Raw genomic sequence first — 277,100 nt, 5'->3', positions numbered from 1 at the left:
TATCGAAGCCTTATTCCCCGTTGAGTCAAGACCCCTAGATTATGATGTCACGTCAGGGTATTCCCTCTTATGTCCACGCAAATGCAGTGCTGTCAAAGCTTTAAAATTGCGTCATATCGCTCTCTTATGATGGATTTTATGTTCTAATTTGTTTAAGAATTATTAGAAAAAAATGTTCTAGTGAACGATTTTTTGATACATCACATAATATTCAGAAAATTTAGAATTTTGAGAGGACTTTTTTAGTTTTATTTTGGTTGGAAAAATAACGTCCCGCGTAAAAGATTAATCCGCGAGTGATGCGACTCTGTACGTGCCAGCGCGCGGTACGGTGCGGACGGTACGAGAGGGGAGCCCTCGGCCGAGGCTCCGCTGCTCAGGCGGCCACGGCCATGCACGGCGACTCGCTCTAGCTAGCTATAGGCTAGAAGCAAAACGGCAAAATGACCTACTGTAAACGTCAATATTTTCGCGCGATTAATTTTTCGCGCTGAGCGGCTCGAAAACGTATTCGCGGGTTCTTAAATTCGCGCTCCGCAGCAGGTTACTTTACTGTAGTACACATTCACTGCTTTCATCCAAAGCCTCTGCTACATAGCTTGCTATGCCAGTGTACGACAAGCGACGTAGCGAGCGGCTCGACTGCGAGTACAAGCACTCAAATACGTAGTACAGCTGTGACTGTAGTACCGTAGTCACGGGGGAATGTAGCATCGGTGCGGGAAGCGCGCGGTGCACACTGCATGCTACAGTACACAGCAATCTATCGTCTCTTTGCACATACACAGTACTAGTAGCGTAAACATGCCTGTACATTGTACTACGTAGCAGTATCATCGATGAAGCGCACACAATTCATCCCGTTGGTACTTTGCTCAACACATGATCCTGCTTGCTGCATCAATTCTTTCATAATTATTTTTTGCCTTGTACAAAAAAATGTACGTAGGTTAGCAAAGCCGTCTGGGCATGCGGCATGTGCACATGCAACAGATTGAAAAATGTGTTTCTTTTGCGAGCGTCTCGGAAACTGTATTGGCACAAGAAAAGTGTCTGTAATGATGGGAAATCAGTTTATTTATAGTTTTTTATACCATAACATTGGTAAGTTTGACATATTCCTCAATAATTTTTACAGATGGGGACACAGGTTTTAAAGTCTTTAATTTATTAAGACTTTAGATCTAACAAGTAACAAGCTAACCCTGTCTTATTTACTGATCCAAACTGAATCAGTAATAATAGCATACAGCCTTTTTACAGGGACTCCTATCTGTCTAGTGTCTGTGGTCAGGGGCTGACCGTTTAGCCTTAGGGCCGCGCCGTAGGCCCGTACATTAAGACTGTTTGATGAAAAGCTAAATCTGGACAAAAAATGAGCTGAATTGTTAGTTAGAAAATAGTCTAGTCTCTAGACTAGAGGCTTTAGGAGTTAGTAGTTTCCTCACATCGCCCGCAGTGAAAACTGCACTAACTCCGAGACGCCTGCAGCTCAAGACATGTTTCGAACTTACCAATTGTTATTCAAAAGCCGTTCTGGATCAAAATCGAGACGAGGAGCATCCCCGTCGTTTGCCATTCCATATCCATCGAAAGGCAGCGGCTCATGACAATAGGGTTGCGGCACCCTAGACAGAAAGATCCGTCTGTCCGGAGGACTCTTTTGTATTTTGCCATTAACGCCGTCCTCCGTAGACAGACGGAAGGTTGCAATAGGCATTACTGTGTGGATGTTCTTAACCACTGTCTCTATGAAAAATTGGGTGAGGTACCTCACCCTTCTCGATTGCGTCTAATTCACGGCCCTAGGTCGGCAAATTTAAGCTTGTATAGTGACATTCACTATTCAAGAATTCATTTCACTCACCAGATTTATGAATAATCCAACATTTCCGTAGAATTTTCAACGCAAAACACACATTAACCAGCCCGTCGCGTCGTCACGTTCAAACTGCAGAAACATACAGTATGAATCTATTAGCCAATCACATGCGAGGTAGTTTCTACGTGTTTTTTTTACTTAATAAAGTACCTCGCATGTGATTGGTTTACAGATTCAAAATGGCGACTTTCAGCTAGCGAACGGCGATGTTGCGATATGGATAAAATTTCTGCATTATAACCGCGTTACTGTGAGTATTTCGATTGCAAAATGTGAGAAATTAACCCCAAATATTGCTGCATAATGTGTAATATCATGTCAAGCTTGTTTGAATGTAAAAAAGCTGCCTGTAATTTGGTTTATCGTAACGTTTTATCTGTGCGCTACTGCCACACAGTAGCTGGCATCATTGACTTCGGTCTGTATACGGAGGGGATCCGTGAAGCCAGACGCAGTCTCCGCGGAACATTCCCCGACGGACAGATACAGACCGATCTTTCGGTCAAGCGGCACCCGTGGCCCTGCCGCTGCTTCCCCGGCTGGATTGACGTCGACAGCACCTTGCTCTCCCACTTCTCCATCGTCCTCTCCCCAGCTTACATCTTCCCAACTTCCATCGTCCTCGTCTGTATTCTCGTCCCCTTCTCTGCTTTTGTCGCTTCCTTCCTCTTCACTAACGTACTCCTCAAAGTCCATAAAAAGATCACTCTGATCTAACTCACTGTTCTCGGCCATTTTCGGAAGGAGTGAAAGCTCAAAATTGATCGACGCGAAATTTCGAAACGAACCGCTATGAAAAAGTTACGATGATACAAATGTGAACCTCACGTACGTACGTACAATGCATACGATACGAGCTGCGAGGTGATACGTCATACCGACCGACGGCCGACCGGATCTACTTTCGCACCAAAACTATGAGGAGAAAATTGTGATAATTGTGTGAAATTTGGGCTTGTTGCAGATCATAGTAATACAAAATAATTGTTTGAGAAGAAGCAGTTCATGATAATACTATTAAGTGTAGACAAACAGTAAAGAGTTGGTGTCAAAAGTATAAATAGCAGAGATTTCAGACTTTGAAAAAAAATTGACAGAAATTCTTTCCCGATGCCAAATGCTTTTCTACAGAGCATCCGGGGCCCGTGGCTCTAACTACCCTGGCGTGACGTCACAACTTTTGGAGTCCCGTACTGTGGCTGGTTTTCGAGGGGGATGTTTGGGACTTGCAAATAGCGGATATCTAGATGCTTGCGGGGATTTGAGCCAAACTTTTTGCATTATTGGTCAATTACCAACATATATTTCATCTACAAACGAATTTTACGAACATTTATTCCCTTCAAATAGGAACTTTAAGGCTCTCCTTATCAATAAGTCCTCTAAATCACAAACTTATTAAAACAATCATATCAATTGTGCTTGTGTACTAGCATTTTGCTTATTTCTCCTGATGGCATAACGGCAATTGACTAAGCTCCGAAATTTAGCCAGGCAGAACGATAGCAGCCTCTTCCCGTGTTTTGAATAAAAGCGATATTTTTTATTCTTAATTCATAGATTTGTGAATTTATAACATAGTTCCCTGAAGACAGCATGGGCTTTCAGTTAAAACTATTAACATGTCATCACAGGCACCTTCAAAGCTTTTGAAAGGCTAATGAAAACTTTGCTAAAAATTTAACCCCCTTTTTGTATTCTCTGTTTCTTTTTGTTTTACTGAGTCCAGTTAGATATTCAGATAATGCTCTTACGTTGGCTTCTTGTCTCCATATATCACTCGAAGGATGAAATATATGAGACGGAGCAAGATCAAGGTGACCGTGACTCCCTCGAGCATCAAGAGGGTCAGCATACCCAACATGAAGATAACATGCACGAGGTTCAAGACAGTCAGTCTGAGGTGATTATATGATATGAAAGGTGTCATGAATTATGATAATATGAGCAGTATTTCAACAACAAAAATCTCTGTCAAATCATTATCTACACTTAGTAACTGCTTATTTCGGAAAGTGTGATTGGCTCTTCATACACGGGTTATGTACTGTAGTTCAATTACAGACTTGCAATAGCTTACAATCAAGTCCATTGCAAACGCGCCAGAAATTTAGTTTCTAAATTCTAAATTCCAAAATTCGCTACAACTTGGGGCACACAAGGATCAGACTGGTTCCACTGTATGGAATAATCTCCTTTTAGTTAGATAAACTTTGCTCTTCATCAGAGTCCTTTAAAAGTAGTTTAAAACTCACTTCTTTAATGCTACCTTTTGATTACCCATGCCTTGTATTAATAATTTACTTTCTATCTTACTCTTCTATTTTCGCGTGGAGCATTCTACAGAGTGGATTTGCCGCATTACAAATCTCATCAATCATTATTATCATTATTACTTACTGTTGCAGAATTTTAGGGAAACTAATATGAGAACTGCCTCGTGCCGTTTTTTCGACCTCTAATTTACGTCTGTAAACTCGCTGTAAAACGCATACGTTTTTAGACGCTAAACGGTTCAGTGTAGGACAGTACCTTTGTATTCACGAAACATGGCCCATATCTAATATTGACTTTTCACTTGCATATTGACATGTTTCTGTGGATTATTTTTGAACCTTCAGTATATTCCCACTTTTTTACAATAAACTTATGAAACAAATTTCCTTTTTACATTCTGTGTGCTACTTGTAGCAAGGAGAAAGAAAGAGTTAATCATGTGTTATTTTCTATTTCAGAAACGTGGGAGGAAGAGAAAACGGAATCCAGAAGAATGGAAGAAAAGACAGCAGTCAAGAAAACGTAATCGGGGAGAGGAATATGTTGTACGTAATAAAACAATCCCTGCCAGAAAGATAGGAAAGAAGTGTAACACAAAATGTCCCCATAAGTGCTTCTCTAAGTTCTCTGATGAAGACAGGAAAACATTGTTCGAGGATTACTGGAAAACGGGCTCCTACACCCGTCAGCGAGATTTTATTCATCACCATATTTCTCGGTCCAAAGCAATACCTAGAAAAAAGAGAAAAAGTCAGAAGCGAGTGCGTCACATGTACAAATACCATCTCCCGCTCACATCACAAAGGGAACGAGTGTGCAAACATTTCTTTCTCAGTACTTTGGGAATTGGTTCCAAGCTTATTGAGTATACATTGAAGAAGTATGAAGGCCCGTTTGCACGAGAAGACAGGAGGGGAAAGTTACCGTCAGTGAACAAAACTTCAGAAGAAGATGTTAAAAAAGTATGTGAACACATTGATTCATTTCCTGTTGTTGAATCACATTACTGTCGTGCGTCTTCAAAAAGGAAATATCTGGACCCTTCTTTAAGCGTTTCCAAGATGTACGCAATGTACGAATCGTCTGTATCGAAACCAGTTTCCTTCGCAGTGTATAGAAACATTTTCAATTCCCAATATAATTTGGGATTTCATCATCCGAAGAAAGATGAATGTAACACATGTGCTTCATTCAATAATTCAACTCCGGAAGAAAGGGAAGTTAAAGAGCAGAACTACAAGAAACACATTGCTGAAAAGGAAAGTGCAAGAGAAGAGAAACAAAGAGACAAGGAACGAGCAAAGATCGATCCAATCTTTAGCTCCTTTACTTTTGATCTTCAACAGGTCTTGACTACACCCTATGGCCAGACATCTTCGTTCTATTACAAGCGGAAAATGTCTACGTATAATTTCACTGTATACAACCAGGCTACTGCATGTGGAAATTGCTTTGTCTGGCATGAGACTACAGCGAAGCGAGGAGCATGTGAGATTGGCTCATGCCTCTTAAAGTTCATGCAGTCACTTGATCCTGATACCACACACATAAGTTTCTTTTCTGACTGCTGTGGAGGCCAAAATCGGAACAGAATTATAGCTTGCACTTTGCTATATGCAGTTCTGCACACTAATGTTGCCATCATTGACCATAAATTCTTGATCAGCGGACATACTCAAATGGAATGTGACGCGATGCATTCCTGCATCGAAAGGAACAAAAGGGGAGTGACAATCCATCACCCCGACCAGTGGATACCAGTTATTCAAACAGCAAGGAACAGGAATCGGTATGAAGTTACCCACATGACGAAAGAGGACTTCCTTGATCTGCGTCAGTTGACAACACCCTGTGTGAAGTACATGAAGAAAGACAGGGCTGGCAATCCCGTCAACTGGTTGAAAATTCGTCAGATCCGCGTACAGAGGACAGACCCCTCTGTCATCAAAATAAAGTATGATTTCAACGAAGACTTCGTAGAAGTTCGCGTCTCGGGCTCAAGTCGAAGAAATGACATGCGTTTGCCTCTGTTGTACAAGCAACATCTCGCCCTCTCAAGGGAAAAGAAGCAAGATTTGCTTAGTTTGTGCAAGGACAACATTATCCCATCGATGTATCACAGCTACTATGAAAACCTCACGACAGAGGTACAACAGTCTCAGAGTGATGAATCCGAGGAGGAGGAAAATGATGGACACATGCATCAAACATCCGAACAGTGAATCATATTGTAGGCCTACTGTTGTGGCTTGAACACAGACGACAGTACAAATACATATACAGCTGTAGTACTCTTGTGCATCGTTTGAATTCTACACATCTTGCGACTTTGACATTTCACAGACATGATCCAAATACTAGTATCATTAGTTGTATAGAGTGTTTGGTGTATTTAGGGAAGTCTGCAAAAGGACTTTCTAACTTTAAGGCGGAGATACACATACAGTATATAACATGAGCCAACCTGATGTCTGCATTAGAGCCTATTAGCATATGGAATGGAACTTTAGATTTCATACTGCCTTACTTTGGTAAAAGGAATCAAGAGACATACCATCCAAATTTGAGTAATTGACGTTTTTATATTACACCTAATGTGCTCTTCTTCCAAGTCAAATTTAATGCACAAACACTCACCTTGCTCAGAGATATAATAGGTTATACATTGTGATATTCCATTGATGCCCTTGCAAATTTGAGACACATTTTGGTCATTACAAGGAGTATCACTTTTGTCGCTTACTTCGTTTTGCCCAACTAGGGCACCACATTGAAGGGAGAATGCAATGACTTGGACTTGGACATTACTTAGATTGAACACGTAGGCCTGTACTTAGAAAATACAGTAAGTATGTACACATTTTTGGATGAATTAAAATGTATTCTAGGAATTCTGTTTTTCCATTGGTAATTCGAAATATTCAAAATTAAGTGCAAATAAGGACACTAACAATAATTACAGAAATACCTGGTATAATGTGTGCTTGTGTGACAATTGTATCATAATAAATTACAAAACGAATTGAATCGAATCTGCAAATCCTCAAACCTTGGGAAATTTGAATACATGTCTTCTTGTATTTCAAAATATTCCGATGAACTTGATGAGATTTGGGGTTTTTCGCCCAAAGTGAAGAAAATTTATGCTTAATTTACACCATTATCTTTATTTTTTGAAATGTAAGTATTGGAAGAATGTGACATGCCCTGCAAAATTACAAATGTGTTGTTTGAAAATTGATTTCTAAGTTGCAATTTGAAATGCCACGATTTCACTTTCTTAGACTACTTTCACAACATAACTAATAATTGTGATTAGCATTTTGATATTCTGCGATGCAATGACAGCAAGGAGAGCATGAATTCATATTAATGTAAATAAAGGCAAGAACAGTAAAAAAATGTCAACAAGTTTTGAAAAAGTATCATAGTTAGAGACGCGAGTATATACCTGGCAGAATGTCATCACAAGTCCTGCATAGATGCAACACTGTGTATTATTCGAAATGTATTAATCTAATTGTCGATTTCACTTTCGTAACTATATCTGCACAGCATGAACAAGAAAGTGAATAATATTTTGATATTTAGCATTGTTTCATATTTATGCCTCCGCCAACGAAGTGGCCGCAGGCGTTATGTTTTCGGGTCGTCCATCCGTGCGTATGTCCGTCCCATTTTGTTTTTTTCAATATCTCAAGAACCGTGATGGTTTGACATCAAACTTAGTATGAGGGTATATGGGGGGGGGGGGGGAATAATACTTTGGTTCGATTTTGGGGTCATTGGGTTAAAGGTCAAAGGTCACAGAGGTCATTTTGTGGAAAAATGAGGTAACTTTGAGAAAATAAATAAAATGAATTTAATTGTATTAACTGCCTTAAAGATGGTTCGTTCCTTGAATAGCTATGCAACATCGTAAGTTGATTAAAATGTAATCTTAGACAATCTGAAGCTTTCACGTTTGGAATCTTGATGTATACACGCAAAACATTATGCCGTTAAATTTCAAACGACCTTTTTTCATACCTCGAAACAAATATTAGTCTGTATTACAGTCCCTATTTGTAATTATGTAATGATGTGTGAAGTCCTTATTTTTACCATATTATTACAATATTTTCCAAAATATCTTCTACAATAATGAATAATATGTTCAACATTTGTTTTTTTTTTTCAAATTATACACAGAAACCTATTATTTCAACAAATAAACATGTCAATTGTGTGAGCAAGAACTATCAATCATGTATTGTTTATGTGTATTATTTGAATTTCGCGTGACTTATCGACTTCAAATTTTGAATATATAGCTTAAAAGTGTCATGTCAGGTAGACCGATGCCGCAATTTAAATGTTAATTGGCTGTATATATATATATATATATATATATATATATAATAAACTCATTTGAACATACATGGTGTTTGATTTGATTTCATTGTTGGTATTTCATTGGTCAGCTACATTAGACCATTAAAGCACAAAGATAGCTTTGATAAATCTGAAAACCTTTGAAAAATACTTCTCAAAAAAAATTGTAGTATTAATTTTGATCATGATCATTGTGCCAAGTCATTGAGCAGTAGTAATTGCTCTAAATTTCTTCATTAATTTCTAAATAATTTATGTGAGTTATTTAAGAATGGTCTCGAGGGCATTCGAATGAATACATGCACATTATCAGCTATAGTTTACAAGGTGTAACTATGAATAAATCGTTAGTCTAATATTTGTTCAAAGCGTGAAAATTATTTAGAAACACTTGCGAGAATGTCTTAAGATATAAAGAGCAAGTTCTATTTTATTTTCTGTTTTTCATTCCCAAAAGTATCTCTGTGCTTAGTACCAGACCACATTTAAAATTTTCTCGTACAATATACATGTATTATCTATGCGTAACTCTTGATTATTTTTTCTTTAAAAATTATGAATTATGTACCAAATGAAATAACCAATGCTGCAAAATATTATCCCCTTTTGTCACGGGCAAAATATGTTGAAATAGCTTGCAGGAATTATCTAAAGGCAAAATAAGCTGCAAATCCTTAAATTGGCAACATAATTCTATACACTGTTGTAGGTGCAAATTGGCAACTTTTTCGATTGGAAAGGATTGCCACATGTTTTTATGCCATATTGTATACACAAAGCATACATTTTCATAGAATTGACTTAGAAATGAAGAAATTTATGTTGCTAATTTTAATACTAAAAAGCGATTGATGTCCTCTTAGGAATGTGGTCTGGTATGCATGGGGTTAATGCATTTCTCACAAATACAATATATTGAATCCTATAATTTAGAATTTTCCAGTAATAAAATGGGGATAAGGCCCCACTACAGTATATAAAAGACACGACTGATAAAGCCTAGCAGTTACGTTAAAATCACTATTGGGTACAGACAAACTTAATGCACACATGTTATGGAGTGACAGTACCCTTTCAACACCGTCAGTTCGTGCGATGTTAAATGGCAAGAAGGGGTTATCGACGCGCGCTTTAGCGTTAACCCCTTTTTGCCATTCAAAAGCACGCGAAGATATGGCTGTATTAAGGTTACTAATGGAAAAATTGTAATTACTCAAAGATTTAATGAGGATTATCGCTGAAAGTACGCTTGTAAAGTAATTAATCGTTAATCTACACTATATATAAGAAATGAAGGAATCAACCTTGATTAAACCCAATTTTGAAGCCAAAAAACCTTTAAAGTCGATTATCTCGAAAACTTTTTTCGCGCAGCCCCGCGTAGCTCGGATGCGTTAACCCCTTTTTCCATTGAGGCGACGAGATAATCCAACACAAACTGCTCAGCGTGCAATGTACCTCTACCTGATCGATAACAGGTAGCTACCACAAAATCTTTTGCTCCGATGCCTCCATCGTCAAATGCCTCAGTCTCTTCGATTGGAAGCTCGCATCTGTGTCCTGCAAAGTCAAAGGACAAAGCTGCAAACTGGTTGCGCCCGATGTTGTAAAGGCGAAACTCATCCCGGAACGTGTTGAAGAGTCGCTCGAAGTAGTCTGCTGCTTGCGCCATGACTCCACCTCTGTTCACCGGCGGCCAAACAGCAAAGTTTGGCTCGCAATTTCGGGTCCTCACGATCAATTCCGGCGCCATTGCGCCCTTGACCATAACTGATCTGAAGCGAATATGCCTCTGCTCCAGTCGTTTAGTCGCAGAAAAGGTTCTATTCCAATCTTTTTCGGTAGCCTCCAATGACTGATTTTTGAAGCTCAGTCGTGGTTCCATGACACCCAATACCAAACGCACGTTTAGTAGTCCAGTCAATCTAGCGATTTTTAGGGGGTAACCCACCACTAATTGCAACAGTAGGAATTTTACTGCAGAGCAAGTCGTTGAGGCCTCCTGAACACCATACTAAAAGTCCCAAAAAATCCAGCGGGGCAATTTAGTAAAATTTGCATAATATGCAAATTAGCACCTGAAATGAGAGGAAATTGACAGATCTCAGCTTCCCGTTATCCAATTTTAAAGATTTAAATGTATAAACTTATATTTTGTAGGTCAATGAACACGATAGATGCCTTTTCGAATTGGTCGTACAAAAATAATTTACATAAAATGCAAATTAGCGGTAACTGTAAGAGTACATTCATAACAACAGTACTCACGTTGGCACAATGCACGTTTTGCATATGGGGACGCGGGGTTGGGGGTAACTTTGGGCGCCTCCCAAGGGGCCGCTTTAAATGTGCATCACTTTTAACTATATAAGTATTGTAAAGCAATGTCTCCTGTATTGATTACATTGCATTTCTTGAAAACAAAAATACCCTTGCTGTAAGGCACGATCGAATTTTGACAGTATGTACTTTTGGAACATATATATTCGCGTTATATGATATTATGTTTTCTATATTGCCAAGAGGATAAAGGGCATTTCGGGGGCACACGCCACAGGGTCGCCCTTCAATAAGCACCCTTTTTATTGTGTAGATCTTGTAAAGCAAATCTTCTTCTATCATATTCATGACTTTTCATTGATATAAGAGTGTATTTGCTGTATTGCTGGACCTACATTTAAAACCATTCACACTAGAACAACTGGATTTGCGTTGCTAATATCCGTATCTTGTCATAAAGGGCGTGAGCGTAGGTGTAAATTCAGACACCTCCCCAGGGATTACCTTTGGATGTCCACCTTTTTGACAATGTAGTTATTGTAGAGCAATGTTTCCTCTACTAATTAGTTGCATTTTTTTGGGGAAACAAAAGTGCCTTTGCTATACGGCACGATGGAATTTCGAAAACATGTACGTTTGGAACATATATATATTCGCGTTATATGATATTATATAAGTTTTCTATTATTGCCGTGAGGGTGGAGTATTTTTGGCACATCCCACAGGGTTGCCGTTTGATGCGCACCCTCTTAAGTGTATAGATCTTGTAAAGTTAAGTTTCTTCTATCATTTTCATAACTTGTCATCGATGAAAATTGTATTTGATGTATTGCCGGAACTACTTTTACAACCATTCATGCTAGAACAACGGTATTTGCGTTGCTAATATCTGTGTTTTGTAATAAGGGGGCGTGAGCGTAGATGTGAATTTGGACACTTCCCAAGGGATTACTTTTGAATGTTCACCCTTTTGACAATATAGTTATTGTAAAGCAATGTCTCCTCTATTAATTAGTTGCATTTCTTGGAAACAAAGGTGCCTTTGCTATTCAGCACGATGGAATTTTGAAAACATGTACGTTTGGAACATATATATATTCGCGTTGTATGATATTATATGTTTTCTAAGTTGCCGTGAGGGTTGAATATTTTTGGCACATCCCACAGGGTTACCATTTAATGTGCATCCTCTTCACTGTATAGATCTGGTAAGGTTAAGCCTCTTCTATCATTTCCATAACTTTTCATTGATAAATAGTGTATTCGCTGTATTGCCGGGACTACTTTTAAAACCATCCACGCTAGAACAACGGTGTTTGCGTTGCTAATATCTGTGTTTTGTCTTAAGGGTGCGTGAGCGTAGGTGTAATTTTGGACCATTCCCAAGGGATTGTCCTTTAATGTTCACCCTTTAGAGAATATGGATATCGTTAAGGGATGTCTCCTCTATTAACTACAATGTATTTTTGAAAACAAAAGTGCCCATGCTGCATGGCATGATCGAAGTTTGAAACATGTACGTTTGGAACATATAGTATATTCGCGTTAATGATATTCAATGTTTTCTATATTGCCGTGAGGGTGGGGTACTTTGGGGCACATCCCACAGGATTGGAATTTAATGTGCATCCTCTCACTGAATAGATATTGTGAAGCAATGCTTCTTCTATCATTTCCACGACATTCATCGATATAAAAGTGTGTAGCTGTATTGCCGGAACTACTTCTAAAACCATGTACCAAAGAACGTCAGTATTTGCGTTCATAGTATCCGTGTGTTGTAATTACGGGGCTTGAGAGGAGGTGTAATTTTGGACACTTCCCAAGGGATTGCTTTGAAATGTTCACCCTTTTGACAATAAAGTTAAGGTAGAGCAATTTTTTCTTCTTTCAATTATATTGCATTTCTTGAAAACAATAGGGCACTTGCTGTACAACCGTTGGAAAATTGGAACATATTCGTGCTAAATGATAGTGCATGTTTCCTATATTGCCCTGGGGGTTGGATGATTTGAACACATCCCACTCGGTGGCCTTTGAGTGTGCACCCCTTTGACTATATGAATATTGTAAAGCAGTGTCTCTACCATTTAAAAATCATGAAAAGTAAAGTGTTTTTATTTACAACCCGGCAAAACGACTTTCTACGTGCATGTACAACTGAATTTGCTTCGGCATATAATGCATGTTTTGTTAACCTGTTTTGGGACCACGAAGGTCAAGGTATGGGTGATTTGGGCACTTCTCAAGGGCTTGCGTTTGAATGTCCAACTTTTTGACAATATAGATATTGTAAAGCAACGTCTCCTGTATTACCTGAATTGCATTTTACGAAAATAAAAGAGTATGTGCTAGACAGGCGGAAGAACTTTTCAGAGGCATGTACCCATGGAACATTTTTTTCGCTGTTGTATATACTGCATGTTTTTCATTGCCTTTAGGATTTCACCTTTTCATCTTATAGATATTGTAGAACAATAATTCTTCTATAACTTCCACTGAAATTTAATGGAAATGAAACGAAAAGGACGTTATAGAGGGTTATAGAGGGTGTATTCACGTGTATATACTGTGTTTTGTACCGGGCTGTGAGGGTATAGGGATAAATTCGGGTACCTCCCTCCGAGTCGCTTTGACTCATGTGCACCACTTTTTAAAGATATACTTTCATAGAAATAGTCTTTGCTAGACGGCCAAACGACTTAAAAAAAAAAAAATCTTGTACGCTTAGAACAACGGAAATCGCGTTGGTTGATGCATGTTTTGCAAATGGCCGTGGGGATATGATCGATAGGGGTAACTTTGGTCACTACCCACAGAGTTTCCTTTGACTGTGCTATCTTCAATATCTCAAAACCCTCAAGGGTGCAAGAGCTGAATCATCCAGATTCGAATAAGCACCTCTCCAAATAGAGTTCATTAATTACAAAATTGGACAAGTTATAGATGTTGACAGTTGTTTATATTATTTGATTCTACGTAATTAATGGATAAGCTATCATTATCTTTCTGATAACAAACTATTATTCGCTTAAAATTATTCATGCTAGGTTTCCAATGCTGAAAAGTTTGTTTTTGGTGAAGAGAAACTGAAATGTCACATTTGAACACTCTTGATATGCTCATATCGGGCACTTTGGTGTATTTGAATATTCCGTTGGCTCGGTACCCTTTGCATATTATGCAAATGAGGCCCAGATTATGTACATGGAATTGTTTGCATCACACTAAGTGACATTGCAAACATATGTTTCAACACTTTCGGTGTTCCAATCTGAAACCTAGAGGCATAGTTTTCATGGAAACACTGTATTTTAATCATTATTGGAGCTAATTTGCATATTATGCAAATAAGGCCCAGAATATGTACATGGAAATGTTTGCATCGCACTAACTTACATTGCAAACATATGTTTCAACACTTTGGGTGTTCCAATCTGAAACCTAGAAGCATAGTTTTCATGGAAACACTGTATTTTTATCATTATTGGAGCTAATTTGCATATTATGCAAATGAGGCCCAGAATATGTACATAGACATGTTTGCATCGCACTAACTGACATTGAAAACATAAGTTTCAACACTTTCGGTGTTTCAATCTGAAACCTAGAAGCATAGTTTTCATGGAAACACTGTATTTTTATCAAATTTTATGGGAGCTAATTTGCATATTATGCAAATGAGGCCCAGATCATGTCCATGGAAATGTTTGCATCGCACTAGCTGACATTGTAAACATACGTTAAAACACTTTCGGTTTTCCAATCTGAAACCTAGAAGCATAGTTTTCATGGAAACACTGTATTTTTATCATTATGGAGCTAATTTGCATATTATGCAAATTTAGCCACTTTACCCCATTGGATTTCTTGGGACTTTTAGTATGGTGTTTAGGAGCCCATAACAAGTTGCACTGCAGTGGAATTCATACTGTTGCAATTAGTGGTGGGTGAAACCCTATTTTGACTGGACTATAGGTGGTGCTCGTTCAAGTAATCCAGAGTCATCTCAATGCTTTTGATGCACGAATCGCAAGGAAACAAAGATGAGAACAAAAAAAGTGTGTGATGTATTGGTGGGTCTCTCAGAGTCAAGCCTCGCAGAAGACTCCTTATGTAATCAAGTATGAAGCGTATGCCATGTCCCAAACTTTTATATGTGCTGTCGGCTGCTGCCACAAAATTTCGCGCCACCAGTCCGCCGTTGAAGAATTCATGTGCCTCGATGTTAGAGTAATTCGGAATTCCTGCAAAGTTAACGGCTAAGGCAGCACAATTTTCGTTCCGTGAGTTACAATGCCGAATGTCTTGCCTAAAAGTGCAGTACACTTGTTGAAAGTAACAAACTTCTGGATCCATGATGATACTAGTATTGCTCGCTTACGGTGTCTAATTGTATAATAATTGAGTGGTTGCCCCGAATGACTTTTGTCTCTCATTAGCCGGGTTCACACGTACAAAATAGCGGGATGACGATAGCGATGCACATCCCGAGATTTGTATCCCGCTAATTGGTGTACGTGTGAACCCGGCTATTATGGGCCTAATACGTGCGTCGCGACGCAGCTTGTAGCGTCTGTGTTGCGCGTACACAGCGAGCGATATTCAACAATCAAAAGTAGCGCAATCATAGCATGCCATTGGGAATCCCATACCCGATGACCTCACATCCAATATTGAGTGTTGACTTAAACGAGGAGCAAGATTCTTTTTTTAATCCTATTTGCAACTTAACAAAGTAAAAAATGAACTTGAAGCCCAGTATTAAAGGGAACCTACACCCAAAGAGCAATGTGGATTGAGTGAAAGCAGCAACATTTATAGAACACATCCGTGAAAGTTTGAGGATAATCAGACAATCAATGTTATGAATTTTTAAAGTTTTGGTGTTGGAACCGCTGGATGAGGAGACTACTACAGGTCATGACGTATGTGTGGACAACGATATAAAGAAAATATAAAGAAAATTCCACAAAAATTCACTTTTCTATAGCATGATGAAAGAGCACTTGGCTTACCGATTTCAGAAAGCAGGGGGAATAATCACTACCCTTAACATAATATGTCAGTATCAAGTGGCTGGAATGTGTAATTTTCATGAAAAATGATTTGTGTGTGTGTGTGTGTGTGTGGAATTCCCATTATATTTTCTTTATAAAAAATTGTTGTCCACACATACGCCATAAACTCTCTATAGTAGTCTCCTCATCCAGCGGTTCCAACACCAAAACTTTAAAATTCATAACTTTTGCATCGATTGTCTGATTTTCCTCGAACTTTCACCAATGTTCACTGATGTATCACGTGTTCTGCTAATGTTGCTGCTTTCACTCAATCAACATTTCTCTCGGGGTTTGGGTTTCCTTTAAAAAGATAATACTATGTCACTGCGATTCTATGGTTCGACGTGAAAATGTCAGAGACTGAAACTCCAGAAAATGTACTAAATTCTGACGGGGCGGTCATTAACGATCGCCGTCACTGTACAGGCATTCTAACCTGGAAACATTAAACTGCTCGTTACTTGAATATAAGACTATTCTGAAGCAAATAATTTTCCCACAACAATAGATATAATGCACTCTTCAATGAATCCCACAAGGATTGGAACAATCATCCCCAGCATTCCCACTGATTCCCACTGATCAGTTACTAGACATCCCCCTTTTTTAATTGAATTGAATTTATTTTCCATTTCCATGTCAACATGAACAACATGAACAAGTACAAAAGACATGATACATATCATTAACACACAAGTAAAAGTACAATTTACATAGACAGTTGAAAAAAAATAGAGACAATATGAATGGCAAATGGATGGATCTCCAGAAAGTAATAAAATAACTCATAACTTGAAGATCCAACAACAATCATTTAAAGTATAAGTTGTCATTGACATGCATATCAAGAACATTGAGACACTTGTACATACGCACACACACACACACACATATCACAATAACTCAGCCTGATTTAAAAAAAAAAAATTATCTGATATAAACTTTTGTAATAAATATTTTTTCAACTTTACTTTAAAAATTTTCACAGCACTTCATTGTTTTATATTTTCAGGTAACATATTCCATAATTCTGGTGCTCTGCATATGATATTAGAGTTTGTAACCGAGAACCTTCCGTATTGCACACGAAAATCATTTGCACTTCTTGTACTATAATTGTGAATTGACCTATTTTGCACAAACAAATTATCAAATAATTCTGGTAACCTATCCTTATAGACAGGGCAGAGCCAGGCAAAAACTGCCTTTTTTTCCAGTCAAGGTTTTCTCACTTGTTTCTGGTACTTTACACCATACTTAACAAAATAAGCTTCTGCGCCATCTTGAAATCTGTCCCGAATCCAAGATGGCCGCCAAAAATCCAAAATGGCCGCCAGAGGACCTAAAAAGTGCCTTCTGTGGTTAAGATTTGTCTGGGGATGGGTTTTTTTTTTTAACTCTATTTGATGATAAATGGTAAGAGAAATAAGATTCAGTGGATTGAAATTAGAATCAGTTTCTTTTTTATTGCAAAAATCCAACATGGCCGCCAGACGCAGCTCCCGAAATTAATAAATGTCATAATAACCGGAGGGCCAAACCCTAAAAACTTGCTTACTTAACAAGTGAGTTCCACTCTCTCTACAAACTAAGTAGACCATGCTTATTTTCAAATTTCTATTGTAAAAAAAAACATGCCACTGGTCTACCTCAAAAAATTTATTGCGAAAGCCTCCAAATCCAAAATGGCGTCCAAATTGGCCGCCATATTTATTGAATTTGCTATTTGAAAGATAGAATTTGATAGAAACATCAGATTTCAACAAATGTGATGTCATATGAAAGAGAATAAAATTTCCTACAAGTTGATATCATTTTTGTGGGAGATTGTGATAACTGGATTGAGATTTTAAGGAAAAATACTCATTTTTTGATATTTTTCTGAAAAAAGGAAAATCATGAAAATGCTTGATTCAGCATAAATCAGAAAAAGACTGAAGGATTATCTTGAAACGTTTTTAAGAATTTTGTTTAACATATAATTAATATTTGGAGAAAATTAGGGGTCAGTAACGTATGCGGTTCAGGAGTTATAATGTCTCAAACTTGAAAACTCACTAACTGTGTAAAAATTTCCACTTTAGCTGTGACAAGACCTTGTTGGTCGTAAAGAGGGTCTGCACGCGCCAAGACTACTACACGCACCACTGGCACTGACGCTTGTAGGAGTGCCAGTGGTGAGTGTAGTAGTCTTAGTGCGCGCAGACATTTTTTGACAAACAAGAGTTTGTGCCTGCAAACTAACTTTTCATACCAAGTGGTAGCTCAGGTGACGCCGATCGCTATCATTTCAAACTAGATTGTTCTGAGCAGATGAGATGAAGCAAAAAATGTCTTTCAAATAGAGGTAGAAGCTTGAAACAACCATGCTATAGAAAGTTTAAAACAAAATTTGGATCAATCACTCAAAAACTTCAAGATTGCAGGCCATCAAAGCTGACATAGTTTATTGCGCCAAATTAAATGTATTATTTTAATTTTGGTACAATTTTGTCTTTTGTGCTATCTATTTATAGTTTTTATTTTGAACATTGCAGTGCTATTTCAAACCTTCATGGGTTTTTATGGAGATATTTTTAAAACCAGTGATATTCTACTCCGAAAAAGAAAAAAAAATCGAGTGGAAGTTTTATTTTTGAAGGAATTAATAACGGAAATCAGAAAATTTAAAGTAAAATTGGAGTGAATTTTGAGTGAAAATTTTCATTTTCACTCATTTTAGAGTGACCTAAGGGATCACTCGTCACTCTTTGAGTGATCCCTGAGATCACTCTAAAAGGAATGAAAATGAACATTTCCACTCTCGAGTGATCCTGATATCTAAAATGTGAAAGCATCTACCAATGGCATTAGTTCAATTCAATTTTGACACTATAACCCACATGAAATCAGCCTAAAACGATTTCAGAAAAATCTATTCACAGTGAATACACTTTCAGCATGCTTATTTGTAAATTCAATTCAATTCAATTCAATTCAATGTTTTATTTGATTTTTCGACAAGAACATATAAACATCACTTCTTCTTTTTTGGTAACAGAAAATCAGGTGCTCAAAACTATGTGGGATGAAAAGAATACAATAATTGTAGCACCTTACAATCATTACAGATTATCATAAAACTCGAGTGATTTGAAGTAAGTAAACATTGTGGATAATTCCAAAAATGGAGGGACCCACTAAAAAGACAAGTCTTGTAGAATGTGGGCCCCTCAGAAATGTGAATATACAGCATGAATAATCATTTTGGACAGTGTTATTTGAACAATATACTAAAAAGTAATTTCGCACAACACATTTAAAAGCAACTTTGAGAAATTGCCGCCATGTCGGATTTTTCGGGGGGGGGGGTGCTCGGATCAGAAGGGCTTTCAAGGACATGTACGGATCAGATATTATTACACATATGCCATCATCATTCACGTTTTTACAACAGCAGAGTAACATACAAGTACAAAAGCATATCTTTGATACAGAAGCATTTCTTTTTTAAATCAAAGATCGGGCCTTACCCAAACACTAAAATGAGCTCCACCCCCCCCAAAAAAAAAATAAACAAATAAATAAACCCTCAATATTATGGTTTAAACAAGGACAATATATATGATAGACAGCAATACAAGAAATTATAAAAATACATCAAATTATCAATCAAGATTTGACTCTGACGCAACACACTAAAGGTATCGTTTACCATTGGAAGAGATATCACATTCGATTTATATGTGCAGGTTAGTTGCATCACAAAACATTCTACCATGTAAAAAAAATATATATACATATATATAATGAAGCCTAAAACATACGGAGATATCACCATTTCTTTTCAAGAAACCATAACATTGATAACTGTTGACAGCTTAGTATAAAAAACTAGAAATGTCGCTACGGCGACTGGTATACCTCCGCCATAATGCATGGTTCTCCTAATAGGTCTATAGTACAATGTCTTGACAATGTGTGATGACAGTTTCACACAATTGGCAAAATATTAAAATGACAGGCTTGCCACAAATCAATGTCTTGACAATGTGTGATGACAGTTTCACACAATTGGCAAAATATTAAAATGACAGGTTTGCCACAAATGTGCTGAATGTTCACTTTCCTAGAACTATATAGGTTCAATTGGATGAATGATTAAAACGTCAGAGTGCAGGTATTTGGGGAACTGATGATTTTTACTTGACTTTTGACCCTTTTATAAGTTTATGCATTGAGTAATTTTCAAGGTATTAAGAAAAAGTATAATTTCAGTATCAAATGGTTAAATAGCATTATCTAAACCTGGCCTTTGACCTTTGACCTCACAGTTCCAAAGAGAATCACTGTCAGGTAGAACATGCATAAATATGTAAGTTTCATGATGATATCTTGAGTTACTTTCGAGATATGGAGGAAAAAGTGCAATTAAGCACTTCCACTTGACCTTTGACCTTTTGACTTTTGACCTTTTGGCAAAAACTTCCCACAGAATATATATTTGGTAATACATGCATACATCAAGTTAAAAAAACAAACCTTCAGGCATTGCATAAATATAAGTAGTGATATTTTGAGGAGTTGACCTTGACCTTTGACCCCCTGACCTTTGACCCATGACCCCCAACTTTCCTAGATAATCACTGCCCATCGGTACCAGCATATCCTAAGTTCCATGAAGATACCTTTAACCACTTGCGAGATATGGAGAAAAACATGAAATTTCAACCTTTTTTCACAAAATAACCTGTGACCTTTGACCTTTGACCCCATGACCCTAAAATCCAGACGAAGCATTATCCCCTAGGATATACCCTCATACCAAGTTTGATGTAAAACCACCACACGGTTCTTGAGATATCGACAAAAATAAAACGGGACGGACGGACGGACGGACGGACGACCCGAAAACATAATGCCTCCGGCCACTTCGTTGGCGGAGGCATAAAAACATATCAGAACAATCTACTTTGAAATAATAACGATCAGCGTCACCTGAGCTACCACTTGGTATGAAAAGTTAGTTTGCAGGCACAAACTCTTGTTTGTCAAAAAATGTCTGCGCGCACCAAGACTACTACACGCACCACTGGCACTGCTGCAAGCGTAAGTGCCAGTGGTGCGTGTAGTAGTCTTGGCATGTGCAGACTCTCTTTATGACCAACAAGGTCTTGTAACAGCTGAAGTGGAAATTTTTACATAGTGAGTTTTCAAGTTTGAGACATTATAACTCCTGAACCGCAAATGGTACTGACCCCTAATTTTCTCTAAATATTAATTATATGTTAAACAAAATTCTTAAAAACGTTTCAAGATAATCCTTCAGTCTTTTTCTGATTTATGCTGAATCAAGCATTTTCATGATTTTCCTTTTTTCAGAAAAATATCAAAAAATGAGTGTTTTTCCTTTATATCTCAATCCAGTTATCACAATCGCCCACAAAAATGGTATCAACTTGTAGGATATTTTATTTTCTTTCATATGACATCACATTTGTTGAAATCTGATGTTTCTATCAAATTCTATCTTTCAAATAGCAAATTCAGTAAATATGGCGGCCATTTTGGACGCCATTTTGGATTTAGAGGCTTTCGCAATAAATTTTTTGAGGTAGACCAGTGGAATGTTGTTTGTTACAATAAAAATTTGAAAATAAGCATGGTCTACTTAGTTTGTAGAGAGAGTGGAACTCACTTGTTAAGTAAGCAAGTTTTTAGGGTTTGGCCCTCCGGTTATTATGACATTTATTAATTTCGGGAGCTGCGTCTGGCGGCCATGTTGGATTTTTGCAATAAAAAAGAAACTGATTCTAATTTTAATTCACTGAATCTTATTCCTCTTACCATTTATCATCAAATAGAGTAAAAAAAAAACCATCCCCAGACAAATCTTAACCACAGAAGGCACTTTTTAGGTCCTCTGGCGGCCATTTTGGATATTTGGCGGCCATCTTGGATTTGGGACAGATTTCAAGATGGCGCAGAAGCTTATTTTGTTAAGTATGGTCTAAAGTACCAGAATCAAGTGAGAAAACCTTGACTGGAAAAAAGGGCAGTTTTTGCCTGGCTCTGCCCTGTCTATTAGTATATGAATGCATAAAACAAATCACTTGGTAATCATAAAGTAAAAATACTGGCAGTATATTCAATTCATAAAACAATGGCTTTGTATGGCTATCATATGAAGACTTTGAAATGATACGTACCGCTCTTTTCTGCAGTAGGAAAATACGATGCAATAAATACTTACTACAAGCACCCCAAAGAATGATATTATATAACAAGTGAGGAAGGATTAATGAATTATAAATGGTTAAAAGAATACATTTTGGCAAACACGTTTTTAATTTACTCATAACTCCAATAATCTTAGATATTTTCAACAATATTTCAATCACATGTGTCTTCCATTTTAAATCACAGTCAATACTAATACCTAAAAATTTAGTTGTCTTTACATTTGTTATTACATGGCCATCAATAAATACCTTCAATGTACATGTATCTTTCTTACGAGAGTTAAAAATCATCATATGCGTCTTTTCATAATTCAATTGTAACTTATTTGCACTTATCCAATTACTAACTTTACACAGTTCCATGTTAATCATTTTAGCCAAACATTCTACATTTTCATGTTTAAAAAATAAATTAGTATCATCAGCGAACAACAGTACATTCATGACATTAGAAATATTTGATAAATCATTAATAAATAGCAAAAACAAAAGGGGGACCTAATATTGACCCTTGAGGTACTCCACACACAACTTTTTCATGTAAAGAATTATGATCAGAAAATACAATAAACTGTTTTCTATCAAACAAATAATTACGGAACAATTCAAATGTTACTCCACGGATCCCATAAAAAACATAATTTATCCAATAATATTTCATGGTTAATAGAATCAAATGCTTTTTTAAAATCCAGAAAAATCCCAACTATTATTTTTTTATTCTCTATTGCTTTTGATGAATTCAACATAAAATCCAACAAAACATGAGATGAAGAATGTTTAGCTCTAAATCCAAACTGCTTTTTATACAAAATTCCATGTTTATCTAAGTGACCTTGTAATCTAACATACAAACACTTTTCAAATATTGTAGAAAACAAGGGTAATAATGAAATGGGCCTGTAATTTGAAAACACATCAACTGGTCCTTTCTTATGAATCGGAATAACCTTTGCTAACTTTAATTCCTTTGGTATTTGGCCTGTTTCAAGACAGAGGTTAAAAATTGAATACAAAGGTATACATATTATATGAATTACTCTCTTAACTACCAGAGACTTAACTTGATCATACCCTGGAGCCTTTCCATCTTTCAAAGCTAAAACATAATCAATAATCTCTTTTTTATTTACAGGTTTAAAAAAGCAGTTTGATTAAAATTTCCACATAAAAAATCTCTGTGAGTGAAAAAACTTTGCCTACAGCCGTTAGCAATCTTATTTCCAGCATTAATGAAATAATGATTAAAATGTCGTGCAATATCTTCAGGATTTTCCAATACTTTACCATCATGCTGAAAAACCTTATGTTGAACCCTTGTTTTACGTACTTGTAATACATCATTAATTAACTTCCAGGTTTTAGATATATCACCTTTTAAATTCTGAAATTTACAAAAATAATACTTTCGTTTGGCAGCTTTAACAGCATTGTTATATACATTCCGAGATTTAAGGTAGCATTCTTTTCGGTACTGGGAAGGATTCTTAATAAATTTCTTATACAACCTGCCCTTTTTTGAACAGAATTTCTTCAATTCATACGAATACCAAGGTTTATTAATTTGTTTTTTCTTTACACACTTCAGTGGAAAACACGTATCAAATGCATTACGATAAAACTCTATAAAATCTGTATATAAATATTGTGGATCCTTACTGTTATTTTCTTTAAACATGATATTATATTCCTCTAATTGCTGCATAAAATTACACATATCAACATCATTTACTTCATACTGCATCTGCTGTTTATCAATACCACCATCATCAGAAACACCATTATTAAGTACATAAAAAATAGGTAAATGATCAGATATATCTGTCACCATTATCCCAGAAAAAGCACTCACATTGTCATCATAATTTGAATAAATATTATCAATCAAGGTCATTGACTTATCCGTTATTCTTGTAGGTTTGCTTATCACAGGCAAGAATGAATGGGCATAAAATGTTTCTAAAAATTCATGTGAATAAGAGCTAACATCAAGTTTCATCATATCTATATTAAAATCTCCAAGCAATATACATTCCTTATGCTCTGAATTAACAACAGATAATATCTCTTTCAAATGATTGAGATAACCTTTTACAGATTTACAGGGTGGTCTGTAACACACACCAAAAATAACATTTTTATGAGATTTATGTATTTCAATGAACAGCGTTTCACATACATCATTGAATATACTAATATCTGGTCTCATAACATATTTCAGATCTTGTTTAATGGCAAGAGCTATTCCTCCTCCCTTCTTATCTATCCTTTCTTTACTGACAATATATCCACAAAAAGAATAACATTTTGCATTGCTAGAATCTAACCAAGTTTCTGTCAATGCAATAACATTAAAAGAACACTCAAGAGAATCCAATAACAGTGTAATATCTTCATAATGTTTTGGTAAACTCCTGCAGTTCATATGAAAAACAGAAAATGATTTTTTATATTTACAATTATAAAATGCACTTAAATCAGCTGGGGTAAAATATTTTGAAGTCTCACTATCCATATCTTCCTTCAAAAATCCTTAATATCATTGTCAACACAACAAAAGTCTGATTGATGAGAGTGCATTGTTTCAGAATTGAAAAAAAGTATTTATTGCATTATAAAAATCAGTATCAGAGGAGTGCACATTAAAAGGTAATTCTTTACCAATGCATACATGACAATACCAGGATAATCTTTCACTTTCACCAAGTTTTTTCAAAATCATCGAGTTAAAAAGTAGGAATACATTCTACATGCACCAGATGGGTACATAAATTACAAAGCAATGATACTTCTTCAGAATAAACAGGCTGTGAACATGTAACACACAGACATGAATTAAACATACTACAAAGGTTAAAATGTATTGTTAAAAAATAAATAAATAAATACAGTATCAAAAATACAACTTAAAAAGCATACACAATGCAAATAAAATCATACACAGTTTATGTACAATCATAAAAAACAAAACTTTATTGAAGTCAAAAAAAAGAAAGAAAAAAAAAGGCAGAAGCTTAAGTCAACAAATTCATACTGCAGGGAGTATTTTTTGTTTTCAGAATGACAAAACATTAATTACACATTGATCTCAATACCTGTACGCGACAACTCACAGGCTTCTTAGGTCTTTGTCTGAAGTGATCATTTTTGTGATCATCTTTCCACCTGAGGCTTGGATTGAGGCAATGATTTTGCCATCATGTGTCCATGCTGCTTTGACTTTTGGGTTTTTGTAGGTTTTTGTGTAGAGTTCTGCATTTTGGGGTGTCAGATCCTCTTCAATTGTGATCCCAGAGTTCTTGAGCTTTTTACGTGCTTTGATGATTTCAGATCGCTTCCTGTACGAACAGAACTTTGCGATGATGGAACGGTGGTGTTTACCATCCCTTGAGCGCTTTCCGGTTCGGTGTGAGCGATCGATGTCATTTCGCGTTATGGGGACGCCAAGTTTGCTGGACACAATATCACACACAATTTGATCCGTATCTTCCTTTTCTTTTTCCGGCACACCAAAGATCCTCAAAGAGGATCTGCGCGAATACTGCTGGAGATCGTTTGCAGCTGCTTCCAGTTTCAATATCTGTTCTCTTTCCTTTCTATCTCCTTTTCCAACTCCTCCAGACGATGTTTCCTCTCTTCAACCTTCACCTCTACCTCGTGCAGCCTTCCCTCATTTTGCTCGATCAACTGACTAAGTTTTGCAAAAGAAGTGTGAGCCACTTCACGAACAATAGTTCGCACAAGATCATGAATCTTCTTCAGGAATGCCTCATTTTGGAACAAAAAACTTTAACACAACTTAGTTCACCCATGATATCTAACGCAATATATTAACCGAAAAAAAAGGAAAAAGTGATATAGACTTGAAATGAACCAGACAAAATAATGTAGAACCCTTTCTTTATATGTTTTTGTTTGTTTGAATCAACTACAGTGTATGCAAACTAATCAACAGTTAGTGCAAAGTATTCACGAAACATTGTCAGATTTGTATGTTTGTTTTGAAATGACTTCAGCTATATGCTTACAAATATGAGGCGTTTTTCTACGCGTTCACAGCACATTAGTGCATATACAGGCAAACTATAAACAAAGCATCACACACACACACACGCGCGCAAACACACACACACACAAACAAACACACAAACACCTTTATGTATGGGAAACGTTTCTCGTATCTCTTTACACAATGAATATTTATTTCTTCGAGTTTTATGAAAATTTATGCAGATTATTGATGACTCGATATTGTGATTACGAAAGATCGCTTTCGAAATTAATACATTATACTCTGTCCACTTACATCGGAATGTGATATACATTGCGAAACACAAAGAAAAAATACTCGGGAAAAATGAAAAAAAAAAGTGTGTTTATAATGCTGGTACTGTGCAGTTTTGCGTACGTGTCTTTGTGTATGCTTAGCTGTGCATGATAATGCTCTCCGTGCCAGCCGATAATGAGTCATTCTATATAACGAGATTTTTTTTTTTTTAATGACTTCTCACGGAAGTTCGCTTGCACTTCTACATAGGGAAAGGTTCCCGAAACAATACATGTGGATTCAGAAAGAATGCAGCCAGAACACTGGCACACTGAGTTCAGTTTTTATAGGAAAGCTGTGCAATCCCCTCAGAAGTTATATTGTTCGAAGATATGACAAATTTAATGTGTCTCTATTTGTAGATGAGAACTCTATATCAATATTCATGGTCACAGCAGTGTGATATCACAAATCAGTACAATTCCTATATAAAGAGATCTACATGATTGATATTTACGTAAACCATTAATTATGTAAACATATTTCTGACATATACTAGTATATAAACGTCGTATTATAGATTCTTAATGTAAGAATTATTTACGTCGCACAACCGTGCTTGGAAACATACGTAATATTATAGTGAACACCTATTTAACCAATCGCGTAATCATTTTATGAAAAGCGATGAATATATTGCCCTATAATGATAAGGGGGAAACAGTCTTTTGTAGCTTGTTTCATTTTGGCCTAAAAAAATAATGATAATATCGGAGTGAATCCACATAGTTTTGGAATGCTGTTTTTCAAACAGCGATTGATTCATAGTTGAAGTGCGCAGTACAGCATATTCTACACATCACTGATTGCATATTTCCAACAACTGTATTCGTTCATTCAGCGCTAAGTCATGTATATTGTACCTTCATGTTCCCCGCACACATCATTGGCAAACAGACCTTTCTCCCTTAAGTCTGATTCTTCTCTCTGAAACTCATTGCCTGTGAAACTGAGAATGGAGACCTCGTTCCTAGTTTTCAGTAACTCAAAAACATATTTGTTTGAGTAACTCATATCTTTCTGTAATCTGTGGCTCTTGTAAAATAAAGCAATTTCTAAAGTCTCATTATGTCACTGTGTGACAGGCACGGCCTAAGATATTACATGACTCCATGATTGACAATAACGACACTGAAGTGCTATTATGCACTCGTGTCAATCATGCATACGTTGCAATGAGAATATACATCAACGTTTGGATTAACTTCCGAAATCAAGCGATATGTTCTACTTTTACTTCTATGGTATAATATATATATATATATATATATATATATATATATATATGTATATATATATATATATATATATATATATATATATATATGTATATATATATATATACATATATACTCCTAGATGGGTCATTTGGAAGACATTTCCATTTGTTTTATATGCAAATTTTAAAATACATGTTCAATGGCAATTTACGCAATGGAGACACGAAAATTGTCTCCTTAATGACCAGTTGTCTCCCTAATGAAGACACTTCCCCCAATATGTCTCCCTAAGGTGCCAACTAGGGATATATATATACACATATATACATGTATATATATATATATATATGTATGTATATATGTATATATATATATATATATATATATATATATATATATCTGTGTGTGTGTGTGTGTGTGTGTGTGTGTGTGTGTGTGTATGTGTGTGTGCGTGTACTGCACCGGTAATCTATGAAATAAGTATGGTATTTTGTTAGCTCACAAGGGTTGAGAAAATTGTCCATGGGCCACAATACCATACAATACATACTAGCTTTAGAGAAATACTGTTCTAAAAAGGCAATGACGATATTGGCATGCTGCTTACATTTCATTTCATTTCATTTCATTTATTCATTTTCATTTTCAAAAAAAAAAACATAAATGTACAAAACATATGCTGAAAATACGTATAATTTGATATATCAAAATACAGCATGATATAAAAGGTTGTAAAGCAGAAATGAATGATATTTACTAAATAATGTTGAAAATGGAGGGGAAGATAAGATACAAGGCTTGTGACATGCACTCCCCTCAAATTTGTCAAAGCAATATACAGTGTTTTACTATACGGTCCTGAAGAATTCTGGCTACAGAGAAACATATTGTGTATAAAGTGACAACAAAACATATAGGACTTCTATAATCAATATCATTATTTTGGTATTTGGTTTAGAGAGGACCTTAGCTACTTTCCTTGCTCCATTTTCCTCACTTACTATATATCTTTTCTTGGAATACTATCCAGCAACGTATACTTTAACGCTCTATGGTCTTAACTAAGTTGCATGTCCTCATCCGATTTCAACCCGAATTTTCAGCATTTAGCTTATACACTGTACATTTCATTTTTGTCATCTGACTCATTCAAAATATATAGAAAAGTGCGAGGTACGAGGACATTTTTCTGCATTAAGTGTTATGGTCATGTCGATTAATATGTACAAATTTCATGTGCCAATTAGACAGCTACATCAGCAAAATGCTCATTTAAAGTGCTTTGTTACACGAGTGTTGGCGTAGAAGATGCATAATGGTATAACATTATTATTTATATAGCTACATAAATTATGATTCTAGACGTTTCATAACTTTAAATTATTCTTCTTATTACCAATACTTGCATCATTATCAATATATCATCATCATTGTGGGGTTGCTTTTTTTAAACAAATCTAGTGACAATTTTTGACCTCAAAATATTGTTTGGACTCTTTTTTGATTAATAAACTTGAAGTACAAAACTCAGACATAAAGCTATACCCTTAGCGTTACTCTATGAAAAGTCAATTTCGTATTCCCACGTATTCGCATTATGTCGTAGAGGAACACAGGGCCAAGAAACAATAAGAAGCATCATAAGAATGGTGCCTCTTTCAGGATTATGTCATCGCAACAAAATTATATTATGTGACTTATCATCACTGTCGTCGTGTTCAAATCCAAGTACAATAAATGTGACGGCATTTTTATGACGATCACACAGTGGTCTTTTTCAGATCTCCCCACGAGAGCGAACAGTCAAGATTGATTTGTTCAACTTCTTGTCGCCCACTGAGGGTTTTTTCTATTCCCTCTTTTTCACAAGTTAGGCCTATAGAGGCCATTCAAAGACAACAGTGATCAAAACAATTATATTCAAAGCCTTTGTACATTAAGTTCTTATAACAATGCTTAGGCAAGAGTATCAACAGAAATATATTATTACATCAATCACCACGGTCTTGGTATTGCTGTTGATAGTATCAAAGTGTAAATAATATAAGAATCAAAAGATGATAAAACGACGATCCACAATAGTAATCATTTACATAATATATATATATATATATATATATTAGCAGTCATATAGCATATCCGGATTAATCTTTTATTTACAAATTCACAATTCAAATCTGAATCTATTCAGAGTTTTCTGTGTGGAACATAATTATATCACAAATTAATTTTTTTGGGTCTTTTTGTCATTTTCAAAAATAATAAGACGTTTGTATAAAGGCTGCAATGTACATCACAAACATAACTAGAATTACATGAAGCTACAACACACTATACAATAGTCTGGTAACGGAATGAAAAGATGCTTTTATTTTAAGCGATTCAGGATAGAGGAATGAATGGTGATCTGACCGGATTAGAGTAGAAGGTATCTTTATACACACGCTGTTAATCATGGTTTTTAGATACAAAGCTGCTCGATTTGTTCGATGAGTCCACGGGGCATATAACGCCTTATGACAAAGAGCCGTCTCGGTGATCGCCGTTCACACTCTGGCATACCCATTACTCGAAAATTGTAGTATTTCTCTTCAAGCTGTTTGATAAATTGCTTACTCTCCATACTAAATGTCTGTATGAAGCCCAATATCAAGCTAACGTGGGGCAAACAATTTCTCATGTATATCAGAACCTGTTCGATAGTTTTAGCACATGATTCACACGGTGAGTAGAACGAAAACAACAGCAGTGTGTGACGGTTATTCGAAAACTTTAGGGTTTTCCTCCGCAAAAGTAAACCTTTCAAATAATCCAACACAAATTGCTCAGCGTGCAGTATACCTCTACCTGATCGACAGCAGGTAGCTACCACAAAATCTTTTGCCCCGATGCCTCCATCGTCAAATGCCTCTATCTCTTCGATTGGAAGCTCGCTCCTGTGTCCTGCGAAGTCTAAGGACAAAGCTGCAAACTGGTTGCGCCCGATGTTGTAAAGGCGAAACTCATCCCGGAACGTGTTGAAGAGTCGCTCGAAGTAGTCTGCTGCTTGCGCCATGATCCTACCTCTGTTCACCAGCTGCGGCCAAACAGCAAAGTTTGGCTCGCAAGTTCGGGTCCTCACGATCAATCTCGGCGCCATTGCGTACTTGACCATAACTGATCTGAAGCGAATATGCCTCTGCTCCAGTCGTTTAGTCGCAGAAAAGGTTCTATTCCAATCTTTTTCGGTAGCCTCCAATGACTGATTTTTGAGGTTCAGCCGTGGTTCCATGACACCCAATACCAAACGCACGTTTAGGCGGTGTTCGTTCAAGTAATCCAGAGTCATCTCAATGCTTTTGATGCACGAATCGCAAGGAAACAAAGATGAGAACAAAAAAAGTGTGTGATGTACTGGTGGGTCTCTCAGAGTCAAGCCTCGCAGAAGACTCCTTATGTAATCAAGCACAAAGCGTATGCCATGTCCCAAACTTTCATATGTGCTGTCGGCTGCTGCCACAAAATTTTGCGCCACAAGTCCTCCGTTGAAGTATTCATGTGGCTCGATAACAGGGTAACTCGGATTGTTTCCTGCAAAGTCAATGGCTAAGGCAGCGTAATTTTTGTTCCGTAAGTTACAATGCTGAATGCCGTGCATGAAAGTGCAGTACACTTGTTGAAAGTAACAGACTTCTGGATCCATGATGATATTGCTCGCTTGGTGTCTATTATTGTATATTGACTAGTAGTGCCTCGAATGAGTTCTGTCTCCTTCATGACATTGCTTCGGAATATACATGTATAGGCTACACGTTTGTCACGACGCAGCTCGAATGTCTCAACGTACACAGCGGGCGATGCTTAAAATAGCGCAATTGCCACGCTATGGGGAATCCCAAACCGAATGACCTCATTTTCCAGTTCAGTCTTGCGAGGAGCAAGATTTTTTTCCCCATAACATTTGCAATGTAACAACTGAACTTGAGCCCAGCATTATAAAGAAAATACTTTATGTCACTGCGATTATGTGGTTTGGTGTGAAAATGTCAGATATAGAAATGCCAGGAAATATAACATTCTCACTTGACTTCCACTTCCAATGATTTTCCGCACCTCCGGCGGTTGACACATAGGCCTATCTGCCTGAGCAATCAATTTCAAAATTTGTATCTATAGGCGTTTTCACATCAAAATCCAAGCTCGAGATATTTTTCGCAGAAAATAGTCAGCAAAATAGCGCGCTATTTCGAAACATCGGGCTGATGTGAAAATGCCTTATGATGATCAATGAAGGTGCAGTTATGCTAGACACTCTTTGTGTTTGTACTTGACAAAGCGTTACCATGGTAACCGCATGTTTTCTTCGAAATCCTGTGGAGTGAACAACTTCCACAGTTTTAAAGCAATTGAAATCAAATTTGGTAGGAATTATGGCCTTGAGGCATAGATGTGGAACACATAATTTTTGTGTTTTTTTAGACAAAGCGTTGCCATGGTAACCATAATTTTACCAAACCCTTGTGGATTGAATAACTTCCACAGCATTCAAGCAATTAAGGTCAAATTTAGTATGTATGATGATCGGGAGGTGTAGCTATGCAAGACACCAATGTGTTAATATAACAAAAATGTGTTGCCATGGTAGCCACTCATTTTTGTATCAAATTGAACCTTTTAATCTATGAAGGTGAAATTCGGTGTGTATGATTCTCTTTAAGTGTAGTTTTGCATAATGTCCATTGTATCGCACAATGCGTTGCCATGGTAACCGCATTTTTTTTTTTAATCCTGTGGAGTGAACTTCTTCCACAGTTTTCAAGCAATTGAAACCAGATTTGGTAGGCATTATGGCCCTGAGGTAAAGATGTGGAACACATCATTTTTGTGTTTGTCACGCAAACCGTTGCCATGGTAACCACAATTTTACCAAAACCTTGCAGATCGAATAACTTTTCCATCATTCAAGCAAGTCAAATTTAGTATGTATCATGATCTAGAAGTGTAGTTTTGAAAGACACCAATGTGTTAGTATAAGGAAAATGTGTTGCCATGTTAACCACTCATTTTTGTATCAAAATAAACCATTCAAGCTATGAAGGTCAAATTTGGCGCGTCTGATGGTCTTTAAGTGTAGTTATGCAAAATGTCCCTTGTGTTGATTAGACAATGCGTTGCCATTGTAACCACACTTTTTACCCAAACCTTGTGGAACCAACTGTTACCATATATAGCACTCAAGCAACTGTGGTCCTATTTTGTTTGTATGATAATGTATACATATTGTGCAAGACACCACATGTGTTCATGCCAGACACATTTTTCGACAATGGCAAAAAGTGTACACTATAAAGCAATACTAGGGGCGGGGTATTAATCACCTTCGATGATAATTCTAGTTCATGTCATGTACGTGTGCAAAATATCTGCTAATATTCATACATGAAATATCTTTTGCGTGTTATGATTGTCTTAAGAACGCTTTGAATGCCGTTCTGAAGCTGTGATTTTATGTCAAATATCTAAAGGAACTACACGCAGTTTTCGTAAACAGTCACGTGACCAACCTCACGAAAGTGCTGAATTTCGGAAAGAATTTAGGAAAGTGCTGAGCACGGAGTCGAGATCAGGCTCGGTATCTTCCAGCGATTGTCTAAAGTGCCAACTTCCCTGATTCAATCCATATTCAATATCATTACATAATCATTATCGAGTGTCTCAATCGTCTAATTGACCTTAACACAAACGCGTGGGGGTCGTTGTTTGTTTGTTGTTGTTGTTTTACCTGATTACTTGAGCAACGACAACGATAATCCCTGATAAGTTATCAGCTACATAATTTCGATGGGTGTGCTTTATGATCAGACAAATTATTGTGAGAAGAATTCGCGATGTGACGCCATGACATCTTTGCCCCATGCTTTAGATAGGTGATACGACTTGTATCACTGTTACTTAAAAACGTACGAAACTCTTTGCGTCAGATTTTTATAATCTATGTCGAGCAATTCCCTCGTTGCTCGTTAAAACATTCTACATTTTCAGAGGGAAGTTAAGCTTTTCTGTAAGAATCCGAAATCACATGGAAATAATATGGTGGTTAGAAGATGTGATCACGACCAACAGTGTAAAAAAAAAAAAACAATGAAGGGAGAGCTATTTAGGCCTACTTATATATTGAAACGTGAAAAAAGAATGTTTTATTTTATTGTAAAAAATAATGTCCATAATAATTAAGTGGGTATAACAGAGTATCTCATTGGGCTGGAGACTCTCTACTTGGTTACCTGGTAGCGACTCGAGTCTTCTGGAATGTATCAGCCGCATCTCATGGAACCAGTTCCGTCGCATAACGTGAAGAACACGACAAAATAAAATCAAATTCTTCAGCCACATGGTTTTGACAAAAAATAATGTCTTATGTACACTCACTCTTTGAAAGTTTCAAAATCGGTGTCACTGACATTCTATGCCGATCGGCGACCGTTTGGCAAAAATATGGTAGGCTAGCAGTAGTTTGATTACCAAAAAAAAAAAAAATCATGTTGAGGACTCTCGATCACTAAGACCAGTCTTAAAGAGCTCGGTGACCTTTCGACGATTAGTTGCCTAGGATACCTTTCCACGACCAGGTATTATTGAACAACAACTACAAGAAACATACCCATAAGTACTACTTCGTCTTCAAAAGGTTTCGAAGCACGCTTTGAATTTTGAAAACATCTAGCCCACCAAAACCATTCGCCGATCAGGTCATAGGCCAGAAGGCGAGAGCTGACAACCATTTGCCGACTTCAAAATAACGAAAACAAACAAACACACAAACAAACAAACAAACAAACAATAAAAACCAACCTAGCAAACAACTGCAACTTTTTTTTCCGATAAACGAATCCTATTTCATTTTATTATTAATGTCAAATCATCAGGTATACGGTATGCGTATGGTCGGAATAGCGAACCTTCGGAGTAATAAGCATGAATCCGAAAAAGAAAAGAATGTGCATAATATAAACACTTTCTATTAGACCATTGGAATTGCGAATCTTATTTCGTTTTTTGATTAACGAATCTTCGGAAAAAAACGAACTTTAAACGTTCTTTCCACCCCTCTGTTTGTACGACAAGTTTAGATCTATCATGTAGCCCTCAATAAGTCAGGTGTTTTGACGCCATCTAACAGTCACGGGCCTGTGACTATTTTAATGTGAGTATTTTCATGTGAGTATATCACGGAGTAACCCGTCTTGTGCCTTCGCACATTTTTAAATTGAAGAGATTTCGCAACGTCCCGGGAATACGCATCCGTTGCGTGGCAACGGCTTTCTAGGGAATCCTAGATCATACCGAAGTAGCTTGTGATGTTGACAGGTCGGTTTTCTTATCATCCTCGAATAGATATATAAAAAAAATTATTGTACCAAGCTGCAATGGAACCTTTGACCTGTATTTGTTTGAATGCTCCCCCCCCCCATGACATGCAATTTAGAATATAGAGTGAAGTATCCCGTATACTCAGTAGTTGTAACTCAAAGCGACGGCAGAATCTGAGGGGGGGGGGGGGTGAGGAGGGCTGGGGCTGCTCCCCCGGGGTCCTCCCACGAGAGGAACCTTTGACCTGTATTTGTTTGAACAAACGTTCAAAGAGTCAGCAACACTGGATAAATCTTAATGTTAGGTGAACTGTATGGACCTGTGCGTATGTGAACAAGTAAAACATTTCTTCGTTTTCGTCACGTTTATCTCTGGTTGATAAGCAGAAGACTATCATACAAAATAGTATGATGCTCGATCTTGAATGCACTATACACTGTATATACCGGATTATAATATATGCACGACAAAGGCACATAAGCCTAGTTGTATTGTTATGTAGGCCGAGGTGCCATGGAATTACATTAGGGTTGATTATTCTTATGATGTGTTAATAGTCTGAAATGGTGAATGACATAGGTAGGCCCCTACAATCTTGGTAGAATTGTATAATAGAAAATGAAGTTTGCATCAAAAATATACCCCAAGCAAGAATTTACAGTAATATCGCACGAGTGTAACATGAAAACGAACATCATAGTGAATCTTTTGTCATGTCAATTCATCCAGTCACATCATCATGATATGAACAATAACCAAACAAACAAACAAATAAACAAACAAACAAACAATCGATCAAACAAACAAACAAACAAACAAACAAACAAACCGATATGATTGCCCTGCGGGTAGGGGAAACAATTCTGTACTTGCAAATGATTTGATTTTGGTCTACAAGGAATAACATCGTTGATGACACGAAGGCAATATACATAGCCTAGTGTTTGAATGCTCCCCCCCCCCCCCATGACATGCAATTTAGAATATAGAGTGAAGTATCCCATATACTCAGTAGTTGTAACTCAAAGCGACGGCAGAATCTGGGGGGGGGGGGGGGGTTAGGAGGGCTGGGGCTGCTCCCCCGGGGTCCTCCCACGAGAGTTCGACATTGAAAAGGGGTCCATGAGTCATACGTACCAAGAGTCATACAGCCCATGAGTTCGATACTGGGCAATAATAAGGTCCGTGCACTACGCAAACAAGGCCAACGAGTTCGATATTTAAGAGTAATAAAGCCCCACGAGACCGACATCACATCATGGGGCTTACAGCAATTGTCGGTCTCGTGGGCTTTTTTTGCTCGGTGGAACTATATATAGAGAGGCCTCGTAGGCCTTATCATTACATTTGCCTGGTGTCAAGCTCATGGGCTGTGTGACTCGTGGGTGTCGAGCTCATCGAATGACGTGCACACCCCCCCCCCCCATACACACACACAGACACATGTACTCTCTACAAAAATAGAGTGAAAATTTTCACTCTAAAAAGAGTGAATACAAAAAAGAGTGAATTTCGAGTGAAATTGGAGTGAAATTTGAGTGAAAATGCTCATTTTCACTCATTTTGGAGTGACGTCAGGGATCACTCGAAGATTTTGGAGTGATCCCTGACGTCACTCCAAAATGAGTGAAAATGAACATTTTCACTCAAAATTCACTCCAATTTCACTCGAAATTCACTCTTTTTTGTATTCACTCTTTTAAGAGTGAATATTTTCACTCGATTTTTTTTACTTTTGACTATAACCTAAAAAAAAAGATGCAGAAAAACAGAATAAAAGAAAACAGCCAAAGAAACCCATGACATAAGAGGGTTCCACCTCGAGATGCGGGGGGGGGGGGGGGGATCCAACAGACCAAGAACACTATACCCTTTTCCGTTAATAATGTAAGATAGATAGTTTATTGTTAACTCAAAAGTGTTGATCCAATTGTCATTGAGCTCTAATTACTTCGCTCTAATGATTTAGAAATCAAGACAATAGAAACATTGGTCTTCAATTATCGATGCATGTGAATAATCTTACTAATTAAGATTTTTGTTTATAGACTGATTTTTTTTTCTAAATCACTATACTGTTAGTAACTTAGCTTCCGGGGTTAGCTAACATTTCATTTCATTTATTTCCACATTAAAAACAACAATCATTACATTTCAAGTCATAGTATAAACATATTCATTGTGGGGGACCAATTAAAGCCTTTCAGGCTTGTTGGGAATAGGCCCCAAAGTAAATACAAGACTTTCTCAACTTACAATATATAGATACAAAATATATAGAACACAAATGGTGCACAATCAAAGCAGGATGAAGAAGGAAAAAGAAGAGAGTAAAATACTGGCAGAATATACAAAACCATGTTGCTATTACATACGGAAAGTGCGTCTAAAATTGTTTCTGAACTGCTGTAATGATTTGTAGGTTTTCAGTTCTTTTGGTAAAGTATTCCACAAAATGGGACCTTGATAAAAAATTGTTGACTTGGCTAATTCGGTTCGATAAAGGGGAGGATGAAAATTGTGTTGGTTTCTTGTATTATAAGAATGGATACTGCTGTTGAGATGAAAACATGGTTGTAAGGGGGCTGGTAATGCACCAAATAAATACTGTTGCATAAAAATTCCTGTTTGGAAGGAGATTATATCTTGAATTGGTAATATATTCATTTTTTTGAATAATGCAGAAGTTTGTGACAAATAATGTGAATGAGTTATGATACGAATAGCTTTCTTTTGCAACAAATGAATACGTTTCACATTCTTTTTAGTTGAATGGCCCCAGATGAGAGTACAATAACTCAAGTGAGATGAAATGAAAGAATGATATAACAATTTCAACACATGCTTAGGTAAAAATTTCAGTTTTCGCAATATACCAATATTTCTCGACAGTGTGTTGCAGAGCATATTGACATGACTATTCCAAGACAGTTTATCATCCAGCATAACACCCAGAAACTTTATATTTGTTACACGTTTAATCATATCACTATTATAATATAAAACAAAATTATCAGTACACTCACGAGTCCCAAATATCATAAAATTAGTTTTTCCTGCATTCAAAATTAACTTATTTGCCTGCATCCATGTATCTAATTTCTTCAATTCTGTATTCATATTGTCAAATAATAATGACAGATCATTGTTACGCATAAAAATATTTGTATCGTCAGCAAACAATATATAATTTAACAATTGAGAACAGTTTGGTAAATCATTTATGTAAATCAAAAAGAGAAGAGGGCCAAGAATGGAACCTTGAGGGACTCCACATTTTACAACCTTATAATCCGATTTGAAACCTTCTATTACAGTATATTGCTGTCGATTATATAAATAACTTTCGAACCACTTAAAAGCCACACCCCGTATACCATAATGACTAAGCTTATGCAATAAAATATCATGATCAATAGAGTCAAAGGCTTTTGACAGGTCAATGAAGACAGATAAAGTAAATTCTTTGTTTTCAATCCCTTGGATGATATTTTGCATAAATTCTAATACTGCGGAACAAGTGGAGTGCCCGTTTCTGAAACCATACTGATTTGGAATGAGTGTATTGGAATCTTGAAGAAATGTGGTAACTCTATTGTAAATACATCTTTCGAATATCTTAGCAAATGTATTAAGAATAGATATGGGACGATAATTACTCATAATACTTCTATCACCTTTTTTATATATTGGGATTACACGTGCTATTTTCATATTATTTGGGACTATACCAGTTGATAAACTTATATTGAAAATGTCACACAATGTTCTCACAATAAATGGTATAACTTGTTTCACAACCCGGATACTTATGAAATCAGATCCTGCACTAGTGTTATTTTTCATCTCAGAAACAATAGACAAAATTTCACCACATGTGATAGGCTTAAAGAATATTGATGAATACACAGGGGTGCCTAAGAAGGATATAAACTCACCATCATCTTTAAAACCTTGATTCAATGACAAATTATGACCAATGGTTGAAAAATAATCATTGAACACGTTTGAGATTTCAGCTTTATCTGTGACGAACTCATTATCTATTTTTATTCCGTGTGAACTTAAATTTCTATTCTCATTATTTCTTAAGAGCCCATTTACACATTGCCATATTTTCCGAATATCATTCTTCACAATATCGAATTTATCAGAATAATATTTACATTTTGCTTTTTTCAACTCATTCGTAACATAATTTCTAAATTGCTTGTAAACATTTCTACGGTATTGAGTTGGGTTTCTCAAATACTTTTTATACAAAGCAGATCTTTTCCGACATAACTTCTGCAAATGAAAAGTCATCCAAACTTTCTTATTCTTCCTTTTACATTTATGTTCCTTTAATGGAAAACACTTATTATATATATCTGTTATCTCTTGCACATAGTTATCATAAGATTCATTCACATCATTTGTGATTTCTACTGATATACTCTGACTTTCAACACAAAATTTATGAAGAGTTTCATTATTGATGGATCTTGTGCTAAAACAAATTTCAGAGTGATCCTTTGAAGGTAACAATTCAGCCATAATGACAAAGACCGGCAGGTGGTCACTAACGTCACAAACAAGTATACCAGGTGTATAATAAGTATCTGTATTGAGGAATATATTGTCTAAAGTAGTTCTACTTTTGTTTGTAATACGAGTTGGGGAGCTTATAACTGGATAAAATGAAAAACATGACATACAATCAAAAAAGGCATCAACACTTGGATTTTGAGTAATTTGAGATAGGTCAATATTGAAATCTCCCAAAATACAGCAATCAAACTTATGAATATCAATTTCATCAAACACTTGCATTATTTCTTCAACAAAACCATGAATGGAAGCATGTGGTGGACGATAAATTATTCCAATTAACCTGTTCTTGCCTTTACGTGGTATTTCTATGAATAAACATTCAAAATTATTGTACTCTCTCGTCAAATCTAATCTCACAACATATCGAACAGATTTGAGGATATACACTCCTGTTCCACCTCCTCGTCCATGAATTCTATCATTATTTTCAAAAACATAGTCTTGCAGTTGATACATTTGTAGAGGAGATGACTTTGTTAACCATGTTTCTGTCAATCCTATTATTTCAAATTTATATTTCAAAGTATTAATATATGACTCAAAACTCTCAAAATTCTTTGCAATACTACGGCAATTGAAGTGAACAAAAGAGTGATGCTGATATAACTGATCAAATTTATGATTAAATTCATTCATAGTATAATACTGTTTAAATGCATTTTCATCCAAATCTTCATTTTTCAATAATTCTAACACCTCAGAATTGTGAGTGTTATACTGTTTGTAATCACTTACGACATACTCAAAGAATGAAGCACATACATCATAATACTCTTCATTTTCTGCGGTATGATTAAATGGAAAAATATTACCAACACAATTAATGCAAATTAATCTTTCTTTACTTTTATCACACGAAAATTCAGATAAGCTCAGATTCAACAATCCTTCATCACAAAATGAATCGCAGTTATAACATAAAAAGGTTGTCATAGTGGAGGTTCCATATCCTTATACGGAATAATCTGATCCCACACAAATACATGTATCATATGTGTACCGTGGCGCACAAAGAAATGGTAGAATGTACTATATGTGCCAGAGTATAGAGAAGAAGTAGGGACAGGACAATGAGATATATCAACGGAGACATCAAGATTCATACCAGAAATTAAAATACCACAAAACAGTAAACATTTGTACAATACGGGTGAGGAGATAGCATTGAAAAGCAACATTGCAATCAAAATAGCATTTGGTTTTGGTTGTTGAAGGAACATACATTTCCAGGGTAACATAATTATCGCATATAATGAATGTGTAAGCACAAAGCTTACAACATTCAAACATTATATCAACACAGTTTCTTCTCTTATAAACTAAGGTATCATAATTGTGATAATATCAGACAAACATACATGGATTACAATTTACGCAAGTCTTCTTCACTGTTGATCACTCTTGTGATGGACTTCCCCCCAGTTGCCGGCAGTAATGCAATGACACGTCCATTCGAGGTCCATGCTTGAGAGACTTTTGGATGCCCACGCGTCTGTTTGAAGAGTCTTTGGTTTTTCAGAGTAAGGTCCTCCACGATGATGATTCCCGACCCCTTGAGCACTTTTCGTTTTCGGAGGATTTCACTGCGCTTTCTGTAGGATGCGAGCTTGACGATTATAGGGCGAGGTGCGGTTGGTCGAGGCTGGTTTGGGCGGGTTGTTGTATGTTGAGAGGGTGTAGATTGTCTTCCTGTCCTGTGAGACCTGTCGATATCGTTGACATCGAAGGTGATACCCAGTTTGGCTGACATTACATTGCAAATCACAACGTCTGTGTCTTCATCTCTTTTTTCCTCGATTCCTAGTACTCTGATACAAGATCTGCGAGAGTATTGCTCCATTTTGTTGAGGTCATTTTCAAGAGCAATGATGGCATTGTTTTGTGAAGATGTGATTTGAGACAGTTTGACTATTTCTCGATCCTTTTTCTCCACCTCAGATTGCAGGTCAAGGATTTTACCCTCCATGTTTTCAACTTGCTGCACGAGGGCAGACATCTTGTTTTCAACAGCTTTGCTTACAACAGCTGAGACAAGTTGAGTGAATTCATCATTCTTGAATAGCTCTTTTATCACTTGAGCTGTTACATTAGCTGTCAGCCTTGTTTGCAGTCCTACTGTACCTGTTGATGCATTCGACATTGTCCAAAGATGTGGTACTTAGAATGCAGTGTAAACAGATGAAATAAGCTTGCACAGACAGACAAAGTAGTCAAGGGCAGTGAACCTCAGCCGAGATCAAAGAGTATACAGGCAGCTGGTAACAACAAAGAGGTGTTGGAATGCAGGCTGTCCGAAATGATACATCACCTGGATATGGAGGGTAGGGTGTTCCTCGGTGGTGACGGTGGTTCTCATGGAGAGAGCTTACTCCCGCAAAATTCCATGTGTTGGACTAAGAGGGACAAGATGTGCATCGAAGTCATCTCTGTTCAAAAACTGTTCCTGGAAAGTTGCTCCTACAACGACGGCTCCATGGATCCTACATGATTCACATCATCAGGAAGTGCACAGTGCTCATTTCTACAGTGTTAAATGAACGCTGGATGTTGAATTCATGTAGAACAACTGGAGTCTAACAGAGCTCTGACAAATGTGCACCTTCTTCACTCTGCCCTTATAAGTGAAATAACATCAAGGAGCTTCAAGCTCCTTGCTAACATATTACATTGTTGACATCTGACTCATTCAAAGTAGCAATATTAGCGAGATTTCTTAACAGTTCTACATTTATATTCATGACCACAGTTAACATGTACGCATTATTTATTGACCAATAAGACAAATACATTGGCAAAATGCTCGCTAAAAATGCTTTGTTGTAGGAGTGTCGGTGGCCTGGTTGATGAATAATAATAATAATAATTATGATAGTAGTAGTAATAGTAACAATAATGATAATAATACTACTAATAATGATAATAACAAATTCTTATATAGCGCATTTCAGACTTCAAAAGAATTTCAATGCGCTTTACAAACAAACAAATAAATTATACCATAATACAAAATATAACAACAAAATTACAATTTACCAAACACAATATATTACTCTACAATAACTATTTCTTGAACGTACATAAAAGGTCAGAGTTGCCAGTACTACTGAGATAACTACACTGACTTTAAATTTAACAATCATAGGCTACTTTGTATAGATACATTTTGAGATTTTGTTTGAAATTGTCTATTGGCATCTGACTTCTCAGTGGGTCTAGCAGAGAATTCCATAAAGTAGGTGCGGCAAAAGGAAAAACCCTCATGATGAGATTATCATTCAGGAACATAGCCTGTATGATTCTGGAAGTTTCAATGTCTTTCTTCTGCTTCTTTCTTATCTCCAAGCCGCTTGACAATATGTGAAGTCAGAATATTGTTTAGGTTAAGTAACGTTAAATCAAGCAACGTTACAAACTTTAAGGCGTATACTCTATTCTCACCCATAATCAGAATGTTTTATCATTCTAAAGGGATAGTATAGTATTGGTGGAGGTGAGGATTGGGCTTTTAACTTTTTGCGAGATACCAAGAAACCACTTCTGAAATAGTACAGAGCATACCATTCTAAGAGGAATTCAAAACCAATTTTCATCAAACAAACTTTGAATTCTTCTTGGAATTACGTGCTATTCCATATTTCACACGAAGTTCCTCATTATTTAAAAAAAAAAATGTTTGAAACATGAAGTTCCATCACAACCAAAACTTTACCATCCCTTCAAGTCTCACTGAAAGACATACTCGTTTAACTGAACAGAGTAATTTTCCTCACACGTCTGATATACCAGCATAATCCCATCACTCCATGCATTATCATATTTTGTACTCATGTACCACGTTATACATTGTTTCCAGCTCAATGCTGACGAATCTACTAACAATGTGAGATCCAATTACGACTGAGTCACATGTTATAGGTAGACCTTGATGAGGAAATAAAAAAGACGTTCTTGCAAGACACAAGTATAACGACAGCAGCAAAAAAAAAAAAAAAAAAAAAAAAGACAAAATGACAATAGACTCACAAGCAGAAAAACTCAAATATGAATTAAGTCCATACTCGGCGTGATGTATGATAGTCAGTTTCGTGTATGAAAATACAAGTTGTAATTGTATCCGCATCAGATGCCGTAAAGTAACACTGGGCCAAGAAATAATCAGAAAGAGGATTTTGTATCCTAAAGATGGTGCCAATAATGTCATCTTTAAGGATTATACAATCGCAACATACCATGTGACTTATCATCAACGATGATAGCTTATGTCGTCATGTTCGTATCCAAGCAAAAGCGTGATGACATTTTTACTGTGATTATGGTGTTCTGATGCAGATCTGCCCACAAGAAATGAGTAGAAAACAACGACAGTCTATATTACTTCTTTCGAGTTTCCGATACGGGCTCTATAGCTTTCTCCACTTATAGCACTTGTACAAATGATTGAAAAAAAAGTAATAGAATAACAATAATTAGATCTCTAAATTTACTCATAACATAAATTAATACGTATACAGAACATTTTTATACACGTGCAAATGTATACTCTAAGGTACAAGTGGAGGAGACCGTCATTAATAAGCAATATGCTTGACTATGAAAATAGGACGATGGCCTCAGAGTAACACAGTAAGCCTATATGAAAATTACACAAGAAGGTTCATATTTGCAACTGAAAAACCAACAGCTGCCCCCCCCCCCAAAAGTAACTTCAGCCTCTAATTTTACATATGCAATCAATGTAGTTAGTCAAGTTAAAGATATAACTATCACGAGACGAATACGAGGGACAGAGGAGGGGATACCGCAAAGAGAGAGAAATGAGAAAAGGGATATTAACAGTGGTATAATATCAACACTATTAAACTGATTCTGAACGTCTCGAAGCCTTGGCACATTCTTAATGAGAAGAAAAAAAAAGAAGATGATTTGATTTGATTTAAATTTTATTTCCACTCTTTGTTCACAAAAACAAAGAAACAGACATAACTGAGTTACAATTATTTTTGACGTACAAAAATAATCGAAAAGTGTATTCTAATAACATAAGGTATACATTTGCAACAAATGGTAAATAATTAGTAGTCATAAGAACCAAATGAGAAGCCTAAGTCAAAAGGACAGCAGCTGCTTCAATTACTTAGATAGGCACCCGAAAAATAAACCATGTCATAGTGAGACAACACAGTAACACATAACAATAACAGAGTATAGACCAGAATGGCACAAAGAAGAAGAACAATTAAAACTGAAGCTCTGCATTATGAGAAAGAGAATGGAAGAGAGGATATAAAATAGATTATAAGACAAGTTGAGATGAGAGGGAAAGAAGAGATGGAGAAAGGAGTGAATATCGAGCAGGATATCTTTGTATTTTTTGTATATAAATTGTCTCTCATATACAGTTAATCAAAATAGACATTTCTTTAAACTTGTGTCCAATGAGTTCCAGAGTTTATGCTAAGGCAATAATATTTTTTAGAAATATGTCATTTATCATCACTGTCGTGGTTTTGCTGTTGATAAGATCAAAGTGTAAAAATAGGAATCAAAATATGTTACAAAATGATGCACGGTGATATCATCGCTTCTCTCAACCACCAATAAACAAAGCGCTGATATTACAACAAAATATTACAGCTTCTATGGCAGAAGCAAAATCATGATTATTCTTTTATATACACGTACGATACTTTCAGCGTAGACGAAGCAGTTGCATTAGTTCGCTGAGTCCATGGGACGTGTAACGTATATAGAGCTGTCGCGGTGATCGCCGTTCACACTCTGTCGTATCCACTACATGTACCCGGAAATTGTAGTATTTCTGTTCAAGCTGTTTGATAAATTGCTTAGTCTCCATACTAAATGTCTGGATGAATCCTAGTATCAAGCTAACGTGGGGCAAAGAAGTTCTCAGGTATATCAGAACCCGTTCGATAGCTTTTGCACATGAATCGCACGGCGAGTAAAATGAAAACAGAAGTAGTGTATGATTGTGGTTCGACGACTGCAGGTTTTTGTTCCGTAGAAGAGCACCCTTCATGTAGTCGAGCACAAACGGCTCAGCATGTAATATACCTCCATCTGCATAACTTGAGCGACAACAAGTGGCTGCCACAAAATCTTTCGCCCCTATTCCTCCATCGTAAAATGCCACTGTCTCTATGATTGGACACTCGATTCTGCCCCCGGCAAAGTCGAAGGACAAGGCTGCGAACTGTTTGCGACCGGGATTGTAAAGGCAGAATTCATATTTGAATGTGTTGAAGAGTCGCTCAAAGTATTCTGCTGCTTGGGTCATGACACTCATACCTCGGATTGCCTGCTGTATCACAGGAAAGTTTGGTCCGGTTATGAGTTGGAGTTTGCCGAAGTTCTGCGTTCCTTCGCACCTCACAATCATAGAGCTGAAACCAGAGTATAGCTGCCTCAGTCGTGTAGTCCCCTATAAGGTTCGAATCCAAGCTTGTACCACCCTCCATGTAACCTCCAATGATTGATCTTCAAAGTTTTGTGGTTCCATGACACCAAAAATCAGACGCACGTTCAGACGGTGCTCCTCTATATAGTTTAGAGTTTGTTCGATCGTTTTGATGCATGAATCACAAGGAAACGAAGATGAGAGCAGGAGAAGTGTGTGCTGTATTTGTGGGTCTCTCAGCGTCAAGCCTCGAAGGAAAGTCTTCATATAATGAAGCACAAAGTGTACTGCATGGCCTAAACATTCATGTGGGCTGTCGGCGGCTGCCACAAAATTTCGAGCCACCATTCCGCCACTGAAGAATTCGCGTTTGTCGATGATGGGGCAACTCGGAATTCCAGCAAAATCAACGGATAATGCTGCATAATTTCTTTTTGAAATACTGTGATGGAGAATATTGAACACGAAAGTGCTGTACACTTGTTGAAAGTAAGTTTTTGGATCCATGATGATGTCATTAATCTGGTCTGTAAAGAGTCCTCTCTCTCACATATCTGTGTTCGCGTGTGTGGTGACACAGCTTTTAATCAGCGGACGATAAAGAATCTATAGTCCATCAATGTTCATTTATAGGGGGTGGCTAGTAACTGATCAGTTGAAATCAGTGGGAATACTGGGAGATGATTGTTCCAATTCTTGTGGGATTCATTTAAGAGTACATTATAATATATCTATTGTTGTGTGAAAATTCATCTGCTTCAGAACAGTCTATTATTCAAGTAATGTGCAGTGTAGCGCACCGTCGCTGTACAGGCATGCTAACCTGAAAACATTAAACTGCACATTACTTGAATATGAGACCATTCTGAAGCAAATTATTTTCACAGAACAATAGATAATGTACTCTTAAATGAATCTCACAAGGATTGGAACAATCATCCCCCAGCATTCCCACTGATTCCCACTGATCAGCTACTAGCCATCCCCTTTAATATGACCGCATGCAAGCCCACTTGTGTCCTAAGCCACGTAGTGCTGATGTACAGAATAACGCGGGGTGCTCATGATCATTATCAAGGGCACTTTCTCTCCCTACCCTCTTCCCCTCTAACTCTGGCCTCCCTTCTCTCTCTTTCTTCTTCTTCTTCTTCTTCTTCTTCTTCTCCTCCTCTTCCTTCTTCTTCTCTTTCTTCCACCTTTAGTTTGGCCCTTGAAGAGAATTTCAGTTCCGTCATTCATGTTTTCAAGTCACCCGTATTTTTTTTTCACGTATCCCCATGATGAAATACATTCCGTGGACAAAATAAAACATATCCGTCATAATTATAATTGTTATAATAAGAGCGGACTCTTTTCACTTTTGGATTTTTGCGAAGTTGACGTATGAATTAGCCATCAGCATGCGAATTTATTGTCTATTATATTCCTTGTGCCTGTGCGACTGGCTTATTTACCAAGTTCAGCATCATCTTACATGGATTTGTGTTGCGGAATATGGCAGTTATGTCTTTTAGGATGTACTCTTGGTGATATGACATAAATTTTGGAATGAAAAAAAAAAAGTAGAGTAACATTTTTTTTTTGTCGGTTGTCTATAAATGTAAGTATTTTGAAGAATAAGAGCTCATGCAGAAATAAACTGAAGTCTGTAATTTTTGATGATTTTCTCATCTACAGATCAAAATTTGTTTAAAACTCTTGATCATGCACACAGTGAGTCGAGAAGGTCAGAAGGTGTGGGATGGGGATACCCCCTCCAACACAAGAAAGCTTTTGCATTATTTTGATATTGAAATTCAAATCTGGGTACACACTTTTTATTGAAGATTTTCGAAACACACACTCAAATATTTTCAAGAAAAAATGAGAAAAATTGTTCTATTGATAAAATATTAAGAGGTAAATCATTTTCCATATGTCACCTCTTGTCCGCTCATGCGTCTTCACCATACTCAGTCTATGGGGATGGATGTATAGCGCTCACCGGTAATTTAAAAACCAGCAGTTTGAATGGAGTATGGTGATATAGATATCACGATCTCAGAGGTATAATATTCTCACAATAGGATCACGAGAAATGCAACCAGTAAAAAGAAGGGTATAATCTGTCATTGTTTCATTGTTTTTTTACTGATCAAAATTATTTGAAAATCCATCTTCTGATTCTTGAAAAAAAAAAGGATGTGAAAACCCTTCCAGACCAGTCCTCGCGCCAGTAAATGAGACGTCCTCGTGCCTAACATATACTGACTCGCTCTCATGAAACTATCCTTCCATCTCTCAGCCGTTGCTTGTAGTCAAGATTTTCAGCTATAACGCCGATGAAGCGGGAAATGGGGGGGGGGGGGGGGCATATCGGGGGAATCAACCCGTCACAGTTGTAGAGACTGGATTTTTTTTTTGACATGATTTTAAAACTTTAACTCTTCTGTTGCATAGAGATTCTGGAAGAAGTTTTTTACTTTGGGGGGGGGGGGGGTCACCCCTTAAACCCTCATCCCTATAATAATCAGTAATACAGGTCAGATCTTTTCTATCATTGCAGCCTTTGTACTGCAGAAAGGCTGCCAAAACATTTTTTTTTTTTTTTGGGGGGGGGGAGCGCCGGGAGAGAGGCATCACCCAAACAATCAACACTATGTGTGCAGATTGACCATGAAACATATCTGAAAATAACTCTTTTTTTAATGACTAAAATATGATTAGAAAAATTTAATTTGTTATGTTAGAAAATTGCGTTCCTTAAATAGATTTTCTTGGGAGATTTATTATGGTACCTGTATATACCAATGGTATATATACCATATTATCCTATCTATACATTATCAAAAGAAGAGAACGACCTAAAAATATGAATAATGGAATCGATATTCATATCATTCGAATAATATTACATAGGGGTCTACAGCCAACAGGGCCCGGTAAGAGAGAGAGAGAGAGAGAGAGAAGAGAGAGAGAGGGAGACTTAAAAAGCGCTTTGTGAGTACGTTTTTGTTATAGGCCTGCACATTAGCTCGAACTTTGAGGGACAACAATTTGGAACAAAGTAGGCTATTCTTCAATTTTATATCATATTTCAGTAGAAATGATGGTTCTGTATGATATAACAAGGTCCCACATTTACATCTGAAACCTTGTATGTCCCGTAAAAAGAAGAAAATGAAAGGGAGGCAGAATTTTCTCTCTCCAGCCACGTGATATACGCTCCGGACGATCCAGCGGCTTGCATCCTAAAATGGCCGCCGTTGGGCTCCATTGCGTACTACACCCGTTTACGTGTAAAATCGGGAGAGTGTTCCCTCTTAGCGCACTGCGTGCGATTCTATTCTCTTTGCGCAATCGTTATGGGGAATCCCAGACCCGATGACCTCATAATCCAATTTACCATTTGCAGATGAAAAAAAAAAAACCAAAAAAAACCAAAAAAAAAACAAAAAAACCCTACCTTTGGTGTTTTGAAATAGTTGTAAAATGTGAGTTAGGGATAGAAACAACCAAGGTGTAAAAAGGTGTAATAATCAATGTTAAAGGACAAGTCCACCTTCGTATAAGGATTGAAAGAATGCAGCAATATCAGTACAACACATCATTGAAAGTTTGAGAAAACTTTGATAGTCCATTCAAAAGATGGTTACAGCTCGTTATTCCGAAGGTTCGTTATTCCGAAGGCTCTTTAGTCTGAAGATTCGTTATTCCGAAGGTTCGTTATTCCGAATTTCATTTCCGGATTAACGAATTTTCGGAATAACAAACCTTCGGAATAACGCCGCAATTAATGTTCGGATTAACGAACCTCTAGGTATAGGGAATTTGTGTGTTTCGGATTAACGACCCTTCGGTATAATGAACCTTCGGAACAGCGAACCTTAGGAATAACGAACAGCACCCAAATAATATCACCATTAATATACGTGACAAGCCGAGGAAATATTTTTTTTTTTTTAATGAAATTTTGTGAAATTTTCTTTATGTTTTCCATATATCGTTTTACGCATGTGACATCATACACGATAGTAGTCTTCTCATCCAGCAGTGACTGCACAGATACTATAAAAATTCATAACTTTTGAACGGATTGTCCGATCTTCCCCAAACTTTCACTGATGTGCTAACTGATATTGCCGCATTCTCTCAATCCTTATGCATATGAAGGTGGGCTTGTCCTTTAAATGGTTAAATATACAAAATGTGAACAATAGCTTTAATAAAATTGTCTCTAGACTAAATCGTCTACACTTAGTGAGAAACATAGTGATATTTCGTTATATTTTAGGCTTTATTGCAAAATTTTATATGGCAGGATGTTTTGTGATACAACTGACCTACACATTATGCATCAATGTCATCCCTTTAAAAGTACTGTTTACCATTGAGAACAGTGATTTAAAAAGATGTTCGAGTTATCACATTAATTATTAATGTGATAACTCGAACATTTTTTTAAATCACTGTTCCCAATGGTAAACAGTACTTTTAAAGGGATGATACAGTTTTGGTTGAGATGGGGCTTCAAGTTTCAAACGTTGTTTTGATGGGGATTTTTTAGAGATAAGGAGAAACCTCTTATGGAATATGAAAGAGCATAAAATTGATACCCCGTTCACAGTCCCACTTTGTATAGCACAACCTCTAGAGATTGTGTTGTGTTCACGCCAGACGATGGGGACTGTGAACGGTCACGGCGTAAGCGTCTAGCCCTATACTTGCAGCCCTAGGCTACCGCGATGCTCGAGCGTTAACGTGCCTCGAGCTAACGCTCGAGCGTGGAGATGTAGGTGACTGGAAAAAGTTGCACTTGACCTACAAATCCATAACCACAGTAACACTAAATCAAAATTTTCACTCAAATAACTTTTTAAGTCAACAAACCTACAATGATTAGACCAACCTGGGGTGGAGGTGTCTCCCGGGATGAAATAAAATTTCATTGACTTAAAATGGTAGATGAAAACATGGGGGGGAATAGAAAAACACTCGGAGACCGCAGACCACTGTCAAGGAGCTCATTTCTATCCATGCTACATGGTGATATTTACCCCATATTATAATTTGATATCCATATCTTCTGCATTAGATTCCTTGACCATCTAAACATACGATCATTGCCGATCAGCCGTCCCTGCTTCCGCCGCTCTTTTTGGCCAACAGCGCAATGTCTCTTTATGCGAGGGTCGCAAAAGCAAGCGCCCCATCTCTAGCGTTCATGATGGATCCAGGACCAATCATGATTAAAGAATCCTTCAAAAAATTCTAACAAATACCTGGATCTAGACGGTAATCTGGATTACTACCAAAATTACCTTGTCATGTCGTTATCAACTGTACCTGAAAATATCACCCGAATCCGTTCTTAAATTTTTTTGAAGTTATTTTGCAGACAAAAAAAAAAAAAAACAACAACAACAACAACAACAACAACAACAACAACAAACCAACGCTGGCAAAAAAACATGTACACGTATAACTTGACTGGCGGAGGTATTATCATAATGAAAACGAATAATATACTGACTGTAATGATGAATTGACGTTTTGAGTGGAACTTTTAAGAAAGTGAATGTCATTGTCAATGTCTCGTGCTTATCTTATAGCTACCACGAATTCGGATTGCAACTGACTAAAACATTTGATATAGTATACAAAATAGAATGAAAGTGTTAAAAATTGATCGACGGAAGTAAAACGTGCATCCGCACATTTCAGAACGCCTGGGAAGATAATTATTTAAAACAGTTTTTTTTTTTAAATAAATAAAGTTAAGTGATGTAAGAAAACGGGCTGGAAACCACATATTATCATGTAATTGTAAGTTAAGCGTTTTAAGACGTAATTCCCATGAAGTTGGTAGGATTAAAATGTTATATAACCTGCACATAATTTGCTAACTCTCAAAAGATTCAGTAAGATTATTAAGCAGTCTGCATATCTATATGGCACTCTTAGAAATTACCTTAATTAGTTATTTGTTCATTAATCCGAAAATGTTAAATAAGGTTAGCTATTTCGAAGGGTCGTTTATATGTAAGCGAAATATGCCAAACGTTTGTTATTCAGAAGGTTTTGTTTAACCGAAAATGAAATAAGATTCGGTGCTCGTTATTCCAAGAAAGTTTTGTCTCACCTCTATGGTTATTCAGAAAAAGAAAAGAAGGTGCATGATAACTAATCTTTGGAATTACGAGCCTTATTCGTTTCGTTTTCGGATTAATGAACCTTCGGAAAAATGAACCTTATTTCATTTTCGGATTAACGAACCTTCTTAAAAAACGTACTGTATTCCGCCATATCTACACCTCTGTTACTTTGTACAAGTCTTAGAGTTATCATTCACCCGTCAATATAAGCTATCGTGTTTTGACCCCATCTTACAGTGGCGGGCCTGTCATATACGCCTATGTTACGTTTCATAATAACCTTTGCTCATTGTCAGAGATATCGCAGCAACCCGAGAATACACTTCCGTTGCGTGGCAACGGCTTTCTGATTTCTCTGGGAATCCCAGATCACACTTGAATAGCTTTTGTGATATTGGCAGTTTGGTTTTGTTGATATAATCCACAACTATATACAAATTGCGTAAAAATTTAATCGTTGAGCAGGACAATGGACAACGATGGATAAATCTTTACGCTCATTGAACTGTATATTGACCTATGTGTAAGTAAAACCTTTTCTCCTCTTCGTCACTTTTGTCCCTGATTCGTAGGGAGAGCAATTTCATATATGCCAATAAAAATGTTATGATAATTTATCCAGTAAGCATGTCAGTTATCAGTCAACCTTATATTATCTTTAAAATTGTGTTTTAACATAGTGTGACAACAATGCAGGCTTGCCAAAAGTGTTTTAATTGACGTCTGAATTGAATAAAAGGTACACTATAGATCGTATTGGTTCGTGCATTCAATTTCTCTTTACTCTTTATAATGATAATGATAATTAGAATGCATATAATTCTATACTGAAAATATTTCAGGAAACAGGAAACATCCCACTTCAAATGAAATTTGAACTTGCATTTTGCATGAACAAACATTCAAAGGAATAAACGACAATATTCATCCCAAAAGTGAGTCAGAGCGAAATAAATCATGACATTGATAAGTTGGTATATGGTGATCACGAAAAACCGCAAATGTGTCAGTCTATACAATGGGACGCATACAAGCGAACAATAAAAAAAGAATGAACTTGGGGCAATAATGAATCAAAATGTGCACATGTAATGTACACGTAACATTGTTTGTGGGTCTGTGAGTAGATACATGTCATGTACGCATGCTTACATAATGACGTGATGTATCCCCATTGCGGTGTCAATGGTAAAAAGTATCTACACCTTTTTTTCCCCTGTTGACTGTTTTTTTTAAATCTCCTTATCAACAGAACACTGTAGGATGCTTGTATATAAGGTAGAATATAATGAGCTTTTCTCTAACTTGTTAATACAGCTTAGTTCACCCGTGGTATCTAACGCAATAGATTTAAAAAATATTTAGACCGGAAATAAACCAGGAAAATGTAGAAACCTTTCTCCATTTGTTGTTGTTGTTTTGTCTGAATCAACTACTGTGTATGCAAACTAATCAACAGTCAGTGCAAAGTATACTGCATAATTGTCAGATTTGATTTTTTAAAGAAATGGTTTCAGTTATATGCCAATAGATATCAAGGTCTTTTTCTACGCGCTCACAGCACATTATAATTAGTTCACAACTGGCAAACTATAAACAAAGCATCTCGCACACACACACACAAACTAACAAATAGACACCTTTATCTATGGGAAATGTTTCTCGTATATCTACACAATGACCGTTTACTTCTTCGAGATTTATGAACATTTACTTTCTTATTTCAACCGAACACATTGGATATATAATAGGAGATTATAGATTGGCCACAAACCCCCCCCCCCAAAAAAAAAACAACAACAACAACCAAACAAACAAACAAACAATGAGATGCAAGGACTCAATAATTTCTCACGTTATTACAAAATTAATATATTCATGGGAAATATAAAACATACACCGGTTTTCACCTTTCGAAATTAATAGGTTGACTTAGGTATAAATTTACAAAATCCAAGTGCATCGCTTTTTTATTTTTTATTTTTGCCTAAATTCAGAATCAAATATAGACAATACGCGTGTCCTCTACAATATGAAATTGAGAAAAAATATTGTGCCACAACAGAACAAAGGTGACAAAGAGAATTGATATTTCAATTCATACATATTATTACTGACACAGTCATGTAAATATACCTATAACGTATCTTAATTCATACTTTATACTGTTCTTTTATATTTTGTTCAATGATATTCTATAAAACAAGATCAGGGTAAGACACTGTTATGTCAACAGCTTATCAAGTATAGATTTACATGAGTACCGTGTATTCACTTCATCATAGACAATGAGATATCAGATATCTTCGTTGGACTGCAGTGTTTAACTTCATTCAACTCATTCACCAGCATACTCTAAAACTCTCAGTGAAATCAAGTAAGACTCTTAACGACAGTCACAAAATCATGTTTGGTGAACGCGCAATGCGCGTGTTGAACCAATGAGTTATGTGTCTGATAACTCCTTGGTTGAACATTATAGAGGACTCTTCAAAGCATGTGGAGCAAGCTGACATTGAATAAATGTTACAGCAAAATTTATTTTGTAGCACGGTAAACATACATGTTGATCAATGACTAATGATGCACAGGAAAATCTTTTTAAAAAAAATAAAAACCATGCCACTTTTGCTCAGCATGACAATCTGAGATCATTGCTCAGTAACTGTTGTGGGCAATAAATTTGCCATATATCGATAATTGAAAGTCACGATCAACGACTCGAATTGCAAATCTAATTATTTAATTACGCAAAAGAAAATGAGAATCAAGCAAAATGCTGATAATTGTCTTTAACCATTTCCTTTTTTTTACACTTTGTGCGTAAACGTGTTATTCCATCCATCCATCCATCTATCCATCCATCCGTGTAGATATCTAATCAAACTCGCTTAATCCCTTGCATGAAATGTTAAGCGTACTTTCAAGTATAATTGACCGTTTTTTGTGCTTTAAAATGAAAGCGAATACCGTTAATGTATGACAAATTTACTCTTTTTCTCAGAGACAATATACGATGACAACATCAGTGTTACTTTCTACATCACAAGGAGATAAACAATACACGTGTATATAAGGTAGATGATTAGAGTATACATAATACAATGTCATGCTCTTTGATCTGGTGCATTATTGTTCTGCATAGTACATTCATTGTCATGCATAACCTATACGCCGCGGAATGGGGAGGGAAGAGGGTTGCATCATTTTGGGTTACAAAAGAGGAAAAATATACCAGTAAAACATGAAATATACATTAATACCAACAAAAAAGCACGACGTGGATACTTGAAAGTATCAATTTATTCCTAAAAAACAAAACAAAACAAAAAACTTTGGATTCACACACGCATGTTAGTGAAACACTGTCATCTTAATATAGGTATATACCTGAATGATGTGTGTGAGATTAATTCACTGATTGTGCATAATCACGTCAAAAATCAGGCTTGGTTCTGATGGTACATATTTGAACATAAATATATAAATGAATAAATGAATGAATATTATTATACTATTTTATATATATATATATAAGAAAAAAAAGTCTCGAATACGCCATGGATCCAACAAGAAGTTTTTTTTTTATTTATAAAAAGCCTTCTTGTTGGATCCATGACGTATTTGAGACTCGTTCTTCTTATAATTACAACATTCAAAGTCCAACACGTGGAAAGTTCCAAGATGTACATATATATATATATATATATATATATAAAGAGACAGAGAAATGAATTCTTAGTACATACATATACACACAAAATATATAGGCTACACAGTTGTCGGATGATCCACCACTTTCTGGAGTTTTTTTTTTTTTTTTTTTTTTTTTTTTTTTAATAATGGTATCTTTCACAACTAGTCCTCAGAGAATGCAAGCAAGTATAGAATCCTAACATTACAAGAGTTAGTAACGTAACTGCCAGCTGGAACTCGCTTGTATTTCACGAGCACACAAACAAGGCACAACAGAAAAATAAAAGAGAGAAACTTACGTTTCGCTAGAGACTAACGCTAGGTCAACGGGTCATGAACTTCTCATTCTTTACGATGTGGGGAAAATAATGTTTGGGTTAGACCCTGTGTATTGATAGAAAGAGGAAGAGTCTGCATGAGAGTACGAATCTACGCTTAGTATATACAATGTACAAATGTATTTTGCCCTTACTGGAAACGATTTTTCTGACAATCATGGAATACTTGCTGTAATTTCTGTTGTTTAGAGTTATATAATTTACAGCTCTGTATTCTTTGGCAAGAGTATAAGGTGGCACCAACTCAAGTGTCACTTACTTTGCTTATTCCATGGAGATAGACAATCTCCACTCTTGTTGAAGTCAATTCAATTTCAAAAGTTTCTCATATTTCTCAAAATTAGAATAGTTGCAACAACGTAATACATAAAACGCATACAATAATGACAAAATAACAATAATAATCATATTAATAAACAGTATAGCGCATTTCCAATATGATAATACATAGGCCCTATCCTGATCAGTGATCAATGCGTTTTGCATAGTAAAGCGACGATTTATAGCAATAAACACGCTCAGAAAGAAAGTAAAATCTTTTTAAGATTTCTCTTGAAAATAGACACTGAGGGTTACGAACTGAGTTCTTTTGGCAGTGTATAGGTCCTGTACCGTAGTGTTGCCCCCCCCCCCTAAAAAAAAGAGAAACTATAATGGAATACGTTCACCGGCCTTTGTTTTTACACGTGGGATTTGGAGCTCATTCAGGGTAAATATACATGGCAGAGCGCAATTCATTAGATAAAAGGTAGGGAGAGTGTAATATCTTTGTGATGATCATTTAGGAGCAAAGATTTATGTACGTAACTGGAAACCAACAAACATATTTTATAACAGTGATTAATTTGTCTGTCGAACAAGCAACCAATGTAGCTGTTTGAGTAAGTGGAGGTAATTTGTATACAATCCCACCTGCATGCATGCCCCAGCAACAAACACGCGCTGTTCGGTTTCCAAACACGCTGATAATGATAGCCCACGTTCACATTCATCAAACATTATGACAAAATGATATAAACGCATGACCGTAATTATACAATACATTATGTCAATATCATGTGGCAAAAAAAGTAAGCGAAAGCAAAAGAAATATGAAGGAAACCACATGAAAGCACACTTGTAAAGTTGTCGGATTCATCGAAATGTTAACAAACGCTTATGAGTCACGTGAAGTGTGTTCGAAAGCTTCCGAGGGTTAGACATCTCTGCCAACCGTGAGAATGCAGAAATGTCTGAAAGGTAGGCTACAGTTTGAAAAAAAAAAATCCCTAGAATCCTTGAGTAGCAAAATTTTCGAATTCAAACAAGTCACTTTGAATGGCTGTTTGTAATGGATCAGTTGTCCCTATGTCCCAAAGACCATTTAAAATCATCATATCATGCTCTTCATGATTATAAAAAAAACTCTTCATATTGACTAAAAGGATGAAACTTGACTGAAATCCGAAAGCAAGAACACTACATTTGGCATATTAATGCTCCTCCCCTCCTAGCACACCCCTCCTCCATTTATTATAATAATGATTAGTTTCGTTTTTATCTTTTATGATCATCATAATTATTGTCATCATAATACTCCTGTCACACATGCAGGACTAGCTACATTTACTATACGCTCTTTTCATCAAAGTCCGTGTCATCGCCTGGTTCATCCATGCACGTACAGTGAAATCATCATAGCATGCAATATACCGTCATGTGTGATCGCGGTCAATGATATCGCCCGTGATCGGAACCACGGCGCGCCGCGGCGTGACGTACTCCACGATCGTCATCATGAGCACCATCTCCCTCCACATCGTAGCTGGATGAAGTCAGACTGCATCTCGTCCGGACAAAGAGTGGTATCCTTCTCATCGTTGGCTCACATGGTATCTGCATCATCTTGAAAGCACTGTATTTGAGCTCCAATTCTTTTGCCCTAGCGAAGGCTTGTTCTGATACTGGCGTCCTCTGGCCATAAGATCGGTATTCCCGCGCATTGACGTACTTGTGTACGAAACCGAGCACCAATCGCACCTGTGGCCGATACTTGCTCATGTGTGCCAGAGTCGTTTCGATGAGCTTGGTACACAACTCACAGGGTGAAAAGAAAGAGAAAAGAAGAACAGTATGTGACTTCCAATAACACAAACGGCTGAGTGAATCTCTCATGCTCTCTAACACTCGTCGTTCCGCATGCACGAGAACTCCGTCGTCTCCTCGACGGCACGTGGCCGCCATAAACTTGACGGCACGCATCCCGCCGTCCATTAGGTCCGCTTCTTTGATGATGGTGCACTCACGGCTATGGCCTGCGAAGTCGATCGACAACGCCGCGAACTGAGCGCGCTTGAAGTCAGCTGTACAGAAGTCATTTCTAAACGATACGTAAACACGTTGGAAATACTCTGTCTCGTCCATCCTATCCGCTTTTCAATGAATGAAACCAGCGCTATCATGCTCACAAGCCTGACAGCAAGGAGCTTCAAACAGACAGCTTTTACTATAATAAGTGCGCGATCTGGAAATCCCCGTATCCAAATCAGGCACTTTTTTTTTTGTGAGTCTGCGCAATGGTAGATGACTACCATGCATTCTGATTTACTCTTTGTTGTTGATGTACGCTTATCCGGTTGTGGTGAAAAAGCAGAACATTATGTCAGTCCCTTTCAGCATAATAACAGGGCCTATGGGTCACATCCAGTCCATGGGTTAAAAATTAGTGCCTATGAAATAAGAACAAAATATGCACTCGTATCTTATAAAAGACAGGCATTTCGCATTATCTGACAAGAACTTAGACCTGTGGATTGTGATGTGACAAACGAATAAACCGGTTTAGTAAATTCCATACTGTCATTATCCAATGACACATTACATAGATGATGACTGGCGGGGGAGGGAACGTACCGAGTGTTCCACCCGAAGGGTTTGAAGTGCTATTGAGGGAGGTTATAGTCCCGAGACGAAGTCGAGGGACTTATAGCCTCCCGAAATAGCATTTCAAACCCTGAGGGTGAAACGTTTGGTACGTGTTCCCGACAACAAAAGTCATCATCTGTTATAGTTTACGCTTGCAGTATATATACCAAACAGCATTCTAAAAGACTGATTATTAGTAGGGCCTACTTTTAGTTTACCTTAACTAGTCTTCCATAATTATAATAGTGCATTCAAATCATTCTAAGAACTTGGGGTCAACAAGTGGAATACGAATGACATGCTGACCCAGGCATGCAGCCTATACCGATACAGCTTGTGCCGATAGTTCTTTTAATTAAGAACTGATTTCACGGAGCAAGCGAATGATTTTGCGAAGGATACCAATGTCGAAAATGGCAAAATCTATACTTTTGATCGTATATCAGTCTGCAAAAGATCGCCATACCTGCGGGAGGTGACAATTTCGAGAATATCTCGCGTGTTGCGCGAAATCCGCGAAGTTCTTCAGATCATTTTACGACATATTCGCAAACTGTTCCCGTAGGACCACCTTTTGAGACATTCTCACGAACGTTTGGCAAATGTTAGGGGGGAAACTCATCCGCCCCTTTTGACAATTGGCCTGTATAAAGCTCGTAGCCGAGGTGACTGACTTCATACCATCCAGTTCATCAAGTGTGGAAATTGCAACATGGTTTACAGTAATCGTGTGGATCGCGACGACATGTTGCAATATCCGGCAGCCCCTATCCTTGATGTCACTTAACGCGGGTGATGTTCATCAAGTGAACATGATGAAGATGTATTGTAGAATCACGCCAGACTGCATGGAAGGGTTATGGAGAAACTGGTTGAGGATTGATTTTAAACCATGTGAAGTGTAAAGTTATTAATTTCTAGCTAAGAATATTGAGAGGTAAAGTGAACTAATATTCATATTATGTTCTGTTGAAATTCATATCCGTCATTCATAAAGATGAAAAATTGGACTTTAATTTCTCATGGTTAAGATTCATTGAAGACACACTTAATCAAGCTGGTCTATCTAATGTTTGGTTCGGCCAAAATGAAAACTTTAGATTGTGTTTAAACGTTAACTTCCTAAAATTAAGATTGACTGATATTCTTTGTTAGGAATGGGGAGTCGATATCGCAGTATATGGTCAAACCATGTTTGCACAAATTATATGATATCTAAAAGCAACCATGTTTTTGAAAATTACTCTCTTAAAAAATCGAGTGAAAATATTGACTCTATAAGGAGTAAATACAAAAAAGAGTGAATTTTGAGTGAAAATGTTCATTTCAGGGATCACTCCCAAATCTTCGAGTGATCCCTGAGGTCACTCCAAAATGAGTGAAAATTAACATTTTCACTCAAAATTCACTCTAATTTCACTCTAAATTTACTTTTTTTTTGTATTCACTCCTTTTAAGAGTGAATATTTTCATTCAATTTTTTTAGAGAGTATTTCATCACCCTAAATAAATCTGATGCTTTGAGTTTATGTAAGTTTCGGTGTAGATCGCATAAATTACCTGTAAATAATGGTCGATTTAATGCGAACACATCACATCGTGATATTATGCAGTGCACACTCTGCTTGTCGCCTCACATAGCAGATGAGTTTCATTATATTTTTGTTTGCCCATATTTCCAAAGGGAGAGACGTTTGTATCTGCCCCGAAAGTTAACCAAAATTAGGCTTCCAAGTACTTTGCACATGACAGAGCTTTTTAATACCAAAAGTACCTCTCAGTTGAAAAACTTAGCAAGATTTACTCATCTTATCATGTCCCAGTTTTCTAAAGACACTGAAAAAGATAATCGCACAAGCACTATTATTATAGTACAAAAATAAGAGTTGGTCCTATATCCACGGACACGTAGCGGTAGGTTAGTGAGGCGACCTTTGTTAAATTTGTAATATTCTGCTATTTACATTAATTTTGGGATTGTCTGCGTATCTTTTCATTTTACTCATGATTGTATTCTCACATATATTACCTTGTATATCTTTTTGTCGTCATGTGTAATCTACAAGTATTGTATTCACTGGTTTGTCATATTGTTATTATTATTCTTTGTTTGTACTCTCATATCCCGAGAGGATGTCGAAAGAGTCAATAAAAATTCACTAAATTCACTAAATTATTGCCACACTTCCTTTCACGGGTCCATCGGAATTACTTTTATGATGATGCCCTATAATCATAATTGCGCAAAATGATCCTTCTTATATATATTTTGTGTTAACTATTGAACGGAAACAGACGAATATTATGACTAAACAATGTTAGCATTGAACGTGAACTGTAAACTGGGCCCACACCATGATGGGAAATGACTTTTTATCATTATATGGGATTGTTACACATTGCCGGAGTATATTTGAACTATTAAACGGAAACAGACGCATATTATGACTAACGATGTTAGCATTGAACGTGAACTGTAAACTGGGCCCACATCATGATGGGAAATGAGTTGTTATCATTACATGGGGATTGTCACACATTGCCGGAGTATATTTCTAGCTTCACTAGAGTCGTGGCAAAAGGAAATGACGTCTTGAGTCATAACAGTCATAGTTATGGCGTAGTCGAGCTTGTTATTGCATGAGTATAAGCACTGTAGGGTAAGAGCAGGGAGGTGGGAAGAGCCTGCATGGTAAGAGTTTGATCCTTCACTCAGCGATGCTGAGGATGCAGTGTACTGCGCATTCCTTTTTTTTTTTTTTTTTGGGGGGGGGGGGGGGGCTCAGTGCACGATACGACATCTATAGGTTACGCAAACAATGTTGGAAGAAGATCACTAGAGACTACCAATAAATAGCCAAGGATCTTTCCACATTCATTTCAGCTATTCTTTTAGCTATACTTACCAGCCGATGTATATTCATTAAAGCCTATATATCGGGATGTAAAGCATAACACCATATCGATATTACATTTCATTCACAATCTTTAATCTTATCATCCTATAAATTAGACATTGACACAGGTTGCCATCACTTTTCATGGCAAAGAGAGTCTCTACTTCAGGCCGAATTCGGCCAAACTTTATTCATCATGGTCAAATTTCACCATCTGTTTTGTAATCTATCCATAATTAGAAGTATAGGCATCATAATAATAAAACATCATTACTTCATCAATTGTGGTTTCATGAGAAAATCATGCTTTTACGGTTCATTTCAGCTGTTCTTATTTCATTAATATGGGTGTCATCATGGAAATCATGCTTATAGGTCTAACGGTTCGTTTCACCTGTTCTTTTGTAAGTAGCATACACTGTACTATTATACTCATAGGCGCCGAAGTGGGGGGGGGGGGGGGGGGGGGCGGCCGCCCCCTAATCCAAAAAGTGGGGGGGGGGGGCAAAACGCATTTTTTGCCCCCCCCCCCCAAAAAAAAAATTATAATGATAATAAAAATAAATGAATAAACAAAGATAATAAAATAAATATGTATATATATGAATAAAACTTAAAAGGGAAAAAATATGGCTACAAACGGCAGCTTTTGGACTGTAAAATGTCAAAATTTTCAAGCTCGCTCGCTTCGCTCGCTCGCATCCAGCAGTTGAGCCCTGTGCGCCTCCCCCTTAATTTCTAAAGCGAAAAACATAGCTACGACGGCAGTTGTTGGATTCTAGAATGTCAAAATTTTCAAGCTCGCTCGCTTCGCTCGCTCGCATTGAATCGTTATGCCATTCTCCTAATGTTGCTGACAGTAATTGCCAGTAGTTGCGCCCGATGCCCCCAGGGCCCTTAATTTCCAAAGCGAAAGATAAATATAGCTACAAACGGGAGTTTTAGGACTGTAAAATGTCAAAATTTTCAAACTCGCTCGCTCGCATTGAATCGTTATGCCACTCTCCTAATGTTGCTGCCAGTAATTGCCAGCAGTTGCGTCCGATGCCCCCCCCCCTTAATTTCCAAAGCGAAAGATATAGCTACAAACGGGAGTTTTTGGACTGTAAAATGTCAAAATTCTCAAGCTCGCTCGCTTTGCTCGCTCGCATTGAATCGTTATGCCATTCTCCTAATGTTGCTGCCAGTAATTGCCAGCAGTTGCACCCGATGCGCCGCCCCATTAATTTCCAAAGTGAAAGATAAAGCTACAAACCCCAGTTTGGGGACTGTAGAATGTCAAAATTTTCAAGCTTGCTCGCTTCGCTCGCTCGCATTTAATCGTTATGCCATTCTCCTAATGTTGCTGCCAATAATTGCCAGCAGTTGCGCCCGATGCGCCCCCATTTATTTCAAAGCGAAATATGTAGCTACAATTAAAACTCCAGTTTTGGAACTGTAGAAAATCAAAATTTTCAAGCTCGCTCGCTTCGCTCGCTCGCATTTTATTGTTATGCCATTCACCTTATGTTGCTGACAGTATATAATTAAATTTGTCGATCGTTTCACACCGTCATTCCATAATCCATGTAAGGAAAACTTACAATGTTCCTCAATGACTGCGTTGTTGAATGTATCACATTCCGTAATGCATTGTAGTCCCATTATTGCTCGCGCACACACGCACAAGCATACAGACCGTCAAAATTACTTTATGGTTCTCAAGAGCTCAAGATTAGACCATGCATATATGCATGGTCTAATCTTGAGCTCCCTGCAATGTTTGCCCCCCCCCCCCCCCCCCCCCCCAATAAAAAACTGCTTCCGGCGCGCCTGATTATACTCATCTCCGTATTCATAAGAATCTGTCTACTTATCGATATAATTGAAGAAGTTTGATATAGGCCTAGTCATATCATGCATTATAACATTATGTTTCATTCACAACTTTTAATCTTATTATCCTATATAAATGAGACATTGAAACAGGTTTTTAACACTTTTCGCAACCAAAACCAGTCTACTTTTACCTCCAAATTCCGTATAAAAAGGTTTCTCATTGTTGAGCATTCGGAGATTTCTGCGTGCATTGTACTTTCAGGTCCATTATTTAGTAAGTAATTTTTGCATACACACAAAACAACATGCAGTTTATCTGCTAGATAAGTACAAAAACAGCCTCATGCAGTTGATCTGTTGCAAGATACAGCTGTAGTATATAATGTCACAAAAATGCAGTAATATTATAATAAATATTTATGATCAAAACTTTCTGAGTGTGTGTAGTATATATCATGGACACGCAGAGACTTGAGAAATGTATGAAGTGCGGGTGTAAGAATTTGGCAGCTTCTCTAGTGCGCTGGGATTATGCTGCCTCGATTTGCAATCGCCCTTCGACTCAAGTCGAGCGTATACGCAGCGTTCCATACCATCATACTAGGTCCGAAATGGCTGCCCCTGCCCCCATGGATAAATCCAGATTAGACACTGGTGTCGAAAGGGCCCCTGATCAACAGAATGACGAGGTTTCGTCGAGCAGTGAAGACTCTGATAATCTAGAAGTACACAGAAGTAACAGACCAACATCAGAGCAACCGGATTCTAGCCTTCGAAGGCATTCAAACGAGGCAATGGCGGCTCGTACTGCGCAGAGCACGATCACAGCCGGACCACAGCCATCAGACTTCGAACGTGCCGCCGACGTTGGCCCAGCGGAGCAGCAAGCTACCTCCACCGTGTCTAGTACCGGGACCGCGACCGCTGCCTCTTCACTCTCAGTACGCGTACCCGCCGCGTCGGTCACGTCGGTGGCTGATAATGTTCTGAGTTCGAACAAGGACGCGGAAGATGCTCAACCTTCGTTTTCTGTGTTTAGGATACCCACAAGCCGAAGTAGCAAGAATATAAATTCTATTGATTCCCACCCCGTTTCCTCAGATTCAATTCCTGTAAACATGCCCATGGAGGATGCAAAATGTGTAGCTGTAGCCGGCGTAGACCTAGGCCAAGATAAAGAAGAGAGGAACAAAAACACACCAGGATCAGGATGCACCACCATGGAAGACAAACCAGATGCACTCTCAAAGTCTAATGTCGAGACAGAAAGAACAATGAGCTCTTCTACCTCTCTTGCACAAGCATGCAGTACCAGCAGTGAAAGTGGTGACTCCAACAAAGATTCATTTGCATTTGCTCTACCCAAGGCTTTACCAAAAGTCAAGACGCACTCCAAGCACAGTGCATTCCAAGGAGGGGAAAGTAATTTGAAGGAAGCAGTGCCTGCAGAGATACAGAAGAAAAGTATCCTTCCCTCCAAAGAAAATAAAAACCAATCGGTAGAGAAAGAGAAGGCAGCTGTCACACCACCTCTTTCTTACAAAGAGCCGTCGTGGAGTGGTCTGCCATCACAGGAGTACCACCTGGAGGTGTTGAAGAATGGCACAATAGTGTCCAGAATTGCACTTAATGACAAGCCTTTTCACGTTTTTGGAAGACTTGCAGCATGTGACGTTCAGCTCGATCATCCATCCTTGTCCAGATACCACCTGATTCTTCAGTACAGACTTGTTGGTGACAGTGACCACGATCCAGGCTTTTATGTCTATGACCTTGGCAGTACACACGGCTCTTTCCTGAACAAGCACAAACTGAATGCCAAAGCATTCTACAGGATGAAAGTTGGGCATCTCTTTAAGCTTGGAGGAAGCACGCGATTATTCATACTCCAGGTCTGTGGCATTGCATAGGGACTTTTTTTTTTTTTTGGGGGTCTTTCTACCTCAATGCTATTTTCTTCAGAAAGTTTCCATATGATGGGCTCACATGACTTTGTCGTAGGTTATTAAGTTTTTGGTTACTAGCATACTACACTTTGTGATCTTTGGCATGATATGGAATGAACAAAATAGAAGTGACCATCAGAACTAGTTAGCAAATATTTCATTACTGTCTGAGTGTTTTCATAGATTAGCATGCACCTTTCAAAAGTTGCTTTTGTTTATCTTTTAACTCATAAGCCATGGTGGAAAGACTGGAAACCCCCTTTGTGCCACATTATTCTGAGACACGAACGGTTTCATGCTTTGAGAAAACATTCTGTTTTCAAGTCTATGTAACTTCAATAGATTTCTGTTGAGCTGGGCAAATAGTGAGTAAAGTTGTAGAGAAAATGCTTTGATGTATTATTGTATGACAAATCTATGATTGTTTTTCTTTCACATGACCAGTAGGTACATTACTGCAAAAGCATGAAACAGTGAAGCACAAAACAGTGACAGAAACTTATATTACTCTCAAATCCAGTGGAGAACACCTCGTGATAGTCAATCACTACATGAAATTCAAGCTATATGTGAGAAATGCTTTCATTGTACCACAGCATTTGGCGATTTATCGATCGGATTGGGCGGATTGGTGCGTTTGAGCAGAATATGCGAAGTTGGTATGCTGTCGACTGAGACGGACATGCGAACGTGGCACACAAAGAGTTAATAAGGTCAAGGCAAAGACAGATGATTAATGTGATTGGGCGAGTGTATTCATGTAACTAGCCTTTGCATTAGAAATGTGCATGTTGAAATTTCCCTCCAGGGTCCTCCTGATGATCAGGAGCAAGAGGCAGAGCTGAGCATCACGGAGTTGAAGGAGCTGAGAAATAAACAGATGCTGGAGGCAGAGGAAAAGAAGAGGAGGAAACAAGAGGAGGAAGAGATGGAGAAGGAGAAGAAGAAATTGCAGGAAGAAAAGTCTGGTGGCATTGACTGGGGCATGGGTAGGTCCCCCCCCCCCCCACTTTAAAGGCATTATTTACCATTTGCAGGTGAAACCAAAGCCCAGCTTTAGTGCTTCAAAATAGTTCTAAAATGTGAGTGAAAGATAGAAACCACCAATGTAGAAGTGTTAATCAGTATTAAGTATTGTTAAATATGCAAAATGTGAACGATAGTTAATGATAAAATTGTTTCTAGAATAGACCGTCTACAGTTAAGGTTCATTGAGAAAAATAATGACTTCCTTATATTTTAGGCTTTATTGTGAAATATTTATATGGTAGGATGTTTTGTGATACAACTGACCTACACATATACACCAAATGACCTAATGTGATAACTCAAACATTTTTAGAATCACTGCTCTTAATGGTAAACAGTACTTTTAATTTTGATGTCAAGTTTTCAGAATCAATACATCAATTCATTAATTTTGTTTATAGGTTTGTCTCAGTGTCATGTGTCAGAAAATATGTATGCTTTCAACAAACTGGAAGTTTGCACGACAGAGTTTGGCATAAAGATTCTCTCATATCTGTTAAATTCAGTAGCCAAGACTGAAATTTGTAACTTGGTCCACTATTGGAGCCTGTTAATTAGTCATGCAGAAATTCAGTTGACTCAAGAAATAATGAAATATAGTTTTTAATGTATCGTTTTTAAAACAGGATGGGATGAGCCAGAGGATGATGACGAAGAACCTGATGCGGAGAATCCCTTTTCCATGGAAACGCAAGAAGAGCGTGAGGCATCCTATGTGAAGGATCCTAAGAAGACACTCCGAGGTTTCTTTGAGAGAGAAGGTTGGTGTCTAAAAGAGAAAGAAAGAGGAGTTATCTTCTATCTTACCACATTTCCTCTTTTCAAAGATGTACTTCAGTATCTCCCAGCATATCATTCTTCCCTCTGCTGATTCCTTCTAAGCTGCATTACAATCACATACATGTTGCATTTAGAAAAAAAAAATGCAGTTTAAATGTTCATATTGTCCTAAGACCCATTATAAGAAGATGAAGAAGAACAACAAAACAAACTACTGAGTGAAAAAAAAAAGTGCCCACTTTCCTGTTACTTTTTAAGTTCAATCTTTTTTTGTTGTTAAACTACATTAAAATTCATTAATTTATCGCAACTGTCTTGACTTGTATGATCACAGAAGCAACAACAAAACCCCATTGCCAAACCCTTGACAGGAAATTGGTCTGTCTCTGTGAGTGTAGTGAAGTTTGACATTGCTGTGTTTTCTGTTATTATCCTTCAGATATTGAGCTGGAATATGAAGTTGATGAGAAGCAATCGGGCTACAGCCATCAGTATGTCTGCAGAGTGCAGTAAGTATGAAAGTACTGTATGAACAACATGGAGCAAACAATCACAATTATAATGAATTGACAGCTTGACTCTCATTGAGAAAACATAATTTTAGGTGGGAAATAAGAATATTGGCATTTTATGAGAAATATCCAAATTATTGTGGTATTGTTATGTGTCCATCATATATGGAAATCACTTACTTTATTCCTAGATGGACAAGAAGTCTTCTTTAGAAGATGAGAGATGAAAGCAAAATGATTTATCTCAAATAGGCTATGTGAATTTTAATGTTGGCTAACATAATTGTTTTGCCAATTGAAGTATTTTGTGGACTTGAAATGGAAGAGAAATCACCCTTTGGGTGCTTTTATACTTATATGACAGTCTATGCCCTGGAGAAGTAATGCAGTATTATCTTTAATGTGTCATGACATACTATTTTCTGATGGACTGCAATGTCGTTCACACTGTCTTTTGAATGTTGTGAAAACGTATCTAATTTTTCCACAGATATATATTTGAATGAATGTAATGTGCATTTGTTGAGCCAATGAGATCAAGATTGCAGACCATGGATTTTGGGGAGTAAACAATGCTGCATGTTGTATGTTCAATAGCTTCACTAGCACTATATTATAAATGTACAAATTAAAACTTGTACCATCTGTGTGTTCTTCACCAGATTACCACTGGACGATGCCATGGGTAATCCTATCTATGCAGAGGCTGCTGTGTCAGGGAAGAAGAAAGAGGCAGTGGTGGCCTGTGCCCTGGAAGCCTGCCGCATCCTTGATGCCCATGGTGTGCTCCGACAGGCTACACATGGTATGTCGCTGATCCCATGGATACATGTGCAGCAGCTCTCAGTATTAACACGATAACCAGATAGTGGTGTTATCCAGATGTCAAGATACTTCTAATTCTCTACTGAGTTGTTGTTTTTTTCTAACCAGTTCTTGAATATTGCTGTGGTTGTTAGTGTTCATACTTGTATATTATGCAGTCTAATGATGTAACATGGAGTGAAGGGAATTAACATCTTGGACCAGTACTCATCATTCATGTCATCACTTAAGCAATCGCAACTTCAATCACCCAGGATGACCAACAGCATTACACTGTGTAGTGGTTTGCAGTTTTGCCATTTTACTCATCAGCGGCTTGTTCCTGCAATAAGAATGATGTCATATGAAAAGAATGTGTAATAAACACCACAAGAAACAACACTTCAAATTTGCAGAATTTCTATATTCTCCCTCTGTATGATATACTCTTTGGAATAGCTAACCCTGGTTAGTGCTATACACCTGTATGCCATCATTATTGATGAGTGAATATTACCTGATGTAGTTAGTCATAAGAATTCTTCCACTAAAAATATTGCAGTGGTTGTTAGATTCTTTTTTTCTTTTTTTTAGAATCCATGTACAGGAAGAAATTAAGAAAAAAAAAATGTTGTATATGGTCGTGTATTTGCAAATGAAAGCAGATGTGGTATCAGAAATGTTTTTTCCTATTAATCCAAAATATTAGCATGTGTCTGTGAAGCCATGGTGACATTGATGCACCTTTATTCACTTCTTTTTCTCTGAAGAAAGCAAGAAGAGGAAGGCCAAGGATTGGGCCCAGGATGATTACTATGACAGCGATGATGACACGTACCTGGATCGGACAGGTATCGTTGAGAAGAAGAGGAAACAGAGGATGAAGAAAGCCGGTGTGATCGAGGAGAAGGCGGAAACATTTGACTCACTGGTCAGTCTTAATGAGTGGACGAAATATGAATAGGCTTACTTTATGATACATTCTTTTAATAAATGCAATCATGTGTGTATAGTAATATGTGCACGGAGGCACAATGGCAAGTGTGCCTTTGGCGTGCATGGGGCTAGGTGTTGGACACCTTTGTGAGTAGAGTATACATGTAGAGTCCTAAATTATGCCATAGGTCTATGGCACAAATATGTATACCATTTGAAATGACATGGCTCTTGACCAAATCAGTTTTTATTCTTGTGTGTAATGCAAAAATTTAACCTATCATACTCCAGTTGTCACAATTTATAGGGCATTAATAAAATCCACTTGTATCTTTTCTCAATAATCAATGTTTTCTTCACATTTAGCTAACTGGCTCACATCTGTTATTGCTAGTGTGTTACCATTTAGCCATGTCTATGTGATTACCTGATTCTTCTTGCACTAAATTTGATTTTGAATGTGTTTAATAATACTCTCATTTGCAGACTGCCAAACTTAGCGAAGTTGACAAGGAGCTTGAGAAGGCTGAGATACAGCTTGAAGAAGCCAAGAAAGGTAAGTCAATCTATTATCATGTCTGCATTGATTTTTGCATGAATTGGCCAGTCATGTGTTCTGGATAAAAAATAAAAAAAAACCAACAACATCAACAACAACAAACAAAGCAAAAACAAAACAAGTCCCTCTGATATACATGCAATGTGTGGATGTCATGTCAACTTTCTTTATGACAAGTGAATTAAAGTTCTGGACAATGTGAATGTGCCAAATGGTTCATTTTCAATTTGTGAGGCTATGATTGCATCATTAGGTGCAAACCCACACCATACTTTGCATATGAGTATATTCAGGCTGTAGATCGGACAGGGTCATCAAGGAATTCCCACTCATGAACATATGTGATATTTTTGGTCGAGAAAGATAAGGGCACAGAAAGATGTCACTAACCCTATGACATTAACTCCCTTATCTCTATCAATCAATGATATCAAGTTGTCAAGTTTTGATGTTCATCCTGACCGCCTCCCAACCCCACCTTTAGCAAAACCAGCATCTGGAAGCTCCGACAGCTTGGATGACTTCATCGCCAGCCTGAAGGCAGGAGGGACCTCCCACGACAGGGCCCAGCGAGCCAAGCTGAAGCTGAAGGTGGTGGATCTGAGGAAGGAACAGTTCCGGCTCCAGAAGCTGGTCCAGCTAGCTAGGCCCGCCTCCATGCCAGAGGCCCCCAAGTGAGTCTTTCTTGCCCTTTCGTGACTATACAGGACCTGTCAACTGATGTATGAGTAAGAGTAGTACACATACATCTCAGTTCCAATTTATGATTCAAGTCCAGAAGCATATGTAAGGCAAGACAGGATTGCAGTGATTTAAGATCTCTTTTTCTGTTTTCAAATTTTCACTTCATTTTTCACTTCATGAGGCATGCTTCAGCAAATAAATGGCAAGTGTTCACTAATTCTTTACTAACAGGAAAGTAATTGTAAACAAGAAACCAGAAGAAAAAGCAAACAGTATGTAAATATAACATTATATCAATTTCAAGGATTTGCCTAATTTGGCATTGATATTTGTTATATTCAAGCTAATACAACAGAGAAATGGATCACTGCTGCTGCTAGTATATCACAGGAAAGGAGATGATGCAAATGCCCACTGCAGTACCTCCTTCCACCTTCTATTTCATTACTTTTCAGTCTGTCAACGATGGAAGATAATGTTTCTATGTGATATCCTGGACATATGATGCCCTCCTGCTCCTCAAATTTACTCTTTTTTGTCAAGCCCACTGGAGGTGCGGGGAGACTAAGGGATTACCTGCGCGTCTGTCCATCTGCCGTCCGTCCGTCGTCTGTCTGTCCGTCGTCCATCCGTCCGTCCGTCATCTGTCCATAGCGCTACAAAAACTTGAATAACTCTCTACTGAAAACTTCAATTTCAATCAAACTTGGAGGGAAGAGTGGTTGTGCAAAGTTACACATTTTACCAAATATAAAGATGAAGTACACGTCAAGGTCAAAGGTCACAGGCAGGGGTCAATGAACTTTAGGGCCCAATGTTAAGTTTTTACGACGCGTTTCGATTATGGCCCATAACTTTTGATGTATATGTCTGTTTATAACCAAACTTGGATGGTAGATGTCCCTTGTGGATTTGAAGGTCACCATAAGGTCAAAGGTCACTGGCAGGGGTCAACGAACCTTTAGGGCCCAATGTTAAATTTTTACGGTGCATTTTGATTATGGCGCATAACTTTTGATGTATATGTCCATTTGTGACATAACTTGGATGGTAGATGTCCCTTTGGGAGTTGAAGGTCATCACAAGGTCAAAGGTCACAGACAGGGGTCAACAAACTTTCAAGACCCAATGTTAAATTTTTACGGTGCACTTTGATTATGGCGCATAACTTTTGTTCCCTATGTCTGTTTGTGACCAAACTTGGCTGGTAAATGTCCCTTGGAAAGTTGAAGGTCACCACAAGGTCAAAGGTCATAGGCGGGGTCAATGAACTTCCGGGAGTCAGAAAATATTAATTTCTTCTACGCGAATGGGCAAGACACATTTTGGCACTTGCCTTGTTCTATCTGTTGGAGTGATGGACACACTGGCACCATTTTGCATTCATTTTTTTTTTTTTTACAAATTCTGTCTACAATGTAAATAAAAAAGATACACGTCAAACTTTCTTCTTTCTCTGTTTCTGTCCGCAGAACCAAAATATTGCCCAGAGGTAAATTAACTGCGATGGTCGGCTCCATGAAGTCAAGGACAAGCTTTAAGGACAAGTTCAAGCCGAAGGTCAGTGCTTGTGTCATCTTACACAGTCAGTAACATGTCTGCACTACAATTGAGAGGTTTTGGATTCAAAGCCCCATGAGACTAACTGAACCATTATTGTGTGTTCTCATGCCATACCTTCTATTAACCCGTTGAGGATGGTTTGATTTTGTTACAACACGCATTTCCCATAGACGCTTGCCCGAGTATACTCGGGACTCGTCCTCAACAGGTTAAGAAGCGAAACACTCTTTCCCTTCAATAGGGCGTACATGTTGTAACATGGAGGTCCAGTGTGTTAGCGAGTAACAACTCACATATGTCAAAAGCCCTGCTTGAAACCCATTGAAGTGGTCTCCATCACATGGAACTTTTGGGGAAAGAGGCAACAATGCTGATCCCCTTGTGGTTCACCCCAGATAACTGCTAATAGTTAATAAACTGTATCACACAGGCACATCATGCCATATTTATTGAAGGAGGAGAAGTGTGAAGGGGGGGGGGGGGAGGGGGAATTGTAGTCAAAGAGGGGAAAGTGTGTGTATTGGTAAGCCATGATGGGCATTCCAGAACTGAGATGATTAGCAAAGATGTATTGCATAACTGATAGTTGGCTGTACTCTAATGCAGTGGAGAAAATGGATGGATAAATCACACATGCAATGTGATGTAGTCCTTGAGTGTCTCACTGTCATCAGGACATTGACTTTTGGATCCATCACAGACAACGCTGATTATTTTTCTGCTTTATTTTTCTTTTGTTCTCAAATAGTGAATGTTCTTTAACTCTTTTAGACATTAACATGAGCCATATCTTTACACCTGATTTGTCGTTGTTGCTGTTTTCTTTTCTTTAGCCCACTACTACATGAAGATAATGTTAAGATTGTTTCCTATACTCATTTTAAAGTGTGAAATGATTTTTATTCCCATAAATTTCTGGTTATTGCAGATGAAGCTACCAGATTTATAGTATGTATATAACAAGTCCAGAATTGTTTTCTTTGATTCAGATCCAAATCGCTCCCCTCAAGAGTGAAGAGGAAAGAGCTTCAAATTTTCAGGAGGAAGAGGAAGAGGAAGAGGATGAGGAGGAAGATGAAGAATCAGTCAAAGAACTGAAGACACAGAGAGAAGCTGATCACAGCATTCAGAGTGGTATTGTTGATCTTATTCTTAACATGTTGAGGACAGTTTGATTTTGCTACAACACACATTTCCCATAGACGCTTGCCCAAGTATATTTGGGACTCATTCTCAATGGGTTAATATGTCATTTTACTACTTTTTTCGTGTGTGTGTGGGGGGGGGGGGGGGGGGGTAAAGAGACTGGATCAAAAGCAGCACACTTACCTAATCACATCATTTTAATTTTCTTTATGATGTTCAATTATGTTTTCACACAAACCTCAAACAAGACTGAGTTTTCAAATTTATTTCCACAAATTCAGTTAAAGCATGCAGACTGACATAACAATTTTAGTATTTGTGGAAATCAGCAGTAGGCCATTGGTCTTTTGAGGCCGATTCCATTAATAAGATTACAATGTTTGAAGCTATACGTCATGCCATGGACCTATCAAGAATCAGAGCCAATGAGAAGTTAGATGGATAAATTTTGTGACTGCTCATACAGTGTCACAGAATGTGTAATTTTGGTTTTCTCCACAAAGTTCAACTGTGTCTGTGTACAAGCCTCAAAAAGGATGGGTAACTATTCACATAGATCTACTAACAGTATGACACCATCTCATATAGCCCGTGTTTTGTTCAAATGTCATGTGACATGTGACAAGCTGGAAGGAGATATGTTGTTATTGTTTTCTTTGTGTTTTTTTTTTATAACAGGAGCTGTCGAGATGCAGGCAGTGGAAAATGTTCATGGTACTGAAGAGAAGCAGGTAACAAGAACTTACTCATTTACACTAAGCAAGTGTATCAAGGAAGCTATGGGAAGTCATGAGGAAAATTATGTTTATTTCAGTTTTATTTAGGAAGATGTACTTGAATAGGACTTTTAAGTTACACCTGAGGCATTTCACATCTACGGGGTACTTTTTTTCATACGCAGGTATAGTATTATCAATGAACAAATGCAAGTGGTTATTTTTAGATATTTTATGTTGGAAAATTAATGATGGGATTAATTGAAATATATAGATACGTTTTTTATATCAGATGCTGAATAAATCCAGCCAGACTCGGATTAAAGTTTGATCCGCTGCAAGCAAGGAATATTGATTACTGATGTGCCAGTCAAAAGATTTCATTCAAAAGTCAGTCATGAATACATCTCTCTTGCTCCTGCTGAATGTTGGCCATATAACTTGTCATCACACCTATAACACATTAGACATTAACCATTATTATACTATGTACACCATTGTCTAATTCTTATGTGATCACATGCTTAGCTGACATTTGCCAAGCTTTTACTATGGCATATGACCAATTCCCAAAAAACTCGGCCATAAAGTCATAAAGCCAATAAGGGAAGGAAACGTACCAGCAGATGCATAATGAGAACTAGTATGGATGTAGGAGGTACAGTCTATGAACAACCAATGAAAGAAAAAATGTATGATGTAATCACAATACTGCACAGGTTTTACCCAAAGCTGAGGAGGCATCATCATCATCTTCTTCATCGTCATCCTCAAGACTGGTGAGGGGGCCTCAGCTTCCTCCTGGGTGGCCTTCCAAGGAGGCGGAGCCATCAGAAGGGGCAGGGCTAGAAGAGGATGATCGTCATGCAGCACAACCTCAGGCCAGCTCAACCAAGAGAACGTATGGGCCTACCATGCCCCCAGCCTTCAACCAAGGTATCAGGTCTTACAGTCTTATTAATTCCATTTGTGGCAGACACTGAAATTGTCATTTTCTTCTCCTCTACCACAAAATTTTTGTGGAAGATGAAACAGTCTATTATATGCAACTGACGAAAAACACACCACCACAACAGAAGAAAACTTGTGCCTTCTCCATGAAACGGATATGATATGATGATGCTTATTTGCTTATTTTCAGCTTTATTCAATTTTAACCCAGATGCCAAAGGATGCTCTTTTTGCTGTTAACATTTTATTACTTTGAATTATAAAAATGATAAAATAATCATATGAGTAAGATCAATTTCTTGATTTTTGAAAAGTTAAAAGCAAACAACTTACATGCTAGTTTTGTACAAACAATATCTGTTTAATCAGTTAGCCTGAAATGTGCTCTTTAGGCAATGAATTGATATCTAAATATCTTTTCCCCCAGGAGGAACATGCACACACAAACAATATATCTGTACATGGTATCTAGTCACATTGTTCTTCATTTTAGTCTGAATGAGGTTCAATATATGTGAGGCAAGACAGAGTCTGATTCCTTTATTAGTAGACAGATGTTGAGGTTTACAGGTCTTATCATGCATTATTCGATAATGAATTTTGTCACTAGTTGATCATCTTTAAATTACTAGTATGTGCAATGTTTCTTTCCAACATCATCCAATGTAGTAAGCCATTCTCCTCAATATTTTGTAAGCTTGCCACAGTTTTGTTCCATTGCTCATGCACCTTAACGTTTAATGACTTGTTATGTATATGTTTGTAAATGATTTCTCATTCAGTAAAAGATGAAATTAATTTCTTGTGTTCAGTTTTGATCAGGGACCTTATTGAAACAATTGTCTAGTTGTGTACCTGACATCATAGTATTTCATGCCTGACTGTCAGAATGTAAGTGATTAGAAGTTAGTAAAGTACATGTACTTACTTGATGCTCCTGCCCGTGGTATGTTAAATCTAAATGGTATGACTTTCACAGGAGTGGTGAAGGGCCCCGCCCGAGGACCCAGCAAGGCGGACTTCATGCACTTCTACAGCAGAGATGCAGACGAGGCGGTGTCTTCCATGCGAGATGCTGATGTGGAGGAGATGGAGGGACAGGAGGAGAGTGAGGAGTACTCTGCCTGGCAGCCTCCTACAGGTGTGTGCACACTCCATCCATCACATCATTCGTTGCCTTTTATTAATCATATTAGTAACATTGAAATATGCAAGTTGTGCTTAGTCAAGGGGAAGGTGCATTCCAATGTCTTTTGTTAATCACATTAGTACTTAGCAATGATTGACAAATAATGCCATAGGCAGAATCTTGTTTTGGAAGGGTTTTTTTTTTATTGTGGCCACATCCAGTTAATTTGAAGAAAAACAGTAAAAGGTTAATCATGATTATGTGGCCATATGTAGATATTCTATTTTGCCACATTAAGTGATGTTTAGGGTATCATAAATCGATATTAGTCAATATATGTTTTCATTGCATATATCCTTAAGATATAATGACTGTTGTAATGTGCATTTGCATTGTGTCTACAAGGTATTTACAAACAATGATAAACAATTTGGTGGCTCAATATGAAAAATTAATAAACTTGTCACACTTAGATAACTTTTATGTATAATGGTGTCTATAAAAGTTGTTGAAAAAGATAATGCTTAGGTGTGCTAAATTTTTGCAAATTATACTGTTTCTGAAACAAGCCAAATGATGGAAGCCTCTTTGAACTCACATGAAAGATCTTTTTTTCCTTCTTTTTTCTTGAAAGGAAATAGCAACAATCAGTGTAAAAATGAAAGACTTGGCCCTGCATAAAATACAATGTAATCATTCTGTTTCTCTCTTTTCTCTAAATTTCTTTTCAATGTGCTACAGATCAGAAGGGAGATGGGCGAACACAACTGAATGAAAAGCTTGGCTACTAAGACACTATGTATGTGATGAAGTTAGAGATGAGAAAACTTCCCCACATTGGAGAATCTGAATGATTGAAATAGATATCATGGATGTACTTGTGATCTACGGTAAGAGCCACAGTAGCCGCAGTCAATGGCAGGGACTAGTCTCATGGCCACAGGTGTGAAGAGAGTGATCTGTGTTCACAGATATATGTATCTTCTTTGGAAGTGCCCTTACGTTGCTGATCAGTGAATATTATCCTGTCATGGGCAGGTGTCACCTAGCAGATTGTAGGATTTGTGACCGTGGAAAAATGAAATGGAAATCTGATGGCTGTTGTATGGGGCTTGTAAAGGAAAGGTATCTAGGCTAAGCATGTCTCAGTTCTGTAACTCAATAAGTTTTGTAAGGTATTGTAATGCAAGTGAATTTGTCCAGTTATTGTTTAGGATCTTTTTGGGTTATGGTTATGGACATATCAGTCAGACCCACAGCAAGCATATCATACTGCATCATCATGCACTGTCAACACTTTCAAATAACAGGAATTGTGATCGGAGTGTGTAGAGAAGAGACTTGTTTGCCGATGAGGCTACCCATCAGGACGGGTCACTTGACTCGATGCACTAACTGTGATTGCTGCCCAAACATAAAAGGGCCTGTACACAGAGCGTTCAATATGCTACCAACACGGAGAGACACTGTGCACTGCATTCGCCTCCATTGAGGGTAATATTGCAACCGCCTGCTCACACCACCAAACGAAGGCACACACACACAGCTCGTGATTCCCCATCAAGTTTCCAATAGTCATGGGGTGCCCATACACCCCACTGACCTCTACTGCCTGGACGGATCATTGCCCATTCCCACTCGTGCTAACACTTAAAGTGGGCACGCTCGCGTAGCGGCCATTTTACACTTCCACAAGCGATATGACTCACTACACGTTACATACTGAATGGCTGTTTGAACTTTCAGACACTAAGTTTTCATTACCTGGGACATTTTCTTTCATTATTCAGTATTATAGGACACCCTTGGATGTTAAATGAAGCCCCTTGTTTTATTATTCTCCTGAAGGAAATCATAAAAATGTGTAATTATAAGTACAGAATGCAAGTTGAAGTTCCTCCTCACAACATGTTCTCAGGCTCCTTAAAGGCTCTCCCGTATTCTCACTCCTACCCATCTCTCTCTCTCTCACTCTCTTGATATTAATGTTCATTTTACTGCAATATTGTCAGCCATTTATGCACTGTAATCCTTCTCTCCCTCTCATTCTCACCATACTTTTTTTTTTCTCTCTCACTTTCTAACTGCTCTCTACCTCTTTCTCATTCTGACTGCAATCTACATTTTTGTGTCTTTCCAACTGCTTGTTCTCTAACTGTTGTCTTTTTATCACAGAAACGTTGTTGGTGCTAACAGCGCAGTAACTGTACCGATAGCGATGTTTTTGGCCGCACATAAGCTAATGCTAGTCAAATTCACTAAAAGCACTCTTTGTTAGCCTAAAATTTCAAGGCTGCACAGAAGCTAACTGTAGTGGTGATGTTTTAACTTGCTGTCTGTGCCAGGGGCACCACTAGTGACAGTATTAATGAATAATTTCTTGCATGTGCCGTTACTTGTGAAATGTTGTAGCTTACGTATGTCTACATATCGCATCTGAGGACCATTATCAACTTCAAGCCTTACAAATTCTCACAGGGGAGAAAACACCTCACCCTGTAGGCCATGTAGGCCCCTTATAAATCCATGCTGCTACTTTAGAGAAAACAATTTTAGCACAATGGGCTAAAATGATTAATAGGCCTACAGTAGTCTTGCTCATAATAATTTCTGGCCAATGATTATAATGTTCTTAATAAGTGCGGGTTCATAATAAGTGCAAATTCATGAATATTAAGATTTGCGAGAAAAAATATCAATCAAATTACCCCTGTTATGATACCCAATACTGAAGTTCAGAATTTCTGCTCTATACCCCAAATTCCAAGTGTAAAATCTGTAATCTGACAGTTCCAAATCTAGTAGAGGAATTTGTATGAGTAACCTGTAGTATAAGTTAGGCCTAGTCTTAGTCGTATTTAGAGACGTAGGACTATCGATAGGGACATCATTTTTGTAAACAAATAAAACTCACCTATTTATTTGGGAGTATTTCCTTTTCATATTCATTGACGCCACCTAGCACATCGCGTTCCATTGAGTGTAAGAATTTCCCCTCCGCCAGTTTTTCCACAGTCTTTCTTCTACCGGCGTGTACTCTGAGCGACTTTTTCCTTGACAGTCTTCTCAAGTGTCTGCCATTTGTCTTTGATACTTTGCAGGCTCCGTTCATTTATTCCTGCAGCATTCACTTTCACAAGTAAGTCCAGTCGAACAGATTTAATATACATGCTTTATGGTCATTACGTTGGATTTACTTCAATAGCATTTGTGGGTATCAGTGAGTTTTCGTTGTCATTAGATCATTCATGCATCATATACATGAAAGGAAAATCACCTTTAGAATTTCACTGTAAAGTACTCTGAGTGATTTTGAACCCCACATTTTGTGGAAAAGAGTGTAGGAGTCTTTGAATCAGGTGATCTAGCAAATTTAAGAAAATTAAAGCACTTGAATTTACACAAATTTGCATTTCAGCCTTCTAACTTGCCATTTTTTCAGAAGTGTAAAATGGTGGACCCTCCATGTCACTTCTGTGAGCCAATGAAATGTCCAGGTAATAGAGGTCAGTGTTACACCCCCTATGTCCTGCTAGATGTACACGAGATGTGCTCGACTCATTTCATTACGGTATCATCTTGTCAATCAAGTTGTGTTTGAGTGTTCTGAGAAAACATATTCCGCCCCCATATTCATCCTTGAACCTAAGCGGCTTCTCCAACAGTTTTGGTGTGATGTCACAGTAGTGTATCAAAACATGACATAACAGGAATTTCACAGATCTTCACTTTTACAAGAAGTACACATTTCCTTGATCTGCTGCTGAGGGATGGGAAGGTAAATACTATTCTACATTAATTTCTGGTGTTGAAGTTTCAACTAAAAAGGCACATGGGAATACATGTAGTTCATGTATTGTTTCCATCATTTTGCCTTAGGTATCAGCCATTTGGACTACGACATCAAAGTGTTTGATTCTAAAGAAGGCAAGTCTGTGTAAGCCTAGTAGGGCCATTACTTTGTGAAATTCATGTTATATCTTGGATAGTGTAGTTTCTAGCATTCTAATGACAAGAATATTAGTTAGGAAAAAGCCAAAAAGTAATTGTCAGCATTAGAATATTAGTTGAATGCCAAGACTTTCTTCTTGTGAAGAAGACAACCAGGGTATCTGAATGCATACTTGTGATCTGCCCTTACCGCGGAGTACACTTCCACATACACTACCGATTATTTGCCTACAGTATATTTCATATTTCATTACTACTGTACTTTGTTACTGTGCTTTGCAGTGATCACTGATTATGTAAACAGCCACGTGTTGTACAGGAATTTTGTATACAGTGTACAGTATATAAATTGTGTTCATAAACAGAATGAAATTGTCATGATCCTATATTTAGAGTGTGCATGCATTGTTTCTTTGCGTACTTTAATTTTGTATCGTGTGTCTGTGTTGAATCAATAATGCTTGTTTTTGTCAAGAGGTACCCATCATCTGAAAAACATTGTACAGTCTCTCTTACACACAAACTTTTGAGAGCTTTGATGTGACACCACAAGTGGTAAATGTGCCCCACTCAAAACACACACTTCATTCATACTGTAAACTGTTTGCATGGTGGATCACACAGTTAGTCCAACATTGGAAGATACTTTGAGCAATGAAAAACAAAGAAACAAACAAAAGCAGGGAACTACAAGAAAAATTATTTCCATTCATTATTATTTCATTGATCAAGTTCAATTGTGAATTTCCATTACTGTAATACATAATATGCCTTATGGTGAAACGTACTGGCTATTGTTTAAGGCTAACATGAGTGGGCTTCCAACTTATAGAGGCAAAGAGTTTGTACATTGTACTGTGATATTTTGTACACAGTCTCCCATCATATCCAGGGCAATATCTGAGTGTTTACTCACCAATTAGTACACTGTAAATTGTATAGTATACTCTACACCTACCATCTTTCCATACAGTGCTTTCCTCTACAAATGTACCCGCAGTAATGAACATGACTTTTCATCACAGATTGCATGTGAATTTTGACGATCTTATCTGTCATATCTTTGTGTATGTGGTTTCACAAGACTCCAACACTGGTCATACATTGTACATGTACAGTCAACCTTGCCTAAGTCGAAGCTATTTGGACTGAAAAAATAGCTTCGACTAAGAGAAAATTCGACTTACAAGGGATTAAAATCAATAGAATATAAAGAGAAGAGGACTTGGAAAGACCTTCAACTTGGGCGATTATTCGACTCATGCGAGGTGGACGTGAGCAAGGTCAACTGTACTTAACCCTATCTCTGTCACGGGCCGATTAAATCGGCCCAAAAACTGCAATAGAAATGCTTCGGCCGATATTATCGGCCCTATTTTGATTGACAGATTACTTCAAAGGCTATGACACTACCACTCTATAAACTCATTTGTGATTGGCTGACAGTGTAAGGAAACGACTTCCAGCGTGAAAAAAGCTTCTCCACCTTTAACCAATCAGAAAAGCTTTCTCAAAGTCCAAGAAATTGTGGTGGCCCCGCCCATGTTCATTTGCATTCAGACTGCAATGTATTGTGTACAGTTTTGCCATGTGTGGAGAACTTACACGAATCTGTATATGTGGGACTGTAATAGAGATCGCCGCGAGCGATGAAAAGATCGTACACGTGGGTCAATTTTCATCTATTTTATCTAAGTCAAAATAGTAAAACATGAAGTGAAAACATTCAGATTAGGGATTTCAACATCTCTGAATTCTGTGAAGGTGTATAGTTTCAGTAATATCGGCCTCATAAATGATCTGAAGAATAGATGAACACTGCTCATTCGGTGCAGCAGTTACAGCAGTGCAATGGGTCTCTAGTTAGCCGGGGCCAGCGGGGCAGGTGGAAGGAGCAATAGGGTTACAGTAGCTTCCTGCTGGCGGCTTGAAGCTGTACAGTCTTGATGTTGGGGTATGTTTGACTGTTTATTATTATTACATGATGAAACCGTCACTATGCGAAACTTCAGATCAATGCAGGTTTATCATAAAGAAAATGACTGCTGTGATAGTTAATTCTGTTTCAATAAGGAAAGTGCAGAAAGTCGTAGACTAGCATATGATGATCAACTGGAATGCATGGACAATCCAACGTCGATATTTTCAATAACATTTTTTATCCTTAGATTATCTTATGATTATGGCATTATCATAGGACAAGATTAATATAAATTTGAAAGAAAAAAGCACAATTCAATTTATATTTTCAGCTTGACAGGATACAAACATGCTTTGTCTACTTTCAGGCCAACATCACTCAAAAAATCAGAAATTACAAAAATGTGTGAAATCTAGGTTGTAATTGCCACAGACTTTTGTTCATAAAATGAAAAGTACTGATGCTATTGATGAAAAAATCATACCATCTGAAAGCTGAATAAATTCTCTACAACATCTATGAGACCTTTTTGTGATGCAAGCTTATGTTGTGTGGAAAAATGAGGTGGTAACATGTAGAAATATGTCTGCATTGATAATTATGTGACATAAGAGGGCGTCCTACTTAAAATTGAAGTGCGCCCTCACTCAGATTATTACGGAAAATTAAAGTTTAGACCATGAGCTTCCAAATGATGTATAACATGACACATTAATGTCAATAATAATAATCAGAAATGGCCATCAACAATCTTGTGTCTGTGCACTGCAAAACGTCTGAGCAGTCTGGCTACGGCGTATGTGACAGATATAGGGTTAACATCTTCATAGAGAGAACCTATTTGGCAAACTTTTCAAACTGAACAATGCAACAAGGTGACATCTATTATTTTAAAACGTGCAATGTATATCGACTTGAATCCTTGTTTTAAATCCTTGCTTTCCATTCAAATTGCACAGATATCCCATGACAGCAAATCTCATCCTGAGCGACATTTATACCCTTCAACAATCCCTCATACTCTCGGAGGGCCCATCACGTTTCCAGATCATTATTTCCTTGGTATTCTGAAGATGTATATACCGGTATATGTCATATGTCATTCATCACAGAATTCACTGTATTAGTGTCGGACAAGATTTTTTCTGTCTTGTTACCTCTAAATACTTCTTAGTTGATTTGAAAAAAGTAAGGAAAAAACAGACAGCTGAACTCATCAGGAAACTCTACACATCTGCATGCAACTTGTGACATCTGCCAACAAATCATACCAACTTTCATACCTTCCCGAAAATTACAAATAGCACAAATTTTGACTTACTGTTTACGCCATATATTTAGCAAATCTATTTTCTCGCGATTCAGGACTTCCCAAAAATTTGGCAACTGGCTATATTTGCGATCATAGAGCACAACAATAAACGGAGATGTGTACGTATGCACGTTGCATTCATAGCTAGATCAGAGTTAGTAATTTTGCGCATTCTTTAATCTGCGAATAGCACCCAATTTGCAAAATTTGTGAAAATAAAAAGCCATGCAAAACATATAGCGTATACAGTAATCAAGATAGGAAAGCAGTGATGCCAACCTTTTAAATAGCAATGCAGTATTCTGAAGGCTGAGAATGTGTATTTTTGGTGGAAAAGCAGTATTTTTACCTTTCCTGCAATAGATGTGTGTAGTAATACAATTTGGGACAAACTGTTTTTCCATCAAACCTTTAGTATCTTTGGAATTAAAACAGTACAAAATACTGCAAAAGAGTAATACGTGTAGTCGGCATATCTGATAAAGGATGTCTCCTGGGATACCATTAACAAAATTGAATGACAGGGGTTACTCAACAATTCACATCATAATTCTTTAAGGTTTTTACTTCCTGCCAAAGATTTTGGTATGTGATGTCATCAGAGAGGTGAAGGTGTAGTCAGGTTGCCTTGGTTCTTCAAAATATGTCCTTTTGTTTTGGATTATTTTTTTCTTCTCTTTCTTCCTTTGTCCATTGTCAAATGATTCTGAAAGATATGGAAGAAGTTTGCTGTCCTACACTGGAGCCTATGCACTAATCCTGCATCATTTTTTCTTGGCTCTTTGGAGGTTTGGACCGGACAGCTTGACTTTTCCTGGGATATTCCTTGAAAGATCTACATCCTGGAATGAAATAAAAATGAAACAAAAAGAAAGAGATAAGAAATGGATGACTGTAATGTAGCAGGAAAAAACAACAACAAACTATGAAACAAAAGGAAGATATTCCTCACAAAACAAAAAGAAAGCGAGTGTTATCATCGGCCAAACATTGCTAAAGTACTAATATGATACACAAAAGACCATGGAATGCACCTTACTCTTGACTAAGAATAACTTGGAATGTTTTTTGTGCGTCAGGAGTAGTTTGGAGGGGAAGCTACCAAGAACTAACTAACACAGAAATATTCAAGTTCTAATATGTTCGGTCTAGGGTACAGTGCATGCCAACGTCTTTTGTTACTGATATTAGTACTTCATTCATTGATTGACAGATCATGTCACTGGTAGAATCTTGGTTTGGAAGGGTTTAAGTGATCATATCCAAGTAATCTGACGAAAAATAGGAGAAATATCATTATATAGTACAAGGCATGTATTTAGATATTTATTTGGACAAGTGATGTTGAGGGTATCACGTCAATATGCTTTTACATTACTTAGTCCCTTTAAGGAATGCTTCAAATTATGCAACCACAGAAAAATCTGGTTTCTTCTGTTTTTCTACCAAAGAAGACAGCACTGTCTATGATGCAAAAAACCTCTGAATACACACACACAATCAGATCTTGTTGGGACTGAAGATTTGACAATATTTCCTTGTTTTCAGTCAGTCGCACAGCGGCAAAGTTAGCAGTGATAATGGATATCTTTTCACTCATCAAGGCCTGGGATAATCTAGCTGCAGAAAGTATCATCTTTTGCTCATTAAATTGGCAACTCTAAATTTCAACAAAATCAGAAACTAGAAATGTCGCAACGGCGACTGATGCCTGGCCTCCGCCATAATGCATGATTCTCCCAATAGGTGTATAGTACAATGTCTTCACAATGTGTGATGACAGTTTCACATAACTGGCAAAATATCGAAATAACAGGCTTGTCAGAAATATCTTGAATATTCACTTTCCACGAACTGGGTTTGCTATAATTGTCTATTAAAGAGTGCAGGTACACATATTAGGGGAATTGAAAATTTTTACTTGACTTCTGACCGACCTTATTATAAGTTTATGCATTGAGTATAATTTTCAAGGTATGAAGAAAGAGTGTAATTACAGTACAAAATATATCTTTTTTTTTCATATAAACCTGACCTTTGACCCTTAACCTTTGACCTTTGACCTTCTGGCTGGAAATTTCCAAGAGAATCTCTATTAAGTAATACATGATATATATATTAAATTTTAAAACTAATAATGCTATCATTGCATATACTAGTATATGAGGGAAATAGTAACATTTTAAGGAGTTGACCTTGACCTTTGACCCCCCTGACTATTGACCCATGACCCCTAAATTCCCTAGATAATCCCTGCCAGTCAGTACATGCATATCCACCAAGTTCCATGAAGATACATTGAACCATTTGCGAGAAAAGTGATATTGCAACATTTTTACCTAACCTTTGACCTTTTGACCTTTTGACCTTTGACCTTGTGACATGAAACTCTCTCTGGAGAATCTTTACGCAGTAGTACATGTCTACATTAAGTTTCAAGAAAATAACTGCGGCATTGCATAGATATGGGGGAAATAGCAACATTTTTAGCATTTGACCTTGACCTTTTGACCTTTGACCTCCTGTCAATGTCACTAAATTCTACTCAACTAATTGTCCCATCATACATCATCCTTGGACCAAGTTTGGTGAAAGCTGCTTCATCCAGTTTTGAGTTATCACGTAAACAGATAAATTTTAGGATTTGACCTTGATCTTTGACCTTTGACCTCTGTCCGATTTCACTGAAAAACTAATCAAGTAATTTTCTTATCATACATCATCCTCCAACAAAGTTTGGTGAAATTTGCTCCATCCAGTCTTGAGTTATCGCGTAAACAGATACAATTTCATGATTTGACCTTGACCTTTGACCTTTGACCTTCAGCCGATTTCACCCAAAATCTAATCAAATCATTGCCCCATCATACTTCATACTTGGACCAAGTTTGGTAAAATTCCAGTAAATATTACTCAAGTTATCGCGTAAACGAAAGCGGACGGACGTACGTACGGACGTACGGACGGACGGACGGACAACCCGAAAACATAATGCCTCCGGCACCACTTCGTGGCGGAGGCATAAAAATATAACATTTGCTATTTTGAGAGAGAAATATTAACTTTAATTTTCTAAATTGTGTTGCCAAAAAAGTATCACTTTGAAATTTTGTGATTTAAAGGCTTTAAATCTGCAACCATCATAAACAAGGGCTTTTGATCAAAATTCAACTTTCTTGAGAGAGAATTTTTCTATCTACAAGTGTACCATAAGAAACACTCACAATTTGTAAAAAAATGAAGAAGAAGAAGAAGAAGAAGAAAAAAAAAAATTATATATATCAGAAAAACTGCAAAAAACCCCCACAGAAATGTGGTTTCTGGGAGTTGATGGGTAAGTGGGAAAAAAGAACAGCAATATGTTGAGCATTTCTGATCTTGGTTAGTTGCAATGAATATACCCATCTAGCACACATGAAATTACCTTGACTCCCTTGAACAGATCTTTTTCCCTTGGTAGCGTCTCCTTGGCATGCTGAAACATGTTGAGGGCAGTCTTTGCAGCTGAAAGGAAAAATTCATCCACAGATATATGTCACTGAAACTAACTCATTCACAATGGCTGTGTCTGTGGACTTAAAACTGATTTTACTTTTCATAGCTTGGTGAATCATGTTAATTTCAATGGTTAGCCATCATCACTGTGATAACCAAGTAATGTTGTAAGAAAATATGACAAAACGCGAAGCACCTCAGGATGTCCACCTCTGAAAATCATGAATACAACAAAAGTGTCTTGTGTTACTGATATACAGTGTCATATGAGAGGACTAGAAGATTAAACAAATGTCTACCATGACATCAGTCTGTAACATAAATGTCTTGCTTAGATAACAATTAACCCTAACTTACCTGGGGGGCATAATGGCCCCCCCTCAACACTTCGCGCGATATCTCCGCAACTCGAGAACCCATCCACACGGCGATTTGTGACAATTTACCATGAAGCCTTGCGCAACTTTTAAGACCAAATTTGCGACGTCCAAGTACGCGGTTCCGAAGTTACGCAACATTATGTAAGTGCATGTCGGACCGAAAATTGCTCAAAAATGTGATTTTGTGTACAAAACCAATGCAAATTAGGTTTCTATCTCAAAATCATAATTGTATAATTATTTTTACTGTTAGTGATTAAAAGTAATTAATTTTATGTTTCTTATGATTGAAATGGTGTCGCCAAAGATTCCCATTGAAAAAACAATAAAAAACAAAAAGCGAAAAACAAGGAAATACATAAGAAATTATATAAACAATAAAATACATAAGAAATGAAAATTGATACCAATTTTTTTTCAACCTAAATTTAATCAGAATTCACCAAAGAGTCTTCAAGCAAAAAAATTTGAAGTTTGAGGGCTTTATTCAGGCCTCGAATTAACCGACGGCCACCGACGGCCATGGCCGTCGGTGCCCCTCTCGTTGGCCGCAATGCCTTTTGTTTTTTTATCAAAGTTACGGCCAAAAAAAATGTGCCCTTTTTCTTGGGGCCGTGGTGCCCTTTTAGAATGAAAGTTATTATTTATGACGTATGATATGCCCTTTCTCAAAGTCTCTTTAATAAGCTTGAACAACTTTCCTGATCTCAAATATCATACCTTCAGTTCACTCGCGTCCCGATGTATCTGATTCAAACTCAAAGTATCTTTCCGAGATACAAGACGACGTGTACGTAACATGTACGCCCGACCGGCTTTTACCGTCCCGACTGCCTCCGCAGCGCAGCGGCCGCGAGTATGTACTAGCTAGGCAGCGCATATTCAGATAGAGTAGTAAAGAGTGAACTCCAAGTTCACCAAGAAAAAAGAAAAATCCCATGATGCCAAGGTGTACCAGACTGGGGAATGGGGAGGGGTGGAGAGAGAGAGAGACCAATCAACAGAAGAAACCGCGCGTACTGGCGCATTCTTGGAGGTCATGAACTGTCTGTCACAGACTAATCATAGCAATCTACACGCGCACGCAAATTCCTTTGCCTTGTGGTTTTGCCAGCCAGCTGTCGGAATGTGCTTTGAAGTTTCATGGCAGCCTGGCTGGCCTGAAAGGGTGTCGAGTTTCAATCAATACCTACTGTTGTTTTATTCCTGTTTTAAAAAATGTTGTTTCACCTGATAGAAACGCGGAGATCGGGAATGTGTTACAGCTGTAGGGAAGAGGTTTTTGTTGTGTGTTGCACTTTGTGTGTGTGTGTGTGTGTGTTTGTTTGTTTGTTTTTCTCGGTTTGTTTTTCTTCTTTCTTTTTTCATAAACACCAAACATGCCCTTTCCAATGTGGCCTTGGTGCCCCTCTGACTGACTTAAGTGCCCTGGCCTCTTGGAAAAAGTGCCCTTTTCTAAATGGCCTTGCCCCTCCAAAATCCTATTTCGAGGCCTGTTTATTTAATGATTTACAGCCAAATTCTAATTTCATGCATAAATTAACATAATTAATTCATATAAAATAAAATAGAGCGATTTATTGAAATTTATCCACACAGCTCAATAAATTGCATCATGAGTGACTCGCGTGCCAATTTTCGTAATGAACGCGCGATCCGCGGCCAAGATCATGGGGGGGGGGGGGCATTATGCCCCCCAGGACTTTAAGCTCACAAAATAGCCCAGGTAAGTTAGGGTTAAGGGGAGATCAAAGACAATTGAAATTGTACACTGCATCTATATGTCCTAAACACTTTGTGGATACTGTATATATTTTGTAGACTCTCAAGATAATTTCAGCAGTTTTTCATCTGGGAATTATAGGCTGTACACATATTTTTCTGCTATGTATCATACCTGACTACATTGTCCTTGGCAGATATTTTCATAGATATCCTTCATTTGCAAGGACAATTCAACATGGCAGGGCAGAATTACAAGTTTGAAATGTTTGAGATGTCAATGGACAAATGTTGTTAACTGTTGATTTACAAACCTTTTCCCTTTTTCCCTGTTCCTGGCGTCAGTTTGACTTTGAATCTGAAACAGAGAGACAGAGGAGGAGGAATTAATTATAGCAACATTGACTGCAACAGTGACATCAATATCATCACCAACTTAATCACCACTAGCATTAACAGCAACGGCATGAAGAAAGTAAAACAAGGCCCATTACAAGGACCCTACAGTAAAGGAACAGTTTGTCCCTATCATGCCAAGTTGTAACTGAAGTATGGGACTGAAAACATATAGCTCACTGGAACACACACATTGATACTGAAGGTACAGAAACAGCGTAATTAAAATGTATGTCTGTTTTCAAGTACACACAGTCTTCATAGACTCATCTTTGGTCAGTTTCCTACTGTTTGCATTTGTTACATACTCAAAAGCTGCATCAAGTTGGTGATCCCTTGCATTTATCCCTAAGTTGAATTATCCTTTGGGTTTATGTCAGGTTCAAGTGTGTGCATGTGTGTCACACACATACACATCGCTATAGCTTCTGACCATTCAAGCATAAGGGTTTCTGGGATGAATAGTGTACTAGGGCTTTCTATAGCTCAGTCGGTAGAGCACCGGGCTAGCAGTCCGGAGGTCTCGGGTTCGAACCCCGATGGAATCCCATTTTTTTTGCTCATTTTTCCACTAATACATTTTTTAACAAGAAGCACTAGAAATGTCGCTACAGCGACTGGTTATACCCCCGCCAAACAACATTTCATAAGCTTCGGTCAAAAAACTGAGGAAGTAGTTAAATCCGCAAGATCTTTCCTTGATCTTCTGCCATTAAAATGCCGTTACCATGGCAACGTACTTTCGGGTACTGTCGAAAAATGCGTCTTGCACATCTACAACCAAAGGCACACATCTGTACCAAGTTTCATGGAAATTGGGCAAAAACTGAGGAAGTAGTTTGCAACACAACATTTTCCATCATTTTGGCTCATAATATGTGAGCTGTTACCATGGCAACATACTTTTTGTCACTGTCAAGAAATGTGTCATGCTGACCTATATCCTAACACAAACATTCAATATGAATTCCATGAGAATTGGAAGAACACTGATGAAGTAGTTTTGCCATGAAGCATTTTGCCCTATATTTTACCAATAACATGCCGTTACCATGGCAACGCACTTTTTGCCACTGCGGAAATATGTGTCTTGCACATTAACATATTCAGATGAACATCTGTACCTAATTTCATAAAAATTGATCAAAAACTGTGGGAGGAGTTCGCGACGCAAGATTTGTACCCATTTTTGCCCATAATATGCCGTTACCATGGCAACGTACTTTTGGGTACTGACAAAAAATACGTCTTGCACATCTACAACCCAAGGCACACATCTGTGCCAAGTTTTATGGGAATCGGTTGAAAACTGAAGAAGTAGTTCGCGACGCAAGATTTGCAACGGACCGACCGCCCGCCCGACCGCCCGCCCGACCGCCCGCCCGACCGCCCGACCGTCCGCTGATTCCTATATACCCCCTTCAAACTTCGTTTGGCGGGGGTATAAAAATACAAATAAATAATTCTATTTCATCTTCTCCAGGCTGCTACAAAATATGTTGAGCATTGTCTCTTCCAAAACAGTACTCAAGAGGGGCACTAGAGAGCTGAAATGAAGGGGATTTTCTGATGCAATGATGTTGACTTTTTCTGAAATGTTGACATATTCTGACATGTTGACATTTTCTGAATTCTTGAATTTTTGTCATAATAGTAATACAAACTCTAAATAAAGAATATGAAAGTAAGAGTGTGTATTTGTGTGTGCATATGTGTGAGTGTGCTTGTAAGTTTGTGTGTGTGCATTTGCAAGTTTGTGTGTATGTGTGTATGTGTGTGTGTGTGTGTGTGTGTGTGTGTGTGTTTGTGCAATTATTGTAGCTTACTTGTAGTTGTGCATGACATTGTAGGGGGCACACACAGGGATGGCAAAGAGCAGTAGATCCTCTGGGTGGGGGCTGGCAGTCAGTGTGTCCAGCACCGACACACTCTCCTGGGAAGAAGATGGAAATTGAACAGCAATTAGAGGAATGACTCTAGATACGTGGATGATACCATAGTAGTAGGAGATGTGACAGCAGTAATGGCAGGAGTGGTAGCAATTGGCAACTGATAGTTGGTAAGGCCATGTCAGCACTTCAGCAAGGTGGAATATCAACTCTGTACAGGTCAATATTTGCCTTTAATAGCTGAATTTCTGCACAGGTCATAGGAAAGCGCACAGCACATATGACAAGTGTTCGTTCATTACATCATGCTCAGTTGATTACTACTACTGCGTACGATGAAGCTCATTTTCTAGTCCTATTGGATTTGATTCATCCAGAGTTGACTGTACATAGACACCAACCAGAACAAATTTTGCTCTCTATAATGATGCATTACACTGTAGTAGCAAGCATGATAGCAATAATAACTGATGGGAATAATGATGACAATCAAAGTGGGAATACTACTGCTAATACTACCAAAAATATTAATAACATCTACATAAACAATATGAACACACACACTTTTCAAGAGCTCAAAATGTGGACCTGTCATAAGTTTGACTGTTTGTTTTCTTACCAACATCAAAAATTGTATGTCCCCAGTGCATTAGAAATAGTGTAGTATGGTTTACAGTTTTAAATGGTTGATGATGGATAAATGATAGATATGGTGCATACTAAAAGTGCACGGAAACTACAATAATTCCCTCAAAAACTTAAGCTGTAAATGTTTATCTTCTTGAAAGCAATATGAGAAATTATGTAATGCCTTGTCTTGATATTGCATCAATTGATAACAATCACGCAGGGAGCCTTACTTCCATCAATCTTGAGTTGACATTTTCAACATCCCTTTCCTCTTCAGAGTCCACCTGTAATGCAAACACAAATAATTCAAGTTGGTTTTGAATAGCCATGTTTTTGCCACTGTAATGTAAGAATGTGATACACTGAAAAAGTGCTCTGCCTTATCACTGCCTCACAAGTATGGGAGAGAAAATACAACACAACACCATGGGAAGGGAAACTCATTGAGACAAAGTGTACTGTAAACATATCATTATGTAATTATTCATCATTATATCATAACTAATTTGGGTTTTTGTTTTTTGTTTTAATGTGTCCAAAATTTCCTTGCTCATGAAGGTGGTTTTTACTGTAGTGTGCACAAGATTACAAAAGTTTGGGTAATTATGTGGATTATTAGCTTTACATATAGCCCAATGCATACAAGCATATATATATAAATCTATCATTATCCATGTAAAACAGCAAAAATGTCTTGAAATGAATGCTTCAAATTACACACAATTACTATAAGGGACCTTCTTTGTAAACAGTAGATTTCCACGTGAATAGCATCAAGGCAACTTTTGAGAGAAACCTTATTCAGAGTCATTGCTTGGCTATTCAAGCCAGACAAACATTTCAGTTTAGATTGATAGCATAATATGAAAGCCATATCATTCGATTCTATTCCACAGACGCACCCAAACTGTATTCTTTGCTGGACAAATATTGCTACCAAGTGCCTTTAGGGACACTTACATAATTTCAGTTTGTGCCTCTAAAAGCTGTGGGGAGCTCTTGATACACTTCTGCATCTGGGCAAATACTGCTGAAATTTTGGAGATAACGTTCCCTCATTGAACCCTATCTGTGCCACGTACTCTGGACAGTGTGTACAATGCTATGGGGTTTTCTGTGTCATTTCGCACTCAAAGCACGCAAAGGGTTAAAGCCATAAGAGTGATGTCACAATGGCATTACCTCATCCGCCTCATCCATAGCTCCTCTCCTCTTCTTGGTCTCCCATGGATGGGTCTTAATGACCGGCTTGATGGCAGATTCATCTGGATAACAGAATGACCAAATGGACAAGAAAATTATACAATGCACAGGGAACAGTAAAAATTGCATGCAGGCTTATTACAAAATCAGTGCATAAATCGCTGATACATATCTGCCACTAAAAGATTACAATGCATGATTTCACAGGTACACAAAATGAATAACAACTATTGAAGCAGGAACCTTTCTTAGCATTTTCTCAGACAACGAAAAAGCATGCAACTATGAAATATTGTCCACATATGTTTTCTATAAGAATGCTACGGTTTGACCATCAAAACAACAACAACAAAAATCTTGCTTGAACTGAAATTGAATTGAAACAGAAACAAGGAAAGCAGTCACAATGCATTTCATGAAGTCATTGGTATCTTGACACTTATCGGGTATACCCTCTGCTTTGATGAGCAATTTGGTAACTAAATTCTTCCAAGGAAGCTTAGTAATTTATTAATACATTTCTAATACTGTGGTGATGCATGCAAATTCCTACAAATCATAATTTTGTGAGAACAGAGAAAATAAACTAACGTACACATCACAATCTGCAATGCTAGAAACTTTTTGGCTGCTACATCTCTTGTGGCATCTCATCAAATTTGCATTACCTGTGGGAGTGCTTTGCTCCTGTCTTTCTTCCTGGACATCTGTGGACACCTCAGATGTCCCCTCATCCTTGGCCTGCATTTCTTTGCTTGCTGACCCCTGGCCTTGCCCTCCGGCCACCGACAGTCCCGGCATGTCCTGCCTCCTGCCAGTGGTCGGCCGCTGCCCCCTGCTGGCCTGGTTTCCCTGCTTCTGCTGCTGGAGCTGCTGCTTCTGTTTGCTCCTAGCTGACTGGTTGGGCTGGTGCATCCGACTCAGCTGCTCCTCCTGGCGCTTTGCCTTGCGGCTTTTCTTCCCTTTCATGTCCTTGGGGCCACCGGCAGACTAGTATCGGTAGATGAATGAGCACAATGGAGTTAGAATATGGTGCAACCAACTCCCCCACCCTTGTTTTTGTACACAATGAATCAGTCTTTGGTGCATTCAGAAAACTGATGCACCCTGAAGAAAAGGGCTACTTTGAGATCAGCTTGTGTTTATGCATTAAACAGAAATACTGTGAAATTTTGGGAGAGTAATAAATATTTTTCATGCTCTAGCTAGTCTGGTGATTTTCATTTGTTTTTAATTCAACTGAATCAAAATATGAAGTATAATTACATACAACAAGCAAAAAGAAAAAACAAGAATTATGTATTTCCACTTTTACAGTACAACTAATATACTCAAGAGGACTGGAGTGTGGATGGAGTATGGGATTTAGTCAAAGATCATTGTGGAGCGTCATGTGACTACCAACTGAGTGGGAAAAACTTCCATTATCATCACCATCATCATCATCATAACATTTCTCATACTTGCTACGGACATCCTCACAAGTTGAACTTTCTCTCCATATCTCAAGAAGCATATTCTAGATCCGAGTCAAGCACTTTAAACAGATCACATCTCAGAGATTGTGAAGTTTGCATATATCATGTTCGTACACCACACAAGGTACACGTTGTAAAGCACAAACAATACAAATAAAGACCATTTGAGAAATCTAAGTGGGGTAATAGAGGAAAAAACTTACGGCAAGAATTTCCATTCGTAGCCTCCTCTCCTCCTCATCCTGATCTTTGTACTTTTGTTTGATTTTCTTCATCTTGTGCTAAAAGGCAAACAAAAACAAAAACAGCATACAGAATAAACACCTGGGCCCTGTTTCATAAAGCTGTTCGTAAAGTTACGAACAACTTACGAACGACTGGTGATCAGTTCTGATGTGCTAATCGTACTGCTATACCTATCAGAATTTCCATAATTCAGCACAAGAACTTATCACCAGTTGCTCATAAGTCGTTCGTAACTTTACGAACAGTTATATGAAACACCCCCCTGGTGATGCCTCTGTAATGACAACATGATGGACATCAATCAGAATACATTACTGCTAACGTTGCCTTTAAAAAAATATATATAAAAAAATTACGGGTATCCGTTCATTTTTTATTCATTTCTCATTAGTTACAGCTTGAGAACTGAAAGAGATAAAATAAGAGCGAGTGACAAAAATACTATGGTTTGAAGAATGTTGAGCACACACATACAGACACACTCATACAACCCAGATTACATACCTTTTGTCCTCTTTTTGGCGGTGCTTGTTGAGAACTCTGAAATAGGCAAAAGGGGGAAACATATGATTTTTTTTTTAATTGACTGCACATTTGTCTTACCTATCCCAAGGAATGGAATGGTTTGCATGTACATGATCAAAATAATAAATAATATCAGATGTCCAAAGTGATAAAAATTGGTAAATATAAACAAATACAAAAGGTTTTTTTTTTTTTCCATGATCTGCTCAACCTTGTGAAGATGAGTTTTTGCATTTGTCAATGCACTTTTGACTGCAATTTTGGTAATTTATCCAGAAAAAAACAACATTTCACTTATGACTATGCTATACATGTATTTCATTTGTTTCAAAGATTGCATCAAGGGTAGGTGATGCCAAGTTATTTCAGACCTGTGGCCAACAAATGTTGCAAAAACAAAAAGGAGAAAAAAAAACCCCACAAAAGCAGAAGAAGATATTGTAATAAACATTAAATCAAAGAGTTAAATGAGGTCAGACCATTCCATATTGAGGATACAACAGCAGGTGATGAACATTGCTGTACCTGGCCTTTGGATGTTCAAAGCACACATTTGATTAAGCCCCTCCTAATCCAACACTTATACTCACTGCACTGGATTCAGACACACTCCTTGAGAAAGGCGCCCTCGCCCCAGCACTATTCTCTGGTCTAGCTCCTTCCTCATCTCCTTCATCTTCATCAACTCTTCTCTCGCTCCTTTCCTTCTCTTCCTCTCCATCACTCTCCTCCTGTCTCGTGTCGGCCGTCGATTCACCTTCTGCACCCTTTGACCCCGGGGCTGCTCCTCCTTGCTTCAGCTTCTGTTTCTTCAAGTCTCTGCGTTATCAATAACAGGTGGTGATATCAAAGAGCACACCATCTCAAAACTGTATGAGGTTCGTGGCAGTTGTGATCTCCTCTCCTCCAAGCCTCATACAATATCTACACAACATTCTCAAACTGACACTTGGTATCAGATAAACACCCACTTTGGCCAATTTGAGAACAAAATTATCAAAATGATGAGAAATTCATAATGTCATCTGACAAAAGTCAGAGCAGAGCATTTAGGAATTTGATATGATATTTTTTCTTAAATGTTGAATTCTGAATTGAATGGACAGTTAAACTTTGCACAACGTTAAAAATAGACAATTCTAAAAAAAAAACCCTGCAAACATAAATATGGGTGTGTAGGACTGTCATACACACACTTGACTAAGGTCCTTACAAGAAGTACTAACATTAGTACAGAAAAGTCATTACTTGGTCTAAATATTACTATCCTTTTCAGTCCACATATCACCACCTGACAATAAGACTTTACATGAGTGTGAGTGGGGTTAATTAAATCATAAATTGATATGACATTTGATGAATTCTAAAATACAATATTACTATTGTAAACAAGGTATTGACTGTAATGGCACAGCCTAGGAAACAGAAAGAAATAGAACACACCTCCTTTGCTTGGCAGACAGCTTTGGCTTTGACTTTTGCTGAATGAGAGGTACACAGGAAAAAACTATTAACATTTTGCACAATTTTGGAAAGAGATCAACAAGCTCCTACACATTGACAAAAAAAGGAATATAAGTAAGTGCTTCAACACATTCATCCCATGGCTAACTTACATTCTTGGCCAAAATCAATTAAAAGTGTAACATTTGCACCCTTGTCCTCCTTTCCTTTTCGTAAAGAGGAAGAGGTAGGAAGTTTTGAAAATATACTGGCTCACACTTAAAGGGGAAATCCACCTTGACTATTAGTTTGTGTGAAAAAAGCAGAAACCCCTTCAATTAATTAACTTCTTTTCTCAAGTTTTCAACTGGAAAGAGTTCTCCTAAGATTTGACCTTGACCAGTGACCTTTGACCTGTACACTCATTATGCTGATTTATCATCAACACAAAAGTACTCTACTATGAATTATATCCAGACCAAGTTGACTAAACCCATCATAGACTGCTCCAATTATTCTACATTTTTTTTTTTTTTAACATTTAAGACCCTGACTATAATTTTTGACATGAGGCAAAAATTCCAATTCTACTTGGTGGTATCAGAGTAAAGAATTAACATAGTGATTCTCTCTGTCCTGTAGTAAATACAATATGGAGTAAAACAGATTATAACATTGAATTCACAGAGTAACATTGTAAAATTGTTCAAACTGCACCGGAAAATCATATCAAAGTGAATATCTTAGAGTACATTCTAGAGGGACTCTAACTTTTCAGGGTTTACCTGTGTCTCAGCAGCGGGTCCTCCAATGACGATTGGTTTATCATCCCCAAGATAAATGACTGCCTTGCCATCCTCATCTACATTACCGTCTGCAGAGTGGTAGCTCCCTGTACTCATGACACTAGAACCACGGGGCCGCGTCTGTTCATATCTAAGTCCGATTTCAAAAATAGTACAGAGTTACCTAATGAACATGAGCAGTGTTAACAAAACAGTTGCAGGTATACATCCAAATAAATAAAGATTTTTTTGGGGGGTTTTTTTGGACTGCTTTATCTTTGAAGACTTCTTGTTTTTTGTTCTCCCTAAACATGAAAAATTCCATGAATCAGGCTTTAACTTCAGCAGAGAAAAACAGAACCCCCCCTCCACCTCCAACCCCCCCCGCAACTGTCAGTGTACCATCATATATGGCTAACTCAATGGCTGCAATGAATAATTAAATTAAATTTGCCTTCCGGTATTCAGTCATGCTTTGCCATTTCTGCGTCATTTCTTTATTCTTTCTTTTTTCAACTTTCTTTTTCTCTCTGTCATGCATTGATTTCTTGTTCTAAAGAAAGGAAGAGACCCTGATTTAGAGACATTAGCAGAGTAATAAACAGGGAACTATATGAATGACTGCAATTCATACAGAGTTAAACTTCAATGAATTTACAACAAAATCTTCTGTTTAAAATCCAGCTATGGCTACTGAGTTAACAAAGAATATTATGAGGAGTGCTTTTAGAATATCTGAGTACATTTTACTTCCTACTAGATGATGCCATCCACCAACCTGTTGCCTTGCATGTGAAGGAGTGGAATAGTGGTGTCTGGATACAGGTTTTCTTTGTCATCTTCGTCCTCCAGCTCTTCCTTCGCAGACACAGTATGAGTATCCTCCTCCTCTTTCTTCCCTTCCACCTCTTCTTCCTCCTCCTCCTCCTCCTCTTCTTCATCCTCATCTTCCTCTCTTTTCTCACCTGTCGTTGCACTCCTAGACTGGGCAGCGTCCATCCCCCTTTCTGTTTCCTCCCGGTCATCATTTTCCATACCTTTGTCTGACCAAACAATTCATGGGTGCAATGATGAGAGCCAGGAAAGAACCATGCAAAGAGATGCATAAAGATATATACCTCAGGAGCTTCACAAGAGGCACAAATGGCTATGTGTAAATAGGCACACACCCATGAACTGATGAATGCCCAAATGAATACACACATGCAGATAAAACCAGAGAAACATGCAGTTGCACTACCAGTACATGTATGCATTTCCCAGGCAAATTACTGTAACGGTGGATATTTTTCTAGCAACTAATTTTTCACGCTCAGGCGGGTGAGAAGAGTTTCGCATGTTTTAATTCCGCGGAATCAGGACATCAACTACAGGAACATATAGCAAGCAAAAATATTCGCATGCTTTTATTTTCACACTAGTTTCTGGTTACAAGAAATGCGCCAAAATTTGAACACCACAAAAATTTCCACTTTTACAGTATTACTTTTATTTGGCTTCATACAGGTATTAAAGGGACTGTACAGTACTGGTTGAGGTGGGGATTCATGTTTTGCACATTCCTAAGTGAGATAATGAGAAATCTCTTGTGAAATATGAAAGAGCATGTAATTTTAAGAAGGGTTCAACGTTTATTTGATGAAAATTGGTTTTCAAATGGCTGAGATATCCGAAAAAGTGATAATAATAAAAGGCGACACGCCACAACTTTATCAGGATCTTTTTGTTTCACCTTGTTTTTGGATATCTCAGCCATTTCAAAACCGATTTTCATCAAATAAACTTTTGATACCCCATGGAATTGCATGCTCTTTGACATCTCATAGAGTGGTTTCTGAATATCTTGCAAAACATTAAAAGCTAAATCCTCACCTCAACCAGAACTGTACACACCCTTTAAACAATATTGAATGAACTGCAGAAAAAATTAGGCACTTTACTCAGCATAAGCTGTACACAATCACATAGTGAAGGCACACTACTACTCCTCTGGGAAACAGAAGGATGAAGAGAAAAGCAGTCCTAAAACAACTTCTGCTCACCAGAGTGACAAGAAGACTTGAGTCTTTGCTCAGGTCCCTCTGAAGCAGCCTCCACTTTGACCTCATCATCCACTCTTTCCTCTTCTTCTTCCTCTCCTTCCTCCTCCTCCTCATCATCATCTTCATTCTCCTCTTCAATGTCCTCGACATGGATGTCAGTCTTCAGCATTCAGGAACCAGGACAGAGTTTGATGGTGAAGCAGTTTCATACAGGAAATATTGAAAGTAAGGAAATGAAACAGATGGGGGGGGGTTAGAAAATAAACATGGGGGTTTCAGCTCTGAATTACCCAATTTTGCTAATTCAATACACTCTCTACATTCTCAAATTCAGCTGAAAATATGATTCCTTTTTAAGAGCAAAACTTAACGAATAGTAGAGTGTACCTCCACCGTCTCGGCAACAGATGAAATCTCGTCCTCCTCCAGTCCTCTGACTCGTCTCTCACCCTTGTGTCTCCAGGCACAGGATTCGTCAATCTGAAACAGACAAACATCAGCAAACCACAAGAGGTCATTTTAGCGCTTAGAGACATTTCATGTGATAATGTGCTACATAGATATTGAGAATTATTATTATTACTTTTATTATTATTATTATTATTATTATTATTATTATTATTATTATTATTATTATTATTATTACTTTTATTATCACTATTACTTTTATTATTATTATTATTATTATCATCATCATCATCATCATCATCATCATCATCATCATCATCATCATCATCATCATCATCATCATCATCATTATTATTATTATTATTATTATTATTATTATTATCATTTTGTATAAACACTGAAATAAGAACTGGTGGGGGTGTGCAGGAGGGATGAAGGGGGGCTGGACATGCCCCTGACCTTCAAGATAAAAATTCAACCTTGATGCAGCTTTACTGTGGTGACATTTGAAGGTATGCCATTAACTGAATTGTGTCTTTCCAGGGAGGGGAGGGGGCCTGGCATTCCCCTGAAATTCAGTATGAATTAACCCTGAAGTAGCTTCTCTGTGTTTGCCCTTGATGTTATGTCATTTATTGAATTTAATTGTACTACCTTGTATCTACCTCTTTGCAGCTTAAAGGCCTGGAATACATTGACAATTTATCATTCTTTACCAAGAAGAATATGTCCACACACCACACCAATGCTCCTGCTCTGTTATCTTTGGCATAATTCTGAGCTGACAGAGTATGAATGATAATATCATAATTCACAGTAGTCCTAATTGATTTTGTAGAAGACACTCTATCCTTTACACTGGGTATTTACGCATTCCTAAGAATGGAGTATATAATATCTAGCCAACAAATGCTTTGTCATTAATGGAGCATTAAATCTTAACCCCTTCTATTAATCTGTCTATGAGAGAAGATAAATATGACAGACTTCACTTAGCAATGATTGTCAGCTTTATCTGTTGTAAGGTTCAAGTTGAGTTCTATTTCTTAGGTACAGATCTCGATAATGACACTTGAGAATCTGATGATGGCTGGATATCAGCATGCCAATAGTGGTTGAACCCACTCATCTATTTTGCCGAGATAGAATGAACACTTTGACTATGAATCAAGTTAGTCAGCTTCCCAGCTATCAGCAGTGCCTCTCCAGTGCAGAAGAATCCCTAGTTTTAAATGTTTATCATTCATAGAAAGTTTATCATTCATAGAAAGTTTATGATTATCATTCATAGAAAGTAACATTATATTCACATAACATATAATAATATGAACAATATTCACAGTAATTGAAAAAAAAAAAATACCTGAACTATTTACCTTGAAGAGGAATCCAAAGCCCATGACGAGTTGAGTAGGTGGTAGGTAGTTCTTCTTCCCTAAAGATTTATGAAAATGCATTATAAAAACACAGATGAACGTTTGGGAGTTTGCCGACAACATCATTATTCCTTCAATGTCATTGCCCTTATCAAAAGAAGTAATGTACCATACCTCATCATAACCAGATGGTAAGACTGCTATTCAACATTTGAACACCCATTAAAAGAAACACACAAAGCCAAATTTGTGAACACATGAACATGCATACAAAGCAAACAAACAAGTCTTATAGGGAAAAACAAACATGCCCTCAAAATTATCGGAGGAAAAGAAAATGAAACATACCTCTGATCATGAAGCTACCAGTTGAGAGATACTCCCCAGTGGGTGCTGTTTTTGTTACCTGGTTTGCACAAAATAGGAAGAAATGTCTTTATAAGAAATTTCTGTGGTGTTGGAGGTAACTAAAGGAAGTATTTTAGTATTTGAATCACTAACAGAATCTATCCTATTTTTCATCTAATTCAGTCATGGAAAGTTGGGGGGGGGGGGGGGGGAAGCCTGATGCATTACCATATTAAATGGAAAACTTCCAAGTATCTCATATTGAACAATATTAGTGTACCAGCTTTTCAGCAGAATTCACGCACACATATATTCAATCATAAGTCAAGAGTCAAAAGGGTGATAACTCTAGATGCAATCTTATCTGACAAGACTGCTTATAAACTGATGGTTGTGTGAGACTTCCATCATTAACTTTTTTTTCTATCTGTCTTCTATTATGACATTAAAAAATCTACAAAAATTTGCAATTGTCTCATTTCTGCTTTCTTCTAATTTTCTAAAAGTCTAAGTTTACCCTTGTCATAACTCAAACAATTCTAAAAATGAAAACAAGTATAGAGACCCAAGAAGCGAAAAAAAAAATTAGAAAAAAAAAAAGGGAAGAAATAAAAAAGACAGATTTTGTGAAAATGTACACAGAAAGTCATCATGATCTCTAGTTGACTACAACATACACCAGCTGTCCTGGGGGAGGATGCCAAGTTACAGTAGGGGGAAGGATATATTCACCTGATCATAGTGCACCCACCACGCACTGGTGACAACTTTGGCATCCCAAGCCACACTGAAACACACAGCCATTGTACCAGCCTCCTGCAGTGTCTTGGGTGGTATAGGCCCACCTGGGCAGGGGAACACAGGCAGAGCAATCACATCAATACGGTTGGATTGCGGTAATACATTTTTGTGGTATTTTAATGGGTATTGATATAGCTAAAGTGATGCACATATAGGTGGACGGGTCAGGTTTTTCCAATTTAGCCCTGGGAGACCTTTAGTGGATAAATGTTGTGTGTGGCATGAGCAATGTCTTTGTGTGCCATCAGTATCAAAACTACGTAAACTAGCAGTATTTATGAAAACACTGTAAATGTTTAGCCCATTACAGTGATATAGCACAATTCCTGACAGTGCTCTACCTTAGAGGCTGCCTTCATCTATATATCTATTTTCTATTCTAAGGGTTTTTTGTTTTGGTTTGTTTTTACCCCTTCCCTAGTCTGAAGCTAAGGGATAATTGGCAACACATGGTAACTAAAACAACAGAGTTGACCCATCTCAGCCTTTAACATATTTCCCATACTTTTTTAGTTCACCCTTGTTCTTTCATCTCAGAATAATCCACTATAAGCAGCACGATTCTTAAATTATTGAGGTAGTTGACACCATCCAACCTGCCTTTTTTGCTTAGTCAGTCTTGAAAATAATAATACATCATTTCTTTCCTCTAATTTCCTCAAAAATGCACATTTAGCAAAGGGCTGAAAATTTGGGATGCTGATATAGAAGTGAAATGGAACATGAAAACCAATCTGTATCATAGGACTTGATTCCTAGCAGTTTAAATCTGTGGTAAGATGTGCACACTCCTACTAACCTCCAGAATTCTTGACGATGACACTGCTAGCTCCATGAATGTCAGCATGAACATAGACATCACCTTAGTATACAGAAAGCACAATATCTCAAATATCAATCATGCCATTGGGGTAAAATGTATAATTCTTTTTTTCCAAATTTAAAAAATATCTTATTTGTTGGTAACTTTGCATCATGTAAGTTGTTATGTTATGTACAGGATCATTACTTTCAGGAAATATTTTACTTTGACTTCCAGATTTAGAATAGTGATCATGCAGTTAATGTGCTTACACTACAGATCACAAAAAAAAAATATATATATATTTAGATACAGGTAATAGAAAAATCTAAATTCCTATATCAAAATCTTTCAGCTAAAATCCAGTACCAGTTTATGATTTATCAGAAAATACATCACATTCAGTCACATACAACAATCACAACAAATTTCAAGAGTTTACAAAAACTTTGCAGTGCCGACAGAAAGCCCTTCTCAGCTCTCCACTGATTCACTATTGAATCATATCTTTAGAAATCATCATGAATGTCAAACATTAACTAAAACATATTTTATTTCTCATTCCCTTTGATGAATTTCCAGTCTCTACATCATACCTGGGATGATAGATATCTGAAATGAAAAAAAAAAAATGCTGACAGATGAAAAGCTAGTAAAAATAGCAACCAGTCCTACCTTGTGATAAGTACTTCTTCACCACTAGTTCATTCTGCTGCTGGTCCCGACCAGCAATGATGATGTAGTTCTCAGAACTAATACACCAGTAGAACTTCTCAAACCTGTTGTGTGGAGATGATGACATGCAGATTAGGTGTCATGTGGAATCATTGGTCTTGTCAGTATCAAGTCCAGTTCATGAAAATGGCTAGGTCAACACAATCATACTTTAAACACACTTTTTTATATCAGTCTACCCAATACCTCAAGTAGGGGGATGCTAAAATATTAGAACCCTATATGATGCTTATGATTAATTGATTAATAGTCTTTATCAATGCAAAGGGTAGACTATTCAAACGAAAGTATTTCGAAATTTTAGATATTCTTTCTGCTAAGCGAAAACCAGTCATTCGTTCATTCATTCATTCATCTTTCTTGTACCAAAATAATCATGACAATACAAACACATCTCGCATCACAATTGCATATGTCTATGACAGGCACAGTGGATACAGACAACACCCTACAAATCTATCACACAACTATAAATATACCATTCATTAGTTTGAGGCCCATTCAAAGAGTAACAGACTTCAAAAAGCATACTAGTGAGCAGCAATTCTCTAAATGAAAACATAATAATCTCTTCTACTGGAGTTAAAACCAGCAACTTTGTACACTAATGCAGATCAGGAGATAAACTTACCAATAGGTCTTCCTTGATTTGTTGATGCTCGCTACCATGGCAACATCCTTCAGAGCCTGCTTTGTCTTCTTCTCAGCAGACTTTATTGCCTGTACGTTGTTAAAATGCACAAACGGTACGCTCGAATAATGGCTGTAAGATGTGAAGTGTTACATCTATTCAGCACTTGCCAGAACTTATCAGAATGCATTTTTTTTTTGTTCAGAGTGGTGTCAGGTAGTGCTGTATGGACACACTACAATAGAATGATGTGCTGCTGCTGTACCAGTGCATTAGGTTTCCATGGTATATATCTGCACAGTCCCACACAAATAAATTAGTGGTGGTAATGAGGTTAAACTAGCATTTGCATTCCTGATGTAGTATGCTTGCTTGTTTTCGCTTTGCTACATCACTGAATGACATTTTGTTCATAGTCTTTAGGAGAAAAATGAGCAAGAATTGACCAGAAAAGAGAACAATACTGTATATGCCAGATATTTAGCGAGTCCAAATTTTTGCATATTGGGACTTCCCGACAATTTTGCCAGTGGTTAAATTCTCGACCGTGGAGTACTGAACTGCATGGAGCAATGTATATGTGTACGTCATATTCATATTGGGATCAGAATCAATATTTTCGTGTGTCTTTGATTTTGCGAATAGCCCCTGACTTACGAAGTTCACGGAAATAAAAACCTTGTGAAATATTTGGCGTATACAGTACTCTTCTTCAATTTATTTTCTGGTCTTACTCTGCCTAACTAACCTTGGCCGATGATTCCACAGTCTTTTGTTCCTTCTTCTGAGATGTCTTCTTCTGCACAAAGAATCTACAAAAGGATCATTTCAACATCAGAAATATCAACCAAAAGATAAATCGGTAAAACTGTGCATGTTTTCTGTATGGATTAAGCATTCAGCATTCATGCATGAAGCATTCATGCATGAGTTATAGTAGTACAGGACACAATTTAAACACAGCAATGAAACATGAGTATGAGGGACAATAGGTGTACAGTCTATTATTTGTTTGCACTGAATTGTGCAGAGACTGTTTTGCAAACACAGCATGACTGATGTGTAACTTGGCAATTCAGGTGTAAATGACAGCAGGTGAAAATATCATTGGCTGAAGTCACACTATCTCGCTTAAATACGAGGCTCTGATCGACAGAACTCACCGTCTGGCATTGGCATAAGCAGACAAGCCCAGGTCAATGTCCACTATCATCGGCTGTGGACGATCACCCCTTGGCTTGGATTTCTGTCGAGGTGCTGCGTCTTTCATTTCACTGTCGCTATCACTCTCCTCACTAAAGTCTTCATCATAGTCAATGTATGGGTCCCTGAATAAAAGACCATGATAATATATGGAAGAGTTGATAATGTTGAAATTACTGTTCCTTTGTTTTCCCTTAAATGTTAACTTCAAAATTATAAAGAACATTACACTAATTTTCTATAGTTACTCAACCCAAGCTTTATATTGGAGGTTTGAGTTTGTGAAAAATGAATGGGATTTGATTGAACTACTGTATAAGCTGTTATTTTCGCATGCAGATATTTTTGCGAATTAGGAGGTCACGGACATTTTCGTGAGGTGTTGTTTTTGCGAATTAACACTGCGGCTATCATAAGTGCACTTGATTGATTACACTAGTGCATGGTGACATTTTTGCGTGTTGTTTAATTTGCGGCCCAACAGTAATTCATGAAATTTGCAACAGCTTATTCGAAACAGTAAGCTACTGACAAGCTGCATAGTGATGGTGCATTCAACCAAAGATGTCTGCACTATCTAAGTAAATGACGGTATACCTGAGAAGCATCTGGAAGTGATTGGTATCCAGCTTCAATCCCTTTATTGCCATGGCAACTGGATCCCCCTGGGTCTGGGCCTCTTTGATGATGTTGTCAATCTCCTTCCAGTCAATCTGATTGGCCACAGCACTCCGCACGACCCTCAGAGCTTGCTCCACCTGCAGACAGGTCACGACAGATTTACTCAATTCTGGTTTTCACAAAAAGGCTATCATGACTACTACTACTACTAAAATGCTGAATAATCAGTGATTTTTCACATCAAGAAAAGGCAGTTTGTCAATCAAGTGCAATAAAACCAATTTGATGCAAGTATTCATAAATTTGAAGAGGAACTGTTTTGACATATCATTTCACAGGCCTCCAATTCCATACTCCTTGCTTTTATCCCTATCAAACCAAATGAACAAACAATAACCTGATTCTAGTTTCAAATTTGGCAAATAAATAAAAATGCAAGGAAAAGCAACAACCAAAAATTACATTCAGTTGCCTAGAGTTCAATGTCTTACTTGACAATAATTGCCTAAGACACCATAGTCAGTACCCACAGCATTTCATTAATGACAAAGAATGCATAAAAGAGATAACAGACATCAATGTACATAACACAGATGACCTCTGGAAATTTGACATACTGCCTTCAACCACAAATATGTGATATTTTGTCATTCTTGGAGAATATACCTGAAATATTCCTCATTTTAATATGACACCTTTAAAGAGACAATTATCTTTAGAGGGTAGATTCATCAGCATTTTGCACATTTTCCAAGGAAATAAATGCACCTCAAGATTTAAAAGGCATCACTGCAGAGTGATGGAAGTCAAGGAAAAGAAACGGCAATTTATGTAAGCACAGACAGAAATGGTAAATGCAATCCTCAAACTGGAAATCTGTGTCCAGTATTTACAAGCTTATTTACAAGTTTTCTTGAATGATCTGTACATTGTACCATGATCTTTGAGGGCCCCAAGACAATGTTACTAATTAGCATACACTGACAACTTGTAATTGGACAAAATCAAAGGATAGGTCAACCTGCCAAATTAAAAAAAAAAATAATAAAAAATACACACAACTGATGTTTGACACATAAGTTACATAATAACACAAAATGATTTGTAGAGCATGAGACACTCATGAAATTTTGGTAATGTTCCATCATCTGGAGCAAAAATTGTTTTAGAATTCTATTTAAAAGAATTGAAAAAAGGATTTATATCTATCAATGTTCAAGACATTTCAGAAAACTGCACACTTAGCATACTCTTCACTGACTCACCAGTGGAAGGTTGATCTCAATGAGAGCTCCCTTTTTCTCATTCAATGCCTAAAGGAAATGAAAAGATTTTTCATTTTTATGGTCATGATAGTACCAACAACCTGTATAATTTTGCACACACACAAACACACACACACATCCACACACCCACACACACACAAATCTTCAGCTCACCTTGAATGAAACAATACTCTTTACTTACAACTTTTTAACGACAGGAAACGGTAACAAATTATTACAATACTAAGGAGGCATTCTGAAGTGCATCTTGTTTGACATAATACTCTGCAATACTCCAGACACAATATTCAATACCATTACGCTACATTTCATGATTAATAGAGCAAGTATTATAACATTAAACACTGTCAGATTTATCTATGGGGAAGGGTACAATTGCTGCTATTACGATTGAGAACTGATGATAGAAATAATGCAATACTGTAGTCATAATTCTGTACACAATGGCATGACTTAACTCTTTGCACAGCAATCTGCCATTGTGGAGCATGAACATTTGTATTTCAATGTCATTTTGAAATATCAAATTAATAACCATGACTGATGATGAATGATGCTGCTGCTGCTGCTGCTGCAGCTGCTAATACTTCTACTACTACTACTACTACTACTACTACTACTACTACTACTACTACTACTACTAATAATAATAATAATAATAATAATGATAATGATAATGATAATAACATACATCATACACATAAAGCATACATCACTTTATGATTGATGATTGTTATAATCATCATTATATGTAGTATTACAGCAGTAGTAGTAAGACTAGTAACAGTAGTAGAAATGAAACTGACCTGCGTTTCCTGGAGGGAAGTAATCCGTTTTTCGTGGTCCTTCTTCACGTTGTTGAGCTTCTTCATAGCATCCCTTTCCTGACCAAGCAGAACCAACAACAACCATACTAATTATCGGCAGCTTCATTCCTCGTCAATGATCAGGTATCCTCTTTCTAGCATAGTTATTTTTTACTATCCTTATCACACATGCATGAAAATACATCCACTTTCTGTTCAAACTGCAATTGCCAAATCAGTGTTGTACACAAACTTTGAAATCTGAGATGATGTCTGGCTTGCAATATTGTTGAGGATGGGTTGTGTGTCTGTGTGTGTGTCTGTGTGTGAATACATTTGCAATGCACATCAGAAGCGTAGAGATGCATCATAAATATAGAAAAATATTTTATCATTTATTTGGATGTACCAAGCTTTGCACAAAATCACGCCAACTTAATAGTGAAGAAATTTCATAATACAATTTGAGAGCTATGATCAAATACTTCTTTTAAAACAATACCACCAAGGAAGTATTCTCATACATCTCTTCTAAATACTAAATACAAACACACATATGCACGTTTTTCACACACAATTAACAGAAATGCATATGTATCAGTTATTTACACAAATCTTAACAAATCAGGCATTCGATCTTGACAATGAAGACTCAATCCACGTCTTTCTTGAGTTTGTTCTCCTTTCCCTGTCTTCATAAGAGATCACATCTGAGCAGACAGAAATGCATTCGCAAATTTCAATCACTTACTTGCTGGAGAACCTTCATATCCAACTTCTGACTTTCCATCTGCGAGAAAAATTCATCCACAGCCTGCAAAATAAACACAGGCGATCATTTCCAATGATATTCACATCCTAAAAGAAATCGCTCATGTCAAACTCCTTGGTCATCCTTTGTAACAGAGCACAACACACACAATATGTTCTCTATCAAATGATCAGCTCACATTTCCAGTCAATCATCAGAGGATGTTCATGTGCTCACGCTCATAGCCACCTTGTGGCTATATCATTGTGCAATGGCTACAACTCTGCACAACTTTCTTTGAACTTGTTAGCAGATGTACACCATACCTTCTGATCTCAGTGATGTATGGTGCATGCTACAAAAGAGGATTATTCCATTATGAGAACAGGGGTATTGCTTTGATTAGTATAATGATACAAATGCATTAAAAAACACAACCCTACACACATTACAAATTAATGCCACTGATGAAAAACAATAACAACAAACTGAAAACCTCAATGTATAATGAAAACCAATAATCCCACAGGACAAATATGTGATATTCCCTCCAATGATATCATTCACATCAAGCTAATGGTTAATGGCTACACCAATCAGGCACATGTTGGTGTTTGGGGCCCCCACAGTTGCCACACATGGTGCAACTACTACAGGGCTACTCACATCCTAACCCACTTCCTGTGGCAGTGTTGTCTGGTTGGATTTACAGTAACAATGAGTGACGCGAGTGAACTCTGCACATCAGGTCACGTTGCCATATCTGGCTAGTGATAGGATTGGATTCGGTTCAAAAACAAAATATAAACAATCAGGCAGGCAAGGACATCTACTCTACTAGCTATGACTGAGTCTGGATATCACACTGCCCATTTATTATTCCTGTAAACCAAATGCACCATACTTCAAGCATGTGTTTTATTCTATCAATTAAATGTCAGCTAAAACATGGAGTAGAGTTTCACTGCAACTTCAATGATTGGTTGAATCCACCATTCCTTTGTGGTAACTGTCTGTACGTATTTGTGTGTGTGTGAGAGTGTAGGTGTGTGTGTGTGTGTGTGCTCTGTGCACATGTGATACAACAAAGTATTGTTATACTTAAGCTTAAAAACACTATCATCATCATGTTACTTTATCATATTCTGTGCACCATATGCTCTTTGGCATTGAATATAAACATTGTTGATGAAGCCAAGTTAATTAGGCAAAATTAATTCTTTCATATGGTATGTGGCCTCCCTTTAAATTCTAAATAAGACTTCCACAAACAGAGAACATCGAATCAGTAAATAAAATCAGATTACTCGGGGATGATTGATTATGAGTACTGGTATACATGGGAATGCTTATAGGAAAGTTAGAACATTCTGCCTTACCTGGTCGAAGGTGTCAAACTCCTTGTACGGTTGTGATTCATGCTGCTTGAATAGGAAGGGGTGGAATTCTGAATACCTAATTAAAGTTGAACAACAAAAAAGAATTATCATGTATGACAGTACTTCACTTGAATTATCATCATTGTAGATGACTTGAATCTTATTTGCAATGTGTGTGTGTACATGTATATCATGCTTCTGTCTTTTATCTGAAATAATGAAGGGGAAAGACCAGTGTCCAGACAAAGCAATTGTCCACAAACTTAATTAGGTGCTGATTCGTATACTACACAAAGTTCTATACATGGCATACTTGCCAACTCTACCGCTTTGGGCGGTAGACTACCGCTTTTTAGAGGTTTTGACCGGCTACCGATTTTCTCTTCTGATCTACCGATTTTGTAGCAAACCTACCATAAAATGAAATGGAAGTCATATTTTCCCTTCATTGTGCGTCGATTCCCTGAAATAACCTAGTAATTAGAATACTAATAATAATTTCAAGGAACTCGTTCCTCAAAAACGCCGTATTCAGCCTTCTAATATGCACACATGATGTGCACACTGCAGTGCAACGTCTCTATCATATCTACGTGCGTGCAAGACTTACTGTACACGTGTACCTGTAGCTAGAACCACGCATAATAGTAATGTTTTGGTAGTTCACGTGTGCGTGGTGCGGCCGATGCGGCATACGGCGTGGCATGATCCCAGCCTGCCGTGTACATGTATTTTCATATCTAACTTGTGATAACAATATGTTTGATTACTTTTTCACATATGCTTAGCCTACAAAAATTTTTTACCAGTATGTCTGATTTTATTTTTATATGCATAGTCTACAAAATAGTTCATAGATTTACATGGATTATATGTTCTTTAATCAATACCAAGAACCCTTTAAAAAGGTTAAAAAGCATGCACCAATTCTCGTATTTTGATATTGAAAAACAAAAAAAGTCCACACCGCGGGAGGGGGGACACCCCCCTCCCACACCCTCCCCCCCCTCGCGAAATCTACCTCTTCAGGATTTCGAAATGTTGGCAAGTATGACATGGGACTGCATTGAACGCTATCGTTTACACCAAAATACAATGTGCAAATGCTCAGATGAGAAGTGCTGTCATGATATTGTTGTCCAACTAGAGCAGTGTGGACAGATTATCAAAGTCCCAATTGAACGATGACAGCAGAGTACAACTTTGGCTACAATAGAAGCAAGAATTCTACATACTTTTGGTCACATAATAGAACATCATCCCAAGACTCACGTTAGCAGTTCTGCATCTGGGGCATCCTCAGAGGCTTTGGGCTTCTTTTCTCGCTTCTGGATAATGTAACCCTGCACCAAGAAGGGCAAATAACAATAAAAGCATATAACGACAACAGAGTGCATGGAAAGATTTTTTTTTTCCTTGTCACAAATTCCTTGCAAACAGTGAAAGAACAAGTCTTCTACAAATCTTCATACAGCAAATATGGGAAAATAATGAAAATAACCACTTCCATCCTAGCTTTCTCCAGTGAATGATGAACAGCTAAATTCAGAAGTGTCAATTCAACGATGACAAAATGATAATTCCTGCAGCAACATCCGCCCAACACTCGATGAGATCATCCCATACTGGTACACTCTCTCACAGCTGCCCATACATGAGGATCAACATTTGCCATGATTGGTTACATCACTACAAAACTCACTTTGCATATTGAGCCAGATTTTTCCATGTAGTTTACACCATCTTCTAATGCAGCCATGATCCTAGGCATATCTGAAATAGAGAAAAACAAGAGTGATCGAGGGTGAGAGGGAGAGAGGGAGAGGGGGAAAACTATGATGGTGTACTTGAGGTCTCAAGCTTGATTACACTACACCTACACTTCGGTACAACACAACATACAAGGAACACAATCATTAGGTCTATTGCTCTCAAATAGTTTTCACGTGCTAAAATAATGCACATGTCATTCTTACTCTTTTAACAGCTTACATGAGTGAGAAAATGACATAACCTGGGATTTTATTCAGTCCCTTTTTTTCCTTCATGTCATTCTTTCACAATAACTGCACATAATTCGTCTTCCTTAAAGGGACTGGGGAGGAGTGTTGGAACCCAAAATGCAAAAGTGCTATTTCATGAAGTGAAACAGGCAAAAACAAGGACCAATGCCTATGAAAGGACTAAGCAATGAAAGAGAATCGATGAAAAATACGGCATTATGAAGATATCTATGATTTTTTGAAGAGCGTTACATGTAACGCTTGTCAAAATCACGGGGGGTCGGCTTAGAGGCTCTCCGTTCAAGTGTTGTTTTTGCCTCCCTCTTTTGTCCGATTTTGGCACAGCGTTAATGTATTGCCTTCTCCTCGGCGAAAAGCAAGCCCAAGATATCGCCGCGATTGCGAGGCGAAACCCGGGTGCCTGTTCACTGGCTAGCGAGCGTTATCGGTGCACGCTCCCGGGATCCGCCCGGCAGCTAGCTGGCACGGGTCCGCTTGAACTCTGCTGGCTGCGTATAGCCTACTTACCGTACCACTCCATCCACACTAACAATGGAGCCGCAGGAGGAGAGCGAGAGATCTGTCTCCAAGAAGAGGAAGACCATGAAAACCAGTGACAGAGTATGGAGATGGTGACAGAAAAATAAAATGTAGAGTCCCAATTCCCCTCAAGACACTAGAAGATAAGGGGCTGAACGACAGAGATGTCATTTCACTTCGGCTGGATCGGTAATAAATTTGTGAAACTCGGAAGACCTCATGAGTCATAGTCATACTAGTTCAGTGTGAATAGGACCTATACTGTTACAGTGTTAGTGTTAGTGTAACATTAATTGATAGAGATGTCACTTAGGGCGGACGTCCACTTGGGCGCGGACAAGCCCCGGAAGGGTTGCGGAAGCAAATTTTGTTATTTCGGCATCCTGTCCGCGACAGACGCGGAATAACTTTGTGAATCGGCTTGTCCTGGGACATTCCGCGGACTGTCCGCGGACTGTCCGCGGACTGTCCGCGGACTGACTGCGGACATTCCTAGGAATCACTCCGGAAGAGCGCGAAATACCTCGGAATATGCTAATCGTAGCCGGGTAGCGCGGAAACATCTAGGATTACACCAGGAATGAACGCGGACAATCAGGATGCCTTCCGGACAACACAAGTTAGGCATGCGGACAAACTGCGGACAATACCAGGAATAAATTTGGCGCTGACTTTGACTTTTCCTCATTTGACTGCTAGCCGTCATTGATGATATTATATTAATATGATTGGTCAATATTATTTGATAAATGTGACCACCAAAAGTCCAAGAATAGGATTGTCTGCATGTCGGCTGACGACTCATTTTTTTTTTTTTATTTGTCTCATCTGGGAGAACAATTTTTCCTCTGCCTACAGTCACATGGATGATATTCGCAAACCGTTTGAACCATACATATATATATATATATATATATATATATATATATATATGTATATATATATATATATATACATAATCATGTTGATAAGGTAGTCCACGTGTGGGCAAGATAAAAAGATAAGTAACAAAACTGCAACAAAGTTCAGGCTTTATTTCTTCACAAGAAATAAACCGTTGGTGTTAATACAGCATGAACTTATATATATATATATATATATATATATATATATATATATATATATATATATATATATATATATATATATAATATTATATTCTTTATTCCCTTTTTTTAACCTGTGCTTTATCCATCGTGAAGTATGTACATGTTTTGTCTGATACTTCTGTAGAGCATGCCAAAATGATCCTACTCATTAAATTTGTTTTTCTTTCTCTGATTTTTACCCTTGTGCATCTCTAACCCTCTCTTATTTTGATCACTTTTGAACATTTTCAAGTCCGAGAATTTTTTTTTTCATGCTTAGAGCTTACTAGCCTATTGTCAATGAAGTGTAAAAATGGGGAAATATTTTTAACCTACTTTGATTTACTTTTTTTTGGGGGGGGGGGGGTTCAGCTGGGCTGTCAAATTGGACAATCGAGTTTATTTGCAACTAAAACAAAAAGAGAAGAAAAATTATTAGGTAATAACAACTACGAAAATCATTCAGGTAAAGAATATTTCTGAAATGATTTGTGATGCTTAATGTGTACTTAAATTTATACACTCAGCAAAAAACAAAACAAAAGAAAGACAGAAATTTAACACTTTTTCGAGTTCATGATTTATTGCTTTTTCTCTCATTTCGCTTGAATTTTGAAGTGACAGAAAATTCTTCATTGTCCTCCATCATCTTTAGCTTTCATTGTTATTCTGGGCTTCAAAGATATTACATTGTTATGAGACCACAGGTATATCTTTGCAATTGAATTCATGCTTCTTAGTGTGATGAATTTGTCTTTTGTTCTAATATGTTGTATCATCAGAAAGCATTTACGTATGAATAACAACTTGTTCATGTTTATATAATACATTAACATTTAGCCAAAAATTCTATGCTTTTTTTTTTCTGAGTGTACTTCCACCTACTTTTGTGATTTTTCAGCTGGGCTGTCACATGAGACAACCTAGTTTGTTTGCAAATAAAATACGAAAACAACATAAAGGAAAATGTACTATAGTAAGTAATAGGAACCAGGAAAGTCACTCAGATGAAAAATAATTTCTGAAAAGATCAAATCAAAACAAACTTACGAGGAAGTTAGGGGGCTGATTTCACTTCTTTATGATTGCTTTTGGCACAGTCTCTACTACCTTATTCTTTGCCTTCTAAATTCCTTAGATTTACCTGTTCTTCATCACTAGACGAAAGGTGTGCCTGTAATGGGGATATTTGCATGGGGGCCTCGCCTCCCTTCTTGCTCATTTTGCGTTTCATTGGCATGACGCTCGCGGAAAGTGTCGACATTTTCGTGTCTGGATCACAAAATTTCCGCATCAGTTCCGGACACTTGCATATTTAGATCCGCATCGGCTCCGCGCTGTCCTAAAACATTCCTGGTGTCTTCCGCTTTCATTCGGGAAGCTTCCCCACACCGCGGGATTCTTTCCGGAGCGTGTGCGGAAGGAGCGGAAGGGTTCCGGACAAGCGGGACATCCTCAGGACATCGTCAGGACAAGTCGCCGAATGTGTCAGGAAGTTCATTTCCGCGTCCAAATTTTGGTCTCGATCAAAATTTGGACGCGGAAATTTTTCTCTCTCCCGGAGGTGCGGAAACGCCCGGACATGTTTAGGACAGTGAGCGGACACGTTCAGGAACGTGCGGACAGGTTCCCGAAGGAGTGCGGAATACCAAATTTGCATTCCGGGGCTTGTCCGCGTCTTGTCCGCGCCCTAGTGGACGCCTGGTCTTAGAGGATCTACACACACTATAGGCCTACTATTTAGTAATACTGATAGTAGGCCTAGATAGTAATTTTGTTGGGTGTCCTATGCCACACCCTAACATTTTTCTATTAAACTAAAAGATATAGGCCTATCAGAGTTTGCCTGAGATTTTACTCACATATGTGGAGAAAGGCTACATGCAGATTCACAAAAAGGTGTATTCAGAATGCGATTGAGGTACAGTAGGTATCCTAGACCTATGCATTTTGAGACCCATAATTTAATGACATGAAAGTAGAATAGGGCAACATAATCCAGAATACGGTAAAATAGGAATTCGCGTATCTACATGCAAAACACTTTATTAGCGTGCCATTTCTTAATGTGAACAGCGATTTATGTGTAATTAATAGAGAAGCACATTTCAAAAAGGAGAAATGTTGAGCCAAATTTGGGATGTCATTCATAGGCAAAAAAATTTCCAGTTATGGTAACTATACACAGCCCAGTCGCTGTACGTAGGTACGTAGCGACAGGATTCGCACAGTGTACTTACAGCGTCTGGTCGGGCTACAGCTATAATGGCAGAGAAAAAGGGCCTCGGACTAGGAGTGGTAGATGCTGTAAGTACGCTGTGCGAATCCTGTCGCTATGTACCTACGTACAGCAACTGGGCTGTGTATAGTTACCATAACTGGAAATTTTTTTGCCTATGAATGACATCCCAAATTTGGGTCAACATTTCTCCTTTTTGAAATGTGCTTCTCTATTACACATAAATCGCTGTTCACAGTAAGAAATGGCACGCTATTTGTGTTTTGCATGTAAATACGCGAATTCCTATTTTACCGTATTCTGGATTATGTTGCCCTATTCTACCTTCATGTCAAATTATGGGTCTCAAAATGTCGAAATAAGAAAGTTACGACACTCATCAGAACTGACGTTTGTTACAAATTGGCGATAGGCGAGAAATCCAATTTTACGAAACGACACTGAATGAATGAAAGTGTCAGCGAATCTGGTAACTCTCGGTTTTTACAAAATACTTTGTGGAGACTCAACTGTGTATATGTTGTCATCGCAGCTATGATCGGACCAAAAACGTGAATTCACATGTTTGGTAAGGTACCTTGTTATTGTCTCCGGTACACATGGCATTGCAAAAATGTTGATTGAAGTGTATCTATTGTGCGTACATACATAAGTGGCTAATGGCGTATATGCATTGTAGCGCAGTTCACTCAGTCTCTATAGTGTAGTGGTTAATGGTGTATGCTTTGTAGCACAGTAGGTGCTAGTTGTTGAGAAAGGTCTGTCAGATATTATTGTGGGTATCTTTTGTAGGGCAACAGCCAGCATCGCATTCAAGGACCATCCAACTCTTTGCTATTCCTTGCTGGTAACTGCAGATTATTCTCATTCATGTTATTATCAGAGTGCTTGGGAGTTATCACTGACACTACTGGACAAATTTTGAACGGCAATTCTACCAGTTGCTAATCTTTCATTTCTTGGAAAGATTATAGAGAGAGCTGCAGTTCGGCAGATTCAGCATTATCTTTCTGATAGCAATTTACACTCACCCCTGCAGTCTGCGTACAGACCATTCCACAGTTGTGAAACAGCATTACTCAAAGTGTCAAATGATATTAATCTTTCTCTAGACCATGGCAATGAAACCATACTTGTTCTGCTTGATTTTTCATCGGCATTCGACACCATCAGGCATGATGTTTTACTGCACAGGCTGCAACACAAGTATGGTATCACATCTCTTGCTTATAAATGGTTTGAATCATACTTGAAGCAGAGAAGGCAGACAGTTGTAATAGAGAAGTTAGAATCCTCTGCTCATGTATTAGATATCGGTGTCCCCCAGGGCTCTGTGGTTGGCCCAGTGTTGTTTACCATGTATTCTTCTCCTTTACACGATATTATCATGTCCAACCGAATGTCAGGGATGTGTTATGCTGATGACACTCAGATATACATTTCATTTCAACCTTGTAACATGCAGGATGCAATCTCTCGAGTAGAATGTTGTATCAGAGAGATTAAACTATGGTCAATCCAAAATGGTCTTAAACTGAATGATGAAAAAACTGAGATCTTACACCTTACATCTCGATTTCGCAGAAGAATGGAACTTCCTGCTATAAAGATTGACAGTACTTCCATTGTACCTGGTAAAACAGCCAAAAACCTTGGTGTGATATTCGATCAGAATATGGTCATGGACAAATTTGTTTCAGAGAAATGTAAATCAGCATCCTTCGCTTTATATAAGCTTGGAAAAGTTCGTCAGTTTTTGGATGTTAAGACCACTAAGAAGCTTGTTCAGGCTTTTGTTATATGTCATTTAGACTATTGTAACAGTTTGTTGTATAATATCTCTGACTCACAGTTACATAAACTCCAGGCAATTCATAATGCAGCTGCAAGATTGATCACCCGCACAAAGAAGAATTCTCACATAACCCCCATTTTGAAACAGCTCCATTGGCTTCCTGTTCAGTCACGTATAGTTTTCAAGATACTGTTACTGACTTATCAGTGCCGCCATTCAATGGCACCAGAATATCTCAGTAAGTTCTTGGTCAGGTACGCTCCCTCTCGTAATTTAAGATCAACTCAGAAAAATTTTCTCCAATGTCCTATTATCACAACAAAGTTTTATGGTGAGCGATCTTTTGCCCATGCTGCTCCCACACTGTGGAACGCTGTTCCGTGTTATATAAAAGAAGCTCCCACAGTGTTAAAGTTTAAAATTGCTCTCAAGACATTTCTGTTCAAAAAGTATTATGAATGAGTTTGGTTCTGCATTTATGGTACACATATTGTACACTGCATTTCTTCTTTCTACTTCATCCCTCTCCTTAAAGCGCATAGAGACACCACGGTAGTGATATGCGCTATATAAGCACTGTGTTATATATCCTGACTAGGCAGCTCAGTGAAGCCAGTGACAGCCCCTCTGGTCACCGGTGAGACCAGCCCTCCCAGCTACCCAGCTTGATGAAGCCAGTGAAATTCCCTCTCGTCAGTTTTGACCAGCTACCCAGCTCGGTGAAGCCAGTGACATCCCCTCTCATCAATTGAGACCAGCCCTCCTAGCTAACCAGCTTGATGAAGCCAGTGACATTCCCTCTCGTCAGTTTCGACCAGCTAGCCTATACCCGGCTTGGTGAAGCCAGTGATGTCCCCTCTCATCAGTCGAGACCAGCCCTCCCAGCTTGATGAAGCCAGTGACATCCCCTCTTGCCCATTGAGACCAGCCCTTCCATCGGTACAAAAGGTTTGTACAAACTAACTTTAATTACCTGGTACTATTTTCATACACCTAGATCCAACAACTGTTTTGAACCTGCAAATGAAAGTTAATGTTGATATTTAGTACACAAAACATCAATAAATTGTTAGATAACTCTGTGTTCTCAAACGATGCTGTTCTTATTCTTGCTGTAATTTAACTTATAACATTTTTTTTTTTAAACCCAAAGCTGTGGTAGTGGTTAATAAGATTATGGTTGTCTTGATCATTACTTTTAGGGTTACAAGTTACATAGTTTGTACATTGCAGCCACATATAGGCCTACTATATGATTGTATGTGGAATTATACAGACCCCCAAATCCCTTGCATGTGGCTGGATTGAAAGACATCATAGGCCCGATGTGAGGTTGTATACACAACATATAAATAAATAGGGCCTACTTTGTAGATGGGTAATTCCATGAAGTTGGGGCAGTGTCCATGTATGTAGCATCGTGATATTGAAAAAATACATGTCAGCATAACTCAATATCAATTATGCTATACATTTATTGTTTGTAGGCTTTACATTTGCATTGAGGCCACACATTTTCCTGGAAATTTTGTGCCATTCAGACTCAATTTTAATGAAGTTATTAAACAATGTGTAACACTGTGTCCTGTAGCATCGTGACGTGTCCACGTAGCATCGTGATATTTTAAAATTTGGTCCTAAGAGACAAATTATGGCAATGAGCTTGACCAAAATTTGATGCAATATGCATATTTACAAGGTATGAATAAGATAGCTAAATATCTCAAATTTCCTGTACAGAGTTTCAATTTTAAAAGAAAATTACAAAATGTATCACGATGCTATGCGGTGTCCTTTTTTGTGTAAAACTGTGGAAAGGAGAGTTAAGATATTTAGCTATCTGACTAATCTAGTAATTATGCATATTATATCAAATTTTGGTCAAGCTAATTGCCTTAATTTGTCTTTTAGGACCAAATGTTTACTATCACGATGCTACATGGACACGTCACGATGCTACAGGACACCATTACATATCGTTTTAATAATTTCATCAAAATTGAGTCAGAATGGCACAAAATTTCCAGGAAAATGTATGGTCTCAATACAACTGCAAAGCCTATAAACAATACATGTATAGCATAATTAGTATTGAGTTATGCTAAAATGTCACACTTCGTGCCCCAACTTCACAGAATTACCCAGATGCACAATGAGAGGCTGAGGTCATCCCGACGTCATGTGCAGTGTCAACTCATCAAAAATTTGGCTAGGGTCTCTGTAGGTCTTATTTTCCTTTTTACTATTTAAGTTCTACAGTAGACAGTCTATTTCTAACATTTTCTCTGTTGCATGTATGTGAGCACTACAAGATAAAGCTACCTGGTAGACTCTACACTGAAATACATGGGATAGCAAGTTCTGTGACTAAATTTACAGATTGGTGAAGAACTAACGGGACTATCCTAATTGTAAGTCAGTGTTAATGCCTTTCATTGTGTCTGATATACAGATGAACTCCAGTCCAGATGCCCCTGTGAAATGGAAAAAGGACAAGTTCATGAATGCCGTTGCCTTCTCCAATTAGTTGTGGAGGAAAATGCTACTCTGAGGAAAGGACTTGGGTCAAATTGAAGTGGATCAAAACCTGGTGAGAGTGCTGACAGATATTGATTTTATCAGAGCCTGGGCAGATGTAAGGAGATAACAGGTTACTGTAAAAGTGGATATTTTAGCGCGACTAATTTTTTGCGGTCGGTGGGGTAAGAAGAGTTTCGCATGTTTATAGTTCCGCGGAATCAAGACATCAACTACTTGAACAAATGCGGAGCAAAAATATTCGCATGCTTTTATTTTTGCGCTAGTTTCGGCTTACGCGAAATGCGTGAAAATTTCAACCAACACCGCAAGAAATTTCCACTTTTACAGTAGATGATGAAGACGTCCCTTTGGCATGCATATTAGGGAATTTTTATGTAAATATCATAAATAAAGTGAGCTATTTTCATTGGACTTTCAGCATATAACATAATTGCTTTCATCAATACTAAACTTGTCATTGCTTGAATGATAGTCTTTAAAGAGAATATTTACTATGTGTATTACTGAATAGTTAATTGAGTCTATATGAGTAGTAAAATAATTTTTCATTGTAAATGTGTAGTAGTTACTTTATTACCAACATTCAGTCATTAGATGAGAGATCAATAGAATGTGCTTGTTGGCCTCTATTGCAGTGGAACAGCTAGCATCACATCCAAGTGCCATCACAGATATCCAGGTTGTTGAAGCCAGTGACACCCCCTCTCGCCAAATAAGACTGCCTCTTCTAGGCTACGCAGCTCGGTGAGACCTGTGACATCCATCTCGCCAGTGGAAACCAGCCCTCTCTGCCACCAAGCTCAGTGAATCCAGTGACATCCCCTCTCATCAATCAGAACCAGCCCTCCCAACTACTTAGCTCCATGAAGCCAGTGACATCCCCTCTCATGTTCTTCTTTGTGGCTGGCAAATGTTTGAAAACTGAACTTGGATGACTTCAATATCATAATTATGTTGAGTGCATCCAAGTGATGGCAATGATAATAGCTCTGACACCAGTTCTTCCTGTAGGCCTACTGTCAATTTATGCCTTCATTGTGTATTATAGCAAAAGACATGTTAGTAATGAAAAAGCTGCACCTTTGTACCAGGATTGTTGGGGATTCTGATAAATGCACATTGAACATGAATAACATCAATTCCAATCATAGACTACATTCATGTGATGGCAGTGATAACTGATATGACACTACATTTATATCTCTGAACTCTCTATTTCTGTCTTTCCTGTGAGGTAACAACAAACATGTTAGTACTCAAATGTGTGAATCAGAATGAAACAGTGAATTGATTGCCTGGAAAATTTGTTCTTGCCCCATGTAGCTAGTAGGGAAAATAAATCCTGTAAACTCCTAAACTGCATGTGCGTTAAACTGTTACTGGAAACTGAAAGGGCTGCAATATCCAGGCACAAAGTGTTTTGTCCTTTTTTTTTTCATTTGGTCTTTTTTCCCCCTGTGTTTCCCAGGTGTTTCAGTGGTGAAAAACTACAATTACTCCGTTACGATAAAATATTGCATCAGTGTTTTAAAGTGAACTTAAGCAGGGCTGTCATGCACAACAGTGTACATCACTGAAGGGCCTTTCACACATTTCATTATTGCTCTAATTGTTATTATTATTATTATTATTACTACTACTATTGTTGTTGTTGCTAATTTTTTATTACTATCATCATCTTCATAATGATTATTATCCTCATTATTTTTGTGATCACTGATATCATGCCATGTGTTACATTCAAGTGGCACAGCAGGTCCTACACAGTAGCATTGTCCATCAGCATTTTGGAAGACACTTTTTCAGCACAAAATTTTGTGATAACTCTATCAAATCACATTATTATGAGGACAATATTTTTGTGGTTAATGGAGTTTGTGCCCTTGTAATATTCATTGCATCTATATTTTGTGGCCAAAAAAAAAAGTATGAATTTTGATAAACAAATGTGTTGGAAGTGCTTCAAACAAGATGTTCAGTTTTCATTCACATAGATATAAAAATACATTGTAATATACATTTTGGTAGGTCCCTACATGATGTTCTACTGATATAATTGTATATGCTCAAACCCTAAACCGATTGTGTTTTGACAATGCAATATGTAGAAGGTCTCCACACTGAAATAGTATAGTGTTCTTTGTACTTGAAGTCATTAACCCTGTGACATTGATTCTTGGACTTTCACTTCAATATTTTTTCCCTGCAAATGTGCAAGTTATTTGAAAGTGGTTGCATATGTAAGGTTCTTTTAATTTACATGTTATAGTATTATTATCATAATTGTTCCAATATGATAGGAGTATAATGTGTAGATGCCAAAATTGACTAATGACAGAATGCTGAGCAGTTTCTTTTTTCTTTTTTTTTCTGCAAATGATTACCTTACCTGTGTCAATTGGCAATCTTTGCTTTACAACTATTTCTATTATGACATTTTATATTTAAAAGATATAGGCCTACATGCAAGTAGCCAGCACAGATTTGTTATCTCTACATTGTATATCACATCACATTACTGTGAGAGCAGTTTCTAAATACATGTAGCACATTTGCAATTAGAACCTGTGCTCATGATGCAACACCAAATGCAAATATACATGCAAAGATAAAAGAAAATGTAAGGTCAGTGTACCCTGGTACACACAACTTCTAATGTAGGTCCCATGTACACATGCAATTTATATGTGCACATGAAATTTGTATTTATGCATGATAGTATAACGTAAGTGTAAGGATTTATTTTGAACCATTTATTATAAGTGTATCCCCCCTTCTGTTATTACAGGTACCACCCCTCTACACATAAATACGTCAACCCACACATACAGTAGTACCGGTATTCACATCCACATGCATCCACACACCCCACCTACAATTTTATCACAGACACACCACATATCCAATGACATTTTCCACTCTTTCACTTCTCACCCATTGTTCCCTGTAATACTGAAATCATGCCTAAATCACCCAAGCCTACACATCATTTACATATAATTATGAATATTTAGTTTTAACCTTTGTTTCTTTATTTGCATGTTTTGTTATGTTGATTTTGTGTATGCATATTTATGTAACAACCCACATTTACATGTAAACTCATGCCAAATTATGTGAAGAATAAACTGGCTACAAGTTAGTTAGCCAGGGGACTCCTTCCAAGTAACACATGTGTGTTGCCCTAGTTTGCTTTTAGTGTGATGAGTGCTAGAGAGCTAAGTGAACCTTAGCCCTACATAAGTAATGTGTTAGATTTAAATTCACTGAAATATCAGAACAAGATATTACCTGTGTATACAGGCCTAATTGTTAAGCATCAATTTACCAATGAGAAAAAAAATGTGTTTGGATGATAGAAACCTAATCAGGGTTCTAGATAAAAACTGAGTGAATGTTGTTGACCTATGTGGAAATAATTGACTTGAACAGATTATTTCTTGTGTCTTGATTTTCTCCTTGTATAGGTGAAAAAGACATTGCGTCATGCATGGTTGCATTGTACAATGTGTATGATAAATAAGAAAATGTATAAGATAGCCTCAGAAATTGTTGGATTGGTTATTAGACTATTACAGGTGTCACATTATTCAGTCTAGAAGACTGAAAATGATCCGATTCCCAACATTTTTGTGTGTATCTGTGAAATAATTCCAATTAACCCTATTTATACAGAAAATAGGTAGGCCTAAGCCATACCAATGACCAACTTTCTAACCTAGTATGTGCATGTGTCAATTGTGAAGAAAATCATCCACAATAAATGTTACAACTATTAAAGTCACATGAAATTACGAATACATGACAAGTTGTACCGGTAATAAAAATGAACTATTGGTTAGTTCCAATGCAAGTTTAGATATAACATTGTACCGGATACTTCGAATTCTCTGGCCTACTCGGTACTTGTGTTTCAAATCTTTGAAGAAAAAAAAAAATGGGTTTGCCATGAAGATTGCATTGAATTGCATGTACATGTAATAACACAACCCGTTTGTGTTTCATGTAATAATTACATGAATTGTAAATTATTGTAAATTGAGATTTCGTTGATTTTTTTTTCTACGTAGCCCGACCAGACGCCGTGCGAAGCACGGCAGTTACTGCGTACATGGTACCTAGCGCTGGGCCGGCTGTGTCCGTCCTTACCCGGAAAAGTTTCTACGTACGTACACGCACAGCCCAGTCGCTAGACATATAGCCCGCCCGGCGTCTGTTCGGTCTACGTATTACTGTACCGCATTCACCTATCCCGCTTTCGGTACTTCTCAACGAAGAATCTTGTAATAAATGGAGCTTGATGGCTTTTAGGATACGTAGCCTACCGAGTCTTCCGACGATAGAACTAGCTCTCATAATATCTTGGAAGAAGGACATGTGAATCAGAAAAGGAGGAGTCCTTTGATTTTAGGTTAGCGCTCTCATCAAATGAAAACACGCAAGATCGTACAGCAGCTCGAGCTCAGAAGCACTAGCACTGGACATTGTGTATGATGCGAGTTATGGCAAGTGAAGTGCGGCCAGCGCTCGCCGCGCCCATAGGCACAGCCAGCCGTAGAGCTAGCCACAATCCGCAGCTCACTCGGCATGTTGGCTTGATTTCGCTGTAAGTTGGCTTGATGTTCGCAGTCAACAAGCAGTATTCCGCAATTCAAATACGTATCGCCATCGTATCGAAGGGTCTTTTCCCAGAAAAGTATGTTTTGTTTTTCGCTTTTTAAAACATTTGAGAAGATTCCGATTTCCAAGATATTTTCACACATGTTAAGTTACATATCTACCTTTCATTTTATACCCAAAACACCTTCTCTTTCGCATGTTTTGCACAACCGAACACTCATCCCCAGTCCCTTTAAATTAGTTTCATGCACAAAACACTGTAGAATGGGACTGCAGTGGCAGAGCAGATGAGGCTCTTAAACAGGAAATCTAGAATTCAAATACCCGGTAAGATGAGTGCTTTCATCCTTAGACAAGATGCTCTATGACTACTCTGACCTTCTTTTAACCCAATTGTGAAAATGGGTACCTGACCAAGCAAGGATAAACAATAATGGCAGAGCATTTATAATGGAAGAGCAGTGAAGGGGCTACCCTCAGTAAATAAAATCACATCATCTTTATCAATGCTTATGGTAAAAATTTGGTTGGCAGAATGCCCTGCAGCCATATCATTTGTTGGATAAGAAAAGGATATTAGTTCAGCACAGAGCCAATCAAATACTTAAGATTCTCGACCAACAACTATTCTATTGGACGTGACAGACTCTCTTGAGAGGAGGAATACCTTGATCAATGTCAAATCCATTCTTTCTGCTTGCATTTGATGGGAAGTTCTGGCTGAGCAAACAATGATCTATCAGGGCTGGTCCATAAACTGGAGCATTGAGATATAGAGACAAATGACTGGAATGTGATCAGAGTATAACCATACATAGTTATAGCAGAGTCAAATACCACAAATCTGCCATTAATACTTAGAAATAATCTACATCAAAAATTCAGAATATCTTTTCTTTTTTCTTTTTTTTTTTTGGACACATATAAGCCCTGAAGTGGTAAACTATCCTCTGGGAGAGATGATTAGTATAGAGGTGTAACAGTTTAAAATCCTCATTTGTGTAACTTCATGCAAAGTCAGCATTATTTCATGCAAATCAGAAACACATAGTTAACATCATGACACCAAGTCTGAACATTTGCACAACTGCAAGCAGACATTGACATTGAATAACATATTTTGCAACACAACTGCACTTTAACATTGATATGCATTTTATTCTACAATCATAGAACTTCGTTCCATTCTTGTAGATTGCTGTCTTATCTATATAATCGCTCTTCATTCCTAAGATACTTTGTTGAAAATGTGAAACATATCAATCAAGCATCGAACCATGTAAACATCAAGTAATCTATCAATTTAGTGGGTAAGATTATTATTAGAGGTAAACAATCAATTCATCAATAGGAATCTAAGAGAAATTTTACTCACAGGATTGCCTAAAGGCATATCAGATAAAGGACAACTTACTGAAATGAGGATTGAGAAGCTTTCGAATGTTGTCCTCTGGTTTACCACCAGCTAATATTTCTTGAACTCTGAGTTAACATAGAAAGAGAAGAAGAAAAATCAATCCATGGATTTACAGCACTTCACAATGAGCAGTCTAATAATAGGACTTGATGTCTTATTTCTAGGGTCAAAACTTTAAATTTTAGCTTTGTGATAACTCCAGGAACCTTTGAAGGAATTTCTTTAGACACACCAGAACAATGACAGAAAGAAACTAGATACATTTTATCCAAGTTTGCTATATCAAAAGTTTGCTAATCAAAAGGAAAAAAGCGAAGAACTTCACAGAACTTCAATGGCTAGGTGGAAAATTTAGAGTGAATGAACAGGAACATAACATGGCATGTAGAAGTGTATTTTTCAATGAAGACAATAGTACTCATTCCAAAACATCAATGGGCCTTCTCAAGCAAATTCAGGATTACTGTCACATTACAGGACAGCTCCAGATGGTAAAAACAAAATTTAGTGGGGAACATTCATAATGAGAGTGTAACTTTCATTCACGAAATGAGACACTTTAATAATATCTGGAATCTGGAATTAGAAGTATCATTCAAAGAAAGTAAGTGGAATACAAAATTAAATATTTATTTGTCATTGCTATACCAGTACGAAGCTTGAGGTAATACTTGATAAAAAGTTAACCTCATTTCAAAGTCCTTTTCATACAAATTTCATAGACATGTGGATGGCTTGATGGAGAGGGTGACTACAATTGCTCTGCGATTTTTTGTTTTGAAATCTGATTGAGATCAGCTAACCTTTCTATTGGTGGAATGGCTGGTGGCTGACGAGCTGCATCAGTGGGGTATCGCTCCCGGACAGCAAATCGAACATCCTCACTGTCCTTTCGGGTCCTCAACAGTGTCAAAATAGTGTACTCATGATCAGTCAGGGCAATGTTACCCTGTCAAAAGTGATAAGAGTCAAACGTGATTTAATCAATCAAATCGACTGCGTGGAAAATACTGTAATCGACACACAAACACACACACACACACACACACACAAAACAACAACAACAACAACAACAACAACAACAACAACAAAACCAAACTTGCTTCTGATCTGGAAAACCTGAAGGATGACAGTCATAACTACAAGCTGTACTACCTTAATTCAAACTCTGCCTTAAATCAGCGTACTTAAAATGGCGAGTACCCTTTTCACTCGTTGCACCTCATATGGATTACCAGTTATCAAAATTATATACATTGCATATTTGAGCAGTTTGTTTGGTGATGATGTGCATACACTTGTGCTGGGGAATTGTCAGTCTCTTAGAAGTGTAATTTTAGCTCTAACTCTTTGTGTGCCACTTTCACACTTCTGACTACGTCAAAGGCTTGCTAACTTTGCATATTTTGTTAAAATTTTGTTGAAATGCTCATATTCCGCAGTATGTTGAAAGCATCATAACCAAAGCTTTGTCATAAAAGGTACATCACAGCAAAGCTTTCAATTTTTTCACAACTTTACTGTTCTGCATTTCTATCATGAATGTTTCTATATAAATGAATGAAAATGAATGAGAATGAATGAATGAATGAATGAATGAATGAATGAATGAATGAATGAATGAATGAATGAATGAATGAACGAATGAATGAATAAATGAATGAATGAATAAAGCTATATAGCTTTAAAAAACAGAATGTTTTCCGAAAGTGCTTATGCATTGAAAGACTCAGAATAATGTAGCACACCAGTACAGTGGGTTTACACTGTGGCAGACAAAGAGTTAAAAGAGCAACAAATTGACACTTTTATGCAATGCAATGATGTAAGAATACAAGAAGATTTCACTACAAGAAAGTGATTCAAAATGAATGAACGAAGATATCATATCCCATTAAAAATATCTCTGTTTGTCAAGCTATGACAAGCACATTGAATGACTGATTATCAACCACTCATGAAAAAAAGCATGAAGAGTTGTCAACTTCACATTCTCGAGTTGCAAACACTGTGTATATCGTATATTTAGCCGGTCTAATTTTTGCGAATCGGGTCTTGCTGACAATTTTGGGATCGAGGAGTACAGCAATGAACAGAGATATTGATATCATTAACTCATTTTCAGGAAGAAGTGCATGCATCACAGGAGGCACACCAAGGCTTAGGCCTACTAAACTGTATTATTGTGTATTATATGTTGGATCAAAAATTTGTCTTCCATTGATTGGTTAAAAGAGCTTCACGTGATTAGGCCAAGTAAAAAAAGAAACCAGTTTCTCGTCCTCGCGCGCATCGATTTTGGCCGCCGCATCGATTTTTTTACTATTTACTATTTTCAAAATGGCGCTGAAAATACCAAGAAATTCATAATTCTCCTCCCAGCCCGCTCCCCGCCCGCATGGATTTTCAGTTGCCGCATCAGCTTTTTTGATATTTACTATTTTTTCGGCCGCCGAAAAAACAAAATCGAAAATTCACCTACCAATCGTGATGTCTCATTTCTAATTACGCCTTGCGTCCTCTACTTAGCTGGATGGAGTACAGCTGTAGCTTATGTAGTGCGTATGTAACTACGCATGCACATGCATTTCACACTGCGAGCTCGGCAAGAAGGAATGACCCACAAAGCAGTCGAACTGTAGTTGGATGGGCACGCGGGCCCTGGGCTGTGTGTGATGTACAGCGCACTCGGTACGTCGTGAACGCGATAGCGGCAACATTTTTTGCGAACAATCGCTGATATTCCACGCATATTTCGCGCATTGTTTCCCCGTTTCTCATATTTTAAGCGGATGAATTGTACTGTGCAAATGCTTGTGAGGATTGTATTGAGTTTGTATGTATAAATTTTCATGTCATTGTGACTATGTGCATGTGTGTGCAGTGTCGGAAGGTACGGTGCCAGTGCAGTGGCCGTGCCGGCCGCGTATGCGTGTCTGTAGCTGTCGGGATCCCCATCCCCCTGGTCTGTCAGCTGTCTGCACGCACGCATGAACACATTCGAATGTGTAGAGGCCCTAACACTTTGCTCTGTAACGTTGCATCTGACGGCGATGTATTGTTCTATTTTGAAGAGAAAATGAATGCGCTTTCCCAGCAAATGTAGAATTATTAAATGGGTGTATCTACAAAATAAATAACTTTTCCATGGATTCTGGTTTGTCTCGTATTTCTGCGGGATACTTTTCTTTACGATGTAAATTCACGGACACGGCCGTGAGTCATACATCACCTGTAGTGTGATACAATCATTCATCATCCAAATGATGAGTGATTATCAAATGTCTTTTTAGAACATGAAGAAACATCTTTAAATGTTTAATGCTATAATGCCATATCAGTCATTTTGACATCCATCTGCAAATGTACCAGCCAGTTTCCAGTTGAATGTGCTACAAGTGTGCTGTGAAGAGATGCTTGAGATACATACCAGCTGTGTGGACACAAAAAGTCACAAACACCAATGATAAATAAAGCAGTGTTTTGAATATCATGGAATTTATTTCAGTCGTACATTTGTTGATATAATATTTTATACCTGTTTCAATTAATAGCACAATACATCAGAATTGCAAGTACACTGGTATCAGAAATGCCATTACAACACTAAATACCAGTATTAAGATGGTCATTTTCCCTTGACATCTGTAGTGGAAAGAAAAAGCAAATGTATTTCTGCATGCATGAAGTTTCATTTCAAGTATGGTACATATTATATCTATTTGTTTGAAAATGCGCTGAGTGCAGGCAAGACATACACTTGGGACCTGGTCTCTCATAACACAGCTACCAGAGTGATATTTCATTTCATGAATTGGATATAGAAAATAGTAAAGCCCTCTCTCGTTACCTTTCTCAGAATTACCGGACGAGAAACACATATTACTTTCATTTTGACAATCCTCGAAAAAAAATAGTAAGATATCAAATAGTAAGGACCTCCCTCATCGCCTTGCTCAAAAAACCCGGACGAGAAACTACTTTCTTTTTTTACTTGGCCTTATAGGTATTTTGAACTATTTTAGAGTGTTGGTGTGTTTGACACTCCATGAAGTACTATTAGCAAAATGACATCACTTTTATGACGACATTTTGCAAATAGTATACTATTTGCAAAATGATGTCACAATCACCCTTCTTTACAATCAAGTGTACTCGTCCGCGTCCCGTCCCGAATTCTAGTGTTCAGGTTTGCAGCGGCCATACGAGCGCTTGGATACATGCGACGGCCAACTCTGGCGGTGCCACGGCTACTACGTTTTTCAATTTCCGATCTCTCGCACAGTTGCGTATTGCAGGCGCTGCGCTGCCGCCGCAGTGCAGTTGAGCCTGTATACTGTAATGATTTTCACTTTTTATTCAAATTTTTGATCCAAAATATAAAACAAATATACTTTGCCTAGTTTCGAGTTTCTTGTTAAAACTATGGGCCTCGGTGACTCCAAACTAGTACTATTCACTTCGGGGCTGCGCCCCTCCACCCCTCAGTGAATAGTACTAGTTTGGAGTCACCTCTGCCCACAGTTTTGACAAGAAACTCTCAAGGCCAAGTATATTTGTATACTGTGTACAGTACCAATATTTAACATTGGCCAATTTCCATGGGCAGTTAGTTACAATACAAACAGAATATCACAGTCTGATCCTCTCACAGTTGCTATGTCAACAACTAGCTTCCATACCTCAGTGTGATATCTTGATACTCCAGATTTGAATTCTTATAACCATATGTGTGTGTGTGTGTGGGGGGGGGGGGGCAAAAAAACACAACCAAAAAGAAACAAACTCCTTACTCTGTCGTAGAGCTCCACAATGACATGATATGCTGCTTCGTCTGAACCAAACTGGAGGTCAATGATGCGGTCAACGCCAAGCTGTTTGATTTCAACCAGGCGACGTCCTTTAAGATGCTTCCTCAGCTTCATGGCAAAGTTGGAGGGCATGTTGCTCTTGGGCCAGTCAAAGGAGGTGGTGTGGATGTGTGTGCCCGATTCAAAGAGCAAGACAACCTTCTGATCAGTCCTGATGAAACATAAAATGAAATTTCTCACACCATTTACTTGGCTTCCATCAAATATTGCAGGCATTTTCTCAAACGTCTTCTAACATAGTAAACCACCAAAAAAATATGCATTTTTATAATCTTCTGTTCCATAAGGTTCAAATGATCTCAAGATGTAGGGCCCCATCTTATAAAGACTTGTGATTGATTCAAATCAATGGCAACTTTACGATTGAATGCAAATCCATCTTATAAAAAAGTTATGATTGAAATAAAGACAGAGAACTGCAATCAATCAATCACAGGTTGCGATTGATTGCAGCTTTCAAGAGATTTGTGATTGATTGATTTCCATCACAAGTTTTATAAGACAGGGTCCTAGATAATAACCTTTACTTCTACAATATTTTCCACAAATTTCCTGAAACCTGGTGGTATTCAATGTGGGTGACTGCCCTTTCTACTAGTTACTGGTACTCACCCTCCTAGTCTGATCAGGTAGGTCTTGTTGTTGACATCATACACATTGAGCACACGCAGTCCAAGCAATCTGGCATTTCAAGGAATGGCAAAGAAAACACACAAAATGAATTAACTATAAAAGTGAAGATTATACAGTTACATACTTGCCCTGATCAATTGGTCACTTGTTTACAGCCCCAAGTATTGATATAAATTCATCAGAATTGTTTCCGACTCACAACTGCTGTAAATTTATTCATTTTAGACATGGAATATGCATGGTAGCTCTGAGTGCTATGAGCCTCTGTTCTTTCTATTCAGTTTACATTACAATACACACTGCACTGTGACGTATTAAGATCTGACCAGCATCCACACGCTTTCATAGGGACACCCCTCATAACAGCTACAAAACATGAAAAATTTCTACACTATACTTCAGATTTTACTTTCCTCACATGAAATATAGATTTCTTGGGCTTAGATATGGTATTCCAATCCATAGTGAGCCACCATGCAATGTCCATGGGGCAAAATTTGCATTTCTGACTGTAAAAATCTGTCTATATTGCATCATTAACTCAAATTGATTCATAATGAGTGCAATGTATGCGTCACCATTGATCGTCTGCTATGACAGCAATCATTTACGTATACGCGCTGCTTGAATGCAAAGCCGTATGCCCAAAAGCATGACTTTTTTAGTGCAGCTAGCAGCTATTATCATCCAGATCACTTCTGACTTTAGTGAGAGGATAACCATGCAGAGAGAAGAGATCTACATTCAGTGCAGTGCGCACACAAAGCAATAAATTATCATTTTCCGTTTCGATACATTGTATTTGTACTGCGGAACAACATTAAAATTAATTAAAATTAAACAAGATTAAAATTAATTGAAATTAAGACGTAAATTGACAGGATTGAGATTTATGTAGTTGTAGGTCTGAGCTTCCAAGCATATGTAACATAATTTCAATAAAGACGCTAAAGTTAATTCAAAATCCACATAATCGCACCATTAGATGCATTGATGGTCTTGCACTGAGTCCTTAAGTATTATGACGTATTTTTGACGGCGATTCAGTGTTATTTCGTGACTCGACGTGCTGTGAAGTGACATGACTTATGAAATAGAGTCTAAGTGAAAAATAGTTAAATTAATTGTTGCACAGTCACACTCACAGATATAGACTATTATTAATAATGAATTAAACTTTAAATTCATATGTATTGTGCATGCACGGCCCTTTGAATTAAGTTTAGTGTAACCTAAACTAAAGGCGCTGTACTGCAATGCAGAAGTACAATGTCAAGGACTGTCGCCACACTAGTCCGGCAGCATATACCTGCAATGGTCTTCAAAAGTGAAGCTGCGGCTGGGCCGTAAAAAGATGAACACGAAAAGAAGAGACTGTTCATACCCATAGTAACATAAATCAGATGGTGTGGGACTACATCACAGTGTCAGTGGGAACATCTGTATCAGTGCATCGTATGAAGTAAAAACAGTACAGAGCGGGGTATCAAAAAACGTTATTCTTACTTTGTACCAATCTCAGACAGCAGGGCCCGAAGGTCGATGGTAGTAAATCGTGACTTCATCTTAAAAGGCACTCCTCCTCCAGCAAAAATGACGAATTAATCTCTCAACGCATAACGTTCGACAGCGCCGCATGTACGTGTTCGAGTACAGTTTGTGTTACATTAGTTTAGAAAGCCCTCTCTGGACATTACGCAACAAGGGAGAAGGATCACATGCACGCCCGCGAAATGAGTGCCTGGAATGCAGATACGTGTGTTTTTATCAATTTCATTTCACTGTGTTTTGTTTTGTTTTGTTTTGTTTTGTTTTGTTTTTTCAGGCGGTAATCAGTGACGAATTTCTCATGGTGTCACTGAAGTCGTCGTACAAAAAGTTATGACAGTATCAGCTGTAGCAGTAGCTCACAAAATCATTGAATGATAGATAAAATTCATGTGCGGGATCATCGGGAAAAAACTTCATACCGACTTCCTTCTCCTCCGCCCTCCTCCCCACCCCTTCCCCTTCCTTTTTCTTCTTCTGTCATGTATTTTGTAGTCGGAATGGCCTATATCTCACATGGAAAAAGATAGCTGCACCTAGAATTATAATTGTTATCCCTTGCATCAAGAGCGATGCTCTGAGATTCCTGAAGAGGAAACAAAATCTGAATCTGATTTTGGAAGGCATCGCATGTGTTATCATTCAGCTTTGTCTTGGTGGTAGGGTCCATGGTTTCCATGTATATCTTCAGGTAAAATGGGCCATGCATATGCAATATCTTTCATAAAGTGTTTTACAAAAGGTGCATTTCATTGGAAGGAAAGGTTACTTTGAAGGACTTCAGTAAAATCAAAGCAAAGCATACTATGGACATGTTTGTTTACCTGTTATTATTTTTTAGGCAAGTTCACAAAGCACTAAAAATTCCAGACATCTATTTCATCCTCAGTAAAGACAGTAAAAAAAAGTTTACATAATCAATCAAAACCCCAACAAAATTCGCACGATTTACATGACTTATTTCAAACAGAAACACATGAATAAATTAACATTTCAAACAGAAACACATGAATAAATTAAACAACACTGAAAACAAGAGACTACATATGTGGGGTAGTATGCCCACTCCCTTATCAGTGATTGTCTAGATGCAAGCATCAGTCAAGATATTGTACTGTGATCTGTGAAGGCTGTGTATAGGGTTACCTACATGTTTGTTTGTACACACACACATTATATATATATATATATATATATATATATATATATATATATATATATATATATATATATATTTATGATTTGGGGCACAGGGGGAATTTCCATGTGAAAACCAGGTATCCTAAGGGAATCCGTCCTTTGGGCGAAATATTCGATTCCCCTTAGCGTTGTCAATGCTTGTTTATGAGTTATATATTTTTTGTTCCATATGTTCATAATTATTGTGTAATTTGTATTGTTTGTAATCATGAAAATCAATAAAACATACAAATACAAAAAGAGTTTTCCTGTACCCCTACACTCTTGAAACTGTGCAAAATGAAATGTAGAGGGCAGCAGAGAATATTGCACAATGGGAAAGTTCTCCTAATGCACCCTATATTTTGCCACACGGATTTGTTACATAATTCACCTTAGCGCATTTTAATGCACTAAGGGTAATTGTTAATATACAAAAAATCTATTTTGCGATATTAATCATATACAACAAAGGAAATAGTATCCTTTGGTTATACAGTAAAGTTTAGATAGGCATCTAGTTTTCATTTATCAATTATGGGATCAGTTGTTGCATTAAAATGTTTTTGTCTTTTTTTATAAAATTCTCCCTAATTACCAAATTATCTTAAAAAATCTTAACAAATTATGGAATTCCCCATAGGCCCTAAAATAGCGTTATAATGTATACACACACACACACACTGCATGCCTTATTAGTGTTTATTTATAAAAAAACCACTTAAATTGTATATGTTTTATGCAGGGAGGTGGAAGACAGACACCTCCCTGGTATATGTGTATGTGTATGTACAAGACCTGTGTGGAACAGAGATCTATGCTTTTGACTCTGATCCTCATAACAAGCCTCTCAGCATGAAATGTTTAATTCTACATCATGAAATCAAACACAACAAAAGGCAAACACACACATGCTGATCAACATCCATTCGTCCGCCTTTCCATTCTATTTCCTTGGGATTGACATTGTGACAAGTGTATTCCATTACATACATGTATCACTACCAACTGCACCAACACACCAAGGTTCTCAAGTTCGGGCTGCACGGATCACAACGCACTCTGCACTGAACAGAGCATGACTGCAATAATGATGCATGATGCAACAACTAAATATTCACTACACCATTAGTTGTTTTTTTATTGTAAAACTACATGTACTACAATTTGCTAAAAGGCTGCGGAATGAGGAAACGCAAAGTATATCACAACTGCACAGGACTGGAAAGTCATAAAAACTCCACACTTGAATAGTGCACCTAGCACAATCTTCTTTAAATTCTCTTTAATCTGCATAACTCAGATAATGCTGAATGTCTGTCACTTCTTTTTCCATTCTTTAATTTGTGGGATCTTCTTCGATGCTGGGTAGTGTGTACTATCAATACAGTCATTCATTTAAGTCTTCAGAACGGTAACAAAATAAAGCGAGAAAGCTGGAGAAGATTTATACAATGTATGTATAGCACTTAGGACGATCCAACTGCAGCAAAGATGTGATGTAGAGGTAGTTATAATTCTGTATTCAATCATACACACAGTAGAATACATTACTGACAATACAGATTACAGTAATGCTGTAAGTGGGCCCACTGATGCCTTTCAGGAAAGATCAAAAAGTTATTGAGACAATACCCGATCAGCATCATAACTGCCAATATTCTATCTGGAATTTGAAACTATCTGGAAAAGTAAAGACATCGGAATTTATCAGACATCGTACCACTGAATATATTTTCCAATCATGGTCAGCCACAGATTTTTCAATGTGAGGCAACTAAATGCAGACAATTTGGTCCTCTTGAGTCACACATCCATTTGCTGGTGATTTAAAGGATAAGTAGCTTCATACAGGAGGTAATTCTGCTCAGATTCATGTCCTGATCTGCTGCTTTAGCACGATAGATCATAGTCTTAACATTTATCTTTGGGGTAAATTATCATTTAATGGAAATCATTCACAACTTACAATGGTGTACAAGGGAAATAGAAACATAAAATCTGAAAAAATAGGTGTGATACCATTCTCTCCTCTTCTCTCTCCCTCTCTCTCTCTCCCCTCCTCTCTCTCTCTGTATGCTGTTTGTTACAAAGGTTCCCTTTTTTAACGATGTAACTGATAATATAATCTGTTAGGCATAAAGGCAAATTACTTCAGTTGAGGGAATCAAAACAAACAGAATATGCCGTTCCAATAAGAAAATGCTTCTGACTACTGAGTGCTTCATACACGGAGATGTTTGTACATACAAAACATCATCACCTGTCATGTACAAAAGCTTGGTCTGACAGCTTTTCATGCAATCATTTACCTATTAAATCAGATCTGAGGAAGTCTCCCTCGCCAAAGAACTGCAACCAAATGGAGGAAAAACGAATAGTAATGTACCTTTACCAGTAGAATGTACTGGAAATGAGTTCTTGAAAAAGTGAACTGTTAACATACCACAGAACTTCATTACTGAACACATGACCGCATAAGGTATCAGATGGCAATAACAAAACTTAACTACGATATCAAGATGTAAAAGATTGCATAATTCTTGAATACTGCAAACTTTCTGAGAAGTCAGGAGAGCCAATAGTTCAAATGCACAAAACACTGAAAATTGGGAATGAGAAGATTTATACCCACAGAATGGTGTCAGGAAAAAACGACCACCATCACTCATGCGTGAAATGCTCATTATACTACGGGAGAATACTAGTTTCAAAGAAAAAAAGTGCCAACTCTAAAACATGAAAACAACCCACAGCACCACTGTCTTAATCTCCTTAAGATGTAAGATAAATACAAACACACAAACACATTCACAAACTTACCAGCACAATGCCTGAAAGAAGACTATTTACATAAACATTGTGATATTACAGTATGAGGAATATTCTGAACAAATGTTTACTAGAATTAAGGAACTGCAAATAGAACTGGATATGTCTTGTCTTGATACAAACTTCAAACAATACTGGGCTTTCTAATCTATAAATGAATGAGTATATCTATCTGTACGAAATCAAATATTCCTGCATGCATGTAGTTGTGTAGCCTAAAATAGTTGACAATGTGAAGAGCCTCTTTCTTTAAAAGAATTTTGTTTGTTTCATTTTTTGCTAGTTTTTTTTTTCATGTTGCTTTTTTTGTTAGCATTCCCCTTTCCCCACAAATTTCATTCCAAATAATTTTTCATTCTGGGGTGTTTTTGTTTTTGTTGCTTTTTTTTCAAATGACAGAATGGAATGAGAATGTTGAAGCAAATATGACATGTCATGAAACACTGAACAATAAAATCGATTGTGACACACTGATGAGTAATCAAACCCACAATTAACCATAAGAAAACTTGCTGTTTAAATCAGAGTCTATGGAGCACACATTTTTCAGTCTTTTGTAGTTATTGTTGTACAATCTAAAAAATATCACCGTTTGTTTCAAACCAAACAAATGAAATTGTCAAATGTTTCAACTAATGATACAAAAAGTACATCAGTTGCAGAAAAAACAAACAAACAAAATAAAGGGGAGGGGGATAGTGAAGGAGGCAAGGAGGTAGGGGGGACAACGAAGTGTATCTGTAGAGTTCATGAGTATCTTAAAATATGGCTTGACATAATACATAGGGCTCCCACTGACATAAATGCTGTACATGAAACACAAGTAAAAAGTATGGGTGCAATAATGTGAAAAGAAATCTACAAAAGTGAATTTCCCTTCCAAGATAATAATGTCAAAGATACATTCATGAAACAGTTGAAGACAACTAACGCCTATGTGATTCAAAAACATTGTACTTTCATAATAGCAAACAGATTTTCACACAAAAACAGGTACTCAACATGATGGATTGAGATTGTTGATGCTCAACATCCTTCTAATTAATGTGATAATGAAGCAGGAACTACACAACTTGACAAAATCAGAAAGCAGACATAAACAGTGGATGCTATGAGAATGCCGATTACACACACTGAGCCTCTAAGCACGCTCCCCGCGGATACGGCGAGCCAACTGGATGTCCTTGGGCATGATGGTGACTCGCTTAGCGTGGATGGCACACAGGTTGGTGTCCTCAAATAGACCAACCAGATAGGCCTCACTGGCTTCCTGCAGAGGTTCCAGAAACGATCTGATTACAAACTAATAATACACAATTGCATACACCAAACGCTATACATTTATCCACTGCAAATTTGTACTAAACTCTTTTTTTTTTCCTTTTTTTTTTACTGCTGTCCTCTCAAACTGTCAGTCAAGCATCAACAGAGTTGAATATGAATCAAGCACAAGGAAATGGTTGCACATTTACAGTCATCATCATCACCAGAATAAAGAAACAAACAAACAAAAGCAAAACAGTAAGCCCAATTCTTGCCACCGACAATAGGTGATATCAAGGCGATATCAAGTGATATCGTACGATACCTCTGATATCGAACCTCTAGGGCCGGGGTAGTGACTTCCGGTTATTGATTTGCGTGTGTGCTTTTCGATTCGCAAACTTGCCAGCTTTGTTTTGGATCCAAAGAAATATATATGTTTAGACTTTAGTTTGTTTATTTCCTGAATATAACTATCCATTACACCATGGGGTTTTTCTGTGAGGCAGCAGAGTGTACTTCTGATGATGCTAAAAGGAAAAAACTGGACAAAAATCGACATGGACGAGCCGAGCGGCACTCAACAGCATTCCTCCCCGTGACTACTGCCGACGCTGCTGCTAGTACTACTGGGAGTGGAACTATTGTTGCTGGGACGCACTCGTCTCCAACGTGGCCAAGCACAGATTCTGCCATCACCTCAGCCTTGGATGTTGGCAGCGAAGTTACTGTTTTCCCCAATGCAAAGCGGAAGAGGACCAATGATACAATGGGGAGTAAGTAATCCTTGATTCACTTCACCATGGTATTTGCATAGACGACATTGGTTAATGGACGGCAGATGCACCTCATCCCCGTGCCGTACAATCGCGCACGCAACGCATGCATTACATTAGTAGGCCTATGCAAACGGTATTCATATATTTACGTACTAATTGTCCCTTACAAAGAGCGCGTTCATACTTCGGAAAATGATTTGAGATGGGTAGAACCGAGCAGTAGAGGTGCACCACATGCACAGGCCGTGCATCGAGCTAGCTCGCACACTCTTCACGGAGAACCCACAGTGGGAGAACTATACAGATCGATCAATCTCTATGGGGAGAACCCGAAATGCATGAAACCGGAAGTTACTGCCCCAGCCTGAGAGGTTTGATATCACTTGATATCGCCTATTGTCAGTGGCGAGAATTAAGGCAGACATGTTGTCCTTTTTCCCTAAAGTAAATGTGGCATCTTATTCCCTCGGCCAAAGCAAACTTTCCGTAAGGAAATGACGGTCGTGTATCCCATAGGTATGCACACATCCTAGTTAAAACTGCTAAAGAAAAACAGAATTGTTGGTTAACTTAATATGATAAGTCTGGTGAACTTCTCTTTGTAACAGAATATTGAAGTTGGACAGCAAGCCTATTGTTATAAGGAGAGGCCACTTTTTCATATTAAGCTTAGAGGGACTAACTACCTCACCAAAAAGAAAAAAAATGAACAGCAACCAAAACATTTAAATGGCAGCCTGAAAATCATCCTGACCTGCAAGGCTCCAATTGCAGCACTCTGAAACCTCAACTCTGTCTTGAAGTCCTGGGCGATCTCACGAACCAGACGCTGGAAAGGCAGCTTGCGGATGAGCAGCTCAGTGCTTTTCTGGTAGCGACGGATCTCACGGAGAGCCACAGTACCTGTACAAAAAAAAAAAGAAAAAGAAATTTTTACTCAAGTCAATTTTTTCTGTACATGAGATTAACAAACATCCATCTTATGCTCTTTAGAAAGACACCATTATGGGCACATGTGATATTGGTAATTTTTTTACTAATTGATTGTAATGGCTTTCATCCACTTACATCTTTTTAACAAGTAGTAACAACATTTGTTCCCACACCTGGGTCCCATTTCATAAAACTTGTCACTAGTCACAACTGCCACATTTCTATGACAAATTTGCTCCTAGCCAATCAGATGTAAGGATTTCGCTAGCTTATAACAACTATGGCAACTTGCCACTGATAACAAGTTTTATGAAACGGGGCCCTGATCTTGAAATTTCATGACAATACACTGGGCTGCATCATTCATTAAACAGGTATGTCAATAGTTTAGATGTCATTACTCAAAAAAATTTGTGTCTCTTTTCATATGATCTACTAGATCATATGACTACCAAAATCAAAATGAACAAAAGCTGAATTTTGCATGTTACATTTCCGGTGGTTTACCAAACTTTGCATTTGCTCTGTGAATAAACTAAACAGTCTGTATACATGTAATCACAACAGTAATGCTTTATGGAATTTAACATGTTCCATGTCCAAACATCTGCTTTTTGTTACCTGGCCTGTATCGATGTGGTTTCTTCACACCACCCGTGGATGGGGCACTCTTGCGAGCTGCCTTTGTGGCCAACTGCTTTCTTGGAGCCTTTCCTCCAGTAGACTTACGGGCTGTCTGCTTGGTACGGGCCATTGCTGAGTAGAGTTACACTATTAATGCAAAATCTGCAAAGGTCAGAATAAGGGATTGGCATGTTACTGAGCGTAACTGAGTGCAAAGGTACAGTAGAATTTACTTGTGTACCCTATGTGGGAAAGTTTTATTTATTTTCTTTTTTTTTTATATGTAACCATAGACATGAAGCAACATCCAGTAATTTAGCTTTTATCACAATCATTGATGAGGTTATTGCCAAAAGAATGAAAGTTTGAATATGATATTACTCTCTACACAAAGTCTGCAAAAGCTGTTTTCATTCTATTTTCAGTTAAAAGACTTACTATCTTTTTTTTTTTTAAATCTTGAAAATTAATTTCCAGGAGAAATATCATATGTATGAAAACAAAATCACTAGATTGTTACTGTTTAAGGATGTACTAGTAATTGACAAAAGTATAATGAATGTTCTATTGGCCGTCGTGCCCCTGTGGTCATGTACAGCACACCTTTGCAAAGGTGTGTCCTTTTTCTTTTAGCTGTGATGCCCCTCATCTCTTTGTTAAATCATTTTTGGGGTTCTATGGTGACAAAGACTCTCAAAGTAAGTATTTTTAGCAGTTAAAGTAATGGTAGCAGAAGAAACCGCCTGCCATTTTCTGCTCACTGCCCTGTTAGTTTACTGTGTACAATGTAGGTGACTATGAAAGGTGCTTGCTCCATGTGTTGAGCTAGCACAGTGAGAATTCAGGGAAAAAACACAAAAACCAAACAAAACAAAATGCGCAGTCAGGAGAAGGTAGTTTGACTGTGTGTTGTGTCAGCGCGCAAGCTGTGAGATTTTCAGAGCGAGCTTGCACGCTGTCTATATGTGCTGGATGTGTGATGTGATGTGTATGTGACATTGCGCCGCGGGATGATTCCAGAAAAAGCGCCCGAAGGTTAGCCGACGGCGGGATTGACGAAGAAAGTGAACCCGTCATACCTGCAAAGTGATTAGTTTGCTCACAAACGGGAATACCCACCTACTTTATCAGTGTGGAATAGTAATTTGGAATATAAGCACAAGATCAGGTTAGTACTGATTTTATTTTTTTCGTTACAAATTTTTGTAAAAAGATGTCAGACTTCAGCTTCAAGAGGCCGATTCGTGCGTAGAGAGGTGAGTGCTGCAGAAAAAAGCACCGAAAATATAGTCGGATCAGGCCGCTAGCTAGGTGCGGCAGCCTTGCACTGAGCGAACCCACTTACTGGCGCCTGTGTTTCGATGGGTCGCTGTGCATCGGTTGATTTAAAACTCGATTGTTGTAAAAAAACAGACAGAATTTTTCTTCTTTGCAACATGGATAGTGGACATGGGCATGTGTGCGTAACAAAAAAATCACCATACAAAGTTGCGACAATTTATATGTCAGATGTGAGATGAATAAAAAGTGAACAGGGAGCTTCATGAGTCTCTCTCCCTGGGCCGGGGGCGTCATGAGGCTCTCCGGAGGCCTCGTGAGGCGGAGGAGTGCTTGTACGGGGTAGCACGCCTCATGAGCGGGTTTCCCGGACTGAATGGCAATGCCAAACTGGCACTAGACTAGTTATCTAACAGTTACAATGTAAGTGGCAGGATTTCTAATATTCTATTTTATAAAATGGGTTCAAGAACGTAGCCAATAGGAAGCGCTGAAATGAGTCACGTGGGCTTTGATTACTTTAGTACCATCGCACTGCAGTACCAGTGCGCACTCAATCAGTTGTTTAGTGGGTCGCGCGCTACTATACGCGCTGTCAATCCTGTAAACAACTTCTAGTTCGGGCTGCCGGCCGGCCTTTCTTCTTGTGTGCATAACATATTATGTGGCGTACGTATACAGGGGGGTGTTTCACAAAGCCGTTCTTAAATTAAAGTTAAGGAGGACTTAAGTGCGACTGGTGATCAGTTTGTGTGTGCTATACTTATCAGAATCTCAATAATTCAGCACAAGAACTAGTGGTGTAAACCGGAGCTATGATCGGATCGGAAAATCGGATCGGCAAATTTGCCGAAAAATCGGTATCGGATCGGAAATCGGCAAAATGATCGGCACCGTATTTTCGCATGTTTTGCATATTTTTACCCCCCCCCCCCCCCCCCCCCCCGATCCCCGGGCAGCGCACCCGCGCGTTTCCGCGATGTGATTTTTTTTTATTTTTTTTTTTACCAAAAAAAAAAAATCAAAAATGTGATCGTTACAATAGGCCTACGCCCCTTTCTTCCGCGTTTACTCTCACAAACACGAACATACTTGTGTGTCGAACACCATTCCTAACTTGCGCCGATTAAAAATGTTAACTCAAATATTTGGGAAACTTATGTCACAAAACAGCATCGCACTATTGACGCTGCGTTTTGCTTCATTTTGCGCCGCTGAAATTGTGACTTAAGTGTCTGAAATTATCTTTTCTTTTATGATGTATAGTGTTAATACTCATCACGTAACTTAGTGAATGTTTGCATCGCATTTTGTCCTTTTGTTGTTGTTTTTTTATACTTCAAAGATCACGCTATTCTAAATTGAAGAAATAACATGGAAAGAAAGTGAAGAGGTTGAAGACGCTGCATTTTTGCGTTGCTGTGAAGTTTGACCTGAAGTGTCCGAAATCATCTTTTATTATTACATGATCGTTGATAATGATATTTATCACGTAACTAAAGTATATGTTTGCAACGCATTTTATCCTTTTTTAAGAAGAAAAAAGTTAAGAAAAAGACATCAAAAGTAAGGAAAAATACGTACGATACAGGTGGAACTAACGAGAGCGACATCGCACTATCAACGATGCGTTAATTGCTGAAAATGTGACGTAAAGTCTTCCAAATCATGTTTTCTTTTATGATATAATTGTTGACACATATATAAATCACGTAGGCCTCATATTTTGTTATAGGTTTGTATCGCTTTTTATCCATTCGTTTGCATTTCTTTTTTTAATTTCGGGGATCACCCTTAGAAGAACAAGGAAAGAAAATGAAGAACAGGTAGAAGAAAATATAGCGCAACTTTCACGAAGCGGTATCCGTGCATTATTAACGCTGCGTCGCTGTGAAATTACAAGGACCCAAAGTGTCCGAAATTATCTTTTGAGTGAAATAACTGTTAACTTACCACGTAACTAGATGTATTTCCATCGCATTTTATCCTCTCTTTTGCGGTTTTTAAAATATTTTGTTTGCCTTTAATTCCGAAGCTTCATTATTCTGAATCACAAATATTCGGTATAGTTACTTGTTAATCGGAAAATGAAATAGGATTTGTTAATCAGAACAATGTGCGGTTGTTCGAGAGTTTCGTTTATACGAAAATGAAATTAAAGTTCGCTATTCCGCAGCTTCGTTAACCAAAATATTAAATCAAAAAAGCGTTTTTTATTTTAAAAAAAATAGATACGACTCGTTAATTATATTTAAATTTAGTTAAAACAAGGAAAGCGCACTAACGAATCTTCGAAATTACGAACTTTATTTCATTTCCCGGATGAACGGTCTTTCGCTTTTTTTCTATTTAAAGATCTACGAATTTAACGAACCTTCGCATGAATTTCATTTAGTTTTAGATTCGAGTCAAAGTGACACGAATCTGATCATGAAAAAGTGATCAGACGATTTTGGAAAAAAAAAAGTGACCACGTTTTTTGAGAGTGCAAAGGATAGGCCTAAACGAACCATTGAAATAAAGATTTTTGTTTGTTTGTTTTTCATTTTGGACAAACGAACCTTCGGCAAAACTAACCTTACTTCATTTATGGAATAAGAAATAACGAACTGTATTTCGTTTTCAGATGAGCGGACCTTCAAACCCTTTTTTTTTTCTGCAGGAACAACAACCTCCATCAACCTTGCTTCACTTTGGACTATAAAAGAAACATTGGAATACAGAACTTCGTTTTCGAATTTCGTTTTCGGATCGAGCGAACCTTCAAAATTACGGACTTTGTTTCATTCTCGGACGAACGAAACATAGGAATGACTAAGCTTGTTTTCATGTGATTGTTCGGATTAAACGAACCTTCGGAACAGCGAATCTAATTTTATTACAGGATTGACGGATCTTCGAAATATAGTGAATAAGGTCCAAGGATGATGATTGTTAGTTACCACTTTTTCATCATTAATAATTTCTTGCAGTTACACTAAATTGCGGTGTTGCGTTGTCTTTCACACCCGCGACGTTATATTTTGTGTAACGCGATGCTGCTTCGTTATTTAGTTGCACTATTTTACATTGTATTTTCCTCTCACTCTTCTTCATTTTCTTTCCGATGTTGTTTCTTCAATATATATACAAAACGTTATTTTGAAGTAAAATAAAGAAAATTAAAAACGAAAGGATAAAACACGATGCAAACATATTGAACACTTGAAGTTACGTGATGAGTATCAACAATATGCCATTCCCTAAAAGAAAAGATAATTTCAGGGCATCGATGCCGCTTCGTTATTGTTGTTTTCTCCTTCCTTTTTCTGTTTTTTTTTTCCTTTTGGTCGTAAATTGCGTGATCCTTGAAGTAGAAAAGCAAACAACAAACGAAAGAACAAAATGCGACGCAAACATACATTTTATATCGTAATTACAATACGTGATAAGTATCATCAATATCGTAGAGAAGACAATTCCGGATACTGAAAGTCACATTATTCATTCATTTCAGCGAGCAAGTTAAGCTAATAGACTCCAGCGTTTTTGTTTTGTTTTTTTCTTGACAGTGCGATACCGCTCCGTTAGTTGCACTATTTTTCTTCTTCCTCCGATTTTTCTTCTTCCTTCTTAATCGCGTGTATGCTCCATGAAAACAAAATCCCCAGAAAGATAAAATCCGATACAAACATTCTCATACGTGACCGAAAGATCGGTCAAGTCTCCGGAGGAGAGGGATAACGTAAAAAAAAAAAGAAGAAGAAGAAGAAGAAGAAAAAAAAAAAAGGCTCCTCCGGACAGATGGATCTTTCTTTCTGTTCTAATTAGTTACCTGATAAGTGTCAACAGTTACTTTTATTAACATTTTTCATCGACGCAAGTTAGTAAAGCTGTGCGAAACGTTGATTATGTTCTTACATAGACAGAAAGATCCGTTCCGCCCGCAAGAGTACAATGTATTTCATTTTTATTTTTTTACGTTATCGCTCCATCCTCGTAAGAGGGCCAGGGATTCCGTTAAGCCACACGCAGTCTCCGTGGAACATATCCCCGACGACCAAATACAGACCGATCTTTCGGTCAAGTTCTTACACTATTTGTGAGAGTCAATACTGTAGAAAGGAGAACAATACATATACGTGAATGATGCGGCGACGGTGTGGCATATGTTGGTTTTTGGGGGTTTTTTTTTTCGATTTTGTTTTTTTGCGTTTTATTAGTCACCGATATGCCGATTTTTTTCGAAGATCGGCGATCGGTAAAAAATTGCCGATCATGCGTGATCGGTATCGGATCGGCATCGGATCGGATGATCGGTTACACCACTAACAAGAACTGATCACCAGTCGCACATAAGTCCTTCTTAACTTTAAGAACGGCTTTGTGAAACACCCCATGATATAAACTCTTTCATGGACTCTGTACTATAGCATGGAGAAGACGTGGCGCAGATAATCAGATTGATTGAAAAGCGCCAATAAACACCACCACCAACCAACCCCCCTGGTACTCTTATACGTAACGTACAGTACTTACATGTGCGGGATTTCCGAGTGCAACGTGCTTTACAATTGTAAATACCCTCGAGTGCGCTATACGCCTCCACTAACGCACTCTATCCTGTGCATCATTTGTTTACTAACAAATAACATTACTCCATTAGCATTACTATTTATAGATCTAATCTAATCTGGGTTCTGATCAATTGGCTTCAAATAAGGCTCTTTCCTTTATTTCTTTTTTGAATTATCTCCAACCATGCCAACTCAACTGCCCGATAAACAAGCTACCGCCCAATTAAGTCAAAATGGCCTACTTTCCTGCTTGCTGCTTTAACTATTTCTCCTCCAAAAACACCATGTTCAAGGGATCATGCAGGAGCGCAGGCAGCTCCGCAGGCAGGCCAAGCACACATACGGCGCAGTCTGATCAAAACAAAAGCGAATGTGCACACTTATGTACAATGTACACAGTACACAGTACGTACAGTAACGTATGGACGTAGCGTACAATACACATGTGTACATTGCATTCGATTCATTCTCGTACAGCAGTATAGATCAGAGATCGACTGACAAATGTAGTGACATGATTATCAGAATCAGAATCATTTGTTGTCATTGTAAATAGTTTCTACACGTTAGCCCAGTATGGACAGTAATGACTGATGACCACAACAATGGATTTACTAATGCATCAATACACGATGAAGAAGAAAATTAGGAATAAAAAGACAGTCACCTTTCGCAGGCTCTTGAACGTCTCTCAAAAGGCGCCACAAGTTCAATGTAAAAATACACTGTGTGTGTGATGCGTTTGTGTGTACGCACGTACGTCGTGAGTGCATGTGTTGTGTGCTAATCCATGCACACTCTGTTTTCATCTGTACGTACGTACGCACACACTTCGAACGCGCACGTAGTTCGGCGTGTTAACTCGCACGTATTACACGTACATGATGGCGCTAGTAAAATTTACTCAAAGTATTTAAAGAAACAACAATAATTTTGTGACGCTGTGCATTAGAGACCTAAAGCCACTATCAGTTTACCTTTGGGAACAGTGATCAAAAAAGTTCGCGATATGAAATTTAAAAAACATATGTAATTAGCCTAAGTATATAGTTCAGTTCTATAACAAAACATCCTACCATACCATATAGATATTTCTAATCCTCACTACATAAAAACGATTTATCCTAAAAAAAACATTTTGATAAAGCGCATAAGGGTTTACTCATTTTTTTTTTGTATTTAACAATACTTGATATTAATTATAATGATTAACATTCTTACGTTGATTGTTTCTATTCCTAACTCACATTTTAGAACTACAAGCACTACAGTTTTTTTTTTTTTGGTTTTACCTGCAAATGGTAAGTAGTCCCCCAAAAAAGAAAGATAAATAAATAAAAATGCAATTCAATAATTCATAATATATACTATAAACATAGTGTTAGCTTTTTTGGCACAAGTGTAATCTATAATGTCTAAATAGCTAAATGGCTTGATACTGGGAGCAAAAAACAAACAAACAAACTGTGAGGACGTTTTTCTTTCTTTTTTTTTCTTTGTCAGCCCAATTGAGGGAAATTTATTCTCCAATCTGTTCTCCAATAACTTTCTTTTGATATATATAAATGTATTTAGAATGGGACCCACATTAGGCCTATGTCTCAAAGACCCAGACTACTAATGCTACATAGGCCACATGGTGGGTTGTTACTTCATATTCATAAAAGTCTCATATTTGTTGTATTATTGATTTAAGAAAGGCTTCTGATCGAGTCTGTTATAGGGTATAGAGTGGGACAAACAGTAACTATAAGATAGGCTAGACAATATTACAAGCATAAAATTAATGTGTGTGTATGAGAGTGTGTGTGTGTGTATGTGTGCGTAGGCCCTATGTGTATGTGTGTGTGTGTGTGTGTGTGTGTGTGTGTGTGTGTGTGTGTTTGAATATTTGCACCCTGAGGAGTGTCATCGCAAAACGTGACATATCCATTATGGTCCATCAGAGACAGTTGCGTTAAAAGCACCCAGATAAAGAAAATAAGAAAATCTTTGATATTTTTATCATAACTTTGAATACAGGGAGAAGTGGGACAGTGATGCTTTCCCAATTCACCCAGCACCTGAAAAAAAAAGGAGTTGAAAATGACGGCTAACATCACAATTTAGTGTATTTTTGCAAAATCTTTTAGTGCAAATTATTGGAACTTATCCTACATTTATAGCATGCAGTTACCATAGGCTTGTACCCTGATGTCAATGCCTAATGGGTGATAAGACTTGAAAGCTGATTAGTTCAAAACATTTTGAGATAGTAATTATGAGAGGTGTCCTGCTTCTCCCACGTCCTATTCTAAACTCCTCAAAATAAGTTCTGCAATCAAAGTCTGATATATCACATTTCTTATACCAGCATTATCTTCATTAAATATGACATCATTTGAAAACCTGATTAATTATCTTTAAAATGACACCTCATTTGCTATACCTGATTGGGTGTTCTTGGAATGTGCAAAACAGCTGAGTATGGAGACAGATCAAAAGTGAAAAGTCGCAACAATTCTGCGATTGATAATGTACAGTTTTGATGAAAAAAGGCCACCGGAATAAACAATGCTGAAAGGAGAGCACTTTAAAAAAATCCCATTTCCTAGACATTAGATGACTGTTTGGTCAATCTTTATGTTTAATTTTGATCTGCAGATACTACAGCAATGGATGAAGCCTGGAATCTAATGATAATCTCACAATTCATTCTTTTTAAGCACATTCCCTCCCTGAAACGACAAAGCAAAGTGGGAAATATACTGTTTGACATACGTTTGCTCTATTTTCACATTCGACCTTCCCTCATACTCAGTTATACTGTGCATTCCGGGAATGCATAATCTAAACAAGTGAGTTGGCGTTGTAGTGTAATAAAGAAAATTAATCAGGCTTTCTTATGATGTCACATTTGAATGAAATGATGTAGTTTTAAGAGAAATATTGTAGATCAAATTGGAATTGCAGGACTTTTTTGAGGGGTTTAGTTCACCCTGTATACTCTGCCATATGTTGATGCCTCTATCAGTGCGCCCATAAGTTTACAAAATGATGTATGATATACAGTATGTCCCCCCCCCCAAAAAAAAAAAAAAAAATCACAATCGGATCTTTGCATTGATAGCTTCAAATATGATTAAACAGTCTATGCTATTTTAGGGTCTAAAGATATAACATCTTTCCTATATTTTGCAGAAAACCATTCAATTTGGTTAAGCGGTCACAGTGAAATGTGAATCGTTGTGAAGCATGTCGTGGATGTGATTCTTCCAAGTTTAGCACTTGAATGCTCTCGTCAATGGACAGAACTTTGAGGGAAGGGACTCCTGACAAATGCTCTGCAAAAATCCTCATTTCTCTGACCACTGAAGCAAAACGAATGGGATTTTCTGCAAGACGTGGGTAATAAGTTACAGTTTCATACCCTGACATTTTATTTGGATTGGCCTACTAGTATGTAGTACTTATGCAGGGGCGGATCCAGGGAGGACCGCAACCGGCGCACGCCCCCTCTTTATTTTTTGTGGAAACAAAAGAAATAAAAAGAAAAAAATGGGGGGAGGGGTGCGTGCGCCCCCCCTTTAATTTTGTAAACACGCCCCCTCTTTACGGAATTCCTGGATCCGCCCCTGCTTATGGATTACAAAGTATTTTATTCATCAAGCAAGGTTAGACCACTGGGTTAGACCTACATCCAGGGGTGAGTCCATGAATTCCGTAAAGGGGGCGCAACAAACTTTCCTGATGCCACTTCCGGGTTTCATTATTCATGCTTTTTCTCTTTATTTCTTTCAGGGGGCGCCCCCGATGAGTCTGTAATCTTCTCACCTCCCTGATCCGCCACTTCACATATCGAATTCATAGCCTTCTCATTTTGTTGCTTGATGTGATTTCAGGGGGAAAATCTCTTTGTACATATTTCGTTTGACAGATTTGAGTCTACCGCCTCAGCTGTGTGAGCTGTCATATGACTTTGTATGAGATGACATCACATGCTGTATTGTTATGCTGGTAAACCACCACCGCACCAGCGATGCGATGTCCACCGCCACCACCAAAGATCTACACAGGATCTTTGCCACGGTCCACACACACACACAACAGACTGAGTCTAGTCGGGCGCTGATTGTGAACAGGAACAGACTGGCCTACGGGGTCGCAGAAGCAAGTCGTTCTTTTTAGTTACTGTCAAAGCCCCCACAATTTTCAAGGAAGGTCGAATTTTACTATCTCCCGTCTCGACTCTTCGCAATTTTAAACGCCATGTTCGTGGCAGAAAATGGTAGAGCGTTCGACAGAAAAGAAGGGTTGATATTTGTAAGTCTGCACTGACGGCCGACGGCTTATTCACTTCAAGTGGAATCGGGACTACAACAGACGACATTGGCCCCATTGATTGCTCGAAAGTCTAACAAGTTACGCTCTAACACCAAACCAGCCAGCCAGGTAGGTTCCTAAGTAAATCAATTTAGTTTGGAAAGAAATTAGATTAGATATCAAAGATAGATCCAATCCATTCAACTAGCAACTGACGATACTCTCCTCGCTCGGCCACGACAATAGACATCCATAGCCAGGGGCAGGGCTAGTCACGATTGCAGGGTGGTCCACGAGGGGTTTTAGCATGTCGCTGCAACATGCTAAAATTCTTGTGCAACATCCTAAAAAGCCAGCAACATGCTATGCAACATCCTCAAGAATTTGCAACAAGCTCAAGGTAAAAGTATTTAAAAATGTGCAAAACATGTGCGTAACATAAGAGACATCAAACTACCAGGTACTTTAGATATTTGTGTGCAAAACATGAGAGAGAACATTGAATGTAAGCAGCATAATATTGCGTACTACATACTCATCGTGTGCGCTCCGCGCATATTCAATTTCTGCAATATTCTCAGATTCTGAACTTGCAACATGGTAAAATTTCAAGTTGTGGACCACCCTGGATTGCTTTTGGTTGATGGAGACCTAGCAGTTAGCCTAAATTAACTTCAGCCCCCCAGGTTTCTAATTTTTTTTTTTTTTTTTTTTCAAGATACCGTAATGTACTAACAAACTTCATGAAATGCGAATGAGCATGTCAGTTCGGGAAACCCACTCACAAGGGGGGCCTCTCCTTATAAGTAACCCGTCCCCCTTATAAGTAACCCCGTCCCCCTTATAAGTTACCCCCGGGGCACCCCTTATAAGGAGTCTCCACGCTTTTTTGCAATGCAACGCGAAAATGAAAGGACTGCGGCAATTCGCTTGATTATGTCCATAAAGCTTCACAAGTTTCCTAGTTACTCACGAAATTTGAGCAAAATCGGTTTGAGGCATCATATCTAAAATCATGGATTTAAATGCGATGTCAAACGACCCATGCGAATGCTGAAATGCGAGCGATTACTGGCGTGAGTGTCGCCAGGCGCGGACTGAGTCTGCCACTTAGTCGCCACGTCTGCACTCAAGCATTGGGACTGAGTCTGCCACTCAGTCGCCACGTCTGCACTCAAGCATTGCCGCGCCGCCGCGCCTGGCGACACTCACGCCAGTAATCGCTCGCATTTCAGCATTCGCATGGGTCGTTTGACATCGCATTTAAATCCATGATTTTAGATATGATGCCTCAAACCGATTTTGCTCAAATTTCGTGAGTAACTAGGAAACTTGTGAAGCTTTATGGACATAATCAAGCGAATTGCCGCAGTTCTTTCATTTTCGCGTTGCATTGCAAAAAAGCGTGGAGACTCCTTATAAGGGGTGCCCCGGGGGTTACTTATAAGGGGGACGGGGTTACTTATAAGGGGGACGGGTTACTTATAAGGAGGGACCCCCCTTGTGAGTGGGTTTCCCGAACTGATGTAATTCCATGAGGAATTAAACGCTTATTTGATGAAAATTGGTTATGAAATAGCTGAGATAACAAAAACATAGACTAGCGATAGCAGATAGTGAAAGGTATATAGGTACTAGAGTCTAGTAGTAGTACGTAGGACTAAGACGTAGGAGGATCGAGGAGGACCTAACTGCGACCGGCCCCAACGCGTAGTATAACTGTGTACAAGGAGCGCCCCGGGGTTTAGAGTAGGACGTAACTGCGGCCAGCAGCCCCATACGCATAGCGTAATGGGGCTGCGCACTGTAGCATTCAGAATCATGACAAGCTAGTATCGCGGATAAATATCAACTTTAAATCGAAAAATTTCTTCAATTTGAAGACTTACCAGTGAAGTTTAAGTATTGACAACAGGCTTCGGGCAACGTTTAGTTCTGCCAATAGTCCCTTTCTGTTTGAATTGATGACTTAATGTGACTCGGTCGAGACGAACCTGGGAGAGCTACGTTGAATTGACGGCCAGCGCATGCGCACACATCACATGAAATTCATGACCGGATAAGATGTCTGTGTGCGCATGCTCTGGCCGTCAATTCAGTGTAGCTCTCCCAGGTTCCTATCGACCGTGTCACATTAAGTCATCAATTCGAACAGAAAGGGACTATTAGCAGAACCAAACGTTGCCCGAAGCCTGTTGTCAATACTTCAACTTTACTGGTAAGTCTTCAAATTGAAAGAATTGTTTGATTTTAAGTTGATACTTATCCGCGATACTAGCTTGTCATGATCGTGAATGCTACAGCGACAGTGCGCAGCCCCATTATGCTATGCGTATGGGGCTGCCGGTCACAGTTAGAGTAGGACCCACCTTAATATTAGAAATGTTCTAATTTTAGTAAGTTAATGTATTGACTTGCTACGTCTTACATCCAAACATCTCGTAAATTTAGGTCACAATTTTTTTTACGAACAGTCACAAAACTTGAATGTGAATGTGATACGTGTAGTCTAGATCTGAAGTTACAATCGCTTTGTTTTACTTCTGAATTTCATCAAATAAACTTTTAATTCCTCTAACGATGGTATGCTCTGTACTTATACTATTTCATAAGTGGTTTATTGGTATCACGCAAACAGTTCCAAAAGCCCATTCTTCATCTTCAAACAAATACTGTACCCTCCCTTTAAATTCACAGGTCCAGAGTCGAGTTCATTCCAGGAAACCGCTCAGTGGAGGGGGGCTCCTGCTCTAAAGGATCCCTCCTCCTCATGCGCATCCCAGTGATGCTTATGAAACCCTGCCTCGGGGTGAGATGCTCATGAATGAGGCCTCCTGGCTCCTGTTCACTTTTCATCCATCTCACATCTGACATATTATTTTGTCAGAAAATGCACAGAGAATTTTTCTTCTTGTCATTATAGAGCGTGGACATGTGTGTGTAACACAACACAAACATGTCCACTCTCTATGATGAGAAGAAGAAAAATTCTCTGCGTGCTTTTGGACTAAAATTGAGTTTTAATCAACCGACGTGATGTGTATCGACCCTCTGAAACACAGGCGCAAGCGGGTTCGCTCAATGCAGGGCTGCCGCCCCTATCACCCTGATTCGACTGAAAATTTTTGGTGCTTTTTTCTACAGCTCTCACCTCTCCACTCACGAATCAACTCCATGAAACTGAAGTTTAACATCATATTACGAATGTTTAAAAGGAGAAAAATAAAATCAGAACTAACCTGATCTTGTGCATACATTCCAAATTACTATTCCATACTGATAGAGTACATTGTAGGTGGGTACTCAAATTTGTCAGCAAACTAATCACTTGACTTTGTACAGACTGTAGGTATCATGGGTTCTATTTCTCTGTCCACCAGACTTTGGGCGCCTTTCATGCAAGCTTCTCATGGCATCCAGCGCAGACAAGCCATGAAATAGAACGCCCATGCATGTGCAAGCTGGCTGTAAAAGGTGCCCAAAGGCTCTTACTGAATACAGTGTAAACTGTATAATCTCAGCAAAGAAAGTCAAATATGTGTTGACCCCTGTTTTATCTACATGCTATCTCTTGCACTATATAAACAAACAAAAAATATTCGAAAACGAAAAAAATCACAGCTGCATGTGAAACAATTGAAACATAGTATTGTTGATAAATTATGTGCTAAAATGTCTCAAGTATTTAAAAAAATATACGCATGTGGCATGACAATGTATCGACTGCCATAAAATATGTGTCATGGAATTACCAGGTAAGAGAGAGAGAGAGAGAAAAAAAAACACCCCAGCATAAGCAACGGCCCCTAGGGCCCGTGGCATAAAACTTACTGTTGAATTTCAATTGTAACTACCGTCAAAATTAGGCATCACAGCCAATCAGCATCAAGGATTATAAAATTTACCGCTAATTTGAAGACTTACCGCTAGAAAGGAGCGGTAAGTCCAGCGGTAAGGGTTTTATGCAATCGGGGGTCAGGATCATGTTTTATAAAAAGCTGGCGTGAGATTCAGATCATGGTGGTTGAAGTGGTTGTGATTAATGGGAAATGTGACAAGGGCAGGTTAATTTGTTAAGAAAAAGTATGTGATATGTTTGGTTGTTGAACCTTGGTGCATCATGTCACTTTATCACAGGACCTTCAGAAAACCACTAGGAAACAAAAATGCCGATTGGTTGGGCCTCAATGCTCAATTAATTCAAGGAGGCTACATGGAGAAATGGACTCTAACCTTCCTAGGATTGATCAGGACATAACAGAACACCTACACTTATTACTGGAAATCATTGATGAATGCACAGTGTACTCGTCAAGTTGTCATGGGCAGTGCGAATTGACCTTCATGAATCAGCATGGTTTTACAGAAAGTATTTGTCCAACTTGCTGAAAATGAAATGGGCATTTGGGCAAGGGTCCCATACTTTATGATGGGCAAGTGCCCATTCGTTATAGTCATGGTTGGATATCCAAGCATATTTAGCAGCGGCTGAGTGAAAAAAAAACCCATGTTTGACATATTTTGTAGACAAAATTATCTATTTTTCTTCCATCTTTGGCTTTGAAATTCTATGAGCAATCTGCTGTAAAAGTGGTTTCTTTCGCGGTGGTTTGATTTTGGCGCTTTTCGCGCTTTGAGGTTGAACCGCGAATTTAACATCACGCGAAAATGTTTTGAACTCGTCGCTTGTACAACGCTATCATTACCGACCGCGAATTTAAACACACGCGAAAAAGTCCGCACCGATGGAAACTGCGAAAGTTTCTGTACGCGAAAGAAACCACTTTTACAGTATCCATGAGCTGCAGGGGTTCCTCGTAGTTGAGTGTTGAGTGGACATGGTAATCAACAAGCTCAAAAGTTAGTGTGACCTCTCCATGAACCCTCCCCCCCCCCCAACTTCTAGGTCAACCTCCAGAGGGTGTTGTACACTACTGTCGCAGTACGATCAGGTTTATCACTAGTGCTGTGTGCACATGTCTTTCCTCCAGTCCTGTGGTTTGACCATTGAGTGGGACTCTCACTCAAATGTTCAATCTTTAAAGGGAAGGTAAACCCAAAAAGCAATGTGGATTGAGTGAAAGCAGCAACATTAGTAGAACACATCAGTGAAAGTTTGAGGAAAATCGGACAATCGATGCAAAAGTTATGAATTTTTAAAGTTTTGGTGTTGGAACCGCTGGATGAGGAGACTACTAGAGGATATGACGTATGAGTGGACAACAATACAAAGAAAATATAAAGGAAATTCAACAAAAATTCACTTTTCTAGAATTATGAAAGAGCAATGGACCAACCTCTTTCAGAAAGCAGGGGGAATAATTGCAACCCTTAACATATGTCAATATCAAGCTGATGGAATTTGTAATTTTCATGAAAAATGGATTTTTGTAGAATTTTCTTTATATTTTCTTGGTATTGTTGTCCACTCATACGTCATAACCTTTAGTAGTCTCCTCGTCCAGCTGTTCCAACACCAAAACTTTAAAAATTCATAACTTTTGCATCGATTGTCCGATTTTCTTCAAACTTTCACTGATGTGTTCTATTAATGTTGCTGCTTTCACTCAATCCACATTGCTCTTGGGGTTTATCTTCCCTTTAAGATTACAGCTGTACGTGCCGTGTGGACTGGCTTCGTAGTTAAAGGGGCAAGATCTAATCGTCAATGGTTAGTCTCTGTGTTAACGTAGCTGTTGCTTGTATAATATATTAAATGGTTGTGTCCTAGGGTGGCCCCTAGTTCAGGGCCCAAGTACCCCAAACTTTCATCTATTTCTCAAAAACTGAGGGCTGGATTTTGACTAAACCTGGCAGGTGTGACTGCGATGCCCCAAATTAGGAGGTTGTTGCTTGATGGAGGTGCAGCAATCCCAGAATCTCAAGATTTGTAAATAGTTTGCCTCAAGTGGAGTGCCAAGAAGATAACTTGTGCTGCTCAGGTGAGCGCAAAACCTGTGGGTGTCTTGCTGTTTTGTTGTTATTGTATTTTGCTTACAGTTTAGTTGAAGAAGGATGTGTTGTAATCATGGCACTTTGATAGAATGTGGTCTTTGAATATCTTTCATTGTCACTTGTTTTTTGTTCAGTAATCCTGCATACAGTCCTCTGGAAGCTATACCATACATGTATATGCCATGTGATGAATGTGTCCAATATCCAGAAAACTTTTAAGGATAGCTGTGATTCAGAATACATTATAAAGGCTTATTGTTATTCGTCTTACCCTCTATACTCTGATCCAGATAATGCTTCCTTTCCAAGATTCCTGGACCATTTCCTGGTGTAGAGGAATAATGATCATACTTTGTGTGCTAATTTTTGCAGCGACCTTCAAACTGACTTCAACTTACTCAAGTGCATAGTTCATTGTAGGTATTCAAATGCAGCTCTTCATGCTGTTTAATGTTACCTTCGATGAAAAGATTAAGGTCAAATAGACAATTCAAACCTCTGAACTTTAAGCTTTTATTGCTTTGTCTAGTTTCATTGTCATTGTACACTGTGTATTAATAGAGTGGTCAGCATAATAAAGCATAGAGGAAAGTTTTCATTTTATAAATAATGAACTGATAATGAGCCTAATTTTTCGATGTTTTTGCACACTTTAGAATGTGTACAGTAAATAATTTCTCTGCTGTTGTACAATAGGGATGGCGAGTCGGCCTCTCTCCATTCTGGAGGCAGTGAAGCTGAGGGAGTATGCCCCCCTGGATGCCCTCTTCAAAGTCCTCCCCAAAAAGGCTCAGAGGGCCTTGACATTGAGCCAGTCAGCCATCGATGTGGAGTTGACATGTTTAGATGCCAGCAGTGAATTCATCATCCTGGGCACCAACATCGCAGTGGTGTACCTCTTTGACAGGCAAGAGCAGCAGCTGGCTAAGCTCAAGTGTGAGGTGAGTTCTGTAGGAGGATGGTGATGGTGGGATATTGATAATGATGGTGACGATAATATACAAATAGTGAATGGTCACGAGGGTGAAAGATAGAGGCGCTCTATTCAACGAAGCGAGGCCGAGTTGAAATGTGTGCCTCCATCTTTCACCTCGTGCAAAATCTTGTTCCATTGCACGAGGAAAGACCATACACTATTTGTTTTAAACATTACCTAGGACATCAACAGATATATAACGTAGTCCACACAGATTCTTGAATTTAGCACAAAAATGGCAACCATTTTCGAGATGATGGCAAATGAGTAGCTGCACACTCACAGTCAGCCATCAAATATATGTACCGGTACGTATGTATGCGGTACACGAAACTGATTGTTTGAAGTTGTTAACAAAAATGAGTGACAAAAGTATGTGCTTGTGAGCACGCATATTATACAAATAGTGAATGGTCACGAGTGTGATGGTACAAGATTTCGCATGAGGTGAAACATAGAGACGCTCTATTCAACGAGACGAAGCCAAGTTGAATAGTGCGCCTCATCTTTCACCAAGTGCGGAATCTTGTTCCATTGCACGAGTAAAGACCATACACTATTTGTTTTATACAACACCTTGAATGTCAACAGATGTGGTCCATACAGATTCTTGAATTTAGCACAGAATTGGCAACCATTAATTCTGTGAAAGACGAATGAGTAGCCGCACAGTCACAGTCGCCATGTACGTGTATGTACGCGAAGCCGATCGGTTGAAGTTGTTTACAAAAATGAGTTCCATCTTGTTCCATTGCACGAGTAAAGACCATACACTATATATTTGTTTTATACAACACCTCGAATGTCAACAGATGTGGTCCATACAGATTCTTGAATTTAGCACAGAAATGGCAACCATTAATTCCGTGAAAGACGAATGAGTAGCCGCACAGTCACAGTCACCATGTACGTGTACGTACGCAAAGCCGATCGGTTGAAGTTGTTTACAAAAATGAGTGACAAAAGTATGCGCTTGTAAGTGCGCCTGTATTGTTGGGTGCATGTGGCAAATGCTTGTTTATTGTGACATCAGAGCCGTGCGATGGAACAAAAACTTCGAGTCAATCGTGAGTTTAACATGGGAATCAATGGAAATGGGTGACGTCAGCCATGCGCTATCCATTTTTGCTCAAACAAAATTGCATGGCTGACAGCCACAGCGTGCGATGGAATTTTTAACTAAATGTCACGTGATGGGCAATCGACCAGTCGGATAGCTACATTCTAATTAGGTGTTGTAGAAAATGTAATTGTTGAGAGCGCGCAGAAACCTGGACAAATATTAGTTTCTTGTGATATCAGAGCCATGCGATGGTAACTATACGTTATCCATTTTTGCTCAAACAAAATGTACGGCTGACAGCCACAGCGTGCGATGGTACTTGTAATTGAATGTTATGTGTTGGGCAATCAACCAATCAGCTACATTCTTTTTAGGTGTTGCATAATGATGATTACCAGTATGCCTGTAAATACTTTTGCTGTCGACAGTAAGAGAGATACAGCAAGTATTATGCTGGTGCTGTTGATGATGATGATGACAGTATGATTCAGTAGGGGGAGGATGGTATTGATACAAGGTATGCTGGTTATGATGAAGTTACATTGAAATGATGGAAGTGATACTTGAGGTCTTTGATACAATGACTGTCAAAAAATTGATAATAATAATAATAATAATAATAATGTACATTTATATAGCGCTTATTACAGTAGTTTCTAAGCGCTTAACATTTAAGCGCTTAACAAAAAATTGATGATGTCATACACATAATTACAAGTGTAAAATCATCTCCATTCAATACTTCTCTGTAACAATCTATAGTGTCTACAGTGTGCATGTCTATATGTGTGTGTTTCTCCTATAGACAATACACGTAGTCTACGTCCTTCTGCTGTGGATTTTGATGAGTTTTTATGGCAGATTTGCAATACATTTGTAGTTCTGGCAGATTTCATTTGGAACATTACCTGGTACATTGAGAGGAGAAAGGAAAAGAAGATAGTTGCACATATTGTAACAAGAAAGGGTATAAGAAACATGCAATGTATCCATGCAGTAGTAATTCAATGTGATATGTGACATAATATTATGTACAGTAGGATGATGTCATCTCTGAATACAACTAAGAAGAGCTGCAGAAGTTTCAGAATAAACCTGTGGAATCAACTTCCCCAACAAATTCCAAATATTTAATCAGCTGTAAGATCTGTGAAGATTAGCCTGAATTCATTCTTGCTTTGTAATCTAAAGTTGTGCTCTTGTTATCTGTCTCTTTTAAAGGCTCAAGTGAGCTATTAGGCTCATTCACATACTGTATACGCTATAATTTTCGTGTACATAAATTTTCGCGAATTGCCGCTGTCACACATTTTCGCGAGTGGTTAAATTCGTGATTGGGGGACCAGAGAAAATATGAAGTGGCAAAGAAAGTGTGAATTTTCAACTTACTAGCAAATAAGAATGATACTAGTTATACACTGCATGAAAAAAACTTACCAAACTCTGCGAACTAGTAAGTTAGAATTCAACATTTTTGAAGTGATTAAGTCCATCGCGCTAGATTTCTGACGAGTGGTCCCCTTGCGAAGATGGATTGGCTCTCTACAGTATTCGTAAGTAGACGTGGACGTGCGTAAACAAGCTTAGCCATTATGGTCTGTTCGGTAAGCCGTGACATGGTATACTAGTACTGAAATGTTCGTATCATCAAGGCAAGGGATTCATTTTGGAAGGTAATATTTTCGCGTGTTGTTAATTTCGCGAATAGCTCTCGACTCGCGAAAATCGCGAAAATAAAACCCCTGCGAAATATGTAGCGCATACAGTACATGATAAACAAACAACAAAGAAACTAACAAAAAATGTGAGTTGAATCGCAATTCAAGTCACATTTTTTTTCTTATAGTGAATCACATTCGAACAGAAGGTATTGAGGACTTGTGGGTAGTGTGTTTTATTTGCAACTGTATTTATAGGTCTGGATGCGAGGTAGGTCTGGATGCTAAGAATGAATAATGTTATTTCTTCTAGTTTTTTATGCCTGTGCTATTTTTTTTTAATTTTTGCATTAGTACTGCAGTGTAGTCACATAGCTTGCAAAGTCCAGCACTGGCTTAATTCTGACTTTTGTTGGCCTTGTGAAATCTGGCATAGCTGCACAGTGTGTAGTAACCTCGATTTGTCCTGATCAGTGGAAAACTAACTTTGGACCCAAGACTGAATCTGTGCGGCTGTTGCTTGAAAAGTATCAGTGTATACAGTCAATGAATCTGTGAATTTGTCAGGGACTGTAGTTGGGAGGATGTTGGGAAGATAGTGCTTCCGACTTATTCATAGTGTAGTACAGGTATGAGTTTTGAAGTCCGAACAGTGTGAGCAAACTGTATACACACTTCCTGTGTTTTGTTTGTGTGTGAGTGTGTTTTGTTTGTGTGTGAGTGTGTTTTTTCTTCCCCTCAGACAGTGAATCTACAAAATCTTCTACCATGTGAACGATAGTTTGGTGTGACCAACGTTTTATGTAATGTCACTTACCCATACTACAGTACATTTTGTAGTACCGGTACTGAGAAATTTCAGCCAATCCTACAATGTGCATAAATGTGATTTACTGAGAAATTTCATCCATTCAAGGGCATTCCAGACAATTTATGTTATTTCACCTCATGTATAAAGTACATATCGATAGTGTCGTGGATAGATGTGGGAATTTTATGAGCCTTGAACAGATGAACCAATACTCTGAAAAACCAAAAACATAATACTCTGAACAGGGATGATGACATAAGAGGCTCCCATTTTTTCCAGCTATTGATGTAGTTTGTAGTACGTTTAATGTAGTAAATTTCAATACTATACTACTTGCTACACTTGCTATAAGTTCACTTGTGAAGAAGTTATGTATTCTTTCTTTGTACTCTTTTTTTCTACTTCCTTGAGCACCCAATCAGGCATTCTTATGGGAAGCTGATATGTCTTTATCCTTGTTCAGTATGATCTGCTATTGATTTTAAAAACATTCTTATCCCACTCATCAATGGATAATGACGCGTTTCGGTCTTTTTGTGAAGAAGATATTCGTCAAGGGCACTTCTCAAAACGAATTCACATGACAGAAGCAGTTCCTTACACAAGGATCCGGTGCTTTGTCATTGTAGCTGCTACAGGAACCCATGCAGTCGTAGCATCCATTATTTGTCTAATTAAATGTTGGGATACTTTGTCATGTGATAAATCTAAAGACAGCTACTGTAAAAGAGGATATTTTCGCGTGAATAATTTTTTGCGCTTGGTCGGTTGAGAGTTTTGCACGTTTTTCATTCCGTGGAATGAAGATGGTACAGTAACTATTGGAGCATATATGGCAAGCAAAAATATTCGCATGCTTTTATTTAGTAATTCTTGGCAGTAATCTGTCCACAAGGGAACATACCCTCATGACCTGTATGGAACACAATATAAAGCAAAATGCATACAGTTAATGTGATTCTTGAGCTCTTTCCCTTTTCCTGTCTTTCTCTTTCTCTGGTATTCACCTCTCTTGGATTTTCATGATACATCTGCTTGAAGTTTTTACATCGTAATGATGCCCTAGCAGAACTGGCTTATTTTTGGAAGTTCATTGTAGGTTCAACCCGTTGTGGATTGATGTGCATTTAGTAATTGTGTGATACCCAACATGCCCAAATTGCACAATTGATACAAGAGTGTGTCGTTTTGCTGTAACACTGAAAAGAGCAAATTTCTAGCTACAGAATCTATTTTTTTTTTTTGGGGGGGGGGTCCTAATGCCATGTCTCAGGAAGTGAGAGAAGTGTCAGGAATAGCTCTAGGTTGGTTTTTGTAGGAGTGGACATTGTCCTGTGATACAAGGTTTGTCTGTCAATGACTCAGACAAACACTGTTCACTGCATCTTGTGATTTCAAATGTAACCTTGCCTGCATATTCCCTCAAGAGAGTACTAGTTAAATTCTTTCTTCTTCTTCATTTTGGTTTTCCAGTGGGGGGGGGGGGGGGGGGTGAGGGGAGGGGCAATCTTTTGTTGATTTCTTTGTGTTTATGTACAATTTGTATTTTGAAGATATATGAACTTGTTAGGCATCTCGTGATGTTTAAAAGCTTTCAAGATGTAAATTTAGGGTTTTGTTTGCATGAAATGACTACGGTATCCATATTTATCATATGAATAGCAATATTAGCAAATACTTACTCAGTGTAATCTAAGACTCAGTGTGAGGTCTATGAGTATATCATTTATTTGATATAGTTACGCTTAATGAGTAGCCTTTGGATCTTGCGTATGTACACTGTACGAAGGGCTACCAGACCATACAATTTTGAGTCATACATCAAACATGTGACATTGAGGCAAGGCTCATGATTGAAGCATGACAACACACCCAGGAAGGAAGTATGTTTGTATGTTGAAGGCAAAAATAGATAGTCTCAAAATTAGCAGTATCTGAACAACAACTCTAATAGTGTGATGTGCTGACCAGTTTTAATTTGATACTTGCCTTACAACACATTCGGTATTTGAATAAGGCTTGTGTAACATAGCAACAGCAATTGCATGCAAACTTTATTGAATTCAATGTTTGTCTTTACAACACATTCCATATTTGACTTTAAGAAAATTTGAAGTATACTCGCTGTAAGCAGGTATGTCAAAAAATTCTTACTTTTATAATGATGGTAATAACTTGTAATATATTGTGCCACTTCCACTCTGTAGAGTGCTCAAGGTGAATAAATACAGAGCAAAATTAAGACAAAAAAAAAGTTTTTAAATGTATTTTTGAAGGAGTAGCATGTCAGCTTTGATGTCATTAGGAAGAATATTCGAGAGTTTGGGGCTTGTGATGTCATTAGGAAGAATATTCGAGAGTTTGGGGCTTGCATGCCTGAGTAAATGATCTCCCCCCCCCCCCCCATGATTTAGTGACTTTAGGGATCAACAACAACAACAACAACAACAACAACAACAACAACAACAACAACACCAACACCAACAACAACAACAACAACAACAACAACAACAACAACAACAACAACAACAACAACAACAACAACCAGAAGCAGATAACTGTAATAGCCTTGTGGCAGTGTATCAACTGAAATGGTAGGAATGTATCTCTTCTAAATTTCAATAGTACATAATCATTTAGCAACAGTCAAATATAAATTGATAAAAGTGGTCTTCAATTTCTTTGATTTCTGCTAACCTGCCCTTTGTAGCTTAAACAAGTAAAATTAATGTTGTCTATCTCCCTTTTTAGTGGCTAGATTTCAATAGCAAACACTCTTTGTTCACTATACCACATATATTTTGACTGCAGTGTATATTACTGCAGTGTGATTCTATTCAGTATTCTAAAGGTAAACTTACGTGAAGAGCACATGAAACTTCATCCCTTGTGCTATCCTTTCTTTATCTCCTAAGGACAAAACCTGCCATGTGTCCTGTGTAAAACTTCTGACCTGCCTTGACCATCAACTTGCTGTTGGAACATCCCATGGCCACATTGAGATCTTTCTACTCCCGTCCAGGTCACATGGCCATGCTGTTCAGGTAAGTTAGAAAGTCACCTGAAAAAAGAAAGAAAGAAAGAAAGAAAGAAAGAAAGAAAGAAAGAAAGAAAGAAAGAACACACAAACAAACAAACAAATAATAATTTAGATGGATGAATGAATGAATTACTGTAACATTAATGCAAGTATTGCATGAATATTATGTTGTTTATGCTGTTCAGGTAAGTTAGAAACTCTTTTCTAGTTTTATTCAAACTAGTGAATGATGAATGAATCAGTGAATAGATTGATATACTAGTAATAAATTGTATTTGTGTGCAGGAAATTGAGATACTGTATTAATCAAACCCAAATTAGCATCAATGCATTTTTGTATGGTTGCAAGAGATGAGACAAGAACATCAAAATATATGGGCCGTGACGCGAGAAAAGGGCCCTTAGCGCCGCTGCGCGCAAACGCCAGAAAACGGCGCGGAAGTTTGACAAAGCAATACGCGCAAAAAAAGATCAACTAGCTTACTGCGCGCACATGCATAGACACACCAAAAAGTGAAAGGATTTGGACAAAACATGCTTTTTTGAATGACGTAATGGGGTCATTTAGGATTGGAATTTCAGAAAAAGGTTTACATATCTAAATACGTCAGAGTTCCTTCCACAATGTGGAGGTGAAAACTCATTTTCGGTATTTAATGCCCCAAGGGCCCTTTTCTCGTGTCACGGCCCATATATATCAATCAATTCAATTAGAAATAATTGTGGATTTGTAAAATGCTGCTTGAAGTTTTCATCAAAAATTTCATGGAAACAATGAATGAGTTCTCTTCCAAACTATTAAGACACTGAAAAACTCTTAAACACATGTGATGCAGTGAAAATGAATTGCAGATATATTAGAGGAAAAATTCAGAGATACATTGAACTCAAGATTTTTTTTGTCATATTTTATCATTATCAATTAAGAAAATCCCATGTTTGCAGTACTTAGTGCAGTGCACATAGCTGCATCGTTCTTCAATAGCAGGATGCTTTTTTGTATGGGGTTACGAGTTTTAAAGTGTGTAAAATGTACTGAATGGCAGTTCATGGATTTGTTTTCTTGGCTGTCACCTGTCTCCTGTGTGTCAGGCCAAAAAGTTTGTGCTGGACCACTTCCACCAGGACAGCCGGGTCTCATGCTTGGAATGGAGCAACAATGGCATGAAACTTTTCTCGGGGGATACAGAAGGGAAAGTGATTCAAACAGACATCGACTTCTATGAGGTAAAGTGTACATGATATAGTCCAAGCCATTATTGTCATCTTGTCTGGCATTTTTAAAAACTTTTTAAAGCACTCTTGAAATGTTTCTACATCAATAATTCTGCACATTTCAAAGAGAAATGACATATTTTTACCTTTCACATGCAAAATTGTATTATCATCCTTGATAAGATCACAGAATTTTGCTCCTCCTGACAGAACATGTATGCATCAGTTTTAAGATTTGTTAACCCTATATTAACTGGGGGGGTCAAATTGACCCCCCTCTCGACATTTCGCGCCACGATTCCGTGACACGCAAAGATTTTGCCGCGTCGCTTCATAACTTTTTTCATTGAAGTTTCCCGCATATTTTGAGACCAAATTTGCGATGTCCGGGTACACCATTCTGAAGTTACGTAACCTTTTGCATATATATATCAATCCCAAAACAGCTCAAATTCATGATATCGTGTGCAAATCCAATGCAAATTGTGTTTTTTTTTGTTAAATTGATATAAATTAGATTATTTCAACTTTCAATCATAGAAATTAATCAATTCTAATGTGAATAAGCTTGAAAAAGTCCCTGAAACAAATTTTGGCCAAAAAACAATAGAAAACAAAAGGTAAAAAACAATGAAATACATAAGAAATTAGCAAAACAATATAGAAAAAAGGAATTGATTTTAATTGTGCTTTTTTTTACAAGAAAATTGTTTGATGTGTCTTGAGGAATTCTGACACAAAACTTTAGCAATCCTTCAGCGTATTTAATGGAGTTACAGGTGGACCTATGATTTCATGCATAAATTTGCATAATTAATTTACTAAAAATACAAAGTCAATCTATTTCTATTGTATGACCATGTAATCTTGTAGATGACATCCGGCTTTATGTTCAGACAAAATTTTGCGGCGATTGCGCAATGGCGGCCGAGATCTGAAGGGGGGGGGGGGGGGTCAAATTGACCCCGCCAGTAAAAACTTGATCTCAAATCGCCCAGTTAAAATAGGGTTAAACCTTTGTGTGTTATGAGTGCCAGTTGGCTCAGAAAACTCCTTAGTGTTGTACACACTGTTCAAAGTCAATAGTACAGAAAGAGTTAATGGGTAGAGATTACAACTTCCAGATGCATACATGTACGTGCATGCATACATACAATGCACGTATACGTATGAAGCTGCACGTGTCATCAAAATTTGCAAATTATGATGCATAATTTAAATGCATTGCAGCAACAACTAATACATCTCAATACTGGTTTACTGTTTGTGACAATAGTAAACATTTCTGTACTTTGTATAGGGAGTAGTAGTAGTGATAGCAGTAATCAGTGATATTATAACTATTGCTTAGTAGTATCACAATCATGATGATGACGATAATGATTCTAAATGCTTATCGCAGTCATTCCCATTTCATTAGTGTTTTATCATGCTGATGATACTATTGTTTGCAGTACTTTGAAGAATGTTCCCAGTGGTGATGATTGATGTGCTTACACAAATGATTACATTATGGTGGTGTGTCACCTTTATGGTGGTGTGTCACTTTGACAGAACCAGTGCAAAGCCTCACTTGTGGTGATGGAAGAAGAAGGTGTGGTCCAGCTGAGCTATGCACACAAGAAAATCCTTATTTCCACTGTGGGACGGACAATCATTTGTACACCGGAAGATGACAACAAGATCCAGCAAGTTGGGCAGCAGCCGAGAAAACCGTAAGTCTAGGGCTCAAATCTTTGAAGGCCTATAGATCCAAACAACAAAATGTGTACTTTCTTTATGAGATTCAATACCTCATCAGTATTCATCTAAAGGGAGAACATAATAAGATTGTTATTTGAGTCGAAATTATCTATATCATGATTTTGATTCAGTAAGACTACATGTACTTGATAATCACCACCATTGTACACAAAGTTGTGTTTGCCAGTTATATTGTACTCCTTTTTGTCCCTGCCGAACGAGTTCTAGCAGGGGACTATGAAACGGGCTCCGTACGTGTGTGTGTGTGTGTCCGTGTGTATGTGTGTGCGTCCGTGTGTGATCAAAATGTTCAATTTGCTACTTCTCTGTCATTTATGAGCCAATTTTTATTCTGTTTGCTCTATATGATAGCACTACATGGGAGCTTTGAAACTTCTACACAGAAATTCAGTTGTGACCTTTGACCTTGACCTTTGACCTATATTGTACATTTTGCTACAAAATGCTACTCCTTCGCCATTTCTAACCCGATTTCGATTCCGTTTGCTTTATGTGATGACACTAGGTGAGGGCTTCAAAACTTGGACACAGAATTTTGACCTTTGATTTCTTTGACCTTTGACCTTGATTTTTTACCTGTATTGTACATTTTGCTACAAAATGCTACTCCGCCATTTCTAGCCTGATTTCAATTCCGTTTGCTTTATGTGGTGGCACTAGGTGAGGGCTTCAAAACTTCTACACAGAATTTTGACCTTTGACTTCTTTGACCTTTGACCTTGATTTTTGACCTATATTGTACATTGGCTACAAAATGCTACTCCGCCATTTCTAACCCGATTTCGATTCTGTTTGCTTTATGTGATGGCACTAGGCGAGGGCTTCAAAACTTCTACACAGAATTTGACCTTTGACTTCTTTGACCTTTGACCTTGATTTTTGACCTATATTGTACATTTTGCTACAAAATGCTACTTCCGGCGGGGACATATATTACGCACCGCATAATTTCTACTTTTCCTTGTTTTGGATGGGACTCTCTTTATAGTCATTATTCTTTCATTATTTTGAATGTACAAGTAGGCCTATACATCCTTTTTCTTTCTTCCAGTAATTTTGATATGCAGAAGGGATGTGACACGTTTTATGTTTTTACATGGAATAGGCCACATTTGACTCATATTTTAGGTTGATGTGTGCATGCATTTATACACATATCTGTGAAAAACACTTGACAGGAATATTTGGAATGCCATATCCAAGAATAGTCCAGACATCATCAGGTATGTGTGACTACTTGTCATCTGGACTTTAATCACAACAAATATTAAACATGCAGCTTCCATGCATATTGCTGTACTACCGGTATGTCATGTTTACCACCTCGTCCTACTCATTTGTCTCAACCTATTGTACGTGTACCTCTTAAATTTGTGTGCTTTATATTGTGTATCCATGCAATTCACTGTGTGTGCTCACAGATTTGTTTCTACATTATAGTGCCCACATGTACAGTACCAGTATACTGTCATATTTTTTAATGACATCCTTTGCACTGTGAATAATGGAAGTCATTACCCTGTTACATTGCTATTTACATTGTGCAGGTATTCATTGCCAGTTACCAGTAGGAATTTCTAGTTCACCTTTTATAATATAAAAGCCAAGGTCGATAATTTGATATAAAACATTTACTATGCTTCAGATCACTCCATCTATTGTAGAGATACTCTTGATCAAATGATCAGCATACATTGTAGATGCTGTTCATTTCAATGTGTCACAGTTTGAGAAGATTTGTACTTTCTCTGACATCTTCAGAAATCGCATCTGTAGGCAGACTCTGTGCTGCAAAAGCATGTGCCATTTTTCATGAATTTTTCTTATGGAATTCCTTCCCATTCTTCTTTGAGAATCGAAAGAGATTGTTACGTATGATGTTACTTTGTCCTAAAGCTCAAGGGATCTTCCCTTTGCTGTTTGATTTGCCACAAGATCCACCAGTTACAGTGTATTGACTACAGGGAAGTGTGATTTGTGTTTGCAAGTAAAAACCAGTCACAGTGAGTCCTTTCTAGCAGAAACCTATTGAAATATGAACTTTATACTAGTACGCTGTATGTGACAAATATTGCCACAGTGTAGAGGACAAGTATCCTCCCAATAGATGTGGTTGATCTATTGGGGGAAAAAAAAACGTATATGATTCTTATGAAAAAGCAAAAACGAAAACAGCATCTTGAGCAATAATGACATCAGCGACAAGCAAACAAGGAAAAGAAGCACTTTTAACCCTTTTGGCCTTGTCAGAAAAATTTCTACAAGTTCCTGACAGAGGAAAGAAATATGTAGTCCATGCCTCTTGTCACTGTTGAAAGCAATCATGGCATTTCACTTCATGTGCTTGCACCATCGTAAAAAGAATTTCACCAAGACTCTTCCATTATATTTGTTATCTTGGCAATGTTCTTTGGACCATGTCCCCCAGTCTCATGAGTAGTTATAATTCAGAATGATTTTGAATACTCTCCTTAAGTAGTAGCATTTGTTTATTCAGCACTTGAATTGGGCATGGTGGGTGGTAAAAGCTCACAGGCACTTCTGCTGTATTAGAATACAGTTTCTGTCAACTGCCAAAGGAGAATTTATACAGATTGATATTAATTTGGAATGACAGGTAGTCCTGTAAAGTATATGTTCAAACAAAACCAGGCAGATAGTATCATCTAGTATTATGAGTCTTTGAATGTCAACATCATACTGTTTGCCAGGGCTATTAAAGTGTCAGGACATGTACACGTATAGTCATGCAAGACAACCCTTGGGGTGTCTTGACTCTGATGTTAGGTCATAAATTACCCATCAATCAGTTGGAAATTGAATATTTCTAATTTGATATTTTCTTGTGGGAGACTGGGTATTTGATCTTTCTAAAGATGAGACATCGCAATGAGTAAAATTGTCATTTGATGCTTTCATGCAAATTTAAAAAGAAAAAATCATAAGTTGTGATTTTATGCTTGGTGCACCTAAAAATGATGCAAGCGATTTTGAGATCTGTAGTTTACAAGATGCATGTGATAGAGAGCCCCTATCATACCATGTAAAGTGACGCACTGGTAACCATGATTTGGGTGTTAATCAGATTTTGCTCAGATAATCACTGGTCTACTGTTTCAATACTACATGTGTTATTCCATTGAATATCTGTTGTGAATAGAGTGTCCCTTCAGTAGCTGTTTTTAATAGATTTTATCTAGAGCAGTATCCACATTTGATGTTATGTAAGATGAAACATTTAATGCTGAAAACTTGAATTCATTCAAGAGAATTTTAATGTGTGTAATGCAGTAATCATTTCACAAATCTTTGTCTACTTCATCAGATTATATATTTCTTCATTTTTGTATTTGGCAGTCATCTTGAAATATCATTAGTCTTTTTAAGACTTCTCTCATCAGAAAATCTGCTAATCCTTCTACTCAAACTTGTAGAAAGCACACTGTTCTAGATGTAACACTTTAAGGGAAAACAGAAAAAAAAAGAATTGCTAGATTTTTTGCTTTTTTTTTATTGCGATAGTCTTGCATTCTTAGAAAGTTGAATGACTGTGCATGGTATTCGTATCCAAATTTTGGCAAAACTTCACTAATGATGTGCCTATCCAGACTTTTTACAAACTATATATATCACTAAAGAGTGGAGTATTATGAATTGATAGGATCTGCCATTCTAATGACTACATAGGAAAAAATGCAGGGTGCCTGCTTGTAGCACTAGTAGGTAACAAGCTTGACATAGCAGACTAAATGGAATTAGTAACTACTTTACGTAGGTGTGTGTATAATATATGGCTTTCTAGCTTAAACAAGCGTTACCTAGGTAGCAGACTGTATTTACAAGGAATAAGTTATATGTCTATAGGGCTTTCTCTGTGTTAAGTATCTTAACCCGTTGAGGACGAGTCCCGAGTATACTCGGGCAAGTGTCTATGGGAAATACATGTTTTAGCAAAATCAGCCGTCCTCAACGGGTTAATTGTTCATAGAAATTTCTCAAAATGCAGTCATATGCCATATTGTCAAACACTGGTCAGCATATTTAGTGTACCAGGTACCGCTAGTTATATTCCAGAGCTGATACTTTTTCTATACTGTCTCTCTCTATCTGTACATTCCAGATATTGATGTTTTGTGTGCTATGAGGGCAAGGGGGGGGGGGGGGGGGGCTTTTGTCAAAATGAGAAGATATTAGTGAACTAGTACCTGTATGATACATTTAACCAAGTGTCTCACAGTAGCAAGTGGTTTCATTTCCTGCACCATGTTTGGTGATAGCAGGTATATCACTAATTTACTCAGAAAGAAAGGGACAAATGAAACCCTCTAAATATCATTTTTCCCCCTACTCCTATTGATATTAGTTCAGGTCTCTTGACATAATCAGACTTCAGGTCAGAAGCTTGGAAAATGACTAGAATATCAGATGAGTTTCCCTACGCTGCTAATAAAAACTGAGAAAATGAAAAAGAAAACATCTCATTCACCATTGCATTTGCATTTTACATCTTGGCTTGCAGTTCATCTCATGATACATGAATCTGAAATTCACTCAGTTGTTGGTTGATGGATCTTTATACAATGTGATGATGAAACAGACAAATGTCTACTGCTTCATCTGTTGCGTAACCATCCAGCGTAGAGACAAAGTGTAATAAATGAAATAAATGCACTGAGAAAACAGATCCTATGATGGAAAAAGTAAAGAAATTAGATCTTTGTATAGTATTGCATGATAGTTATGTTTTTCATGCAGAGTCAGTAACTTAAAGTCAAGTTTAGGATATTTTAACCTGTTGAGGATGAGTCCCGAGTATACTCGGGCAAGTGTCTGTAGGAAATGTGTGTTGTAGCAAAATCTGCCCATCCTCAATGGGTTAATACTTCTGTTCATGCAGTTAGTTATAATCAATTCAGTTATCTGTGTGTTTGAGAGCATCATTTTAGCTAGCAAGTATCAGGATTTGAAGCAGAGGCTGCTCTCAATATCATGATTTTGGCCAAGTCTGTGTTTGAGTAAGCCAGTATGAGCATATCATAAAGAAATTCACTATCATCTAGAGTTTATGATTAAATGCTTACAAACATTTTATAGCATTTGATTCATTAATTTGATTCATTTTCTTTCTTTTTCAGAAGCAGTGCATTTGTTTCAATTTTTTCTAAACCATGGGGTGTAGATGCTCTTTTCTTATTAAGTTTGATTTGTTTTGGAAATAAGAATGCAAGTTAGAATTTGAATGTAAAGTGAAATGATAGGAATGAATAAATTTTGTATTTTCTTTTTACTTTAATATTCCCTTCTACAGAGGCAGCTATGGAGCCCATTTCAACCCAGGCCTGTGTAAGCCTAGCAACGCCACCTTGTATGTGGCAAGGCCCGGCTGGCGTCTGTGGCATGCCAACCCCGAGGGCGTGGTCCTGGAAACCATTATGTTCAAGGACCTGATTGGGAAGGAGCACTCACCCATTCAGCTCCTTCCAGACACGCCCCCCGCTGTCATCCCGCCCCCGACTGAGCTCCAGCTGGGTCACCTGCTGCCATACAGTAGCGGGCTTCTGGTCAGTTGGTCACTCTCCTCTCTCGTGGTCCTGCAGCCCAGTGGTCCCGAGGGGGCTCTCGTGGTGGCCAGCAACTTTGGAGAACTGGGCAGCATTGTTACTGTGGCTGTCACACGCTATGAGATCTTTGTTCTCAGAAAAGGTTGTGAAAGGAACCTTGTTCGTATTGCTAGTACACCTGAGCTTCAACTAAACAAAGGTATACATGCTCTTAGATTATCTACTTATTTCTGCCTCTTTCATTTCCTCAAGTTAGTGTTCATGAGCAGTGTGATTCAGAAACTTAAATCATTTGTCCACTGTGTCTTGAATCACTCTGCAAAAAGCTTTATTCCTGTGTGTGTTGATACATAATTGGCTTGTAAGGAATTTTAAATGATATATCCTCTATGCATTTTGCTGAAGATGCAAATTTTTTAGAAAAACTGCTCATTTATCATAAAGGTGTAGTTGAAACAGTAAGAGAATGTAGCATAATTTGAGATTGATTTTCTTTTTTATTGTAATTACTTTTTTATCCCGTGGGCAGTGTCAATAATAGAAATTCCCATATTTGTATGATGTACCATGTCATATAATGCAAATACCTGAATATCTGTAGAAGGCATTTTGGTGCATTATTGGTGGAATCCCGAGTTTCACTTAGACTTCCCTGTCATGCTTATAGGCCACTTTAATACCTGCCCTGTACCGCATCGTACCTATTCCAATCAGCTATCAGGTTCATCAGTTTTATGAAGATTACTCTGATGTATTGATACATTTCCTTTCTGCAGAACCTGCAAAATCAGATAAAGATTTCGGTAAAGTTCATGTGATACGCCTGAATCTTGTTGGCAACCCATCAGACATGACTCTGGAGCCCTGTGCGCCAACTCCTGCAGAAAGAATGACATCTGTCAAAATCAAAAGCAAATTCAGTTCCATGCGTGGCTTCCTTAGCAAAGCAGCAGACGAGCTGACCGATAAGGCCCTGGAGACCAAGAACAAGATGGAGCGAAATTTGGAGCGATCCTTCAAGCTCAACCTGCCCGTTCCTGAGAGGAACTCGGATGACAATATCAGCGTCAAGAGCGACAGGTCATCTGTCAACAGTGATGAGCCCACCAAAGCTGACCCTGGTACTCCAGAGGCCGAGCTGTCTGAGAAATTGCTTGTCTCAGTCGTGAACTCGAGCTCAATGAGTGGTGAGGTGTCACCCAGTGGACAGGTGTTTCCGGTAGACCCTCTTGCCAATTCATCAAATCAAACCAGTGGAGAACTTTCTCAAGAGGAGCGAGCGGAGCCAACAGGGGGCAAGACAGAGCAATCCAGCAGCAATGTCTGTCCTGAAATGGAGGCGCCCTGTGAGACAAGCAATATGGACAAGGAAATGAGTGAAGTGGTCCCCTCAAGTAGTGATAGATCACGTGAAAGGAACGGTTCGACGGGTTCAAATGTGTTAGCAAATGGCAATGAGAGTGCTGCGGATCGGGTTTCTATCGTGATTACCGAGGATCCAGCTGAGGACCAGTCAGCACATGTGGTGCAAAACTTGAACAAACGACAGTCTGCCGCCTTCAAAATCAGCAAAGACATTTTGGGCAACATAGATGGAAACTTTGAAAGTATAGTGTTTCAACCCAAGCCGAGGTCCAAGACGAAAAAGAAAAGGAAAACTGTCAAAGGTAATTCGCCAAATCACAGATTTCAAACAGTTATTCTTTCAAATGTATTTTTCTTCAAACCCATAGATTGTCGTGATGTGTAGGTGTATCACTTTGGTATTATTGTTATATTTGGGTCTTAATACTAAAGATATATCCATGTGCGCTCTCTTCTGTTGCCAGTAACACTGATTACATTTGATTCATACTGAATATTATGAAATCAAATATGATCATACTTCGATTAAGAAATATTATATCAATCACAAGCACATATTTACAAGTGGCACGTTGTGGACTTTGAGGATGTGATTAATGCATCTATGGGCAATCAAGAATTCTCAAAGAAGCTTTCTTTTATTTAGCCTGTCCCTCTCCTATTCTTTCTTGCTCTTCTACACTTTAATAGGTGCAAAAGTGGCCACCAATGTTGAAATAGGCGAACAGAATTCGTCACATGTAGATGCTCACAATGCAGAGGTCTCCTCATCAAGACAGAAGACAGCCCCTTTCCTAGAAGCCATCAAGGAAGGTGAGACTCTTGAAGAAATTTCTTCAGGACAGGAGTCTCCAGAAACGGAAAGTCTTACAGGAGTTGATGGGAAAGTGGACAAAGAAGTACCACTGCCAGGAGAATTGGAAAAATCCGCTGTCCCTGGAAATGGGACTGCAGCTGAGGGTGCCCCATTGACAAGTAAAACTGAAATTTGTGCAACATTGTCAGTGAGTTCAAAGAAAGAATGTGAAATGCGAGAACTGAATTCAGTAAGCGAAAAGTCACTCCCTAGGTCACTGAAATGTCCATATGAAGAGAAGGCAAGGACATCAAGTACAGGATGTAAACCGGTTGGTGAGGAATCAGTTCAACAACCTGTTGAAAGCCATACTACATTAGACAGTGATAGTCATAAACAACCATTGAGCATTAGTATGCCAAAGTCTTTAAATGCTGAGGATCAGCCAAAGAGAAGCAATGGGGAGTTGTCTCCCCTCAGAAGTCCTAGGTCCCCAAGGGGTTTGTCTAGTGTTGAGCAGACGCGAAGACTAGGGGTAGTTATGGAGGATTTTGATCTTGAAAATGTGTCAGCAGATGAAAGAGCTGCAAATTTTGCCGAAGCGCAGGACCTAATTCATTCAGATGCTCCAACTGAGGAGAAGGAGGAGGACACGGTAGATGAACTTCCAGTGATACCTGAACGGAAGAAAAACAGATATCTGGGGAAGGTGAAGATGTCGGCAGATGCCTCAAGACCAGTCTCTGAATTTGAGGACATCTACTCCAAATACAGACAGACAGTCATGCTTATGAAAGAATCCATATCTGAAGAGGACTTAACAGCCCAAGCAGGCAAGGATGAGGTCGTCCAAGCAGCCAACAGTGATGACTCTGAAACTGAGAGTCATGAGTCGGATGAAGGAGACGAAGTAGAGCCGTCACTACCGGAGAGCATCCAGCAAAAACTAGCAGGGAGCTGGATGCAGTGCACAACCCCAACATACATCTTCCAGTTATTGGCCTCGGAGCGACACATCTGGTACGTGGACCACCGGGATCGTGCTCACCACAGCCTCAGCTCCGACATCGCCTGCAAATGGAGCAAGCTCAAGGATGCGCACTCTCGCCTCATAGCCGTTTCTCCATCAGGCAACATCGTCTGGCGCGTGCACCCAAAGACTCTGTCAGCACATGCCAGCACAGCTATAACTCAGCGCTGCCCAGTGGGCTTCAGGTGGAACGAGGTGTCTCGAGAGGTTTCTCAGGTGTGCCTGGATGAGAACATTGCGTGGATCATCAAGCAGAATGGACAGCTGTGTGTACAGAAGGGACTCTGTCGGGACAAACCCTACAGCAAGGACCTCTTGGTTGAGAGCAATGCCCACGTGGTACAGATTGCAGCCAACAATGGAGTGGTGTGGGCCAGGACCATGCAGAATAAAGTGGTATACAGAGTGGGAATCACTACCAAGAAGTATCAGGGAACACATTGGGCAGAACTGCCAGATAATGAGTAAGTCTGCAGCATCTTTCTTCATGTCTGTCAGTGTGCACTGTCACATCTTGGTGCAAATAGATTCTAATTCATAAACACAATGCTTGTTCAGGACAACAAGATGCTAATGCGAGCAGATCCCTTTGCAAATTTTCGAGAATACTGTAAATTCTGTGTAGTTCTGGTTTGCCAAGTCAGTGTGGAAGCCAAGCAGCACTGATTCATTCAGTGATTGCCATTGCTGCTGTAAATAGTTGGAGCTTTCTATTACAACTAGATGTAGTCCAGAAATGGAATGTCTTGACTTAATCTGCTATGTAAATCCAGTGTTCATCCTGTAACCGTTTTCTACATTTGTCCTCCCCCTCCTTTTTAACACTTTCTGTGATGGGGTACTGCAATTCCTTGTCTCTGTGGGTTCGTGTGTGTCTGTCCTCTTGTCTGTCTTTCTGTCTGTCTGTTTTCTCCCTCTGTAATTCCTACAAACCAAATGGAACAGGCATCTGAAGATGGTGAGCATAGCACTGGACTCCAAGAACACTGGCTGGGCCATCACCGACACGGGTACGGTGTGGTTCAGAACAGGGGTCAGCATGGAAAGGCCAATGGGAGATGACCAGAAGTGGTGGCAGGTCAGTCATTGAATTTGATATCGTAAGCTGCGTTTATACCATGTTCCCGACATCTGCGGCAGCCCATTTGCCATAAACGTAGTGCGCTGTGGGTAGATGAGACATATCTCCTGCATTTCCTCCCGCCCCCCTTCACATTCTAGTCTTGCTCGATCCAGTCCTGGCCCTTGTAAACATATAGCTATCAGACGCTGTTCTCACAGCGTCTGGTCAGGTTAGACAATAAATACTTTTAGTCGCGTCCCGCAACAGACAACCTCAAAGTTTTGTTGCGGCCTATAATGTGCAGCCCCGTTTTAGTGCATTCACATTTTATCACTGCATACAAGATTCTTCATTAGCACTGGGATTGCCGTGGCAAATTTTTTGACAGTTTAAAAATCTGACGAGGCATCCACGGCAATTACGGCCTGTCGCGTTTGCCTATCCCGTCTCACCACGTTGTTTCAAGTCCATCCTGTTTTGTCCACCGTGGCCTGAAACAGGAATGCCGTGGTTGCCTTGAACATGGTGTAAACGCAACTTAACTTAAGTCTTATTTACTGAAGGTTGCCTATTTAGAACTAGTGCATGTATGTACTGCTGCCCCAGAGTCCCCTGCCAGAAGTATTATGTTAAAATATGTCTCAATTACCCCTCCCTCCCCCCCCCTGCATATTTATACATGTGCACAAACAATTGAATGTTTCGTATGAATTTTTCCTATGTGATAAATTTTCCGTGGATTCTTGTGCATGCTTGAATTCCCAATATCTCAAAATTGTGGTGTAAAGTTACCATTACAATGGCAAAAACATTACAATAAAGCAATAAACATTGTGTGTAGTGTCATAGGTAATTCACACACTTTGATGGTATGAAAAATCAGGTGAAGGGTATGGGTCAGCAACCATGGTCAAGGCTTGAAATTGCACTGCATCACAATTTGTAAAATGACTGAGACACAGTGTAAATCGCCAATTAGATATTAGGCCAGGAGGTTGAAGCTCTGAATGATATGTGCCTAAAAGAAAAAAAAACAACAACAACTGAGAACTTAAATGTTGTAGTATGAAGAGGTACGTCATTGGACATTGCAATGATGCAGTGTCGGGCAAGTCATATCACCACCACACTAAGCCTGTCTCTGTTTGGTTTTTTGCGAATAGGTTTGCATGAGCGAGTACCTCATGGAGGATCCCAACGTCCTGCGCATGATGGTCAACATGGCTGGCAGTGCCACCAGGGTGGACCGAGTGGTCAACTGGCTAAAGAAGCAGTACTACAAGGCCACAGCCATCGCTGCCAACTCCATGGGGGTGTGGGTCTGCAGCTCCTACCACTTCAAGACCACACTGCATGTCTCCAAGGGAAACCTGCTCGGTATGAATAATATTCTGTAGATTCTTATGATGAACAGTATCAACTGAGCAGTGTCTCAGATTGTCATTTATGATATGCAATTAACTTTTTAATGAACCTGAAATAAGATTTTGTGTAATCAGTATCATTTGTAGACAGGGTGCTGTTCAAATAATAGTGTTGAAGAATGATTCTTTTCATTCTCTATTGATTTATTCTGATCAGAGTCCATGGTGCTTCACGGCCTCCTGCAGGGGATGAATAAAAATGCTTGACTTGCCATTCTGTATTATACTGTAACACATTAAGAAGGATATTATGGTTTTTTTTTTAAAGGTGTACACATACGTTTTGTAATGATGTACATGTATGAACTCAAGCATGTTATTGTTTGTTGTCATGAAATATATGTATCATCCTTCCTAGCACTCCAGAGGCCTTACCCTGTTAATCCCTTGAGGACGAGTCCCGAGTATACTGTATACGCCGAATATTTCGCGAGGTTTTTATTTTCGCGAATTTCGCGAGTCAGCTGCTATTCGTGAAATTAAAAACACGCGAAAATATTGAATCTAATGCTGATATAAATGTGATGTACGCGTATACATTTCTCCGTTCAGTACAGGACTCCACGATCGCAAATTTAACCACTTGCGAAATTGTCGGGAAGTCCCGATTCGCGAAAATTTAGACTCGTGAAATATATGGTGTATACAGTACTTGGGCAGGGGTCTATGGGTAATGCGTGTTGTAGCAAAATCAGTTCATCCTCAATGGGTTATGGTCATACCCTCTAAGCCTGTTGGCAACACTGAATCTTGCATTAATTAACTCCCTGCAGGGTCAATTTCTCCCTAACGAGCTGACTGGGATTAACTTAACAGAAAAAGGAAAGAAGAGTTTTTGTGGCCATTTCAATTTATGACGGTTGATGATAATACATAATGATGAATATATGACCCATGTAACGCTGTCCAGGATCCCGATGGGAGCTCTCCAATCCACTGGGCCTGCCAACATCAGCTACATGGAAGTGTGTCTGTGCATCTCCCTCTTATGGACCAAGTGGTTTGTGCTTCCGGCTTTCTTCTTACAGTAGTGCTTTTGAGCTAGTCCTAGTACACGCTTAACACTACTGAAGAAGTGCTTTTAGAAATGTTTAAAAACATTTTAAATATACAGTGTGAGCATGTGAAAGTGACGTCTGAATGGGGTTTTTTCTATTTCATTTGCTGTGTTTGGGTAAACACTCCAACACTATTGCAGTAGGTTCAGGTTCACCACTATCATGGCTCTGGCAAGAACATCCTCACATGAGCAATGGTACTATGAGTGATAGTCTAGAGAGAATGAAAGTGAGAGTGAATGAACACAGTGCATCCTGTACTTGAGAAATTGGAAATATACCTTACTTTGCTCCCCCCCCCCCCCCCCAATCTAGATGATGTTACACAAGCATACATAACATGACTTTGACTGTTCACTTAGCTGTCAGAAAACATCTGCAATGTAATCTTTAAAGTTAACCTGTTGAGGATGAGTCCCTGAGTATAATTGGGCAAGTGTCTATGGGATATGCGTGTTGTAGCAAAATCAGCCCGCCCTCAACGGGTTAAGCAAATAGAGCAGTGACATTGTCATTGAAATTTTACCATGAAGTAAAGTAATGCCATATTCATCGTTCACATGTAACAGTGATAAAGCTATATTGACGTATGCAAATCATATTGGACAGTTACATCATCTCTGTACAATTATCCCTTGCTTGTGCACAAATTTTCTGTATGTCTCCTTTTCTTTTCTGCGTAAATCATTTTCATGATGTCATGCTTGAATAGTAATGATTTACCAGTAAATTTTCCCACGCTTTCTTCCAGGAATGATATGGGCCCTGCAAACAAGCGGGGAAATCTTCTGCTTCTCGCCCGAGACCCGCAAGCCCGTCATGGTCCAGTCCCCCGACGGGATCCTCTTTGATTACATCAGTGCCACAACCAATGCTGTCTGGGCCCTGTCCACCCAGGGACAGGTCTACGTTCGGATGGACATTTCTGAGCGCTGCCCCGGAGGTGCCAAGTGGAAAAGATTGAATCTTGCACAGTTTGGTAAGTACTTCTCCTACGCATGCTCTCTCTCCCTGCTGGTTTTCTGTCTATCTACCTCTTGCATAGAGATACTTACGCAATGTTATGTGGTCTATAAAGAAGAGAGAAACAACTTGTTATTATGTGTATTATTTCTGTTAAACGTTTTCATGCAGTTATAGCTTATGACAATGTGATATGTGACTTGAAATATTGCTCTGATAACTTGTATGTGTTGCCATTGTAGACTTACATGGTTGGTTATTTGCTATGGTCATAAGAAGGTTACTCCATTATAGGATTGTTATAGCAGAAAACCATTGTGTATCAGATAATGAGTCAGTGTTCCTTGATATCACCCCCCTCACCATCAAAATTAAAGCAAATCAATACTGCGGGAAACAAACTATGAAAGATAAGAAAAAAGATCACTTGAAAGATGACATGAGATATAAGCATGGTAATGGAAGAAAATTGTATGAGTTGTAGCTGTCTTGATTCTTAAGCTTATGATTGAGATATGTCTGTGTTATCATACATGTGATTGAGATATTCAGACATGCTAATCCATACAAGGGAAGTGTTGCCCTCGATGAGACAATCGTGAAACACAGATTAAGCCAGTATTGAATTGAGAGTGCTGTAGTTTATTGACAATGGACCAACATTATCTCAAGTTTCATTGTCTTGCCCGCAGGGAATAAGAACATGGCCCACTTCACGCTTGGCAGTGATGCTGTGTGGGCTGTCGACTCCATGGGCGGGATCCACTTCCGGCTGGGAGTGGTCCTGCCCAAGTACGATGCCCTCCCACTGGCCTGGGTACCAGTGGACGGAAGGCCAGTAGGCTATGGGGTGTACTTCACCCACGTCTTCTGCAGCCCCACCAGCAACATCGTGTGGGCCATCGACAACAAAAAGACTGTGTATGCCAGGCAAGGCGTGTCCAAGAACTTGCCCGTTGGCCTAGGATGGGAGCCTGTGGAAGGTAGGTCATCGGGGTTAGTTTGGTCATCGGGGTTAGTTTGTTCTAAACGTGTCATCTCTTGGTACGTTGCATCAGTATCAGCATGTGTCAGTTAGCGGCAGGTTTTGTATGTATCAAGGTGCTTGTAAAATTTAGCATTTGAGCTAGCTTTTGTCAGTCCCTTAGTCCCAATCTTAGTATGGGAACCAATCTTTCATATGAATAAGCAATGGAGTATGCCTTGCCTTCATTGACAATTCATAGGGAGCTCTGCTTATGAAGCATCTATGTCTCATTAAGGTGACACATACCAATGTGAGCAGTTTATGTCTCGTGCAAGTGCTTATATCAAATCAAATCATGCTGTTCATGTATCATGCTGCACAAAAGTCAGTGGATATTGATGGGTGTTTCAGTGGTAAGCCTTAAAAAACCTAGCTCTGAGAAGTTAAGAATTGGGAAAGGTGACTCATCGAGCATTGTAAACATTTTGATACATCTTTTTGTGATTTATTTTTTGATTTGATTATATTGTTTTGACATGACCGCTAAGGAAGCGCTGAGTTCTTCTAAGCAAGCAACCACAGATCTGACAGTTTTGAGTCCCTGCCCCCCCCCCCCACAAAAAAAAAGAGAGAAGTATTCAATGAGACTAAAGTGCTTTGCCTTGAGGTGCAACCACTGCAGCCAGGGGACTCAAACCAGGGACATTGTATTTGATAGTCCACAGTGGTATTCACTGAGCCACGATAGCTCTTCAAGTTCCTCATCTTTAACTAAAGGATTGTCATTGAAATGGAACTTGTTTATCTTGAAATGAATGTGCACAATGTAATATCTGTCATAAAATGTGAGAGAATTCATTTGTATATGTATGCATCTATTTTGCATCTATCTTTATCAGATCCAAACAAAAGTTTACATACATGTGTAATGAACACAGATGTACTCTTCACTAAGCATTTTCTTAAATGTGTCTTGTCGACAGTTACTCATTACTGTCATTACTGTCATTACTGACTCATTATATCCTCATTACTTTGATATGGATGTGCTCTTATATGTGCCTCATAGTATTTTTCTTATGGCATCTTTCACGGACCTGTGAACAGGCACCCAAGCCAACCAGCTGTGCATCAGCACAGACTCTGTGTGGGCGCTGTGCCCCAACGGCGAGCTGGCTTGTCGCTTTGGTATATCTAGTGAGAACGCCACCGGGGATTACTGGAAGAAGATACCTGGGAACTTCAGGTATATCACAGGTAAGTGCTGATATCACAAATACAATACTTCTCGACCCATTTGCACTTTTTAAAAATCATTATTTGATCATAATGTTTGAACACCATGCAACTCTGTCTAATTTGTATAAGTATTAGAGTATCAAGGCAGATGGGTTGTGTAGATGACAAATTTACCAATTGATGTAATAATTTAATATTTCAAATCTGCAGGGCCAAATGTAGAATTCTTGAGTTAGAAACTGTTTTGGTGTAATTTTTTTGAGCAAGGTGTCACAGATGAAGCGTAGTGGATTAGATAGGGATAAGAATGTAACAGCAATATGACATGTGAATTAAATGTCCTACAGTACATAAGGCCACTGGTATTTTCAAACCAGGTTTGTTTGTTGTTGTGTTTTCTTTTTTCTTCTTTTTTTGAATCATCATGTGTCATAATTTCTCCTGTTTCACAGTTTCTCAAAATGATGAGCTCTGGACAATCGACAATGAGAGTCGCCTGTTCCATCGGCTGACCAAGATGTACATCCGCAGTGCCACCACAAAGGCTGCTGCCATGGAAACCAAACTGAACCAGGATGATGATGACTGGGAGCTTCTGTAGGCTGCCTGAATGGTGCAGTTTGTGTGGTGAGCAGACCAGACATACAGCCACAGTGCCACCACCAAGGCCACTGCCATGGAAACCAAACTGAGTCAGGACAATGGTGACTTGGAACTTCTGTAGGTGTGTGATATATTGTTACAGAGTGTGAGAACAGTGGACGAGATAAACATCCACAGTACCACCACAGAGGCTGCTGCCTTGGATACCATATTGACAACGATGAAGATAATGATGATGATGATGATGATATGATGATGATGACGATGATGACAATGATGACGATGATGATGAGGATGATGATGATGATGATAACGACGATGGCTGCTATTTTCCGTAGGCTAGTGATCAATGTGCACAGTTTGTGTGATTCCAGTGGGCCAGGGTTCAAAGGTGAACCACTTGTGAGCTCCAGCCTGGCTGTGAAGAAAAACAAAACAAACCAAACACCAAACAAACCCATCAATGATGTGGGACTAGCTCCTGGAGGGATTACACACCCAGCCACAGGAACATTCTCCCCTTTCTTACACAGGATTGTAATCTTTACGAGGATACCCACCACTGCTACTTCATAACGATGTTTCAGATCATTTGTGCTTAATATCAAACAGTTCTGTGTTTTGTATCTTTTTATATCAAATATTATGTTTTTGTGCATTTATCCACATGTGGACAAGTTTTAGAGTGCAGCTGTCATTATGCCTGTGGCTACAAAATCATAGGCAGGTGAACTGAAGAATGATTTCTTGTTGTATTTCTTTTTTTCATTCGTGTTTTAGTCATTGTTTTTGAATGATATGACCAGTACTATTTTGTATAGCAACTAACAGTGAGAAGAAGTGCTTTATAAGGAGAGATGGCTTTAACATGTCCTGGAAAGACAGTACAGTCAATATAAATACATACCTTAGTTTACGTGGTTCTGTAATCCATTTTTGGCTTACAGCACATCACTGGCAGTAGCTCATGTGATCCCATGTGCCTTATGCTCATTTCTTTGCCCAGTTATTTGAAAGGGTGGCAATTTCTGGCTCTAGCAATTATCAGACGGTCCAGTTGCTTTCTTGTTCTCAGAAGGCAGTATTTTAGAGACTGCCCGTGAAAGGGGACGAAAAGTGAAAGCTTTCAGCATTCTCGGTCTTTATTTTTGAAAATTAAAAGTTTTTAAACATTGTATCTGTGATCAACTGGTATGTACAACTGCCATGTTTTTGTGTGCCTACTCTATTCCTACAGTTATGTAAATCCTTGAAAATTGTATTTAAGGATATGCCAGAGGGATGCTATGGGATGCTCTTATGTGTTATTGTACTGAACAGACCTAAAAGGGGCATCTTTATTTGCTGTTCTGTTGTGATAATCACTGCTGGCGTCGTGTTTACTTACCTTTTCATACTTCCAATTAACTTTGCCACGAGTGGAACATGACAAATATTTCTATGTACTTTCAACATGGATCTAATCTGCTCACTCACAGTTTGAAGAAATACTGCTCTCCATCCCACAATCTATTCTATCTTGAGAGGTTTTATTTCTATTTTTTAATTTTGATTTGTTACTCATTTCTAATTTTGATTTGTTACTCATTCTAGTAAATGTGGCAAGTTAGATACAACATAGTGAAAGCATTTTCTGAGGAGATATGATAGTTATCTTTGGAGCCTCTTTAAGGAAATGTAGCTCTACCAACATCCCTTAGCATTTTAGGTCTGAATATGACTCCTACCTGTTATCATTTTTTGTTTTCTAAAGACAAGATGTATTTGAGGATAGGTGCCAAGTGTATCATTGATTTAATTATAATGCCATCAGTTCCATTGGTAACATGTTTTTTTTTTTTTTTTTAAGTCATCAGGATTATGGACCAGTAGACTTGAGAGGTTTACTCACTATTATTTTAAGCTCAGAGTGCATGACTTCTGTAGTCATACCTAACAAGTGTACACACTTTGCATCATATGTTGCCACGTTGGTTGGTACATGACCTTTGTGTAAATCATAAGTAACCTTTCTCAGATACTTGAAGCTGAAGATCGCATGGGCTGCATACTACACTAATGGCTCTTGCTAAAATCAGTTGCCAGTATATTTTTAGTCTGTCAGAGACGTTTTGTCAAATATCGTGTTACAGAGTACTCTCATTTCAAAGTCTAGGCCCTAGGTCTGTATTTCAGTCTGGATGAATATTCATTACCAGTTATCTAGTGACAATGTGTGATGTCTATGGTTTTAGTGGCATGATGCTTATAAAGCTTGTGTTCGCTCTCACATCAGTGTGAGAGCCACCTTGTCATTCCAAGTTTGTTCCTTCTGACTCAGAGGCTCTGTATGTTTGTCTTCTCTGGGGTCGAATGTCAGATCATAATATGCGCAAAGGAATTGGAAGCTGTTTCTTTTTTTTTTAAACCTCTCACTTCCAGTGCATGAGGGAGTTACTACCGAGGGCTGTGTTCAGTGTCCTTATTTTGATATCCATTAAATGTGTCAATCTTGTGCAGTATTATAACTAACTATTTGATTTCCCTCACCTTTTTTACAGGGTTCGAAATTGGCGATGGTCCGCTGGCCATTGGCCACCCAAAATCACGTCGGACTAGCTAGAAATCATAAAATTCTGAAGTTACTCGTCCGTCTGGCTAGCCATAATATTGCTTCAGTGTCAAAATTGATTCTAAGTAGTCCGCCTGGCTAGTTAAAAAAAAAGTTGAGTGCGACCCCTGTTTTACACTTCATAAATTATATACAATGTAAAGGAGTAAGTTGTCTTGCCATTTATCATCAGTTAAAAGCAGGACCTTAACTCCAATGACTAGTACAGCTTCCTTGTGTTTGTCTGTCAGTGATATTTTAACTGTGGTTACTTCATTTTAGGCAATTTATGAAGTGAAGAAACCATTATGCATGTAACCTTTAACTGAAAATGATGAGGTAAAAAGTACCTCGTAGTGTGTTAAACTGTTGTATGTGAGGCGGTGCTGCAATTAAGAAGTGAAGAGGTTTTAAAGATACACAAGCATTCCCTGTAGAAATGACAGTTGAATATTTTTGTAAACTGATGTAATGTGACATGTGATTCTTTATATATCCGTCAGGTTAGTTACACAGAGACTTTTTGTGTGATTTTGTTTGTTTGTTTGTTTGTGCAATGGAATCAAGCGCCCTAAAACAAAAAGTAGTGCGGGAATATACTCATATCCTCTGAAGGTGTCTTGAAAGTCAAATGCTTCGTTGAAATGGCAAACAGACGTCTGTTCATTGCTACCCTACATATGGCAGTTTGTTAGAGCAAACCCATCCCCAGCTGACAGTGGACTTGGTACTAGTAACAAGCAATGCAGGGTCAGTGATATTCATCATACTGCCCTGCATTGGCTGGCAACATTTTTAGGCTAGCAATATTTTGGGGGCATTTTCCTGTTTTTGATAAGAAAATGCACCCTAGTTCAATGCCCGTTTTTTTCCAAATGTATGGGTATTTGAATAACTTCTGTACAGTCAAGTTTATCAGGTCATTGGCCTTTTTTTCTTTTTCTTTTTTTTCAAGTGTACAATCAATTGCAAGTTTGTTCATTGATCAACCTATGTTTTCCCCGTTCGATATACTGTACGTTCGTAGTTGCAATGAATTAAAGATTGGTGTCCAAGTGAGTCAAAGCCCAACCAAGTGTCAAATAAACAAACGTACAATCAGTTGCATGTTTTTGTAATGCAAATTCTGGCAGTCTCATTGATGAATGCATGGGTACCATGTTATACTACATTGTATCAAACATCAACTTCTTTGAAAGGATCAGGAAAATGCAAAATATCCAGTTTAAGCCAAAAGCCATCTTCTGTATTGGGCAAGCATGACCACATAAGAGTAAAATGGAGCAAAGGCTGTAGCAGGTTGCATGGAGCATTACCAACATGTGCAGCCTCTATGTTCCTGTAGTCCACTTCAGGAGTATTATGATGTCATGAATTTGCATCTGTATGGTGAGCTAGCTCTTCTCAAACACTGAAATGGACGTGCAAGTTGAAAGGAGACTGAATTTATCATAAAATGTTTCAGTTTCAAGACTTCCAAATCATTCTATGTGCAATGACGGTGTGCAAAACTCAAATTTAAATATTGTAGCATGTGTATATAATTTATCATTTTGTTGATGTATTTCATGTCGCAAGGAAGTATCATTGAGGGCCATCGGACAAAGTACTTTGGAACACTTACAATGTACAATAGTATTTACAACTGATATTGCAGCAGAGATGAAACAGCCAATCAGCAGTGATCTCAGAATTTGTTGCCATGGTAACTGCAGATGTAACTTACAATGACTGCAATTCTTTTTATGGGCATTGCTCCTATTTTACAGCTCAGCAAAGTAGTTCATGTACATTGTTTAAAAAAAATAATAAAATGTTGAACGAGTTATATCCAGGTACTGAATACAATCATCTAGATGTATTTAAATTATATGCAGTACAGATAATCTTTCATTCCACATAGTGCCATAAAATGAATATTGATGTTTACATGTTTACTGTATTATAAGATATTACATTGTACTACATTTGCAGTCTTTATTGCCAAGCAAGGGTAATTATTTTTGCTATTAACAGAGACTCCAACCCTCCCGTTTTCGACGGGAGATCTCCCGCCGAAATCCCTCTTTTGCAAAATCTCCCGTTCTCCCGCTTGAGATTTAATTTCTCCCGCCCTGGCTCTGTGTCTCCCGCTTGAAATGATTACTTACTTGATATCATTGTATGTTGAAAAAATAAGCCTTAGATAGCACGAGAGAGCATCTAGAACCCAAGAGCAAGGAACTTCGCACACATCAAATTGGAGTCTCCCGTTTGCTAGGGGTTTCAGGCGGGAGAATCTCCCGATCAGGTGATTGGGGTTGGAGTCTCTGTATTAACCAGAGCAGCATTTGAATGCAATTTCCTCCACAGTGCATGTATGTTATGTGTTGTTAGAGAGCATTGACAGTGAGTGACAAACTATTTTACAAACCATAAATTCTCATTATTGTTGTTGTCGTTATGATTATGATTATTATTAGATTGTATTGTTATTTTTTGGGCAGGGCTTCAGTGAGCTGGGACAAACATCACCATCTTGCCTTGTTAGCTTTGATGTGTTGTTTAGAAAGGCATCTAGGGTTCTGCTGTGTTGAAAAGGCGACATTAGCCAGGAAAGTTGTTGACATCCGTGTTATGTTTTTTTTTTTTTTTTTTCTGTGGGCTCCTCAACCTGTAAAATCATGCCTGCTGACCTCATATAACATTGACTGCATGTCAACACCATTGACACAAATATATAATATGGTCAATTAAGGTCCTCTATTTCAAGTATACTTGAGTGACCCGCATCTTGTCATAGTTCATGTTTATGCATGTTTAAATCATACTACGTCACTGAAATTCTATGAAATCTCACTCACATAAAGGAAAAATGCCGAAGATTCCAATGGAACTACAAGTTCAATGATTGATACTGGAAATTTGCAGCTATCATCTTCAAACGCAAACGATGCGGAATAGTTGCACGCTAAGGAAGGGGCCCACACCTCGCCACCCTGCGCTCCCATAGACAAAGCATGTAAAAGATGTGTGCAGGTGGCCGTGATGATACCGACGATAACATGTATTCCCTATATAAATTTCATATTTTCAAGAAAAACTCTTCAGTTTTCACCTCAATTTGCTTGGTTGTGGCGACCCAGCAAAGTTTCATGTGTACTAAACATAGTCACTGGCATATATTTTTGTTTAGTATAGCCAATTTTACGCAGGGTGACGATATTAGGGCCCCTGACGAGGTGCGGGTACCTCACTATACCGCTACAATTATACAATGTACACTCAATGTACAATGTACCATAGTACATTCTGTGGTGTATGTTTGAGCAGATAAATTCCCATCTCCTTCAGTCCTCACAGCCTTAAATTGTATACTTTCATTTTTCAATACAGTTATTACAGAATAATCTATTTGTGGTTGCCAAACCAATTTATGGATTATCTTGTCTTTCTTTCTTTCATTTTTATAACTCTTGACAAATTAGCTTTTTGTTGGTCATACATTTTTACAAAGTTGTCTTATGTTCTGCATTCTGCATGAAGAAGCCAACATCAAAGAACTATTATGATCCATGTGTTCATGTCAAAATCTGTCTCGTGATGAACTCAAAGTTCAAATCAAGTGTGATATATCCACAAAAGTGAATACATGTATTGCTATTATATTAATTGTATTTCGAGTAATATATGTACGTACAGATATAAATGCAAATATATATATATATATATATATATATATATATATATATGCTTGTTTATGTTGATGTGCAGCTTCTGCATTCAGATATGCAATAAACAAGACACAAACTTATTAAAGCTCTTCATTTTGTCGCTGATTAATTAAAAGAGATTGCATGAATCCGTTTCAAAGTCCTGGTATCATGTGATATTTTTGATCCCAAAGGGCTGAGTCATGTGATTTGTGTGAGTCACTGGTTTGTGCATGGTCTTTGCATGGAAATTACAGCTGACTGGAGTTTGCCACAAATGCTCATGTGATGGAAATGTCATAAGATTTAATTCATGGCCAAACATTGTTTGTGAGAATTTGCATAAGAGAACATACTTTATTTCACAAGAAGTTTCATTAATGGCTACTGTTCTCAAGTATTCACGACATTAAGGACTGTACATGAGCCCTGAATGAAACTTTGTGCAAAATAAGATTCACTCACAAAGACTATGAATGCATCAGTTACTACATTGTACCAGCAATGGGTTGTGTTAAAATGCTTATTTTAATGTGATACAATTTCTCTCGTCGAGATTACATTTCAGATCTTAAAAACAAATAACTTAAAATACAGTGTATGTACATGTTCTCTCGTTTACTTTCACAAAACGTAATAGGTTACGAGAGATACAATGTCAACACTACATGGCCTTGACCACAGTGTTCATTTGTTTGGCACACACACACACACACACACACACACACACACACACACACAAACATCAGTAGAGTTCTACAAAAAACACACACTTACATTACAGTACTACAAAAAACACACACACATACATGAAGATGAATTTGATGGGTTTTTTTTTAACATCTGCATACTGGGCTGATCATTATCCTGGTTAAACCTTTAAGGAAAAAACTAAAGAGAGAAAGTACAGTATGAGCAGAAATGCTAGCCTTGAAAAAAGAGACAGAAAGTGGGACTTGTGTGTACAGCACTGCACATTCTCAAAGTGAATTCTAGACTTTCACTCTTTGTATGGTAAAGGGAAACACTTCTCCAAGTTGGCTGGAATGAAAAAATGGAGTGAGAATGTAGAGGCCAAACAGTGAAGGCATTACTGAATCACAGGAAAACGAAAAATTATGGAAGGAGGGTCACATAAATTTCGTGTGTCTACCCAGTCAAGAGAGAAATCTTGTTCACATTGCAATCCTGTAGTATGTGCAACAAAATTGGAAAAATAAGGTCATACATGTTGCAATCAAAATGATCAAGGCACAGGTACATGTACAAAAGCTTGTGTGTAGCATTCATTTAATGTTAGCACCGTCTTGTGCGCGTAGCAAATTTACCATTCATCATCAGTAGTAAATTCATCATTTCTGCCAGGTGAGAGAGCAAAATGCAATCATTTCATGCGTGTACTGGTGTTTTTTACACAAGCATGTTGTGTATATATAGTGTACATTTGTGCTGAATACAGGAGTGAAAGTGAATGTGCGTGCTTAAAGCTGATCTTTGTTCTGTCCGGTTATCTCTGGACATCAGATTCAGTGCCACTAGTGTGATGCCCTGTCTATTTGACTGCCCACTGTAAGCGCATTTCCCCACGCCCTGGCAGAATTCAACTCTGGCATCATTCACATCTAGGCAGATGCCCAAGTCTCTTCACTCATCTCTGAGCAGAACAGTGGCTAATAAAACCATTCAGTCATTACCTCTTGCTGCTGGAAGGGCAACATGCAAGTACGCCACACTATGTGCTCTCTTGAACAGTGGTCCTCTGAGCTGCTTTTATAACAATAAACATGCATCGACACAAAGTCTATTTGCTCCTCGGTGAATACAGCCACTGGAACTCAATGACGAGCCAAGGGTAGTGCATGCCACTGATGCTCAAGCTTTGACACATACCCTAATCATCTTGCGCCAAATGCTATGCTATTCTGTGCAGACATTGAAATCTCCCCAGTCTCTAATAAAAGGGATCCTGCACAGGTGACCGCTAGAAATTGAAGCTATTTGAAGAAGGCATCTGCTTGTGGGCAAGCTGTGTGCGCACAGCCCAGCGCAGGGCTTGGCGCTTCTTGTCGGACGGCACGACATAGGTGTTGGGCACATAGACTCTGGGCGTCAACCTTGGCTGTACCACTTCGTCCTTGTGCATCATGTGCTCCTGTGGTGGGGAGAGCCACATAGAGAGAATTACAGGGATCTGTAAATGCAATGCACAGGCCAAGAGCACTTCACACAGCTATAATCTTTCCATTCATTTTCAAAGGGAACACCATTAGTGTGTAAATTGGATTTCTCTGTCTCTCCTCTTTCCTGATCTTCTGAATTAAACTCACATGATTCATCACAAAAGATTATGGCATTGCAGCATGCCTCATTGGTACTGTACAAAGACAGACAAATGCATTAGTGCACCATAGAAGAGGCACAAAAGCAACTGTTCCCTATTCCTAAACTTAGACAAGTCCACCTTCATATACACGTGGATTGAGTGAATGCAGCAATATGAGTAGAACACATTAGTGAAAGTCTGGGGGGAAATGGACAATCCATTCAAAAGTTATGAATTTTTAAAGTATCTGCCCAGTCACTGCAGGATGAGAAGACTACTACAGTGTATGATGTCACAAGCATAGAACAATATCAGGAAAATATAAAGAGAATTTCACAAAATTTTATTTATTAGAAAAATCGCACATTTCCTTGACTTGTCACTGACATATGTTGAGGGTAATATCATCCCCCCCTGCCATCTGAAAGAGGCAAGTGTAGTGTTCTTTTATCATGTGAGAAAAGTGAAAATATGTTGAATTTTCTTTAGTATTTTCTGCACATTATTTTACTCATGTGACATCACAAGCTGCAATAGTCTTCTAATCCAGCAGTGACTGAGCAGAAACTTCAAAAATTTGTAACTTTTGAATGGATTGTCCAATTTTCCTCAAACTCTCACTGATGTGGTCTACTAATACTGCTGCATTCATCCAATCCACATGACTATGAAGGTGAACTTGTCCTTTAAGGTTACACAGTAACACAGCATCCTGTAGGAGCAGGGTTAGCTGCAGTGAGAAGTTGGCTTACCCTCACATTCCACCTCAGTTCCTTGTGCTTCTTCTCGCCAGGAGCTTTCTGGGAGCTCCACTGAGCCCGGTACATCTGATGCCTGCACAGGCAACAAAAAAGGGATTTATCTTTACATCACAACATCATAAAATCAATTAACATATTCCTTTTGTTTGCTTTAATTTGTCTGAAGAGCTAGTATAGTACAGAAACAGATTTGGGCTGTGGGATACTAATTTGAGAAACCAGTGAAGCACATATTAAAAAACAAAACAAAACAAAACAAACAAACAAAAACAAAAAAACAAACAAAACAAAACAAAGCAAAACATGTCTAGGCCAGAACAACATTACATTAACGTTACCACAGTTACCAATTGCATTACATACAAAGTTGCCTTTACAATAAAAGTAGTACAGTTGTATGTCAAACAACAAACAAGCTTTACCAAGCTTAACAAGCTTTTGTCAATTGAATGTTAAGCTGCCTTTCAAAAAAACAAAAAAAAATAATGCGAGTTGAACCGACAACTGCTAAAGTTAACAAAAAGATAAATACCATTGCAAAGTGGTATTCAAGCAAGGAACTGACTCTTATTCTGTCAAGGCAAAAAAGTGACACATTCTGAGCTCAAAAGAAATTAACTCTGAACACACAGACGGCACGACTGAGAGTGCACATCTAAAAAAAGGCTCAGCTTATCTGCAACAAACAGTGTGAGAATGCAAAAAAAAAAAAGAAAAGATGTGCAGAATAAAAAAGAAAGAAAAGATGATGGTAACTGACCTTGTCACTGGATCTGTCTTCTTATTGTGTTTCCATGTTTGGCTGGCACTTGATGGTCGTATAACTACAAGAGGAAATCCATATTTAAAGGAGACAAAACATGGATATGTCAAATAACTGTGCACATTCAAATTCACTCACAGTGAGAACTCCTTAATCCTTTCTCATATTTCCATCCATAAAAGGGACTTATTAAGAGATGCCACAGTAAAAGTGTGGAAGTGTTTTCATGACATGGTGTCAAGGAAAATAGTTCTCCTTGACACATGGTGTCAAGGAGAACTATTTCCTGTGACACCTGGCACCTATTATTGATAAGATATTGACTGGCCAGTACAGATTTGGCATCCCATGTGTGTCAGAGCATTTCTTGCAAGGTACAAGGTATTTCCAAACCGGGACATTCAGAACTGCAGAGAAAATATTTCTATGCATGAGAAAGAGAGTGCGAAGGGAGGAGAGAGGCATGATTTATCAGACTAATTCTACCATCACTATTCACAATTTGATCTATGAAACCTTATCATTGTATAATCTTTCTTGTATGAGGCAATTGTCCATCTTTTGGTATTCAAAATTTCATAGGCAATCACAAGCTGTTTCTATTTTACTTCCACTAATGCTGTCATAGAGTTTCATCCTGCTATCTTGCATCAAAACTGAAGTTTACTTCTTTTTGGAATGAACAATCATGACAATAATTTTTCATATGGCATAATTTGTTCTACTGATCTTATATTTCACCACATACACACAAAAGAGGAAATTAACTCAATATGCTGTCAATACTTAATGGCAAGATGCAACTCTTAAAGGTGTAGACTGATATGCTTCTCTACAGCCGCAGAACGCTTGATCAACTGTATACCTCATTATTTGGCTCTTTTCATTTCCAAGACTTTTACGGAAGATTACAACTACTGTGACAGCAACTGCCCTCATTATCCACAACCATTTGACTACCATCTAACACTGATATGTCACATGCAATATTTGAAGAACCTGTTGATAAGAAATGAGTGCTCCAATTGGCAGTAGCATGCATACTGGTATAGAATTGTGCAACATCTGAACTTTCGTAGGAGTATTTCCCTTAACATTTCTGTGCTAAAGTATTGGCACATTTCTATACTCTTGCAGCTTCATAATTACATACTTGGATCTAAAGGAAGTGTGGGCAAAACAGAAGATTCTCATTGCTTTGGCATAGGGACAGTGTATCATCAATAGTAATTCACATAAACCATTTAGACTACAACACTTTCAAACTTTGACTACAACCAAAACTTACATGAACGAGGGAGATGAGGTTTGTAAACACTTTCTTCATCACCAGCAGGCCTGTGTGAGTACTGTTGACAGTTGAAAACAATCAGTAATGTTTGCTTTAAAACAAAATATCACTGAACGTGACAAAGTCATGATTCCCCATGATTGATGAAGGAATGATATACGGAAAAGATTAGATTAACCAATTTTGAGGCATTCACATCAAATAACATAATAAACAGATACATGTATGTGCCAGCAGATTTCATGTCTCAAGAAATATAGCCTCTCTAAGTAAAATGACATTCCGTGCAAGGTGATTATGCATCTTTGAGGAGGAGTTTGTCTTTTGTCACTCAATTCTTTATGCAAGGACAACATACACTGTCTCTATCAATGAGTGAGTTATGTATACACCCACTGGAAAGAAACACTCTACCTTGGTTTCAAAAAATATAAAAAAGGAACAAAAATATCATCTACATTCATGACAATTAGCATAGATAAGATGTTCTGAGGCAAAGCAGTCAAAATGGATAAGATACTGGGGTAAAAACAATGGCTTACCAAGCCCTGTGAAGTGTTGCTTCTACCTATATGACGCCTGAAGCTGTCGAGACCAACACTAGATGTTTCCGAATCGACTTCGTCGTCACGAAGAGGAAGGCGCTGCAAACCCTCATTCAAGTAAGAGATATCTGCTTTTTAAAGGAGAGCAAAAAGAACAGTTTACCAACAATGATCAATTTTTGAACAGACTGAGAAAGCCTCTCTATCTGCAGGGATGGAAACTTGCTACAGTACTGATGCCAAGCCAACACACAACAACAACTACCACAATATACTACCCAGTTTACATGGTGCATGCATTTTCACTTGCATATTACTCCATATTTGGTGATTTGGTGTAGTCCTGATGCATTTAATAATTCTTCCACTTTCAGTACTGCTGTTGGTACGTTATAACCCCATCAAATGCATGACACAAAGATTAATGACTTCGGTGTAAGTGTTGCTTATTCTCAAACTACAATTGCTACTACTTCATCAATTTATTTTCAGTGGCTATATACATGTAAATTGTTATGCCTAAACATGCTAGGGTAGCAAAACAACATTTTGATTTAAAGTCATTCAAAGACAAAAGAGAGGAGAGAAAGAAATGCAAGGAAAGAGAAGAAAACAGCAGACTGTACCTGATTCACTCTCTGTCACAGATTCGTCAAACACATGGGAGACACCATCTCGTTTCCTGCACAATGATAGAATGTCAGCCAAAATGTAAAGGGCATAAGATGAAGAATACTTCACTCAGCAAAGCATTCCTCTACTCCAAAAGCCTGCCAGATGAGGATGTAGAGATGCATACAGAAATTGCACGACCATAGTGCTGCATGCCATCGTGATAGTGGATGCTTTGAATACGGATCACAAACTTGTCTACTTTAATGTACTTTAGCCCACTCTGATCAAGACTTCTAATATGGCTTATTCAGTCAATTATCATTATTGTCATAATCAGTTTTACTGACCGCGAGTAGTATGGGCATTTGATATCTACATAAAACAATCACTTTGCACTAGCAGCAAACAAACAGAAGATGCTAGCTCAAAAATGTGACACATATGAGATAAGATAACCCTGGCATTCACTGTCTACTGAAACATATTCTTACCTGACTACTTTCCTCTTCAGCATAATTCGTTTTTCTGCAGGCTTTGCTTCTCTCCTCTGGTATGAATTATACACATTGGGGTCAATGACCTGTGGTGACACTGCCCTTCTTTCTGAGTGGGCTGCCGGCTTTACACCTCTCATGTGACCAGGAAATGGCGCAGTCCTGTTTTCCTGGTCAAGGCTGGATTGTGCAGGTTTAGTCTACACGCAGGGAATGGACCAAGCAACAGACAAAAATCGAAGAGATTGTAGTGAGACCAAACTTTATTTTCTCCAAGTGTGTTTCAGATATTGACAATGAGAAAGCTATGATGACCAAACTTCAACTCTGTGCTTTATTTGTCTGCCATTACAGGTTGCTGAACTTCCAGGAACACATCTTGATATATTTGTACATTTTTGAAGAACATCTCAAATCATTTAGTGGAATGCAAACACAGCGGCTGTAATATTTATATGTTTTCAAGTGAGGATCCTGTTCAAAAAAGCTATGGTATAACACCATTTTGACTATCCTCTTGTTCCAAAACTGAAATGTCCAAATTCAAATACTGTATGTGGTGTGTAAGGGGTACCAGATAGATCAACCTTTAAACTGTAAAAAACGTTTTTCATCTGTTCCCTTGTTTCTAACCTGTTTCTTCCTTTCCTTTCTCTCTTTCTTCCTAGTTTACTCCCTCTCTGAAAAACATGTGACTTGTCATACTGACACCATGCACAGAATCAACACAGGCTTTGATTTTTTGACATGGCAATGTTCATGAAGCCGAGATCTACTCACCCGAGCTGCTGATGAAGTGGTTTGTCTGTATGTCTGTGGTTGTGCGTCACTGTCCTGTGATATCTCTTCACCAGTTGTGTCATTAGCATCAGTTAAATCTGAGTAGCAAAAATAACCAACCAAAAACAAAACACTCTATTCATATTGTCAGACAGTCTACCAGAACATGGAATCATGGTGCAGTCCCCCCTTCTTTTTCACAATATGTGAAGCAATGACAAAATGTCATGTCATCTTGAACTTACTTGAAGCTTGTCAGAATATTTTGTTTTCCTATTTCCAAATATGTCTCCCTCAATATTCACTGGAGAATCTGTGGTAAGTTTTGAACAAATTCCAGATTACATTAAATGTAATCACAAAAGCACAGAATAAATAGGGGGTAGATGGAGATATATAGCATTCTCCTGTTGTTTAGCATTTAAATAACCAACAGAAACAAAAATAATTGATAATAAGTGATAATTCAGAGTATAGTCAGAAATGATCTCTTCCCAATCTCTTGTACTGCATTATTCATCTCCCTAAATAGGTGTTTGGATTTTATAGACAATGACTAGTCAGACTGGAACTCAGCACAATTACATCACAGCAATCATTTGCACTTACCCACATCAGAATAGTCAACTGGAGGTGGAGGTAATTTGTCCTGATCAATCAACTTCTCCAGGTCTGTTATTGACAAAAAAGAAAAGAAAGAAGAAGAATGTTTACACAAAGGGTGTGCTAGACAGGGATTGCACATCTGTGTAAAGATGCACATAAGAAAGTGAAAGACACACAATGCACATTCAAAACTAAATGAAGGGAAACACTGTAGCCTGACAGTTGGTAGGAAAACAGAATGTCAAACAAACTGTTTTCTTTCAAGCTTTACGAAACAGAAGTGTGAGAATAAAGGAACTGACTCAATATACGAAGAGTAAATTTAGGCTATGCAGTGTTTTGCTATGCCGTTCATACCTCTTGAAAATTGTGCTATATGGTGAGCTGGCACATCACGATAGCCCAGAAGCTGCAACTGGTGTTTGATGTCACCTTCAGTGAAAACTAAGTCAGCCATTGTACCACCTCTTGGTAGGAAAACTATAAAATATAACAAAGAAGGACAATGACAGAAAATGTTGTAAATACCGTATCAGACAGCTCTTAATATTAAACATTTCATGAATCATGTCTTGTCAAAAACTTCCTGCATGCAATGTCTATGAAACAATTAGGCAGATTAGCTGCTGTTAATAAGTTCTATTTCATAGATGTCCAGTGTGCACTGTATATCTAAATCATTGTTGCCAAAAATATTGGAAAGTCAACTTTAATGAAAAATGTTGTCTGCTCTTGACATCCCACACAAGTCCAGACGGGTACAAAACCTATGTCATGTGGTACGTGGAGCTGGAGTCACTACGCTACTGTGATCTCTTTGAAGTTAGTTTTAGCCATCAAATGATATGTGAATGTGATGACAGTCAACCTCGCCTAAGTCAAATCTAGTATTGCAGCAGGGACCAGCGAAAACACTTCGACTTAATGCCGTATCGTGTGGACGTGTACTAGAATCTAGCTGTAATTTGTAAATTACTGTGCTGTGTCGAGCGTTTCGTTTGCTATCCACCGACATGGAATTCATGGCATGGGACTATACGCATTGTACATTGCCATCACGACCATCGACCAGCAACTTAAAAACGACAACTATGCAATTTATGGCAATAATATAGTACTATCGAGCTATCGGAATAAATTCACATGAACGTAAATGGATGGCCAATCAATACACTCACAATATGGCTCTGACGACGGTACTTATAGACTTTCTAGATGCAACGACAGTCCCAGCCAGCTTCGGAGTTTTTAAAATTCTGCTAGCAAATTTCCGCTCACTCTGAACGAAGAGGGCAGCATACTGAGATCCCCTCCTCCCTCCGAGCTAGCTCCGTCCTCGATCCTCGGCCTCCTCCTCGAACATAACCCACCTCCTCCTTTTCCTCAGTGGCGGATCTACGGTGGCCGTGGTGGGGTAGGTGGTACAGTATAACCCCCACGGGCTCCTTTTCATGGGTGGAGGGTTCTTTTGTTTTGTCATGTGGTTCAGGGGGGTTCTCTCCCACCCCCACCCCCAAAGGAATGTGTCTTTTAGGTGTTGTTTTTTTTTTTGGGGGGGGGGGGTTGTTTGTTTGTTTGTTTGGATTTTGTTTCGTTTTTTGTTTTTTTTTTTTTGTTTTTTTTTTTTGCTTGCTTGTCAGCGGATTTGCAGAGAGAAGTGGCATCAAAATATGAGACCCGCTCTGCCAAAACCCGAAACTTCTCGGCAATTGTGATTTCGCGCTACAGCCCGAAAAAGGTCAAAAAGTGACCTCAGGGACCAAATTGACATTTTGGTATCATGTTGTACGGGAAATTTTCTAGTTTCTGATGATATCAACAACATGTCAAAATACAACCTACAAAATGTGAAATTTTGAAGAGAAAGGTGGGATGTCAATCTCAAAAATTGACCAAAATCTTACGTCTAAAGACCAAATCGCCTTTGCTTACGGCGAAAATGACTGTTCTTTTGGCGATCGTGTCTAAGATATTCTGCGTTGAACCCTGACACATTTGGTACCTACAGAAAGCTCTACCACTGCTTATTCCAAATTGAGTATATGAATATAAGAACGACCCAAGTCCATGGAAGACCATTTCGAGTAAACTTAAAAAAACTTCCTATCTTTTCTATTTGTCCAATGATATTCTATTTAACTGTGATGGGAAGGTAACATTGTATATACAAATTAACACATGACAATTAACATTTACATTAATTGTGGAGAGGCCATTTTGTGTGATGGACTTGGGTCGTTCCTTGATTCATATACATGATATTCTGCTATAGAGATGAGAGAAGGACGAGAGAGGGCGCTATAATATGAATGTAAGAATGACCCAAGTCCTTCATTCTTACATTCATAATTAATTTATTTTAGGCACTTTCGGGGGTAATTAGGATTTATCATTTATACACAAGATGAGTCCATGCATAAGCTACAATTTCCCATGTCAAACTGAATTTGGCCAAAAATTGGACTTGGGTCGTTCTTATATTCAAGTCTTCAATTATGTGAAGATTTTGTTGTTGTTGTTGTTGTTGTTGTTGTTGTTGTTGTTGTTGTTGTTGTTGCTGCTGCTGCTGCTGCTGCTGCTGTTGCTTGTCAGCTGATTTGGGGAGAGTAACTCCCTGTTTCTTATCCTTCCATTTTCATCCATCTTCCCTCCTCCACCTGATCCCCCTACTCTTAACCATCCTCTTCCTCTTCTCTATATTCTTTTCCTTAAAGAAATAAAAACAAACCATAACATAACTTTGCGTGAGGGTAATTCTTATGGGACATTCTGTATGGGGTGAAGTGGGAATTTGACATTAGTCTCTATGAAATAGGTGTCTATATCACTCCAATATAAAAAAAGAATACACATGGATATATACAATTTTAAATCTAAAGCATACATTATCTATGAGAATTAGGGTACAATGATGTAGATAGAAGATAGAACACACCCAAAGATAATGTGCTGCCCATGTCCATTCTGGCTTACAGATCAGGCATATGTTTGGTCCTTGAAGTGTCTTTTCCCCCCGCCCTTTTCCCCTCCTCCTCCTTCCTTTGCAACCATAACAATGAAAGAGCAAAATGATCAAATAGCACACTTAACAATTAACAAACAATAAAAAAAAAAACTTGATCATCAGCTAATAAACTGTGAAGAGGGCAGATTTAGTTTCATTCTCTAATTTGCGTGATACATGAATGTTCTAGTGACAATTAAGAAACCGACCATTTTTTTTTATTTATTTTGCCCTCTTCGGAACTTGGCTGTGAAGTTTTGATATTCAGTATTATTTTGTTCATTGTTTAATGTGTGTCTGATCATTTTTCTGTAATAATTGTTTTAGTATAGAGTACCATATTGCCTTTAAGTTGGGATAGGTCCTATCATATCATAGGCTGACCACTAATATTTGTTTTTGTTGTTATTGGTGCTAGTATCTATTTGTCTTTTCCTTTGTTTTTGTGTTTTTGTTGTCACAATTGTCACAGTTCATTCTGGTCTCGACCATATTTTTAAACAGGCCTTACATTGATTCTTCACAATGTCATACTTATCTGTAGATAGGCCTATCTCTAAAAGTAAAGAGAAATACATTGTAATTAATGCCTCCTGCAGTGTATTTACACACAAGAAGAATAAAAGAATAAGCGAAAAAACAAACAAACAAACAAACCCAGAAATGAACAACATCCCATCCATTATTACTTTATATACCTATCTCTCTAAAAGTAGAGAGAAATATATAATGAAGAGAAATATAATAGGCCTTGAATTATAATATGCCTCCTACAGTCTAGTCGATTTACATAAAAGAAAAACAAACACACAAAGAATAAGTGAACAAGCAAACAAGCAAAAATGAACACCCCCACCCCCCCCTTTAAAAAAAAATGAAAAAAAAATACTGCTACATATTAAATGGTACATAGTATATAATTTACCACAATAATATTCGTGAACCTTCTTCTGCGCATGCAGTAATGGCTCATCGAATCGGATGCTGGATCCGCTGCCGATCGCTTGTATTTTCCAATATCCGGATACCGGATCCGTCTAGCGTTATCCATTGGTTACTTACGAGCTCCTTGGAAAGTGACAACATGGCAATATCCATACGAGAAAAACAGATTGGTAAGTAGATCTACAGTACATATGCTATCCCAACCGTTGGAGATTAGCGCCCCGTATATGGTCTGGGTTTCATGATTACTATGTTTTATGTGAATTGTCGTTAACACACAAAACTCGCACAATTTTGGAAACATATTTAGTACATTTCATTCCCTGTAGTCCCTGTAACTTCGATTTGTGTGTGTATTGTGACGTGTCCCAAATTGTGAGTGTAGCAGATCTGATCAGTCTAGTCTAACGTTAATCTAACGTTAGACTAGTGTCTTAGCTGAGTAAACTTTATGTAGCACCCCATGAACGAACGAAATTGGCATTATTGTACTTGATGTCCCCAGGGTACATCAACGTTTTTACGTTTAGAAATACGTACGATCATGGAGCGGCTACTGCACTGTCGTTGGGAGAGAGATTGCTAGCGGTAGCGCTCTTTTGTAGTTTAGTGTGACCGTGAAAGTAGTTCCAGTTGAACGGGGGTTCGGGGGTGTCCCCCGTATCTAATCTCACATCGTTCGCTATCAAAGCTTGAGAGCTAAAGCTCGTCTCTCTATAATTACTTGCACTTGGTGCCCCCAAAAACGCGTGAAAGCAGTTCCGGTGAAGTAAAAAAGCATTTCTAGCCGCCCTTCATTCACATCGATACCGACACTTAATTTAACCTTGATAGCTAAAAGCTCGTCTCTCTATATTTACTTGCACTTGATGCCCCCAAACAATCCCCATTATTCAGAAGTTTGTATTCCACTAACCCCGTTTTCCCCTCTTTTTCTAGTTCTAGCCGCGCAAGCCTTCATTTACATCGATAGCGAATTAACCTTGATAGCTAGAGCTCGTCTCTCTATATTTACTTGCACTTGGTGCCCCCAAAAACGCGTGAAAGCAGTTCCGGTGAAGTAAAAAAAACATTTCTAGCGGCCCTTCATTCACATCGATACCTAATTTAACCTTGATAGCTAAAGCTCGTCTCTCTATATTTACTTGCACTTGGTGCCCCCAAACAATCCCCATATTTCAGAACGTTTATTCAGAAGTTTGTATTCCACTAACCCCGTTTTCCCCTCTTTTTCTAGTTCTAGCCGCGCAAGCCTTCATTTACATCGATAGCGAATTAACCTTGATAGCTAGAGCTCGTCTCTCTATATTTACTTGCACTTGGTGCCCCCATAACTTTTTTTTGTTCCGCGATATACGGTATCACGCGCGGATAGATATCTCAAATTCGTGCATGCTGTAGCATGCGAGAGGGTTGCGAGAGATTGCACGGGAAGCAAAACCCAAGCGATCTCTACAGTAAGCTTGATAGCTAGAGCTCGTCTCTCTATATTTACTTGCACTTGGTGCCCCCATAACTTCTTTTCTTCCGCGATATACGGTATCACGCGCGGATAGATATCTCAAGTTCGTGCATGCTGTAGCATGCGAGAGGGTTGCGAGAGATCGCAAGGGAAGCAAAACCCAAGGGATCTCTACAGTAAGCTTGATAGCTAGAGCTCGTCTCTCTATATTTACTTGCACTTGGTGCCCCCATAACTTTTTTTCTTCCACGATCTGCCGAATCACACGCGGATGGATATTTCAGGTTTGTGAATGAATAGATTGCGACGACAGGGATGCTATTCCTAAGGTAAAAACGCTGATGTCCCCTGGGGGCATCAAGTACAATTATGCCACGAAATTATCGGTGTATTTAAGCACTTGCTTACTAATTGTATAAAGTGCTTATGTAAATAAATGCAGAGAAATGAACCAATGCAATGATGAAGAACTGACTACGGTACCAGTAGGCCTACTAACGTTAGGGTTAGTACAGTAGTAGATCTAAATTTACTGTAAAAGAGGATATTTTCGCGTGACTTATTTTTCGCCCTTGGCCGGGTAAGAAGAGTTTCGCATGTTTTTAATTCCACAGAATCAAGACATCATGCACAGGAACATACGGCAAGCAAAGCATTTCTACATGATTACCCTTTTATTTTCGCGCTAGTTTCTGGTTGCGTGAAATGCGCGAAAATTTCAACACCCCACACCGCGAAAATTTCCATTTTTATAGTAGTTTAGAAGTCAGTCAGATCATAACTGACATAACGATATGTTCCATGATCTGTGACTGTGTGTCTGTGAGTCACTGTAAAGTGTACTTGTATTTAAGTTGTACCTTCATGTAGTTTGAGATGTAAATTGTGTTAGAAAGCAACCAACCAAGCAAGTCATGCCAACAGTCTGTAAATTTAGCAACAACAACATCATTAGTGGTGGCTATTGCATTGATGGCATAGCCAGCGCAGCAGTGTGCATGCATTGCATCGGGAATACATGCATCAGTGATGTGATTCACATCCGGGGAACAGCCATAACAGCAATGGTAATGGCATATCATTATTCCAGAATGGCTCACACAAACTTCTTCCAGGACCACCGTCTTTGTTTGTATTCAGCTTGTTGTTGTTCAGATATATGCCAAGATTCTCAACAGGCTGGGAGCTCTGGGAGTGAGCAAGTTAATAAGTCAATAATTTCTAATGGTAGTCAGCTTTTTTCTAACTGCATAAATGCTACATCAGTACATGATACAAGCCCTCCACTAAACCAATATAGAGGTTCTAGAGGTTAACCCATTAGTAACAGAACTGCCTGAAACGCCCATCTTTTTTACTCCCTAAAACGCCCGAAATGGGCCGTCTGCTTTTTTTTTTTTTTTTTTAGTTTTATGCTTTACCATTTTTATTGTTTTCTTGTATGGAATATGTTTTATGCATTAAATTTGAAAGCTCAAGGTCAAAAGTTCAACAAAAGTATGTCAGAATTGCTTCTGTGATACACCATTCTCTTGATAAAGTCTTAATAGGCTTTCAAATAAACATAATTTATAATAGACAAAGATAAACACGCAGTGAGCTATTTTACATTTTTAGAAAGTTGTCAAATTGAGAGTGATATTGCTGTACCTTCTAGGGAACCATAGGCCATTATATACGGGATCTTCAGTTGCTAAAGGCTTAATATATTTATGTGAAATAGTCATGGGCTTTTATACCCTACACATCAAACAATGACACACATGGAATGATGGGAGTATGAATTGGCCTGCAAACAGCTCTACAGACTTGAGTGACCAGTGAGTCTGTGCTATTTTTGTTCATATAATGTAAGATTGTCAGAGATAGATCATTGCTGTCAAAAAGTACTGTAAAACCAGAAATATTTGTGGCAAGAAATTTTTGTGAATTGGAGCTTGCAGTCTTTTTTGCGGCATGAAATTTTTGCAAATTGCCACTGGCACTCAGTGCATATAGCATAGACAGGAACCTTTGAATGCATTTCATTTTTGCAAATTCTGGTGCTCGCGAAATGAAATGCACACCAAAATTTCTGGTTCTATAGTTGTTAGATTTATTAATGTAAACTGTAAAAGCAGAATTTCTCGTGAGCGGGCAACTTTTGCAAATATTGCAAGGAGCCAAGATTCATGAAAGTTCTTGTCTACACAATGCCTTGAATGCCATTGGCAATTTATGAAAGTTTCAGGCAGTGAAAAAGCTATCTGCTCCAATTCGCAAAAGTTTCATGCCATGGATGTTTCTGGTTTTACAGTGTTAAAGTCTGCACCAACATAATTTGAAGACCTGCAGTTCAGATACCTTCCCTGTATTATATGCTCTTTTTCACTTCTTTTCAGCCGCCCTAAAGCGCATGTTGAACTTGAATGTTGCGCCAACAAAAGCTTCACTTGCCGAGCCAGTGTGGAAGGTATGTTTATTGTAAATGAAAATTGATCACTCAGACAGGAGACAAATCCTTCTTGGCAGCTTCCCCACGCCTGTGGAATCAGCTCCCTCAATGTATCAGGGAATCGCTATCTTTGTCAGTGTCCCCAAAATCTTTGAAGATTTTCCTTTCAATAACTGATTGATCAATTATTTATATTTTGTATTTTGTCCTCATCTGTTGTTATTTTTTTATGTATTGTATTGTATTGTGTTGATGACAGTCCTTGTGGCTTTATTTAATTCCTCCTATTAGATCCCCAAGAACTGATTTGTATCCTGAGAGTAAGATGTACTATGTAGACTGCTATTTATAGACAAAAAGTGCAGACTGTAAAATAAGCATAGTGTTGGCACACCTTTGTTTATGATGTCCCGCTCATACCCATGATATCTAGCCATCCTGCAAACAACACAAGCTATGTCGTTCATGTCAACAGTGCTTCCCAAGGTGGTGATGAGCAAAATGTGGTCTTTTTTTTTTAATTTCCATCTCACGATCTGTGCTACTACTGTACACTTTTAAACCAGCCTAAATCAGGAACAAGCTGTGTGTAAATCATTTCACCATAATTTTCCAGGTGCTGGTGTATGATCGCTTTGGACAAGATGTTATCTCCCCACTTCTATCAGTCAAGGAATTGAGGGATATGGGAGTAACTCTTCATTTGTGAGTATCTTTTCGAGCTCTGTTGTGCTAATATTCAATCTTTTTGTGTGTGCTCTGCAAGCATTATTCATTTTACATTACCCAACAGGGACTTCAAATTGATACAATGTCATTGAACTATGTACATAATGTAGATGACAGACATAGTAAGTGATGAAATGTAGTTCAGAATCAAGTAAATTGGAAGGTTCAAGGTCAAGTTCTATAAAAAATTAACTTATTCACCTGTTTATTTCGTACAAGTGAATGTACATACACTGTATGTTATATAAACTTAACAAGTTACTGTTAGATGTATATGTCAGGGTCTGGACCTTAAAATTTCTCTGCGTGCACAATGATTCATAAAGTGTTCAAATGTATTAACAGATCATGTGCACATGAGGGTTCTGCAAAGTATTTGTAAAGGAAGGGGTCTGTGGTAATGGCCAAATTCTGTATCACAAGATATGTTATCGGAGGACCTTCAAAATAAATGATGAAGTCTTATGTTTCTGTAAAAGGGCACTAATGTGATAGTGACAGTTGTAGCTAATTTCCTTATGATGGAGTTCATGACCAGAGAAACTATCAATGCTCTCTACAGACGGAGTGAAACAAGCAAGAAAATAATTGTTCATTTACAAAATGTCTTCAATACTGTTTCGAGATACGCTGTACTACAAAAGGTGAATCAGTTTTCTGGCCAATATATAGGATAACAGGTGACATTGAGCCAATGTTAGTAGCTTGTGATAATGTGAGAATGGGAAAACTAATGTGGAAAAGGCCATGTGACACAGGAGACTTTGGCAAAAGAGAGTGAAAGGTCATCATGGAATAAACTCAAACTATTGGTCAGGTTTTTGTTAGATACAGAGGCCTATCAGATTACATTGTGCTGCTCAAGGTTTGCTGTTTTACTGCAGGTCAGTAGGAAAAATAAAACAAAACAAAATCCGAAACATGTGAATTGCGAGCCGGTTATCTACATACATTTAATATGAAAGGACATGCAGTACATGAAACATTTGCTTGCTATTTCTTGTTTGCAGGAAGATTTTTGATACATTTTCATTTTTTTTTTCCGGGTTAGGCTCTAGGGTCCTTTCAAAATACAATAAAAGCCATTTCATATATATGGACTGGAGATTTCAGGGAAAGCATGTTATACTCTACAGTTTTCGTTCCTTTTTATTCTATTTTTTTTTCAGACTTTTGCATTCAGACAGAGACCCAATCCCAGATGTTCCTGCTGTTTACTTTGTACTGCCAACAGATGAGAATGTTCAAAGGATATGTCAGGTATTAAAATAGGTGCACTTGGTAATTCACATGTTCTCTCAATAGTCTGTGTAGAGTGTGCTGGAACTTGACATGACAGTTGTCCAAACCTAAAGCTTTCTTTGCTTGCCAATGGAAGACTAAAAAGAAACCATACCAACTGTTAAGAAAAAATGCACAAGTGATTCTTGCTGTAATGTATTTCATATTTGAACAGCATAGTCCAAATATTCTTTATATCTGTCCACTTAGAAAAATATCCAAGGTTATCAGCCATTATCCATATTCCAATGTGCTTTGTTTCCCCAAATTATTCACTAAAAATTTTCATTAATGAATTGGAAAAATCTTTTGGGCTTCTGCCACAAATTGGATGTCTGTTGGCTATTTCTTCTTTCCCTTTGTGTCAATGGAGCAACAACCACTGTGGTGCTATTGTGTTATTCTTTTGTTCATTTTTATTTTTTGTTTTTTTTTGTTTCTAATTATTTGTCTTGAGGGCACATATAACATTGTATTGCATATTGTGTTCATTGCAGGATCTGCAGAACCAGACCTACGTGTCTTACTACCTTAACTTCATCTCGGCTATCTCAAGGCAAAGATTAGAGGATCTAGCGGGAGCCGCCCTCCAATCCAGCTCAGTTACCCTAATCTCAAAGGTTTGTAGGGAATTTTGCAACAAAGGCCTTTTCATATAATTGCTTCCTGGTGAGGTGTTTGCCATAGTGGAGGTCAAAGGTTGCATGTTAATTACCTTTGTCTGAAAGGTCATTAAAACATCTTATAGACCCTTTGGCTGTAGGCTCTTACTTGTTTGGAATTTATGTCATCTTTTTCATTATTCTACCATGGTATACTGACTGAGAGTATTTGACTCAAGACAGTGGAAATTGTTGCAGTTTTGTCCATGTTACCATTATCTGCTTATTGCGACTCTTGAATATCTTCTTATTCCTCCTGTCTAGGTGTTTGACCAATACCTCAATTTCATCTCATTAGAGGATCACTTCTTCACAGTCAGACACCAAAACAAGGAGTCCATATCTTATCATGGTAAGTATACTCTTGTTGTTGTTGTTGTTGTTGTTGTTGTTGTTGTTGTTGTTTTTTTTTTTTCAAACTGAACTCTCTGACTGTGTTTGAATTGAAAGGCAGTGGATTATGTTTTCTATCCTTGGGGAGGATTCTTTGTCATAGAAGATAATAAAATGTATTGGCTCTCCTGTAAAGACTCCTTCAGCAAATTTCATATGGGACACTGCAGAATGAAGAATTTGAAAAAGATCCTGCCTTGCCCTTCATTGAAGCAAGCAGATGAATGAAAAAAGAAGCCTTCAGTCTTTTGAATTATTGTTATTTGGATCAATTTGAACTGCATCAAAGTACTATATGTTACATGTACTAGTGAGATGTCAATTATAATTATGGAATATTCCTAGGATGTACATTTGTTTTTCTCTTTCCCTGAAGTTTTCTCTGTCTGATGGTCTTTTATGAATGTTACTGCAAGTATCAAATTATTTGTTACTGAATGCGCTATCTCATATACTCTTGTGTGGAAACATGTGTTCAGAAGCACATTCCACATCTGCTTTGAATGTGGATTGTGTTCAGGGATAGAAGAGTTTAATTTCTCTACACTTTGCTTTATGTCCTCCAGCAATCAACCGAGGGGATGTCAAAGACACAGAGATGGAGGCCATCATGGACACCATCGTCGACAGCCTCTTCTCCTTCTTTGTTACCATGGGAGCAGTGCCCATCATCCGGTCTCCAAAGGGAAACGCTGCTGAGATGGTGGCAGAGGTACGGGGGTTTCTCCAGTTGTCTTTACAACAGGTGCAATGACCTGTTGGTGGGATGAGGGGTTAAGGTGTCAAGTGGCTGTGTTGGTTTTGAGTATAGACCAAAGCAGAGATGGCATTACTAAAGAAGGTGTATGATTAAAGACCCACTGGATGCTAGATGCTTACCCCTAAAATGCTGTAATCATGGTTTTTAATAGTCTGTTATGTTTAATGCTATGAATGCTGGGCGCAATTTTCATGTTAGGAAGCTTTTTAAAAGCTGAACAGCATGAAGTTGATCAGACTCAACATACCTTACTGAAATTTTTGTTTCAAATGCTTACCACATAAATAGAGCATTATAGGCAGGCATTGCCATTGACCTGTTCACCGCTTGCATAACAACAGTTCATATATCATATGACCTAAGCGTGTCTGCCATTGTATTCCTTTTTGATATAGTAATTTTAGCTTTATTGACAGACTGTATCTTGTGTGCATGATTGCAAACAGAAACTGGACAAGAAGTTGAGGGAAAACTTGCGAGATGCAAGGAACAGTCTTTTCACCACAGACTCTGTCCAGTCGGGTCAGATCAGGTAAGCATTCAAGTAGTCAGTGAAAAATCATCCTCATCTCACTTTGTTCATTCTTAACACTCTTTCATTGGTAGATATAATGGTGATAGGAAGTGGAGGTCCATTAATCATCTCTTTTCATGCAGGTAGAAATAACAGCTAGGGTGTTGCATTTGATGTATATTGGCAGACTGGTCTAAGCTGGCATTTCTGTCATTGTCAGCAGCTGACTTTTGTCAGCATAATACACACCTCAGAGCTTTCTTTTTATTCTTGCATTTTGTTTTTGTTTTTCTCTATAGATACTAAGATTCTTAATCAACAAGCAGTTGAATACATTGTAATTCTCCTGAATACATTCTGGTCATAGAGAATTTTTTTTTAAAATGAAATACAGCACCAATGTTTAAGAGGGGAATGTTAGATTCCGGGAAAGATAGTGGCAAACATAAAAGTCCAATATCACCATTAGAGGAATAGTCCTGACACTCCAAAGAAATGTAAATGAGCTGAATTCACAGTTTAGAAAATAAGAGAACATAAATGCCATTTAGTTCAGTAGTTCAGTAGAGATGTTTTGGAATCCAGAAGAAATGAGAGTCGCTCACAGATTTTGATTTGCTCTGAGTTATTCTTGTGCATGACGACTGTACGTTTTGACATGCCTAGGTAGACATTTTTGAAAATATGTTGAGTATGAACATCATCACTCCATCATGAGCTCTGGAACTGACTTTCTACGAATGAGATACTTCTTACCATTCCATTTGCAGTTTTCAACGTCCACTCTTGGTCATCCTAGACAGAAATATGGACATGGCCACTCCCCTACATCACACATGGACGTACCAGGCCTTGTCACATGATGTCCTTGTAAGCAACCTACAGTTACTATTTTCCTGCACCACAAATTTTGCATCAGAATTTGTGTCCATTAACAGCAGTAGTGCATAATTAATTTATTTGCCATTTTGCCAAGTTTCCATCTGATTCTTATTTCTGGGGTATGAACCTTTGCTTTATGAGGGAATCAGACCACACCAATAATGTTCCCCTGAGAAATCAAAACGAAGTGTGTTCTTCTTCTTTTTTTCTGCCACATGAATTCAGAATTTGATTTTGGACTAGCTATGGAAGATCTGGACAAAGCATTGTTTTATTTGCCACATAGCAGATTTTTATTCTTATTCTTCAGTTTGTGTTTGTGTTTGTGTGTGTTTCACAAAAACCTGTGTTTCATAAAAAAAAAGAAATTGTGGTATTGATTCTATCCTCTCCCATCAAAGCTTCATTTATCATTGATAGCTGGCTCAGTCTATGTGATGAAAGGGTTTTTAGTACCACCATACTTCAGTCTGTTACAGTGATTGTCAAGGCTTACAAATTAACAGTTGTGACAGCTAATTCAAGAGAAATAAATTGAAGGTTTTGATATCACAGTACGTACTACCTTTCTTAGATGAAATAACATTACAATCTAGCATTATCTGCCATGATGAGTGCCCATCAGAGTCCTGTCTACAGTGTAGGTCTTTATTCCGTGTTTATTATATCTTAATAAATATAGGCTGACAGTTTTCAGTGCATTTCAAAGTGTTGAGTTTTTGTGCATGTTTGTATCCCATTGTTACTGTTGATAATGGGATTTTTGTTATATCCTTGTCAATGCCATTTGACAGGATTTGCAGCTGAACAGGGTAACACTGGAAGAGACTGTTCCTATAGGAAGTCCAGGACCTGGGGCAGCCAGGACCAAAAAGAAGGTCAAATCTTATGACCTGTCCTGTAATGATTCTTTCTGGATCGGTCAGAAGGGAAAGTAAGTGAAGTCCATATCTGGATCTTAATTCTATGCAGTTTAATTCATTCTTCTTGAGGATGTAAAATATGTTGTCATTTGTTAACTAACTTTTGGTTTATGGCTTTGTTTTCTATTGTTTTCTCTTGTTTTTTTGGTGCTGTCAAGTACAATTTTTCATTATCTTAGGAGAGAAGTCGACATAATGTGATTAAGTCTATTTTATTCTATGTCAGTATTCATGACAGCTTCAAGCAAAGTCAACTCAATTTACAGGTGTGTCAAATGACTGTGACATTATGTTCATGAAGGCAACATGATGCCTTCGCACCATGAAACAAAATCTTCGGAGGCACTGCCACACAAGGCACCCCAGAGCAATGTGTAGCCAGGGGCTATGGCTTTTTAATTTGTTACTAATTACGTGTAAAACTCCTCACATGACTGTGTTTACTCTGTACAGTCCTTTTCCTGAGGTGGCCGAGGCTGTTCAGAGTGAGCTTGATGCCTACAGAGCATCCGAGGATGAAGTCAAGAAATTGAAATCTGCCATGGTAAGCATTGAGGTGGCTCATAAACTTTCCTCGGGTATCGCATTTGTATATATGTATAATAAGAGGATGAAATCACAGCTTTGATTCCTAGATAAAGAAATAGTGAAAAGCTGTGTTCAGATTAAAATTGATTGATTGAATGCGGTTTCAGTAGGTTGCTGTATTCGAAGACAGAAATTATTGAATGGCAGAATGTTAATAGATATCATCTCATCAAACTTAGTGCAGATGTGTCAAAATTCAAATCACTATTTTTTCCATTTTTCTGCTACTTTAAAGATCCTGTTTACCTTTGAGAACAGTGATTTAAACAATTTTCAAGATATCACATTTGATGCATATGTGTAGGTCTGTTGTATCACAAAACATCCTACCGTACAATATTTTAACAATAAAGCCTAAAATATAAGGAGATATTAGTATTTTTCTCATTAAACCATAACTGTAGACGGTTTAGTCCGGCAGCATTTTTATTATATTGAACTATTGTTCACATTTTGTCTATTTAACAATACTTAACATTGATCATACGGATTCAAATTTTTACAGTGGTTGTTTCTATGCCAAACTCACATTTTGGAACTATTTTAAAGCACTAATACTGGTTTTTTGTTTCATCTGCAAATGGTAAATTATGCCTTTAAGTACAAATGATGGCAAGGAATATTATACCTGTATCATGTTTTATTATTCCAGGGTTTAGAGGGGGAAGATGAAGCAGCCATCAGCATGCTGTCAGATGCCACCGCCAAGTTGACGTCAGCTGTAAGGTAAAGTCTCTCCCGAAATAAGATGGTTTTGTATGTTATGCACTTGAATTGGTCCCTCGTGGTTTATTTGGATCAGTGTATGGTAGAAGTTTAGTTAGTCCAGCTAATTGCCCATTAAGTCACATGAGGTGGTAGGTATTTTTAGAGTGGTAAAAGATGTTAAAGATTTGTAATTATATGTAGTACTGTAAGGTAAAAAGTTGTGATGTTAATCCGCTGCGCGAAATATGAGGCAGTCCTTTATTGGCAACCACTGTATACTTTGTTATCATTGTATAGAGATGTAGAGTGCTTCTTATAACTTGCTTTCCCATCGTATATCAGCTGTTTGAACTGAATGAGCCTGTCCTCCTCGTGATAGTACTTTGTCAAGGCAGGAGGCAGTAAAAGCCATGTTTTTGCCTTTCTGCGTTGAAAGGTGCATGTACACCAGCAATACTGTGATGTTACTCTCAACATAATTTGATCACAGTTCCCTACCTGAGCTGCTGGAGAAGAAGAGGCAAATCGACATGCACATGAATGTTGCCACAGCACTGCTGGATCACATCAAGGTATATACTGTTCATAGGATACTTTCGTCAGGATTTATACTACATATTACAGTCGCAAGTTACACATCTAGACAAGAGACTTGTTAATGCAAAAGTAGGATCGCTTGTTTCTGTTTTCTTATGATTTCAGCCACTGTCATCGTGCCTTGTATTGCTTCTTGAATAATTTTAGGCTTATGGGAGGTATGACTTGTAGGTATGCTACCAAGCCATGTATCATGCTTCCTGGAGACAATTAAGCATTCTTCTACAACATTTAATTAGTGTAATGATTCATGGCCAGATACTTGTACCGTCCTTTTCATTCATGATTGAATCTCAAAACTTCACTAAAATTTTGCAGCTAGTAGATATTGGGATGCTAACTCTGCAGTGTTTTGCCACTACGTCAAGAAAATGGAATCAATTTTAATCGCATGATATATTACTTGAAAATGTCATTCTTTCTTTCACTCTAGGCCAGGAAACTGGACGTCTACTTTGAGCTGGAAGAGAAGTTGATGAGCAAACAGACGCTGGACAAGTCACTAATGGATGTCATCTCAGACCCAGATGCTGGGACACCGGAAGATAAGATGAGGCTGTTCATCATCTTTTACATCTGTTCCACAGCCCTCCCAGAGGTACAGATCAGCTAATCAGCTTTCAGTCTGCCATTTTACATACCTAGTGTATAATCAGAAACATGATTTGTGGCATGAAACTTTCACAAATTGAAGCTTACCTTCTTTTTGCGCAGCATTAAACTTTTGCCACTGGCATTCACTACATTGTATCCACAAAACCTTTTGTGTGGCTTTTACTTTCACAAATCTCGGCCCCTCGTGAAATTCACCAAAGTTTCATGACGCGAAAATTTGTGATTTTACAGTGCATCTCTTTTATTGTGGAGAAAGCATAGTGAGCAGGAGTCATTTATTATTCCTACAAATATCTAGTCTCATAGTGACCTCAAAATTAAGGCTTTGTTTTTCTTTTTTAGTGTTCAGTTTCTTTCAGAGATGAACAAAACAGTGTAAGACATTAATCAGAGCTCACCGTATACTAGTTCCCATCTGTGAGGAGTAGTATTAAAAAAGCACTATATTTCATCAGTCTGCTAAAAATTATGCTTACTGAGTCTGCAGGCAATTGTCAGTGATTTCTGTGAGCCATTCACTAGTATGGTGTCTTACTCTTGAACCCTGATCAAGAATAACTTGCTTCTCCCCTCAGCTCTTCAACTAAATGGAATTTTTGTAGTCTGACAACAGTGCTTGGTGGCAGTATGCTTACTAACTCTTATGAGATTATATTCATTGGTTCAGTGGGTAATCCATTTGAAATTTGTGTGTTTATTACTATTGATGATTGCAGACTGAAGTGGACCAGTATCGCACAGCCTTAGAAGCAGCTGGCTGCAACTTGGCACCTCTGGACTACATCAGAAGATGGAAGTAAGTTCTTTTCCTTCTATACTATGGTATAGCATGCCCAAATGATACATGGCTGATAACATTTTATCGATAATCAATGGTTACCACAGTTGAAGTATGATGCAAATGACCTGTGAAGGACTTGCCAATATTGTATTCCAGTGTATGTGTGCTTTTGCAGGCCATTTCTCTGTGATTCTCCAATGTGTGCTTTTTTGCTAGAAACTGTGGAGGCTGTATCATAATAATAAATAATAAATAATAATAAATATCATTTATAAAGCGCTTATTACAATGTTTCTAAGCGCTGAAGAAGAAATTGGAAAGATAGATTCAATTATGGAGTATATACAAATTGAGATACGATGAAACGCAATACAAGATACAAAATACATAAAATAAACATTGTAAGTTATAACTTATAGAACGAACTAAGATATATACAGACTGCATATAATAAATCAATACAAATTACATGGCATGATAGAACAGATGAGTTTTCAGTGATGATTTGAAGGAGTCTACTGTTGGAGCTTCATGGACGTGGATGGGCAAGTTGTTCCATAGTGTAGGTGCAATAACACTGAAGGCACGGTTGCCATAACGGGTACGGGTGCGCGGTGCCAATGTGAGTTGAAGGTGTGCAGTGGAGTGAGAACGAAGGCGTCTGGTTGTTGAGGAAGTAGATATAGTCCGGAGGAAAACCAGATGATGAAGATAGGATGGTGCTAAGTTGTGGACAATCTTGTAGGTGAGGAGTAGAAATCATGGACATTGTCCTTGCATGCGTACACTGGAGATTGAAATTTTGTTTTCCTGTCTGTCAGACGGACTTTGGGAAGACAATGTTTTTATTCGATATGTGGCATTGGTAAGCCCCACTTGGATTTGAACCCTTTATGATTCAGATGTGCGTACCAGTACTTCCACTTGACCATATGGACTGACTCCTTATCAAGCTTGCCTCCAAACTTTTGTTTTTTCACATGCACAGATATGGTTGCATATGTTAGTTTTTCAGTATGTAAAGAGCTCAAAAATTGAAACCACGCTTGTAGACAAAGCATTAGCAATAAATACCCCTATTAATGAATGACTGCCCAAGAGACATTGTGTGCCGTTTAAGCCTCCATTTGGTTCATACCCTCATTCCACTTCATAACTTTTTTAAGCAGAAATATGCCTATATATAGATGTGATTTGTTCTTTAATTATGGCTTTATTCAAGTTCTAACAATGAGTATGAATGATGTATACATACAAAGACAGTCCAGTAAAATGTGATGTTGCGACAAGACCCTTTGATAGATCCAGGTTGCAGCTAAATTATAATTTATCCAGTGTGCATTTCTTTCTACTCTGCCTTGCCTAAATTATATCAGTTCATTTAGTCTGTTGCGAGAATATTGAGTGCATATTTAGTTTTATTGCCATTTTTTTCCGGGGGGGGGGGGGGGGGGGGGGGATGTGAATTCCACAAAATCTTTCACGTTTCATACAATGGCATTGAAGTAACTTGTATAAACATGATAATAATTGAACTGTGCTTGCTTGTGTCATGCAATTTTGTTTAAACCCCAGAGCATTCACCAAGATGGCAGCACCAGTAAGCCAATATGGAGGAGGGGGCACCAAGACTGTGGGGATGTTTTCCAAGCTCATGAGTACAGGGTCACAGTTTGTCATGGAAGGGGTCAAGAACTTTGTCGTCAAGAAACATGTGAGTGAGCAGGATGCCTCTGTGGAGGGGTTATGAATAAGACTGATAACCTTCCATGGAACTCTAGTGGCAGTTTTTGCATTGTAAATGAAGAACCCTCTTTACAAGAAGTCACATGTCTAAAGGAGGCTGTTGTTTTATTCTTTCATTCGATATGCAAGTATGTAATTTTCTGCTTGTTTACATTTCAAATATGAGTGGATGTTATTTTCTTTGCTTTTCATTATTTTCATTCATAATCATTTATTATTTCCTTTCAGTGAGACTTGGCACATATGAAACATATTCAGTTTTTTACCCAAGAGCAAATCTGATTCTTGAGTAAAACTTCAGTAATTGTTGCAGAGATAGTTTACCAGTATGATATAAGTATATATAGTGAATTTTTCTCAGTATGCATTCATTTAACACCGGTTTCTTTCTGTCATGACCAGAATCTGCCTGTCACAAGAGTTGCTGACTCCTTGCTTGAGCTGAAATCAAATTCAGTAAGTGTAACATTTTAATGTTTGTTTGTTTGTTGTTGTTGTTGTTGTTGTTGGGTGTTTTTTGTTTTGTTTGTTTATGTGTTGTTGTTTGTTTTTTTTTTTTTTGGGGGGGGGGGGTCTTTTGCTATGTGCTCTTACGATGATGGTTGACGCTCTTCAAAAACCAAAAACGAAAACACTTAGAAAGGAGATATCAGACATGGTTAACACCAGTATACCAAGTCCTATAGCCATAATTCATTCAGATATTGCATATGGGTGAATGTCTTTACAAATATCCTATGTTTGGTTCCTCTAGTCAAGTCATCACAGGCTTTCCATTTCTTTCTTTCAGATTCTTGTAGGTTTTCAAGTATTTTTTTTTTTTCAAAGCAAATGTTATCACATTGACGATGTTAAGGCTGTTTCTATACAAAAAGGACTGGACCATTTAAATGGTGCTTAAAACAAAAAAATGTTGTAATCCAAGGATCCACAAATTATCATAGTCACTTGTATTTTCATCAGCACCAGTGAAGAAGTACATGTCAGATGGTCTGAGAGTTTTACATACTATTCAGTAATTCTGTGTTATTGTATGTATCTCTGCAGATGAGTGCAATGTGCAACTAGGCACTTTTGATGCCACAATTTTGATTTTTCTTGACACAATGCGTTTTCTCGTACTGTACACACTCCTGTGGCAGAATAATCATATGAAACATATCTGTGATTCAAATCCATACAGATATAGTGACATCCATGGAGAATACCAGCAAATTTGGAGTGGAGCTGAAAGTTATGAGCCAGTACACAGGGATACACCCATGTATCTTATGTCTTATTACACAATAAATTCAATTGCTGCCCTTCATCTATTGTCGCCTCTTTTTGCTTTTAAATTACAGGAGACGGATGATTACAGATACTTTGATCCAAAACTCTTGAGAGTTACAGACAGGTTAGTGACAGTTGAGATAGATTAACCTAATAAGATGAATTTCACATGTTTTTGATTCTGCGGAATCAAAACATTGATCAGTGGAATATATGACAAGCAAAGATATTTGCATGCTTTTATTTTCAAGCTAGTTTCTGGTCACGCGAAATGTGCGAAAATTTCCACACCACAAAAGTTTCCACATTTAGAGTACGAAGGTGCTCTGTAGGAGGTAGCTTGCAAATACAGTGAACAATATTTACCAAAAAATAAGCAATAATTTGAATTTTCCCGGCATTACGTATGATCTTGTATTTGATTGTGGCAAATTTTTTTTTTCCTTAACATTTTACCTTACAGTGACATCACATTTATTTTGATTAATTCTTTATCTAAAGATGAATGGAAATTACCAATTTATTGGTAGGTGAGCTTGTATGTTAGTCTGAAAAACCTGAGCTTGGAAGATGTGTTTGCCAGTTATGTAATGTTGTCAACAATATCTAGATTCCTTGTGCTTTCATAGTTTTGTGTCCCTTGATTTTCAGTTCTTCCATTCCCCGCAACAAATCACCGTATCAAGAAGCCATAGTGTTTGTGGTTGGTGGCGGTAACTACATCGAGTATCAGAACCTATTGGACTATGTGAAGGTGAGTTTGAGGCATGGAGATATGTCGGTAATGACAGAGGTAAATAGTAGTCTGAACTAGTGAAGGTGACAAAGGGCATTTTTTCAAAGAAAATGGTGTCTACACTTTGTTTCTTTTGTTTGTCTTCTACTGTGACAAGTTTTTCAGAAAGCTGAAGATACTTTTTTATGAAGTTATGGTGTGTATATTATTTCTAGAGTGAAGTGATGCAATGACAAAAGCTGTTGTGGGAGTAGTGATAAGACAAAACTTTACCTGACCTCTACAGTACTTGTATCATCAGTATGTATCATTATCTTGCGTCATGTCTGGAAAAAAAAAGATATTATCATCAAAATTGTTAAGGTCAACCATCAGAATTTGTTTTTCGGACCATCATTATTCAAAGTGAGAAGCCCCTTTTCGAGATACCTCCCCCATGATTATTTTATGAAAATTCCGTGAAGTTAAGATTGTTGTCGGTGTTCCAGTCTTTTATGACTAGACATAAGAAGTAGGAATTAGAATCCCTTTTTGCTGTGCTCGTTGAACAATTGTGAACAACTTTCAAATGTTACTTTCTTCTATTATTTCTGTACAGAGCAAGTCCAGCACAGGAGGAATCAGCAAAAAGATTACCTATGGCTGCAGCGAAGTCCTCAACTCCTCGCAATTCCTCAAACAGGTGAGCTGCAAACTTCCAACATTTCTAATCGTGATGGTTATAAAACGCTTCATTACAACTTCTTTCATGATTAGGACAGATCGCATAAGAATGTTTTCATTTTTTTTTCTCTGTAACATATTTCTGAGTTATCAACACTATAACAGGTCTCCTTTGCAAAATTTGTTATAAACCAAATTTGATGGTGATAATGAAGAAGCGAACTCATTTCACAGGCATGTTATCCTTCATTGTATGTTTGCTGAAACAGAGATGATTGTGAGGAGATCCTGTCACAATATTTTTTTCAGCTTGATTCTATGCAATGTTATATTCACATTGGGATGTGATGGTTGTGAGAAGGTCAAAGTAATAGAAGGCACTGACTTGAGGCATTTAGAGAGATGGACCAGAAGTTAGTGGATTAATTTGATTTCTCAGCATTTAGCAAATAACACACATAATGTGTCTGATATCAGCGACCTCCTTTGTATAGATTTGATGAAAAATCTGAATGGCTTGAATTAAAAAAAGAATAGAATAACCACTAAAATAGCAATCAACCTTTGGTATCTAATGAAAAATCTGAATGGCTTGAATTAAAAAACAGAATAGAATAACCACTAAAATAGCAATCAGCCTTTGGTATCTGATGAAATATTGTGAGATGTATTATTCTAAATGATGATACTTAGTGTATTTTTGCAACTTTGTCTCTTTTTTTTTTCATCTTCTCAGATTACGTTATTAGGAGAAGAACAGCACTGAGAAAGAAGGAGGTGGTTCATAGTGGACTCTGATGATCTGTTGCTTTTATTCAGTGAACTTCAACAGGCATCTATTTGGACCTACTTGAACTTTTCATGTGGAGACATACATTCTACAAACTTCAGATGATTAGTTGGCAATTTTTAGATGGTTTTATTTTAAAAAGTGGTGTTGCTAAAGCTTTGTAAAACATGCGCTTCACCCATATCAAACCTTGAATTAATGCATAGATAGTACACAATTGCTGTCAACATATTTCACTTGCAGTTCATATGATTGACAAAGCTCTCGCATGTTTCATTGCTGATTCCTGAAGTTTATCATTCATGTAACTAATAATGTTTGTGAGCAGTCTTAAATGACATAAATTGTTGACATGTCTTAGGGAAACAGTATTAAGTTTCCCATGCAGTTAAAGACTCTCTTTAAGAAGATAGATGGGAGAACAATTTACTGCAATGAACATTCAGATAAGTACTGCTCAAGTCCCAAAATTATGCAATGATTATGATATATCATAAAAAGATTTTTTTTCTTTTTTTTTAAGGAAAATGTAATCAAAGTTATATTGCTCCACACTCCTATATCCATGTTGACTTATGTGGTTTAACATTTAGCAGTTTATTTTTCTCTTTTTTTAAAGCTGTGTTTCCCTGAAGCTCTTACACCACATCCCCATGACACTCAAAAACTGATCTTCACAGAATGGTCAGTTGTTGAGAAGATGTCTGTGAAAATTTCCTTTGAAGTACTGCTAAAGCAACATACATTTTACATGGGCTGAAAGAGGTACTGCAGCAAAATGGATTATGTAAATGTAATAAAGTATCCTCCTACCCTCTGTTGTGATAGAATTGTGCCTTTTTGTCAAAATTGTGGCAATATGTTTGTGTTTAGCAAGCTTGGTACAATTCAAAATTGTGGAATAACAGGTAATGCAAAATAATGAAGCCCAGCATTTTTTGTTTCTTTTCAGTAATTCATTAATGTACCTGTAGGATCCAGATCTTGTGCCATATGTGTGGCATATAGGTTTGTTTTTGTTTTTTTTTTTGCATGTTCAGACAGTTCACACAAATTCCTGTGGTTGCGTGATGTTGCTTTGGCGCAGAAGACATATTCATAAAATTGCACACACACCTGCATCACCTACATGAAGAGATTAATTATTAAGACAACAATGAAATGGAAAAGAAGTTCTTGTGTAAAAGTATTTCTCTCTCTCACCATCTTGCACATTCCAGTTTTCAATTGACCTTCCTCAATCCCTCTTCCAACCTCCTTAACATCTTCTTGTCAAAAACATGGAAAAGAAGACTTAGTACACTTGCCAAGAAAGAGATCAATGTGATGTGTATACTGTATATAGACACTGTGGTATGATAAAAGATATTGTTAAATTTGGTCTATTAAAGGCAGTGTGATGTATTTGACAGTGGAAAATGCAGATCGTACTATCAGTTTTAGCAATTAATAATGTCACTTATAGTGCTGATTGGTTCAAGCAAAAAAAAAAACAAACAAAAATTCATTCATGATGTGAAAATTTATCATTGGAGATTGAAATAATTCACTGACTTGTGGACAAAGTGTATGAAAGTTATCATTTTTATCCAGCTGAATAAGATTAGTCATTCTTATCCTTGTTTAACTGTTAAAATGTTAAATAATAACTCAAGCAAAAATGGATGGTTAGTAATTTGCTGCCTTGAAAAATGTGTGATGCATGTGATTACATTTGCAGTGTTAAATGTAATTCTAGACATATGCACATCAAGCGACCAACCTCATGACAGTGTATTTCAGTGCAATGCAAGGTAGGGGCTAATATTATAAACATGCACTGGATGAATGCAGCAGAACAAAACTGTAAATCTAAATACATCTTCGCTTTACGTAGGGAGTGACTTGTTATAAAGGATGTTTACAAACACATGAATTGTCACATGTGGAGTAGGGAACTGGAAAATGTGATGGTATTGGAAAATATTGAAGTGATGCGATTTTTGTGACATGTGTCGAAAACAAAAGAAGAAGTGCTGCTGGAGTTACACATCAGTCACCTGATTAAGATGGCTACGTGGAGGGGCATATGTGGTTCCACTGTAGATGCCTTTCAGACATGCATAGTCATGGCTGTGTAGCTTTTCGTGTCAGATGTTACTTTGATGTGTCTGTCTCTGTTTCAGATTTCATTCAAATTTTATTCTCTCTTTGCCCTTCAAAATTTGTCATAGTAAGTCTATGTATTCATTTTACCCCTGCACTCAGTTACTGCACAGTACCTCCTGTAGCTTACCTTGTACAACACATAGATCTGAAACAGATATCAGTGTTTGGGATGTAGCTAGCAATCATTAAAGACAGCATTCCAGTATTTCGGAGCTCCAAAACTTTGGCTTTTCACCACCATGTGGCAGACAAGTTTGGAGTGGAAAATGTTTCCTTGGCTACCAAGGCACTGCGAGGTAGATTGTCAGGCTTTGTTCAGTTTCAGATGGCTTTTCATCTTTTAGTTACAATTTATAAGATTTGAAAAAAATGTTGTTTCTAGTACATGTATAATTTTCATGCTAAGGGGAACACCTGCTGTAAGTTTGGCAGTGCGAATAGTCCTTTTCATTCAAGTGAAAATGGAAGGGTGTCAGACTAAATCTTCTTAAGAAAAAATGTGCATTTACTTTCTGTGCATACACATATGTTGTCTATTTACTGTAATCAGGTACATTCATTATTTCAAGAAAAGTGACTGCTCTAACTGTTTTTCTCACAATTTGATTCTATCCTTATTGTAAACAGAGATTTCAGTGTAATATATTTTCCAGAGACTTGTCAAACTGTTGAGAATCATGACTGTTCTTCCTTCATGGATAGACAAGACATTTTGCCAGGAGAGATATGTATTTGTTTTCAAGATGGTGAATCCTTTTTTTTTTTTTTTTAACTCAGCAGGGGCATTTTTCTGGGATCTTTGTATAAATTCTTTTTGGCAACAACCAAGAATTTCGTGAACCCACCACTTTTCATCCAATTTGAAGGTAGCAATGACCCATGACTGCTGAGTGACAGAAATTGGAATGATATGTAGGAATGATCTGACACAGAATGTAGGAGATGTTTTCTGCCACCCTTTAGTCTGTTGATAATGATTGGACTTTAAAGAACTAACTGACGGGTGGTGGGGGACGGGATGGTCATCAAAGAGTTCGAAAAGTCATGAAATAATGTGATGTGCATAATGTACATTTATGTAATATTACTGATATTGCATTAAAGCGTGCAAATAGTCTGAAGGCTGTTGTGGTCATTTTTGTCTACGCCCTGCCATTACCTTGGTAGCCATAACCTGGCAAATCAGCCATATTTACAGTATGTATTTAAACTGAAAGTACTCTCACCTTTCTACACAATAAACATTGTATACAAAGTCATTTTGCCCCCTCTGCTGCAGTAAAAGATAAAACTCATAGATAGAAAACATCGTGATACAAGATGCAGAACATTAGAATACAGTACTAATGTAGTTTGTTTTGGAGTTCACATAAACAGTGAAAAATAGAGTCTGACAGATATTTTTTTCTGACAAATTTGCTCTCAGCCAATGAGATGCAAGGGATTCAGTAGCTCATAGTTTGTCAGAAAAAAAAAATCTGATAAAATGCTTCATGAAATGACCCCCTGGTGTTCTCCACATTATCACACATGGTTTAAATTGGAAGACTGAAATTGTATGCAGTTACAATGCTGTCCCCCTTGGCAAATGAAAAATTAACATCCATGTCTAAAGGTTCAAAATATGATTACTGGTATACAACATGTGTCAGCAGACATTGTAGATTACTTGATGTATAGACTGTGGGTGTAATGTTTTGTCCTGAGCATGCACCAAAGGAATTAGCTAAGCAATAGGGATGGTCACAAATCTGAAAGGTCTAATAGTTTATAGAGTCTATAAAAGTGCCAGTATTATACATATATATATAATATATATATATATTTAAAAAATAACATATGTATGTATATATATGTATATATATATATATATATATATATTTAGGAAATAAAATATGTATATATATATATATGTGTGTGTGTGTGTGTGTGTGCATATGACATATTGATGAAATAAAATATGAAATATGAAATATATAAATGAAATATGTATATATAAATGAGATAAAATAAAAAAAAATATATATATATACATATATTTATATATGTATATGATATATTAACAAAATAAGATATGTATGTACATATATATGCATATTCCTACTACACTGGCTCTGTACACGGTCAGGACCCCTTCTCGCACTCTGTATGTGCATATATTCAAATTCAATTTCAATTTCAATTCAATTTAATGTATTTCACATCTCTAAAAAAACCCCACAAAAATAGACATATACGCATTATGTACAGAACATAACAACGAAATATACACAAAACAAAACACAAGCAGTACAAGGCCAGTTACAGTAAAATGTAAACACAGTAAAAACCGTTAGAACTGCAGCAGATGTGTGGGAATGACAAAGGCCATTGGCCTGTCAAAGGTCAAACCCTTGATGGACTTTATCTTACAAGTTTGCATTTTAAAAATTGTGTTTCTTAAGTTCCAGAACATAAACGGAGACAAGGAGAAAGACAGTCAAGAACATGGCAAGAATAAGATAAAAAGAAGCACTGACAAGATTTACAGGTAATAGACTCAGAAGACAAATACAAACAAGCTAATGAGCTACAACAACAATAACAAACAATACATGAACAAACAACAGGCAATCAATAAAACTTACATGTATATAAAGACAGCTCACAATATATTGCATATTATTCTTTCTGTAATAAATATAATCTATACTTCCTTTTAAAATCACTTAAAGTGGAACACTGTTTAAACTTATCTAACATACTACGTGTATTCCAAAGTACAGGACCTTTGTAAGAAATCACGATTCTCGAGAATTTATATCTATAAAAAGGAATATACATTTTGATGGGAATTTCTGGTGACATACATATTCACATCAAAATTATAAATGAAATAATCATTAAAAGCATCAGGTAATAAGTCTTTGGTGAAGGAATACATAAAAGAAGCAATCTGAAATTTATTGATACTATAAATATCTAATAATTGCAACTTTAAAAACAACTCTTTAGTGTGTGCCAAATAATGTGATTTAGTTATTGTACGTATTGCACGTTTTTGGAATTTAAAAAGTTTTTGCGTTAAATACATTGCGCAATTACCCCATACAATATTACAATATGACAAATGTGATAAAATCATACTATTATATATATTCAATAAAATTTTCATTGGTAATATATGCTTCAAATTATGCAGTACTCCAATTACTTGTGATATTTTAAAAGAAATATACTTAATATGATCTTTTCAACTTAAGCATTCATCAATAATAGCACCCAAAAATCTAATACTTTTGACTCTCTCAATGTCAACATTATTAATCATAATATTGATTGAATTCGCATCGACATTTTCATTCCGAGATTTAAAAATCATATAATTTGTCTTTGTATAATCTATCTGTAATTTGTTGGCTAAAAACCATGATTGCACTTTTTCCATTTCAGTATTAAAAAGCTGATTAATCGTTGCAACATCTTTTCCAGGTAAAAACAAGCTGGTGTCATCAGCAAATAAAATTACAGATAAAATATTACTTACATATTGCAAATCATTAATATACATTAGAAATAATAGTGGTCCAAGATTTGATCCTTAAGGCACACCAACTGGAATATCTCTAAAATGTGAATTAACATTGTCTAAACAAACATATTGCTTTCTCTCACTTAAATAACTCTGTAACCATTTCATTGCTATACCCCGTATACCATAAAAACTAAGCTTATCAAATAAAATAGAATGATCAATAGAATCAAAAGCTTTCGATAAATCTACAAAAACTCCAACTACTATTGATTTATCTTCAAAAGCTTTGGCAAGTTTATCTACTAAATCAATTATTGCATGTGATATACTGCACCCTTTACTAAAACCAAACTGTCTCCGATATAAAATGTCATGTTTTTGTATAAAACAGATCACTTTTTCATAAACTATTTTTTCTAATATTTTACTAAAAATCGATAAAATAGAGACAGGTCTGTACTTATTTACAGACATTTTATTACCATTTTTAAAAACTGGTATCACAGCGATCTTTAATGCACTTGGAAAAATACCTTGTTCAATAGACGCATTAAAAATAATATTGCACAAAGGAGACACATTGCGTCAATAGTATACGAATAATTTATGAGTTGTGAGTGCATAGGGCACGAATATCGCACGAGGCGCGAGATAAGCCACTGGTCTATTCAACAAGGCGCGTAGCGCCGCGTTGAATAGACCAGTGGCGAATCTCGCGCCGAGTGCGGTATTACGTGCCCCAATGCACGAACAAAATCATAAATTATTCGTTTTATACAACACCTTGTCCACAATCACAGTACTAAATTAGTGACCGCCAACTCAGGAAGGCCCAAAAATAAATGTAACAATTAGGCCGAGAATTGTAAACCACCCTGTGTACTGCTTTCAAACACTCGTCATGATTCGACCACACAGTCACAGGAATCACAAACTCCGCAGGGTCTATACCCATTCTACGCTACGTTAGATCGAGTTAGGCCTGACTGTTAGGCCGATCTGAGATGTCGGTAGATCTAGTAGTAGGTCTAGATGAAGTCTTGATTTTGGGATCACTGTGGTCCACGTAGCAGATCAGAGTCAAAAGTAAAAACACAGCAGTAGGTATAAAGGCCGCAATACATGCAACTAGCTAGGTAAAGTAGCTGCGCGTACACGTTAACGTTGCAGTACTCCGCCGCGCCTGGTCTGTGAGACTTACCGGCAGCGCAGCGCAGCCGGCCAGCACGTAGTTTGCTGGCGCTTTGCTAGTGTGAGCCACAGAATTCTGTGAGCGGCCATGCATTAGTAGCCCCCCGCGAAGCCGTGCTATAGTACCTTCGAGCCGTGCAATAGGCCCATGCCAGGGGCCTATTGTATGGCTGTCACTCTCAATGAGTTTGATAGGTATTTTCTATTGAATGTCATGTGACATGTTCTTGGCCAATCACAATTCGACATCATTCTGAGGTGTTGTATAAAAATTTTTACTACTTTTGTGTGAAATCCATCATACCCTGCTGATCTAATTTCAAAGCTACATTTAAAACATCTGAAACTGTTATAGGACTAAAAGATAAAGAATCAGTGACCTTTCCACACATATATTTATTAAAAAAATCATTTTCAGATATGCTTAACTGTGCATTATCATGAATTTCTTTTCCAATTTTACAAAAAAAAAAATCATTAAACACATTACATATGTCTTTTTTTTTTCAATTTGTGATTAACTTACCCTCAAACTCAATTTCATTTATAGATGCTTTCTCTTTTTCTTACTCAATATCTCATTTATAACTCTCCAAGTGGTTTTTGCATCATTCATAGCATGTTTAAATTTAACATCATAATAATTTTGTTTTGCAGTTCTTATCATATCATTAACTTTATTTCTATATCGTTCATACACTTTCCTTCTACTATCTGTTGGGTTTCTTAAATATTTCTTAAACAAAACATATCGTTTACACAATTTTCTTATTTCTGCAGTTAACCATGGCTTTCTGTGGATATGTTTCCTTTGTCTAACCTCTATTTCAGGAAAGCATTCATTATACAATTCAAAATGAATATCTATAAACCGGCTATTTTTCTCATTTACGTCATATATATCATATAAAAATGTCCAATCAACTGCGTGTAATTTTGAACAAAATGTATACATTTTTCCATCATCTATTTCTCTCTTTTTATATTCTGCATTAAAATCTTTCATAACTGCCTTAGAATTAATCAAAATAAATGGTGTCAGATGATTACTGACATCAGTTAAAATTATTCCATTCTTTTCTATTTTTTCAGAATAATTATAAAATATGTTATCTAATATAGTGGCTGAATGAGAAGTTATTCTAGTTGGTTTGAATATTGAATATATATATATATATATATATATATATATATATATATATATTCATGTACATATGTATGTGTACACAATATATGTTTGTGTTTAAACAATGTACATGTATATAAAAGGTGATATACATAGGCCTATGTATACATCTTGCAACTACAGACACAAGACGATAGGGAATAGCCTAAAGCACAGAATCAATTTTATAAGTCAAGCACAGGCTTTGTGCTGTATGTCACTTTTTATATCTCTTTGTCTCCTCTTCTCTCCCTTATATGTCTATTTTCCTTTATTTCAATATTTTCCCTCCTTTGATGTGCATAGAGACATCCATTTGTGTGTGTGTGTGTGTGTGTGTGTGTGTGTGTGTGATATGTGCTACTGGCAGTCAATATAAGAATGTTAATTATTATTATTATTATCATTATTATTATTATTATTATTATCATCATTATTATTATCATTATTATTATTATTATCATCATCATAGTTATTATCATAATTGTTATCATCATCATCATTGTCAGTATACTATCCTAAAACACTATCAGTAAAGAGAGATATTATGAAATAATAGATAAATAGATAAATGACTTAGGGGAAGTAGAGCCTACATATCAACAAAGAAATCAGTAATACTGAAATCGATAGGCTATGGGAGAAAAAGAAAAAAAGAACATACAGTACTTGAGGGGGAAAAAAAATGAAATGAGAAAACATTGGAAAACGTAAATCATCTGAAAACTAGTCTCGATCAGACGGGATCTAGGAATAAGAGGGATCGACTATTCTCGAAGTAACCTAGGGAGGACACCCATCGCTAGTCTGAATACAGGTGGTTTTTTTTTAATGCAATATCCGCGCGCAGACCATAGAATTGACATATGCATACAGTTTAAGCCATTTTACATTACTGTTCAGCTAAGTGTAAATTTTATTGAGGCTAATTGATAGCTATGCACCATCTGATACATTCTAAAGGCTTAAAACTCATTTGATAAAGTAATTACCACCTAAAAAAAAAAAATATGTATTTCTCGTTGCACCTACCTAGTACCTGGACACAAGCCTACGCTGAAACCTGCGTGCAATGCGTACACTGTACATACATGTGTCTATCTCCCTGATTATGCCGTGCGAAGAATTCGACTAGTGTATAAATATCGTCTTATATCTACCGCATCGGTCCGAAATAAAGTCTTTTACAATCATTTCATCACAACTTAAGAAGTAAAATGCCGGAGCAGAAAGGATCAAGGGGAGGACCCCGTCAAGGAGCATATGTCGATCGCGAAAAGCCTTCCGAAATTCGTCGGAGCAACATCACTGCAGCCAAAGGTAGACTTGCAAACTCGCCAGCCAGGGTGGTTTGGGCCTTGACAACTGCTCAATACCGCTGTGTTGTACGTGCTTTTGGATGGTCCTGATGAGGAATCGATAAATCCTATCGGCGATGGCCAATGCAATGCCGAAAAAGTGTGACAGTAGATAAGTCCTAAGTAATTTAGATATGAGCAAGATATGCGTATATGTTTTAGGTCTTCAACAGGACTTCCTGGTAAATTTACTAACTATAAATTTAGTATTGAAAGCAGGGCAGAATCATCTGAGAATAATTGGATTCCATTCAATTTAAATTTAATTTTACCTTTTCGTTATTTTAAGTCAGGTTGAAATGGAGGTAGGCCCTGGTAGGGCGTGGGATCGGGATCCAGGGCGCATGCGTGCAATACTCTGCTGGAGGGTGTTTCACAAAGATTTTAACATTTTTAAGTCGAACTTAAAATTTTGCTAGATTGACTAAATATTATGGTATGCTGTTAACTGCGACCAGCCCCAACGTGCAGCGTTGGGGCTGCTCCGTTTTCGCATTCAGATCTTAATGTTGTACAAAACGGGTGCCGTTCCGGCGTTATATTTCCTTAAATTTTCAACAAAAACTACTAGACTAGGATCTAGGAATACTTACAATCATGGGTCGATTAAACCTAAATGATTCCAATCGGCGACTGTTTGATGCATTTCATTGCTTATGATGCAGAAAATGTCATGTATAAGGCGAATTATCTTCAGCTCACCGATGCTCACTAAACTCACAATAACGACGTGGACATTGCTACCCTTTTGTCAAGGCCCTCTCTTGCTGTAACGGATGAGCGAACGGACGAGCGAAGCGAGTCGCGCTATCTTACTCGTCTGGGCTCTCTACACCATACAGCGAGAGGGCCTTGACAAAAGGCTAGTACTGTATAACTCGCTACAGGCGTAAATTTTCATAAATGAATGATACACGCCAAAAAAATTGAACTTTTTAATGCATACCGGTATTCATTTCACCTTGTAATTATGCACCGTGCGATGATGCATTATTCATATCCTTTTGAGCTTCCGTAACGTTGACGTCATTATTCACGCATGCGTAGATGCGTAGTAATGGATATACACGTTCAAAATGGCAGCAAGGCTCTCCACTACGGCAGGCCGCTTACTCCTAAAAAATGTGAAAAATTTTGCAGTTTCCAGATAAATTGGTGAGAAGAACCAAGGCAATGGGGCAATGCATAATTCATTTTTTATCGTCACTGTGTTTATGATATAAATTTAGCCATGGTTTATTTGTGAAGTCGCTGTATGTGGCAATAGGTAGTTGTTCGTGATTCTCACTTTAGCGAAACTGCGAGGTAGCCGTCAGGACCCCTCCGCATAACGGCGTGGTCTCGGGGGCTAGGTATGCTGTGTGTGTCTTCAATGTTGCTCAACTTGGCGCTAGTGTACTTCCGCACCTGTTTGTCAAATGACCTCCAAACATGCACAGACTCACCCTAGTTATTCAGTAACCTAAATACTTGCATCTGAGTGAGATTCAAGTCCAGTAGAAATGGAATTTTCACCATTTTGACACTTTTCTACTTCTTGGAATAATCTCAATCGCAGCTACCTCGCTCTGCGATAACTGCGTTGCACAAGAGCAGACAGCGCAGCACGATATATACGAAACACGTTCATGGCAGCACAGCAGCAGCGAGCACCGTGATTGATCTGAATGTAGCTATCTTACAGTGACCAGGGCAAGTTCTTCTATCCAGTGTCTTTAAAAAGATAATACTTTTTCCACCTTTCTCTTTGTTTCGAGTCGCGGTATAGCGATTTAGGATTGTGGTTGGTCATATTGTGTGTGTGTGTATTTTATTGTATATGATATGTAAAATTCTTGATTTATCTTAATTTACCTTGATATTAAATCAAGGTAAATTAAGAATTTTGTATTTGATATCGACAATGTAGAATTTTATGTTATAATGAATGTGTATTATTTTGCAATGAAAATTTTTTTATATTATTGTTTATATGAAAAAGAAAAAAATAAAAGATTGACAAAAACAAAAAAGTGTGTGTGTGTGTGTGTGTGTGCTAATTGGTGTGAATGAAAAAAGATTGGAAAATGTGGTGATAAGACAAGGGTGAAGAATACAAAGGGAAAGGCTAGGAAAAGCGGGAAAGGAAATAAAAGAAAAGATACACTGTATCAAAAAGTTAAACCCACAAAAGAAACAAAAGGTGTATAAAATAGAGAGTTGATGGAAGGAAAGAAAGAAGAGAAACTTTTACTATAAAGGAAAGCAAGGGAGAGATGGATATGTTTGAAAAGAAAAGAGGAAAGCAATTGCTATAAAGAAATTGTAGTTGGAGGGAAAAACAACCCATGAAGGAAACTAAAAATGGGCAAAAAGTAGATCTATACAGTTAAATAGGAAATTGAGAAAGATAGAGAAGAGGAAAATCACCAAGAAATAATTGCTAGGAAGGAAGGGGGAATTTGGGAATAGATTATACCTTAAAATATAAGAAGGAAAGAAAGAGAAAGATATAGGTGGCAGCATACACTCGCGCACGCGCTCAACCGCTGCCATGAAGCTGCAACCGCTAATGGAAGACTTGGCCAAGGACAAGGAAAAAACAAATTTTTGCTTTTCAACGACACCATAGAAAAAGTCGCTGTGTCGCTACATTCAGACCAATTCATAACTGTGCTTGTGTACAGTCAGATTAGCAATTCCAGCGATCAAGATTTTCCAACGATTTTCCGACACTTGTAAACACTAAAAGTGTGAAAACTCAACGTACTTCTATTCGACTTTGGAGACTCGGGTGGAAGTATTTTAGGTTACTGAATAACCAGGGTGAGTTTGTGCATGTTTGGAGGTCATTTGACAAACAGGTGCGAAAGTACACTAGCGCCCTCAACTTTCTAATAAAAATGAAGATTTTGGAGACATTTTAATTTTAAGTTCGAATAACAATGGAATTATTCTGTAACATTACTCATGATTTGAAGCAGGTGATGATCAACCTAGTGAAATCGAACAGGGGAACCACTGGCATACTATAATTTTTAGTCAATCTTAAATTAAGTGTGACTTCGTGAAACACCCCCAGGTCTGGAACATTTGAACATGAATAATTTACAAATCAAGAGAAGTTAGGGGGATAGAGGTAGATAACCTGAGAAAACAAGAGGAAAAAGAATTGAAGAAAATCCTCATTAGCATGATTAGTAATACACATAATTATTAACACGGTATTTGCCATCCACTGGATTTAAAATTAGTCTTAAGTGCTTTTCAATGGAAGAGCGGGAGGTCAATTGAAATGATGAGCTTACGCCGGTGCACAGTAAAAAATGTCACTTGCGTTTGTCACCAAGCATTCTGCGTGTACAGTATGAGTTAACAATCTGAAGCCGGGACATGAATCTTTGGTATTTTCTGCCTCGAGTGGAATGTAATTAAGGTAATACTTTCTAAGATAAAAGATATTAAATCAAAAAGTGGTTGATGAGTAGAGAATGTCTAGCAGGTCCAACTACTGACTAGTCTATAGTTCTACATTATACACTGTTGTCTGTACACCACCATTATGATGAAAATGACCAGATTTTTCATACATTAAAGTCTAGACAACTTTGCTTTCTTAAAATGTTTCCACTTCATTCCCATCATCTTTTTTTTTTCCTTCACTTTTCTAGCCTTGTCACATGTTTACCTACAAGTTTTCTTGAGGAGCTTACTTCCTACCCCAAGTTTACAGCCCTTGGTGGTCAAACCTGTTCTGCTTTCAAGATAGATGGCCAGTAGCGCTATCTAGCCAGCTACGCCAGTGAGGCGGTAGTGGCTAGAGCTAGAACAGATACAGCAGAACTCCCTTTCAGTGCATGTCAATCCTTGTATGTACCACATACATGATGTTTTATCAATGTGTAACTTTAGCGTAAAAGCAGTTGATTTCTGTAGGAATTGATCACATCAAATTTTGTTGATTCTTTTCTCACCCAATCCCTTTCTCCTCATTTGCAGCTGTTGCAGATGCTGTCAGAACCAGCTTAGGGCCACGTGGCATGGATAAAATGGTGAGTGCTCATCTTCACTGGTAGAACTTGTAGAAATTTTATGACGTTTTAACTGCCTTTGCAGTGGTATTGTTGTTTTTTACCAAACTTGTTTTGCTTGCTTTATTTTGTGTTTGTTTTTATGCCTCCGCCACGAAGTGGTGCCGGAGGCATTATGTTTTCGGGTTGTCCGTCCGTACGTACGTCCGTCCGCTTTCGTTTACGCGATAACTTGAGTAATATTTGCTGGAATTTTACCAAACTTAGTCCAAGTATGAAGTATGATGGGGCAATGATTTGATTAGATTTTGGGTGAAATCGGCTAAAGGTCAAAGGTCAAAGGTCAAGGTCAAATCATGAAATTGTATCCGTTTACGCGATAACTCAAGACTGGGTGGAGCAAATTTCACCAAACTTTGTTGGAGGATGATGTATGATAGGACAATTACTTGATTAGTTTTTCAGTGAAATCGGACAGAGGTCAAAGGTCAAAGATCAAGGGGTCAATCCACGTCAAATCATCCAGTGCTTGTCACCCGACCCCCTCCGATTTTCTTAAAAATCGCACCAAATGTTCCCCAAAGTGTCTGACGGAAAATCCCAAAATATTTTGCCCCAAGGTCAATTGGTTGCTAAGATACAGCCTCACATAGCAACCAGTGCGCATTCCAAAATATTAGTTAAAAGAAAATTAGGCATTTTTGATTGACTGTTTTAGCATGGATATTAATGCAAAAATGTTCATTATCTAGAAATTGAGAGAACTTTATAGTCTTTGCAAGAAAAACTTACTGTGACGCGAAATTGACTTTTCGTTAACGTGCACGAGGTCACCGAAAATGGTGTTAAATGTTAATTTTGAAAATTTTAATGCATATTTAGAGGCTAATATCTTCCACATTTCATCACCTTAGGTTCTAAAATATTATGCTGTTGAAGGCTTTGACTTGCTCAGTAATTTTGAAAAAAAATCAGCGCATTCATGCGCACCGTTTTTACGGAGAGCGCCCTCAAAGTTGACGAAAATGAAAAATGTGCCAAATTCAAGGTCACGGATCACTCTTTGTCCCACCTAGGAATGGCATCAATTTTTGTGTATTGATAGACATTTACCTATATTATCTTGGGTTACCAAAGAAATTTTGCTACCGAAATGTTCAATGGCAAATTTACCCCACCGAAAATGGTCGTAAATGGCCAAATTTCCATGTAATATCACATATTGGGTTTAGAGGACATTTCAAATGTCCACACTTTCAAGATGAAAAGCACTAGCCCTGTGATATTTGCAGTAGGCATAGTCTGTTATACATATTTCAGTAATATATACCACAAAACACTTTTATTACCGGTACTTAATAATGACCTTGAAATTTAATCCAAAATTTGATAAAAACAATAAATTGCTCCATTTTCCTCATTGCACTGCATATAAATACGTGTTTTGAAAGACATTTCACAGAGCAATATTTCAAGAATTATGAAAGCTGAAAGCCTACCTTATTAAGGTTCTAAAGTATTTGTGCTCTTCTTTCAGATTTAGTGTCAATTTGATCATGAATGTTTTACCCTTGACCTTGAAGCCCTTCTAAAAACAGCTGTAAATTTGTTAACTACAAATTACACACACGACAGGTGTATTATGGCATGATATACTTGTGATTCTTTCACAAACACAAAAGCTTTTTATGGTGTAAATGTATATACTGGAATTAATCTACACTCATGCTTGCAAGATATGTTACAATTAATAACTTTGTTCTGACAATGACCCTCAATTTCAATCAAAAAAGGGGACAGTAATATTTTGTGATTTTGTGTGCATTTCCTATAGAAAACAGTGCTTTGTTTGGAAACCCATAAAAACTTGACCATTTTTACTATCTATCACTTTGATTGATTAATTTTATTCTGGTTATGGTAGAAAAGTGGCCCGTGATCAATTTCCAATAAAAGAAAACACAGTTATGCTTTAGAAAATGAAAAACAAAGAAATACATAAGAAATTCCAAAAATAAGAAAATACATAAGAATTGAAATGATTTTGGAAGTTTTCATATGGTACAGAACAAATCCCCCGAAAAAGAAGACTCTCAGTCCTTTTACTGTGCGTTTCACAGGCTAGAATAAGAATCTTTATTATGTTGGGCGCAACATCTATATTATCAACTACTAGTATTATTCAGTACATAATACAGGTCTTTATGGAGAGGAATAGGCATTTCTCATGATTTTGAAGGTCATAAATTGAGGGTCATTGTCAGAACAAAGTAATTGATTGTAACATATCTTGCAAGCATGTATCTAGATTAATTCCAGTATATACATTTACATCATAAAAAGCTTTTGTGTTTGTGAAAGAATCACAAGTATATCATGCCATAATACACCTGTCGTGTGTGTAATGTGTAGTTAACAAATTTACAGCTATTTTTAGAAGGGCTTCAAGGTCAAGGGTAAAACATTCATGATCAAATTGACACTAAATCTGAAAGAAGAGCACAAATACTTTAGAACCTTAATAAGGAAGGCTTTCAGCTTTCATAATTCTTGAAATATTGCTCTGTGAAATGTCTTTCAAAACACGTATTTATATGCAGTGCAATGAGGAAAATGGAGCAATTTATTGTTTTTATCAAATTTTGGATTAAATTTCAAGGTCATTATTAAGTAATAAAAGTGTTTTGTGGTATATATTACTGAAATATGTATAACAGACTATGCCTACTGCAAATATCACAGGGCTAGTGCTTTTCATCTTGAAAGTGTGGACATTTGAAATGTCCTCTAAACCCAATATGTGATATTACATGGAAATTTGGCCTTTTACGACCATTTTCGGTGGGGTAAATTTGCCATTGAACATTTCGGTAGCAAAATTTCTTTGGTAACCCAAGATAATATAGGTAAATGTCTATCAATACACAAAAATTGATGCCATTCCTAGGTGGGACGAAGGGTGATCCGTGACCTTGAATTTGGCACATTTTTCATTTTTGTCAACTTTGAGGGCGCTCTCCGTAAAAACGGTGCGCATGAATGCGCTGGCGCTGATTTTTTTTTCAAAATTACTGAGCAAGTCAAAGCCTTCAACAGCATAATATTTTAGAACCTAAGGTGATGAAATGTGGAAGATATTAGCCTCTAAATATGCATTAAAATTTTCAAAATTAACATTTAACACCATTTTCGGTGACCTCGTGCACGTTAACGAAAAGTCAATTTCGCGTCACAGTAAGTTTTTCTTGCAAAGACTATAAAGTTCTCTCAATTTCTAGATAATGAACATTTTTGCATTAATATCCATGCTAAAACAGTCAATCAAAAATGCCTAATTTTCTTTTAACTAATATTTTGGAATGCGCACTGGTTGCTATGTGAGGCTGTATCTTAGCAACCAATTGACCTTGGGGCAAAATATTTTGGGATTTTCCATCAGACACTTTGGGGAACAGTTGGTGCGATTTTAAAGAAAATCGGAGGGGGTCGGGTGACAACTTTTCTGAAAATTGGATGATTTGACGTGGATTGACCCCAAGGTCAAATCCTAAAATTTATCTGTTTACGTGATAACTCAAAACTGGATGAAGCAGCTTTCACCAAACTTGGTCCAAGGATGATGTATGATGGGACAATTAGTTGAGTAGATTTTAGTGACATTGACAAGAGGTCAAAGGTCAAAAGGTCAAGGTCAAATGCTAAAAATGTTGCTATATCCCCATATCTATGTGATGCCCGCAGTTATTTTCTTGAAACTTAGTGTAGACATGTACTACTGCGTAAAGATTCTCCAGAGAGAGTTTCATGTCATAAGGTCAAAGGTCAAAAGGTCAAAGGTTAGGTGAAAATGTTGCAATATCACTTTTCTCGCAAATGGTTCAATGTATCTTCATGGAACTTGGTACATATGCATGTACTGACTTGCAGGGATTATCTAGGGAATTTAGGGGTCATGGGTCAGGAGGTCAAGGTCAAAGTCAACTCCTCAAAATGTTACTATTTCCCTCATATACTAGTATATATGCAATGATTGCATTATTAGTTTTAAAATTTAATATATGTACATGTATTACTTAATGGAGATTCTCTTGGAAATTTCCAGCCAGAAGGTCAAAGGTCAAAGGTTAAGGGTCAAAGGTCAGGTTTAAATGAAAAAAAAAGATATATTTTGTACTGTAATTACACTCTTTCTTCATACCTTGAAAATTATACTCAATGCATAAACTTATATAGTAAGGTCGGTCAGCAGTCAAGTAAAAATTTTCATTTCCCCAAATATGTGTACCTGCACTCTTTAATAGACAATTATAGCAAACCCAATTCGTAGAAAGTGAACATTCAAGATATTTCTGACAAACCTGTTATTTCGATATTTTGCCAGTTATGTGAAACTGTCATCACACATTGTGAAGACATTGTACTATACACCTATTGGGAGAATCATGCATTATGGCGGAGGCATCAGTCGCCGTAGCGACATTTCTAGTTTTGTTTTGTTTTGTGTGGTTTTTTTTTTTGTTGCTATGTTTATATCTTATTTCATATATGTTTTTTGTCTCTGTGGGGAAATGGATGTTAATATACTGGGATACTGAATGGAATGAAATGCACTGGTATACGCACCGGCTGAGCTATTGATTAAGTCATATCTTCTCATGTTCTTGGTTTTCAGATCCAAGATGCCAAAGGAGATGTTACCATCACCAACGATGGTGCTACAATCCTCAAGCAAATGCAGGTGTTGCATCCAGCAGCTAAAATGGTATGATCTTATGCATTGTACTGAGCGCTCTTGTTGAATATAATGGCTAGCTGGCAAGCAGGATGATGAACAGATGACATTGAAAATCTGGATATATTTTTGGAAATACTAAAACATGCTTTTAAGTGAAGTTTTAGGACTTTTATGGTACTTTTTGTGATGATTAAAATTTTAATTACGGTGCGATCAATGAAGTTTGTGGCACATCATGATAACTGCCAATGTAGCTCAAGTTGTAATAAATTAGCCTCAATCTGATTGAAATACGATGAAAGTAATTGCTGATAAGGCCTTTTATAATCGGGAGGATAGGTGTTGAATACTATCAACGGTAAGAAACATTTTAAAGGTTAGCATGCTCTTAATGATTTGTTCTGAACTTAATGTTGAATGCAATTAGCTCATGTTGATGATGAATATTGACAGTGTGTACTGGGATTTGGGTATGATCTGAATATTCACCAACTTATGGCGGCTTGATGTAGAACTACAAAGAATTCACAGTAATGGTAACATATTTTGACTGAATTTGAACATATGTGTTGAGCAAATCACAAGGTTAATTTATCTTCACGGCAGGACTACTTGCAAACAAAAGGCTGACTTATGTTCACAAAACAATATTTGTTGTACATCGTCAAGTGAAAAATTGCTGATTGTAAAAATCTTTATAGATGTGTACCACAATGAGCAAGAATTCTAATGGCCTCTGTAGTCGCTTGTACTGTTTTGTATAATATTTTGTTGGTTTGAGGTACTCTTGAACCTGTTGTGATGTGAGGTACCATGGTATGTCCTAAATGACAATCTGTGAGATACTCTGAAATACACCTGCAGAATATATTTCTTTGCAGTTGGTTGAGCTGTCCAAGGCTCAGGATGTTGAAGCTGGAGATGGAACTACTTCCGTTGTGGTCATCGCTGGAAGTTTGCTGGAGGCTGCAGCAAGACTCTTGGACAAAGGTGAGAATATCAGAATGGTGGATACATTGCCTCCAAGATGGGGCCGATTGCTTTTGTCTTGACCGCAATATGATGTAACACAGTTTAGCATGCTTAATATGTGCAATTTTCCATATATTTCTCATATCTGGTATTTGAAAATGTTTTTTGATCTACATATGTTTGCAGCTCCAAAGTAGGTGGATGAGCACTTACACCCATTGTGACATCTGGAAATCTGATCACTTTAGATAATCTCAGAAATAGAAGGGGGAAATAATTTCTAGGAATAGGGTGATAGTGGTCATGGTTGGAATATGCAGTAAAATACAGTTTGATATATGGTGATAAGACTTTGTACAGTGTATATTTTAAATAGATTGGGTTATTGCTACTTCAGAAAGGAGCCCATTGGTGCTGTCTGTATAAAGATATGTTCAGAATAAAGTCAACTGACATAAAGTCAACTGCAATTTGTAAGTGCTGCAAGAGCCCAAGTATTGACTAGCAATCAAAGGCCAGGGTACTGCTTTGATGCAGGAGGGATTATTCCATTATTGTTAGTTCTAGAGCCTTATTCATAGCTCCAGGAATGTGCTACAGAAGGAAGTCAATAGATGCCCAGGTATGAGACAAGCTTGGTTGTTTCCTATATTAATGTGTCAAAATATTCTCCTCTCTGTTCTCTATTCTATTCTCCTTCGCTATGGTTTTAGTCCCAATTTATTGTTAACTGGAGAAAAAAGGTAGCATTCTAATTTCTATCAATTAAGATTTTTTTTTGTGTGTGTGTGACATGTTTATGATGTGTTTATGTGAGAATGAGTGTGAATGCAAGTGACATATAGAATAGATGCAAGTGATGATGATGGCAGCTCAGTGACTCTCAAGTGATTAACTTCTTTCATTGTGATGTGATTTGACAGGCATCCATCCGACCATCATATCGGAGTCCTTCCAGGCAGCTGCCAATAAAGCCTGTGAGATTCTAGCCACCATGGCGGTACCAGTCAATCTTGGTGAGAGGGAGGCTCTTCTGCAGAGTGCAACCACCTCCCTCAATTCAAAGGTGGGTTTTGCCCTGTTCCTGATGGGGTCAGTCGTTAACCCTCAACTCTTCAACTCTTTGTTGACCATGCACTGAAACTGCAGTCTCTGTGGACACCAAATTTGACTGGTGCTCTCCATAACATTCAGTACGTAAAGGCTGTCGCCCTCTCACATTGGTTTTTACTTCATGAGAATGCCTTGCACACAAGTTTTAGTTCATTTGCATTTGCAGCATATCATGAAATTTGCCAGTGCGTGTGTGAGTGTGTGTGTGTGTGTGTGTGTGTGTGTGTGTGTATGTGTATGTGTATGTGTATTGAAATGTAAGATGTGTATTTTATGCATAAAATCAAAGACAGAAAGTTGATTGATGTGCCGAAAGTCAAACATAGAGAGCAGTGAGTTAGAGGCCGTTCTATGTGTCACCAAAGTTATACAAGTATTACATTTTGGCAGTATCACAATGCAAGACATATTTTGTTTGTTTGTTTCCCGTATTTCCTGCATTCCTCTAACTGAAAACTGATGAAAGGTGATTTGGAGATTAATGGGTTGAAGACCTTGACTTATTTCAGGTTGTGTCACAGTACTCCAGTCTTCTGGCTCCCATTGCCGTGGATGCAGTTCTTCAAGTGATTGACCCTGCCACTGCCAGCAATGTGGACCTCCAGGACATCAAGGTCATTCAAAAATTAGGGTAGGTTGAGTCCTGCTGTTAATAGGTTGAATGCTCACTGGGATTTATTAGTCAGTGATCCTTGAAAGTTACTCATGAACCTCTTAACCCTAACTAGGCCGGGGGGGGGGGCCTCCGAGGCCCCCCCCCCCCTCGACGTTTCGCGCGATGTATCGCTATCGCGAGAAGCTATCGCCGCGACATTTCATGACTTTTTTCTTTTGAGTCTCCCGCATCTTTTGACACCAAATTTGCGATGCCCGGAGCGCGCGATTCCGAAGTTGCGCATAAATATGCACGTGCATGTCAGACCAGAAATTGCTCAAAAAACGTGAATTCGTGTACAATTTCGATGCAAACTGTGTTTACAGGCAAATTTCATAAAAGCAGGATTATTTTGGGGTTTTATTGATTAAAATCAATGAATAACATATTTTCTTGTTGTGAACAATGTCGCGGACAAATTTCATCGAAAAAACAATGAAAAACATAAAGTCGATAAAACAGAAATACATAAGAAATTTAAAAAACAATAAAATACATAGGAAATTCTTTCTGATTACGCAATTTTTTCCTCTTACATTTGCTAAGGACACTAAAAAGAATATTTACACAACAGATGTGCCTGTTTTGAGCTTTATTTAGTGATTTATACCAAATTGTCTGATTTCATGCATCATTATGCATAAATTAGCATAATTTAGTGTAAATGATAATTTTTGAAAAAATGAACTTCATGGTACTTTAGATTACATCATAGGCAATGTGTGTGCCAATTTTTGTCGCGATCGCGCGGTCGACGGCCGAGATCTGGAGGGGGGGGGCCTGGGAGGCCCCCCCCCCCCCCCCCCCCCCCCCCCCCCCCCCCCAGCTCTAGCATCTACCTAAATAGCCCGGCCTAGTTAGGGTTAAGATGGCATATGAAGAATCAACAACTATGATATCTAGCATTGTCAGTATACAAGGAATCCTTTGCCTGCCTGCCTGAAAGAAATTTTTAAACCCTGAAAGGTCTGTCATCACAAGATCTATCAAATTTTCATTTTGCAAAGACTACTTTAGGAATAAAATATAATTTTATTGTTTTGTGTGCTTTAAGTCATTAGTTAGATGGGGGGACATTGCTTTCTTAAAGTGTGTGTGATGGGAGTTTTTCTTGTGTATGAAAATTATGATATTTTAATGAAAGGGATATTTGGTGAAAGGCCAGTTATTTCAGACTGCTAAAGCACTGGAATTGGATGTTGTCAAGTAATATCAGAAATGAAAATGCACATGTTCCTAATCTCCCTGTTGTTTGGTAATCAGCAGATGTCATTGCACTGAAAGCGTGGATGGGATACTTGTGAAAAAATCAACACAAGACCTAAGTGCTATTATTCTGCCATACATGATATATCAATGATGATCAATTGTCTTTTTGCACAGTGGTACTATTGAAGACACAGAGCTGGTAAATGGACTTGTGTTCAGTCAGCGGGCGGCAGGGACAGCTGGGCCCAGCAAAGTGGAGAAGGCTCGCATAGGTCTCATCCAGTTCTGTCTGTCAGCTCCAAAGACTGATGTAAGTTGCCCTTCTATGGCCCAACCATGGACACTGCACTGTTCATGATGTGTGATCTAGACCTAAAAGTCATTTTTTTTTAAATCACACTTAATGTAATGTATTTGTTGTAATATTCATGTTTGCTTTCTGAAGCCACATGTAATTTCCTATTCCTTGAAATGAGTATCAATAGTTAGCAAGTTAATAGGAATGTTCAAAGACTTGAGAATATTGTGTGCCATCCACCCTTCACAGATGGACAATCAGGTGGTGGTATCAGACTACACCCAGATGGACAGAGTGCTGCGGGAGGAGAGGGCATACATTCTTAACCTTGTCAAGCAGATCAAGAAGGCGGGCTGCAATGTGCTTCTCATTCAGAAGTCAATCCTCAGGTAAGACATGACAAGTGTTTGGTGTTTGCACTCCTGCATAGAGTAAGTGTCAGAGAGGTTTTATGAAGACTTGTTACAATGTGCTTCTCAAAAAAAAAAAGTCAGTCCTCAGGTTAGACATTGAAACTATTTGGTGTTCACAGTCCTGCTCAGAGTAATGATGTGGAGGTTCTAAGAAGGAGGGCTGCGGTGTACCTCTCATGCAAAAGTTTTTCCCACCACATGGAGAGTGAAGCTTCATGATGTTCACTATCCTGTGTAATGTAATGGTTTTAGGCAGGTTGTCATTTACTCTTTTTAGAATCATGTTTATACATAACTGAGCCCAAGTGATAGAAGTTGTGATTTTAGTCAGTGTGCTTGTGTTTGGAAATACTTATTTTGAATGCTTGGGAAGCACTGATAAAAGTTGAGAGAATATAGCAATAAGCTGATATTATGGTAACAACTAACCGAGAAGGATTTTAGTGTTCTGTGATTGTGTTTATTTATCACTTTGTGATAGTACATTACTCCAGTGACGTTATAATTGGTTGTTTATGCTCTCATATTGAGTGCAAGAGGTAGTGAATGTCAGTTTACATCAGCCCATTTGCTTGTTCTTTCAAATTTCTGCCACTGATGGAGCATTTGACAAAACTACCCCATGACCAGTGACAGGTCTTGCACCAACAAGGCTTGATACCATTGGAGACTGAACTGAACCTTCTGGTTTGAGAGACTGTATTTTTTTAAGGAGGAAACATGGCTCAGAAATAATTCATACCATGTCTCTTTTTTAAGTAGGTATGCAATGAGCTTCAGTGTGTGTGTGCCCTTTGATTATTCCGCAGAGATGCAATCAGCGACCTGGCCCTACATTTTCTGCACAAGATGAAGATCATGGTGGTAAAGGACATTGAGAGAGAGGACATTGAGTTTGTCTGCAAGGTGAGATTAGGTTGACAGTTAACCTCAGTAATTGGTTTTCTTTCAAACATGCATATGCCTGACCATTGCAAACACTAAAGATGAACTCAACCCTATATTTAGATTGGCTGTCATTAGTAAAGTAAAATTAGGCAGAGAGAGCAGTGAAGGTTCTACTGATGCTTTTTAGCAAATAAGAGAAATGTTTTTTTTTTTTTTTTCAGTTTGTCATATTTTATGGTAAATGTCACATCAGTGGAAGTGCTATCATGCATATAAGAAGAGGTGATGCTGTCTGTTCCATACAAGTCTTCTCTCGAACTTCACTTTCAAAATGAACACAAAAGAAAAAGAAGTTATGCAGCACCTGAAAGTTGCACTGATTTAGCAGTTATACCGTGGTAATGGGAATTTACAGTTCTGAACTCATTACTTCCACCACCACCCCCCCCCCAAAAAAAATAAAAGAGAGAAAAGATCAGATTTTGAGTATTCCAGTGCTAACCAGTGTGAGAGATGCAAACATGACAAGTTTAACATTATTTGCCCCAAGACCACCCCTTTCCAGACAGCCACAGAATGGGCTCAGCAATATTACTGACATTTCATAACTCTGCAGGGGGTGGGGGGGGGGGGGGGGGGATCAGGTGCATATTACCATTGCATCAGTGTTTGTGAACACAAATGTATGTGGTAGAAAAGCATAGACAGCAGGGTATTCATTTATTTCTGTTTTGGTAACAAACCTCCCTAAAAGATTTATAAGCAGACACCCTTTGATTTATTTACATTTACCATTCTGTATGTTTTTTATTTTGACTGCCTAAGTTTTATGAAAGCAATTTTTTCCACGATTTATTTGACCATGAATTAAATCCATTCTGCATTGATCTTCTTTCAGACCATTAACTGTAAGCCCATTGCAAGCATCGATCACTTCACTCCAGAATTCTTGGCTTCAGCTGATCTTGTTGAAGAGGTTGTCACAGGAACCAGCAAGGTTGTCAAGGTAAGTGGATTTATTGCACTTTTTAACTGTCATAGCCTAGAAACCGTGTCAATAAAAGTTGTAGTAAACAATGACAGTTTTACCATGTTTTCTCGTAATCACAAGCAGAATGTTCTGAACAGTTCTGTTCCATTTGATGTATTGTTCGGAGTTATGTTAATGTTATTTGTTGTGATATTGTTACCTTGTATGTGTGTGTTTACAGGGCCCCCTGGAAAACAGTACTTAAATACTGACGGGGCCACCCTGTATGGATAAAACGAAATAATAATAATAATATTAACTAAGAAAATACCTGATGCTTTTACCAAAGTGTTCTAAAGGTAACCTTAGACAGATCCATTCATTTATGACATTGTGACATTTTAGTAATCCCTCCTAATCAGCATGAATATTGGGAGGAAAGTGGGAGGAGGGGAACGGAAGGGAATTTAATGAATACAATGTGTAAGATAAACACTGCAGACATCACTGCACATGATGAATAACAAGATCCAACCCTCAGTGTGCACAACACACAGGTGCCGAGAAACACGCTGATATTCCTGATGCATGTGATGTTTGCAGTTGAGGAGCTAATAGTGACTACTAGTATCCTAATGATGATGATGACGATGATGATGGCGATGTCGATGATGATGACGACGATGATGATGATGATGATGATTATGATGTCGATGATGACGATGACGACGACGATGATGATGATGATGATGATGATGGTTATGATGTCGATGATGACGATGATGTGTGATGACGATGATGATGATGACGATGATGATGATGATTTGATAAATTAATCAGGGTCACCTATTTAGTGTAAGCAATCCTCTGCCAGAGCGCCAGACCATCATTGTTATTTTATTACGGCAGGTACCCACTTTTTACACCCATGTCACTCAAATGCCAACACCTCTATGGTAGCATTTGACAATCTGTCACACAAATAGTAAAGCCAGTACCTTAAACTTAACATGAGTACACCCTGTGCATGTCTGATGATAGATCACAGGAATCACCAACCCAGGGAAAACCATGACTGTACTTGTCCGCGGCTCTAACAAGCTGGTCCTTGAAGAGGCTGACCGCTCAATTCATGATGCCCTGTGTGTCATCAGATGCCTTGTCAAGCAGCGGTGAGTGGGATCTCAGGCAATGTTTTTTATTATATGAAAGCAACAGCTAAAAAAGAAAATGATTGGATTGTCAGACCAAGAGCATTAGTGATTCAATTTGTAATGGTACAAAGGGACCCATATCATTAATGCTCATTTAGAAAACTACTGTGTGTCTCCATGGCAAATTGTGCTGCCAGGGGTCATTATGTAGATCACTTCAACCGATGCTTTATTTATTTGTGAAGCCTCACATCTGTATCTGCATCCATTTTAGTGACCACTGGAAGAATTATCGTCAGTTTCAAAGATAATCCTGCAGCCACTTGATGTGCAGTAACAACATTCTTGGTGTTTGTAGAGATAGTAGTTATATTTTTATTGATAAATGTCCAGAAGTACATGTATAAAGTTTCCATATGTGTCCAAATGCTCGTGCTGGGAATGTGTAATCAAGTCAGTATTTGTTCCCTTTTGGTATGCAGATATCTGATCGCTGGAGGAGGTGCCCCAGAGATTGAAGTCTCTCTCCGCATGAACGAGTTCAGCAGGACGCTGACAGGTATGGAGGCTTACTGCTTCAAGGCATTCGCTGAGGCTCTGGAAGTCATCCCCTCAACGCTGGCCGAGAATGCTGGACTGAACCCAATCAGCGTCGTCACTGAGCTCCGAAACAAGCACGCCCAGGGAGAGAAGACTGCCGGCATCAATGTGAGAAAGGTAAGAAAAACAAAACATCACCGAAAGGTAGCCCAAGAGAGATGATCTGAACGGTAGTGATATGCATCAAATTTTGTCTGCTTTGGGGATTTGCTTGTTGAGAAGCTCAGGTTTTTCACACACCTCAGTGTGTTAGAATAAAGGGAAGCTTAGATCATTTCTTAAAATCTGTAGTCATGAGTGTACTCTGATATGTCTTGCATTACTGTGCTCGTCAAAAGTATGCATGTCGTATTTCTTTTCTTCTGTTGTGTATTCATCATCTGTCTTTATTCAACTTGCAGAGTATCTCTTTTCTCCTCTTGAAGGGAATACCAAAATCGGCTTATTTTTATTTTTTTAATCTACTCATCTGTTTAAAGGGATCGTATAGTTTTGGTTGAGACCTAATTTCAGGTTTCTAACATTTTTTGGTGAAATAATGAGAAACCTCTTATGAATTATGAAAGAGCATGTAATTCCATGAGGAATTCAAAGTTTATTTGATGAAAATTGGTTTTGAAATGGCTGAGATATCCAAAACAGAGCGATTCTAGTCAAGTGTGGGACCCACACTTTATTACCATCGCTTTGTTTTACTTTGTTTTTGGATGTTTCAATCATTCCAAACCGATTTTCATCAAATAAACTTTAAATTCCTCTTAAAATGGTATGCTCTGTACTATATCATAAGTGTTTTCTTGGTATCTCGCAAAAAGTTAAAAGCCCAATTCTCATCCCCACCAATACTGTACTATCCCTTTAATGTGGCATGGAGCAAAGATGTTGTTGTGACAGAACTGTCAATTTTATTGTTTGTTTTTTTCTCTTATAACTGTTTATATGAAATTTTATGTTTTAGGGAGCAATTACCAACATCCTGGAAGAAAATGTCATTCAGCCTCTACTGGTGTCAACGAGTGCAATTCAGCTTGCTGCAGAGACGGTTAGGAGTATCATGAAGATCGATGATATTGTGAGTAAATGCCATTTGCTTTGCTAGTTGCCTGTAAGGTTACCTGCTCTTTGCAGCAGAAGTACTCCTGTAAAAGTAGAAATTTTCGCGGTGTTTAAATTTTCGTACATTTCGCGCAACCAGAAACTAGTGCAAAATAGAGCACACAAATATTTTTGCTTGCCATATGTTCCAGTAGTTGGTGTCTTGATTCCGCTGAATCAAAAACACACGAAACTCATCGTACCGGGCCAAGCGCGAAAAATTAGTCACGCGAAAATATCCACTTTTACAGTATGTTTCTTTGTATTGATGCAGAATGATGTTTTGACAGTTTGAAGTCTAAATTATCAGATTCATATTGGGATAGGATACATTTTTTAAATGTGTAGAAGAATTCTGATTGTAACAAAGCTCTAAAATTTGTTAACAAATGTCTGGTGGTCATGATTGTACATGTAGTTGGTACTTTATAGTGCATTCATTATTACCAAATTTAGTGAAGCAAACAGTTTTAGATATTTTGATCATACTGATATATGTTGACCAGTTAATCTCCCTGGTTATGAGATTGAAGTGAGGGTTATATGTTTGAACAGTAACAGCTCAAGAGTCAATGGATCATGTGTAGTGATGTACAGCAACTTGTATCTCTATCTTTGTCTTCTATTTTATTTTTATCTTTTCAGGTAAATGCTCGGTAACAACTGCCAACTTGGACAATCTAGGAAACTGCACCGTAGTCGATGACAAGACATCAGTACCTTCGTAGACAATGACGTGACATTCATCCCAAACTACTATAAAGTTTCCAGAGGGAGGGAGGCTGAAATGATAGGATTTTGAATCCTTGCAGTAAATGATAAATATCATTATTGGGAAAGATTTATATTGGCTGTCAGCGTTGAGATGTTTCAGTGAGGCAATACTAGTAGTTGATGAGGGTGAGACACCAATAGTTATTTGTCATTAATTCTTATCAGGCCAGTAAATGCTGAGAGGATATGATTTAGTGAAATAACATGATAAAACCCTTGCTACTTACAGTTACTATTGTAAGGAAATATTTTTGAAGCTTACAAAAACAAAGTGAGAATTGTCTTGAAACCTTTGAATACCACCACCACCAAACACCAAAAAGTACAGTTATTGAAAACAAATTACATGGTTAATTTTTAAATGAAGAAATGTTGCTGCTGCAGGCTTTTCATTGAAGCAGGATAATGGAATTGCAATGCACATAATTAATAGACAGACTTATAACCATAATTCACTGTCAAGGCAGCATCAAAATGTAGTGTCAGAAAGTGTCTGTACTGGGAAAAATCCACTGGGACCAGTGATCACTGTGGCATTATTTATTTGTTATATCCATGTCCATGTCAGTATAGAAGAGACTTACAATTGTTCCATATCTCATGTGTGAAAGAAACGAGCTTTCAATTTAATTTGATATCCTGTAGTAGTGACCTCAAGCTGCCCAGTCACAGTACCAGGCAAGGTTGTGGCTGATTTGTATATTAAAAAACAAACAAACCCTGTGACTATTGAATACATGCAGCAGAAGCAGTTGACCTAGCCTCTCGTGTTCTAGGAAAGGAAATACAGTGAACTCCCATTATAAGAAAGTTCCCGGGACCGGCAGTGTTCTTTCGTTATATTGAAATTTTGTTAAAAGTGAACAAATAAACAATAAAAAACAGAGAGCTGATAATGTTGTGGCCTAAATTTTTATTTCGTTGTAACCAGAATTTTGTTATAATCGTGTTCATTATAACGGGAGTGGACTGTAACTGATTGTAATTGGTTCAAAATGAATGCATGAATTGATCACAGGATGCTTGCCCAGACAACCAAATGTTTGGGGTTTCCTCAAGGCTTGCCCATCCCAGCACCAGTCAATAGCTGTGTAGTATTTATTCATCCGTACAGTCTGTATTTGGGAACCACACAAAATAGTAAATAGATCTAGAACACTATCCTGGTATGACATATTTTATGTACCCTGTTTCACGTAGTTAACTGACTGCAACAATAAGCAATTAGACTGGTTTAGGTCAATTGCAACATATACTCAATAACATTGTTATTGTTTATGCACTGTATTTCACATTGCAATTCCTTATTTAAAAAAGAAAGAAAAAAAAAAAGAATATACAGGGTTCTCTATAGCTCTACTGAAAGGGGGAAAAACTTTGGTTGAGTTGAAAATTGTGAATGATATGTTTGAAAGTATTGACAATTTGACTTTTTTGAAAGTTTAAGTAAAGTAAAAAGGAAGGGGGGGGGGGGATGGGGGCTGTATATACATATTCTACCAGTTAAATTTCACCCGTTGAATTTGATGGGGTGCAGATATTTGATGTGGAGTTTATGTAACTGTGACACCAAACCAGCAGTGTGTAGGGGCACATCTCAGTTTGGTGCCCTGAATAATAACATTGATTGATGAGGTACAGTGTGAGTGTCCGTATTGCTGTTTTTTATATTATTTCTACAATATGTAAATCTCATGTGACAAGTGTGGCGTGTTCTTTTGTACCGGTATGTATTGCTTAAGTATTATACATAGCATGACATGCAGTATGATTTGCTGAAATGTTTGCTCTTTGTAACACAAGTGAGCATGTCGGCATTTGTGTCATTAAATGTGCTATGTGAGAAGCACAAGTGAAGTAGCAAATAGGAAGAGATTTTCATGTCTGTTTTTGCTTGGTATCTGATGTGTGTGTGATGGTAATGGGTGTTTCTTGGGATTTGATGCTGTTTTTAAGAGCCCTGTGTGGTACATGTACAATGTACATGGCAACAGTAGCAATGTGGGCAGGGACTACCGTATTCGCCGGTGAGAAGGCAGCACTATTTGTAGCAAAAATAAAGCAGTAAAGTCAGGGTGAGGCCTATATGCCAGCACAAGCAAATTGCAGTACTGTATTGTCTTTCCTACTCGTTGAATCACCTTCCTAACCGACGACACAGAGATCCTAATCATGTATGGGATTACGGTAGGCAATGTGCCAATTGCTATTGTTATTGTTAGGAAACGTGTGGAAACACATAGAAATAATAAAGTTTCTAATAAACAAAAATAATGTAGAAAAGTAATTGAGTTTTGATCGGAACAAAACCCCTTTGATTTGTTTTTCTGTTTTTCATCACCAAAGTCAGGATGCGGCTTATCCGGCGTTACGGCCTTATCGCTGGCGAAAATGGTGGGTAATGTGCTAGGCATGTGGGCTGATGGACTCTTTAAATGGTCATGTAGGCAACTGGATTTTATTTCTTGCTCAACAAGTTTGATTAGCTTAGATCTGATGGGTGACGACATCCAGCACATTACTGTATATTGGTGTAGCTGATATCATACAATTAGAAGCTATTGTTGACTTGTACATACACATTTAACAAAATCAGGACCAGAGAAATTTATCACATCCAGTTACCGTCACTTAGTGTCTGTCGTATATAATTGAAAACGTGTTTCAAATACCAAGAAACAGAACGACATTGGATAGAAACAGTTTTCTACTGCTTGCAATATCAATCATGAACCTCTCACCTGCTGGTCAACTATCACACTGCTCATTTCAAATCATTTTCAATGTTGCTAGTGTTGATAGAGATGAAGGTGAAAACTAGTACCCCCACATTCCCAAGTTTGACTGCAGGCTTCGGAACAGTTTGAAACAGCTGCCCTGGGGCCCCGTTTCATAAAACTTGTCATCAGTGACAATTTGTCATAGATGTGACAAGCTACTGAAATCCTTGCATCTGATTGGCTGAGAGCAAGTTAGTCATAGAAATGTGGCAGTTGTCACTAATAACAAGTTCTATGAAACAGGCCCCTGGCTAGGGACATGAGATGCCACACATGTACACACACACACACACACACACACACAAACACTACAGTAATACCCATCACCCTGCAAAGAATTGAACCACATTGCAGATGCTGATGCATCACACCTTCACCTTGTTAAGGTTGACTGCATATGTACATACATGTTCATTATTTAGTTTTCTGGAGGAAAGGTTTGGATATTCATATCAAATACACCAATATCTTTCCTCTTTCACCAAATATCTCGGACAACAGCAAAAGATTGATATTGACAGAAGTATTGTGATGGTTGGCAATCATCAAATATGAACTTTATTTGTCCTCTGTGGCACGTAGAAGAAGAGTAAGGCAGAGATTTGTGAAGACATTAGAACTCCCATCAGTTAGTACTGTACTGCAGTCTCCCACTGCACAGAAATTCAGTCATTTCACTCGCATCTCACAGTAGGATAGTACTGACATGTATTAACTGCATGGAGTCCTTCTTATCACCTGATAAAAGTGTGCTACCACAGTACTCTGTACATGAAATTCACACTTGAAAGTGCGCTACCACAGTACTCTGTACATGAAATTCACACTTGAAAGTGCACTTGAGTGCTACAAAGAAAACTACATTTGCAGTTGCAACAGAAGTGAAAAAAAAAATATGACTTCAACATATTTTGTTGATCATCCTTAAACAATATGTGAAACAGTATAAAAAGCTCATGATTACAAAACTTCCAGTAGAAAATATTGCAAAACCAAGAAATTCAGTTACTTATGATGGTGCGTTCTATGCATGTCAATACAATATCATTTTGAAAGCAAAAGGGGGCGACAGTTGTCACAACACTACACAATTTACAATGAAAATAAACTGTACTTTGATTCAATTGAGTTCTTTACTCCCTAGCATTTGTCAAGTTCAGCAATCAAGAATTTCAAGAATATGAAAATGTGAAATTTGGCCCCTAATTTATCCCCTGCACCGCTCCCCCCACCCCCCCCCCCCCCAAAAAAAAAAAACCCAAACAAACAAATCAGGTCTCTGAATTTGCTGTATTCAAGCTTGACACTATATTCACTATTATACTTATTGATAGCATTGTCTTAACTGTACTGCAATTGGTTTTTATGATTTATTATTTTTTTAAAGGTTGCATATTTGGGGATTTTAGGATGGGGAGGGGTGCCAATGGGTTCTGGTGCCCACTTGTATAAATAAATATCACATAACCCTTGTGACAATAACTGCCAAGTTTGATGAAAATGTGACAATGCATTCTTAAGGTAAAGTAAAAATGTAAAAGTGGCCACCAATTTGGTCCCCCCCCAAAAAACAAACAAACAATTGGGCCCTAAAAAGGGGGTACCCCCAATCTGCTCACATTGCATGCAATGTGTTACATATGACAGGCCCGTTCAAGTTTTCATGAGCCATTTCATCTTTCTTATACGAATTGAGGTTCACTCTTCCTGTTACACTAATGCAAAATTCATTGCAGTCAGAAATTTGTCAAGCATGATGAAAAAAGGGCAAAATAAATAATAAAGCATGATTATACAGTTATCATGATCAACCTTACCATGAGTGGAATCAAGGAGAGAAGTGTCTCGAAACAGAAATGCTTTGAAATTTCAAACTGCATCAATACATTTGTACTACAAGTACAAACAAATTTAAATTAGAGTCAACTGCAGATAAACTTGTATGACAAACTGTTTGAAAAATTCTGCCCATTGGGTGAGCATGATTTACACCATGTAAGGTTTCTGGATCTCTGTCTTTAAATCCAGGTACAGTTCATACCTTATTTCGTTTTGTTTCTTTTATAAAATACTAGATACATGTACATACTAACCCTGTGATTAATTTGCCAAATCACTACATGCATTACAAGTACAACATTGCAAACCACAGGCTAAGAAAATACACCTTTAAAATGGCAACATTGAATAATAATAATAATAATAATAATAATGTATACTTTTATAGCGCAACAGTCCATCAAAAGATGCTCATGGCGCTTATTCTCTATTCCAATAATGCAATGTGGCAAGTTTTTTTCCCACACTACTTTGTACACTTACATTTAACTTTACAATGTATGACAAGTTAAATAATGATGGCTTGACAAAGGAACAGAACATGCTGTACATACATACAATGTATCTGGCAAGAATTCCTCATATTGCATATCAAGTGTAAGTTACAACAGAAAAGACTGATACAGATATAACTAAGAAGGCAATTTTCCAATTTTGGGCTCTATATTGTTATGATTTGTCCAATCTACAAATAGTTAAAAACAGCTATAAATATTACAACATAAATACTAATAAATAACTAAAATACGGGATTATAGTACGATTTCCAAATCATACATTAGAACTGTGAAGTACAATGTACCAGTACTCGCCAAAATATGGCATAGTTATATGGGTGCATACATTTGAAATTTGTGTGGTAATGCAATTCATAACCAATAAGTGTTTAGGCAGGATACTTATAAATAGAGTTATTCTTAAATTTGATGTAATATTTCAGGTATACTTTGGTGGCATTACCAAAAACACAACCACCTAATGAAAGAAAGAAAAAATCAAACAGCAATATATAACCAAAATGTGAATTAAGACATCAGTTTTGATGAGAGTGACCAATGTACATCCCACATACCAAACATAAATTATGAAATTTCATGGCAAAGCACTATCTCTGAATATTCTTACGAATAATAATGGTAGTCTGGTCTTAGTCTGTTCACGTGAAAAAAGACCTAGTCACACACAAACACACAAATGCACACACCCATAACATGTGTATAACATTTGCAATGCAACTATCACTGGCAAGGAAAATTGGTTGTACTGTGAACATCTAGAATTATATTACTAATACTGATTGTCCTTCTCTCAGCTGGATATAATCAATCATAAATTGCCTGTAACATTTGGCATTTTGTTTGAGTCTAAGACAACCCACCTTTACAGGTACATCAACAGAACTCATTTACTGGCCAACACTCGCTCAACAATGCTAGGCAGAGTAACCTTCTTGCGATTTTGCAAGTTATTTCATTCATACTCTAACATTGCTGGCACATAAGTTTGTTTTACTGGCTCTACCTTATTTCTACTGGGCCAAGGTTGGTAAGAAAGGGCTTCTTACGTCAAATATCTACAGTATGCGTCAATCTCAAATCAGTACTTAACTTATTGCTATCACATAATCTGGGCAAGAAACAGTCTTTGGAGTTGAAAAATATCACACTTATAAAAAGGATACAGAGGATTATACGATATACTGCAAAATCACAGTAAAAATGAAGTACAATGGACATTGTTTTTCATTTTGTACACAAAATTCACTGAAGAGGACCAGTTTACGAGTATATTCTTGCCTGACATTAACATAGTTGTAATATGCCAACAGCATCCATACCTCTGCTTACTTATTCAAAAGCAATTTGGACATGGCCATGTTTCACATTTTAAACACCTGCATGAAGAATGGGAGGATTGTGCTTTCAAACATCACATTGATATGATGCAGTTTTAATTGTGAGGTATGCCATTTGCAGACCTCCCAACCTTTCTGACTGAAAAATAGTGATGATTTGGCACCAAAGTAGGAAAGGAAGAACAGTTCCCATAGGAGTGTGTAGTAATATTATCAAGAAAAACAAGAAACTCCTCCTGAAACAAGAGCTGGGAATGGTCAAAATTCAGATTCTTTCCTCCAAATTCAGAATGGTTGGGAGGTCTGCATTTGCATGTTAGTTACTTTGTCTCAAATACAAAACTTTTGAAATAATTCACCTGGATGCAAGTACCTACACAAAGGAAGAAAGTGCTACATTTCTAAGTCAAAGTATTCACAGATTGCCAGTTACGCATCATATAAACTTTCAAAATCATCTGTCAAGGCACATCAAATAGTCAAAATTGCAAATAACATTCCTTCATAACATATCATCTTGGTAGTACTATATTTTGAAAAAGCAATGCATAACCTTACTGTGTTCTGTCTAGCAGCAGTCTACTAAACACAAGTAAAATACCTACACACACTCCTGTGCAAAACAAAATTAGATTGAGAGAAGTCTGCCACAAATGAAATTTTTGTTTACTGGGTAAACAATACACCCCCATCCTTGTGTTTCCCGTCATGCATAATTTTCATATTTCCTGCTCTATACAGATCACGCTCGTGCTTCAAATAGAAAAGCCTCACTTTTTTAAGTGCAGAATATCTTCTCTCAAGGTCACTTTGCATATATTTCTCAAAAGAATGTGATTACTACACTACTGCATGGCATACTCTTGTGAAAAAAAACATGAACTAGAAGAAAAGAATTGCTGTCCTGTGTTACTCAAGCCTCTAACTAAATTGGCATATTGACAAGAAAAAGCATAAAACTACTATTGTCATGCATATAATATTCCTCTCAATTCTTGTCTAATTACAACTTGTGCATGATATAACAAAGAGAAAACAATAATGCTCACTACTGCTTCAAGTGCATCACCACTATGAAGTGTGAACACTGAGAAACTTTTGAAAACTGCTGCTGTGATGGGCAAGGCAGGATGGCCTTCATGACACATCCACTATCTGTCACTACTCCTCCTCCTCCTCCTCCTCAGCATCCTCATCCAGAGTGGACAGCTGGCTGATCTGTGAGTCATCTGGGTCCAAGTCTAGAGAGCTGTCCACCACTTTCTCCATGTCTGATTTGTACTCCTGTATGGACTCATGTAGCGACCACAGTTCACTCAGTAGTGACATGTCCAATTGGCGTAGGCCGACCTGCAAGTGACAGATAGGCGTGTTACATTATTCTAAGGAGACTGCGAAAGACTGGTGAAAAATTTAGTCAGCAGTAGACCTGCAGTGTGACCAAGAAAAGACAATGAGATCGTAAGCTTGTTATAAAGAAAGAGATACACTTCATTCTGTGATGACATATAACTATTTTCCACTAGGCATAAAATATATATTAGTTGATAATTACACATTGCAAATTAGTAATTATACCCAAAGTCAATGTATGAGTCAGTCTCATGCAACATCTGACCAATATGCAATTTCAAGAAAGTGAAAAATACCTCTCATTGCTTACTGCAAATATTTGTCAAAAATTGACAAGTGACTTCAAAGGTATTACAGGATGACTTTCTTTAAGCAGATGAGCTGCATCAAATGGAATGCAGAAGAAAACAGTGCATGATTTGATTTATTACTTTCTAGGTTATCTCTTCTTTACACCATTACTTTTTACTGAAGTTATGTATACATAAAGATAAACTAATAACAGCTTCAAAACGAATAATAAAAACTGAGAACAACTGAGATCGCCAATTAATCACAAGATTCGGGATTAGGCCAAAGAGAACCACATTTGCAAATTATGCATTTGAAAACCACAAGCATTTTTGACATCTAAAATAATATTCAAAGCAAATTCTTGACACAGGCTGAATTTGATATGCAGGGGCCGTGTCCCCCCGCTTAGATGCACCGGCGTAGCCAGGATACGATCATGGAGCTACTAGTAGCTCCATGATATGATCTTGGGAGCGGTTACTATGCCAGGGAGCAAAGCGGCCGAGCCCGAGCGAGCGGAGCGAGCGAGAGGGGGAGGGTGTGGGAGGGGGGTGTCCCTCCTCCCACGGTGAGAACTTTTTGCATTTTGATGTTGTAAATGGTGCAATTTGATGCATGTTTTTGCGTGTTTTATAAACTTGAAACGGCCCCACTTGTTTAAGGTAGCAGGATATTTTGATGTGGATTATCATTGAACAATTTGCCTATAAAGTGGTACCATTTGAATAAACTTCTTGTATGAATAATTCTTACAATTAATTTCATGAACGCTGTCTGTTAAGCGATCAAACAGTACAAGGCATGCACACGAGGGTGTACATTTATAAGGGCTATTTCTCCTCCAACTCGAAGGTGATTTTACATTTTTCAGACCTGAAATTCAGCGAACTGGTGCAAACTTTTTTCTAGCTCCCCCCCCCAAAAAAAAATAATGGAAAATAACTGTTTTTTGTTTTTTTCACAGAAGTGTTAATAGCAAAATCACAGCATTTAGCTCTTATTCGGCGTGTGCATCATGTGTGTGTATGTACAAAGTCTAATAAGGTAGAGGGGGAGGGTGTGGGGGGTGCCCCCTCCAGCTCGACGGAGCTTTTGCGTTTTTAGAATTGAAACAAAGCAATCTGAAGCACACTTTTTGTGGGAAATTCGGAAATTGTCACTCCCCAAAGTGTATTACGTCCATAGAGGAGGGGACCAATCAATGGGAGGGTGGCAAGGTACCCCTCCCACATTCCAGGGAGCTTTTTTCATTTTTAGAACTGAAATTCAACAATCTGGCGCACATTTCTGTTGGAATATTTGTCAATCAGAGAAGTGCAAGTCTGTGGAAGGAGACATAGCATGATGATGTGGGAGGGGATAAGCCCCATTCTCCCTTCTACATGAGGGAGATTCTGTATTTTCTGATTGCAGTCAAACGTTTTGGTGCACACATTTTGTGGCATATATTTGGAAAACTCACAGTGTAGCCATAGTCTACTTGTATGCACAGGGCGGGGGGGTGGGGTGCGATCAGGGAGAAAGCGTTTGAGGGTGCTATCTCCACCCTTCCAATACGAGGAAGCTTTCACCTTTTTAAAGTTGAAATTGAGATATCTCATATACGCGTATTTGATGGAACATTTGGGAAGTTATCAAAGAAAAAATTGATCGCGGGAACTGAGAAAGGAAATGGTTGATTAAAGGGGATATTCCCCTTGTACATGAAGGAACTATTGATTTTTTGGAATGTAAGTGATAAGTCTTGTGCACTAAGAATTATTCAGAATCTTAAGGGGGCGACCGCCCCCATCGCCCCCAACTTTTTTTGCTACGCCGGTGCTTAGACGGGAACTTTATGTAAGGGCGGAATCTTTGGAAATTCAAATTCATGGGTGTTGTGATTTTTTCCCCTGATTTTTTCCCCGATTCTTTCTCCTTTTTTTTTTTTTTTTTTTTTTCCACGAACCAAAAGTGTGTGTGTGGGGGGGGGGGGGGACTTTCAGCCACTGTCACTCAAATCCAAAGCTTCTGCTAAACACTGAAATCCTCCTTACCATTTCCTTCCGCAGCAATGCCAGGGCAGCATCCAGATTTCCCCGTGGAATCTCGATTCGTTTTCTCTTCTTCCTTCCTCCGCTCTTCTTCACGTGACTGGGTGAGAAGCCCGCTGCCAGGTGATCTTGGATGTCGGTCTGGTGGGCCAAGATTCTGCTCGTCTCTCGCCATATCCCACTGTTGGCATTCAGAAGTCCACTCAAACTCTTGGGCAAGGCTGGCAATCCCGGCAACTTTGGGTTGGAGTTGGCGTCCATGATGTTATATTGCCTTTGATGAAATGTATCTTAGATGAATATATGGCAGATGTTCATCTACATAGGTGTTAACAGAGTCAATGTCCCACTGCAGCCTTGACTCCCTTACTGGATTATGCCAGTAGCTCCCAAATGGGTTAGAAATGCAGGACAACAGTTTCAGTCACAATATGCCATGTCTGCCAGACTGGAAGAATTCTCCCTTTGCAGATAACCCAGTCAACAAACACATCAATGATCCCCTGCACTGTCTCCTCTGCTTGTTGCTTCGATAGGAGGCATGGGAGTTCTGAGGGTAATGATAATAATGATAATAATAATACATTTATAAAGCGTATAATAAGCACACTATGCTTCTATATGCGCTGTAAAATTCAGATACAACATAAAAACAATTGACTAACAAATATAACAATCAACATAATACAATAATTAACAAGAGACCTGGGGGTCTTGTGCTCACCCGAGTATCGCAAGTTCACCTTCCATGCATTCTTGCAGACTCTTATCTGAGAACATTGGAAACTTGTGGGGGGGGGGGGTACCTTTGAGAGCTGGGGGCATGGTGTCCATTTGCATATTCCATCGCACTGGTTAAAATACCTGCCAAGTACACAACCGGTCACTGTACTTTATAGAATGTTGGATTATGCAGTTAAGACTTAAAGCCATACTCACTTTTGATTTTAGAGAAAAATATCCTTGAATATTCATTAACTTAGGAGGTTTGGACCCCCTGGGGCCCCCAAGGAAAGCATGGTACCCATTTAAAGGTAGGGTATGGTGCCCACTTGAACAAATTGAGATCCTATCCCCCTAGGGTTGCTACCTGCCAAGTTTGGTGAAAATCGGTTGAGGGGTTCTCGAGAAGAAGATGAAAATGTAAAAAGTTTACGCACGACGAACGCCGGACGAAGAGCGATCGCAAAAGCTCACTTGAGCCTTTGGCTCAAGTGAGGTAACAAAAGGGGTAATGAATGTTTATCTTAATCATGAAAGATGGAAAAGGTGAGTTTTAAAACTGCATTTGAAATTTACAAAACTGGGTGTGCGTCGAATGTCTTGTGGGAGATTGTTCCAAAGATTAGGTCCAGCAACTGCATAACATCTGCCCCCATAATATAACGTATTGGTTCTGGGTGTGTGAAGAAGCGCTTGGGTGCTTGAGCAAAGGTTGCGAGGAGGGTGATACTGCTTGAGCAAATCTGCCAGATATGTTGGGGAAGAACTATGTTGTGCCTTGTTGGTCAGCAATATGAGTTTAAACGTTATGCATTTGTCGACAGGTAGCCAGTGTATTTTTTTCTAGGGTATGGGTTATACTTTGTTGACGAGGAGTTCATGTGACAAGCCTGGCTGCGATGTTCTACAGCATCTGAATGCGATGGATGTCGGTAGAAGGAAGGCAATTCAACAAGCTGTTGCAGGAGTCTATCCGGCTGGTGACAAATGCATGAACCAGAGTGAGAGTAGCTTAATTTGTGAGGAAACCTCTGACTAGACTGATGCATCTGATTGCTGCCATAGCCTATTTGCAGACAGTTTTTATAAGTTCCTTCATACTGATATGCTGATCAAAGACGACCCCCAAATTTCTAGCATGAGGCACAGGATTGATTTGACCAACACCATCACAGACATTCAGTGGGTTGGAATAAGAACAAAACTTTGATGTGATATGGATCACTTCCATTTTGGCATCATTCAGAGACAGCTTGTTCCTCATTGCCCAAGCTCTAACATCAGTTATACAGGTGTTTAATCTTTCCAACCACTCTTCACGCTCAGTGTTCTTAAACATGTATGTATTTGAGTATCATCTGCACAGAGCATTACATTCACATCATGGGCTCTTATGATGTCATTTATTGGTGCTGTATACATCATAGACATCATAGTATACATCTTAGACAGAGAATGCAAGAAATTATGGTTATGATTTAGCAATATCATGGCATCATAAACATACTGTAGGGACATTCAATTTTTGATGATAAAAGTTTCAAGGAGGAAATACTGTAAAGGTGGATATTTTCGCGCGACTAATTTTTCACGCTTGGACGGGTAAGAAGAGTTTCGCGTGTTTTTAATTCCGCGGAATCAAGACATCACGCACAGGAACATATGGCAAGCAAAAATATTTGTGTGCTTTTATTTTCGGTACGTTTCGGTACATGATACGAATGTTCTATCAGTCTCCAAGGTAGAAAATCACTAACCTTTCTCCTGAAAATATACATCTGTTGTGTTATTTCTAATTCTGTCAATGTGGTTCTTGAAAGGAAATTCAACCACTTGCAAAATTGTTTTATATTATAACTTCCAATTGAAATACAGTCCCCTATGGTGTATACAGACAGTATTAGGTTCTGTAAGTGACCATTCCAAGCTCTAGAAATAATTTGGGAAAGAGACACATTCTTTGATGGAGTTCTGTTCTAGATCAGAGCGCTGAATGGGACATCCACCTGCTTGTGTATATAAACAGCCATTTCAGCTAATCCGTTTCGTGAATGCTATCAATTGAAATGGAGTAGACCCATGTCTATGCAGTATTTAATCTTTATTTACCACATGACTGACTCTGATATGACCTTTAACAATCCAGAGAACAAAGCTGGCATCAGAGTTTACAAACAAGTAAATTCAATTCTTCCTGTTTACACTGGTTGAGGACCAAAACAAAAGGTATGTAAACTTTAAATCTAAAACGGCCAGCAGAGCACAGACAACTTGGTCCTGGTGACAATTCTCAGGTCGGCTTGAGCATACAGGGAAAGAATGGGTAGAGTAAGCAACCTCTAACCTAATATCTGAAACAGGAAATTGTCTAGTCAGAAGTAGGAATGAAAAATAAGGATCACCAGGAAGAGGATCACAACACAAGGAAGGCAGAGATGATAGTCTAGAGGATCTATAGTATAGGGCCTATATCATATTCAGGCCATATCCTATATCCTAGTAAACCAGTCTAGACTGAATAGAGAATACAAGGAAGTAGAACTTGCTTATGTTCTTTATACCAGAAAACAATTTTTACTGTACAGGGACAATATGTCCACCATGCCATGGTTCCTACCAATTAGTCTTAATGGTCTAATATTTCTTTAATAGCAATATGGAGTAAATTCTAAAGATCTAAAGTAATTCTGAAATGCTGGAAATAATGACATAATTAGGTCAACCTGGCCTAGCCTGTAAAAGCTACAACATTTATGGTTATGAATATGAATGATGTCTGTAAATTTAATTACCGGTACCACAGCTAGCAATCCTTAGCATCACAATAAAGCATCTGGTCGATCAAGACGCAACAAACCTTCAACTTCTTCATTAAAATAATACGACCATGGCATCTATGAACTTTTACAGTTTTATAACATCATTGCAGTGGCACATACTTTCTACCACAGTTCACAGTACAGTGCTAGATAAGAGGACTGTATTCAATTAAATGTTACAAAAATTTACACTGTCGGGCACATTAGCTGTGACAGTTGTTACAATGTTAGCACTCCTGCTATATGGATCCCTTCCTTAGGCTTTGCTTTGTTTCAGAGGTAAATTAATTTAACCACAATCGCGGTGATGCATAACCATCCTCACTTCATACCATCCATTGGCATTAACAATACAATAACAATGAACAGTAACACACAAACACTACAAAGTAAACAGCTGATTAACAGTTATTTATGCAAGTTTTGTTCTCTATCTAAATTTACAACCTTTCAATCACAGTTGAACACATAATACAGTAGAGTCTACTCAGTAGTCATTAATCGGCATCAAGTGTAGTAATTGTAGTTTAGAACTAGAAAGTAGACTCTACCAGGATCAGGATCAGTGCAGGATCTGGAATATAACCCTAAAATATTATTACACGTAGAGGTCTAGTTCTAGACGTACAAACTTGGACTTACAGAGTAAAGGTGTTCAAATACGCGAGACAAAGGCACAGATTCCTTTTCGCTGTTCAAAGACTAGACGTAGACTCATAGAGAAGATATCTCTTGCCCAGACGTGCTATACTTAAATACTCAGTGCAGTAGGGCCTACTGGATGATGCTAGTGCACAGCTGTACAGGTTGTGATCCACTGCATGCATGCACTGCATGCATAGCTAGCATATCATCCGAGTGAATGCATCTCAAACACACATTCAACAAAAAAAAAGGTACGTCCACGATATTTATGGCAAGCCAAAAGAAGAATAAGTTATTTAAAACAGGCATTTTCAGGAGTATAAATACATGTACCGGAGAATATATTCCACTTAGTTGTGGGACATATCATTTGTCTTTTGTGAAGCGTTCGTCTATTTGCCAACTCTTCATCTAGGGTTAGCTGACCAAACAGGCGATTGTTGGGCTCTCATGATGGGCCTACCTCGAATCTTTTAAGTCATAATATGTGACGTAATGTTTTAACCTAGAATTCGGGAATGAAATCAATGAATCATCTAGCTTGATTGACCAGCGTCAGTTATTAATGAGCATCGATCAATACCCAATTCAAAATATGTGCCAAACGTGAGCAAGTGCAATATAGGCCTAACTGTATCAGTACATTGTGCAGCTGATCTCTCATGCTCAGACGGTCTCCCACCCTCTCCCTCTCTCTCCCTCTCCCTCTCTCTCTCTCCTCTCTACGCTGTAGTACGCATGTGCCTAAAAGGTGAACAATTTCAAGTTCACCTTCAAGCTCAAATTTATTTCCGTTTTTCCACAGTGACATATAATATACATTTCACTTTGTTTAGAGACAAAAATAATTCATGTAAATTTGCACAGAGTAAACAACAATAGTTCAGACCTTACCAGTAACGATACATTGTAATGTGTGCTGAGGTAATCGAAGTGGAATATCAATATGCACATCAATTTCATTCTTGTGAGACTAAAGAGATATGGATTTCTGGGCCGGCCTTTCAAAATTTCGATAGAGAAACCTGGCAGGAAATGAGAGACAGGAAAAAGATTGTGAGAAGGCAGACAGTTTACAAAAAAAGAAAAATGGTTTATAAAAGTATGAATTGTTTGCAAATAGATAAATGTTTTGTTGATGAGAAATGATATTCAAAATGAAGAGTGATCTTGAAAAGAAAAACAGTTTACAAAGAGAAAGTGGTGAAAATTGTTTACAAGTAAATGAATAACTTGTAAATGAGAAATGATCTGCAAAAAGGGGAATGATCGTGTAAGATGAATGATTTTTGAAAGATAAAGATTTGGCAGATACTGAGTAGACGAATGCCTTATAGAAGACAAAATATTAGTATAAATGGAATATTCCTTTTTGAAAGTGAAATGAGTTCGATGAAAGATAGATAATTTTAAGAAAATTTATATTGTACTTTTTTATTTGGCTTGTCATAGTTAAGCATACAACATCCGGAAGTTAGCGCTGATCTGGTTTACATATAGATCTCAGTGGTACCAGGAAGGTGAGTCTCTCTAGTTCTGTGGTCTCACCTCCGTGGTGGTACTGAATGCAGAGTGATGTGATTCATCATTGTTCGCCTAGTCGAGCCAATCAGATTTAATGTCACGACCCAATTAAAGACGATATCATAACGACGTTCGGTTGGACGACTTTGAACCCCAAACAAGCAATGGTATGAGACATACTCTATAGTACATTGTACTACAATGACGTAGAACGATCCCGAGCGTAGGTGCTGCAACAGACAGTATTCGAGAGAGAGAGAGAGAGAGAAAGAAACGACTGTATGCGTTAAAAATTTAACCAATCCAGGGAGTTGGAGGAGGGCTCTTTTCCACCTCCCTGCTTACTATATCAGAGAAAATCGGAGTAGCAATACGTAATTACACTCAGCTGATTACACTACATCTACATTTTTCATTTCAACAAATCTCACCAAACACAAAATGTATATGTCAAAGTATACAAACTATAAAAAAAAATCATTAAAAATAGACTATAAGTTAAAAAATACTCATAGTCTTTTTCTTCTTGATAGGTTATATTCAATATATGTAGAGGCTATATTTGATATAGCCCCTATACAGAAAAGGGAGAATCACCAAGCGTGTTGAAATTTATGGGATAGATATAATTAGGCCTATTGCCAGCCTCATATTTGTGGTTAATTCTCAATTTTTGCTAGTGCGTCTGAAATGAGCAAATTTATGCTGATGAAAGACAAGTAAATATACGATAAAGACAAGTAACTATACGATAAACTGCACTGATGTTTAGGGAATCAAAATGGTTGTAATTAAAGGGGTTAATAAGCGGTGAAGAAGCAGTAGGACTATACATCAGGGAAGGTATAGATTGAGGAAAAGCAAGATGAGAGGGTGAAAAGAAACTGACAGGATCGTCATAAGTCGTATAATAACACAGCATCAATCAACCTGTCTCCATTTTGTGATCATGGGGTGGTATAAGAACACAGTACAACAAATATTATATCAGAAAGATATGAAAAAAAAATCCCAAAATCTTTGACGGTTCAACTATTCCATCTTTGAGGGTTTGGGGATTTTTAAGATGGAGGCCAAAACTTCTGATTAAGTCCTGATATATCGCGTGTACACAAGTGATTCAGGAAGTTGAACCCATGGTGAAACAAAATATTCATGCTTAGATAATCGTACGTTTATTAGATTTTACATTCCACTTGCGGCAAGTTTACAAATCAGCGCCCCCCCCCCCCCCCCAAAAAAAAAAAAACGCCCCCACAAAGGGAATCTTCATAATATAATATGTCTCTTTAGGATGTTTTCAGACATCAGATAATAAGAGATGAAAATCTGACACTTATGCGAAAAAGACGTAAACATTGCTTTCCAAAATGTATCCTAAGATGTGAAGTGACCCTATTATGGATGTAATTGAATAAACTTTGTGAGACACGTAAAAAAAAAGGATAAAAAAGAAGTAATTCTTGATTTAAAAATTTGGAAAACAAGCTTTTACTCTGATAAAGTCCTTATTACTACACTGATTCAAAATGTCGACAATGACTGCTTATTAATTCACGAACACAATATTCTCCAATATTATTATGTGGAACATAATAGGCGGCGATTTCAAACATTGAAGGTGCCATTTGGGAGGCCAGTTTGGTAGCCAGTTCGTCAGCCATCTTGATTATCTCAAAATATTAAAGGATGAAAGAACTGCATCATCCAGATTCGGATTCAGTATCCTCGAATATAGGATTTTAAAAATCAAATTGCTTTCAATTTTCACCATTTTTTGTATGAAAATGTCATTGAACTTTCAGTTTTTGGCGGCCATCATTATGGCAGCCATGTTGAGTACTTCACTAAATCCTCAAGGTTGCAAGATTTTCATCAGCCATAATATAAAATATACGGATTCATGAGCATTTTCGAACACTTACAAAAAATGCACTAACATTGGGCGGACAGCCTAAAGCATTAGCCTTTAGCACCTAAACTCATTTTGTCGCATAATTTCCGTTTCATACCATAAAAGGAGCAATTTTCCCAAATTCTCATTCACCTTTTTCATCGAGATTCAAATATGCTGCAATATGGAGTAAAGGAGTCAACAGAGTTAGAAGACAAGATGACATGAGAAATGAATTCATTTTGTATCAAAGAGTATACATATAGATAAAATAACCAAAGCACGGCAAAGTATATGATATAGAAGAACTCTGCATGAATATCTAGATACAACGACACGAGGGTACAACACTATACATACACATAGAATAGGGCCTACGCAAGGATTGGACTCAAAGTATGGTCACACATTTAAATAAAACGGTTATCAGAATCTATAGGCCTATGATACGGAACAAAATTTTACTGCTGTAACCGAGTGTTTTTAGAGTGCAGCAAATGACACTGCTCGTCATTATTGCTAATGCAGATTCAATCTTCATTGCATTCCCATATTCGACTTATTGGTCCTTCAATAGAAATTGATGATTTTTATGGTACACTTTCTCCTTCATTTCTTTCTTGCCCTTTCTTCTTCTCTCGAGTGAGTCAGTAGGAAATTAGGAACGTCTTCACTTATACGAGCTGCAAGCTGCTTTAAGCAGCAAACCCCCTCACAAATACCTTTAAGGCATTTCTTATGATTTTGCTTTCAGTTGTCACATTTTTCTATGTCATTACATGAACAAAATTGTATATTGCTTGCGATAACACGCCCGTTTGTATACAGTCAGGGCTATTATGTAGTATCCAATGTTTGATACCAAACCAATAAAGAAAAAATCAAACAAAATCAAAATTAAATCAAATAAAATTATAACAATTTAAATAGCATACAATGCTGTTGCTATGCGATAAAGGAGTATTAGGTGAGCAAACAAAACAATCTAAAGACTGTTATAGGGCTATGAATCTTAAAACATTGTCTTAATGCTCACAATGAAATACCGTACGATACTGACATCAAGTTTGAATTGAAGCGACTTGCTCCTATATTGGACTATAAAAGAAGATTTTTTTTTTCAGTTAAGTTAATCAGAATTACAAACCAAATGTGTGCAGTATTCTCTCACAAACTTGTTTATCTATCCCTGGCTCATATTCCATATACGGCTTTGTCCACTTTATGCTGTTAAAATTGGCTAAATGAAACATTATCGCCCTCACCATAGTGTGGAGACCCTTTTGATAAATGTTTCTAGTTATATTTTAAGGGAAATGGATTCCGGATCCGTCACAGCAATGGTTTTGTTGGATCTGTCTTCGGCCTTCGACACTGTAGATCACAGAATTCTTGTCAATACACTTAGAAGTTTGGGTATCCAGGGACAAGCTCTCGAATGGTTTAAATCATACCTATCACACCATTCACAGTCTGTTCTTTTGAATGGTGTCACATCGTCTTCAAAGCCATTAGGCTGTGGTGTACCTCAAGGCTCTGTTGGCGGGCCCACCCTTTTTTCTATCTATTTGATCGGTCTGCGGAAAATATTTCAAAGGCATTCTGTTCGGTATCATCTATATGCAGACGACATACAAGTTTTTGTATCTTTTCCACCACATCAAATCCAAGCATCTCATGCACTGCGCTGTCTAGAAAATTGCATCATTGATATTGATGCTTGGATGAGGTCTAACTCATTGTTTCTAAACCACAGCAAGTGTGAATTTATCCTTTTTGGTTCTAAATCTCACTTGAATAAGTTGGATATTAATTGTATTTCGATTGTAGGTAATGATATTCCTCTGTCAAAGTCATGTCGCAATCTGGGTGTTATGTTTGACTCTCACATGGCTATGTCCGATCAAATCACCAACATTTCTAAATCAGTCCGTTATCAATTGCGCAATATTGGTTTTATTCGCAAGTATTTGACTCGCTCTGCCACGGAAAAACTTGTTCATGCACTTATTTCTTCACGCCTTGATTTCGGTAATGGTTTGTTTTTCAATCTACCAAACTCGCAAATTGCCCAATTACAAAAGCTACAAAATGCCGCTGCACGTATTGTTTCTTTGTCAAGTAAACGCAGTCATATCACACCTATCCTGAAGAGTCTTCATTGGTTGCCTGTACAGGAGCGTATTCGGTTTAAGATACTTCTTTTGGTTTATCATGTTATTGAGGGAACAGCTCCTGATTACAATGTTTGTTTGTTTCGTCAACACCAACCTTCACGAACTCTTCGATCCTCAACTTCAGGTCTCTTACATATTCCGTTTTCTAGGAAATCTTGGGGGGAACGAGCTTTCGCTCACGCTGGACCAACACTGTGGAATTCACTTCCTCGTGAGCTGAAAGACTCGAGCTCTATATAACATCTTTCAGGAGTAATTTAAAATCCTATCTGTTTAGCAGTGCATTTTGAAGACCAGTGTCTTTTGAAGACAGACTTTCATGTCTTTTTTTTCTGCTTCTTCATCCTTCTTCTATTACTGTGATGTACTTGTATTTTCAATCTGTTTGCTTTGATGTACAATTGTAAAGCGCCTTGAGCATTTAATCAAAGTGGAGAACGGCGCTATAGAAATTGTATGTATGTATGTATGTATTTATTTCTTAGCCTTATCTTATGTATACATCAGGTTACGCATTTGGTTTGCATAGAATGGAGACCAAGGCCTACTCTTGCGCCACCTTATCACAAACTAAAGGGTATAGAACGGATAGGTTACTTTTATAATTTCATTATATTTTCTCTTCTGTTATAATTATTTCTTTTTTTGAGAGGCAATGCGTATTCATCTGCGAAGCTCAAAGCTTTTAGCCTTATCCTCGAGGAAAAATTGCATGCTCAACATATTTGAGGATGGCTGGTGAAGATTATAGTGGTGTGTCATTCATTCTGCAGATGTCTTTTGTACTCTGCAGTGGCGAAATGGTATAGACAGAGAGAGATTTGTTATATAATTTTATGTTAGTTCCATCTTCGTAAAATTATGTTTTCAGGCCATTTCTCGAGACACACCTCGCTAACTTCAAGAACAGTCAGTGTGAATGATGTATGAGGAAAAACATGGCAGGCCGTTCGGGATCTGACGACTGTTTCCCTGTAGTCAGCGATAAGATTTCATGTCCAGGAAATACGAGGTGAAGACTGCCCGCTTGAGCATTGGGCTAATTCCCGAATTCATGTCAATAGCATCATGTACACTTCAAATACGAACAGCACAGTCATATTGAAGCACGAACCATGCGATGACGCATCCAAGAATCGGTCGTACGAAAAAATCGCATCCAACATTAGCGCTGGCATGACTCGAAAGATGATGCTATGACTAAAATAAAAGAACACTGTAAAGTGAAGAGTACTTTCATATCACCCTGTTATTTTCTTTTAAATGACTATAATAGCAACTCCACTTGGCGTTTTGCTTCCATATCGATAACACTGATCCCAAATGAAGATGTATGATTCGATAAATAATTGAGTGACGACTAGTGTTGCAACAACTCTTGCATTTATGATATTTCAGGGACGTTGTTATAATCAAGAAAAGCAAGTTTGAATACCAGATTTTCAAATTGCAACATATTGAAAAAAAAGTAGATATTCGTTTGGCTTTCTTTCATATCATTTTAAACTAAATCAGTAAAAAAAAAATGTTTTGTGAAGATGCAGCCTAAAGTGATTGCTAGCTTGACAAGATAAAATGCATCGAGAGAAAAAACAATAACAAACATAATTATAAAACGCAAATGGCATGACAAGACAATGAATGATAATTCATTTTGTGGATGAGATGAGGTGTTGCAACGCTACAAGTGCAAAGGGTGCACGTAATGATAAGAAAATGTGAACTCTTGCAATGAATAAGTATATTATACGCGTGTGTTTGTGTGTGTAAGTGTGTGTGTGTGTGTGTGTGTGTGTGTGTGTGTGTGTGTGTGTGTGTGTGTGTGTGTGTGTGTGTGCAAGAAGAAAATAGTTCAATGGTATGTTTTATATAGATAGAGCATGATTTATAGGCGACCGAAGCTTTCATGGTGCAAGTCATCTAACAGATTCTACAGTATACCCTGTCCGGTGTCAAAATGACTTTTTTGATGTATAAAAGGGATCAATATTTGTTACATTTTCGGTCTTTTCATCGGAACTTCCTTATAAGTAGTCATATACACAGATAAATTATAATGAGAGACTAAGAGAGCAGAGGGATGTAGGGGAGAATAAGCCTAACGAATTTGTTTAGTTGGTTGGTTGGTTGGTTGGTTGAATGGATGGATGGATGGAGGGAGGGAGGGTTGGTTGGTTGGTTGGTTGGTTGGTTGGTTGGTTGGTTGGTTGGTTGGATGGATGGATGGTTGGTTGGTTGGTTGGTTGGTTGGTTGGTTGGTTGGTTGGCTGGCTGCCTGGTTGGTTGATTGATTGGTTGAATGACTGGTTGGTTTGGCTTGTATGTGTGTCTTTGTTTTTGTTTGGTTGGGTTTTTTTTTTTGGGGGGGGGGGCGGGGTTGTTCTGCTTCACAACGGGTTTAGAGATCAGTAATAAACCCAGGAATCCGTATCTTTGGTAGCCTACATCAAAACGCAAAGTATATGTTCGTAAGACCAGAAAAGACGTCATAAAAAATGCTAGCAGCAACAGTCCGGCAAACATACACCATGAACATTGGTGCACCCAAACCTACTGGAGCATGTTCACTCATCAGTCAGATGAATGTGATCAGAAAACATTCCTACAGCGCGGCACTTGCTCATACTCGCGCATGCAGCAGGTGTTTGGAGGAGAAACACATCACATCAAACCAGCCAGCGCAGGCAGAAGAGGGTTGGGTTACCAAGGAAGCTGTGGGAGTGAGCCTGCATCTTTAGTACAGTGTACATGACTGTGTGGGTGAGCGAGCGAGCTCCAGTAGCAACCGCCAGCAGCCGAAGTCATACGACGATAAGCAGTGAGCTGGGCGGGTGGTGGAGCGCAGAGCAGCCGGGGATCAAAGGGTCGCAAAGGCGACCAACACCAGTCCTTGCAAACCAAGATGTTTTTGGAGTGCTGGATTCTGTTTGAAACTCAGTGAGTAATTTTAGCGTCTCTTTTGACATCAGCCATTGCTGAGGCATCTCTCATTCATTGGTATCAGAACCCTATACACTGTAATAGTTCGTCCAGTCAAATTAAAAGTCAAATTAGCAAAATTCTACTACCTACTACAGAAAATTATGTCTCATACTAAAATCATTTTACTGAAGCGCATACCACACAGTAACGCAGACCGATGAACACCGAGCCCTCTTAACGCTCTTCGGCAGCAAGCTGCTGAATCGAATATGTTTTATTACAGTTGAACTTTGTATTCTGGTCATTAGGGCTTATTTTAGTAAAGAAAGCTGCCAGTCCTCACTGAGACTGCACAGAGTATGTTGATGGTCGTCGGCTTTGTCTGTTGTGTGTTGATAATAGCGCATTGGGGTGCGGTGCGCCATCCATGCATGGAGGGTGCACCTCTTTCCCCCTTCTGCTGGGCCTAAGGCTAGTAAAATGCAGTTTTTCCAAGACTCCATGTTTACTGTTTGCATGATGTTGTGATAGTCCTTCTGTGGTATTTTTCATCATTATGCAAGCATGGCTGGCTAAATTTGATGTGTTACTGTTAGTGTTTTTAATAGGCTGAAATGAAATCAGCAGAGGAAATCTGTTGACGTAGTGTTGTAGCTGAATACCCCCATTTTTATCAGAGTTTTGATAAAGTGATGACCACTGCACTGTAGGGCTAGAGGAGAATGGGTCTTTGTTGGATGACTGAATGAGTATTGAGACTGCATGATATGGCACTAGAAGTATCGCCAGCCAATAGAATTATACCACTTATTTATGATATGTTCATCCATATATCTAAGTCCTTGATTTTGGAGTGAGAAACAAAGGATTTTTCATGAATTTGCTTCTAGGGCCTATGCTATAGTTTGGTCGATTGACAATGAAAATCATTATGGGTTTAATTATTCTGATTGAATTATTTTGGACATACCGTGTCTAGGCCTGAAGTCTGGTCAAATTGTACAGTAAATTTGCAATATATCAAGGAGATTATTGTCCACAGAGAGAGAGAGAGAGAGAGAGAGAGAGAGAGAGATTCTGAATGTAAAGCAGCCTAACAAAAACAACCACTTGCTTATACACAGCCCTGTCACTGCTGCTATATCACTTGCTGAACACTGTTAAAGGGAATATTCCATACCATGTTCAAGTTGATGAAATTAGAGTAAAACCAGACCAGCAGATTTGTAGTGGTAAGGACTCCCCTGAGGCAGGGCTGCCAACTCTCACGCATTGAGCGTGAGACTCATGCATTTTGGTCCTTTCTCACTCGAAAACTTTATTTCATTTGCATGCATATCTATTGATCTCACTCATTTTGACTCCTAAATTATAGCATTGGCCTATGGGAGTCTTACTCTCAACTAGTTTCCAGTGTTGGCAGCCCTGCCTGAGGACAATCACACCCCCCCCCCCCCCCCCCCCCCCCCCCCCCCCCCCCCCGTTAATTATGGTACAGGTTAGTGATAGGGTTAGAGCAGGGAAGTGGAAAAGGACTCTTCCACCTCCCTGGTTAGAGTAAAGAGTAGGATTAGGTTTAGGGTCAAGGCAGGGAGGTGGGATTCTTAAGTCCCACCTCCCTGGTCAAGGGAAGGGGTAATTGTCCTAGAACCTACATGAGAGATTGACTGGAGACAACAACAACAACAACAAATGAAATGATTCATGCAATGTATGTTCACTGTGGGACTTGAGTGAACATTTCTGTTAGCTGAACACACAACCCAACACCGTGTTACTTTGAAAAATCTGCTGACATGAAAAACAGAGAAAGCCTCAATAATATGAAGATTTTGCTAAAAAAAGAAATAGAGCATTTGATGTCAGTTTAATTTGAAAGTTTCATATCATAATCAATGACCCAAAATATTTCCAGTGATGTTTTCAAGTATGAAACTTGACTAGCCTTTCGAAAGCATGTTATCGTGAGGCTTTGAATTGACCATTGTGTTCAAATGCCTACTCATCGTCATGCTTGACTGCACTCCAAGGACTTACAACATAGTAAAACTTTAAAGCTGATTGTCTCAAACTGTGGCTAGCTTGTTGGTGGGTTTTTTTTTTATCATTTCATTAGTGTGATGATAAAACATTGCTGAATATACATCACGGGAAAGCTGAGAAACTGTATAGAGAGTGTTAACACTATGCAAAACTCAGACAATATTTCCCAACTTCTGCTGAAATACCGAAATAAGGCTTTTAGATATGGCTTTCCCATCCTTGAGATCTCATCAGTCTGATGTGATGTGATGTTGGGGCAGTGATCAGCTGGAGTGTTGAAGCATTTGGGACTCTCACAATACTTTGTACTCAGTTTGAATTCTAAGCATAGAATGGGGCCAAGTCTTGTTAGTTGTCATTTAGTCCAGATTTTGTAGACTTCAAATTCCACAGACAGAGATCAACATGACACTTTGTGTCCCATGCAATGTTTTTGTACCCCCGCCTCAAGGGGAAGCTGCTATTCTTAGTACTAGTGAGGGTCTGTAACTGGACCTGCTTTGACAAAACAAGACTTCACAAACCCCTTTCATACTGACTGAAAAACTCCACTTCTCAAGCCACTTCAAACCACTTGGGTAAAGAGACTTGGGTAGGATAGAGATGATCAACTTTGGTTTTTCTTTTCATTTTTTTTCTTTGTGGAGCCATGCTTTAAAGGTGATCTTAGGCAGAATGTGAGCCATGAAAGAAAGATATTATTCAGAGGGGTGAATGTGAGCCATGTTGGGCTTAGAAATAGATCCAAAGAGATTCAAGATAAAAATTAGGTCATTTATATCAATGTGCAAACCCCAATGAATTAATTTGTCAAGACATAACCTTTTTTTCATGTTTTTAAAATGTTTCAAGGCTTTTTAAGTTTTGGGCTGCAACTAGATATGAAAAGGGTACTGATAATCTCTCCTGCTCACCTCAGAAGTGAGAAGTTAAACGTCAACAGCAGAGTTCATGATCCTTTTGCTGGGTTGTCAGTCAATCTGTGAAAAGACCCTGAGGCAGCGTGTGTGCAGTAATTTCAAGGGCTCGCTGTTCATACCTCCTGTATTCATTGTGATTGGAATGGGTACTGCTACGGGTAAATATACAGTGGGGATAGGTCTGAAATGAGTTTCAAACTGAAGTGTGGAAGATTCTCAAAATGTCTGAAAAAGAAAACCTGTCCTATCATGGGAGTAATGAGAGGATGTCATAGAGTGCACTATCCACATCTGCTTGACAAATATGGAATGCTTGACAGCGACAACGAGCAGTGGTACTCTTTCTAAGCGTATGTTGTGTGATTATCAGGCGGGCATTTCATGAAGCATTTTGTCCGGCAAAGTTGTCGGACAAATTTGCTCTCAGCCAATCAGATGCAAGGATTTTAGAAGCTTGTAACAGTTTGTCAGAAATATATCTGACCAAAACGCTTCATGAAATGCCCCCCAGGAGACCAATTTTACAGGAAGAATCTTGTTCAGTGTTGTACAATAGGCTTTATTTTATGAAATATTCTCACATTCCTGAAATATGAATATTCCTTGATGGATGAAATCAACTCTGATTGCTCTCTTCCATGGCCAAAGTGGAAGAGACTTTAGTCTGTAGAAGACTATGGTAGACAAAACACTGATGTTTACAATCAGCGGTATGAATTCACAGAAGTTGTGAGAGTTTGTCAAAGATATGGAGTACTGCCACCAACGTGATGACCATGTGAAAAAGAAAAAACTGAATACCAGAGAGAATAGTTCTCTGTATGCAGGTGCATACAATTGTTATTGCTTCGTATGCCTTAAATGTTGCACATCACCTGTAAATGTCATATTGCACACAATCACAACTGATGATTTGTGTAGACCATGCCTTGACAATGATTATCCACACTGAAAATGAACATTGGCATGATTACAAGCCATAATTGTATTTGTAATAATATCAGCATTGAAGGGACTGTCCATTTTAGAGACCTACACCAAAAGTCCCGAATTCACGAAGGTGTTACAAATGAAACCATGGTTTAAACCATGGACAAAAACCTTGGAGCGCCAAGCGTCGCATGGAATATTTCGTTACGAAATCAGTCATTTCGTCGATGAAATGATTATTTTGTAACGAAATGGCAACATTTTGTAACTAAATGAACATTTCGTCAACGAAACGGTCATTTTGTCTACGAAATTGGTCATTTCGTCGACAAAATGGAGTGAAATCAATCAGTGCCTGGTCCCAGGATGACTTAATTTTAAAGAAGAAATCCAATCCAAAATTTCATAAATATCATAAGAAAGAGAACAAAAAAAATCCCT

General features: G+C 37.9%; 9 protein-coding genes and 1 long non-coding RNA gene across 10 annotated transcripts in view; 6 read left to right on the top strand and 4 right to left on the bottom strand.

The window, feature by feature from the left end:
* The first annotated feature begins 64,400 nt into the window (after positions 1-64,400).
* LOC139715323 (kanadaptin-like) lies at positions 64,401-75,323 on the top strand. The gene is made up of 12 exons (XM_071626899.1): positions 64,401-65,681; positions 66,544-66,724; positions 67,391-67,525; positions 67,984-68,053; positions 68,719-68,861; positions 69,631-69,791; positions 70,283-70,352; positions 70,840-71,029; positions 72,512-72,599; positions 73,592-73,736; positions 74,427-74,479; positions 75,240-75,323. Exons 1-12 carry the CDS (start codon positions 64,401-64,403, stop codon positions 75,321-75,323), a joined length of 2,601 nt encoding a protein of 866 aa, XP_071483000.1.
* Positions 75,324-84,492: 9,169 nt separating this feature from the next.
* Positions 84,493-134,501, bottom strand: LOC139715321 (ribosome quality control complex subunit NEMF-like). The gene is made up of 36 exons (XM_071626898.1): positions 134,363-134,501; positions 132,836-132,904; positions 132,146-132,374; positions 128,156-128,301; positions 127,350-127,417; positions 126,603-126,692; positions 112,812-112,882; positions 112,382-112,452; positions 111,110-111,185; positions 109,731-109,793; positions 108,980-109,057; positions 108,153-108,200; positions 106,864-107,024; positions 106,227-106,391; positions 105,812-105,875; positions 105,064-105,152; positions 104,373-104,476; positions 103,695-103,757; positions 102,827-102,939; positions 102,095-102,152; positions 101,747-101,805; positions 100,350-100,442; positions 100,018-100,122; positions 98,699-98,880; positions 97,921-98,071; positions 97,136-97,173; positions 96,283-96,511; positions 95,672-95,707; positions 95,125-95,202; positions 94,112-94,433; positions 93,423-93,505; positions 92,471-92,524; positions 91,548-91,654; positions 89,640-89,683; positions 87,153-87,232; positions 84,493-84,570 (listed from the first exon to the last, which is right to left on the bottom strand). The coding sequence occupies exons 1-36, from the start codon at positions 134,419-134,421 to the stop codon at positions 84,493-84,495; spliced, it is 3,624 nt and encodes a 1,207-aa protein (XP_071482999.1). The 5' UTR covers positions 134,422-134,501.
* LOC139715023 (uncharacterized) lies at positions 119,424-122,879 on the top strand. Its single transcript, XR_011709786.1, has 3 exons — positions 119,424-119,722; positions 121,227-121,364; positions 121,951-122,879. It is a non-coding gene; the product is annotated as an uncharacterized lncRNA (long non-coding RNA).
* A 2,205-nt stretch (positions 134,502-136,706) lies between the features above and the next one.
* On the bottom strand, positions 136,707-148,134 carry LOC139715272 (histone H3.3A). The gene is made up of 4 exons (XM_071626854.1): positions 148,091-148,134; positions 142,012-142,176; positions 141,212-141,360; positions 136,707-139,685 (listed from the first exon to the last, which is right to left on the bottom strand). The coding sequence occupies exons 2-4, from the start codon at positions 142,142-142,144 to the stop codon at positions 139,557-139,559; spliced, it is 411 nt and encodes a 136-aa protein (XP_071482955.1). The 5' UTR covers positions 142,145-142,176; positions 148,091-148,134; the 3' UTR covers positions 136,707-139,556.
* Positions 148,135-158,670: 10,536 nt separating this feature from the next.
* Positions 158,671-186,554, top strand: LOC139715320 (tectonin beta-propeller repeat-containing protein 2-like). Its single transcript, XM_071626897.1, has 15 exons — positions 158,671-159,046; positions 165,529-165,657; positions 166,746-166,880; positions 168,423-168,583; positions 169,811-169,855; positions 173,941-174,392; positions 174,970-175,860; positions 176,249-177,848; positions 178,330-178,462; positions 179,611-179,824; positions 180,782-180,871; positions 181,681-181,908; positions 182,585-182,875; positions 183,967-184,116; positions 184,551-186,554. The coding sequence occupies exons 1-15, from the start codon at positions 158,804-158,806 to the stop codon at positions 184,697-184,699; spliced, it is 4,911 nt and encodes a 1,636-aa protein (XP_071482998.1). The 5' UTR covers positions 158,671-158,803; the 3' UTR covers positions 184,700-186,554.
* Positions 186,555-192,860: 6,306 nt separating this feature from the next.
* On the bottom strand, positions 192,861-199,618 carry LOC139715319 (centriolar and ciliogenesis-associated protein HYLS1-like). The gene is made up of 10 exons (XM_071626896.1): positions 199,519-199,618; positions 199,165-199,227; positions 198,556-198,653; positions 197,773-197,975; positions 197,293-197,348; positions 196,664-196,794; positions 196,119-196,179; positions 194,828-194,891; positions 194,059-194,140; positions 192,861-193,135 (listed from the first exon to the last, which is right to left on the bottom strand). The coding sequence occupies exons 1-10, from the start codon at positions 199,616-199,618 to the stop codon at positions 192,965-192,967; spliced, it is 1,029 nt and encodes a 342-aa protein (XP_071482997.1). The 3' UTR covers positions 192,861-192,964.
* A 3,602-nt stretch (positions 199,619-203,220) lies between these two features.
* LOC139715251 (sec1 family domain-containing protein 1-like) lies at positions 203,221-221,622 on the top strand. The gene is made up of 21 exons (XM_071626837.1): positions 203,221-203,280; positions 206,954-207,024; positions 207,623-207,711; positions 208,905-208,995; positions 209,514-209,636; positions 209,943-210,030; positions 210,638-210,783; positions 211,278-211,363; positions 212,116-212,215; positions 213,022-213,161; positions 213,604-213,694; positions 214,391-214,464; positions 214,937-215,018; positions 215,477-215,641; positions 216,375-216,454; positions 218,015-218,153; positions 218,588-218,641; positions 219,529-219,581; positions 220,109-220,211; positions 220,792-220,875; positions 221,593-221,622. Exons 1-21 carry the CDS (start codon positions 203,250-203,252, stop codon positions 221,620-221,622), a joined length of 1,920 nt encoding a protein of 639 aa, XP_071482938.1. The 5' UTR covers positions 203,221-203,249.
* A 9,149-nt stretch (positions 221,623-230,771) lies between these two features.
* Positions 230,772-250,012, top strand: LOC139715011 (T-complex protein 1 subunit delta-like). The gene is made up of 14 exons (XM_071626649.1): positions 230,772-230,984; positions 235,001-235,053; positions 239,705-239,794; positions 240,649-240,757; positions 241,663-241,805; positions 242,362-242,483; positions 243,891-244,026; positions 244,264-244,403; positions 245,237-245,333; positions 246,214-246,321; positions 247,327-247,457; positions 247,922-248,156; positions 248,998-249,111; positions 249,780-250,012. The coding sequence occupies exons 1-14, from the start codon at positions 230,882-230,884 to the stop codon at positions 249,792-249,794; spliced, it is 1,596 nt and encodes a 531-aa protein (XP_071482750.1). The 5' UTR covers positions 230,772-230,881; the 3' UTR covers positions 249,795-250,012.
* A 7,384-nt stretch (positions 250,013-257,396) lies between these two features.
* On the bottom strand, positions 257,397-264,336 carry LOC139715000 (leucine repeat adapter protein 25-like). Its single transcript, XM_071626641.1, has 3 exons — positions 264,247-264,336; positions 260,066-260,612; positions 257,397-257,732 (listed from the first exon to the last, which is right to left on the bottom strand). The coding sequence occupies exons 2-3, from the start codon at positions 260,321-260,323 to the stop codon at positions 257,544-257,546; spliced, it is 447 nt and encodes a 148-aa protein (XP_071482742.1). The 5' UTR covers positions 260,324-260,612; positions 264,247-264,336; the 3' UTR covers positions 257,397-257,543.
* Positions 264,337-272,486: 8,150 nt separating this feature from the next.
* LOC139715261 (N-acetylated-alpha-linked acidic dipeptidase 2-like) overlaps positions 272,487-277,100 on the top strand; it is a 30,992-nt gene continuing 26,378 nt past the window's right edge. The window contains exon 1 of the mRNA XM_071626845.1: positions 272,487-272,781. The gene's annotated coding sequence lies outside the window, so the exon portion shown is untranslated. The remainder of the gene's footprint in view (positions 272,782-277,100) is intronic.

Source organism: Diadema antillarum, unplaced genomic scaffold (genome assembly GCF_040938485.1).
Source record: "Diadema antillarum isolate AM-2024a unplaced genomic scaffold, OU_Dant_1.0 scf00000046, whole genome shotgun sequence".
NCBI classification, from domain to species: Eukaryota; Metazoa; Echinodermata; class Echinoidea; order Diadematoida; family Diadematidae; genus Diadema; species Diadema antillarum.
The sequence above is the reverse complement of the archived record's forward strand: the minus strand, read 5'-3'. Positions and strand labels throughout refer to the sequence as shown.

Bases quoted from the DNA above. Each gene is read 5' to 3' on its own strand.
- LOC139715323 (XM_071626899.1), top strand. From the start codon at position 64,401: ATGGCTGCCCCTGCCCCCATGGATAAATCCAGATTAGACACTGGTGTC. The intron at 65,682-66,543 runs GTCTGTGGCATT...ATTTCCCTCCAG, and splicing joins CGCGATTATTCATACTCCAG to GGTCCTCCTGATGATCAGGA. The intron at 68,054-68,718 runs GTAAGTATGAAA...GTTCTTCACCAG, and splicing joins CAGTATGTCTGCAGAGTGCA to ATTACCACTGGACGATGCCA.
- LOC139715321 (XM_071626898.1), bottom strand. From the start codon at position 134,421: ATGAAGTCACGATTTACTACCATCGACCTTCGGGCCCTGCTGTCTGAG. The intron at 112,453-112,811 runs GTGAGTTTTGTA...TTCTTGGTGCAG, and splicing joins AATCTGGCTCAATATGCAAA to GGTTACATTATCCAGAAGCG. The intron at 103,758-104,372 runs GTAGGACTGGTT...CTGTATACTAAG, and splicing joins GAAGAAGTACTTATCACAAG to GTGATGTCTATGTTCATGCT.
- LOC139715272 (XM_071626854.1), bottom strand. From the start codon at position 142,144: ATGGCCCGTACCAAGCAGACAGCCCGTAAGTCTACTGGAGGAAAGGCT. The intron at 141,361-142,011 runs GTAACAAAAAGC...TTTTTTGTACAG, and splicing joins ACCACATCGATACAGGCCAG to GTACTGTGGCTCTCCGTGAG. The intron at 139,686-141,211 runs GTCAGGATGATT...GAACCTCTGCAG, and splicing joins CTGCAATTGGAGCCTTGCAG to GAAGCCAGTGAGGCCTATCT.
- LOC139715320 (XM_071626897.1), top strand. From the start codon at position 158,804: ATGGCGAGTCGGCCTCTCTCCATTCTGGAGGCAGTGAAGCTGAGGGAG. The intron at 169,856-173,940 runs GTATGTGTGACT...TCCCTTCTACAG, and splicing joins AATAGTCCAGACATCATCAG to AGGCAGCTATGGAGCCCATT. The intron at 180,872-181,680 runs GTTTGTGCTTCC...GCTTTCTTCCAG, and splicing joins TCCCTCTTATGGACCAAGTG to GAATGATATGGGCCCTGCAA.
- LOC139715319 (XM_071626896.1), bottom strand. From the start codon at position 199,618: ATGGCTGACTTAGTTTTCACTGAAGGTGACATCAAACACCAGTTGCAG. The intron at 199,228-199,518 runs GTATGAACGGCA...TGTCAATAACAG, and splicing joins TATAGCACAATTTTCAAGAG to ACCTGGAGAAGTTGATTGAT. The intron at 196,795-197,292 runs GTACAGTCTGCT...TTTAAAAAGCAG, and splicing joins TGTGACAGAGAGTGAATCAG to ATATCTCTTACTTGAATGAG.
- LOC139715251 (XM_071626837.1), top strand. From the start codon at position 203,250: ATGGCAATATCCATACGAGAAAAACAGATTG. The intron at 208,996-209,513 runs GTATTAAAATAG...TGTTCATTGCAG, and splicing joins ATGTTCAAAGGATATGTCAG to GATCTGCAGAACCAGACCTA. The intron at 214,465-214,936 runs GTAAAGTCTCTC...ATTTGATCACAG, and splicing joins AAGTTGACGTCAGCTGTAAG to TTCCCTACCTGAGCTGCTGG.
- LOC139715011 (XM_071626649.1), top strand. From the start codon at position 230,882: ATGCCGGAGCAGAAAGGATCAAGGGGAGGACCCCGTCAAGGAGCATAT. The intron at 239,795-240,648 runs GTATGATCTTAT...ATTTCTTTGCAG, and splicing joins TGCATCCAGCAGCTAAAATG to TTGGTTGAGCTGTCCAAGGC. The intron at 244,404-245,236 runs GTAAGACATGAC...ATTATTCCGCAG, and splicing joins ATTCAGAAGTCAATCCTCAG to AGATGCAATCAGCGACCTGG.
- LOC139715000 (XM_071626641.1), bottom strand. From the start codon at position 260,323: ATGGACGCCAACTCCAACCCAAAGTTGCCGGGATTGCCAGCCTTGCCC. The intron at 257,733-260,065 runs GTAAGGAGGATT...TGTCACTTGCAG, and splicing joins CATTGCTGCGGAAGGAAATG to GTCGGCCTACGCCAATTGGA.